This window comes from Podarcis erhardii (assembly GCF_964252035.2).
Source record: "Podarcis erhardii genome assembly, chromosome: 1".
NCBI classification, from domain to species: domain Eukaryota; kingdom Metazoa; phylum Chordata; class Lepidosauria; order Squamata; family Lacertidae; genus Podarcis; species Podarcis erhardii.
In genome coordinates, this window is record NC_138497.1 from 71,354,928 (window position 1) to 71,635,176 (window position 280,249).

Below are 280,249 nucleotides of genomic sequence, written 5' to 3' on the forward strand. Positions count from 1 at the left end.
CCTGTAAGAAGAAAAGATTGGTGTGCAGGTCAATCCGAAACCCTGATCTTCCTTGCTACATAGAGAAAATGTGTCCCTCTGCTCAGCCCCGCCCAGTTCCACCAGCAGGAACTGCATCAGCACCAGCAGGAAAGCCATGTCAGAGAACCCCAATGTACCCAGGCAAATAGCGGATCGAAGCAATCACCAGCAGTATTATTGATGTTTCATATTAAGGTAAAGGGACCCCTGACCATTAGGCCCAGTTGTGACCAACTCTGGGGTTGCGGTGCTCATCTCGCTTTATTGGACGAGGGAACCGGCGTACAGCTTCCATGTTATGTGGCCAGCATGACTAAGCCACTTCTGGTGAACCAGAGCAGTGCACGGAAACGCCGTTTACCTTCCCACCGGAGCGGTACCTATTTATCTACTTGCACTTTGACGTGCTTTCGAACTGCTAAGTTGGCAGGAGCAGGGACCGAGCAATGGGAGCTCACCCCGTCGTAGGGATTCGAACTGCCGACCTTCTGATCGGCAAGCCCTAGGCTCTGTGGTTTAACCCACAGTGCCACCCGCGTCCCTGATGTTTCATGTATTGGAGATTTTATTTATGTTTTCAATATTGCATATTGTTGTAAGCAGCTTTGAGACCTACATGGTGGGGGGGAAAGAGGAATACGTGTTCAAATAAATAAATGGTAAATAAGTATCCTTGCTGGCAATAGTGGGAATCCCACCAAGTGGGGCATCTGAGGAGCCTGGAGGGATCACGGCCAGCAGTGATTTGTGAGAGCCATGATGGCTATGCTCTGCCTTCACAGTGGGAGGCAGCAATGCTTCTGAATGCCAGTTGCCAGCAGCAGGAGGAGGGGAAAGGGCTGTTGTGCTCAGGTCCTGTTTGCAAGTTTCCCACAGGCATCTGGTTGGTCACTGTGAGAACAGAATGTTGGACAAGATGAGTCTTTGGCCTGATCCAACGGGCCCCTTCTTACGTTCTTGTGCAGGGGTCAGCAACCTTTTTCAGCAGGGGGCTGGTCCACTGTGCCTCAGACCTTGCGGGGGGGAGAGACTATATTTTGAAGGGGGGGAAATGAACGAATTCCTGTGCCCCACAAATAACCCAGAGATGCATTTTAAATAAAAGCATACATTCTACTCATTGAAAAACACACTGATTCCCGGACCGTCCATGGGCCGGATTGAGAAGGTGATCGGGCCAGATCTGGCTCCCAGGCCTTAGTTTGCCTACCCATGTTCTTGTGGATGTTGAGTTAGCCTTGCTGCTGTCAGGTGATTACAAGGGACCTGATCCAAGCCTCTTTGCTGTACCAGCCTTGGTGGCAACACAGTAAAGAGGCAGTTTTTCCTTCCCCATCTTTCCTCCCTAGCAGTGAGGCTGTCGATGCGGAGCTGCCAGCAAGGGCTGTAGCTTAAGGATCTGGGAATACCTAATCGAATGACGCTTTCCAAAGGAATTAGTTTCACTGGGTGTCAAAAGAAAAAGGAGACAACTTCGTAGGAACCTGATATTTCAGAAAGGACTGAGAGCACCAACTCGAACAAGTCAGTAGGGCTACACCAGCCAGTATCTGCTTACCCCTTCTGCCTCCTTCCTTGTCCTTGAGAAATGAATTCAAAAGTTTTAAAACTGAAATAACTCGGGGAAATTAAGCAGCTTATTCAAATCTCAGCAGCTTATTTTGATAGCTCCATTTGGGGTATTTGACTGCAACATTTGTTGTGTTTTAGTGCAGAAAAGCTACACTCGTTCACACACCTGCCAGATGTAACTGATTTGTGTAGTGTAGTACTCGGTTTATAATCCTGCTAGCTGTTATGTTTCCTGATATGGCAATTTTAAGATTATTGGAATTCGTACTTTAATTGTAGCTTTCAAACTGTGCAATTTGTCTTAACCAACTTTTAACAGGCTACTAAAAAAAAAAAAAAAAAAGGTGAGATCTATCTTTACACACAGAGAGACAGACACCCAGGTTTTGAGGTTGACCGAGATGGCTTTTTTATTATTTCTTTCTTTAAAATTAACACAATCTATATGCCAGAGAAAGAGTTATCTATTTGAAAGGAATATTTCTGAAGTGAGATTACCTGATCCATGAACCATTAATAAAGCTCAATTCAATATATGCATTCCCTGGGAGTCAGAGGTAGATTTATTGCTTTTATTGCCTGCACAATCTCTTGTGACAGACAGAAAGAAATTCTGAGATTGCTGAGCCTGTTTTACCTAGGAGTGGTGAGCAGAGAGGAAACTGCATGGGCTCTTGTATATCATTGATCTCCTGGTCACCAAATAATGATTCAGATTCACAGAGAGATCCGTAAAAGTCTGTGGTTTATTACTGTCTTGTATCTCTATATTAACCACCTCATTATCATCCCAAATGGAATATAAATCTAGCAGTATCCAGTTGCTTTAATCTGCACGCTAGCTCCTCCGCCATCTTTATCCTGTAAATCTTAGCCCTACATAAAGTGAACAAGTGTACAATTACCAGGTTCTTGAATAGAAGACAATTACAGGAGATATATTTCTTTTGCTCGGGGGGACAAGGTACACACAGTTTCATATTTCTTAATAATACTTCCTTGCTTGTACAATGTTCCTCGGTCCTATTGACACAATTGATCAGGAGAGGCTGCTAGATTGCGGAAGGGGTTCAGAGTTAAACCACACTAATAATCTTCCTTCATTCCTGTTTTACAGAGAGGGCCGGGACTCTCTTATCCAAACCCATCGGCGGAATAGCACTCAGTATGCAAACCTCTGTCAGATATAGCAGCTTGTTATCCAAATTCTCTACCCCACCAAATGATCCTTAAACTGGAATGGGGACCCTGTGATCCTCCAGATGTTGGACTATCGCTTCCATTATCCCTGACCTGTTAATGTACAGGCTGGGACTGATGGGAGCTGGAGTCTAACAGCATCTGAATGGCCCAAGGTACCCCAAGCTGTGTGTATAACGTGTCCTGTTTGCAGTACGATCCAATCTATCCCAGAGTAAGAAGACAGAAAGAGCGCTGCTGATCTGACTTACAGTCCATCTAACGCAGCATCCTCTTTCCAACTGTAGTCAGCTGGGAGGTTTGCAAGCATGAGGTGAAGGCAACAGCCCTCCTCTGTCATATAGATACAGCATCTGATATTGAGGCATATACTACCTCTGAGGTGTATAAGGTGTTAGGGGAGCGGTAGTACCTCTGCTGGGAGACACATCATGCTCATTCTGGGGTAGTTTGCCCACCTTTGGTCCCCACCCTGCATTCATTTCTCACCTGTGGCTCCTAGAAGCTGTCAGCATGTGAGAGCGGTCACACCCTGGGAATGCCCTCTACTGGCCAGCTAAACCAGGTGAGGGTAGTCGATGGGTCTCAAACCCTCAGTGAGTCAGGGATTTCCCTGCATGCAAAGACAGGTTCTGCTGGATTGAGGGGATGAGACTAATAGTTGGCTCAACGGTCAAGAAGACAGTTTCTGCACATGCTGTAGAGGGAAATGAGGGGCAGATGAGGCCCATCAACCTGGGAAGGTAGCCCATCTAGCAGAATAAAAATTCTGGTCCTAAACCTCCCCTGCTTTGTGGGATATCTTCAGGAGAAGGAAAGGCTAAGGAGTAAAGCCTACACAAATCTGGAGTGGAGTTGGTTAGATGACACATTGGATGCTTCCTTCTGGCAACTCCTGCAGCCAAGCTGGTGCCAAACATATTGCTCTGCTTTCCTTTGGATCACATTAGGGAAGCTGAGAGTGGGGCCTTGTCATCTGGGTAGGCCGGACCTCCATATACTCCATTTTGTACCACAAAATTCAGAGCACTTCAAAATTCAAAGAATAAACATGTTCCAATTCATACATTAGGCCAGGGGATACCAATCAGGTGCATTCACATCAGAATTAATAGAAATTGAATCCCTCAAGCATCGTTTGTGGCAAGTGCCTTCACAAAATTCTTACAAACTCCTCAACAAACCTGAGGTCTTTCTAGATTCTTGCATACCTATGGCTCCAGACATATCTGAGTAATGTGGGTCAGTTACTGGCAGCAGTGTGAGGCTCCAATCTATTGCGCTAATCCCACTGTCGTTGTAGGCAAGTACTAGAGCACAGTTGTACTCATTTGCATGGAAGGTAGACTTAGGCATGCTGATCTCACTTGCTTAATTAGGTGCATGTCTTTCAAATAGTGGTGGTTTCTACCTTGCAGGTCAGGGAAGGTGCATCCTTGCCAAGTCATACAATGTAACCTCGGAACGGCTCTGACTAGCCTTCCCCCCAACCTTATGAATGCTATTGACCCAAAACACGGAGTGAGCTAACAGCTCCTCCAGAGGTAATGAGGAAATAAGGCATCATTCCTCAGGTGAGAAGACCTATATTGCATTTTTACAGTTTCGTGCTACGTAATTTATGAGACACCCCTCAAAGTAGCCTTATACTTCAGTGTCTAGAAGAACCCAATTCTCTTTATGATCTGCCTGCTGGCACCTGGCAGAAAGGTTTAATAAAATTCTATGTCATGATGGGTAAAACACGGCGTAATTAAAATGCATTTGACAAAACAATAAAAAGAGCTTATGCTTCAAAATATAAGACCCTAGCCAAACACTCAATCCCATCTGGCACAACTTAGATCCTCCCCTATATTTCAGGGGAAGCACACCAAAATAACTTGAGCTGAAGATGTGGTCCATGAAGTCATATCATTCAGGAGACTAGCCAGTTTATTCCATTATAAATCCAGTCAGTCTATGCTTTGGATACAGTAGCCAACACTTTGTGATTGTTTTTGACGGTAATTTCTTTACGTTTTCTTGAATGGCCTCCTTTCCTCATATTTTTCCTTTCTGTTCAAAAAAGAACTCATGATTTAACTTCTCCAAAGTGTTTTGGCTGAGCCAATTCAAATCTGATGCAGCCTTAATTTAAAAAAAATAAAAAATAAAATAAATCTTCCTGTTTGCCCCCTAAATGAAATGTGCTGCGTTTCTCTTCCCATGAATGCTAATTACTGAACAATTCCTGTTTGAACAGGAGCTTTGTTCCTCATTTCCCTTTTACCCATCCACTCAGTGTTTGTATCATTACAATCTGATGCCATGGAAATTACTCTAACATTACAGGCAGAGAATAATGAATCTATTGCTTGAAATGGTGAAGAGAGGAGATAGATTGTAAAAAGGAAAGGTCTGGCTTGAATAATGATACTCCTATGCTGAAAAAGAGAAAAGAGCATGATGATGATCTTGAAATTACAGGAAACATGAATATAATTCTATATATAAATATTAGGCTGAAATGTCCTTTTTAGGCAAAGAGTTTTTTTTTAAAAAAAAAACAACAACCATGCACTCTCAAATAGAAAAGGAAGAGAATGCAGGCTGAAATTTATTCTCCAATCCTCAGACATTACAGGCTTTGTCTTTTCAGTAAGCTACTTATACAAAAGAAGAAAAAGAAATGGTGATTCTCGTGATATTTAAGCGGCATTACCAATTTCCCAGAATAAGACCAATTAATATCTTCTCACACACACCTTTAAAAATAGGCCTTTATTCCAATGAGAGCTGAGCTGAAATTTCTTAGGAGACAGACTTTGAGAACATTTCTGAGATATTGCACCAATAGCTTCCTATTTTGCCTCAGGATGAATTTGTTACCAAAAGAAAAATACCATTGGAACAGTAAATAGCTTCACCTTGTGTTTAACTGGAAGACATCCTGAAAATAGGGAAAACCATGCAGTTATATATTGCTTTGTTTGCGGCGTTGCAGGCTTTCAAGATGTTTGCCCAAATGAAGCAGAGCTTGCACAAGTGACGTTTGGTCCAACTTGGGATGAGTTGTGCACCGCTGTCTCTCTAGTTGTGTGACTTGTTATTTCATTCACCCAAGTTCCTTGTAGAACCAAATAGTCCCTTGAGACTGAGACAACAGAAGTGGTAGGGATGCTTTTTCAGTTTGGGGCTGATTGGGCTGTGCCCTCCAAAAAGTAAACAAACCCAGAACAAGAGCCTTCTCTCTCTCCATTCTCCATATAAACATCAGTTCTGACTATCAGTCCTCTCTCCACCCCCCTCTGGAGTCCATTTTCAGTTTGTGCTGGCCAATCAGCTGCAAGTCAGACACATGTATCCAATCAGCAATCACTGTGTGAGGGGTGGGCGGGGGTTCACTGGAGAGAGAGCATCTCACAGAGTTGGCAGTACAGCTGAAAAGACCCTGCCTGCCATGTCCACCTTTGGCAGGTGGATACATGGTAGGACCTCTGATGCTGAACAGAGAGAACAGGAAGGCACAGGCAGGAGAAGGTTAGACCCTCAGGTACCTGAGTCCCAAGCCATTTAATGCTTTAGAGCAAGGGTAAGGTGTCCCCAGGTCTTTATTTATTTACAAAAATACTTGTACAGTGGTACCTCGGGTTAAGAACTTAATTCATTCTGGAGGTCCGTTCTTAACCTGAAACTGTTCTTAACCTGAGGTACCACTTTAGCTAATGGGGCCTCCCGCTGCCGCTGCATGATTTCTGTTCTCATCCGGAAGCAGAGTTCTTAAGCCGAGGTACTATTTCTGGGTTAGCAGAGTCTGTAACCTGAAGCGTCTGTAACCTGAAGTGTCTGTAACCCGAGGTACCACAGTATAACACTATTATCAAAGTGGTTTACAACAACCAAACATACAATAAAAACCATATAAAATGTTTAAAACTAGAGATCAAGTAACTGCAGAAATATACCTTCTCCGTTGCCCGAATAAGAGGTATGGCATGGAAAAGTTTTCGGCAGCCATTTAAAAGCCAAAACAGAAGGTGTCTGTGGTTGTGGTTAGACTCCCAGCAATCATCAGCACCAGCTGGCCTGGTCAGTAGCCAGGGATGGTGGGAATTGCAACCTAGTAGCATCTTGAGGACCATAGGTTCTTCATCTCTGCTTTGGAGGAAGAATCAGCACTTTGAATTGAGCCTGGAAACCAGCAGAATTGTTTACTAGGTTGCTGCAGCTCAGCACTAGAAAGTAGAGAGATATTCTCACCGCTCTGTGCCAAGTGGCCACGTGGATAGGGGCCCTCGTTGCTGCTAGCAGCCTGAGAAAGAAAACAAGAAAATGCTTCTTATACTTCGAGGATTAGTTTGCAAAAGACAGATATTTTCAAAAGCAGGTCTATGACAAAGCAGTGGGTGAATGGGACCGGCTGCAGCTAAAATTCCAATCAACAGAGTGTGTGCTTTCTGTTTGGAGAATTATTTCAAGTGGCTGTTTTCTATGAAAACTTCTTTGAATTAATTTTTGCCATTTATTCTGATTAAACGCACCCCCCTTTTTGGAAAGAAAATGATAATGCAATATTTCATAATTGTGGACATTTGGATGCCATGGTGATGAGTTCGATATAAATTCCAAATGAAATAGAAGAGATTAGCAATAAATAGATTATGCAGACTAGTTACCTTTGCCAAAAACACTGCTCTGATTTATGGCTCCATCTCTAACACTAAGAAACAACACATTTCCTAGGTTTATGAACCCTCTGAACCAATCTTACATTTTTGTTGTTGTTGTTTAGTCGTTTAGTCGTGTCCGACTCTTCATGACCCCATGGACCAGAGCACGCCAGGCACTCCTGTCTTCCACTGCCTCCCGCAGTTTGGTCAGACTCATGTTTGTAGCTTCGAGAACACTGTCCAACCATCTTGTCCTCTGTCGTCCCCTTCTCCTTGTGCCCTCCATCTTTCCCAACATCAGGGTCTTTTCCAGGGAGTCTTCTCTTCTCATGAGGTGGCCAAAGTATTGGAGCCTCAGCTTCACAATCTGTCCTTCCAGTGAGCACTCAGGGCTGATTTCCTTAAGAATGGATACGTTTGATCTTCTTGCAGTCCATGGGACTCTCAAGAGTCTCCTCCAGCACCATAATTCAAAAGCATCAATTCTTCGGCAATCAGCCTTCTTGATGGTCCAGCTCTCACTTCCATACATCACTACTGGGAAAACCATGGCTTTAACTATACGGACCTTTGTTGGCAAGGTGATGTCTCTGCTTTTTAAGATGCTGTCTAGGTTTGCCATCGCCTTTCTCCCAAGGAGCAGGCGTCTTTTAATTTCGTGACTGCTGTCACCATCTGCGGTGATCATGGAGCCCAAGAAAGTAAAATCTCTCACTGCCTCCATTTCTTCCCCTTCTATTTGCCAGGAGGTGATGGGCCCAGTGGCCATGATCTTCGTTTTTTTGATGTTGAGCTTCAGACCATATTTTGCGCTCTCCTCTTTCACCCTCATTAAAAGGTTCTATAATTCCTCCTCACTTTCTGCCATCAAGGTTGTGTCATCTGCATATCTGAGGTCGTTGATATTTCTTCCGGCAATCTTAATTCCAGCTTGGGATTCATCCAGCCCTGCCTTTCGCATGATGAATTCTGCATATAAGTTAAATAAGCAGGGAGACAATATGCAGCCTTGCCGTACTCCTTTCCCAATTTTGAACCAACCAGTTGTTCCATATCCAGTTCTAACTGTAGCTTCTTGTCCCACATAGAGATTTCTCAGGAGACAGATGAGGTGATCAGGCACTCCCATTTCTTTAAGAACTTGCCATAGTTTGCTGTGGTCGACACAGTCAAAGGCTTTTGCATAGTCAATGAAGCAGAAGTAGATGTCTTTCTGGAACTCTCTAGCTTTCTCCATAATCCAGTGCATGTTTGCAATTTGGTCTCTGGTTCCTCTGCCCCTTCGAAATCCAGCTTGCACTTCTGGGAGTTCTCGGTCCACATACTGCTTAAGCCTGCCTTGTAGAATTTTAAGCATAACCTTGCTAGCGTGTGAAATGAGTGCAATTGTGCGGTAGTTGGAGCATTCTTTGGCACTGCCCTTCTTTGGGATTGGGATGTAGACTGATCTTCTCCAATCCTCTGGCCACTGCTGAGTTTTCCAAATTTGCTGGCATATTGAGTGTAGCAGCTTAACAGCATCATCTTTTAAAATTTTAAATAGTTCAGCTGGAATATCATCACTTCCACTGGCCTTGTTATTTGCAGTGCTTTCTAAGGCCCATTTGACTTCACTCTCCAGGATGTCTGGTTCAAGGTCAGCAACCGCACTACCTGGGGTGTACGAGCCATCCATATCTTTCTGGTATAATTCCTCTGTGTATTCTTGCCACCTCTTCTTGATGTCTTCTGCTTCTGTTAGGTCCTTACCACTTTTGTCCTTTATTATGGTAATCTTTGTACGAAATGTTCCTTTCATATCTCCAATTTTCTTGAACAGATCTCTGGTTCTTCCCATTCTGTTGTTTTCCTCTATTTCTTTGCATTGCTCGTTTAAGAAGACCTTCTTGTCTCTCCTTGCTATTTTTTGGAAATCTGCATTCAATTTCCTGTATCTTTCACTATCTCCCTCGCATTTTGCTTGCCTTCTCTCCCCTGCTATTTGTAAGGCCTCGTTGGACAGCCACTTTGCTTTCTTGCATTTCCTTTTCTTTGGGATGGTTTTCGTTGCTGCCTCCTGTATAATGTTGCGAGCCTCCACCCATAGTTCTTCAGGCAATCTGTCCAACAAATCTAAATCCTTAAACCTGTTCCTCACTTCCACTGTGTATTCATAAGGGATTTGATTCAGATTGTATCTTACCGGCCCAGTGGTTTTTCCTACTTTCTTCAGTTTAAGCTTGAATTTTGCTATAAGAAGCTGATGATCTGAGCCACAGTCAGCTCCAGGTCTTGTTTTTGCTGACTGTATAGAGCTTCTCCATCTTTGGCTGCAGAGAATATAATCAATCTGATTACGATGCTGCCCATCTGGTGATGTCCACGTGTAGAGTCGTCTCTTGTGTTGTTGGAAAAGCGTGTTTGTGATGACCAGTTTGTTCTCTTGACAGAACTCTATTAGCCTTTGCCCTGCTTCGTTTTGATCTCCAAGGCCAAACTTGCCAGTTGTTCCTTTTATCTCTTGATTCCCTACTTTAGCATTCCAATCCCCTATAATGAGAAGAACATCCTTCTTTGGTGTCACTTCTATAAGGTCTTGTAAGTCTTCATAGAATTTGTCAATTTCAGTTTCTTCAGCACCAGTAGTTGGTGCATAAACTTGGATTACTGTGATGTTAAAAGGTCTGCCTTGGATTCGTATCGAGATCATTCTATCATTTTTGGGATTGCATCCCAGTACAGCTTTCGCCACTCTTTTGTTGACTATGAGGGCCACTCCATTTCTTTTATGGGTTTCTTGCCCACAGTAGTAGATATGATGGTCATCCGAACTGAATTCGCCCATTCCGGTCCATTTTAGTTCACTGATGCCCAGGATGTCAATATTTATTCTTGCCATCTCATTTTTGACCACATCCAACTTACCCAGGTTCATGGTTCTTACATTCCAGGTTCCTATGCAATATTTTTCTTTACAGCATTGGACTTTCCTTTCGTTTCCATGCATATCCGCAACTGAGCGTCCTTTCGGCTTTGGCCCAGCCGCTTCATCAGCTCTGGATCTACTTGTACTTGTCCTCCGCTCTTCCCCAGTAGCATGTTGGACACCTTCCGACCTGAGGGGCTCATCTTCCAGTGTCATAACTTTTATATGCCTGTTGTCTTTGTCCATGGAGTTTTCTTGGCAGGGATACTGGAGTGGCTTGCCGGTTCCTCCTCCAGGTGGATCACATTTGGTCAAAACTCTCCACTATGACCTGTTCATCTTGGGTGACCTGCTCGGCATAGTTCATAGCTTCTCTGAGTTATTCAAGCCCCTTCGCCACGGCAAGGCAGTGATCCATGAAGGGGAATCTTACATACATTGATCTTTTTGAGTTCATATGTTTTATTTCATTCGTGTTCAATTCAAGAGGATTTACTGAGGATGGTGGATACGTAATCTATAGCTGAGGGCAAAGAGGAAGAAGCCATAGAATATTTATTTCAGGGATCGGCAATATGGTGCCCTGCAAATGTTATTGGACTGCAGTTCCCATCAGTCTCAGCCTGCATGGCTACTGGTCCGGCATGAAGCAGCTTAGCCACATCATCAGACTACTACAATTGAAACAGAGAAATGTTAGAGGGTAGAAATATTATACACGCCATGATCCAAGTAAGGGATGCTTTGGTGAGGAGTGGACGTGGCAGCTACTTCCTGCTTTGCCTCATGCCGTGAAAGGCTAGGTCACCCCGCCTATTCATTTCTCATTTACGTAGGGCTATTTAAAACTGCTTTACAGTTGATTATCTAAACAATTATTATTATTATCCCTTTAAGCATGGGGTGGAATACAGGTAGTGCTGTGGTCTAAACCACTAAGCCTCTTGGGCTTGCCAATCAGAAGGTCGGCGGTTCGAATCCCCGCGATTCCCATTGGGGTGAGCTCCCATTGTTCGGTCCCTGCTCCTGCCAACCTAGCAGTTCGAAAGCACATCAAAGTGCAAGTAGATAAATAGGTACCGCTCTGGCGGGAAGGTAAACGGTGTTTCCATGCACTGCTCTGGTTCGCCAGAAGCAGCTTAGTCGTGCTGGCCACATGACCCGGAAGCTGTACGCCGGCTCCCTTGGCCAGTAAAGCGAGATGAGTGCCACAACCCCAGAGTCATCCGTGACTGGACTTAACTGTCAGGAGTCCCTTTACCTTTACCTTTACACATGGGGTACTAAAGCAAGCAAGGCTAGCAAAATGGCAGGACTCGATTCCCAGTCTCCCAATCCAAGTTCACTCACATCCTAAGATGGGTTGTGTTTTTTGTTGTTGTTTTTTAGGGTATTACATCCCCACATTATAAGAGCATAGGCCAGAGATTACCATCATAGTTACCTTTGGTGCATTGTGCTGCTTCAAAGTGATTGCATTTCTATGCTGTTTTCCCTTTCAGATGAAAAGCATTTGAGGAAGAGGCTCACAAGTTTTATGGCCAAGGTACACAAGAAGCAAATTAAAATTCCATAAATATATTTTCTTGTGGAAATTTACACATCCTGTATTCCTCGGGTATCTAATTAGAAACTGGGAAGAAAATAGCCCTGGAAAGAATAGACATTTTGTTCAAATAATTTTAAAAATTGAGCTAAATAATGGCCATTTTATACAGCACACAATATAATTGTTCTTCTTGTATTGGGGAGTAGTTATAAATTATCTAGTATCCCAGTTGGCCTGGTTGCCATGCAAAGCTCCAAACAATTGTGAGTTGAGTTCCTGGCCACGTAAATCCAAGGTTTTCTGACAGCTAGACTGTTATTGTAGCTACTAACTAACCCTCTGCATAAAGAGAGAGGGGGGAAATGGGAATCGCCATGAAAGAATGGGCATTTATCTAAGTGCTGACATTGAAACATTGTGAATAACTCTCAGAATCATTTGTATTATTATGAGTAAAAAATATAATTACTGTAATCAGCCTTGAGTCTGAGGCAATGTTGTTTAAAAAATGGGAGAGAGAGGGAATCCGGAACTGAACAAACGAAAATGAAGCTTGATAATAGAAAAACCTTGAATTCCACTTCATTTATCACACTAATGGATGTCAAGATGACCTCAATCAAACATTTTGTTTTCCAGTTTTCAACAGAAAGGCTTTCCCTTTTTTTTTTCCTGAGGGGGGAAAAACTTATTTAAATTGTTTCTTTATAAAATGATCCTAGCAATTATATTACAGTAGAAGGTCAATTCCATTATTGGATTATTAAATGAAGGATGGGAGCTAATAGAAATTTGGGGAGGGATATTGATCACTACTTCCATGTATTTTGCTATGTAAAGTGAGAAATCTAAATGAGCATATACTGCTCACAAGAGAAGCCAGTCGTCTGCATTTGTTGAGCTGCCATAATCCATAGCCAGAGACAGGGTCTTATCAAATTGTGGCACCTGTTTGTAGAATTGTCTCCTCGGAGAAGTCCCCCTGGCACCAACATTGTTATTTTTATTGTCCCCAAGCATCTGCTTCGCATGCAAAAGGTCTCCTATTCAATCCCCATCATCTCTAGCTAGGACTGGGAATGCCCTGTGCCTGAAACTCTGAAGATCCACAATACTGAACAAGATGGACCAGTGGCCTGACTTAATATGGTGTCCTCCAATATTCCTATATATCCTTAATTAAGCAAATTGCGTGTTAGTGGCTGAGGATATCTCCTCAGTAGGAGCTAGGGGTTGAGCTATGGAAAGTGAGGGCCACTTCAGGAAGGTGACTTCCCATCCCCAGCTGTGGGCTAGTGGTCTTAAGAGTCTCTGTATGAAAGAAGCTGCATATGGTGAGACAGGGAACAGATTCTCTCCCTACCCATCCCAGTAGTTTTCAATTAAGCCTTGGTGACTTGGCTTAATTGAGGTGAGGGTGAGAGCTGAAAACAGAAGTGTGGGATGAGCAGAGAACACAAAATAAAGGCGGAGGACTATGGTCAGGAAGACATTGTGAGGGAATAAACTCAGCAGTAACAGCATCATTGGAGAAATGGGTTTAAAGAATGGTAGTTGATCTACAGTAGAGATAAGGGTGAGATAGGCAAGTCCTCAACTCTTCAGTCCAAGAGCAGAGATCAGGAGCAGCCTCCTCTCACCCTGCCTTCTCACGGGAGATGAACACACTGAGGTGTCACTGGTGAGAGTTCCCTACCATTAGGCAGAGTGAAGTAATTGCCACAACCAACTGGTTTGGGGCGTGTCATAGACTAACAGCACATTGCTGGTTAGTTATGGCAGCTCTGACCTCTCTTGTTGTTTAGTTATGGATGTTTGCGACTCTGCTTCAGGCAGTGAAATGTCTTGGTCTTAACCATAGAGGCCCACCCCAAACTTCTCTTCTCTTCACTGCAGCTTTTGAAGAGACAAAAGGAGAGCTTGTTATAAGATCCAAAGGCACCCTGAGACATAGGCACATCTCAGGAAGGATATGGTGGGGAGGCAGTGGGTCTGTTACATGATTGCTTCTGCCTATGTTTTACTTGAATAATTTCATAAGTCTCCAGTGACTCATCCCCAAAAGGAAGCCAAATCCTAGTAGTACTGGCCCTAGAATTTCTCACATTCAGAGAAGCGAAAAGCACATAACAGTATTTTTGCATATTTGAAAGCCAGTGTTCCTGAGCTGTGAACCTCAAAGTCTCCCTGTTCAAATCTTGTTACAGGTAGGTAGCTGTGTTGGTCTGCCGTAGTCGAAACAAAATAAATACCTCAGATACCTGAGGTATCTGAAGAAGTGTGCATGCACACGAAAGCTCATACCAATAGTCTCTAAGGTGCTACTGGAAGGAATTTTTTTTTATTTTGTTCAATTATGCCTGTGCAAAATTTCAGTAGGTTGCCTCAAGCAAGCCACATGGGGAACACTGTTGCCTTTTCCCCAAGTCAGATCACTGCTCCATCTGGCTCAGTAACTGACAGTGCTTCTCAATAGTTTCAAATAGGTGTCATTCCCAAGACCTGGTGAGGTGTGGGGGGAAGAATCTGGGACCTGTGTATGGAAAGCATGGGCTCAGTCCTCAGCTTCAAAACACTACTTATGAAGTTATGTGATGCCTTTGAAGACATAGCTGTGTCAACTCCTACGATGATAGGTCCCCAGATGACCGGGAGAACGAGTGTGTCAGAAATTGGCCATTGCTCTAATGAAGGTAAAAATGTAATAATAGGCCTCAGTTAATAAAGATTTTAACCTGGTGCCAAAATGAATACACTGTGGGTCTTCTTCTTTGGTGATCATTCGTAGCCGAGTAAGATTGTCTTCCATAAACATGGTTTTAACAGTGAGTCCGTAAGTGATTGTGGAGGCCAATTCTGGATCCACACGTCCTTTCACAGTGGGGACATAGGTTTCTGGGCAAGAGTTGATCATGGTGAGGGTTTGCCAAGCATGCCTTCCTCTTAGCATGCTTAGCACATTTCCTCTTCCTCTTTCATCCTGAGTTTGAGCTACTTCAAAGCCCATGACACCTTTGGTAAAGGCTGTTCTCCAATTGAAGTGCTTGCAAGCCAGTGTTTCCCAGTTGTCGGTGTTTGTACTCTATTTTTTAAGATTTGCCTTGAGTCTTTAAACCCCTTTTGTTGACCACCAGTGTTACACTTTCCATTTTTAAGTTCAGAATAGAGTAGTTGCTTTGGAAGATGATAATCAGGCATCCGTACAACATGACCAGTCCATCGAAATTGATGTTGAGGAATCATTGCTTCAACACAGTGTGGGTACTACGTAGGTGTATATACCTTGGGAGGACATTCCACCATCAGAGTGCCAGCACATAAAAAGGTCCTCTCTTTTTGCACATTTGTGATGTATATGATGTACTTCTAGAGACAAAACATGGGGAAGGGCTTCCTCTAATGATCTGAGTGCATGAGCAGCTTGCTACAGAAAGATGCTAGCTCCTAGACTTTTTTGCCTTTTCCTTCCATGCCTTAAGTCTATTGTGAATCTCCTTTATTGTTTTCCTGTATGGTTCCCATGCAGGAAACCAGGACTGCCATCAATGGTTGTCATGGTTGGGCAGCTTATAGGGGTTCACACTCCAGCAGGGGGGCCACTGACAACAGCCCCCTGGACCTACTGCTATGAGAAGGTAGACTCACTAAGGGAGAGGGTGCCCAGGGAAAATGTTTTATTCAAGACCTGCAGCTGACACTGCAGGAAAGTGACCACTTATCACAAAACAGTACTTGCCTGCTGGTGAAACAAATGTTACCAAGGTTATTAGATATCCATAGCCCTTAATGTGGGCACTACTAAACACTGTTTAACAAATAGGAAACAACTGTGAGTTATGATGGGGACATTATAATAAGATGAAATTATTTTTAAAAATGAACAAGAAACATTGACTTGTCTGTTTTTACTAGGGTTAATGAATGCTCTCCATAGTTACCTTGGGCTAAAATAAAACCCCAAAACAGCCAATCATAATAACAGAGTGTTGAGTGGGGGTGGGAGGAGAGATTATACTAATTTTAAAATAAAGCTTTTTTTTTTAAAAAAAAAAAAAAGTTAACTGAAGAGTTAAATCAGCTACCTCCCCTGCTTTCTCTCCCTTCCTCCAAAACATTTACCAGAAGGGTTGGAAATGTTTGTGGGTTCCACACACACACATGCATTTTCTTTCTGTTTTTGGTTTTTTGCCAAATCATGCAGAAGATGCTGGCAGCTGCAAAGATTCAATTATACACAATGCAAAAAATAATTTTTTAAAAATAATGGCACTCCAAAAAAAAAAATGCCTCTCCAGAAATTGCGTGGAACAATAAATCCGTTAATTAGCTAATTAATATTCAATTGGGGTCAGTGGGCTTAATAGAACATTTTTCTGAGACCCAAGAAATTTTCAAATCACAATGTTAAGTCTGCCCACTTCCATTATCATCTAAGACCAGGCAGCTCTTATCTAGCTGCCAGATGTCTTAGAACAATACAGGACCATTATCATCTCATTGCAGTGGGTGAGAATACTACATTTGGATGTTGCAGGCTGTGAAGTAAAAATGCTTGAGCATTTAGCGTAATTGATATATGGTTTCTGCTATATTGTTTAGGGCTGTTTGTTTGCTCTACTGGTATTTAAAGCAACGGAGCATCAGAAGATTGATTTTCATCGGCTGCTATTTTTTTTCCCTCCACAAAGTCAGTGACAACCTGCCAGGGCTAGATTCTGACCAATAGAACCAATCCAGTTCTTATGGCAGCCCAGGTGTGTGGGACAGAATTTGGAAGTTTCATTTGTTCATCCACAACAGCCGCTATGATAGATGGTGCAGCTTGAGTTCTGTATATTGTGATATTTGCGGGAGGGCGGCAGGATTGCTTTCAAGCTCATTTCAACAGGGCAAATGTGCACGTAGGATTGCAACCCAAAGTGCTAGGAAACTGGCTGGTACCCATTGGTCCATCCAGTTTCAGACTGGGATTTCTCCCAGGCCAACTGGAGATGCTCAGAATTGAACCTGGCACCTTACACATGCAAAGCTGATGGTCCACGAGTGAGCTATGACCCTTCTGTTAAATTCTAACCCTTCCTTTCACTGTTTGGTAAGCAGGTTCGCAGAGGAGTCACTTGTTCCTTTTCTCCCATATGTGGGTACGGTAAGTCTACTACAGAGCTGGGGCATCATGATGTTGGGCTTTACTCATCTGCAGGCAGGAGGTACCAGGCCAACATTCTGCTTTGGTACTTTTAAGTTGTGTCCAAACTAGAAGGCCATAACTGGATGTCCACTAGATGTCCAATGTTTTATGTTTCTTTCGTGTTATTCCCGTTGAAGGTTTTTATTACAAGCTTCCTCCTATCCAAAGAAAATATCCTACTCTTAAAAAACAACCACCACCTCCTCCACCACCAAGAATTAGCAAACACTAAATGCAGGACATTGTCATATACAAATTTACACAATGCACAATGTTGATGCTTCACCCAAGTCTGCATCTGTGCCAAATATGAAATTATTTCACATATGAAACTGCTTTTCTTTTCCCTTTTAAAAGTCGTTATAATTGTTTTTATATACAAAATTGTATAATTTGTTGTGAAATGACTTTGAGAGATTTTATAGAAAGCAATTAATAAATGGAAATAAATAAATGTTAAAGCTATGGTTTTCCCAGTAGTGGTGTATGGAAGTGAGAGCTGGACCATAAAGAAGGGTGATTGCCAAAGAATTTATGCTTTTGAATTATGGTGCTGGAGGAGACTCTTGAGAGTCCCATGGACTGCAAGAAGATCAAACCTATCCATTCTGAAAGAAATCAGCCCTGAGTGCTCACTGGAAGGACAGATCGTGAAGCTGAGGCTCCAATACTTTGGCCACCTCATGAGAAGAGAAGACTCCCTGGAAAAGACCCTGATGTTGGGAAAGATGGAGGGCACAAGGAGAAGGGGACAACAGAGGATGAGATGGTTGGACAGTGTTCTCGAAGCTACCAGCATGAGTTTGACCAAACTGCAGGAGGCTGTGGAAGACAGGAGTGCCTGGTGTGCTCTGGTCCATGGGGTCACAAAGAGTTGGAAACGACTAAACGACTAAACAACAACAAATAAATGTGAAATTTGTCCTCATGTAGATCAATGCGGTAGAAAGTGTAGCATCCCAAGGACATATATGTTTGCCTCTCTGCCACATTACCCCACCTGGGCAAGGCTGTGCCACTTTTGGACTCTTCTTCCAGTCAATGGGAGAGGGCTCTGACGTGAGAGATCTGGGTCTGGAATGTTCAGCTTGGTGTTTTGTCTTCATTTCCCAGTTGGTGTTGGAAACTTCCATAGACTGCGCTTCCACCACTCCAAATCCCCCATATTTGCCTACCTAATCTTCTTGTGCTTTGCGGGGGGGGGACAAGCTTGAGAGTGGGGGATAGGAGGTAGCGAATGAGGGGAGGCATCTCCCTCTTGCTCTGCCCTGAATGCCTCTTTTACGATACGATACCATTTCCTGGGTGTGTACTATCCCGCGCTATCTCTGCAGCTTTCTTATGGCACCTGACAGCATAGATTTGATCCAAGGTGGAAAGAGTGCACCCAATTATTCCCTCTGCAGTCTTTACAACCCTGGACAGCATTGTTTTTTCCCTGACCGTGCAGCTCCCAAACCACACACACAGACCATAAGTTAATATACTCTCAACAGTACAATGGTAAAATGCCATCAACAGGTCCTTTGAGAGATTGTTTTTCCGGAGGATTGCCCATCCTGCCTGATTTGTCTGACGCTTTTCCCAAGCAAGAGGTACCAGTGCGTTCTGTGCAGTTGCTGCTGAGGCAGAGCTGTATGGCAACTGCAACTCTGAGGAACAGTGTGGGTCTGTGGGCATCAGACCCAGCCTGCCTCCCCTCTCCAGAGATGAGACTTCTGCTGCCAGACTCTGGTAGCTCATTAACAGACTTCCTGGGAATCAAGAGATGCCTGAGGAAAAGAATCCCTCAACTGGAAACCCAATTGCTTCCAATGAAACAATGCTGCAGGGGAAAGGCTCCAGCTCTTGAAGTCGGCTCTCAAGGGGTAGGATCTCCATGTAACGACTACCTAGCCATCTTGTAAAATGCAACTAGTTGCTCCAGGGCTATGCCAAGATAGCTCTGATGTTTGGCCTCAGGATAGGAGCGCTGTCCATTGTCCTGAACCCACACCTTGATCTCCTTCCAAGTTGTTAGACCTTGCCTTGCCATTCTGTCTACTCCCATTGCTTGGGCCACCACTTCTCCTCAGTGGCGGGCATCCACACTGCTCACGAGAGATATGTAGATAGCTAGACACATAGGGAAAGTGTTACATGTGAAATGGCCCTAGCGCTTGAGGAAAAATAATCTAGTTATGGCCTTGGTGGTTCTGCAGTGGGTCTAGCCATTGTCTTCTTGCCAAGAAATCAAACCAGGAAAGTTGGGAGTGAAAAAATTTAATACAAATCTTGGAGAGTGTTATTACAACTTTTGGAGTTCACTGGAGTGTACACAGTTGTTTATGGCATTCCACAAAATTTTATAAAATAGTTGTGATCAGAATTAGATTTTTTGTTTAGTTGGTAGTAAATCCTCCAGGTTAGTTTAGGAAGGCCATTTAGGTCCAAGCAGTTTGACATAGACTCCTTAAATCACTGTCACAACCCCTTGACATGTAATATACTCTTTTGATGATTAGATTGTAAATGAAAAATATAGTCTGCATTAACACTACCGAAAATGAACAGGATCTACACTACTCACCTATCAGCCTCTATAGGCCCTTTATGAAGCCTAATTTTAGCTCAGGGATACAAATGACACACACATACAGAGAGAGAGCATTTTTTAAAGCATAGAATGCTTAGTAATTTCAAGCATTCATCTTTTATGACTTTCAAAATATGTTTCCCTATGCCTGAACAGTTTGTGAACAACTTTGTTTCATAGATGATTTCAGGCATTTGAAAAAGGCAGATCAAGTCAGGAAGAATTTTTCCCCCTCCTTTGTGAATGCAGAGGAAAAAACATGAATATCTTCAAGGAAAATTATGAGAATATACAGGGATTTCACAATGGCAGGCTTTGTAATGATTTTTGCCCTGTATAGCTTAGCTTTTAAACCAAACTTCTAGAGATGGAGGACACTGTGCATCATATTATTCTAAAAGGCTAACTCTGGAGAAAATCCTTGCAAAAGTAACTTTTATTGGCCAATTCTGGAATAGCTATTCAGCAGACCTCTTTTGGGTTGTTCATAGCTTCTTAATATCTAACCCAATGAATGGGATCCTAAAACCCATACTGTGACACTTTTAGCTATTGTGGCCTGAGGATACAGGCAAAATTTATTTGTTTGTTTGTTGAATGTAAATAATTTCTACCACGGAGGTCTCAAAATGCCTTATAACAATAAAATATACAATATACAAAATTTTAAACATAAATTGGTAAAGGTAAAGGTACCCCTGCCCGTTCGGGCTAGTCTTGCCAGAATCTAGGGTTGTGCGCCCATCTCACTCTAGAGGCCGGGAGCCAGCGCTGTCCGCAGACACTTTCGGGTCACGTGGCCAGCGTGACAAGCTGCATCTGGTGAGCCAGCGCAGCACACGGAACACCGTTTACCTTCCCGCTGGTAAGCGGTCCCTATTTATCTACTTGCACCCGGAGGTGCTTTCGAACTGCTAGGTTGGCAGGCACTGGGACCGCACGATGGGAGCGCACCCCGCTGCAGGGATTCGAACATAAATTAAACTTCCCAAATTTAAAACATAAATTAAACTTCCCAAATTTGAAACTTCCAACAAAAAAATTAGAATCCCTGTCTCCCCACCCTCTCCAAATGTAAAACATTTGAGAAGCATTCAGGGTGCAACAGTTTTGACAAGGTGTCTGAAACCAAGGAGGGACGGAGGCTGTCTAACTTCTTGTGGGAAGGAGTGCCACAGAGTTGGGCCCATAATCATGAAGGGACAGCTCCTCATTGACATGACTTGTGCTTCTGACCTATAGGGACCTACTAACAGCGCTCCCTACCATTACCACCACCGCACCCCAAGCAGTCCTCTTGAAGGAGTAGGCTCATAGCTTGGGGGTGTTTCCTTAATCCAGCTTTGTCTTTGGCGGTTCAGGGCCTCACTGACTAGGAGTGCCTTTCTGGTGCACCAGCTATGCCTGTTTCCTGGATGGAGATGGCTTGGCCACAGTAACTCATGCATTAGAGCAGCGGTTCTCAACCTGTGGGTCCCCAGATGTTGTTGGACTACAACTCCCATCATCCCTGAGCTGTGGCCTTGCTAGCTAGGGGTGATGGTAGTCCAACAACATCTGGGGACCCACAGGTTTAAAAAGGCTGCATTTGAGAATTCTAGATTTGATTGTTGCAATGCATCCTACATGGGGCTGCCTTTAGGGTTGATTCAGCAGCTGTAGCTACTGCAAAATGCAGTTGCGAGAGTATTTAGTGGAGCATCCTAAAATGAACATATTATAACTCATTGAGTTGTAGAGCTGGAAGGCACCTCGAGGGTCATCTAGTCCAACCCCCAGCAATGCAGGAATCTCAACTAGATCATTCGTGACAGGTGGCCATCCAACCTCTGTTTAATGACCTCCAAGGAAAGAGAGTCTACCACCTTCCAAGGAAGTCCATTCCATTGTTGAACAGCTCTGTCAGAAAGTTTTTCCTGAAGTTTAGTTGGAATCTCCTTTCCTGTAACCTGGATCCATTGGTTCAGGTCCTAGCCTCCAGAGCAGGAGAAAACAAGCTTGCTCCATCCTGCACGTGACAGCCCTTTAGATATTTAAAGATGGCTATCCTATTAGTTTCTCTTTATCAGGCTAAACATACCCAATTTCCTCAACTGTTTCTCGTAAGACTTAGTTTCCAGACCCTTGATCATCTTGGTCACCTTGCTCTGTGCATATGCCAGTTTGTCAACATCCTTCTTCAATTGTGGTGCCCAGAACTAGATATTGTACTCCAGGTGTGACCTGACCAAGGCAGAACAGAGCGGTACTATTACTTCCCTTGATCTAGACACTATACTTCTGTTGATGTGGCCTCAAATAGCATTAGCTTTTTTTGCTGCTGCATCACACTGTTGACTCATGTTCAGCTTGTGGTCTACTAAGACCCCTAGATCCTTTGCACACACTGAAGAATTTGAACCATCTGCCTGTTTGCTAGGAAACTTACTTTAAGGTTTTGTTGCTGGTTTATAAAGTCTGGTACACCTTAAGGACTCAGCTAGATTGGTTAAAAAGAAGAAGAGTGTTTTATATGCATTGCATATGCTATATAACACTGTGACACCAGATGGCACTGTGGAGGCCAGTCTTCCCCTACCGGATTTCCCTGTATGAATTTACAATGTGTTTAACTGAATCGCTTCTATGACATGTCTATATCCAGCCTAAGACCAGGCTGAGAGAGTGCCTCCTTCCATATAGACCAGCCTGTTCAATGAGCTTTCCTGAACTCAGGATCTCTGGTGCCTGTATTGTACTGCTTTTGTTTTGTAAACTATCCTATTTTCTGCAATGAAAGGCAATCTTTAAATATTTTAAAAATTATATATATATATATATATATATATATATTTTCATTCCATGTTTATCCTGGTCTTCCCTTAAACCCTACTTAGAATAGACCAACTGAAATAAATGAGTCTAGATTAGTCATTTTTGTTAAATCCAATGGGTCTACTCTGATTAAGACTAGCATGAAATACCACCCACAGTAATTATATCTAAGTTTGCACCTATACATTTAAATTAGAAGATGCATCATTTTACTTTTTGGAGTAAGTGTGTGTGTTTCTTGTCTTCTTTATTTGGTGATGAATAAGTGCCTAACCCTCTGTATAGCTGTACAGTATTTCTGTATTATAATTATTAAATTTATATCCCACCCTTCCTCCCAAACAGAAGCAATTACCAACAGATAGATGTTTCCTTGACAAGGAAAATAATGACAGGAATGAAAAATGGAATTGAGAGAGGGGGTCAAAACAGGTTTTTAAAAAAACCTTGAGATCCAGCTGTTTCTATTGCTTTATTCTGTGTCACCAAAAAGCAGGGGATTTATATATACATATAGCCTTATCTAAACTCACTTAAAAAAAAAAAACTTGGTCCCCCACCTCTTTGCAAGCTACTAGGCCTGTCCGTTGTGTTTAATTCAGACAGAGCCTCTGTGCAATTGTTCATATTAGATGCCAATTGCTACCTCTCTGCTGTAAAGCTCAGGCACCCAAAACCTTAACAAGAAAATGAAAGCTCCATTTTCGCATTTCCATAAATGAAAAGATGTTTAAGTATTGGGAGACACTGAAAGAAATTCTGCAGTTTGAAGATACTTCAACTTAACTGCTAATTGCAGGGGACCAGTGGGCGTAATTTTGGCACTGTATTAGCTCTGCTACTCCATGAATAATTTGCATACAAAATGCTTTATTTTGGCAATCTATTAAAGAGCTATACAGTATTTGTGGCTTATCACATTCACGCAGGAAGCAGGATCCTTGGCCATCTCGTTAAATTCTGTTGATGCATAACAATTTAAAGCATGGCACAAGCTGGTATGACATTTAAAAGATGCCTTCACTTAATTATATTACACAAATATTGGGTTGTTTATCCTTGGGAATAAAGTCTTTTTGAAGTCAGAGTTGGCATGTGCATAAAGGAGTAAATTTTAACTGATCCCTCAAGTGGGCCTCCTAGCTGCAAATTGGGGTGCTTGCATTTTTTAAATTATTTGTGATAAGAAGCATTACATTTTTTGAATACAGTCACTGGAGTTTGGGTGTTTATTTTTTTTCCTTCCTCCCTCTTCTTTTTCTACGGTGGAGAATGTGCTGCTTAACAATAAATCATGTCGTGAAAATAGAAAGTGTGGAGTGTGCAGCAGTGGGGGAGAGATTGAAATTTTACAAACAATGCCTTCATGACAGTTACTCACTGCAAAAGCAATATAATTAAAATGGTGGTGCGTGTGGATTTTTAATTTTAAAACTTTACTCAAAAAGTAAAATAGTCGTTGAAAGTTTAGTTTTACAGTATTTGGGTACATAACCTCCAACATTTCTACGATGAAAATAGGGACGTCCCATTCCATAATGATAATTCTACAATTTATACCCCACACATCTTACTGGGTTGCCCCAGCCACTCTGGGCAGTTTCCAACATTTATAAAAAACATTAAACATTTTAAAAACCTTTCCTATACAGAATTGCCTCAGGGGTCGGATAACTCCATACAGTCCAACATTTCTCCAGTGAAAATAGGGACATTCTAAGGAAAAGTGGGACATTCTGGGATCAAATCAGAAACCGGGATGGCTTCTCTAAATCAAGAACGTCCCTGGAGAATAGGGACACTTGGAGGGTCTGTGGGTGTACAGGGAAACAAAATGAGATTCCTCCTTTCTTTCCAAAATAGAATTTTGCTGTGGTGGATTAAAATGTGTTACACAAATTGTGTGATCCAAACCATGGTAGACAATACCAAGAGCTGTAACTGCACAAATTCTAGTTGTTGTTCATGGAACTTCCTGTGGCACGTGATTGTGCCCATCTTTTAGCATCCTTTCTGAGTCAAAGAGGTCACCTTTTGTCTCTGGTAAACTGGAAGCAACAAATCAAGGGAGAAGTAAGTTAACACTTCTAGTTTGGTTTTAGTTCTTGGCAATACCAGTTGCTGGGAATCATGGAGGGGACGGTAGTGCTGTTGTGCTCAGGTCTTGGTTGTAGCCTTCTCAAGAGCATGTGATTAGCCATTGTGACAGCAGGAAGCTGCTGGACTGGATGGGCCACTGGACTGAGCCAACAGCCTCTTATGTGAACTGTGCTGCTTTCAGACAGATTCTGTACTAATTTTATGCCATTTCACTGCTGGAGATGGTTGCATGTGCATATTTGCTTGTTTGCTTTTCTGCCCATAGGCTGCATAGGGGCAACCCTGTGGGGGGCATATAGGGCACTGATGGGCAGGTCAAGAAGCAAAAGTAGCTGAAGCAATGGATGCCACTCTTCAGGGAAGCAAGAGGCATTTTCATAGTTCAGGGGTACATTGCAGCCAGGTGAGAGTACTCAAAGAGGGGGCACAGTGGACTTGGCCGGCCTGGGGAAAGGATGTGTGGTCTGTGGAGAGTCATGAGGGCCCAATAGAAAGGGCTGGTGGGGAGACATTTGGTCCCTGCACCTGGGATTTCCAATGCATGATGTAGAAGGAAACATAGCAGGTTGCTCCCTTGTGATAATAACTGGGTTGGTGACCACTGGTGAGGAAATGTGAGAACTGTGGGTCACTGTGTGGCATACTGTTAAGACCATGTCTCCAACCTCCAGCTATGTTAACATGTAAGTTTAAAATGGCTGGCACAACTCAAAGCCTCTCTACTACAGAAACCCCCACCCCACCCTACAAACCCTTTTCCAGTGGCATTTGGGGCAACACCTCCCCCCTCACCCAAATAACTACTTGAGGTAGAAGCAATGTTACTTTTGCTGCTGGAGGACAGGGGTCTAAAGGATTTCAGGAACAGAATTGCAGCTGAAAAAGCCTGTAAGCTTCATGTCATAATCTGAGCTGCTTTAGAAGTTAATGGGAAATTTTAGCACTCCATCAACGATATAGACAATATCCTCATGGGAGAGCCAGCAGGAGTGGGGCACAGCAACTGTTAGTTAAGTCTATGACAGGCTTAAATTTTATTCTCTAAAGGGGATCGTTTTCTAACAAATCATACAGATTTGCAATTTATACATAGCATTTACCAAATATTGCAGAAAACATAACTATTACATTCCAAGCCATAAAAATTATATATTGATGAAAAATGGGCACATAGAACACATACATAACATTTCCCAGTAACAATAAATGATGTAGCATGCACATTTCGTCGCCATTCTTCGTTTTACATTAGGCTCATGTGCTTTTAAAAAAGGCTGTTAATTCGTGCATCTTGATGTTGCAGATGTTCATTGGTTTTATCAATCATTTGCTATTTGAACTCAAGCAAACAAGCCCATCGTGTAATTCAAAACATTTCAGAGGCTTTATAGAAGGAGCTGGACATTTTCTATTCTCTTACTCAGTTTCTATTGCATTGATGTGCATCATCTATAGAGAATTGCTTTGGGATTTATTCCAGTGGAAATACATACATAAAAATGTTTCGTCTGAATAATGTCACCCATCTAAATGTGTCAGCCATGAAACTTTATTTAAAGGTGATCTCATAAGATGGATAAGCAGGGAACCGGGAACCAATGGACATTGCTGTGGACAAATCTGCCTTGTGGCTTTACTTCCAAAGGTGCAATCCAGGCAGAATTAAGCACTTTTAAATCCCAATGATGGAGGTAAACACTGCTCTCCATCTTTTGTAGGGACTGTACCATCCCATGTGATCATTTGGGTGTTGCAGGATTAACATGGACATTGTGTGACTTGCTGAGATCAGATGCATTGACTGCGCATGAGTGATGCAGAAGCCACAGCTTCAGATTCTTTGCATGGCTCTGGGGTCAAGGGCTGGGCAATATGGCTTACAAGCCCCCTACCTCCCTTCAACTCTATAATTCTAGAAACTTCACTCATAATTTGTACCCTGCTTTACGTAATCATTTTAGTTTAGTATAATGAAGCTTCTACTTGCTTTACAGTACAGCTAGTTCACCACAGCTCCGCATTAGCAGATGAAGGGGTGATCAAATTTTAAAAGCTTCTCCATACATTACAGTTTTCATGTGTACATAGGAAAGCGAAGGTGTAAATTCAAAGACTGTATACAGTATGGGCACACAAGCCACAAAATCAAGACTTGCCACTGTGTCCTGCTGCATGAACAACCAAGGGTCTTGTGACGCCTTAAAGACTAGCAAATTTATTATTAGCATTAACCATAATACATTTGTTAGGCTCTTGGGCCATCTTAAAGATTAACAAATTTATTATGGCATGACCCATAATGTTTCTGCCAGGGTTTAAGGTGCCACAAAACTCTCTGTTATAGCAGAGTACCACAGCTACCCTTCTATATGCTGTCTGAATATGCTGAGATAAAACCCAAGGTTTCTAAGCTTTGGATAAAAAGAAAAAAAAAGCCTCAGCTTGTGATCCAGGACTTTTTGATCTTAAATTGTAATTCTTTTCTGTTTGCTCATTTGTTTGTTTGTTCAATTGCTTGCACAGCCCTCTCTTATGTTTAAGTGCAAAAGATTGATGAATTGATTAATTAGCTGGCTGCTCCTGTTTTCTGCGTACGGAACACTGTTACCACACAAACTGAAACCTGCAAGACCAATGGTAAACAGCATTGCCAGTTATTTTTGTCTAGTTACTTCTATCTTCAATTAAGAAGTCTGTGACATGTCTTCCATGGAGTTCAGATTTGCAACATGATTAAGGGTGCTTTCCAGATTTTACACTCTCTGAATCAGAGAGCTGAATACCCACTGGGGGGGGGGGAGCAATGGGGAGTGATGCTGTCAGTCCACATGAACTTTACAGGATCAACATCTGAGAAGGGTTATTGCCAGAATGAAAGACCAATGGTGGTGCAGATGCTCCCTGGCAGGAAGATCAGGGAAGATCACTTCAGTTGGGAGGGCTGCTTTCTCACAACCATCACTACTGGAAGTGATGTCTCAAAACAACCTGAGGGACAATCTTAAAAGTCATGTCACTTCTTACAGAGATTAATTCCCATGTTGGAAAAATGACTTTGCAGCTTAGATATTGAATCCTACACAAGTACACAGGCTGAGAAGCTGAGGTATGCAACAGTTTCCACATTAAGCCTTTGCTGTGAAATCCCATGCATTCTGCTTCATTGTGTCCCAAACCTTGGATACTTGTGTGGGTCAATGGGAATCCCATGGTTCTCAACTTGACCAGGGTTGCCTGAAAGCAAACCAGAGGAGTAACCATGTATACTTCATCCTGGAAGAAGATTTAATGCCTGGGCTAATGGCAGAAATACGGAAACCTTATTGTGAGAGTAACATCTGTCTTGCCTGGGAGCTTTCCGAGGTGCTAACCATCCCTTACCACCTGTTACCTGGAAACTGTCACTTTCTGCTGGACAGCTCTTATTCCAGTTAGTCCTTGCCCCATGGTCTGTCAGGCTGCCTGGAACAGGACAACATCAAACTGTACAATCTCAGGGAGAAGGGTTGTAGATGGCAAGAAACAGCTCTGGAATTCAGAGATCTTTTTAGACACAAACACGGTTCTGCACTATACTTCAGCATATTTTGAGGAGTGTGTGAGGTTTTTTGTTTCTTAAGTGGCATGAATAGCATTAGCAAAAGCAGGAATTGACACTCATTAGTATTTTATGGCTAAGAAGAATAATGGACAACACACTATCCTTTTGGTGGAAGCAGCAATATTGGATATGCCATTTCACACCATGCCACCTTACAGGTATTAAGTGGAATGGACGTGCACGAGGCTTCTGACATGCACAAGGCTTTTGTCCAACCCAGATAGATAGATAGATAGATAGATCACTCTGCCTTGTATCTTGCTCTACTTTCTGCAGCCAGGGTTGGGGTGATGGTAACACAGTTATGGATCATTAGGACCCCTCAATGTAGCAATGCTTCTTTTCCGTCAGAAACCACTGACCGCATTCACACACTTCCCAACTTTGCTGCGACAGAAGCATGACAAACAGCCAGGAGTGATAACAGCTTAGCCTCCTTCAGATTTTTTCTTTTATCCCACCTCCCCATAACATTTCACTTACTGTAAAAGGCACATTTGTGGCTCACTAAAATCTAGCTGAGTGGTTTTTGGAGTCAATGGAGAGATAAAATCTTTGTTAACTTGTAGCTCATCATAAGAAGGCTTTAATGAAACGGGATGAAGTTATGTGTGACCAGGTGATGAGGACTACAGAATAACTCTTTCCAGCAGCCTTTTACCTAAAGAAGGGAGTGCGGCCCTATTTTTGTTAGCATAAATCAGATGGGTGGCATCAATGAAAAGGCAATAAAGACTAAGAAATGGGTGGGGCCAAGAAGACTAGATCCCCCCTCTCCCTCTCTGCATTTCACTGATCAGTTACTTTTTCGCTACGTTGCCTGTCAGTGTATGCAAAATCGTGGAAAAGCTTTGTGACATATTAATCAGAAATCAGACTCAACTTAAACATTAGAGATTTAAGCTTGTACAGTTCTTGAAAGCAAATGGAATATTTCAGACAACCTCATCAGCATGTTGCAGTCTACTTAGCAATGTATTTAGCATATTGCTGCTCCTGGTAAAGTGCCACATTCCTTATTACTTTTTCAGGACATTTGGCTGACTTTCATCAAGTTTCACACGCAGTGCCAGAAGTGCTAGTCCATTCTTCCAGATGGGGGTTCAATGTCGATTCCGATTTAATGGTTACCGTAAATAGTTCTGTCGTGACACAGGGCAGGAAAATGTAGGGAAAGCATGAGAGGCGTGACAAAGGCGATTCAATACCCAACAGGAAGGTGTTTAGTTAACGTTAATGCTTGTGATTGCTGTATGTGACGGAAATCGAATAAAGAATGATCAAGAAGGTCCCTCAGCTTCCATCTGGATGAATGAAAGCATCACGTAAACCACTGAAAAGGCAAGCACATTTCAAAGTTGTAAGGAGTCCTATCATTATTACTTTTGACCATCACCTAAGTACGATTATCTGATCATATGTGCCTTTCCTTTTAAAAAATATAAATAAATGAATGAATTAGGACCTTGAACCTATCAGTGACCCACTGGCAAATAACTGTAGAACAGAAATCGTAAGAATGAGCATCACTGCTTGTTTTTCTAGAGGGATGCTGCCACCTTCTGGGAGCCAAAAGCCTTGCTTCTATGATTCCTCTGGTTATTCAAGGATGCACATTTCCTTTAAAAAGTTTTTTTTTTTTTGTTGGACTACTGAAACAATGGAAGGGAAATATTTGGAATTTGGATACATTTGAAGCGGGAACCTGAGGACCAGCAAAGATCATAGTGGACTAACTTATACTAACATATACAAAATCTTCATCAAGCAGAAAAATAGCTTATGTAGAACCAATGCTATTGGTTGCTGCTGCTGCTGCTGCTGCTGCTATTATTATTATATAATTGCATCACCAGTGTATCTCACTTAGTTACAGATGAGATGCAGCTGTATAGATAAACTGCCTTTCCATACACTAAAGGGAATATATGGATTGGTGGATACCAAGCACAGCATGCCATGTTAATTTTTATCAATATTCTCACGACGAAATTCTGACCAAACATCACAGTGGCACCTCAGTTGTGGAACGTAATTTGTTCCGGAAGACCGTTTGACTTCCGAAACATTTGACAACTGAGGTGCAAATGGCTATCTGCAATTTCCATTGAGCAAAATTGGAAAACACGCAGCAGAAGCCATTCAACTTCCGAGGTGCATTCGAAAACGGAAGCAATTCTGGGTTTTCGGAGTTTGGGTTCTGAAACGTTTGGCTTCCGAGATGCTTGGAAACCAAGGTTCCGCTGTAATTATGGAGGCCAAATTCATACAATGTGACTGGAAAATATTTTAAAATGGTAAGAACAAGATAGCACTTCCCGTGCATACATTAAAAGTAAGCAATGTTCAAAGTTTAAGGTGTGGGGCAGGACAGAGATACAGGTTTTATCTGGCTACGTTCTGGCAAATCTGTCTGAATGCAATGAAGAATGAGCATTGTATCTCTCTCATATATGGGGAGGACAGGCAATTCCTGATTTATGTGGGATGTTTCGAGTCAGAACGCATGTCAGCGGGACGCACGTAAGCCCACCCCGTTCTGCCCCGTCCCCTTGTGGTGCTGAACATGGTGTATGTGTCAGTGGTTGTGTGTGTATTCATTTCGTCAGGAATGCTACTCATTAAGAAGTATCCCAAAGACAAAACAACAAGCTGACGACAGCAGAAACGGAAGAATAGAAGAACAGAGGCCTGATTCTGGTTTCAGAACAGGAATGTGCCAATGTTATCAAAAAGCATGAGCTCCAGAAAATTATAGACTTCCTTGGACAAAACAACTTAGTTACTCATGAAGCATACAATCCTTAAATTTCCTTTAGTGGTATGTATGTGAGCCCTGGTTATTGTCTGACTTGTCTTCTTCGACATTACATCCCTCATTTTGCTGATCTTCCCATATCCTTCCTGGGCACACTTTGTTGCTCTGTGCCTTGCTCTTGCACTAGAAAACAGAAGAGATAAACCCCCTACTTCATATAGCTGTGAGAATAAAATGTTATGGCAGTAATCATGGAGGCCATATAAATAAATACCATAGATAAATTTCACCTGTTTGCTTAGAAGCTTTTTCTGTTAAGTATAATGAAATACTTCCAGCTCGTTATTTTTACCTTACCAATATAAGACAAATGGAGATATTTTTCATTTTCTCTTCCTCTGCCTCAGCTTTCGGTTACATCATTTAGAAAGAAGGAGGTTCCTTTCCTTTCTGTAAGATGCTGCTGCTAGCTGAACTTTCTTCTGTAAGACAGACTGGAATGGGGGGTGTTTTATCAAGGGCAGCCAATGGCAACAGCACCTGTCGCTTTGGGACTACAACTCCCATCATCCCTAGCTAACAGGACCAGTGGCCAGGGATGATAGGAATTGTAGTCTCAAAACATCTGGAGGGCTGAGTTTGCCTATGCCTGATGTGTTGGCCTGGTACTGTTGAGCGATAGTGAACAGATCTGTACTTTATGCATTTGAGAAGCTTGTCTGTTTGCTAAGAGGAAAGCATTATTTCCAGCACAGGACACATAGAGGCTAGTTTCTTCTTAGGGTTTATTTTGTTCTTACTTTTCATCCTGTTTTTTATTTTTCCTAATCCTCATGGGTTACTTCTGCTAACAAATCTTCCAGTGGAAAACAGTAGACCACACCACAAGACATCTTATAGACATGGACTTCTGATTAATATTTTCCTAATTTAAAATCATTTATGTACTCATTATGCACCAAAGCTACTAAAGTTTATCTCAGTACTAGATCAATATATACCGGTATCTCATATGTATAATTTACTTCCTTTAAAATCTTAAGTAACTTTGGGTTGTTGTTGGGTTTTTTGACTGGGTATTTTGTGGTTTTATATTTTAATTTTATTCTCTGAACTATATAAATTCAATAATAAATTCAATAATAAATAAATAAATAACTTTCCCCAGATTGATTTAGAAAGCCTTATAATATTGTGAAACTTTCTTCTGCTTTAGCTTTTAAGTTAGCTGGACAGCAAGGAGTCTGTCAGGACAATTGCTTTCCTATACTTTCATTTTTCATTTATAATTTCTTGGTACACCATAAGCAGCTAATGTAGTTTTATATTTCTTCTATTTAGAGTTTGCAGTATCACCATTGTAATTGTTTCATCTATTATATTGTGATCACTTTATGTAATTTTATGTTTATTTTCTATTGTGCTTTTACTATTTTAAAGATTTTTTCTCAATTTGTCAGTAATTTTTAATAACAATGTAAAATTTTTTTGCTGTGGTTCTGGCTCTTTGATCACTGTTCTTATGCTTATGGGACCAAAGGTATAATGAGAACCATTTTTCAATGGCCATCGTCTTGGATGACTTTAAAAGAGGATTATTCATGGAGGATTTGAGACGCGGGTGGTGCTGTGAGTTAAACCACAGAGCCTAGGACTTGCCAATCAGAAGGTCAGCGGTTCGAATCCCCGTGATGGAGTGAACTCCCATTGTTTGGCCCCAGCTCCTGCCAACCTAGCAGTTCGAAAGCACATCAAAGTGCAAGTAGATAAATAGGTACCGCTCCGGCGGGAAGGTAAGCGGCGTTTCCATGCACTGCTCTGGTTCGCCAGAAGCGGCTTAGTCATGCTGGCCTCATGACCCTGAAGCTATCTGCGGACAAATGCCGGCTCCCTCGGCCAATAAAGCGAGATGAGTGCTGCAACCCCAGAGTCGGTCACGACTGGACCTAATGGTCAGGGGTCCCTTTACCTTTACCTTTTTATTCATGGAGGATAAGGCTGTCAATAATAAGGCTGTCATGGAGGATAAGGCTGTCAATGATGGCTATGTTGTCCTTTCACTGTTGGGGGACTTTGTATACCAGTTGCTGGGTTTCACAAGTGGGGAGAGTGCAGAGGTGCCATGCTTTAAAGCTGCTCCATGCAGCCAAACACCATTCACGGATGAAAAAATAAGAAGCATCCCTCAGGCAACCATATAAGTAAGAAAATGGAACCAGTGCTCAGAAAGGCAGGTAGGCCGGAGGCCTAAATCACAGGTCTACATTCTGCTCCGATTCGACAGGATCCAACAGGGCACATCACACCAAATTGCAGAGTAAAAGAAAATCCTTTACCATTCCTACCAGAGATCAGCTATTTCAAGTCCCATCTTTTACATTAAGTCAACATGTAACTTGTGTACAGCACTCAAGCAATAATATCCTTAGAGTCCCATCCTTGGGCATCACATTTGATGTGGTGACAGAAGAGAGCACCCTCTCCGTGGCAGAATTCTGCAGGTGGAATGCTCTCCTCTATGAATTCTGCCTGGCATGAACTTTGTTTTCGTTTCAGTGACAGTTTAAAATCTGGTTACAGATAGGTAGCCGTGTTGGTCTGCCATGGTCAAAACAAAATAAAAAAATTCCTTCCAGTAGCACCTTAAAGACCAACTGAGTTAGTTCTAAAATCTGGTTAGTTTAAAATCTGGTTATTTACTCAAGCTTCTGGTCATCATTCAGCTCACTCTTAATTTGTAATAACCATAACTTGTGTTTTAAGATTATTTATTGTTTTATTGTTTATCCACTTCTGATCTGTAGATAGGGGAACTTTTTGTGTGTGTTTTAATTACAGTGGTACCTCAGGTTACATACGCTTCAGGTTACAGACTCCGCTAGCCCAGAAATATTATCTCGTGTTAAGTACTTTGCTTCAGGATGAGAACAGAAATTGTGCTCCGACGGCGTGGCAGCAGCAGGAGGCCCCATTAGCTAAAGTGGTGCTTCAGGTTAAGAACAGTTTCAGGTTAAGTACGGACCTCCGGAACGAATTAAGTACTTAACCTGTGGTACCACTGTATTGGTTTTCCCCTCCTAAAATATTTGATAGAGGGTGGGATATAAATGTTTTAGTGAATAAATAAGCTTAGCTACATGTTAAAGCCCCCCTTGAGGTTGCACATAGACAAAATCTGTATGTTCTAGTCAGCCCTTCCTGGGCCCTTTTAATCAAGCATAGCTGTGTCTCGATGAAAATCAATAGCATCATAAAATGTGAGCATACTCCTATCTCATAATTAGCAGGAATGTTTTGCCTGCAATGGAGAAAACCAAAGTTTGGCTCCAAAGGTAGCTGGCAGATGGTGCGAAGGCTGTGGTTTCTAGTATCCTTAAATGCATTCTCCAGCAGAAAGAAAAACAGTGATTATCAAAAAGTCAATTGTCATTCTGTGTCTTTAGAAAAATTCCCATTAAAGATAAAGCCAATTTTAATTAGATTAAGTATCCAATTACTGTAATTACATTTTTTAAAAAATTCACATCATGAGGATGACCCTTTTAAAAAGGGTTACAAGAATAATTAGTGTATTCATATTAACCAAAATGTATTGGATAATATTTATACCCAGAAGGCAAAGTACATTACACATATTTCACCTTTGGGGAAACCTTGTAAATGTTTTGGCAGTAGTATGAATATTTATAGGCAGGAATGTGCTTTAGCAAGATTATGTGAGAAAGCATTTATATCCTCACAATTTTTTACCCAAGGGTAAAGTATACATAAAATGTAGTGCAGAGATTATGGATATGCAAAGTACAATTTAAGCAGGGACAGTTTTTATCCGTTTGTTTAATTAATTGGAGCAGACTATTTTCTTTCTTTCTGTGCCCAAATGACCCACAAATCCAAGGGTGGGTCCCTTTTTTATTCAGTAGTAACCAAGCAAACAAAACTGCCAAAGGAGCAGTAAAGATATAACATACAGGCTGGGCATTAATTAGACTGGGCTAGAAGCCACGTGGCTTTAAGGCCTTCCATGGAACAGGAACCTGGTACTGCAGAGCTTGGCTTGAAGGGATGCTATGGGCCACAGCAGGCTGTCGCTATCGGCTGGGCTTCCCCGGGCCAACAGCCTAGTGCCACTAGGCCAGAGAACAGATTCTATCCCTGCAGAGTCAGGACATGCCACACAGCTGAGTGAATTGTGTCTCCTGCCACCATGTATTATACCAGGAAGCAAAAACTATGCTGAACAACATAAAATGCAACTTAATCGCAGCTGCTTTGTGAGTGAAGGTTATCCTCTTTTTATACAAACTGCTGCACGCCGGCACCTAGAAGGTTTATCTCCAGGTGATGGGCTGACATTGTAACACAGCTTAGAATGGGAATGGCTAACCTTTGGCCTTCCAGATGCTGCTGGACTACAACTCCCATCATACCCTAAGGCCATGCCGACTGTGGCCAATCGGAGCTGGAGTCCAACAACATCTGGAGTGCGCAGGTTAGTGTATGCTGGCCTCAAACATGGCTGAGAGAGCCAGTGAGAGAGGAGAGTGAGACTTGCCTAGAGACATTCATAAGAAACAGAAGAAGACTTCTCTAGAGCCCACACAGGTAAAGAACATGCACTGGAGAAGGAGCTCTGTTGGCCTCACCCTGGTATCGGCATGTCGGGCATGGACATCAGAAGAGGAGCTCCCTTGCTTGAGCAACTCTTCACACAAAGGGATTGCTCTTCAGATGCCTGAATTCAGTGCATGGACCTCAGGAGCAGCGGTAGCAACTTACTTCTCCTACAACTGAGAGTAATGTGTGAATGTGGCTGGAGATACACTGACATATATTACAGAAGGAGATGGAGACTCCTATAATTTCTCAGAAAATAAGCACTGCAGATTTATTTCATGGGGAAGAGCAGTGGGTTGAATGGAAATGAGGTATACGGCTACAGCTTTTCTGTGGATCTGCCATAGAAATGCAGACACAAGAGAATGATTTTTTTTTAAATGTGAAGATCCCACTTATGAGTTGGCACACAATTCTTAAGTCTGGTTCTGGAAACTACATGCAAATTGGGACTATTCTTGCTAAGTCTTCATGGCTGGGAAGAAAGGGTGGGATCCAGACCTAGGCTACAGTCCTAACCTGTCAGGGAACTGCCATCGGAGCCAGAGGAAGAGGGAGGGCTCCAGAGGGATTACGGAGAGCGTCCCAGGAGGGAGAGAAGCAGCCCATCTTTTGGGGAGGGAAATCAGCGTAGCACCAGTGGAGAAGGGGGGCAGATGGGGGAATCGGCGAGGGGGCTCCATGACTCCTCGCCGGAGACCAGCGGGGAGAGCACGGGTCCTCCGCTGCTCACACCCTCCCTGTGCAGAAGGCTTCCGCGCAGGGAGAGTAGGAGGAGACTAGGCGTCAAAGAGCTTCTTTGCTGGAAGAAGTTCAAGAAACGCCCACTGACGGATTCTGCCAGTGACTGAGACTGCCATGGGTGAGTGGCTGTCCGGACAGAATAGGGTTCACCCAGGTAACTCAGCCAGGTGTGGCGACGACTTACGCACGAGCAACCCCTAGAACCATTACATAACCCTACTTACCTCAGAGTAAGTCGGGTTACTTACCCAAGTGTCATCCTGACCTGAGTTCATTTTCACCCTCCTGCTCTGGCAAAGTATAAGTCCATAGTTAGTGTGGGTATGCAAAAACCAACAAAATCTAATTTCAGGTAAGAAATGGTTTTGATGAATTGAATTCATCGTAAGAAAATGTGTCCGGGGGGGGGGGGGCTGTGACTTGCTGTTCTTCAGTTTTACTCCTCATTGGAACAGTGGTACCTCGGGTTAAGAACTTAATTCGTTCTGGAGGTCCGTTCTTAACCTGAAACTGTTCTTAACCTGAGGTACCACTTTAGCTAATGGGGCCTCCAACTGCCACCGTGCTGCCACTGCGCGATTTCTGTTCTCATCCTCAAGCAAAGTTCTTAACCAGAGGTACTACTTCTGGGTTAGTGGAGTCTGTAATCTGAAGTGTCTGTAACCTGAAGCGTCTGTAACCCGAGGTACCACTGTATCTCAAAGTTTAATATGTGTTGTCTTATCCTGGTTTGGGAATATTTGGCAATGTTGCTAAACTACAACTCCCATCGTACTTGCTAGGGCTGATGGGAGCTGTAGATCAGCAATATCTGGAGGGCAAAAATTCCCCCACGTCTGGTCTTATCCAAAATACATATATATGAACATTAAGGGCCAAGCTACAAGCTATGTTAAATGTGTTCATTTGTGATATTCTGGTTGGTCTCCATCCCCAACAGAGATGTTGCCCAGCCATGGATTTTGAAAGGATATGTATTACTCTTTTTATGTGTGGAATTATACCCGTGCCTCATTCACCAAGCAGCAATGCTGCTGACCTTTTATTTTCAAAGACAGCACTTCTGTAACTGCTGCAAGGCAGGGCCAAACCCAGGCTTTGTAGGATTTTTTGCCAACATGCTCTTCCCAATACGGCAGACCTAATATCAACCACTAAGGCATCCAGATAGAGAGAGCACAGACTAGAGAGAAGATAGGCCCTTTTCAGCACTGTTACCACTCACTCCAGCCAGTGGCTGAGCTCTTTCATAGGTGGTGCGGCAGTCAGGAGTGCTCTTTCTCAAAGGGGGTGCATCTTTCTGCTACACAACCCAGGAAGAGAGTGAGCAGAAGCAGCTTTGTGCAGCCACCACCAACTCCCCTTGCTACCTCACATTTATATACCGCTCTCATAATATTCTTTATCTCTCTGGTGGTTTGCAATGCAAATTAGAAACTAAAAACTATGCAATTCAATAAAACAATTAAAACTAATAAACGTAGGAAGAGCCTTGCTGGACTAGGCCATGCGTCCTGTTTTCAGTGTGGTCAACCACAGAAGAGCGAAATGCAAGAATTTCTAAACTAATTTTGACAGCATGCTTAAGATATTTAGCTTCACCCTTGAGAGTATAAGAGTTTTAATTCTAGGTGACCATTTCAGAATGGAATTCTAAAGGTTCAAGGAAAAGTCAGTTAAAAGGCCAAAGCTGATTTCTAGACAGATTTCCATATGTACCGAGATAAACAGGAATTGGAATACCAGATGTCAAGGAGAAGCCTGCAAGCAGGACATGGGTGCTACAGGGCTCTCTGCAGCAAATTGCATTCACAAAGGCATACTGCATCCAACAGTAGAAGCAGAATATAGCCATCATGGGGGGGGGGGCGCTATTAAGTTGTTGTTTTTATTTTTATGCATTTTGTGGCTTTATATCTTGATTTTATTCTGTGAACTGCCCTGAGACCCCTGGGTATGGGGTAAGGTTACCAGACGTCCCCGTTTCTCAGGGACAGTCCCCAGATTTACAAATCAGTCCCCTCACAAAATCCATCTATTTAGTAGGAAGTTGAAAAGTGTCCCAGGATTCATTGGGAAAAACCTAGTAACCTTAGTATGGGGCGGTATATAAATTCAATAGATACATAAACTAAATCACAGCCACCAGCCACTGATACCTTTCTCCTCCGGCACGGACTACTTGCAACACTAGTCATCTACCCACGCATTCATTTAATAAGATCTATATATGTACCACTTAGAATTACAGAGTTGCAAGGGATCCCAAGGATCATTCAGTCCAATGCAGGAATACCGGTACACAGCTGTCCCAGGGCCGGATTTAGGTTTGATGAGGCCCTAAGCTATGGAAGGTAATGGGGCCCTTTAGATGTCCAGCTGTCCTTTGCCAGCAACAAATTGTCACTGTTTTCTGTGTTGAATATATGCTATATGGTAATTTATGGACCTAATAGGTATCTAAAGCCATTTGCACATAACAAAATATGTCTTTTATCAAAGCAATTGTTGAACTGAAATACAATTAAGAAGAAGTATATTAATAGTGAAATATTGGGGGGGGGGGCAAGAGAGTGGGGCTCCAAGCTATAGTTGTTTAGCTTATACGTAAACCCGGCACTGGCTGTCCCATACAGGGATCGAAGCTGCAGCAGCCTTGGTGTTATCCGCACCGAGCTCTTACCAACTGAGCTATCCAGGCTGATTGTAAAAAATAAAATAAAAAAGCAAAAAGCAAACCTCAACAAGTTCGCAAGAGTTGGAAAACAGTTTTAAAAAAAAAAGATCAACAAGAAGAACTGACCATTTCAAAGCATTCAAAAAATTAACAACAAGGATAAAGTGAAAGCAGATTAAAACATGCCTCCCTTAAATTCTGAAGTAAAATATGCAGGGCAGCATATTCTGAAGTAAAATATGCAGAGGCTGCTGCTCTTCTTCGCCCTCCGCCTTCCCTCCAAGTGTGGGCAGCCTGGCGTCCGCCGGCGCCTTCGGGAGAAGTGCGCATGTCCGCCACAGCCCTTCTCTTTCTCCTGCCCTCCCCCCCCCCCCGCCAAAAAAACCGGAAAACATTCCAAACGGCTTAGGGAAGCGAGCGAGGATGTGACGTCGTGCGGGAAAGGACGCCGACGTTCCGCTCTGCTCCGGGCCGCGGCGGGCGGGCGGGCGCGCGCTTGGGGGCAGCCATGGCGTACTCGACGTTCCGCAAGGTGGCCCTGGCCTCTTGCTTGGTGCTGTGCGTGTCGCTGCTGCTGCCCAAGGTCTTCCTTTCGCGGGGCTGGAGGCAGCCGGAGCCCAGCGCTGCGCCGCCTACTCTGGTCGCCGCGCCCGAGGGTAAGAGGCCGTCCCGAAGGCCCCGACCGCCCCGAACCCCTTCCGCCACCTCGAGCGTCAAGGGCTGCCGGACTGAGTCATGTGCATGTCAGGGTCACATCTGCACCCCCACCCCACGTAGCAGCTCCTGGAAACACAAATGGGGGGGGGGTAATATTGGGTGGGATTGCTGTGCAAAATGCCCACGCATTAAATCGCTTTCTCGATATTACTACGCAAGATTAGAGGGAGGTGGGTGGGTGGGGAACCCCAAGGATTTGCAAACCTATGCACACACAAATGCACCCAACCCCTTTTGCAGAGTTCACCCGTGCTGTTTTTTGCACGTGCTTTTTTTCTTTCTTGCACGTGATTTTTTTCTTTGCCCTGCTCTTTCCGCACAGGAATTTTGGAAAGCGGGGTGGCTGGAAGCTCAGGATACATGTAGCGGGAAGGTGATCCTTGCTCATTTAATTTAGATCGGTCTTATTTGGGATGAAATGGACCATTCACTGAAGAAAGTAAATCGCAGTTCTAACTGCCTTGTCCTCCTTCATTCTCACAACTAAGCTGTTGGGAAGTTCTGTCCGATGTGCTGAAAGTGCTTAAGAAGCTGGGTGAATGGGCATTCCAAGTGTTAAATGCCGTCAGAACAGATAAAGGGAAGTGCTTCTTCACACAGTGCGTGGTTAAATTACGGAATTCGCTGCTACAAAACGTAGTGATGGTCACCAACGTGGATGGCTTTGAAAGGGGTTTAATACAAATTAATGGAGGACCATTTGTTCAATGCCTCCATTGTGCAACTGTATCAGTTGCTAAGGAACACAAGCAAGGAGTGTGCTGTTGCACTCATGTCCTGTTTGAAGGCATTCCAGAGGCATTTGGTTGCCACAGTGAGAACAAGATGCTGGACTAGATGGGCCTTTGGTCTGATCCAGCAGAGCAATGAGGCTATTACTGAAGCTGCCCCTTGAGTCTAGGACTGAATAATAAAAAAGTGTGTGAGAGAGAGAAAGACTTCACCTTTTGACTAGTTGATATCTTGATTGAAGGAGGTTCAGGTTATTGTATTCAGTGTTAGGAAACGTGCAGTTATTTATACCTCCAGGTTTAGCTGTGGCTAGCAAAGTTAAGATTACGACTTTACCTTACCCGGCCTTTACCATTGAATTCGCAGAAACTTTCTTCCAAGATGACATGCATTTTAAATTGTGTTCGTTTTTAAGCCATCCCTTGAAAGCATCAGTTTGCCAGCATCTTGTAGTCATCACATTGTTTTTGTTTTTATAAACTTCAAAATTCCATGTCCACCAATTGTTTTGATGTTTGTTACATTGCTTTGGATATTTTATATGAAATAAAATATAATTTAAACTGTCTGTATCATTTTTTTGCTGCTTTCTGCCATTTCTTTTCTTTTTTTCAATTTCTGCCAGCCTTTGTGGCAGAAATGGTCACCATTTGCATTATTTTTAAAGTGTCTTTCCTAATGGATATCTGTGATTGTACATGATGACCAAGGATTTCTCATGTGCAGAAAGAATCTGCACTAGTACTGCAACTTCTTGCCTTCCTTAATGTGTAGCTGATCTTACTTCTGAAGGCATAACTGTACATGTGAGGTGATAAGAGCTTACCGTCCTTCCCTTATTCATTCTCACGCCATTACATACCACCCATGTCACCTTTTAAAGTTGCACTTTTACTATAGAGCGGCAGGCAATGAATGGTAGAAGTAGCATTTCAGGTGTGTTTAAATTGCCAGAAAAGAAGTACCCCATCTCAGCTATGTTAGCCTTGCTCTCTAAACCATTCATTAAGTACTTTTAAATTGCTGCAGGAAGTGCAAAGCATTTACCGAGTTGGATTTGTTTCCACTTAGTCGCAAGTTTCACTGTGGCAGGAATCAAGCCTCTCTGTCTTTCTGGAATTCAAAGGGGGAAGTATTGGCGTGGCCATATCCCATGAAGTTTGGTGCGGATGCTCATTTTTAAACTGCAGGTTTTTTGTTACAAATTATGCTGTTTGTAACACACTCCTTTTATTCAGCTAAAGCAGGGGTTTTCAACCAGGGTGCCATGGCACCCTGGGGTGTCAGGAATGATGGTCAATGGTGCCACGGGCAACAGTGGCCTCTGTCCCTCTTTCCTTCCCTCCTTTGATGCCCTCTCGTGTCTCTGCCCCTCAAAGACCTGTGCGTCTGTTTACTGCAACAACTCTGGCCACAAGCTCTACAGGCGAATGGTGCCTCTGGGGCTGGTCAGGGGGTGCTGGTTGCCCAGAGCTGAGGTGGCCTTGGAGTAAGCAAGCAAGTGGGTAACGGAGCCCAGCCAGCCCTTGCTATTTGGAATGGACAAGTGGGAGGTCAGGCAGGCAGACAGGTGCTGTGCTGGCCTTTCTCATACTTGCTGTATGCCTGAGAGCTTAGTGCCTGGAGCCGAAGGGGAGCCTTTCCACCATGCAGGCCCAGCAACTCCTGCTGTTGCCACTGCTACCTCCCAAGGTGAGTAAGATGGTGGCTGCACATTCACCATCAGGCTGCTAAGGCTGGGGGCATCTTTTTCCCAGGTCCCTGTGGGTCAGTGTGAGGAGGCACCTCTCTTTGGGGTGGGGTGAGCGTGTCTCATGGACCAAAAGTGGCTGCGGTGGCTGCCCAGAGGACTTCCAAGGAGATGAGAGGAGGCTGAGGGAACACTCCACAAGGGCTGGTGTTCAAAAAGAGGTATGGGGCTGCTTACTCTGCAGGCAAGGGGTGACATAACTGGGCTTCTGAGGCTCAGAGCACGTTTCCCCACAGGGAAAGAGTGTAGTTGGTCAAGGGAGCTGTGGACTCAAAAGGGTTCTTGAGCTAAAGCAATGAAGATAATGTTTTTAGCATTCTTGTTTCAGTTAAGTAAACAAAGCTTCTGTCAGGCTGAATATCTCACATGATAGTATAAAAGTAGATGGATGTAGCATTCCCTAAGCATAATACGTAAAGTAAATCCCAGTTAGGGATAAAAGTATAGAATGTGTATCCTGTTTCATGACCAAGCATGATATATTGGCACAGGAGAAGGGAGCAGGTGACGCTGTGGTCAAAACCACTGAACTTCTTGGGCTTGCTGATCGGAAGGTCAGCGGTTCGAATCTACACAAAGGGGTGAGCTCCTGTTGCTCTGTCCCAGCTTCTGTCAACCTAGCAGTTCAAAAGCACGCCAGTGCAAGTAAATAGGTATCAATGCGGCGGGGAGGTATTTCTGTGCACTCTGACTTCTGTCAGTGTTCTATTCTGCCAGAAGCAATATAGTCATGCTGGCCACATGACCTGGAAAGCTGCCTGTGGACAAACACCAGCTCCCTGAAAGCTAGTCTGAAAGCTAGATGAGCACTGCACCCCCATAGTTGCCTTTGACTGTACTTAACTGACCAGGGGTTCTTTACCTTTATCTTTTTTTGGGGGGGGGAGGACAGAGGAACAGTAAATGCAGGGATTTTTTCCCCAGCTGGAACTTGCTGAAACTCAGTTCTGACACCTCTCTGGTGGGCATGGAGGTGGGGAATGGGGTGGGTATTGTCTAGATGGAGCAGGTCTAGATGCTGGTTTTGTCTGGCTCCCTCCTCATATAGTGGGTTAGTAACCCATCTAGTACAGCCACATGCAGCAGCCGTTTGTGTACAACTGCAATTAAAATCTTTGCACATTCCCCTGTGTATCAGAGTATTGGTGTTGAATTATGCAGGGCCACAAAACAAATGGAAGGCCAAGTTGGGAGAACTTTTACAGATCAATCATGGAATCACTGAGCACGTAGTACTTTCATAAATCTTCTTGAAGTCACAACGAGCAGAACTTTACTGATGACTGATGGGGCAGAATCAGGAGGTTCTCCTGGCAAAAAGTGACTCCTGAGCTATGGCAGGCCAGGCTCTGTAGGGCCATGGTTTTGTTGCCAGGTGTATTCAGGAAAATGGCGGTGGGGTGGGAGGGTAGACTTAGATATCTACCAAGGAACTTATATGAACCTGTCTTGGAACTCCAATGTCTTGTAGAGGCATCTGGGAAATATTCTGTAGTGTATGCAACATCATGTGGACTAGAGCATTAGCCAGGCCTGTCAGGACCTCCCTGATCCCCAGTTGAACTGAAAGGTAAGGTTTAAAGCACAGTGGAAACTATCCTGCAGCTACTCATTGCAGGGGGACACTGGTAGTGGTGAGTCAGCTGTCTTAACATGCTCGTTTGACATTCCTGGATTTTGATAAAAGCTCAGTAAGCTTATGAGGAACCCCAAGATTTCCCTAAATTGTAGTTCATCAGTGGTTAAGGAATTAGGTATATACACTGTAGTGCCTTAAATGTCAGGTGACTTCTGCAGCCCCCATACAGTTTTGAATTACAGTGTCTGTCAAAATCTGCATAAAATAGAATACAAACTGGTGTGGTTCATTCTGGCAAGGTATGCATGTCAACTTAGCTGGCAGTGTTCCATCTTGGCAAACTTTGGTGCCATAGCAACCTCCCATCATTTTTGATTAATCTCTTTTAGCTTGAGGTTGCATTCACCCTCCAGGAGCGGCATACAAGTGGTGAAGTTTGCCCAAAGTGCACCACCATACACTGTCAGAGACGCACAGCTCCCCCTCCTTAGTTGATTTGTGGAGATCAGTTGAGAAAGTGGCTATTGCTCCCCCTCCACCCATCAAATGACAGTTTGCATCCCCATAAAGACATTGGGCTCTGCCATCCTGTCCCTGCCCCAGACTGTGACTACTTTTTCTTTTTGCCGCTGCCACCAAAACTGATGGGTTCCTGAGGCAGGCCTAAGAAGCTGGATTAGTTCCTCAAACCGGTTGTTTAGGTGTTCCCACTTTGTGCCTTTCAACATGCATTGTTATCCAGTGCTCATTCAATTGGATTCTTGACAGTAATTAATATGTCAATTACCATATGTTAAAATTGCCATATGGTTTCTGATGATGGGGACTTATTGATAGAATTGTCAAACAGTCATTGCTATATGTGCAATCTCGTGTGAAAAAATATGGGTGTATGAACACCTTATTAAGGACTCCTCTATACAGCTGCAAATAGAACGTTTTAAGTCTGTTGTAAAGTGCATTATACAAATGTGACACTAGATGGCGATGGCAAGCTATGGCAAATTCGATACATGTTTCAAAGCATTTTTTTAAAAGGCATTTTCATAGCGTTTTTTATATGTGTCTAGATTCCACCTAAGATTCATATTCAGAGGATAGAACAGGACTTAAAACACAACACATCCCTTTAAGAATGGATCTTTTTAACCTTGATTTTCAGGAAAGACCAGTCAGTTTCCTCCAACAATGCATCCCCAGATGTCTCCAGAAACCAGACCACCCACTACCCATTTCCCAAGGTCTCATCTTGCGGAAGCAGTTGCAAAGGCCAAGGGTGGAGGTGGAGGCGGCGGTGGAGGTGGAGGAGGTGGCGGCGGCAGTGGAAGAGGTCTTGTGGGACAAGTCATCCCAATATATGGATTTGGGATCCTTTTATACATATTGTACATTCTTTTTAAGGTAAGAAATACCACTTCACCCTTAAAGTTGCATCAGTACAGTTTCTTAACCAGTGAGTCATTGACCTAGTTCACATGTCATGGTAAATCTAAGGGCTCTTTTGCTTCTCTCCACTAGTATTGGGGTGAAACGAATACTTAGTTCATATGGTCACATGCCGGAGGAGAAGATCAAGAGCTTCTGTTTTGAAACTAACTGTATTTCCCTGTAATGATCAAACTTGTTAGTGGTTCTTTTGAAAACCAACCAAAAAACCCTCTACTTAGTGAGCATAAATGAAAAGCAAACTGTGGTTTCTGATCCTGATAGATTCAGCAACTAGAGTTTGAACAAAATCGTAATTCCTCAAGTTAGGACTTCATAGGGAACTTTGGTTGGTTTAAAATTGAAAGCGGAAGCTTTCAAACCTGGCATGCAAAGGGGGAGTGTGGCGGTAGAGTGAGCCATAGCTTGCCTCAACTCATTTTCATAACTTTGGTTTCCTTTTATGTTTTAGCTGAGATTGTTAATGTCTTTCTAGAAACACCTATTTCTCTTCTGTCACAACAATAACCCTTTCCAATTAATAGCTTTCTTCTAAGGGGAAAACCACAACAGTTGAGCGGAAATGTCCTCCGTCGTCATCTGGAAACACAAACAGGAAAATCAGTAAGTAGCATTTCCAAGACTGAATTGAAATGGCATCCAAAATTGGCTCTCACTTGGAAAATAAATCTAGCAGCACGATAGATGACGCAATGTGATTATTATTACTACTAGTAGTAGTGAGTGATAGTCAGTGTTTGTCACACTGAGTAAACCCATTGAAATCAGTGGGATGAAATCCATGGGGAGAAATTGGATATCACCCATTGAGTTTGTTACTTTTGACACAGTTGGATTTTGTGTGTATGCAGAAGCAAATCCCACTGTTGTTAAATTGAGCTTACCCCACATAAACTATGCATAGAGTTGCAGCCTTGATCTCCTTCTTTGCAACAAAAATAATTGTTAGCTTTCCTTTTATTCTGAACATCCCTTATGTCATTAGACTGTGTGGTTTTCTGTGTCGTAGCCTTTCCTGTCTTGAGGCATTTGTCTTGAGCCAGTCACTCTGCATGTAGCTGCTTATGAGCAATTGGGTGCATTATATATGCTTCTCCTAGCCTTAGGGAAATTTTCTTTTTCCTTTCATTCTGCCTGGGAAGAATAAAAAGATTATTTTCATTAGTTCTGTTTACCGGTAAAGCCCTCTTAGTCGCCTCTCATGGTTCCCTCGGAACAAGTTCCATTTTGTTTGCTGCACATTCAGAACAAATACATGCTGATTGAATGGAGTGAATTGTCAGAGCTGCCGCTGATGCCTTTTGGGACCACATTTATTTTGCAGCTGACTATGAGCTTGCCCAACTTCAAGATAAGCTGAGAGAGACTGAAGAAGCCATGGAGAAATTAATCAATAGAGTGGGACCCAACTGTGAAAGGTATGTGGCAGTGACTCTTGTTCCGGCAGATTAAAAAGGGCGGGTTCTTTTTGTATTTCTCTGTTCCCAATAAAGCAAATTAGAACATTTCAAATAAAAATATGCTGTCAAATAAAAAACTGCATTTCTTAAACATCTTATAATTTGGAGGTACTTTTACTCAACTCTTTCCTCTTCCAGTTCTATGTTAAACTAAATTCAGCATTTTGAATTAAACTAAAAGAAATATGGATGCACGTGATTTCTGGTGTGGTGTTTCACTAGCTTTGTAGCTTCATAAATCCATTAAACACAGAGGGTGATACTCCTGTGTAGACCCATTTAAAACAATGGCTCTCCAAGTCCATTCATTTCAATGGGCCTAATCTGAATATGATTTAGTTGGATGTCACCCAGAGATTGTAAAGAGATGACGTCAACTCTGTTACAATGTTCTGCATAAATGGATTGATGCCTTCTTAACCTCTATAAATTCCATTATGGAATTTCAGAAGGAATGCCAATATTTATAACTTCCGGCAGTATTCCATTTGTTCACAGTAGATGGGAAATGAAAAAGAGGGTGGCTTGATGGGTTAAGTAAGAAAAGAAAAAATATCCCAGATCAGGCAACAAATAGGCACTTTTGTATGGTCTATAATTAAGTTATTTGTCTGAGTACTGTTTGTTTGAACTACCCTTACTACCTACTAGATTAAGAATATTTATAAATTCAGAACTAAAGATACTCTTCCCAGTCTTTACCATGCTGATGAGAATGGCCTATTTGCTACCCTTCACTACAGATCATATTAATCTGTAGCCTCTCTTCCAGCTGCCTGCTCATCCAATGCACAGATCGCAAGGCTCTTTTCCTTATGCTTGGCAACCAAAAGCATAGGTGCATATTTATCTCAAAATAAGTCCCACTGAATTCAGCAGGTCTTGCTTTCAAGTAAGTGTGTTTAGTATTGCCGCCTAAAGCTAAGTCTCCAATCAGTCTGACACAAGAGACTGACCAAGGGGAAGGATGTAGCTCAGTGGAAGAGCATCTGCTTGGCTTGCAGAAGGTCACAGGTTCAGTCCCCAGCGTGTCTGGGTGAGCGATTGCAGTGTGAAAGTCTGGAGAGACCTGCTGCCATCGGTGTAGACAAAACTGAAGGTAGATGGACCAATGGTCATAAAAACATTATGCTCCTGGTCTGATTCAGCATAAGACATCTTCCTGTTTTTTAGAATGGAACGGTGGTCCATAAGCACACATGCAGACAGTTTCCTCTACTATTTGATTCTTCATAGATAAGGTTGCTGAAGTTATTTGGAAAATTCAGCTAAAACTGGAGTTCTGATTGAAATGGTACCGGTAAAACATTTCAGATGGCTTCTGTGTGGCATACAGTGAACAGAACACATGAAGGCAAATTGTTAGCCGCGCTGCGCTGTGTTTGCCTCTTGCCAGTGTTGGATGCCCTAGTTAGGAGCCAGGTCACTGATAGAGAAATCATAACAGTAATAAAGTCTGGGATTAGAGTTGCCATTGGCCCTTAAATGTCACTCAAAGCAAAGCAGATTTTTGAAGGAATGTTGCTCAGGAGCCAAAATAATTCTGATAAGACCAGCAATGTTTCTCTAGGCAAAGCAGTTCTGCAGATTCCTAAACAATCCAGCTTCGTAAGATTCGCCCTTAGGCCAGAGCCATGACACTGTGTATCTTCCCTTTTATTTAGAGGCATCTTACTTTGCTAGTCTTGCTGTTTTCTAACGACATGATATGAAAAGGCCTCGTCACAATATCTTGCTTTTCTTGTGAGGTAAAGTCTCTCTCATTAGGCAACCCAGTACCCATAGCAAAGACAAAGTGGCTTTGATTTTTTTTCTGCCTGTCTGGAGGTGACAGTCTTTCAAAAGGCACACGTTAGTTTGATAAACGTCAGGGTTGGCAGAGGAGACACTATCCTGAAAGCAGAAGAAATTCAATAGGGGTTCAATTCCTGCTTAGGTAGGTTTACTTGGAGAAAAGTAGGTGGAGAAGGGAGGAGACCCGCAAAAGCTATGACAAATGGAAAAGGAAATATATTTCCTAGAGACTGATGCGCCTCATTTAGGGTCGTGTTCATTCTAAAAAATAATAAGAGAAAATCCCTACTGGTTAAAAGGACCAGAGGCCTTATGCATAATTGTTTCAACCAAGTTGCTACTGTACTATTCCTTTTACTGTTTTAAAGATGAGACCTAGAAAACTCAGGGTGCTTCCAAACTACTGCTAATTTTTTTGGATGATTTCAGTGATATACTGGCAAATTTAGGTTTCAGACAATTAAAGTCGATCGGGCACTCTTGTGCAACAAACCTGTTCTCCCTCCAGGCCCATTTTGCTGTAAGGAAATAATAATAATAATAATAATAATAATAATAATAATAATAATAATAATTATTTGCCCTTCATCCAAAGAACTCAGGGAGGTTCACAAGATAAAATCAAAGAGATAGCACGAAATGAATAGATAAAACAAAACAGAACAATAACCCCCTTCCTGCAATCACTTTAAAAAGGCCATAGAACATTAAACAGCCAGAGGCCTGGTTGAAGAGAAAATGCATTGGAAAGTGTGGGGTAACAATTGCTTGTTGCATTGTCACAGAACCCGCGAGCAATCAAATAGGAATGGATGCTCCATAGAGAGCCAATGTTGTCTCGCCTCCCTGCAAATTTTGTGCAAACCAGTTGGGATGATTGCTCCATAAACCGGTCAGCTGGAAGCGACCTCTCAACAGATACAGAAGAACCATTGGGTTGCAGAGTCCAGCTCACTTTGATGCATGTGTTTTATTTATTTGGTTAGAATGCTGGTTGTGAGCTGACAGGAGCAGTCGTCTAAAATACCTGGAGGGCACCAGATAGATAAAGGCTTCCACAAGCAATAGGTTGGATCTTTACAAATTTGTAAGATCAGAACCAGGCATGCTTCCCCCGCCCCTCCATAGCTGTCTGACTGTCCCTTTTCTTAACTTAGGAGAAAAAATATAAGTAATTTGAATGCTTTCCTCTTCTGTGATATTTAATCAGCATGGGATAAAATGATGATAAAAATTATGAGCCACTTGATCTTTCTCAAATAGTTGAAAATAACACAAAAGGTCACTGTTTCCATCTATTTCCTAGTCACTAATACTGTTCATCTATTATATATATAAAGCTCTCTGTGTTATTATTGCACAGTGGCAAGAATTTATTTTACTGTGAGCAATAAAACAAATCGCCAAACGGTATTTTGATGGTCTTAGGGCATGGTTTGGAGGCACACAAGGCCCCCAACTTGCTGAAGCTAAGCAGGACTGGGAACCACATATATGGGTTGGGTTCCATGGTGGAAGAAAGGCGGGATATAAATAAAATAAAATAAATTTTAAAAGAGAGAAATAGTGATTCAGACAAAGATTTAATCAGTTACTTCATTTTTCTTCCTTTCTCCTTTTTTTCCAGTTTATTTGTTTTTTTAAAAAAAATATTTATAATTATTAAAAAAATTATTTATGATTTTCAGGTTTTATACATTTCACTAATTTTACAACCATTTTAATATTTCAAAACTTGACTTCCTTCCCCCTCTTTCTGCGGTTCCTTAAATTTATTTTTAATATCTTCTGCATATCCAAATTAACTTAATTTGCTCATTAATTCATCTACTTTAAATATATACTCTTATAAAACTGAAGGTTTACACTTTATCTGTAAATATTCAATAAACCATTTCCATTCTTTTATTAAAACATTTGTTATCGTGATTTCTTATTCTTCCGGTAAGTTTTGCCATCTCTGCATATTCCAAAAGTTTTTGTATCCATTCTTCCTTCGCTGGGACTTCAGCTTCTCTCCATTTTGGGGCAAGTAACATTCTTGCCACTGTAGTAGCATACATAAATACGTTTCTATACAGTTTAGATAGTTCTGTCCCTATAATTCCCCAAAGAAATCAGTTACTTCAGGTCAACATGTGAAATGTAGCCACCTGCTTTCTTGGTACCTTTCCTTCCGCAGCTCCCTTGCATCTGTACCCTTTCATTTCGCCCACAAAAGCTGTGATGTTAGTTGGCATTCCACAACTGTGCCTGAAGGTGGATTGATTTAAATTATTGATTTACAAATTATGTAAATCAGCCAGGAAAAAAATGCCATTTTAAATCACTGATACTATATCATTGATGCTACTTCATTTATTTTCTAAACCAGTGTTTCCCAACCTTGGGCCTCCAGCTGTTTTTGGACTACAACTCCCATCATCCCTAGCTAGCAAGACCAGTGGTCAGGGATGATGGGAATTGTAGTTCAAAAACAGCTGGAGGCCCAAGGTTGGGAAACACTGTTCTAAACAATGGTGTGAATCATTAATTTGCAAGAAAATAGAATATTATTTACACTGTTTCAACTAGGTCTTTCATTTCCTTGTATGCTGTCCTCTATAAAAAACCCCAATACAGTCATACCTTGGGTTGAATGTGTTTCGGGATGAATGTGTTCAAGTTGCGCTCCGTGGCAGACGCTCAAAATGATGTCACACGCATGTGCAGAAGCAGCGAAAAGCGACGCATGCATGCGAAGAAATGCCATTGCTGGTTACGTTTGCTTCTAGATGCGAACGGGGCTCTGGAGCGGATCCCGTTTGCATCTAGAGGTACCATTGTAGAGTGAATTACTGAAGAAGTATCTGAAGAAGTGTGCATGCACACGAAAGCTCATACCAAGAACTGACTTAGTTGGTCTTTAAGGTGCTACTGGAAGGAATTTGTTTTACTTTAAAATAGGGCCTTTTATGATCCCCCATGGCAGTTGGTGAGGTTAAGTATGGGACCATATAGCAGTCTTTTTCATTTGACATTGGGACATCTTAATTGGCTTGAACATTGCTTTTTTCATGCTTGTTCACTAGGACAGAGACCCATTCCTCTAAAACTCACTCAGATATTGCCAGTCATGTGCAATAGTAGGTTTGAACTGTTGTCACGGGTATTTTTTAAAATGCCTGTTCCATGTTGCTGTTTAGTCGTGTCCGACTCTTTGTGACCCCATGGACCAGAGCACGCCAGGCACTCCTGTCTTCCACTGCCTCCCACAGTTTGGTCAAACTCATGCTGGTAGCTTCGAGAACACTATCCAACCATCTCGTCCTCTGTTGTCCCCTTCTCCTTGTGCCCTCCATTTTCCCCAACATCAGGGTCCTTTCCAGGGAGTCTTCTCTTCTCATGAGGTGGCCAAAGTATTGGAGCCTCAGCTTCACGATCTGTCCTTCCAGTGAGCACTCAGGGCTGATTTCCTTAAGAATGGATAGGTTTGATCTTCCTGCAGTCCATGAGACTCTTGAGAGTCTCCTCCAGCACCATAATTCAAAAGCATCCATTCTGTTCCATAGTCGGCCCCAAAACGTCACGACTGATCAAGAGAAAAGGCTACTTCAGCAGCTCCGAGAAATTACGAAGGTCATGAAGGAAGGCAAACTCATAGATGGAATCTCCCCAGAGAAAGAAGCTGAAGAGGCTCCATATATGCAGGACTGGGAAGGTAAGGAAGACCTTTCTATTTATATGAAGGGAGCATGAGTGTGCTGCTGTTTGTTTCTGCTTTTCCTTTAAAAGAAAAGCTTGTCACAGGAAGCCATTCAGTATTCAAAGGCATCTGAGCACCTGGCTCGCTTAACAAGAGAGAATCCATTGATTGCTTAAGCATCTCAGACTAGCCAGCTGTAGTTTGTTGTTCATGAGGGCTTATAGCACTGTGCTACAAAGCTGAGGGACAGGAGGGCTCCTTGGTAATATCTAGGGATGGGGGGGAGAAACTTTATTCCTTTTGTATTTAAAGGCAAACCTACCTGATTTGCCCTTACCAAAACAATACACAAACTGTAACATCACTTCCTTTGACATCCACACTTCTCTGAATTTTGCAATGCAGTTCTCTAGACAAGTAAATGTGAACAAACATGCATATGCTAGGTAGGGTGCCACTTACATAAAAATGCATATAGTGGTGAATGGAACATACAGAAATGCATAATATTTGTGGGGAACTGCTTTGCAAAAACGTGTGTATCGGGCAAAATTCAATACAAGAAATGTACATGTTAGGATAATTTCAGACTCAAGTGCGGATTTTTTTAAAACACACACACACACACACACACACACACACACATAACGATGGGGAATTGTAGAGAACGGAATTTAAGACTGGGAAAATGAAAATTGAATGAAATCAAAATTGCCATTTTCACACATCCTCAGCTAACATCTGAGGCTGTTGTTCAGATTAAGAGTAGCTCCCCAATCTACATAGGGAGGACTACCATGCCCTGGGTTGGGCATCTTTAAAAAAAATCTTATTGCCACTCCAGTGTCTTTCTGCAGGATCAGTATCGTTCTTTTTATCTCTACCAGTCTGTGCTTCATTTAGTGGCTGCACAGGTGAAAGGCAAGTGGTTTCTACCATGGAGATAGAAGCAGGTGGTTTTTGTGACCCACCAACTCTCTTACAGGAATTGATCCAGGGGTTGAGAGAAACTGCTCAGATTTGACCACTGTTAATACCTGTGTTGGTGAAGCACAGTTAATGGCAGGGAGAGGGGATTTGCTCTAGGAAGGCAGTGTGCAATTCAAGAACTAAATCCCAATTTGTTAATCCTGGTTAGCAAGGAGCCATATTAGTATGTCTAGACCAGTCCCGTATGGATGCAGGACAGATCTCATTCTAAAACACATAAGCAATTGATGACATTTCAGCGACTAGATGATCTCTTCTGGCTGCAACCACAAATCAAGCACACTGATTTGAAAGTGCCACTGAAATCAGTGTCACTTCCTACAGGAATTCAGGTGTTTGTATGTCTGAACAGATCCAGTGATACCATGAACAAAGTGCTTGGCATGCTTGTTCCATCTAAGACGAGTTTATTTTATGTTCTAAGGTTATCCAGAGGAGACCTATCCTGTCTATGATAACTCTGACTGCGTCAAGCGCAGACAGGACACAATCCTTGTGGATTACCCTGACCCCAGCCAGCCTTCGGCTGAAGAGATAGCAGAGAGAATGGCGTTTGTGGACGATGAGGAGTGTTTATGTAGTGAAACCGTTTTGTCTGCTCTCGCCATAGTGAACAGTGACCCTGCAGCAGCCCACGAGACGGAGGGCCAGCACACCACGCTCGGCGACCAGAGTGGCGCTGGCCACGACCCTGAGAAGTGCTACTGCTGCCACTTCGAAGAGGACGACCCTGCTGTGATAGCGGAGAACGAGGGCTTCTACCCCGAGAGCTGCAGTGAAATGGAAGATGCCGCAGCCCAGGAAGAGCTGCTGCTAGATTCCGACCTCGAAAATGCGGCGCCCCAAGAGCAGAACGAGGGAAATCCAGACGAAATGGGCATTCTGAGGAAGCGAAACACGAAGGGCATAGCGTTGCTGGGACACTGAGGATCAAGCACGGAAGGCCATCTCCCCTTCTAGAAACTGGGCTAAACTGCTGCTTTCAAGACAAAGGCTTGTCTCCGTTGTTGCGTACCCAGCTGCTGCATATCTTTTGCATTTGCTGCTTATTTGGATGGAAAATGAGTAGCCCCCCACTAGTTCATTAGCCTGGCCACTTCAGCATCAACTGCCTTGGAATCACAGAATCATAACTGGAAGGGACCCTGAGGATCATCTAGTCCAACCCCCTGCAATGCAGGAATCTCAACCAGAGCAACCATTACAGATGGCCTCCAACCTCTGCTTTAGAGCCTCCAAGAAGGAGAGTCCGCTGAGAGAGTCCATCCTACTGTTGAACAGCTCTCACCGCCAGAAAGTACTTAATTGGAATCTCCTTTCTAGTTGAAGCCATTGGTTCGGGTCCTACCCTCCAGAGCAGGAGAAAACAAGCTTACTCCATCTTCCATATGACAACCCTTTAGATATTTGAAGATGGCTATCATGTGTATCTCCTCTCATTCGCCTCTTATTCAAGCTAAGCATACCCGACTCCCTCAATTGTTCCTCAGAAGGCTTGGTTTCCAGACCCTTGTTTGCTATAGCCTCCCAAGGCGTCTAAATCAAGATAGCGTCCCATTGTGCCTTCTTTCAGCCTCTCCTCCTGCATAAAGTAATCCAGTAGGGGTTTTTCCCACTGTACGTCTAACTCCTTCAGCAATGTTAACCATTCGTCAGGTTGAGGCAGCCTGTTTTAGATACCCTTAAAAGGATAGCAGATAATCAGTTTTTATATTTGATTCGCATAAAGTAGTTGACGCTTTATTTTATTTTATTGCCTCTGTCTTGGGTGGTCTCTTGTTGCAGACCAAAATCCTTCATGCTCTTGTAATGAGGAAATCGTAAGGTGAAAGGGGTGTCTTAATGCCATTCCTTAAGTGCAAGTGTTAGTTGATTTTCTTGGCTGATAAGCACAAGGAATTTCTGGGAAATTTAGGGGCAAATCTTAATACCGCCCACTGCCTAGCAGGACTCAGTGGAGATGGGGGGCCAGTGCTGCATCCGCAGCTCTGCTACAAATTGTGGCGAGGGTGGAAAGTGGGGGAGGCAAGCAGATGGCTGTGCCAGCCTGGAGCTGGCACAGTGATGAGGCATTGATCTGGCATGATGCTGCTATCGGACAAACATGGTGCCAGCTCTGGTTCCAACTGATCCCAGGCTGGCCCAGCCCCTCTTTGCCCCTGGAATGCCCCGTTGCAGAGCCTTCCACTGGCTGTTGCTGCTGGGGATTCCACCAGTGGCACTTCTGCCCACCAAGATCTTTGGCAGTCAGAAGGGTGATGTCTGTATCGATGGAGTGATGCTTGCAACCAAGTTGGCAGAGACAGGTGGGGCGCCTACTTAAGTGATAGAGGTGGGTGGAGGGATGCTTCTGCCCAATCCAACCCTTCCCCCCAGCCTGGCACAAGGGTGTGTGGGTGTGTGCCAAATTATCTCTTTTTTGTTGTATCAACAAAGAACAGGGTTTCTGTGGAATGAGCAATCCATTTCATCTCGCCTGTGGCTCAAGATGGCAGCCCTTCCTGTGGCTCAGGGCCTACTTACCACATGATTCCACATGAACTTCACGGCCAACTTTTTCAAAATGCACTCACAGTTAAAGTGTGCAAGCAAAACGCAAGGGCATGATTTTTGGAGGAGAGCAACACACATGACCAATATGCATCGTTTGACAGATGAATTAACAGCATCTTCAGAAAACCTGCTTCACTTGCCCAATGAAATCGCAGAAAGTAAGGGATTTCCGGGGATCAAAGCAAAGAGATGAAGATGCCAAGCGGCATAACACTCCTTCTCTGAGGCCTAAAATTACATGAGTAGTTAGTCTCCCTATTTTTCTTTTTCTACTAAAGGTTTTATAATTTCTTTTGATGTTGCAATCATTTATGAAAGCAATATTTATTTATTTATTTATTTATTTTGCAAGTATTTCTATAGCACTGTATTGTTAAATATCACAACGATCCGAATACAATAAAACACAATTATAAGTTGTACAAAATAATCACTAAAATGACTGGTCAATCAATAACATTTTTTTAAAAAACGGGGGGCGTGCATATGCTTGTTGGCATACAGGGGTTGTTTTGAGGGCTCTTTGTCCTTACAAGAGTTTGGGTTTAGAAGAGATGCCGAAGGCACAAGAAGGGTCACTTTCTCCCATGTCGGCTTTTCACAGCCCAATCCCATGCAGGTTTACTGAGAAGCAGCAGTGGCTTGAAGGAAGTTGGAAGGGGGCACAGTGCTGGCAGTACAGTCATTGGGATGAGGCAGGATAAGGTGGCGATGAGGCTGGGCAGCTCCCCACACACTTAAGGGGCCATCGGCTCCAGCCTGGTCATGATCACCCTGCTTCATCCCAGTGAGCTCACTGCTGCCAAGATTAGGCTACTCCCTTACTCGCCTGCAATGGACCACTGCTCAGCTCCAGGGTTTGCTCCCAGGAAATTGTGGTTAGTATTGTAGGCAATCAGGTGCAGTCCTGTGTATTGTCCGCTCAGGAGTAAGTGCCAGTGAATTGCGTGAGACTCAACTCCGAAGAAATGTGTATAGGATTGTGGCCTTAGAGTGGAATTCCGTGTTGTGCTGTTACAACCATCTGTGCAAGCACATCAGCTTATAAGAAGGAACGATCTCTTCCTCCTTCCCCGTGAGCTGTTCTGGGGATTCTCACAAGAAGCCAGTTTCAAGGAGTGCAGGGGAAGGAGAGGGGAGAAGGCCCTGTTGTGCAAGTGAAAGTTCATTAGATGACTCCTGTCCCATGTATGTAACATAGGAGGCAGACCGTCCATTGGAACATCATGCAGATGTAACTATCCAGTAGATTGCTAGGAACTTCTCGAGAAGGTGACTCCATAGAGCCATTATGGCTAATTCAAAGTGTGGTTATATTGTAGGGTACATGGAGAATGTCAACAGCTGCACTTATAAAATGGGAGGGATGTAGAGAGGGTTAATTTTGCTTGGGTTTTCATTGCTGCCTACCTATTCTGCAGCAGGAAAGATTGCATGTGTATGTTGTCTTACGTTTGTGGCTTCTGCTGCTAGAAAGCCTGCCTTTTGGCAACTGTCCTGCTTTAATAACTAGGGGCTGAAATGTCAGATATGCCTGGCCAGCAGAAATGCTTCTGTATTATAAGTTTCTGTTCCAGGAATAAGGGACTTGGGTCATTCCAGTTCAGCTCTATTTCGTGGCCCATGTTGGACATTACAGACACCTGCTTTGAAAATAGTTTGCAGCACTAAGTGAATGGAAAATACCAGAGGAAATTTTGTAAGCATATTTCTCTTTCGCATCCGTATTTATTTTTAAATTTGTTTATCTGAGTAAAATGAGGAACAACATTCCAGTATATATTTCGTGTGCGTATTATGTGTGTGTTCTCTGGAACAAGCAATGTGACTTTCAAAAAGAATGGCAGACAGTTACGTTTCCCATTTTAATGCTGAGTGTGAAAAGACCATTCAGCTTACCGTGAATGGAATTTCTGGATTTCATAGAAACTGCTACCATAGAGAGGGCTATGTTCCCTTTCCAGCAGCCAATTGGCAACGTTGCAAGTTCAAAACAGGTAACTAGGAAATACATACTTGGCTCTAACCTGCCCTTGAAGGGAATCAGTTTTTTTAATGACAAGCCCCAAAGTGGAGACAGCTACTAAAACTAAATTACTATAGAACAATGAGTAAACTAACCGTTGCTTGAAACGGAGGCTCACTGGCAGAGGGAAGAACAGAATAACTTTACAGAGGATAGGTAGAATTTGTTCTGGGTAGTTAAGAGGCAGCCAGATTAAGCCCAGGTGGGCCTGGTGGCAGTTTCTACAAGATCCAGAAATCCCATTCATGGTATGTAGAATGGTCTTCTCTTGAGATTTCCTGGTAGAAGCTGCCACCATAGAGACGTACCAGAGCTTACAGACCCTTCGAGGGTGGGATCAGTGTGTTGCTGCTACTGGGAACTGTAGCATTCTCCTACCAAAGGCTGCCTCAGCCAAGGTGGATGGAGGGGTGCTCTACATGTTTTGTGTAGGGCAGCACTGATCCTGATCAGAGGAGTCAGGTTATGAGATGGGTATGCCAGTGAGATGCAACCTCTTAGCCATCAAACCAGGGTGGCTGATGTGGCTTTCTTACCAAGAAAGAGTGGATGAAAGCAGATGGACAGAGAGAACATTTGATGACTAGATCTTCAGTGGTCTTTGGACACCCTGGAAAGAGCACTACCCCAACTTCGGTGGCAGTTACTACCAGGAAATCCAGAGAATGTGGTTCCACCTTTTCTTTCTGGATTTTGAACAGCCACCTTTCTTGCAGAAATTTCACAATCGAATCCTTCCTTGGAATGCAGTCGTAGTGAAATTCAGCTGAGAAAGTTTTCATATCTGTCCAATGCATAGATGTCCCATGGGCCAGGAAGGAGGAAGGGGAATATAATTATAGTGAGAAGAGAGAGCAGTCTTGGAGCCACATGGTAAATGAGTAAGGACTACGTATTTTAAAAAAGCATGTTTTGGGGGGGGGAAGGCACAACTCTTTGAAACAAATTCAAGTTTAATTTTTTTTTCTGCACAAGTTTTCTGTATTGACATGTACTGTACTCTCTACAACAGACACAATGTGAAAATACCAAATTAGTTGTACACATACTGATAAATAAATACATTTGCTTCAGAATACCAAAGTGTTTCTTTAAAAATTGACTTCATAAAAGCACATTTCCCCCTCAGATTTATCTAAAACTCCATATAGTTTGAAACGAACGAACGAAAGAATGCCTGACTGCTCCAACAGGACAAGACAGTCTTGTGCAAATGGACAGAACACATTCTAAGCATTATGCAAAAATATGACTAATTAAATATTTGTTCGGTCCTAATTCCTCTTAGCCCACTCCCACCCACGTTTTGTTTAAAACCCAAAGACAATTTAAAACAAATTGAGACAGAAACATTGTCAAATTCTACTAGAATGATCATTGGTTTGTTTTAAGAAAGGCACAGTGATGAATTAGAAAATGTTAGCCATGGGAGACAACACTGCTAGCAAACCTTGTTCACCTAGCATCTCCAGTTTTCTGCTTTTTTACAATTGAAAAGTCAGCTGGGTTTTAAAACTCATCTTTGATGAAACAGAACACCTGGGCTTAATCCTCCAAATACGTATGCCTGGCTCTCTCTCTATATTATACTCGAACAACCACCTGGTTAGTTACAGGACAGATCCTTCAGAATAACATCACACAATTCTGTCTCCAGTTTGGTTCTCATTTATGGTTTTTTTCCACAATTCAGGCTCACATATTCTTTGCTGGCCATTGAACCAAAGGACAACAATGATCCGGCTGTCTGAAAAACTGTAAAGGTACAACTTTCAGTGACACAACTTCTTGGGACATCCTTGTTTTGTCCTTACAATTACATTTTAATAAGCCTTTCACAGAAACCAGAATGGCAAAATCTGATTTTTGCAAACTGCACTGTGTCCCCCCCCCCCAATTAGGGTTGATCTCATTCTAAAATATAGGGCCCATGCATTGAGAGAGAGTGAGTTAGAATTACTCACGGGAAACTGAGGCTGTCAGTGACACTTTGAACTTCCTTCAGCTTAAAAAATAAGTAAAGTGGAAAGAGATTGAAATACTTTTTGCCATATTCTTTATAAGAACCACCCGCCCCCCCAAACGCTGGCTGGATGATTCTACAAAGAAGTTAGTGGGAGGCTGGGGTCAGGAGTCCACACTTTTTGGCTGGCCTTGGTCACCAGTTGAAAATTGTGCTTGCCACTGACTCTTCCCTTCTCTCTGAACAGGGACAGCCAGTGTTTGCTGTAGAGGCCAGACCCCTGTCCTTCAGGGGCTCACCCCAGCCATGCTGAGCTTCAGAGAAGCTTGATAAGCTGCAATAAGAGCTTGCTGCTTTCTGAGCAAAATCCAAGAGAGTCTTTGGCCAGGTCCACGCTCTGGAGAAGGCAGAGAATATCACCAGATTTAAAGTTGGCAAGTCACCAGGCTTGATTGTGGATTCCTAGCTGGAGGTAAAACTCAGGGCTGGCTCCACCCCCTTGGCATTAATGGGCAACTGTCAGGACACCTGATTCGTAGCAGGACCCACTTGCTGGTGCCTGCCCTGGACCACCTTTTTTGTTCCCTGGTCCAGAGCTCCAACCAGCACCACACAGGTGGGTCACCATTTAATTCCCCCATATAAGCATTGGTTGGGGGCACAATGCCAATAGCAGCTAGATCCAGCATATCAGAGTGCTGCTGATACCCTCAGGTGCCACCAAGTAATCACACACAAAAATGAGGAATCCCAGGCCCTCTCAAACCTGCAGCTTGCCCTGGTAGAAAAGTTAAGGTGATGTTTCTCCCATGAGTCCTAATTTAGATGCTACCTGTGCTGCAGATAGATTTTTCATGGATTAACTTCTAGCCAGTCTCTCCTAAATGCCCAAGTAAGGACAGAACTAGAAAGGTTGGTGGGAGATCAATGATCTGATCTGATTAGTTGCTGAAGACATCTTACCAAGTCATTTTCCTATGCAAAGATAAATCTTTAGATATTGTCACAGGACTGTTTGTGTTGGAGGGGCCTAACTGCGCAAACAGGATAGCAGCCTCCTTATTCTTTCACAATATCACAAAGCAGTCCTTAGCGTTACAGGTTTTGAATTTGGCTAAGTATATATAATGCATATTACAATGGATAAATATTTGGCTCTAGCCCTCCAAACATTTGTGTTTCTTTTATTTCATACCAAATTATCACCAAAATTACATTTTGTTGTACAGCCTCAAGGCACACCCATGTAACCCAAATCTCTTTTCAAGTTGTTTTAGGGACAGAGAATGCACTCTGCCACTTAGTGTGCTACATTTGTCCAGAGTCTGTTGACAATGAGCTTTCTAGCTTTTAAAATGCTTGCCTTGCAGGACTTTTCCCTGCACCACATTACTGCATTACCTAAAATAGTGGCACTTTTATTTATACGTTGGTATCGCAGAAGTTTCAAACGCTGCTTTCAAAAGAAATCCAATGTACATTTCATGCTGGCAGCCAATGCTTTCAAATGGCGGGGAAATAACCCAGGAGGTCAACAAATGCTTTTTCCTCCAAGGCCGTGTGTTTACAAAAACGAAACAACCATAACCAAAGTTATTTCTTGACCTTTTGGAAATCTCTCTAGATAATTCAACCATTCATGCAATCTTCCAAATTTGGGGGCAGGGGGGGCTTGACTGATTTGTCTGTGTGTCAATGTGCACGGCTTTTTGTTCTTTGCCCATTCATGCTTTCACTAAAGCTGCCTAGGTATCAAAATGTAGCAAATCATGAAGTGTCTCATGAATAAGGCACATTAAATAGGCGGGCTGATGGGTTTTGCTGTTTTGGGATGCAATGAAACAGGCTGGCATAAAATCCAGGACAGTATAGGGCAGACCTGCACTACAAACTGGTACCTGTTTTCTACCAGCCATGGCTTCCATCTAAAGCATTCTGGTAACAAACATGTTAAGAGGGTTAGTTTTCAAACTTCTGCTTTTAGAAACCCTTTTCATATACCCATCTGCTGACAAACCTCTACATGTCTGCAATAAAAGCCACACTATCCTTGTGTGCTGCAGAGAGACGAGCTACTTTGTTGTCGGGTCACTGAAGCTCGTGCCAGCAGATCCCTCTGAAGAGTTTCACCAGGTGGCTACTTGAGGATGCGACCCAGGATGCCAAGTAGACCTTCACCGCCTGCGCCATCTCATAGTACATATCATTATGTGCACTAAGTTGTGTTCACTCAACTGCGTAGCAGGTCTTGTGCCACTCATGCTCTAGACATCATTTGGCCTGTTTCATTGCCATCAGTGACTCAAGTGCCTCAACTGGATGGCCAGCTCTAGCCATTGGGAAATCCCACCCCCAATAGAGCACACAGGCAAGCATCCATTGGATAAAATTAGTTTCTGGGGCAGACTACCCAAAGAAGTCATCCTCTCCTGCAGGGAGGAATTGCTGTTGCAAAGCTTAATTGAGCAGAAGTGTGATTCTTTTTAGCAAGTTATCCATAAATTTAAAAGGTGCTCTTGATAAACTGGACAGAAGATTTAAAATATAAGTACAGTGGTACCTCGGGTTACATACGCTTCAGGTTACATACGCTTCAGGTTACAGACTCTGCTAACCCAGAAATAGTGCTTCAGGTTAAGAACTTTGCTTCAGGATAAGAACAGAAATCGTGCTCCGGCAGCAGCAGGAGGCCCCATTAGCTAAAGTGGTGCTTCAGGTTAAGAACAGAGCTCCAGAACAAATTAAGTACTTAGCCCGAGGTACCACTGTATATGCTTTTGTGGTATTTTTATGCATTGTGATTCGCTGTTATTTTTATTGATTATAGATTAGTAATTCTTTATTAATTTTATTAATTTTATAATGAATGATTTTAGAGTGTTGTTTGTGTTGTACTTTTGTACTGTTTTATTGTTGTTAGCCGCCCTGAGCCCGGCTTCGGCTGGGGAGGGCGGGATATAAATAAAATTTGTTGTTGTTGTTGTTGTTGTTGTAATTGATAAATGTAAACTGTTTAATTATTATTTGCTGCTGTTTAATTTTACTGTTTACTATTAGCTCTTAATGGCTTATTCAATATTGCTTTATTTGATATAAGTTGTTTGTTTTAAGGTTACTGTGACATTTTTTTATATCAGATCAGATTGTTACTATTAATGTTTATGTTTTATTATATTTTTATATGTTTTGGAAGCCACCCAGAGTGTCTGGGGCAACCCAGTCAGCTGGGCAGAGTATAAATTAAAAAATATTATTATTATTATTAAAAATGCAGATTGCAAGCATCATCTTAAGAGACACTTAGCATATACTTCCGATTCCACAGAATGCTGCTTCCAAAGAAGAATGTGAAAAGTTAAACCAGGAGGGGTTGGAGAAGGAATTATAGCAGAAAAGGAGGTGAACTTTTATTTCTTTACCCCCACAGGAGTCCACCTACAGCCTAAGGCTTGGGTCCCCACAGGAACAGGGATGTGCATAAAAGTGAGCTATGGAATCTATTTTCCTTTGCTAACAAAGATGACTGCTTTAGTTTGTAACGCTGTGCACACCTATTTGGCCATTGAACCAAGTGTGCCTAGGATCTGTGTGCAGGGCAACCTAATTCTCGAATGGACTATCAAATATGTTGGGCCTTCTGCAGTTTTTACTCTGTCGGAATAATGCAAGTCAAAAGAACAGGCAGGGACCTGTTTCTGTGTAAACATGGTTAGGTTTGTATTATGTAAGTGCCTTCAACTAGTGCCTCTTTTTTTTTTTTTTTGGAGGTGATTGAAACCGGACACAACTCAGTAGCCTCTAAGTCAGATTTGTAGAAGAAAACCAACTACGCCAAGAGTGGCACCCCATGCTTGCCTACTCCCTAGTATATTTAGGGTGGCAGCCTCTGGATAGGCAAGCAGTTGCAGCGTAACTTTTAGTAATGCCAGCCCTTGGCACAATATAGGTGGGGCAGAAATAGAATATACTTTCTAGAGTGTTTTATAAGTCGGCTTTAGTTTATTTGCCTTTCATTTTCATTCTGCATGAGCGACAGAGCCTTGCTCACCCTAATCCTTTATTTCTCTGGCATTTACACAACAATCACCTTGATATTTCTCTGCTGCTAGAATAATGCCATTTCTAATAACAACACTGTGCGGAGAACAGGTATGTTCTTATATGGCCAGGATATTGCATTTTCTCCATATTCAGAGGATTACATTTGTGTCTTGAATGATGCTGTACACCAGCTACATGCATGAAATATGGGTTTTGTTGTGGCCTTAGGTGCTTTTGTTAGAAAAGCAGTCAGTCAGCATTATATATATATATATAGCTTTTTCTTAAGTGTGTGTGTGTGTGTGTGTGTGTATACAGGGTGGGTCCTTTAAAAGAGGCCTGTGGATACAGAATACACATGCTCCACGGGGCCTCTTTTAAAAGATTCACCCTGTATATATACATACAAAATAAATCCTGATTTTCTTTGTGAACATGGTTACCATTTAGTATGCTCTGCTCCAAAAAGTGTTGTTCTAATCCCAGGTATGTGGAGAGTGGCTGTAGTTTCTCAGTGATGAGGAAAACAACTTAGCTTTGCACTCAGGTAGAGCACTGAGGCTGGCATTTGAGACAGGTGCTAGGGCCAAATGTCAGCCTCAGTACTCCACCTGAGTGCATACCGAGTTGTTTTCCTCATCACTGAGAAACTACAGCCACTCTCCACACACCTGGGATTAGAGCAACGCTTTTTGGAGCAGAGTAAAACTTCCAGGAAGGAGAGAGCCCTGGAAGCGATTCACCCCCTTTGAGAACTTAAGTAACCGGTACCCTCCCCCCAAAAACCCCCGAATTCAGTAACATTCTGCATCTAAACCTGGATACCCTTTTAGCTATGGTGTTTAATAGCCCAAGAATGTCTGCTCCTTTCTGAAAGGAGCCCAAAGCTTCACCTTGTGGCAGAACATTCCATTTATTAATCATGCACAATCATGAACAAACAGCTTCGTGATCAATTTCACTGGCTGACCCCTAAGTTCTGGTAATGTGGGGAGGCATCCACTTTTCCCCCCATTCAATGCATAACTTTATAAACCATCTTGTCCAGCCCAGCTGCCCAAAGCTTCACCTTGTGGCAGAACATTCCATTTATTAATCATGCACAATCATGAACAATCAGCTTCGTGATCAATTTCACTGGCTGACCCCTAAGTTCTGGTAATGTGGGGAGGCATCCACTTTTCCCCCCATTCAATGCATAACTTTATAAACCATCTTGTCCAGCCCAGCTGCCCAAACACTTGACCTATTCAAGTCCTCCTAACGAACAAGGGTGCTTTAAAACACAGAGATGTAGATTCTTTCGCCAATCGAAACACCTTTTTCTCCAAAGCACTATCCTTTATGATGATTATTTCTATAAGACTATTTGGTTACTGCACTTAAGGCCTTGCTCTTGAAAGTTCCCCAGAAATGACAGACACTGTGGGTGTTCTTTGAATGTTCCCGACACAGTAGAACAAATTCTTTTCTACTGTCCATTGTACAACCAGTTACATAAAATGTGTGCTATCCCCTTTTTTTGGGTAGTTTAACATCATGGCACAATGAAAATATCAGATTCTATCTGTCTGACATCAACCTGGAAGTAACTGCAAGGGTGGCTGAGTTTTTGTGAACAGTATGTCTTCGAGTGGTGAATGGCACTATTTAGCAGGAAGAAATCCCAATGAAAATCCTCATTATTATATATTTTGCATGGCTGTTTATTCGTATATATTTTAAAATTTTATATATGGATGTTTTATGATGGCCTAGAATTGTAATGCCTAATAAAGGTTTGGCGGAGTAAGTAAGCTCTTCACAGTTGTTTTGGTTTCCAGCCACGGGGGAATTTTTTAAAAAGCCTAATTTGCTGCTGTGAATATTGCTTCCCTCGCATGTACTTTGATAAGGTGCCCCTGAATCCAAATCTCTAGTAATCTAAAACCTGAAACTCTTTGGTGCTTCATGCATGTCTTTTTCTGTAATGACTGATGGTGGGAAAAGACAGCAACAATTCTCCCTGTTTAGAATATTTTGATAACTTGAACAAACTCTCACTCAAGTCTTCCCAGCTACCCACTTTGGAAAGAATTGCTACTGGTAATCCCACTCTGAGGCCCCTTTGCCTTGCTGAAAGAATCTATGAAATAAAGGCATTAAAAAGCAACAATAATTCAAATGCACACTTGAACAAGGAAATCCACTTGCTCCCTTCTTTGTAAAAATCTACCTCCTCCGGGGGCCAAATACACAGAACATAATTATCTGAATATCTAAAATCACACAGTCCAGATGGATACAAACTCTCATCACAGCCGCGACCTTGGATCTTATTTTCTTATCATACAAATATTTAGTAAACTGGAAGAAATGTCTGGTGGGCTGATGGTCACGTTTCTGAGGCTGCAACACTCTTTCTCGGAGAACAGGTCCACAGAAATCAGCCTAAGTCTAATTCTTCTAATATCAATCTGCTCTTGCTTTAAGATTAGTGAAGGTATGCTATTTAAACAACTGATGCCAACAAGCAACATTAGAAGTTATTTTATTTCACTGGTCAATGAAGATTTTTGAAATTAGGTTGTATTTTTAAAAAATTATGTATGCCACTTTGGATTTTTTCTAAATATTAAGTGGTTTATAAATACATGTAAATAAAAAAACAAACAAAAGAAAGAAAGGCTTTTTTTCCAGCAGTTTTTCCTCTCTCATGCCACGTCCTCTCTTTAAAAAAAAAGGCTAGCTTGACAACTATGTTGCAATCTTTGGCGCCAGGTAAATGTGTTATTCTTCACCTAGGCATTCTAACATTGCAAATTTTTAACTGTTTTATTATTGTATATGTATCATGAAACAATTGCTCCTGAAATCCTAAATATGGTGAAGACTGGCATATAAATGTTTAAAATCAAAAAAATAATGTTGAATAAGGCTCTTTTGGATTCTGCCATAAAGCTCTTCTATCAGATTTTATGTAGAGTTCATTGGCAGAGTTTTGTGGTGGGTTTTTAGCTAATCCATAATCTGAGATCCCGTAAATCTCTTTCCTTGCATATTGCATGGCCACATGAAAGTATTTCACCACTCTCATAATCATCTATCATCCCACACAAAATGGAAATTCACTGGGTTGGGTGAATCCTTATGCTGTGTGAACTGTCATTATATTAGGGTTTCTCCACACCTTGGGGCATGGTCCCTGCTTCGTTGTCATCCAATAATAGAATGCTAATGTGTATTGACTTAGGAGGGGAGATTTTGAAGTATTTCTTGCCCACTACACAATGACATACATCCAAAGTGAATCCCGGTAACCCTTGTATGGTACTGGTGGTGAAGCTGTTTATTCCCAGCCTTCTCTTGATATGGCCAAGAAAGAGTGTCTTCCTACAACTCGCATGGCACCTTGGTTTCTCCCAAGCTGTATGCTTTGCCTTACTGCATTCTCCCTCTGAATCTGGACCAAAGTGGCGAACCATCCTTTCAGCTCAATTTGTAGTACCTTTTTCTGAACTTAAAATACAAGAAATTAGGATATTCAACAGCCTGTACTCTTCTGAAACATTTTGATCTAGTAATTAAAAGGCAGCATAGTATATATTTAAAACTGGGACACTTTAAAAAATAAATTTGCATGTCTGCCACAAATTTTCATGTCCACTTTTGCGTGTAACCTAAAATACACTTGCACAGCAAACTGGCTCAGTCTCGGTAGGTGGTATTTTCACATCAATGTGCAACTTAATAGTCCTTTCTATGAAAACAGATACGTGGACAGTATCAGTCACTGTAGGTTTAGCATATGGTAATTCTAGATTTTGTCCTCAAAAGGGCAGGACATATTTTGTAATCGTAACATTTTGCAATAGCTGCATTATCTTCTAAACAGCTGCCACAGAGGCAGTTGTCTGAAGAGGTCTTCGTCCAAGGAACTGAGTGCCATATGGAACATATGGAGCTGACCTGAATCTAGCCAGCTCAATATTGACAATGTTGATGAGCAGCAGCTCTTCAAGTCTTCCAGCCCAGCTCTTCAGAATCTTAAGATCAGAAAAGTGGAACCTGCAGACCTCTGAGTGTTGCTGGACTACAAACCCCCTCATCCCCAAGCATTGGCCATGCTTGGGAGGTGAAATCAAGCAAAACCTGGAGGGTCACAGATCCCACAACTCTGTGTTTACTGAATGTGCCACAGATTGAACCCAAGGCATCATACATGCAAAGTGAATGCGTGCTCTTGATGACAGCAGGAAGTTCCCCAGATATGACTTGCTCTTATGAGATAACATAATTTCTAGCATCCATATGGCAATTTTGCAAGAGTGCAGTTTCTCTCCTTTAAAAATAACAATGATTTTGTATTTGAAAGTAAGGTTCAAATTAAAACATGTCTATAAAATGACAACTTCGCTTACAAGTGACTTGTGCAACATTAATTTGTGCTTCCTGTTTCTCTCTCGCCCATCTCCCATCATGACTAAAAATTCATCAGGCCCCTCCCATGTAAGCAATATAACAAATTAAGTTTGGTCTTGGCCTTGAGACCAAATGCTACCTTCATCTCTGGGTGTATGTGTGTGTTTTTAAAGTGCATCTTTCCCGTGGTCTTGTTTCTAAAGTGGGTGATGTGAAGCTCTCAAGGAATTTAACGCGATCTTGAGGTATGCTTACAGCCTCTGAATACTTCTTAAATCTAAAACCAGATTTGTGTTGCGGTAGCTGTCATGGATTTAGGAAAGAAGAAGAAAAAGCACCACTCTCAGTGGTGTTTTCACTTTAAGCCATGATACCGTACCTCATGGCACATCTTCATCACATAACTGAGGACATAAGATAGGATTTCTATTTACAGATCTCTGGTGCCCCTTCCAGAAAAAAATAGAGACTAGATGGAAAAAAAATATTTCCTGAAAGTCCTGAATTTTAAAATATTTTCTCTCCAGCAAAAGGGTTGGTCCTTCAAAAAAGCAAATGTTACCTGCCCCGTTAAAACATGAAACCAGTGATGACACCAGAGAAAACCTGGAACATCTCTTTATTCCTCCTTCTTCTGGTGGCATGTGGTCCTGGCGGTAGTGAGGCTCAGATGTAAGCTAGTTCACTCACAAGCCAGCTTGCTGTCAAAACTGGACAGGGCAATAGCAAAGGCTTGAAGTGCACACATTGGGTAGTTGTAGTCCATAGTGAAAATATCTTCTGCCACACGGCCAAACTGCATCACAATATAGTCAGCTGAAAGAGGGTGGGGGTGGGGAGTAAAGAAACACAGTACAAGGACATCAATATAAGGTTCTGTGTAGTGTGTGTGTGTGTGTGTGTGTGTGTGTGTGTGTGTGTGTCACACTAACTTGCAGTCCAAAATATAAAGCAGGGGAAGATGAAAAATCATTTTCACCACCCAGATTCAATGAATTCAGCCTGGGAGACAGTTTCCTTTAGAGAGTTGAAAGGGGCATGATTGAGATGCTGGCCAGCTGTGAATTGCCTGGCGCTTCCTCTCACACCAAGGATGTCCTCATAAAGGGCAGAGCCAGGAAACAGAAAAAGGATACAGAGATGCAGATGAGATGAATAGAGAAGCGGAAGGCAGCTGCAGTAATCAGGAAGAGAGGGGGCAAAGCATCCTTCTCCCCTGCCCCCACCTCAGCTCCCCAGCCTGCTACCCTGACTGAACTCACTCTATAGTAGCCTTTCCCAACACCCTTTGCTGGGGCACTATCTGCCTTCACTGTTAATCCTTGCCAGCCAGGCAAATGTTAAGGAGTGTAAGTCTCCTCTCCCCATAGACTGTGGGGCACATCACAGTGTAGCAAAGGCCTTGATCCCCGTGGTGCGCATGCTCATTCCACTACCTCTGTTTCAGGTTTCATCACTTTTGGTGGCCATATTAAAAAAAAAGCAACCTGCAAAACCTATTTAACTAGCGGCAACAGTGACAATAGCAAATGAATGTGTACACTACCAAAAGCTATACCCCCCCCAACATAAAACCTTCCAACTTTCTCAAAAACTAGTACATGCTCGGACTAAGTTCCATGGTGAAGTCAAATTGCTCGGTGTTGGTTAATTCTGTGAACTAGTTATCAATAGATCAGCCATCCCCAGTCTGGTAGCCTTGAGATGTTTAGGACTATACCTCCTGTCAACCCCTGCCAGCGTGGCCAATGGTGAAGGATGGTATGAGCTGTACCCTAAGACATCTAGAAAGCACCAGGCTGCCCTACTTCCTCATCTTCTGTGTCAAGCCTTTATATCCACAGAACGGTTAGGGGACTGGACACTGAGCAAAGTGTATAAAAAACAGAATCTCTCTCCCTCTCCCTCTGTTTATCAGATTTCAGACAAATAAACAGCATTTCCAGGCAGTTTTGCTATAGCAGCTGTACTTACGATCATTATCGTGAATAATTTGAAAATTTTTCACTGAGGCCTGTGTCACGCGACCATGGAAATTTAAAACGTAAGACTGGGTGTCATCGTTCCAGACTGGAGTTTTGTTGTGCAGCTCAATGACACTTTCTGTGTTTTTATTCTGCCACCTTGCAAGGAGAGTTTCATGCTCCTATGAGAGCCAAGGAAAAGACATCATTTTTAGCAAAAGCCCACTTTTTACTTTTGCTTTATGCAACATCAGAATGTGCCCACCCCCATGCCATCACTCTCTCAAAAAACAGTCTTTACATGCAGCCCCCATATCTTTCTGCCCACACTTCAAGGTCAGGTGCCAAAACTATTCTCCAAGTCTCTCCTTTATTGGTGATGAGATTGAAGATCATGACAGAGAGACAAGTGGCTTTTTTATTTAAAGATTTCATATATTAAATATGAATCAGGGAAACTCCTGAGATACATGATTTAAGCTAACATGACAGCTTCTCTGTATGCAGAGCTGTAGCCACTAGTATCTTGTGCAGACTGTATTTGCTAAAAAAGAAAAGCCACCTATCATTCAGAGGCTCCTTGTTAATGACCCATTCTCACAACTTCAGCAAGCAAGGAAGGAATTTGTTTTGTTTTGACTATGGCAGACCAACACGGCTACCTATCTGTTTCAGCAAGCATGACAGCTTTTATGTATGCAGCTGTGAGAAGCCACCAGTACCGTGTGCAGAAGAATGGCAACCCTGACAGTGAGCACAGAGCTCTGTGCACTGAATTTTACCATACCACAGTGAAAGCAGCTTTTTGCAATGCTCACGGGGTTAAAAGTCCATGACAACGCTTAAGTTCCTTGAATTCCTTGCACCGAGTGTTGTTGTCAACTAGCTTCCACCCAACTGTAGACTCACTGAAATTAATGGACCTAGATTAGTCATGCTTCTTAATTTCAGTGAGTCTACTATGAGTAGAAGTTAGTTGAATGTAGTTGTCTCTGGAGATGAGCTAAACATGTCTGCTTCTACACATGGAACTTAGAAGAAGAAATTGGCATAGGCAGCTGCAGCCATGAGAATATTATTGACCAGCACCTTGGGTAAATCTCACCTGCAGTAATCTGTGAAACTCAGATTAGGAACCTAGCACACTGTACTAAGACAGAACTTTGAGCTCAAGTATTCTCTCTGTTCAGTGTTCTCTCCTAATCTGGAAATGCCAGTGATTGAATGTGGAACCTTTGGCATGAAAAGCATCTGTTCTATCACTGCTTTATGGCAGCTAGGTTTTTTGTATCTCCAGTATCCCTCCTCCACAGCCTGTGACATTTACTTTTATTTCAGATATTTAAATGTATCATCAACAACAACAACTTGTCTTAGTATACACCCTCTCACACACACTTGAGACTCATTATGAAGAGGCTGGCAAACCCTTAGCTTAAACAAATGTGCCCACAGTCATTGCAGGTGAGCTAGTTTTACTGAGAAGAGTGACTTACATTGCGTGGCCTGATGGAAACTCTCTCATGGTCCATACTCATCCCTGGTATGATGACACTCATCTTACGAGGACCTTTAAACCCCAAAACATTTGTTTCCTGTTTTGAAATGAATAGGAGAAGCGTTTTGAATACCACACATCTTTCCATTGGAAGTCAGTCTTTCCAAGCAAATATCACTGATGATAAAACAGTAATTAGCCTACAAAGGTGTTGCTACAAAGCCACCCCACTGTTGTCCAACAGAGTCCCAAAATATTCAATTTTACCTTGTAAGTTCATGGGGAAAGGGAAAATGTAGGCTCTTCATAAAACATACTTTAAAGTTTAAAAATGTGCAGACACTTCAGCACCGGCTACAGCTCTGCACTACCCAACAACAAGTAGCATTAACAAGAACGCAACAAGTGGCTTTTGACAGTGTATATTTTCAGGACCCACCTTATTTTTATGATTGCAAGTTGTTCTAAACTGTTTTTAATATTGTGTTTTAATGTTGCGACCCACCCAGGGAGCTTAGGGTGAAGAGCAGGTAATAAATAAATAAATACTTTTATATAATACTTCCGTGTGTTGAAAGTGCTTGGCCTACATATCTTAGTAACCCTTACAAAGGCCCTTGCAGTAAATCACCTTAAGCTACAGTGATCTCAGAGTGGTGAGACAGTGAGAATGAATGTGGTGGGTGAAGAGAGTGTGACATAGCTCCCATGCTTCTGGCCAGAGTGAAAGACTTCCTGGTGCCTTCTGATTGTTCCTTCGCAGCTCCCAACTACTTTTGTTTCTTGGGCCTGGACATGAAGGAGGACCAAAGGGATGAACTTGCACCCAGTGAGACAGAGAAGGCTGCAGCAGGAGTAGGAAGAGGAATTCTTCCTTTGGCCACTATGTACAGCTTGGGTTTCCTTCTTTTCTACCATCATGTCGCAGGCAAAATCAGTAGATGATCTCAGAGGCTATATGTAGCCACTTGTCCTACTACCAACCAAGCTCATGGCACATGTAAGATTTAAACAGGAACTGCATAGTCGGACTAAGTCCATAGGCATCAGCTTCTCCTAATGTGACCACATGCCCCTCCTAATTCACCGTGGAAGGGAGGCAATGGAGAGGTCTCTCCTCTTGCATAATTTTGTCACTTCTCATTCATCTGCTGGCAACTGGTGCTCTACTGGCACCCAGCACACACAAGCAGGTGAATGCTAACCCATTATCACAGTTGAGTAATGTTAAGTGCACAACTGCAAAAACTGCGTACTCAGTTGCACACACTTATTTCAACGGTAGTAGTACAAAAACGGTTGGAGCACTGCAGCCCAACTTGATAACTGAGGTCCATGTCACAGTTTTATGCAAACTAAATTGCATGTAAGTGGTCAAGATGTCAGCAACCGACCATTTCTCACTAATTCTTATATTTCTAAGGACTTGGCTGGAATCTCTCTCTTCTGCTGCAGTTCTAACTGTGACCATTAGGTGCAGCTGTAGATTTATTAATCAGCAGCAGTGCCATTTCTGTAGGACTGCCTTGTTTTAAAAGCTATTCAGGATCCTGGGTTTTCTCTAAAGTCACGAGTGTTTGAAAATGCTATTGGAAATGTACACACCTAGGACTTAAGTGAATATGCATTTTGGGGCCACTTCTGATCCGATTCAGCAATTTGCATAGAATGTGGCGTTTTGGGGACATCTCCTATGCACACAGGAATGGGAATTTTTTTTGTCGGAATTGATTATCCACTCATGCAACTTTTTTGCGCATAATCCTGTGAGGTGGACTGCAAAACCATGCACACATTCTTCCACAGATATGTAGCCAAGAATGCTCCCAAATGTGGGCTATAATATACAAAATGACCATGCAGTGTATGATCTTAAAAGACATCTGAAGTACTTTACTCAAATACCTCTTGAATCCCAGCATGGTGGGAAAGCAATGTGTAAATACAATATATTAAACAAACAAACTTTTGTGATGAGTGGTTCCTGATTTTCTCAGTCTTTCTTGCTTCCAGCACGTTGCTGATCTTAATACAAAGAAGCTTGCACAAGGTACAGCAACCCCCCCCCCCATTTAAGCACTTTCAATATATGTGCAACCGTGCACAAGCACATCGCACAGAACCTGGAAGTGACCCAAAAATGTCACAAAAAGGAGCAGAACAAAGTGTTTGCAGGCTTTTTCTATGGTGTTTCATACATACATGATTTCACTTAAATGTGCAGTGCCTTGGACCATGTAAATGGGGGGGGGGGTTGCCTGCATAGGGCTTAATCTGATGCAAGCCTTTGCCTTTGCCTTGAGAGTCCATTTTAAATATCAGGTCTGAACCTAATAACTTATGAAAGAACTTTGATCATTTGCAGAGAGAGTCTTTCTTTCACCCAGGTCCTATTCATTTAGAATTAAGGGTGACGGTTTCCAATGCACTGGAAATGATTTGAAGGCAGGCCAAGCACCTCTCATTTTATAAATTGAATGCTGACTAGGGTTTCTCTTCAGTCCTGTAATATCTGGCAATTGGTTATGAATCTACTGCCAACCTTTGGCTTTGCTTGTGCAACTCAAAGCAGGCTGGATGACTCAGACCCACAGCGGAACCAGCAGTTTGCTTGACCCAGGCACAGCAAAGGAGCATGTGATCATCGTGAGCTAAGAGCATTTTGCATCTTGTATATCAGATGCTCATTTCAGCAAGTCACATTTGCTCCAGGGAAGTCTAGGACTTGAGCAGAAAATGGGTCATTTGAGGGTAAAGAAATCCCGAGTACATTTGTGCTGGGTTGGATGACTCATGCAAACAACATTCACCATCATTAGCAAATGGATGCAGATATTCTCAGTCTTATGGCCAGAATGAATCAACGGATACAGCCACCCATCCCATTTACTCTGGTTTTACACCACCTCTGATTCTACACTGTGATAAGAGGCCCAGGTGTCCAATAATAAACCTAGAGAAATGAACCCCACTCTTGCACAATATATGTACCTAGACTTAATTTAAGAGCATCAAGGCCAGTGTCCATTTCTCACTGAAAAATCAGCTCCTAAAGGTAGTAATAGTTTCCTAGAGGCACTTGGTCACTGCCCCTCCCTTGGCTATGATGCCACTGTTCCTCATTTGAACTGGACGGGGGAGCATCTGACCCCCCTCAGTTAAAAGAACTACACAAGATGGCAGAGGAATCATTGGACATCCTCTTATTTTTCAGCAAGTGTGATAGTGGTGAGGAGGATGCGCTGGGAAGGCAGTCTGAGCGCAGCACCAACCACGCAAAAGGCATCACTGCTCTCTGGCTTCCCCCAATGGGTGTCCCTGATTTAGGTATGGGTGTGGGTCACAAATGCGTTGAATGGTTGATACAGCTTTGCATGCTATTAATTACCTGTCTGAAAAACGTTTGCTTACTTTGCTTATGAATGGTACTTACGTAGCAAATAGCAGCTAGCTCCTGGCGCAGATTACTTGCCTCCAAGCTCAATGTTGTTTTCATTGGGTTTACTCCATTATCATACACTGTAAACTTAGTCCCCATAAGATTTGATCTATTACAGAGGAAAAACAATGGATTACCTTCATTGCCTGCTACTGATTATCTTCATTTGAGCCTTAAGCACTCAGAATGTCTATGTCTCTCTCTCTCTCTCTCTCTCTCTCTCATTCTCTCTCTCTCTCTCTCTCTCTCTCTCTCTCTCTCTCTCTCTCCCTCCCTCCCTCCCTCCCTCCCTCCCTCTCCCTCTCCCTCTCCAGTGTATCTGGGATATCATAATCCCAGAGAGTGCAGAGGTTCTGGAGGCTGCACACAATAAGAGGCAAGCCAGATTGAGCTACTGTTACTATAAGACTCAGAAATGAATTTCACAAAATCTCAGGGAAATGTATCAAGGCTAGAGATATGATCCCATGTGAACCAATTATGAAGCTTTCATAAAAGCGTACTTCTATCCTGAAGCAAATCATGCAGCATTAATGCCCACCACTATCATGAATACCTGTATCTCCCCTCTCCTTCAAAGAGCTCTGGGTAGTGTACATGGCTTTCCCCAGATTATCACTATTATCTGGTGAGGTATATTGGGCTGCGAGATATGTGTCTACTACTAGCAAGCTTCATAGCTGAAAGGGGGTTTGAACTCAGGTCTTCCTGGATCAAGTCAACCATTTCATCCACTATGCCCAGGAGTGGCTCGCCCAGTGAGAAGAGGTAGGAGGTGAGGAGGCCAGCTGAGCACACTGGTGGGAGTGATGGACTGGGTCGCAGCAAGGGAGGGATGTGCAGCGACACTGTTCCTGGGAGGGTATGACTTTGGTTCTTCTCCATCTCCTGACGCTGCTACAGTGGCACTCCTATCTCTCATTAGCACCCTTCTTCCCAATGCTCTTGGGAGGCTAGAATGCCAGTTTCCTTACCACCCTTTAATCACTCCAGCTTGTGTAAATAAAAATAGTAGTTAAAATAAATTAAGGGGGTAATTAAACCAAGTTATGCTGCAAGCATTCTGAAGTTACTGCAGTGTGTGAATGGACAGCAAATAAATAAATAAATAAATAAATAAATAAATAAATAAATAAATAAATAAATAAATAACAGGAAGTCTTTTGGCTCCATTATGCAAAATGAGGAGCAGTGATCGCTTGATTCTTTTGTGAATTGCTGTGAATTGCGACTTTCCATCAAGAGCTAAAGAATGCATGGTAGGTAGGAATGTAAACAGGGACTGATATCCAAGGTTTGCTTTCAGTGTTACCACTAGTATTCTGAATCCCAAAATGTTTATCTGATTATCTTAGAATATACCCTAAATCAATGATGGTGAGCCTGAGGCCCTTCAGATGTGCCTGGACTCCAACTCCTGTCATCTTTTATCACTGGCTATGCTGATGGAGCTGATGGAGTTGGAGTCTAAGAACATCTGGAAGACCAGAGGTTCCCTGTCCCTGCCTCAAAAATCTAAACCTTTACCTTAGCTTTCCAATGAAACTCTCTCCTCCTCGTGACAGGTCTGTAGGGTCAATGGAGATGAGGTAATTTGAGGTTTTGCTCTTCTTTCGCTTTCTTCCAGCTAACAAAAATACCTGAGGAATTTGAAAGTGGAACAAAACGTCACACTCCAGGCAGAATCTGATAGAACCACTAGAAAAAGAAAACGGACTCTAATTTTATTGGGGTTTAGTATCATCAGCAAAAATGTAGAAGGCCAAAGGGAAAGTTAGCAAAAAAAAGGGGTGGAGTTAAAAAAAATCAGCAGAGGAAACTACTTCCTTCGATCCATTATTTATGGTTTAAATAATTAAACCTAGTACACTTTGTTAAATGTTTAATTTGAGCTTGAACAGTTTCCTTCAAGTAAAAGGAAAACAGATGCCAGTTTAGGTCAGAAGGGTAGAAAGTCCAACTACTAATCACTTCCTTTTCCCAAGTTTCCCAATACAGTGGTACCTCGGGTTACGAACTTAATTCATTCCAGAGGTCTATTCTTAACCTGAGTCGCACTTTCGCTAATAGGGCCTCCCACTGCCGGCGCCACACAATTTCCATTCTCATCCTGGGGAAAAGTTTGCAACCCGAGGTAACTACTTCCGGGTTAGCAGAGAGTTTGTAGCACGAAGTGAGTGTAACCCGAAGCATTGGTAACCCAAGGTAGCACGTGTTGCTAACACATTCAGAAAGAAAAGAGAATGCAAGCTACTATGACATGTTTCTGAAAATCATTTCAGCATACTCCCAGCTCCATGGAGCTATTGTAGCATGTGGCACTGGCTTTCCACATGGACCGGCAGGATGGCATGTTAAATATCCCAAACCAGGGTTGCACTTCCCTGAGGTCTAATGAGCTGACCTACTGCTGCATCTTATGGACCCTTCTCTGGGAGCAAGTCCTGTTGATTTCCGTGTGATTTACTGCTGAATAAATATATATAGGATTACACTTCATGTAGGAAGCTGATTCCAGACATCAAGTCAGCTGCATGGACTCTTGGAACTGATATTCAATGGCCACCACATGGCAATTAGAAATGTGTGAAACTGCCCTAAAATGTTTACCATCCATATCTGATGCAAGAAGATACATGTTTTAAGAGGCCACTCCCCATTCCACTCCTTGGTACTTTTGATTATTTGCATATGGCTCAAGATTAGATTGCCTCACTAGGAATCTCCTAATGAGACACAGCTTCTAAACATCTCTGTTTGTATACAGTTAATAAAGCAATAAATTTCCATGTTTAAGAGTGTGTCTTATGACACTTAGGACTGGGGAAATACTTGAATGAAACATTTTAATGGGATGAACAAAACCTGTACAAGCTCAGAAATTAAATGTTAACATTCAAGTAGTTACTCAATAATCACGTATGATATTCCTAATTATGAATAATGCAGAGAACATAGAGGAGTTTGGTCTCTTAACAGGGCAATCCTGTACAGGTCTACTCAGAAGTAAACCCCACTGAGTTAAATAGGACTTACTCCCAGGAAAGATTAAAGCATATTGTTATGTTATTTTTTCTCTCTGCTTGCAGGTTATAATGTACTCTCAACTTTAAGCATTCATATGTTGGGGATGGATGGTCGAAACTCTGGGTATAGGGATTTTCCCACTTGTACAAGCTTGTTTCTGCATGTTTTCTTTTGCTGTTTTATATACAACCAGCAAGATCTGCTTTATGACCTTTTTCCCATCTTCCCTTTCCAGGTGGAGGTAGTAAGTAGGGTACATTCCACGGTCCATTCCCTTCTTGTCCCTTGTGATTCGGCATTTGACAGTAACCCCCTGAGGAGCAGGTCTCACAGCAAACACCTCCAGGTCGTCTACCTCTATGACGGGGTTGTTTGTCGAAGGGCTAGGCCCGGAGGCTGACTCCTAGGAGAGGAAGAAAAGCGACCATGTGCTTAAAAGACAGACACAAATTTGCTCACAAATTTATTGACAGCTGCACAAATTATTATAGCTAGGAAGTGGAAGGGTCAAGCAGAATGTAAAATGGAAGAATGGTATAAATAGGTATGGGATGTAGCTATGAATGATAAATTAACATGTGCCATTAAGGTAAGATGGGAAATATGCAGGAGAAATGATTTTGAGGAGATATGGAAGGTGTTTGTAGAATTTGTACTGTTAAAATGGAAAGCTATTGCAAGAGGTGTTGAAATTTTGGGAGGTTGGATAGTTACAATGCAATGGTCTCAGTGGTGGGGAGCACATTTTTATTTTTATTTATTTATGATTATTACTTTGTCATTTTTTTAATTAAAAAAACAGCAGGATCCAATCATTCTAAAGGCAAGCAAGAGCAGAAGTATGGCCCTGCAGGGTCTGAATTGGAAAAGGGGGTGCGCCTGAACTGGGCAAAAGCGAGAATGCGGGGCAATATGCCCTCACTAAACCACAGAACCATAGAATTGCAGAGTTGGAAGGGACCACAAACATCATGTGTATCAAAGACCATGTGCTGAATTGACAACATTGGAAAAACTGGGGTTTCCAAATGGTCGATGAAACCCAGGCGCCAGTGTACACTGCAATCCTGACGCTATCAAGCTCTGATGGAATGTTAATATTCAATGTACTCAGCAGGACTTCTTCCTGACTACATGTAGTTAGGATTGCACTGCCACTCAGAAGTTTGATGAGGGCAGCCAGCCAGGCAGAATAGCTCTGACGCAGTTTCTCATTGGCCCTGTGCCTTCAGCCATAATTAGGAAAGTCACTCTACACTGCTACTAAGGGAGGGGAGAAAGTGGGAAATGTGCAACATTGGTCAGCAATAGCCAACCGTTTGATCTGTTTGCCACACAACAGCTTGTGATCAGGAGCAGTCCATATGGGACAGGTGACTTTACAGCATATCCTCCGAGTCTCACAAGTAATGTTTGCCCACCACAATGTTGCATAATATTTGTTATGTTGTTTGTGCTCATCACACTTGTCATAGGACAAACGCTAAGTTTGCTTCCATAAAAGGGCTGGGCAATAGAGCCAACAGCCCAGTGGAAGTATGGGATCTTTTCACTATAGTCTGAAGAATACTACTGTTTCTAGCAATTGCACTAGATGACTCTTGACAAATGTTTGAACCATGACCTGGCCTCATCACACCAGAGTTCTCACCTTATTTGATTTCTTGCTTGTTGCAGAACCTGGCCGTGTATTACTATTCAACTGTGATGAACTTGAGCTGTCTTCATCCTCCTCGTCCTCCTCTTCATCAAAATTCATGCTACTTGAAATGCCTAAAGGACATCCATCACATTTACAGATTTAAAAAAGGCTTTTATAATACTCAGTTTGAATATACATCTCAATTGCTATGATAATTCCCTGATTTTCAGAGACGGCATACTTCTGGTGACTGGATTCTGGGTTTTTACAACAGAAGATGGAAACTTTCTTTTTATTGTTACTATTTATCATTTTTATTTGTTGTATAGCAATCTGAAACACATGTAATGCAACAAATAAACATTAATACAGAAGAACAAGAGAATCTGTTCGTTTGTTTTCCATTAAAGTCTTTTGCAGCAGGAAACTATCTTCTTTCCCTTTTACGGCATCTTTCTGCACATTAACAAATAGACAGAAGGCCGATTTAAGCAGAATATTTAGCCAAACCATGGGTCAGGGCAGGACAATTCTTATGCCCATACTCCATAGCATCACCATCCTATATTTCATATGTAAATGGAGATGCAAGTACATGACAAAAAAATGATAAGGGTCACACCCATGGAAGATGTTAGAGCAGTCTTCCCCAACCTGGTGCCCTCCAGATGTTTTGGAATACATCTCCCAGCACGACTGTGTTGGGTGGAGCTGATGGGCGTCTTATTTATTTATTAACATTTATTTACTGCTTGATTGTACAAAACCTCCAAGTGGCACCACCAATGCCAGTTCGGCAGGTCAAAGTGGTCAAGAAGGCAGATTTGAGGAAATATGTAGTCCAAAACGGGGGGGGGGCACCAGGTTGGGGGAAATTATCTTAAAGACTTGTGTTTTACCCTCTCAGAACAGAAGATGTGCCAAGTATACAAGGTCTTTAAACTGCAGAATGGTTACAATGTGGCTTCTGCCTATCAATTCATTGCTGTTAATGCTGCTTAAGGACTACCGTAGGCTGCTAATTTTCATATTGTTACAGTGACATAACCGGTACTGACAGTGTCCCAGAAACAGAATGCTTGCTATAATGTAAGAAACAGTTGTACTGTCCTTTTGACTCTGTTCACCGACAAGGAAAATTGAAATCTAAATGGCAGAATATTTCCCAGTAACTAAAGCTGCTGGTGGCATATTCAGATTAGAGTATCAAACAAAACAGTTGACATTCTTTGCAGGCCTTGTATTTCCTGTACATTTTTATATTTTCAGGAAGTGCAAGTTTGGGGGGGGGACATTTTCTGGATGCCCCACAGGGAACAAACAAGCATTTGTTATGTGAGCTAAATATTAGCTGATGCTGCCACCAAAGAATTTGAACAGAATTAAGTTCAAACAAGAGCAAAGCAATTGGAAGAAATAGTTGCAAGCTTTCTGCACAGTATTTTAGTAATCCCCTTCTGTTGTTTATAGCTTTTCAATAATTAACTGATGGGGGCGTGGAGGAATACAGTGAAAGGGTTGCACATATTCTCAATATCCACAAGGGAGTCTATTTCGTGCTGGAATGGGTTACCTTGGAACCTTGACTCAATGAGAACCAAGCTAGTCCTTATATCAGTAGTATTAACTAGCCATACTCTGGCATCTATTTTGGGGAGCATATTATGAATTGGTTTTTAGTAAAAATAATAAAAAAAAAATCACAGTTTTCTGGAGTTGGAAAGGACCCTGAGGGTCATTTAGCCCAACCCCATATAATGCAGGAATCTCAAATAAAGCATCCATGACAGATGGCCATCCAATCTTGAATGATGGAGACACCACCACCTTCCAAGGGAGTCCATTCCATTGTCAAACAGCTCTTGCCATCAGAAAGTATCTCCTGATGTTTATTTGAAATCTAACCAACTGAGCTATCCAGGCTCATCAACTGAGCTATCCAGGCTCCTTTCTTGTAACCTGAATCCATTGGATTAGGTGACCTGTAATCAAACCGAGTAGAACCAACAGCCAACAGCATCAGCAAGTTTCATGGTTCCTTACCTTTCTTCTGCATTGTCAGTCTAAGGTCCTGTGTCCCTTGTTGTTGACTGGTAGCTATTGTCTCACCATCATCCTCATCTTGGCAAGCCTCTCCAACAGTAAGTATTTGAACTTGGCTCCCTACTTCCTGTACATCATCTTGAAAAGCGGCCGGACCATCAATTCCTATCAAGCAGAAAAAGTCAAACAACAGTGTCACTATCCAGAGACAACATGTGTTTTTCAACCTTTGACCACGGCATACCTAAGAAGTCAAACCTGGCAGCCATCTTTAGGTATATTTAAATAAGAAACGTAGTTTTCGTACAAAAGAGCGCTTGCTTCCTGTTGCTTCCAGGGGTCTGGCTCTAGATCAGTTAGCAGGAAAACTGTTATTTAGAAGAGTACTGAAAGAGCAATGTTATAGGAAGTCCTTTCACAGAGCACTTGCCTTTAGAATGGCATCTCAAGTGGCCTAAAACTACCATTGTAACCAATAGAGATTGGTCACATTTTGCGTGGGCTGCAGGAGACCCTGGATAAGAGGCAGGCAGTGGTAGGAAATGGCTGCCCATGCTTTTTTTTCTTGGCATGAGGAAGAGGCATGTGGAATTATCACTGCTTCCTGCCTGACATTTGGAGGTTCCAGGTTCATGGTAGGCAAAGACAGAAGCTGCTTTGGCTGTAGGCTGGGGAGGAATGGATTGAGTGTGTCACCTGCTTGCACAGCCACTGGATATGGAAGGCTAGCCCCACCCACATAGCTGCTTAAAAGACCACAATATGGAACGACATGAAACAAAGACTGGATGCATTCCGACAATCCTCCAAACCAAACTCAGAACCAAAATGTAAAGGTACCTTTGAGAAAAAAGCTTGCTATAGTGACAGAAAATCAAAACAAAATAGAATTATATGCATTTCAGCTTCTGATTTTATGCTTGCATGTACAAAATGTTGTGCTTGTGTTTACTTATTTGTCAGCCCTATAAAAATCATTTTTGAACTGATATAAGCTGTAATATTTCAATTTCTTTGCATAATGGTTTACATGCTTCCTGTTCTGTGCAGTTCAAAATTAACTACCGGAGACAGAAACTGCAGAGTACTAGGCAGAATTGGCTACTATTTCAAAATGTCAATATTTTAATAATGTCTCTTGCAAAGATGATCACAAATGGGGATGGGGGGGAGCAAATCAGAACTGGGCAAACATTGCCTAATTCCCTCCTTGGCTATTAGCATTAATTTGCATCATGCATTTTACTTTCCTGTGACCACGCAACTTTATTATTTCTCACATACTATCTAAAGTAAATAAAAAATGTTAATGTTGAATTTCTGCACACTAGAAATTGGCACTTAAGAACTGGCAACAAAGAATTAAATTGGCACAAAAGTGCCTTATGCTTACACTGGTAGAATAAGCCTGCAAAATGTATGCAGAAAAGCTTTTTAGGGAGACAATTATGTGCACTATAGCCACAATAATTCTGCAAGTAACTAATGAAGCAAAGGTAGCCATGGGAACTAATTCATACTTTACAAGGCAGATTTTCCTTGCAGTTCCCTTTAAGCACTTTCCTTTCACTGGATATTCGCCCGAGACAGAGCACTGCATAGAATGGGCCACTGGTGTGACTTAGCATAGCAATTAATTGCAATGGTTTCGCACACTCATTAAGCCAGGCATCTTCTCTGCACGGTGAGAGAACAGACATGCATACAATGTAAAATGCGGTGTGGGTGGGTGGGACACACGTGTGCATCTGTTTCTGTTTGTGCCCAACTTAAGAGGGGAAAGGGTCACACCATCAAACACAGAAATGTGCCACCCGTACCCTTTAACATACTAGTTATGCACCAATATGCCTATTCCCATCCAGAATGTCATAGCCTTCATCTGAAGAGCGCTATCTACAAATTAATATCCAGAGGGATTCTAGAGTGAGCATCACTTATTTATATATCATTTATATTTATTTTCATGGGGGCTGCTGCTGAACTGTAGCTTTGATACAGTTCGATACAGTATAATTGTTCTTTTATTGTTTTTAATTGCTTTGGGTGGGCATTTGCACAGAAAAGCAGCCTAAGTAAAATATTTAAAAATAAATACATACATACATTTTGTAGAAAGGCAGTATGGCTACACAAACATTTCTATTGCTCAACAGTGCAAACTCACACATGCTACTCAAAAATAAGGCAAAGCAGGGAGAAAATGATTACAATCATCAAACTAGCGATTAAATCAAAATATTTGCAGCAGAAGGCAATACAAAACAGTGGATTAGAGCTACAGATAGGAGTAATTCTGCCAATGGCGCTCTTCTGTGTTGTACGTGAGCTACTCGAAGAAACTGTGTGGCACCGAACAAGGCCCTGCAGAAGGGTTTGTACAACGCCCTGGGCTAGCACTTATCTTGGGACCTTATGCAAGGGATCACGCAATGTCTTGTACAAACAGAAGCACACCTCTGCATTTCAGTCCTCATAAAGGAATCATGTGCTAAATCAGTCTGTCTATCTATCTAGATATAAGCAGAACTGAAAAATTATAGCTATGTGTTAGATATTTCATGATGACTCCTAGATATGTGTGTGCCTCCCCCATGAGAGGTCCAGAGGGTGGCAACACGAGAATGGGCCTTTTCTGCAGTGGCTCCTCGTTTGTGGAATGTTGTCCCCAGATAGGCTCCTCTGGTGCCTTCATTATATATCTTTAGGCACCAGGCAAAAACATTTCTCTATAACCAGGCCTTTGGCTGATTAACATTTGATGGTCTTTTAAATGCGTTTTTGTTCTTGTTTTTATTATGTATTTTGGGTTCTCATTTTGTAATTTTTTGTTGTTAACCAGAGGAAGGGTAATAATAATAATAATAATAATAATAATAATAATAATAATAATAATAATAATATCATCTCCAATTTTTCTCCTCTTGATAATGGGTGCAGTATCCAATGGGTTTTCAGAAGGAGGATGGAAAGAAGAGCAGAGAAAGCTGACTCCATTCACTTTCTGTCCTCTGCCCTGACACTAACCAGCTGCCACTGTAGCTTTCCTCACAGACCTACAGGAGTCAGGGGGTTCTAACTGCATCTGTCCATCCTAACAAGCAAGAGACATGACTACAGATCCAAAACACATTCCAGCCAGGAAAAGGCACCTGAGGAGGGTGCAGAGCAGGGCCAATGAGGGCCTCAGCCAGGGGATAGGGGCCCAAATCCAGAGGCCCAGAGCCTGGCGGGCCAGATTCAGGCCCTGGGCCAGATCTTCCTCATCCCTAGTGAAGGTACTTTTTCCTGTTGGAAGTCAAAATGAAATTGTGTGTGTGCGCAGTTTCAGCTCAGCCGTAATAATGTATGTAAACCTACAAAGAAAGCCAATTGGCCTCATCGGATGTGTAGTTCATAGCTCTTTCCCCTGGGATATTTATTACATTCAAAGGCCCAGTGTATACAGCGGAGTCACATCTGCGCATTAGAATTCTGAAGTGCTGCTGAAAAGCCCACATCATCGCCAACCCTGCTGGAAAGTTGGCACTGCTATACATCAAAGAAACACTGGCCTGCTTTGAAATTAAGAAGAATGATAGGAGGTTAGGAGTAAAAAGAAGACACCAACTCTTTTTTTAAAAAAAGACAACTTATTTTGAAGTATAGCTAACCAAACTGACACTGTAAAGGCTTTCATTTAATCCAAACCACGACTCTCAAGAGATTCACATTTGAAAAGTGAACAGGAGAAGTAGCCAGATAATGATCTGAATTCCTTGCTCGTTTTAAAAAACCCACCTATTTCTTTGAGAATAGAGCCTATTTTTAGATAACTCTTACCGACAATTGTGTAAGGAACACGGCACAGTTAGCCTTGCTTCGTCTGATCTGTCATCCAATGTCCCTTTTTAGCAACTGAAGTTGGGCAAAAGTTTGTACCTTATTCTTAATGAAGGCAGATAAATCCTTATAGCAGATTGAATGATTTATGGTTACTAACTTTCCCAGTTAAACCACAATCCCCTGAGCTTCTGATATTCAGAGGTATACTGCCTCTGAGTCTGGAGGTGCCACAATCAGATGCTGAGGACAAAGAACAGGGGATCACCATCCCGTGCCCTAATGCTTCCAGAGGCATCTTACTGCATGGTAATAGAGAAGTTTCAGAATGCATGGAACTGGTTGGGTCTAGCAAGCCTATTCATGTCTATTCAGAAGTAAGACTCATTTAGCTTAATGGGACTTACTCCCAGGTAAACCTGTACAGGATGAAAACCTAAGGCTTTCTGCAACTGGTTTGCATAGGAGACTTCTGCTGTCCCATCTCTATTCAATTTATGTTCACCACCTCCTGTATTATTATTTCCCTCTCTCTCTCTCTCTCTCTCTCTCTCTCTCTCTGTGTGTGTGTGTGTGTGTATGTGTCTGTCTGTCTCTCTTACCCATTACTAATATGTTTACCTTTGCCCCATGCATACCTTCCTAATTCTGTCACTTGGTTTATTTTTAATAAAGTTTTGCATACATACAGCAAGCAGCAGTTCTGGGTAAACCATTTTTATCAGGGAAATGGTGGTGGCAGGGAGACCTAACCCTCTCTCCCACACCATGGTCCCAATCTGGATCTCTCACACAAACACACCAAAATATTTGTGAAGAGATTCAATCATGGATTTCTATTGTCTTGTCTGGGTTTGATCATTGCTAGATTATTATTTTTTTAAAGTTGGTTTCTTCTTGGATTTGGTATCTGGCTCAACTATTGACTAGACTTCCGTTAGTAGGGAAAATTGCCTTGATGGCTCTTCTGGTACAAGAGTAGTCTTTTCCTACTATTCAGCTGTCTACTCATGCACAAGACATCTTTTGCACTCATCCCTTTTGGATAGTTGCCCTGACTGAAAGTAGGAGGATTTCATTGTTGCTGAACTTGCACCCTTAAGGAGGCAACCTGGCAACAGTCATTCTAATTCATTTCTGCATGTTTCTGAGGTAAGGCATAAATGTCAGAGGGAATTAACAAATTTGTTCTGGTCTGGATGTGCCCTTGAAGTTGGGGTACCATAAAGCTTGCCCCCATTTTAGTTGTTTTAAATAATAAGAACATGTCCATTTGCCATAGTAGAGGGAAACTACTGTACTGGAATTGAAATCTGCTCACTTAATTCTGGAACACCACTCTTGGGATTTCAAGTGTGCATTTTAAGGAGTTTACAGCTGCTTAAGGAGTTAACAAGTTTTCTTGTTGTCTGGATTTTGTAATTCCCTGTTCTTTCCAAAGTAGCATGCTCACGACTGACTGAGTTTGAAATAGAACTAATTTCAGAAATCATAATCACTACAGCTAAATTGCTCTGAGGTCAAAAGGACAATTTTAATGTGTCATCTTACATCCATGGCCACAACTAACTGAATTTACAGGACTCCAAAGCATATATTTAATCAGCGATCTAGCAAGGATGGCGTTATAATCATATAGCTGAGACAAGGTAATGTTTGTGCTTGAAAATTATTGCAATTATTATTTTCCTGCCTATGAAATGGAGACTTAAAAATAGAAGAAGAAAGCAGGGTTTCTATTAATGTGCATTGTGAGGGCTGGATAACCTATCCTTAATTCTAATGAGAGCTTTTATGCACTGCACCAAAGCAATAGCTCTTTATTGGCCTGTAAGTACACAGGGAATGCAATCAGCCTGCACAAACAATTAGGTGCATCCAGTAACTAACCATTTCTCTCTCATTTTATGAAAGTGCAGCTTCGTTATGCCTAATATTTCCCTGGTGTTCATCTTTATTACATTGTCCTGAATGCAATGTCATCAGCCACGAAGCCACTCAGAAAACCATCGGTTTTTACATTTAAGGTTCTGCATTCAGTTATTACAAGAGAGACTTTGAGTACTGCTCATGTATAATTCAATAGTTTACAGCTCAGAATTAGCTGATCATTCATAAAACCTGGTCTACTTTTAGCCCAACGAGATTGGCCTTACTATGAAATGGGAGTCTTACATCATCTAAATGCATGAAAACCCTTTAGGAACATGCTGTTTCCGAGTACAGCTGAATTCTAACAGCACACCACAGGGTCCCGCCAATAGGGGATACACTGCATATGATATACAAAATAAATTTTGTGATTTTTGTGCAAACTCTCAGCCATTAGAATTCTACCAGTTACTGAACTCCCAAACTATGCATTCTTACTGTATCTGTAAGTTATCAAAGTGAACTGTGACCATAAATAAGTAAATGAATACCAAAAGCAAAACCGTGGAAGGGAAATTCCCATTCTCTTAGATCCTAGTTAACAGTTGTGGGGGTGAGACATTTTAACTGTGGTGGGGAGGACTCACTATAGCACATCTGGAGCTGCACAAGCAAGAGCCCTTTTAAAACAAATGAAGTCTACGAATCAGGTGACTGGTGGGGATAATAAGGATTGTGGTGGGGGGAAATAAGTGAGCTAACAGCACAACATTAGCTCTCTGCACAGAGCACCTGATGCTGGCTGGTCCACAAAGATGCAAGACACACGGCCTAGGACCCACATACCTATGGGACTGCCTCTCCTTATATGCTGAGGACCCCACTGAGGACCTTAAAGTCCACAAATAACAACACTTTGGAGGTCCTGAGCCTCAAGGAGGTTAGATTGGTTTCAATTAGGGCCAAGGGCTTTTCAGCACTGGCCCTGACATGGTGGAACGCTCTGTCACAAGAGACTAGGGCCCTGCGGGACTTGACATCTTTCCACAGGGCCTGCAAGACAGAACTGTTCTGCCTGGCCTTTGGTTTGGACTTGGTCTGACCCTTATGTTTCCCTCCCCTTATGGTCTTGATTTATCAGCTATTTTAAAATGAGGCTGCATTTTAAATTGCATTTTAACCTGTATTTTAAATTGGTTCCCCCCCCCCCTTTCTCCCCTATTATGTTTTTACTGTGATTTTATTGGTGTTAGCCGCCCTGAGCCCGGCTCTGGCCAGGGAGGGCGGGGTATAAATAAAATTTGTTGTTGTTGTTGTTGGTTGTTGTTGTTGTTATTTGCCTATGCACATGCAACCTCATTTGATTAAGGATAGAGACCTACTTCCATGCTGATAGAAGCCCTCCAATCAACTGGAGCAACTGAGACACTAACACGCAACTGATATATGATAAAACTAAAATGCTAGTCCTTCCCCAAAATGTGTGAAGAAAAATCTCCAGAAAATGTTTGCATAGTTGTTGTTTTTCTCTTCTCCACCTTTTCCTGATATTAGACTGTGACATTTTAAAAACCAGGAACATGAATAATTAGCCTGATGTGTGGTTTGATGCTCTTGAGCAGATGGGTGCTCCTCTGATGAAGAACATTGGTCAGGGTTGGCAGAGGAATATGCCCAAGGAGCCAAGTCCAAAATGTATTGGCTATTAAACTTTTTATCCTAATCCTTTGCATCCTACTCCCCCCACCCCCACCCCCCAAAAAGTATCTCGCTGCCTGTAAATCTCACTGTCAAAAAACAGAGTGCAAGTTGGGGGGAAAGTCCTAAAATATTTTACCAAAACCAAAAATGTTAGTTACAGTATATACATTCATTAATATTAATATGTAAGCTTAATAAAAATAAATATGTTCAAAACAACACATAGTTGTTCTAATCTGTTCATCCTTAAAAGCACGGCTTGTTGTTTTTAAACAAAAATCACAAACATTTGTCTCTAAATTTATTTGAGAAATACAGACTAGGCATTCACAGTTCTTCCTCATTAAGCGTGATATTATTTTTTAACCAAAACCTTAAATCCAGTCCAGTTGAGGTAAACACTACTTTCACAGACAATATCTTTTTTTAAAAAAGCTAATTAATTGGGTCTAGATTTAATTAACTAGGACTACAGCCATTTTGACCCAGAACTGCCACTGCAGTGAGAGAAAAAGCCACACTGGAGAGCACCTGCAGCACTTGGCTCTGTCCCGAGAGATTTGTAAGAGGCGCCTTTCATGACCGAGATACACAAAAATCATTCAATCAGCATTTTGTATGGACGATTGTATATAAAGTTAGAGAATACACCAGCGCTTCAGCTAAAATGAATAGCCTTTTCAAATTCAGAAATCAAGTGAGTGCTTGTTTCCTAAACCATGCTAAGTATAATCTTATTCCTCTGCGTAAACTAGGTAGATTTCCAGATAATCGGAAGATTTTGGAAAAGCAGGTGTACTGCCTATACAGGGTATCTCTGCCTTCTGGCACACTACGGAAGATAGCAATTCGCAAGTCTGCATTCCTGATTCACAATTTTTCAAGACTGAGGTGTACAAACAGCCCCTTCTAGATACAAGTTCCAGAACAAAGGCCTAGCAGAGCAGCATGGATAGCACAGCTGAAAAAAGGGCCAGATGTACGGGACCCTTGGGTGTACACTGACTAAAGGGCAAGGTAGAGAGCATTTGTCATTCATTTTGCCCTTCCGTTGTTGAATTTTCTTTAACTCAGGGCATGGATAGGCAAACTAAGGCCCAGGGACTGGATCTGGCCCAATTGCCTTCTAAATCTGGCCTGTGGATGGTCTGGGAATCAGAGTGTTTTTACGTGAGTGGAATGTGTACTTTAAAATGTGTCTCTGGGTTATTTGTGGGGCATAGGAATTTGTTTTTGTTTTTTCTCTCTTCAAAATATAGTCCAGCCCCCCCCCCCACTCTGTTTTCATATGCTTTTATTGTTTCCAACCCAGAGAGGCTATAATTTTTTTATTAAAAATACATAAATCATGAATAATTACACTCTGTATATGTGGCAAGTAGCTAATAAATTTAAAATGTCTCTTTGGAGACTCAGCAGAGAGAGTGGATATGTGTATCTTTTCAAAAGTCTTGAAAACATTTCTAATTTGGATTTGAGTCACTGGGGTTAAGCTAGGATTTTGTGGGCAGCATTCACCAGGGACTTGTTATATTATTGCTTTGTTACTGGAATCTTGCACTTTGGTTTATACATGTTGTAGCTTGCTCTGAGGCTTTCTGGGAAAGTGGTAAGCATTAAATCCTTACTTAACACCACCAATTAAAGGAGTGGAAATATCAGTACCTGGGTGCACTTGATATCTCAACTGGACAATGCAAACTCCATCTGCTGAATGCTTATACTTATATATAATAGAGGTTTCAGACAATGTGTAGCTTTAATGAAAAATACGCCAAAAAAAATTCACCCCTTGCCATTGTATAAACATATGATGACTTGTCTCATTCTTATTTAATAATCAGCAGCATGCAGCTAACCTTTGTGCTTCCCCTTTTTCTCCTTTCTGATGTTGCCAGTTTGGCAGCCTCCTGTGGCTGCCTTGGCTTTTTTAGTTGACTTTGGAACTTGTGACTCTGCTACCACCTTTACGTCCTCTTGCTCAGGCTCCTGTACTGCTTGAGAGAATCCAGACACCCCAACCAAAAAGAAACATAAAGAGAAAAACAGAGGAGAGAAGAAATGAGAAACCTATGAAGAAGAAGGAGAAACCACAAGAAGTGAGCAAGCAAGCAGGCAGATTGTAAAAGTATTTATATATATATATATATATATCAAGTCAGTTCCAGAGAAGGAAGACAGTATAGGGTAGAAGACTGCAGGTTTATAACGATATTTTAAAAATACAGTATATTACCGTCTTTACCTTTAGGCTGCTAGTAAAATAAATGGCAATCCCTTTCTGTGTTACATTTTGCCTGGGTGAACCAGCCTTGACTGCTATGTCCAAGGACATCAGAAGAACTGAGAGTGTGCCATGTGCACATGGTCCCCTGTGATATCATCAGTTAAGGCTCCATTTCTAAGATTTCTTCTGGGGGGAAACAGTACCTTATTAAAAATGTACTAACATTCCTGCAATGTTCCTAATAATATCTGGAGGGATGCTGCAAGGGACACTGTCTCCATCAAATTTGCCACTTCAAATTGCAAGCAGCAGCATTTACCTACAAGTCAACTTATTTTTATGTAGGGGCACCAGCCTGCCCTTTCAAGCATCAAATAAAAGTCCCCAGCAGCAAGTAAATTTACTGGCTAGTATCTGGTCTTCTTGTCTCACTTCTCCTCTGCTTTATCTAAACATGTTTTGCAAATTCTCAAAGAGGAAAACAGAAAAAAATGAGAGACCATCAACTCAAAATGTAACAAAATTAAGCACAGAAGCTTTTGTGCTGGCATAACCCATTCAGCTTCTTTGCAATTCAATCTATGCATGCCTGCTAATAAGCAAATCTCACTATGTTCAATGGAACTAATTCCTAAGTAAATGTGCAAAGGATTGCAGGCCTAATCATTAGACCTGCATGAACCTGTGAAGCAAACAATCACTGTAGTTTCATATTGTCAGTTTACTTATTTGAAACACATACAAACAAATATTTCTACAACGAAGTAAAAAACAGAAGTTGGCAGGCTGCTCCTTCTGATCCTCCAATCCCCACTCCATGCACACACCTTCATAAAAGTACAGAAAAGAAAAAAGTGGTAATGTTATTGTAACTCCAGAGCTCACTAACAATGCAATTACAAGTATGTACACTTGGAAGCAAATCCCACTGAATTCAATGGGGCTTTACTTCCAAGTAAATGTGCATAATATGGCAGCCTAAATTGCAATACTCCTTTCATAACTCAGAGCTTCTGCGCACCATTAAAACGAACTCCACACTAGTTCCATCTTTGATTTAACATTCTGCTTCTTTTAGAGTTTAGGATAAGTGCTCAGATGTTCAAGCTGCCAAAAGAGGGTCCTTTTAAAGAAATAAGATTCAAATGGCAAGCAGCCTTGAGTAAAAGACTTGGCATTCATATAAAGCCATTTAATTATATTTGGGAAGTTCTAAAGCTGCAACAATGAGCAGTAATGGTGACAGGAAGAGTTCCAGGAACCGCTGCTCCTTGACAAAGAAGAAGGTGAAGGATGGCCATATCAGGATTTCCTCTATGGCAGGGATGAGGAAGCTGTGGTCAATCAGCTGTGGCTGGGTTCCAGCTTCCATCAGCCCCTGCCAGCATGCTCAATGGTCAGATGATGGGAGTTGGAGTCGAGCAACATCTGGAGGACCACAGGTTCCCCATTGGTGGTTCATGGCATCCTATAAGCTTGGTGATCTGGTGTGGATTGCAGCATCTATTAGCAATGAATGATTAGGTTTTCAGGTCACTCAAACACATAGATTTGTGTGTATCCACATCTATTGTTTTGCCTGGTGTTTCCTGCAAGATGACTTTCAATAGTTGATCCATTTCACATCCGGATATCATCATCATCATCATCATCGTCAATTCTTTCTTGGAATCACACACATAGTCTGGACCAGGCATAGGCAAACTTGCCCTGCAGCTGTTTTGGGACTACAACTCCCATCATCCCTAGCTAACAGGACCAGTGGACGGGATGATGGTAACTGTAGTCCCCAAACATCTGGAGGGCCGAGTTTGCCTATGCCTGGTCTGGACATCCCTCCAACAATGTCCATCTGTGTTGAAATGCATTTGGGACTATCCAATTTTTTTGAAAAGGGACTCTGTGTGTGCTCACAAGAAGGCTCTGTTAGTGCTCCACTGAGGAGTTTTGGTGAGGCCTCGCAAAAATTATAAAAATGTGTATTAAAAGTTTCTAAAGCATGAGTTGATTTGCATGTGTCCCTAAACTGCATTTTTAAAGAAACACAGAAACTGTCTGGCACTTCTTATTTCAGCAGTTTGCTCAACTAACTAGGAATAGCCAGAAGCAAAATAAATAAATACTGTGGGCTGCAGCTTGAGAATTAGTTCCAAAGGTGGTACTTTCTCTGCACTTGTCAAAGCCTGAATTTCAGTTTTAATACGCATGTCGAATTTTGTTGAGGCAGAGCTTAGCAATCCATATGACTTTAGGTTTGAGGACTGATCCATACTGTCCATAGCACCACATGAGGTGGGGCAGGGTCATGAAGCTGCCCCACCATATGTCCCTCCAGCAAATATTGATGTCTTGAATCCACATAAAACTGAATTATTTGCTATAAAAGCAGCCAAATGAGATTTTCAAAAAGATAAACAGAGACTACCCTATAATTTCAGCAGAATAAATTGACACTTAAGAGTAGAACAATAAACTATGGCAGGGACGGAGAACCTTTTTTGCTCCTTATTAGGATCAGCCTCGCAGGTCAAATTTGACAGGTGGGCAGAACTGAGCAGAATTCCTGAGCTCCTGGAAAGAACCATAGTAGGTGGCTGCTCCATGTTTGTGTTTATTTCCCTGTAATAAGAGTCAAACACAAAAACTCACTGCAATCCCACCTTGTGCTCAATTCCTTTTTGCTACCTCAGCAATTCATTCTTGGGAATGCTTCAGCCATGCTCAGTAGAATGTCAAGCTTAGAAGAAAGCCAGGTGGTCTTCTAAACCAACCCTCTACTCAGCGCAAGATTTGCAATGTAGGGTACAACAACAGCATCCCTGACAGGTGGCCACCACTGATTAAAAGTCTCCAGTAAAGAACAGCCCACTATCTCCCAAGGCAGCCTCATCTATTGCCAGATAGCTCATACTGTGGAAGTTTCTCCTGCTAGTTAGCCGAAATCTGCTTCCTTGCCATTTCCATCCATTAGTTCTAACCCTGCCCTCTGGAAATCACAGAGTGCAGGACTTCTTGTGCTGCATCAGCCTACTGAAAGAGAAGACCACGAGGAATATATGCCTGCAACCAAGCCTGCCTGCCTCTGGCTTTGCGGCTCCATTATGTTAGGAGAGCAGCATCTGGGGTTGTCCCGGAGTGCACTTCTCTGTCGAGGAAGTGGCCAAAGATCAAGTGTACACATGGCTGCAATGGTGGCATGAGCTTCTAGTCACCTATCAATGTGGAAGCAATAGAGAGTACAGAACGCTCCATCCAGAACACAAAATGAAATGAAATACAGATGGCATTTATACAGAGTGTAAATTAGCCAATTAGTCTTCTCTGAAGAGAAGTCTACACGTGTGAACTCATACATTCCAAATCTTACCTGCTACAAATGACTGTCATGGAACTGAAGCTCTGCCTTTGCGAAGCCACAAGGTGCAAAGGAGAGGCCTGTGTTTTACCCTGAAGAGATTTCTGCTGGCACATAGAATACCTAGCCCTATGTACCATGCTAAACATCAGTCTGGGAGGCTGATTTAAATAGGCCTTGAATGACAATGAAGAGCAGCTTCTTTTCCTTTTGGTAAATAGCGTGAAATATTATTTTAATTCACTTGATTCCTTTCCTGATTTTTAGATGAATCTTACTACAGTGGTATCTCGGTTTTCGAACAGCTTAGTTCCCAAACAACCCGGAACCTGAACGCTGCAAACCCGGAAGTAGGTGTTCCGGTTTTCAAACTTTGCCTCAGAAGTCGAACATGCTCCTGAGCTTCCATTTTCACTGTCGCGCAGCAAATTTGAGTCCCCCACATAGTAATTAAGGCTTTTTTCATCCCGTTTTACCCTTGCCCAGCAAATTTAAGCCCCCCCCCAATCGTAATTAAAGCCTTCTCAATCGTAATTAAAGCCCCCCAATCGTAATTAAAGCCTTCCGTTTCTGATTGCAGGTGCTTTTGTTTTTGCTATTTTTTGGGTTATAGTTTGTGTGGCTTTTTCATTTTTGTGACCCTGGCTTGTTTTATGATTGATTGATTGATTGATTGATTGACTGATTGTGTGACTGTGGAAATAGATAAAAGCCCCCCATTCAAACAATGACTATCATCAGTGCAGGTTAGAAAAAAAAAATTTACTTTTTATCATCTACTATACTGTCTTATTTATTTTATAGTATAGAACATTGATTATTGGATCAACGGTCTTGTTAGATAGTAAAATTCATGCTAAATTGCTGTTTTAGGGGTTGTTGTTAAAAGTCTGGAACAGAGTAATCCATTTTGTATTACTTTCTATGGGAAAGTGCACCTTGGTTTTGGAACACGTTGGTTTCGGAACAGACTTCCAGAACCGATTAAGTTTGAGAACCAAGGTACCAAGAACCAAGAACCAATGTTGAAGCATTATCATCCCACAGTACTGATAAAACCTGGCTGGTTGTTAACAATGTTTTGACTTGACATTTTCCTATGCTGGTGTCCTTTGATAAAGACAGAACTTTTTTTTTTTCTTTATCTTTCTCCTGTAACCTTAGGTTTTTCCTCCCTATGTGAAGCTTTTCTGGAACAATTTTATCTCATGTTAGATTTGTACCCAGGTCCTTTTGTTCTACTGAAAAAGTAGAAAGCTATTAAGTTTTAACTGTACTTTTGTTAACACAAAAGGAGGATGAACTGAAACAAAAAGGTAGGTTTTCTTTAATAGAAAACATTTAATTTTCTGTATCAACCGATGCTTTCAATTATAGGTTAACAAAACTGAAATTTTCTCATATCTTGAAATGTAAATTAAAACACTGTTTCATATATATATATCATGTCAAAAACTGTTAGATTCCCCCTGCTTGTGTGAATAAAAACATTTAAAACATTAAAACACATCCTGAAGGAGCGTCTCCACCCCCATCGTTCTGCCCGGACGCTGAGGTCCAGCGCCGAGGGCCTTCTGGCGGTTCCCTCATTACGAGAAGCAAAGCTACAGGGAACCAGGCAGAGGGCCTTCTCGGTAGTGGCACCCGCCCTGTGGAACGCCCTCCCATCAGATGTCAAAGCGATAAATAACTACCTGACATTCAGAAGACATCTTAAGGCAGCCCTGTTCAGGGAAGTTTTTAATCTGTGATATTTTAGTGTATTTCTGGTTTTTATGGAAGCTGCCCAGAGTGGCTGGGGAAACCCAGCCAGATGGGCGGGGTACAAATAATAAATTATTATTATTATTATTATTTTAAGTGTTAACTAATGCTCATTAATAGAAGGTGCACAAACATCCACTGAACTGGTAACTTGAAACTTGCCACTTGGTGGAAAACTGACGTCGAAACAGGTTTGGAAATAGCGAAAAAAGTGAAATACCTGGGGGTAAATTTAACATCTAAGAATCTGAATTTATTTAAAGACAATTATGAAAAATGTTGGTCAGAAGTAAAGAAAGCTTTAGAAACATGGTCAAGGTTGAAATTGTCCTTGTTAGGTCGAATTGCTACTACTAAGATGAATGTATTGCCTAGAATGCTTTTTTTGTTTCAGAACTTACAAATTCTGGACAAGATGGATTGTTTCAAGAGGTGGCAGAAAGATATATCAAAATTTGTCTGGCAGGGCAAAAAGCCCAGAATTAAGTTTAAGATTTTAACTGATGCAAAGGATAGAGGGGGATTTGCCCTGCCGGACTTAAGATTATACTACGAAGCAGCAGCTTTCTGCTGGCTGAAAGACTGGCTACTTCTTGAGAACACAGATATCTTAGATTTGGAAGGATATGATAATTGTTTTGGTTGGCATGCATACTTATGGTATAACAAGGCAATGGTGTACAAAGGTTTTAAAAATCATACTGTTAGAAAAGCATTATATAATGTTTGGAGCAGATACAAAGATCTACTGGAAACTAAAACTCCCAGGTGGTTGTCACCAATGGAAGCCAAGGGGGTGAAAAAACTTAATATGGATTCTAAATGGCCAAAATATTGTGAAATCTTAGAATATGAAGGTGAAAGGGTAAAGCTTCAGAGTTACGAAAAACTAAAGTCCAAAGCTCGAGATTGGCTGCATTATTATCAGATAAATGAGACTTTTAAAGAGGACAGGAAAATAGGATTTCAGAAGGAGAGGTCAAAGTTAGAAACGGAACTGTTAGAACCCAATACTAAGAATCTGTCAAGAATGTATAATTTGCTGCTTAAATGGAATACACAGGAGGAAACGGTGAAATCAGCTATGATCAAATGGGCACAGGATATTGGTCATGACATTATGTTTGCTGACTGGGAACAGTTGTGGACCACTGGTGTTAAGTTTACGGCATGTAATGCCTTAAAAGAAAATATAATGAAAATGATCTACAGGTGGTACATGACCCCAGTCAAGCTTGCAAAAATTTACCATTTGCCCAACAATAAATGCTGGAAATGTAATGAGAATGAAGGTACCTTTTATCACCTATGGTGGACCTGCCCGAGGGTGAAAGCATTCTGGGAAATGATCTATAATGAAATTAAGAAAGTCCTTAAATGGACATTTACTAAGAAACCAGAGGCTTTTCTCCTGGGCATGGTTGGCCAATTGGTGCCAAAGAAGGATAGGACATTCTTTATGTATGCTACTACTGCAGCAAGAATTCTTCTGGCAAAGTATTGGAAGATGCAAGAACTACCCACTCTTGAAGAATGGCAGACAAATGTGATTGACTACATGGGACTGGCAGAGATGACCGGCAGAATTCGTGACCAGGGGAAAGAGGCAGTGGAAGAAGACTGGAAGAAATTTAAAATATATCTTAAAAACTGTTGTAAAATTGAGGAGTGTTAAGATGTCAAGGGGTAAGAAGCAGAGAACTACAGCTGTAATTTACAAATTTATAGGAATTTAATGAAGGGAACTAAATGGATAAATTGACTAAAGGGTTGCTAAAAAATTTTAAAATAAGGATGCAGCGAAAGGGAGGTAAGGGGAAGTCGATTGAAAGAAGTTACAAGAAAATAAGATGATGAATTTATTTATGTTTGATTTGTTTATGTTTGTTTGTATTTTGTGATGTGTTTGTTTTTTAATTATGTGTTTTAAAAACTGAATAAAAATTATTATAAAAAAAGGAAAACTGACATCATTTATGGCTCAAAGTAAAATGGGGCTCAAAATTAAACAATGTACAGCCAAAACTTTTCATCTGAAATACATTTGATTTTTTGATTTTTTTTTACAAGTTATATAAAAGGAAGGAAGAAGCAGACAGGAACTGAATGTATTTTGAGCCAACACATTTTCCATAGGAAAAATGGGTTGCATCCCACTCTGCATGATCAGACTACCACACACGCAACAGGATTCCACCTTCCTCTCCTCTGCCTGCAACCCCCCAAATGCCAAAATCCGGTCCCTCAACATTACAGAGCATATTTTGGCATGTGCAGGGGACCGTAGGAGAGATAAGAGGATGGAGAGGTTATGCCAATGATGGCAGTGCTGGATGCAACCTATTGCTTCTCTCCTCTGTGCACATGCATACCAACATGTGCTGGGCCACAAAATGCAAATCATTAATCCAAACAGAAGTTCTATTCACAGTGTGGTTTCCAGTTTATAAATGTAACTGAAGAAAAGGCTGCTGAGACTAAGTCAAATGCATTTAATATTCAGACACCGTGTACATTTAAATTGCTGTTAAAAATGGCTAATGAAATTCAAATGCTTCTTTAATTTTGAATTTTAAAAAAACAAAAACACTTTTGAGGAATGCTAAAGGAGAAAAGTGAACATCAATGCAATTTTCTAAAAGGCTATTGTAAAAAAATATTTTCCCTGTAATATTTTGCAATGAAATACATACTTAAGGGGATTGAGATTTTCATATGGTGGGAAGGGGAGAAGGGTTGTCTCAGACTTACTGCAATTGAAGCAAATGATGGCATAATTATAAACTAAAATGTATTGAGCATGCATATAAAATGAATCTGCAAGCAAAGGAACTGTATGCTCACATTAATAAGGTCATTTGGGCTGCATGATATTGCAGTGTTGCACATAATGTTTACTAAAATATGTATATTTACCATTCTTTGCCAAGATTGAAAGGCTGAGGACAGCAACCGTATACCAAGAAGTAAGATTTATTCAGTCAGACATTCAACTACTGATGGTGCATTTTTATTTTTATATTTAAAAGTTTAACTGGGGAGTGAGGGCAGTTAGTGATTATGAAAGTGGACAAAAAGCCTGAAAGTTTTATGTGCAGTCAACCTTCTACAGAGCATGGAAAGGAAATGTACATTCTGTTGACAAGTTGTCCTCTTCCATTTTATGAAAAGTAGTAGTTTTAGTTTTTGCTTAAAACCATGAGAAATTCATTGCTAAAACAACAGCAGTGCATTCTGCAACTGTGAATGGAACACCTCCCGCAAATGGTGAATGATTGAATAATTTCAGAAGGAAGATAGATGGCTCAGTAGCTCTGTCAATCTCTGACAGAGATTGACAGAGCTAACTCCCCCAAACCCTTTCCATTGGGAGAATAATAATCAAAATACTATTTGATGGATTATTGAAGTAAGAGTTATAGGGAGACCGAGCCGCCGTGTAAAAAGGAACAAATACTCAATTCTGATGCCTATGTTTAAAAGGCGAAAGATTTATACGATCTGAAGAGAAACCAGAGTATAATTCTGATGCCTATGTTTAGACCAGTTTATATTACTTTTTTCCCTAAAATTCTTGTCAGCATATTCTCGAATGCATCTCTTGATCCTTTCCCTGCCCTCAACATTTTGCAGTAAATTAGGACACATACCATTATAAATGGTGCTGCTGTTGCTGTTGAGGTAAGATTCAACCAATGGTGCTTGTTCTTCTGACTGTTTCATTCTGCGCGCCCTTGTCCGGCTGTCCACATTGGACTGAACCATCAGTGGCTCCTGACGTTTTTTCTTCTGCTTCTGCTCAAGTAATGCTCGCTGGGAAAACACACAGTGACACATAGAGAGAGCTCCTCATTAAATTAAATAGGAACCTGTGGGCCTATGGACTGATTTCTGAGTGTCTCAGCAAGATGCTTTGAAGCAAACAATATTAAATTGGACGTCAACCTCCTACCACAATTCTGTATCAAACCATTTATTTTGCTACTATTATGTACAGTGGAGATATGCAAGCAATTCTTTATGGAGAGCCTCTTTTAAAACTTAAAAAAGCAAAAATACCTACGGTGATAAGAGCAGAGATATTTGACTCCTCTACTGATGGTCAGATTTGAGATTTAAAATCGCTTATACTAAATATTGGGAAAGCAATAAAATATAGGAACTAAAATTATTGCTGTATTATGCTGATTATAATTATGATCTAAGCTCTATGTGCTGCAACTCCCTAGCCACTGAATCAATGGAATTTATGTCTGAATAGGCACAGGGAGAACTGCACTGTGAAATGCATAAAAATCTTTCCCAACGCTACAACTAATCTAGCACAGAGATTCTGCAACAATTGCATGATCCATCAGATCAATCCACACACCCAAGCCCTGAGAAGCACAAAGCAGGCTGCAGCCAATTGCTAGTGATGATTCAGGAAAACATACTAATAACTACTTGCATCAGACCATGTAAGTGACCCATGCTTGTTCAGGGGTGGCTGAAAGTAATTTCATACATCACACCCCTAACCTGGAGAATGGAGCACTGTGGCCTGATTATGGAACATGTGAAAATGCTCATTGGGCCCAAAATGAGAGGGTGGGATATCTGATTTTCCAATTTAGATTTCAAATATTATTTTGTATCAAAGACAAATTTGAAAGCTAGTATCAACATCGCAGCCCAGGGTAACAGTGATCTTCGCTGAGCATTAAACAATTACCGTATTTCAGTTCTCAGTTCCTTAGCAGATTTTATAACCAGAAGGGGAGTGTATTTTCCAGCTGTATGGATCTCTCATTCCAGATGTTTCCATGTTTATATTATGATGGTAGATTGTGCATATTTATGAGTCATTTGTCCATATCCACAGCAAAACTACACACCTAGTTTTAAAGAGCCCGGTAGCTTATTGGTCAGCACGGATTTATGCTATGGAAAAAACCTAAAAGTTACCAGTTGTGAATATCAGTAAGAGGAAGTTTGTCTTATACTTAAGAAATCCAGTTAAGCAAGCTCCAGCTATCAGCATGAAATAACCAATGAAGTGCAATGAAATTTTTACAAACTCACCTGTCTGTCAAGCTTTTGTTGTCGGAGATTGCTGCTCTCATCATCTAAAACGCTGCCAAGATAAATAAATAAAAGCAGAATTTACTCATCTAACCACAGAAGAAAAACTTGCTGTTCTATAGTTATCTATATAGTGGTGCCTCTGTTTGAGAACAGTCCAGTTTAAGAACGATTTGGTTTACAAATTCTGCAAAACCAGAAATAGTGTCTTGGTTTGAGAACTTTACCTCGGTCTAAGAACAGAATCCAAATGGTGGAAAAGCACCTGTGGTGGGAGGCCTCGTTAGGGAAAGCATGCCTCAGTTTAAGAACTGTTTTGGTTTAAGAATGGATTAAATTCATAAACCGAGGTACCACTGTAGTAGTTCACAGGAATTTTGTACCAACACTCTGCAACAGGGTTCCACAACTTTTTGTTGGCATTACACAACCATTCTTTGTAGCCGTCACAAATTTTGACCATCCCTTCCCTAAAGACACTCAGAAGCAGCAATAATCCAAGTGTCTCTAAAGGCTGGCACATAGTAGCCAAATGACCTCTCCCTACCACCAAGTTCTGTGTGTGTCTACCAGAGCTTCTCTCTGTTGCTTATTCCTGCTGCCTGCCCCCGCCCCCCATCTCGAAATCCTCTGGAGTGTAAGGAATACTCAGGAAAGATGAAGGATCTCTCATTTCATTGTGGGCAACCAGGGGAGGGTTGCTGTCGGAAAGAGATTTATGGTCACTATTGACATCCTGGTGACTATATATGCAAACCCTTGCTCTGCAATATTTTGGATCACTTGGATCAAGTTAATGTAATAACCACAGCAAAACAGGGCCTTTTCAGTGGTGCTCCCCCAGGTGTGGAATGCCCTCTCTAGTGAGGTGTGCTTGTCTCCCATCATTATTAACTTTATGAGGGAAATTAAAAACATTCTTGTTTTTAAACATTCGGTGGCTTAAGAATACCGTTTATGGAAACACTGAGATCATTGGATGGAAATATGTTTTTAATTGTAAGTGTTATCAGAACGTTTTGATCTGTTTTAAAATGTTTTTGCTTTGTTTTTTGTTTTTAAATTGTATAAAAATCTGCCACCCTGAGCAACTTGGGGGAGGCAGGGCAGGGCAAAAATTTAATAAATAAATAAATAAAAATGTGAGTGTAAAGGTGTCAGAGTCAGGGAATGATAGCACTGTAGGCATGGTTGCAAGGGGCAATCTTCCACACGTATCCCACCATACACACAGAGAGAATGTCCAAACTGAGCCATTTTTTTAAAAACGTGCAATTTCAAAGCAAAGAAAAGGTGTTCCAGAATCCGCCAAACAGCAATATATTAAAAGCGCTAGCACAGAGCTAAAGCCCATCAGATGACTGTTCACTCAAGGCCTTCTGAAACAGATAAGTCTTAACAAAATGTAAGAAATAACACAACTTAGTGAATGAATCCCATCTAGCCATTTCAAAGCTAAATCCAGAGAATGGTGCGAAAAATCAAATGACAAACTTTACAAGAGTAAATAACTGTATGGCAGATCAGCTGTTAACTACATGTGAGATCTTATTCACGATTCTCCTACTTCATGTCTGGTTTGGCCCAGAGAGCCATTATCTTGTTGAAAGGGCTGGTACATCCCACAGTTGTGCAATGCAAAGCTTTGCTGCAGACAGTGTTTGCATGATTAATGGGACTTCTTTCTCTCTGACATTCAATATGACAAGCTGGGAGTGCAAAGGGATAGAATGACCAGTAATGAATTGAATTAACCTCAAACCTGCCTGCCAGAGGGCTCTGATATATTTACACAACCACCAGATTTATAAGCTATTGCTATCCTGGTCACAAGAGATCTTCTGCAGCACCTTAGATAACCTTATTTAGTGCGGATATACTACATTTCTCAAACAGCAAATCTCCACTGCTAAGTAGCTGATCAGTTCCCAAACGATTTCCTGTAAAAAATTATGGACTCACTTAATGTTTGTATCCTGTAGGAGCAACAGTGGCAAAAATGAGGTCAGAACTGGGCCTTAAGTACATTTCTATTATTTTAGTAGGTCACTCTCTGCAGGGAAGCCAGTACCCCACTATTATTGTCAAAGGGGCAGCCATTCTGCCTTGAGCTAGTGACTAATGGCCCCTTGATTTCATTTTCCTGGACTCCTTGATGCAGAGATTGGGATTCAGAGGCTGGTGGGTCAAATTAGTCACTGAAGGGATGCTTGTCATTTTAAAAATACAGGTTTCTATCTTCAGAAAACCTCCACAAAGCTAGTTCTGAGAAGAGAGAGTTTATCAGCGCTGAAGTGAGGGTCTGGTCAATAGAGCTGACACAGATCCTCTCTCAGCAATGTGGCAACCTACCAGAGGCAGATTTAGGGGAGATGACTGGCTCACCCGCAGGAGGTGGTGAGCCAAGAGGGTACCACAGGGGGTGCCCAACAATGACAAACAATGAAAGGCGAAAAGCAAGAGGCACCGGATTTTGGTGTCACACAGAGTGTCAGTAAAAATTTTAAACCGAAAGTCCGCCACTGCAACGTACATACACTGAGAGATGATCCAGGCTGCAGGGTCCGCTAAGGAGTCATCCAGCAAAATATAGGCCTGACACGAATGGGACAAAAATTGGTGAGATGCATTTCCATCCCCATCGCCCCCTCTCTTCCCACACTGAACAGTGCAAATAATCTAAGGTCACATTTTAAACAGTATCACATTGCTTTATTGGGAGCTACATCTAACATCACGTATAATACTGTAACATCAGAAGTGATGGAAATTATGCAATGCTGTTGTTTCCGTTACAAACTTCCAGAAACTACTGAAGAAAAAGAACCACTTTCTGTCCATTTACAAACTGATATAGCCTAAAAGTCTTTAGTCAGTATAACCTAAAACTCCTTACACTGAAACTCAGATTTCACCTTTCCATTTCACCCAAAGTGCCGTTGATTATCTCTAGTTCTTTTTTTCAAAGGTGAGTTAACTGGCGTTTAAGATGGCTTTGTAATTAGGTCATCATCTGCGACGAGTCAAAATTTCCTTCAGGCAAGGCATGTTTTGTCCTCTTCAGCAGATCAGGCAGAGTCATGTGGTACCCACTCAAAAGCTTACTGTGTAGTGCCCATAATGACATGGGGGAGCAGCAGTCCAGAGCCTGGCCACACAATTATGCTTGTTGCTACCAGCTCCTTGCTTCTCCAGTTTCCCAAGCAGCTGTGGGAGGTCTGCAGTCTGGGGGTTGGCTGGTTAGTCGGAAGCTGCAGATAGTTGTGAACATTATGCAATAAGCTTCTGCGGCTACTACATGCTTCTCTGTCATAAGAATCCACTCACTGAATAGGCATTTTATTCATAATGCAAATTATTTAGCTATATTAGGGATGCTACAAATAGCTTCCAGTAGAGGAAAATGAATGTATTACACATACACACTTTGCATGCAATGTCAAATAAGATCCCTTGAACTAATTCTGCAACACAATTCTGCTAAAAATCACAATACTGCATGTAGAATCAAACATGCAGGGCCTGTTTTTCATTCTACCTTGTGGATGTCTAACTTGACTAGGAGCCAGGTGGTTGCATTAATATATGGAATATTTGCCACTAGGGCCTCTAGCTTATGTATATAAAGGGAGTGCAAGTTATATTTATACCACATACAATTCAAGGTGTTGTTGTTGTTTAGTCGTTTAGTTGTGTCCGACTCTTCGTGACCCCATGGACCAGAGCACGCCAGGCACTCCTGTCTTCCACTGCCTCCCACAGTTTGGTCAGACTCATGTTTGTAGCTTCGAGAACACTGTCCAACCATCTCATCCTCTGTCGTCCCCTTCTCCTTGTGCCCTCCATCTTTCCCAGCATCAGGGTCTTTTCCAGGGAGTCTTCTCTTCTCATGAGGTGGCCAAAGTATTGGAGCCTCAGCTTCATGATCTGTCCTTCCAGTGAGCACTCAGGGCTGATTTCCTTAAGAATGGATACGTTTGATCTTCCTGCAGTCCATGGGATTCTCAAGAGTCTCCTCCAGCACCATAATTCAAAAGCATCAATTCTTCGGCGATCAGCCTTCTTTATGGTCCAATTCAAGGTACATACATTCAAATCCAACCTGAGATGTCCATTAAGCACATAAATGGAAAGGGAGCAGTGACTTTTACCTATAGCAAGTACCGGTATATTGCAGAGACTTGCAGCCACCTCATTTTGACATCTCTTAACCCCTTTTTTACTCCAATGCAGCTCCAGAGAACACCTGAAGAGAGTTGGCCAACCTGAGTGTCGGCCTCTTTGAGGTTTTAATGCCTAATTCAAACCCACTACCGTCAATGGCAATTGACAGCACAACTTCAGTGATCAAGAACAAACTTTAATGGGCTCTTAGGTGCACATTTAAAATATGTTGTTTTGCTAACATTTTTCACAGTACAGTGATACCTCGGGTTGCATATGCTTCGGGTTACATACGCTTCAGGTTACAGACTCCGCTAACCCAGAAATATTACCTCAGGTGAAGAACTTTGCTTCAGGATGAGAACAGAAATTTTGCTCCGGTGGCGCAGTGGCAGCGGGAGGGCCCATTAGCTAAAGTGGTGCTTCAGGTTAAGAACAGTTTCAGGTTAAGAATGGACCTCCGGAACGAATTAAGTACTTAACCTGAGGTACCACTGTAAATGAGTTAATACTTGCTGGTTTTGCTTCAGTCAAAGTATTTTTTGTCAGGAATTCCCTCTTAAGAAAAAATATGGCAATACAGTGGTACCTCGGGTTACATATGCTTCAGGTTACAGACTCCGCTAACCCAGAAATAGTACCTTGGGTTAAGAACTTTGCTTCAGGATGAGAACAGAAATCGTGCAGCAGCGGCGCAGTGGCAGCAGGAGGCCCCATTAGCTAAAGTGGTACCTCAGGTTAAGAACAGTTTAAGGTTAAGAACAGACCTCTGGAACGAATTAAGTACTTAACCCGAGGTACCACTGTAAATGTTTAAACTACCAGTATGTTACAGGCTAATCCCACTGCACTTTTCCAAGTTTCACATTCTTAAGAAGGTTCAACAAACCCTTCAAAAATGTTTTTTTTTTAATTAAAAAAATTAATTTAAAAAAACATTTTCGTACTTCAAGATGTAGGTGGCGTTTCAGTATATGAGACACAAAGGCATATCCTTCATCAAGTTTCCCACACAGCCTTTTCATTTGCAAAGCCCTGGAGCTGCCACTGCCTTATGAAAACATGAGGAACTGATGGTGTATTGAGCTTATTTTAAAATCCCCCCACAGGTGAATTTCATACTGATATATGAAACTGAGACCAAGGCACGTACTACAGACACCATCTGGAGGCTGCTTCAGATCATTCCACATGGCAGCTGAGTTCATGCAGCAAGTAAAAAGAAGCTAAGACAACAAGGAGCTGTTATACAATCCAAACCAACGTCACATTAAGTAGAGCGGACCTGCGTACAGTTATAAAAGGAAGATTCTGCTGTGCCCTCACTGACAGGGACAGTGGCTCCTTTGGAACAAAGTGCCCAACACTGATCTTCCCCATCATTTGTAGGGCTGGAGGATGATCACAGATGCCACCTGCCATGGAAGCAGAAAAAGCTGTGGTACCCAGAAATATCATGAGGCAAAATGTGGACAGTCAAAAAAGACAATCATGTGGGGGGAACTGGATGTGATATTGAGGTGCATTGCAGCATGGGGGCAGTGTGAGGTAATTGCCAGAGAGTTGGACTAGGACCTGGAAGACCAAACTTCAAATCTCCACTCAAACCAAAAAGTTCACTGGGCAACCGCCGGCCAGTTGCTGCGTCTAATCCTAACCTACCTTGGAAAGCTTAGTGAGGATAAAATGAGAAGGGGGGAAGCGCTTTGAGCTCCTTGAAGGAAAATGAAATACAATAAACAAACAAATAAATGAAATGTTAGCAGCTGTCATGGTCCCCCTGAAGCTTCCTCTTTGTTCGCAAAATTTGTCTGAGAGTATGTTGAGGATGCTACTCAAGCAGGCAATAGTAGTTGCTATGTCCCTTATTTGACAGATCCTCTAATCAGAGTATTTTCTAGAAGGAAAGCCTCAAGAGCTGTTTAGAAGTGTTTATTCTGAATATGACAGAAATAACTTTGGAAGGGCAACTATTCATCTTGGGCTTCCATCTCCTAGAGAGAAACACAAGGTCACTCAAATGTCAACATACTGCTGTAGTAAGGTTCAGAAAGATGCCTGAAATTGCTGTAAGAAATGAAAAACAGTTTCTCTCTGTCTTTTTTTTTTTATTGTGGTGCTTTACTTTGAAATACTCTTAGCAGCCTGAAGAGACAATGACTGAGCTGACATACGGCATGTTCAGATTGTGTTACAGGCCAAACCCCTCTGTGCTAGGAATTCAGCATCACTTATGCCAGCTCTGTGACAGAGGCTTGGTTTACTCTGTGTGCAAGGAAAAGAACAATCCAATGGGATAAGGATAAAAGGCGGGAGTGCAAAAGGAGGAGGGCAACCACAGAATCCTCACAATTATATGCAGCACCACACAGAGATGGAAGCGCTATTGCCATTTCTTAAACAGCAAGTGTTGCATGCCAACCCCTTCTAAGCAACTTGCCGCATTTGTATTTTGAGAAGAACAGAATACACTCTAAACTTTAGGACAGATTCACACACTGGCCTCCCACATTGCAGCAAGCAATGTCCATAGGAATGTGACATTGTGTGTCAGAAGATCTGGTGTGTATTGTCTTGTGTAGATCCAATGAGCCAACTAGGCTACCTGGCAGGGGCCTAGTGCTGCTCTCTCACATGGGGAGAGGCAGTCTTTGAGGAGAAGATTCAACCACTGTGCCTTCCACCTCATTTCCCCACTGGCCCCTTCATCTTGCCACCGCCTCCATCTGCTATGGGGCAAAACTAAAGTCCTACTTACTACCACAAGCACAGGAGCAGGAAAGGCAAAGGGACCAGTGAAAAACACAGGACAGGAAGCCCAGCAACTATTGTGCTTTCTTGTTACCATAGAGATTTTAAAGAGACAGACAACAAGAGTTCTGGGTTGACAGATGGCAATGCCAGCTGCAGTTCTATGTACAGGGGTTACTGCAGGCTTCCTCAACATCAGCCCTCCAGAAGTTTTTTTAGACTACAATTCCCATCATCCCTGACCACTGGTCCTGCTAGCTAGGGATCATGGGAGTTGTAGGCCAAAAAATCTGGAGGGCCGAGGTTGAGGAAGCCTGGGTACCACTACCAAGATGTAGCTACAGTTTAACAAAGCCACACATGGTAACTACATCCTGGGTTAAATATAATGAAGATGAAAAAAGTTGTGTGCTGAAAATCTGTCGAGAGTGCAGTGGATTGGAATAGGACAGCATGAGATTTAACGGTTTACTAGCCCAAGTCATGACAAAACTGAACTACAATCTGTAGAAAACAAAACACTGTTATAATGCTGGCATTACATGCTTCTTTATGGTTTAGCAGAGCACTATCATTTGAGCACAGTATGCCAGTGCAATTTATTCCACAGAGGTTCACTTCCCTAAGAAGCATACACACAGAACAATTTCAAAAAAATCAGAGTGAGCTGTCAACGATCTCATTAGTTGGCTGCTTGAAATGCTGACTGCAGGGCCTGTTCCTTGAATTGTTATATACATTCTATAAATACCAAAGTCTTGTTTGGTATGTATTCAGCATTTGTCAGCTGGGATTAATATACAGAATTTTGGACTTGTAAAGCAGGAGTGGGGAGCAGCTGTCTCTCTTCCTTCACCATTCCTGGTACTAACATTTGAACAAGCAAAAACTCTGGCCTTTAGCAGCACTCCTTTCTGAGAGCTGTGCAGCAAACAGGACCGAAATGTCAACATGCCAGCTCATCTTTGCTTTTCTCACAGAAAGCGCTGCCAATGAATGGAAAGATTTGTTCAACATTAAGCGCCTTGCATCAAAGTAACTTGTTTTATCAATTCTGAGGAGATACAAAAATTAACGGCAAACCCCCAAAGATACACACGATTATTCCAGCCTCTTTCCTCATAAATTTATTGATTTGTAATTAGCATTTTCCATCAAGGGAAATCGCTCCTGCAGGGACACATAACTACTGAGTAGAAAAGCAATAGCAAAAGCTAGGGTACAGGACATTTGCGGGCTTAGAGAAAAGGCATACATTTTTTCTTCCCACTCTCACCTGCAGGAGGAGAACTACATGAGGGGTTCACTACCAAGCTGGTCTAAAACCAGGTTTCAACGGCTGCAAAAAGAAGGTGGGAAAACAGCAAAGGCTGAAAACACCTGATAATGTGGGCTGCAAGTTCCCCAAGTCTCCGCCACAGATTTAGAGAGAGTGCCATGGACACAGGAAAAAGTGAATGCAGTACACCCAAAAAACAAATGAAAGCATTCCTAAGAGCATGTGGAATACAACAGACTAAAAACAAAGAACTAAATCCTTGGCTCACGGACAAGAGTTAGATGACCGATCCAATATACACAGCAAGAAGTGGAGGATTATCAAATCTGTGAAAATGGATTATTCCTGAAAGAACATTTGAGTGCTTTCTCCAGGGTCAAAGTATTATTTTCCATGATTTCCCTAGGCTAGTCTATATTGAACAGCTTCAGTACAGATCCTTTACATTTGCATAGCTGGCAATATAGCTCTCAAGGATAAAAAGCAACAGCAATAAATGCATATGAAAAGAATAGATGAGTTTAGTTATTGCTTCCATCCTGGCTTTAGCTCTTCAGAACACAGGAACAACCCTTTGGGATCAGACCAGAGGTCTAGCCAGATGCCTGCAAGTAAGGCATGAGCACAACAGAACTCTCCTACTCATGATCCCAAGCAACTGGTCGCCTCTGCACTTGGAGGTAATATATACCCATCATGAGTAATAGTCATGGATAGGCTTAAGTGCAGTCCTAACCATCTCTACTCAGAAGCCCAAGTTGAGTTAAGGTTGCAGCCTTATTTTCCTTCATGGAAGCTTCCCTACTAAGTCAAATAGCAGGAGAAGAGGCACCCAGTTTGAAATAGGGGCTAAGTGTTAAAACAACATGCACACCTGTGGCTGTTTTTTCTTTCTTTCTGAGAATACATCAGTAAATTGTTATAAACATCACTTCTATTTTGGTCCATAAGCATGTAGAATTTCCGTGTCAGCTCAAAACTTATCTATTTGCCCAGGCATTTTAAAGTTGGCATTTTAGAATGGTCTAATTATTTTTAGTTGCAACTAATTGCCCCCCCCCGCTTTATTATACTTGTACTGTACTACAAACATTCTTTGTGGAATGTTTAATTTCATCCATGCCTATTGTGCACCAGCCTGGTATCTGCATGGATAAAGAGCAGTCTAGAAATGCTTTTAATAATAATGAAAAAGAAAATTAGAAACCCAAAAATAAAAATACAAAAAGCCATGAGGGGGATTGTAAATATTTTTTTTTAAAAAAAACACATGTTTTTAAAAAATACTATAGGCAGAAAACCATTTTCTAGGTTCTTCTACAAGCTAAAATGACACACATTTCACAGCTGCCACTTGGATAGCAGAACTCTTCAACAGGGGGAAGATATTGTATCCCAAATCTCTATGTGGCAAGAAACACACCTGGAAGTGATTCCCACTCAAATGGGGATACCAGATGGCATTCAGTAATGTCTGCTCACTTGTACAATGGAAATCTGCTTGAAAAATGGGGCTTCAGGATTGTCATCTCCCCTCTTTTCCCATTTGCAGCTCCCCCCCCCCCCCCGCATGCCTCACCCCAGAGGATCACCCAGCGCAAATGAAGGGTATGTGGATAGCTGTAGAGGGAGAAGAAAAAAAGCCCTGTTGAACATGTGGGTGCCTACTGATGCTACAGTGAATGTCACCTATTTAGCTAGAAACAGAAGGTATCAATCAAACTGCTTTGGGATGGATTCTCCTCATCTGGATTGTGAAGATTCCATAACATCTGGACAGGAATGTGAAGCGATTCCTTGACACCAGAATGGGGAAAGAGTGAGAAGTTTTCCCAAACTAGGTACACCACAGTTGTGCCTGAAGTTTACATAGTCCAAAGCCCTTCATGGCTACCCACAAACCAGATATAAGGGAAGTGAGGGAATGGTAATGTGAATGAACATCACAGAGAAGCAGCTGTGCTTCTTGGGTTACACCAATTCTTATTCAGATAATGTTGCGAAGCCTGAGAACAACAAAGACAGAACGAATGTGCTAACTATACATACCCAAACCAACTTAAATGATCAAAGCTCAATGGAAGTACAATAAGGACTAGAGCAGTGCCACAACACATTTGTAGAGTGATACATCATAGGATTGTACTCTGTTTGTTGAAGCCTGCTTTTAGAATACAGCTTCAAACAGAATACATGTTTTTTTTTCTGTTTAGGGCTAGATTAAGATATTATATTTTGACAGTCTCACAAATCTTCTGTCTATAAAGTTTGTGCATTGCTGAGATGGAGGAAGCAATTTTTTTTCATATACTGTAATGTGAATTCATTTATTTTACTCCCAGTTGGGGCATTTTCAACATTGGTTCTGATGTACAGTGTCAAGTTTTAGAGGCTTCTCCTGCAAAGGAGAAAAACGTTATTATTTTGAACAGCCACTGTTTGTTTGAGTCTTCAGAGCAGGTTCTAATTTGTGGTTGCCAGGGCTCAGCAAAAGAAATCTCTTTTCAATCCTTGAGTTAAATCACAGGACATATGAAACAATAATACTGTACATAGAAGTAATTCAGAACATGTTCAGAATGATATAACCTTTGCACTGAGTGACCACAGTCTGCCCCCAAACACTTTAAGGAATGTGTCTTCAAGGACAGATGGCATGGCTTTAGGCAGACTTGAAACACTCTTTCTCATCCCATCCTCTCTGACAGGAGCATATATCTGTATCTAAACACGAAGTTACAGATATATGTTTTGCAAGCATCCAAACAGAAAACCAATGTTTTAATCATAGAGCCTTCCAGAAATAAACACACAAAGCTTAAATCAGCTTTGTTTTAAATTTGTTCCAGAGTGATTGTGAAACATACACTGAACTAGAACATACATTTGCTTTTCCTTCCAAATTCTCTCCCACATTAATGGAATTCAGACTCGACACAAATGCTCCTCTTCTCATATCACTGCCGCTCTTTCTCAGTATCAATATACTGGGAATCCGACTTCAAGACCAAAAAATCCCCTTTAATTTTAACTTTGGTCTTTATCTCACTAAAACTGCAAGTCAATTGTTACTTTAAGAATACATTCATTTTATGAACTAATAATAATCTTTTATGTTCTATTTTAAAACCCCATTCTGGAATACAGTTCCAATTTGTCCTATGCTCCCAGGTAGCACCTGCCCACATCTCACCAAGTTTCTTTTACACAATACAAATCTGGGGGGAATTCAAATTGTCGGAAGGATGGCCTGATGTTTGTGGAATTCCATAATAATATGGAAGTGATAAGTAGAGTGGAATGTTCTAAGAACCATGCCCTGTCTTGCCACCAGAAGTATTAACACTGTGTAAATCTTAATTAGGATTGTGATTTGCATGAAGTTTAATACTTTGCAATTTGTACATCACATTGCATTTAAATCAGGGTGTATTTGGGGTTCTGCTGTCAGACTAAATCCCTTTGGTATTGCTGAAAAACAAACGCACCATCAATTCATTGCTTTCTTTTTAATACTAATTAGTACATACAGTACATAATATTCATTCATTTGTAATCACACACCTGTATTTTAAAAAGTAATTGTGTTAATTCCATTGTAGTCATATTTATTTGCATTTAATTTCTTTATACTGCCCACTCGCATAAATATCAAGGCAATGCACAGCATAAAATACTGCAAAACAATACAAAATAATCACAGTAACCATATGGCTTTTCTAAAACAGGTAATTGAACTGAGTAGGCCTGCCAGCATTATTCCAGCAGTGTTTTGTACAGGAAGAAAAAACACACCACATGAATTCCAAAAACCCATTATGCCATTTATTGTATTGTTAAGCACTGGATGATAGGGGTAGGCACCAGCTAGTGTCTGCTCTGGATTCCTATTATCTTCTAAATAATATTCAAGATGTTGACCTTGAATTATAAAAAACTAGAACAGAGAACTTTACAAACATATGAGGTAGGATATGAGAAGCCATTTTTGGAGACTGATCCAAACACACACACACACACACACACACACACACACACAAAACAACAACAACAAACCACTTTTTCTTTCTTTGGAGACTCTCGACATCCTGAGCTAGAAACCAGCATTCAACAATACAGCACCTTTCTTTACTTCCTGAGTTAGCAGTGCATCACAACAGCATCATTAGTTCTATGAAGTATCTATTTCCCCCCCTCCCATATTTCCATGACTTCCTTTGTTCTGTCTAAATCTATTTTTTCCTGCAGATAACAATAATTGCTCTGGTTGCTTACAACGGAGGCAGTAGAAATGATTTAAATTATACAAAGATGTAACAAAGGAGAGATGCTACATGGCTTTGTGGTCAGCTGGAAGTTATTTATCGAAACATGTATTTTGTTCAGAAATTCCTGCCATTTTTTTGTAAACAGGTGTTGTGTTTTTTTGAAGAGGTGTGTCTTTCAGGATGACAATAATATTAAAAAGGAATGAACCCTACCTCGTGTCAATATATCCAAGAATTGGATGAGTGACCTGGGTGGGCCTGACCTATCTCAGCTGTGTGCACCTGGGTAGTCAGTACAGCACCAGGCTAGCCTGGAGGATGAAGGAGGGTGTTGTCCATTGAAATACTGTCTCATGTACCAGAAATCCTTGGAGTGGGCTTAAAAAACTCCGTACCTGTATTGGGCCAGAGAGAGAGAGATTGAGGGTGCTGCTGGCCTATTGATCATTCTGTTGCCCAACAGCATCCTTGACCAAGCTAGTCTCTGGCATGGTGGAGGACAATAGTTCTTCAATATCCATGAGAGTGCTGCCATTGGGCTGGAACAGGACTTCATGGGTGATCCCCGCCCGGTAATGCAGTATGCAAAATTTAGCATGGTTCTGTGGTGGAATCGGATAGTGTTCTGAGTGAGTTCAATACAGCTAGTGGAATTTGTGGTGGCAGATGCCACCGGAAAAAGTGCTGGCTTGCCACCAGTCTCATACCAGATGCCTCATCTACAAATGGAGTGGCAGTCATCACTGGTGTCATCAGTAGCAAAGGCCATTCCCACCATGATCTCCATTCTTCAACACCTGAAACTGGAGTAAAGGAAGGAGGCAGCAGGAAAAAGTTGGGCGTCAGGCAACTTTAAAGTTAGCACTGTAGCAGGTGTGTAAGACATCTCTGAATAACAAACACTGGAGAGAAATAATATTACATTTATCATTTCTCGTAAATATTTACACACACTCTCAGAATGCATGCTTTCTGCAGGTTTAATTGATTAATTACCGGTACATTAATTGACTAAAACTCAGATGATTAATTGGGTAAGCTTTTCTAAATCAAGTGACAGCCCTAGAGACTACATGTTAACCAGATATTAGATTGCCCAAAGAGCATTTCAACTAGTTTTATGCCATCATTCCATTAAACTTACTACAAAGCCACATTTTATTCTCCACTGTAGTTTGCTGAGCATGTACGTCACAAATTGAAAATTAAAGCATGTAAGTCTGGTAAACATGCTCCAATGAATCTAAAAACACAGGTTTTTCCTAGTAGTTTCCCCAAATAATCTACAACTCAATACAGTGGTACCTCGGGTTAAGAACTTAATTCATTCTGGAGGTCCGTTCTTAACCTGAAACTGTTCTTCACCTGAGGTACCACTTTAGCTAATGGGGCCTCCCACCACGGCCGCCGTGCAATTTCTGTTCTCATCCTGAAGCAAAGTTCTTAACCTGAGGTACTATTTCTGGGTTAGCAGAATCTGTAACCTGAAGCATCTGTAACCCAAGGTACCACTGTAAATACCTCTTTCTTCCATTCTTAGAAATATCCAAATTTAATTCAGGAAAAAGGACAAAACTCCACAATGTAATAATATACCATATACTTCATCCTTCCTATTCAATTGTCATTTTGTTTCCATTTCAGACTATTTTGCAAATTCACTTGAATGAAAACAGAAGTAAATGAGTTTAATAACCACTGATAGCTCTTCTCACTGCTATGTTCAGAAGATTTATAGGAGCTAGCTAATTAAGGAAATATAATCTAATAAAGTAACCAAGACTCAACATCTACAAATAGAACAAAATTGCCTAGAGTTTCTGTTGTCCCGGTTACTGAGATGGACAGCCTTTGTTTCAGACAATTAAGCCAGACATTTAAAATTACTACATAGAGAAAGTTCAATTGTTCCCAGACTACTTTCTGAATATTGAGGAATACAATCCTCTTGGAGTGAAACTAAGTGTTTCTCATTAATTACTCTGGGGCAGGATTCACTACTGCAGCATGCCTATTTACATGGCCAAGTGAGGTTTGTTTGTTCTTAATGATATTTAGGGTGTATGTCATTTGAAGGATGTTCACAATTTAAACCGCTGTACAATATTTTCTCAAATGAGCATGAATTACACCAGGAATAGATATTAGTGTTTAAAGAAGCAGTATGGAAAGTGCACTCACAGATGCAAGAGTCATTCATTCACATACTATTTCCCCACCAGACTATGCCTAAAAGCAGCTTACACAATATGAGTCATAATAGATACAACTTGAAGTATACTATAGCAAAAACAATTATGGATATCAATAACAGTGTCAAGAATGAATAGCAGCATTCAATATATCTCAACACACGTAACGCAACCATAAAAAACAGGGTTAAACTAAACCAACCAGGAAATCATGGCTCTCGACCTTCTGATTCAATTCCATTTGCAAAGAGTGCACAACAGGTGGCAGGGGCTGCAATCTTGCCAGTTTTCAGTAAAGCTCAAGTTCATTCAAATGACTCAAGGATAAAACCACCTCAAGGTTGCTTCTCAACCTCAGCTGTCAATCCTGGGAGGCAACTAAGTTATCCCTTATTCATAAAAAGTACTTGCTAGTAATTTCAAAAGCTAGATCTTTGCAGGTTACACATACTTATCTTCGATGTTTATGATGCAAGTAACTTAGCCCTTATAGAACCAGGCTGAACACATGAAAAACATTATAATATTTTCTATAGGGGAGGAGCCACCACTCAGTGGTAGAACATCTCATTTGCATGTAAAGGCCCTATGTACTATCCTTGGCATCTTTAGGTGGGGCTTGGGGTGGGGGATGCTGTCTGAAATCCTGGAGAGTCACTCCCAAGCAGTGCAAACAACACAGAGCTAGCTGAATTCATGAGTTCACGCCATGTAAATCAGCTTCTTACATTCCTATGAAAATGTATGATTGCTAAATTCTATTATACGAGATCTAAAATATATACTTCAGTTTATTGTAAGAACAAAAAATCTTGTGGTGCTTTAATGTCAAATAAATTCATTATACCACAGGCTTTTGTAGGCCACAGTCCACTTCGCATGATTACAGCATCATAATGAATTTGTTAGAATTAAAGGTGCCTCAAGAGTCTTTGCTGCTTTTGTTACCAAAGATGAATATGGCTGGAAATTGCTCTACTGTGGTCTCTATTCTTAGGGTGCTGAAAGGATCAACAAAAATCCCTTTGCTCAGCTTCCTATTTTATTAATCTATTAATGCAATGGCCCTCATTCCATCTCATCTGTCATAATGCCCATAGGCAAAAGAAAGAACAATTATAGTCAAATAAACATCACAGGGAACAAAAGCGACTACATATACATCCTAGATTTAAGCATACTTCTTCTTAGCTTGATAGCTCATTCATGTGGAATGCTTTCAATTAGCATATAGGAGAAGGAAATGAAACATAAATTGCAGTAGCATGGACTGCTGATTTCCTGGACAGGGCAAAAGGCAATGTGCAGTAGAACAAACAAAAATGTTCTATATGTGTTTGGAAAGCTTGCAGTTTAAACTATGAACTAAAACCCCTCTCCTGTGCAATGTTGGAGCTACAACCCATTTTAAAAGAACAGAAAGGAAAATGGGTCTTTAGTTGCAATAGTAATAGAGAAGTGTTTTCTGTAAAACAAAACCTTGCTTTGCAATCCGTCCTAATTTGTTCTGTGGCAAAAGCCCACCAAATGTAATTCTGCGAGCCTGCCCTATAAACATGAAGTTATACATAAGCAGATCAAAAGAAGTATCTAAAGTCAGTGGACATGGAGTCACAATGAATATAATCAGTGAGCACCACCTGTCAGCTAAGGAAGAAAAAACAGAAAGTTTAGCAGTGACCTCATGGCATTCCCCAGCTACTCAGTCTCTACCCCAACCAGGAGCCTTCTGGGGTTGACAGGTTTGATGCCTCAAGTACCTGGGAGTCATGGATGATCCCAGGGATCATGGCATGTGACCAGAAGAGGTCTCTTCTGGAGCCACATACAAGTACAATCTGGAGCCCTCAGAGCCAAGGGAAAGCCTTCATCCATGATCCAGGAAAGTTCCACTTTGAACAGAGGAAACTTCTGGTACTGTTGGGCCATGGCATTTAGAAAGGTATCCTGGCATCTGCTGGTGGGGGACTGTGAAATAAGCAGTGTTAGAAACTGAGAAATGAAAGCTAGGTGCTAAATGGCACCTTAAATCTAGGTTATGGGTGCAACAATGGAATGTCTAGGTGCACTTTTTTATAACAAGAATACAAAGCTGAAAATGAATGAACTGCAGCTAAAATATTATGTTCATTTTTCACATGGTCTAGTCCTTCCCCTGCCCACCCCCCTAATATCCTTAAGAGGGTCTCTTCTCCAGTCTTCAAAGAGTAGCTAGAAGTGGGGAGGCAGAAAAAGGTCCTCATTTCCTTCCACTCTGCAGTTTGAATCCAAAATCTTAGGCGCATTACTGCACCCAGTGCTCAGAAACTGCTCACGCTAATGAAATTCCCTGTCGCAAAATGCACTTAGAACGATGGGAGTTTTGAACACTGGAAATAAGGTGGGCTCCCCAACCAACATCCTATTGGAAGTCCTCTGTAGCCAGTTAATGCAGCCTCATTGAGTACATTCTGCAGCACAAGGAAGTCTCAGTTGGAGTGTTCAGACCCCTGTAGGTGAGAGCACATCACGTGCAGCATTATATGTAATGCACATAGCAAAGATACAGAAGAAACTCTTCACCAGGTAAACCTCTGAAGATACCTAACAAACAGGCTTGAACAAGCTTAAGTGGGAAGGATGCTTCAGCTCATGAAGCCACTGAAGCCACTCGGTACATTTATGGAAATTATAATTTAGTGTCATTTTTGCTGGCGATGGAAGAGAAGAGAACCCCACAGATTATTTATAATACCACCAGATATAATTATGCTGTTCTTGGCACTGTGGGAAGCTGACTCTAAATGCTATGTTTATTTTCCCAAATTGTACTGTTTGTGTAGCCAAAATAAGATTTCCTGCTATTTGTAATTGAAATCTGTGTCCTAATTGTTTGGCTGTTTCGCAAATCATTATACATGGCTGCACATTCCAAGACTTCTTCATGAATAAGGCAAATGTTCCTGCCATGACACACATGGTGTAATGACATGGCATAATCATAAAGTCTGTGTCAGTTGAGGTTATTCATTCTGCAGAAGGGGTGTTCTGGGCTTACAAATGTGCCAGAAATGATAATTCAGACATCATGAACTTAACAAGACACTGTAATCAGCCTTATTCCCTGTTTTTGCTTTCCTTGTTGTGGCTGCTTTGTTACACTCTCACTTCCCAGGACAGTCAACTTGTACAAAGGTGAGAGAATGTAGCAGCAAACAGTCACAGTTGTTATTATGATTTTCTAAGTTTTACTGTTCTGGGACAGAATGAAATCATACAAGGCACTGAGCTGTCCACTGTGCTATGCAACAGCGTCCCCAAGCACAAAGGAGAGTAACTATGGCTAGGCAAGATGGGACCAGCTGCAGCCCAGAAACCCATCTGTGATATGTTTCATTGTTAAAATAGCATTAAAGCTATGCAATGTCATATTTTCACTTTGGAATGACAAGAGATGAAAAGCCTGATCTCCATCCACTGGGAAACTTAGTGAGGGCAACAGGCCAGACAGATTAGCAGCTTTTCACAGGCTCCTAAACTGACAGTCTAAAACAGTAAAGCACATTCAGCGACTGACGGCTGCTGATGGTTGAACAGCCTCTTCCACCAGGGCGCTTTTCTCTTTTTGCACTCTAGCTTGAAGTTCTGACACAGTATCACTGCAGAGCGGAATAAATATTTCTGATCAGCGCAAATTTGGGGGTTTCAGCAGCAGTACCCTTAAAAGCACACAAACCGCTCTGGATCCTACAAAACAGTGTTCATGAGGGTCAAGCCAGAGGTAATTCCTCTTTTATGCACTGACCTGTGGGGGCAGGGGAATTCAGAATTCAGAACTATTCATCCAGGGAAGGGGAAGGCTGTGGCACTCTAGATGTGGTTCTACCCATGACTCTCATCATCTCTAGCCAGCATCTCTGATGGTCAGAGATGGCGGTAACTGCAGTTCAGCAAAATCTGGAGAGCAACAGGTTCCCCAGGTGCTCCCTACATCATTATAATTATCTTCAGTAAAGTATGCGGACAAAAATATTTGATTTCCAATAACTCTCATAGACTCACATAATGGAAGATTTGCCTGTTGAAAACAGTGGAACTTAATTCCAAGTCAACATTAATAAATAGGATTGCACTCAGTGGAATAAATTACCAGCACTGACGTTTTCAATTGATTTGTCTATCAATCAATAGGTGGCTTCCCTATTTGTAATCTGAAGCTATAAACAGCATACAAGGAAAGTTAGGTTGTCTGTCGGAAACACTGTGTGTGTCAAACAAACAGCATTCAAAACAACAACAACAATTATAAAAAAAACTCTCTCCAGAAGGCAGCAAGATATTCATGTAATATAATCCTAGATTAAAAATACAAATCTGTTAAATATTAGCTAAGTATGCAATTGCAAAAGAGATGGCCCACATCTTTTCAGAAGCAAGCTAACCTTCTACATACATGTAGATGAAGACCATCTCTGCTTGCCCACACATCTTCCTTTGAGCACACAGTCCTGACCACATCATCTGATGTCCTAAAAGCTTGCAGCTGATGTGCTGTTTTGGAGAGCCCTACATGAGACAGTAGGGTAAGGTTACCAGACATCCCCATTTCCCAGGGACAGTCCCCAGATTTACAAATCAGTCCCCTGACAAAATCCTATCATTCCGACTGATTTCAATGAAGTGTCCCCAGATTCATTGGAAAAAAATCTGGTAACCTTATGGTAGGGCATGTGGCTATAGACCAACTGGATCAGTCACTGTTTGAGGCTAATTAGCATTAGATAATTCAGTGGAGGGGTGGAGAATGATGCAGGAAATAAAATTTAAAAGATAGGAGAAACAGGGTGGAAGACCAGGTGTTTGTTTTGGGGTTTTTTTAAAAAAACAACAACCCAAGATTCAATAAGATCCAATAACATTTCTTGTGATAACATTCCGTAAAGTTTCAGCAACTGATCTTTGCTTCTGAACCATGTAGCAATAAACATGTTCCACACTGTCACATATTGTGCTTGCTTACATGTGAGCACAATACACTCACATGCACCCACATTTCAGCTTGGACTTTCAGCTCCAATCCTCTTTCTCTGCAGGTTGGGGAAACACTCTGCTTTACTTGCAGGCTTTAATCTGGGTAAGAGAATATATGTCTGCAGTAATATGGGGGGGTGGTGACAAGATGGAAAGATGGAGAATGCTGAGGGGAGACATAGGACAGCCAGGCATTGGGGAAAGTGTCTGTCTCCAATTTCACCTTCCATACTAAGTCACTATTTTAATAAATAGAAATTTTGTATAGCATTTCCAAGTACTCATGTACATCATATGCAATATCTATTGTTGTTGTTGTTTTGTTGTTGTTGCTGCTGCTGCATTATCTATTATTAATTATTTGTCCTAACGTCCCAGAATGGGTTAAAACATTAAAACACAGTATTATAAACAGTTTTAAACAACCTAGAGTGCAGTGGTCAAGTCATCTCTGCTGAAAAGGGCCGTAGCTGGTGAACCAGCAATAGCTAAGAAAAGGCATTCCTAGCCCCTGAAGCCACCCAAGCCTTCAGTGACAGTGTTGAATCTAGGAGTAGCCCTAAACTGAGAACCTGCTCCTTCCAGGGAACTGCAACCCCATTCAGGGCAGTTCCCACCTCCCAGATGTGAGAACTTGGGACAACTAATACCTGTCTTTTCAGGATTCAGCTTCATTTTTTTGTCCCACATCCAGCCCATCTTACACCTCTACTGCCTATTCTGATTTACATGGAACAGAGAGATCGAGCTGGGTGTCACCTGCAGATTGACACACTTCACTTCAAATTTCCTGTTGACAGCTGCCAAAAGCTTCATATACATGTTGTTTCTAGTTGATGTCATTACACAACCCTATAAGGCAATAATATATTATTATCTCCCATTATCCCATATTCCAGGTAGGGTAGGGAAATGCTAGATTATAGAGGGAGTGCCTTGTCTAAAGTCACAAAAATGAGTGGATGGCAGAGGCGAGATCTGAACCAGAGACTTTGAATTCAGTCTAAAAGTTGCATAGGTATATTGTTAATTTCAGTATGCATATTTTTAATCTCAGTTTCATAATTAGGACCATGATTCTGATTCCAACACTAATAGGGATTTGGGTGGATTTGATTCCCACCCCCCATAAGGTCAGAATGGATGGAGGCTAGACAGAGATACATATTGAGCAATATTTTACTCAGCAAAAGTGCAGCCATAACACACACACACACACACACACACACACACACACACACGTGTTCTGTGTTATTTCAGATGTAGTTGTAGCATTGCCACATCAAACCAACAGGTAACAACTGCTGTAAGTCCCTTTCTGAGCTATGCTGCTCTTTTTTAAATCAAATATGTCCTGCTTAAGCAGGTAAAGCTATTCTAGAGCACTGAAGATAGGATCCATGTATTTTCCTCCCCTACGTCATAATATGGTTTGGGTATTGCATATGTAGGTTACTTTACACACCGCCATCTGCTGTTATGAAGCGTGCTAAATGTTGCTAATCAGATTATATAGGCCTTGCTGAAAATTTAGAGAGGCAATCATGTTATTTTCCCCATACTGTGCGCACACAGAGGATGACACTTTACATTTCTGCTCTTAGCTGCCACCAGCAAAGACTTTTATATAAGCCTAATTTTCAACAGTGCAAACCATTTCCCATATGTGAACAAATAATCAAATGCACCAGATCTACTGAGACATGATGATACCACAGAGGGAATTATCTCTTCAGTGCTCTTGTAGCAGGAGTTCTGCACAGTCAGCACTGCAACCGTGCTGCTTCATTCAAGGCATGTTTGATGCGCTGTCAAAACAAAGCTAATATGCAAACTCCAGAGAATGCCAACCTCTACAATGAGCTTGTGCTAGTGTCTTAAGCTTCAGAAGACTTCAGATTATGAGTATCAATATACATCACACAAGCAGTAAAAAGCAGTCAACAGACACTTTGAAGAGCTGTTAAACGAAGTAATTCCTGCTGTGCAAGCAGGAATTCTAATGTAGTATTAAGGCTCGGCTGCAGAGCACTTATTTGGGGGACTGAATTGTCTTAGAGAAACCATCCATTCACCACAGCCCATATATATTGAGGGAGTGTTATCCAGGTGGGTTACCTGCCCACCCACAACACTAATGGATCAGTGCAGGCTTTTAACAGAGGAAGTATTTCAGAAGACAGAGCTTCCAGGGACACATCCTGACTTTTCAGTACTTACTGCAGCGCATATGTTGGTTTAGAGTTAAAGAACCTCGTTTAGGCACATCTGCAAAGCTTGGGAATGGAAACTGATTTTCTTTGAGCAGCAGACCCCAATGGCAAATCTTGGACCACTTTTGAAATTACCCAGTTTCAAATGCCACTTCAGGTAAGGCACAGAGAGGGAAGAAGATGCTCTTCATGGACCTCAACTACCCTACTCCATCCCTGACTGTGCATTTCTTTTCATCACAGCCATCTAAAGGCATCAACTGTTTTAAAATATATGTATATATATTTAACAGGATTTATATACCACTTAATCATCAAAACCTATAAACAGTTTGCATCCGCTATAATTCAGCCTTTAATCCACTAGAATGAAAAAAGAAAGTCAACGTTTCATTGGTGAAGGGAGTTCGGGACTGAAAGTATAATAACATAAAATAAGCACTCAGACGAGTTAGTTTTAAGCCACTGCAGGCTACTATGCTGTAAGGTATGTGCATTTTAAAAGGGAGAGACAGTGACAGAGATCAAAGAGAAGCAAATAATAAGAACGTTCATTTAAGGCTCCATTTCTTTGATGTGCACAGCGCAGAGAAGACAAAAGGATTACTTTTCACGGGGAAATGAAGATGAAGCACTGCCTCCCTTGCACAATATTACAAAGCCCCCTGCAAAACCTTGGCATCAGTTGATAGGTTGCCTGAGTGATGGAATAGCTGTTATTCCCACCACAACTGATTATCTTTCGGCAAATCTTTAGAAGGACAGAGAGAAAGCAATTGGGAGTTCTTTGTTCTCTGCCTGATCTGCACACACACAAAAATGCTTTCCAAGAGTCAGTGGTGGTGTTGCATTCTTAGACATTCTGTAACAACTTTTCAACTACCAGTTAGCAGGAATGTTTGTTTACATCCTGCCTTTCCCCCAAGGAGCTCAAGGTGGCATACAGAGAGAGTTTCCTAGACCCAAACCTCATTCACTTCAGCAAGGCTGTTCCATCCTGAGCCTTCAGCCCATGCCCTGGGTCTTGTGTGTTAGATCAATATGCATTTCCTTTTTCACAAAAAGCAACAGCAAATAGCATGTTACAATCTTTGATTTCGCCATACCCTGCTTATTTTTACTACATGCTGTGAACCAATTTGTCTGTCATGCATTTAAAGTTCATCCTCTCCCTGTAGGAAACACTAAAATGGCTGTAAGGTTTCCCATAAAATTGTGCAGTACTTGAGGGGAAATACTTTCTCTAAGTTGCTGTGCAAACAGAAACGTTTTACTGAAATACAAAGCATGTTCAGAAAAGTTATGATTCAGCCTTCAATTAAACATGCACATCATTAATGTGTATTTTTTAATTTAAAAAAGTTAAACGAAACACACAAGACCTAGTATAGCAAAGAAAAATGGAGAAATGCACACAAGTTATCCTCAGGACAATTTTAATTTTCAGTATGTTTTCCTGCCATCGGTGCAAAAAATGTGTTTTCATATTACAAGCCTGCTCATACAAAGCTTATTACTTTGAAGTAAGCTTCACTGAGTTCAGTAGGACTAACTTTCAAGTGTGTATACTGGATTGCAGGCTCTGTTACTTTGTAATCTGCTCTCCAACTCTAATGAGTTCCCATAACAAAAAACAATTTTAATAACAAATAAACGAAAACGCCATTTTAAAAAACCCAAGGGGAAAAATACATAATAAATTAACAGCATTATCTGAACAGCAGGGAGCGTAGTCTAAACCACATTCCCACATTTGGAAAGGAAAAGCTGTTTAGGAAGGAAAGCTGTGACGTGCAGTCCTATAGATATGATTGCACAAAGGTAAGCAAAATTAAGTTCAGTGGGACTTATGCATAGGTAAGTGGGCAGTGATTTGCAGCCTTACATTAAACATTTCATAGCTTAAGGGTGGCAGCAGAGAACTGACTATTGATTGTGGAAGACAATCAAGCCTCTGAAGGAGGCGATGCCTGCAGCAAAGATTTATCAGTTGGCAGAGCATGAGACTCAATCTCAGGGTCGTGGGTTCAAGCCGTACGTTAGGCGAAATATTCCTGCACTGCAGGTGCTTAGAGTAGATAATCCCGGATGTCCCTTCCAACTCTACAATTCCATGATTCTATGATTATCAGGCCTCAGTGTGAGCATGAGAGGAGAATCTTTGACCCAGGCTGTACGGAACTATATAAGATCCAGAAGTCAGACATTAACCTTAAAATAAACTGGCAACCAGTGGAACTTCTGCAGCATTGGTGGAACAATGCTCCTGTCAGCTATTACCAATCACCAACCTGACCATTGTATTCTGGACCAAATGAAGTTTCTATACTGCCTTCATGGGCAGCCCCACAAATAGTGCATTACAGTAGTCCAATTGAAAACTTATCAGAACATGCAGAACAGTACATAAGAACTATGGCCACATGACGCATCTGGCAAGTATGTGTTTTAAAAACAAACATCGACAGCCCAAGGAGTTATCTAATTACAAATTTTCTTTCATTACAAAAAAGAGAGACAAAATACCATTTTATTTATAAGCCACAAAGCATGGGTAGGCAAACAAAAGCCTGGGGGCTGGATGTGTCCCAATCACCTTCTAAATCTGGCCCGTGGACAGTCCAGGAATCAGTGTGTTTTTACATGAGTAGAATGTGTGCTTTTATTTAAAATGCATCTCTGGGTTATTTGTAGGGCACAGGCATTTGTTCATTATTATTTTTTCAAAATATAGTCCAGCCCCCAACAAGGTCTTAGGGACAGTGGACCAGCCCCCTGCTGAAAAAGTTTGCTGACCCCTGCCACAAAGTCATTAAAAATATTACAGAGGTTTACAAATGGTGTATGTCCCTCCTATAACCAAACTGTTCAGACAAACCTAGAAATCCCACTTCACAGGAAATCAAATGCAATGCTGCAATGAAGCAAATATAAACTTAACCTTCTAAACTAAGCTACCAACATAATCCTGTGTCCATCAAAACTGTACTCTCAACTTTTATCAACTTCAAACTACTACTGGATTCCCGGCACAAACAAAGATCTTCAAGCCCTTGCCACTCTGCTCCTTGTCTATAGCTCCCCTAAAGCCCTGTTACTTTCCCTGCTTCATTAGCAGGCAAGAGAAACAGGGGATCTAGCCCAGAGTGACAGGCAATGCCCCCCACAGTTTGACGCACAAACTTCCCCAGAAAGAGGCTTTGGTAGCTTATGGCAACCAAGGAGCCAATGACAGGCAACAGCAGCTGGTGCTGCCATGGCGATCCCTGCTCTTCTCCATGGCAGCAAGAGCGGCAGCAGGAGAATATGGGAGAGCAGCTAACACTGACTGCCAAGCTGCTGCACAGTCCACGCTGTGTGTATCCTGTAAGGGGAAATGGATAGACAAGAGGAGGGCAAGAGGAAGGGGAGGAGAAATATTTGAGATGCCTTATGCAAGAAACTACTGCACTATCCCCTCCCCCAATCAATTTATGCACCAAAGTTGCAAAAACAGACTTTAAAAACAAAATCAAGCAAACATGTAAAACCCTGGCTGCCTATCTCTCAGCAAAATTTCCCCAATTCCTTCTCCAACTTCACCTTTTTATTTAATAGGTTCATGATCTGTGCTTCTATTCATCCAGTAAGGGCTGCTTCATACAAGACAAAATGCCCTGCGTGGACAGCTAAGTTCCTTGTTCTTTGCCCTATACAGTGGTACCTCGGGTTAAGAACTTAATTCGTTCTGGAGGTCCGTTCTTAACCTGAAAGTATTCTTAACCCAAGGTACTACTTTAGCTAATGGGGCTTCCCGCTGCCGCCGCCGTGCAATTTCTGTTCTCATCCTGAAGCAAAGTTCTTAACCCGAGGTACTATTTCTGGGTTAGCGGAGTCTGTAACCTGAAGCGTCTGTAACCCGAGGTACCACTGTATTTGGAAGCTAGTTCCACTCTGCAGTGAACAGAGATCACTTCCACATAATAGGTAATGTCATGTAACCCATGTGCAATTTGTGGAGAGCCATGAATTGCAGTGGCTTACTGCCAATGATACACATGGCACGAAAGGCACCTGTGCATTAATCACTTGTGAAAGTACATACAGGTTTCATGCAATTGCACATGGAAGTGATTTAAGAGTAGGAATGAGCCTCTAGTGAAATCTCGTCAAGAAGGCACTATTAACAGAGCAGAAGTGAACTCCAGGTACAAAACAGGAGCTGGCACCTGCATTTCATGGCAAATGATGAAGAAGGATTTTGCATTAAAGTCAAGGCTGTCTTTATAAGCTGTAAGTGTTCCACGTGTACCAAAACAAATAAGATTTCATACTGAAGAGTTACAAAAAATAAAAAGCATTTTCACAGCTGTTGGGAATATTGCAACAGTTTAAAATTTATAAATATGTCCTTAAAGTGCCCAGCTAAATTTGAAGACCAGAACAAAACATAAAGAGTGGATTTCAATGGATAAGTCTGAGATATCACTCTACCCCAGTACATAAGTCACTCCTGTTAATAACTTGAGAGAAACCAGGGCAACAGAAGAATAGAGGAAGGAATGCCCTTGCCCACCCTAGAATTTGAGTTAGTTATCATAAACCTGAAACACTACCAAAAAGAAAAATCAGTGTTGCTATCATACAAAGACAGCAATGCAGCTCACCTCCTGTTTTGGTCTTAAAAAGAAGTTTTATTAGCACACCCCCTAATCCAAGAAGGGGGTGAGCAATTGCCTTCGACATAGTTTTGCCTATCTGGATCTCATGTTTTCAAAGAAAGAGATTTCAGAAGCACAGCGCTCATGCCTGCAAAATACCAAGATCGTAAAACAGAATGGCTGTGCGCGACTTTCATTCATTCAGGAAGCCTGTTATCCTACAATGAGGCGCTTCCTTCCTAGCAACCTCCCTAAACAACACGATCTGCCGTCCTCCACTCCCCAAAATGATCGCGGGCTAACCTGGTTCGTGAAAACAAGGCAGAGCACCCCTCAATTTCCTTCCCTTTCTTTTCTTTTCTTTTCTTTGAAAGGGCAACAACTTTGCTGCAGACGGGGCTGCTCCCCTGCTGGACCTCCTGCCCACTTTGGTGCAGGGGGCGCCCGCAGCAGAGCCCCCGCCCGGGCGCCCTACCTGTAAGGGATCCAGTCCGCCTGGTGCTTCGAAGTCATCGCTCGCCGAAGGAGCTAGCAGCCGAGGCAGGGGCAGCAGTCCCCAGGGCCGGGACGGGAGGCGAGCGGGCGGGCGCGGATCCCCTGGTCACAGCCCCCCACCGGCCAGGGCAGCATCCTTTACCCGGCCTAAGGAGCGGCGGCGGCGGCGGCGGCGGCGAGGTCAAGTACATGGGGAGGAATTATCCAAGCGGGGCTCCGAAGAGCGGAGGCAGCATTTTCCGCGCGAGGGTCGCGCGCGGCGGCGGCTGAGGGAGCGGGAGGCGCCCCTGGCCACCGTCCCTTTCAGCAGCGGCTGGTCGGCGAGTCGCTCACGAGAGACACGCGAGGAGGAGCAGGAGGCGGGAGAAGCCGCGGCGACTCTGGCGACCTCCGAGCCCGCGTCCCGGCCGTTGTTGCCTTCCTTCAGCCAATCAGGGTCAGCCCGCGCGTTTGTACACAGAGCCGAAAAGAGACGCCCGCCTTGCCCCAGCAGCGCCCAGGCGCGGCCACTGCGCTACACTGCACTGCATTGCATGTTCTCTGGACGCGGCGGCGGCAGCCGGGCCGGCCGCCTCCAAAACGCCTCCCTCCCTCCCTCCCTCCCTCCTTCGCCAGCGCCCGCCCTCCCTCCGGCCTCCGGAGTTCCCCGCCTCGGCCGTCGGCGTGGCCCTGAAGGGGTCCTGCGCGCCGCGCGCGCCCTGTCGCCAGGAGGGTTCCGAGGCCAGTGTAGGCGCGCGCATCTTAGAAGCGGGGGGGGGGGGGGGGAGAGCGGGCCGGAGAAGAGATGGGGGGAGCCGGCGGCGGGGGCTTGGAAAGGGCGCGCGCGAGGCGGAGGCCAAGGGATAAAGAAGTTGGGGCGTTTTCGGGATTCACAATGCTCTCCTGAGCTGAAGGAGGCCCCTCCAAAATAAATACTGTAGATAAATAAACCATAGCTGTCGACGTTTCCCTTTTTTTAAGGGTAATTCCCTTATTCCGAATAGGATTCCTCGCAAGAAAAGGGAAAAGTTGACAGCTATGTAAATAAACAAACACACCACAACCAATAACACGTTCATCTTTGAGGCGCCACAGGACGACGTAGGAAGCTGGCTTCTACCGAGTCAGGCCATCTGTCCATCTAGTTCAGGATTGTCCTCACTAGCAGGCAGTGGATTTCCAGGGTTTCAGACGCAGGAACAGCATTACCCTCCAACATTTCTCTGATGAAAATAGCGACGTCCCATTCCTTAATGATAATTCTACTAGAGTCATACACTGGGTTACAAACGCTTCAAGTTGCACGTTTTCAGGTTGCGCACCGTGCCAAACCCGGAAGTACCGGAACAGGTTACTTCCAGGTTTTGGTGCTCACACATGCACAGAAGCGCTAAATCATACTTTGCACATGCACAGAAGTGCCGAATCACAACCCACGCGTGCGCAGACACGGTGCTGCGGGTTGCGAATGCTGCGGGTTGCAAACATGCCTTCCGCACAGATCACGTTCGCAACCCGAGCATCTTTATACCCCACACACCTTACTGAGCTGCCCCAGCCACTCTGGGCAGTCTCCAACATTTATAAAAACACCATACAACATTAAACATTTAAGAAACTTCCCTTTACAGGATTGCCTTCAGACAGCTCGGGGGTTGGATAACTCCACACCCTCTAACATTTCTCCAATGAAAACAGGGACATATCAAGGAAAAGCAGGACATTCTGGGATCAAATCAGAAATCGGGATGGCTTCTTTAAATCAGGGTCATCGTCCCTGCATAATAGGGACACTTGGAGGGTCTGGAATGGTCTCTCCTGTCTCTACCTGGAGATGCTGTGGGTTGCACCAGGGACCTTCTGCATGCTGTAGCGCTGAGGTGTGACCCTTTCCTTCGTGAACATTCATCCAGATTCGTTCAGAGTAAGAGCAGGCATGGACTGCTTCATGAGTATCCATTCTGATTTGTTTGTGGGGAGGTTAGATGGTGATGTGTCAAAAGGAATGTTCTCCCATGTTTTCCAGTGCATTTCCCTTCTCTCCCTTTCCTTATCTCAAAAAGTCAGATCTTTGGGGATTGTTCCCAATCAACTATGGCTGCCTTCACGTGACAGTTTGTTCTGCTTCTCCTGTTAATCTCTGCATTAGTTTTGAGCTTTCACAACATGTCAAAGCCGCTTTCAGAAATCTAGTGGACGTTTATTGCTCATTTCCATGTTAATTGCTTCAAGGGGAAAACATTTGCAACCCCATTAAGAACGCATTCAGACTTAGAAAATATTGTGTTAATTTTCCTTTTTCTAATGCTAGTGCTTCTGTGCCTTTTTCTAATACTGTATTCCTTTCACACTTATCCAGCATGGGTGTTCTTACAGTTAACGTCAGAAAAAAACAGGCATGGCTGCATGTTTAGCAGCTACAACCTGGACATTGCTGTGTGAGCAGCATTCTGTTCATGTAGTGGGACTCATCCTCTGGAGCAGATTTTGAGGATATTTCTATTTTTACTATCTGAGGATCACAGGGCAGTTTATGATATAAAAACACAGAAATACGCAACACTGTAGGAGGCAAAGGGGAAGTTCTGTTGTGCAAATGGAGTGGCGGTGAATCCAAATGCAGCCATATAACAGAAAGGGTAAGAAGAGAAGATGGTAATGAGGATTAAAAGGCAGACTTAAATAGTTACCATACCAGAAATGCCTGTAAGAGGTACTACCAGTCTTCTTTCTCTCTCCCACTATCAACTAGCACTTTGTTCTGTGAACACCTTTGATTCTTGTCCCTCTAGTACAACAAACTCTGCTGCCAGAAAAAGCCACTCATCCTGGCTGCGTGCTACTGTTCCTTTTGTACATAAAACACTCTCCCAGTATTAAAACAATGCAAACACTTGCACCAGTTCAATTAGCCCAAAAGTTCAGAGAGAGGGAGAGATTTTATTTCATGTTTGCAAACAAATTCTTCAAGCAATCTGTTAAATTTTAAGGCACTTTCACATCCCACTGATACCATCATGGATCCTATGGTCTTCTGATTTTAAATACAGTGGTACCTCGGGTTAAGAACTTAATTCGTCCTGGGGTCTGTTCTTAACCTGAAACTGTTCTTAACCTGAAGTACCACTTTAGCTAATGGGGCCTACCACTGCTGCCACGCCGCCGGAGCACAATTTCTGTTCTCATCCTGAAGCAAAGTTCTTAACCCGAGGTACTATTTCTGGGTTAGCAGAGTCTGCAACCTGAAGCATATGTAACCTGAAGCGTATGTAACCCGAGGTACCACGGTACCTCAAATAATTCTCAGAATAGGGCAAGGTTAAGACAGACAATGCAACACAGAATTTTATTTCTGTCTGCCACAGCCTAGCATTCAGAAGGAAATAGTAGTTGCAGGGCTGTAATCTGGAAGTTTAGAAAGAGGCCAGGCTTTATCATCTTGGTCTTAAGAGCTTACAGTGTTACTACAAACATCAATGTAGACACAATTAAATGTGTCTGCCCTTGTATCATTTTCTTTCAGATTCATCGCATACTAGCCTGGTGATAGTCTTTGTGGGTTTTCCATAGCCTCTACCCAAAAAGTTGGGTTGTATTTAATTCTCCCTGACCTGCACCACAATAACAATGTCTTTGTGCAACAATGTACAGTACTCACTTCAGATAACAGAACCACAGACTTGTTCATTTGTCATTGATTTGATTCTCACATTGCTTAGAGTAACTATCAACATCAACGATTGACAAATTCAGGAAGTATGTGTAATTCACTGCCTACAGGATTGCTGGTAACTATGCAGGCAGTTCTTTACATTTTTGTGTCGTTTTCTCAACTGCAGTCCAGCACATTAGAGCACCAAACTCTTGTTCCAAATAGAAGAAAATCATTCACACCTGGACAGAATAATCTCATGAAAAGCAGAGCAAAGACAAAGGATGTAGCAAATGAACAGCTAAAACATAAGCATCCACATCACAACTCATATATTTCTGGCCTGCCACAATTTTTTGTCTGCAACAGGGCCTTCAATGTTGCTGCACCAGTTCTCTATCTTGAATTATGCCAAGCTCTTGCAATTGTGGGCTTTTAGAATATGTTGAAAACCCTTTTCTCCCCCCTCACTCAGGCTTTTCTAGCTTAGCATTCTTGTTACTTTTTTCCACAACAAACAATTTGAGCATGCCTGGGGGGGTGTTCATTGTTTCTTTTTCTTCCTTCCTTTTTTAGACACCGCTTAAATAAACAAATAGCTAAACAAATAACATTTATTTAGCAGCAACAGACTACTTTGGGATTCAATCAAATGGGCATGTGCATGTACCACCACTGGCGTACACACAGTAATGTTTTTTAAAAAGCAAAAGGTTTCATCTTAAAAACAAAGAACAACCAAGCCTAATAACCTTTAAAGATACAAAAAGAATGAGCAGCAGGTAAAGTGTGGTTTGTTTCCTAAAGCAGTGGTTCCGAATTGGTGGTCTGCGGATCCCAGGGGATCCGTGCAGCATTCACATAACAATAACTACCATAGAAATATCAAAATTTTCAAAAATTGAGGGTCCATGGCTTGGTTTTTGAAAAACGGGGGGGGGGGGGGGTCCGCAGTACTTAACTAATTGGGAACCACTATCCTAAAGGATTCATCAATAAAGGTCTAGTATCAACCTGCTTAAACCTGCTTAAGGCTTTCTGGAATTTTGAATTCGTCTAGGGAGATATCAGTCAGTCTGCTTACCAGTTGTTCCAGACCACCTCATGCTACTTTGAGCAGTCAAGACAGGCAAGGGTCAAGCGCACAGGTAGTTGGCCTTATTTTAAATCACTCTTTTGAAAAATGGGTCAAAAGCAATTTTATAGCTAAGGGTCCAATTCCCAACCCTTCTTGAAAACCATTTTTATCAAGGGCTGCTTCAATTAGGATGCTAATTGGTTGCCTAAGCCTTCTGGCATTTCCTACATTAAAAGTGAACTGTCCAGATTTCATGATTGATACAATGAATACCTCCTCTCCCCCACCCCAATGCGCCAAACCCCTGCACTTGTTAAAAACAAAATCCATCTATCAATTGAGCCTAACTAACAAGAAAGCATCAGAAGATAGTCTCTTCGGTCAGAATAATTTTAAAAGGATTTAAAATAAAAGGCTGACATATATTTCCTTTTAATTAAAAATTAAATAGCCTAGTCCTGTAACGCAGCAATCTCCCTGGCAGACAATAAATATCTGTTAATACTCCAAAATCAAAAGTGTTAAGCAGAGTGTTTTTTGTTTCTCATTCATATTCCCTCTTACTGCAGCCTTTTGCTTTCTTTGTTATTTTTCAGCTAGCATGAATGTCATTGTGCACAACTAATCTGCCAAGGCTTGCAAGAGTCTCTGATCACTGTGGCTTTGAGCATTTTCCATACAACTTACCTGTCCTCTGCTAATTGGGGCTTTATGAGCAACCTAATTAAAATTCCCATCTCATGCGCACTAATTATTTCCCCTATTTCCATTTCAGTCCCACATTTAAGCAGAGTGAGATCATGAAGCAAATCCAAAATACTCCAAAGTGTGTATGACACAGACACGGAGCCCTGCATCTGTTAAGCTACATTATGTTGAATTCATACCAAAACTTAAGGTGTGTCTTCTATTTAATCTCATTTTAGGCACAAGAATTGGGCATCTGTCAGCCTGCTTCTCATAGCGTGTTTTGCTTGCACAGTAGCATAGTTTCTTATCACTTATTATTCTTATTATTATTATTATTATTATACAAATGGGGGGTGGCTCATTAGTATAGTGTTCATTGACTGTTGTTTTGTATTAGATAGAAATGGCCTGTGAAGGCAAGTATTAAAGCTATTGAATATTGTACAGTACAGTACTTGAATAATGCACTGAAAGGATGGTCGGTGGTGTACCTATCTTATCTTTGGAACTGCCAGCCCTTCAGTCTCCACTGCTGCAAGTTAAATGAGACAATTACATGTACCAGGGGGGTTTTGGGGGTTAGCTGCCTTTCTGATCTTCACCTCCCCCTCCCCATGTAGTCTCCATAACCACAAACAATGAGGTGTACATATGCCCTTTTCTTAACAAAATGAAACAAATCTTTAGGTAGAATCCAGTTGGTGCTTTTGCAATTCTATAATAACTTTTGATCCACCAAATGCTGCCTCTAGGGAAAAAAGGGGAGGAAGGGCTCCCCCCCCTTTTTGCTAATTCTTCCTCCCCTCTGCATTTCCCAATGACCCCCTCCCAAATCAGCTCCAGGGTGTTAGGTAAGGTTACCAGACGTCCCCATTTACCAGGGACAGTCCCCGGATTTACAAATCACAAAAATCCATTGAAGTTGAAAAGTGTCCCCGGATTCACTGAAAAAAATCTGGTAACCTTAGTGTTGGGGAATGCTCCAGAACAAGGTGGGAAAGACCACAGGGGAAGAATAAGCAAAAAAAATCCTCTCCCTCCTCTTCCATTAACAGGCTTCTGCTGAATCAAAAGTATAATAATAATAATATTTTTTTATTTATACCCCGCCCTCCCCAGCCAAGGCCGGGCTCAGAGCGGCTTACAAGCAATAATAAAAACAAGGTGAATGATTACAACTTAAAAACAAAAATAAAATACAACATTAAAATAATGGAACATTAAAATATTAAAATGTAGCCTCATCACAGGAGGAGAAGGAAAAGAAAAAAAAAGAGAGGGAGGGAGGGAATCAAATTGGCTCCAAGCCAAAGGCTAGGCGGAACAACTCTGTCTTACAGGCCCTGCGGAAAGAAATCAGATCCTGCAGGGCCATGGTCTCATGAGGCACAGCGTTCCACCAGGCCGGAGCCAGAGTTGAAAAGGCCCTGGCTCTGGTTGAAGCCAATCTAACTTCCTTAGGGCCAGAGACCACTAGGGTGTTGTTATTTATGGACCTTGAGGCTCTCCGTGGGGCATACCAGGAGAGGCGGTCCCGTAGGTACGAGGGTCCTAGGCCACAAACTGGATTCTACCCAATACTGATAGACTATTTTAAATGCTTCTTTCTGAGTAAGGATACACTTCAAAGGATGAAGTTTCACCTACAGCTATTGGTCCCCAAACTTGCACTGCTTACCTTACTGCTCAGTGCAGCTGGAACGTTATACCTGCCCTAAGACCATGTGTGTGATTTGGCTTTTCTCTGAACCATGGTGACTGAGGATTGTGATGGTGGAGAGAGAGAGCATCTTAGTACATGTGTTAACGGCAATCCAGCACCTGCCCCTCACAAGCAGGGTGATGCCCCCCTGAAATAGCTAATTCCAGTATTCAGTACCAAACTGCATGCAAAACCACATCTATAACCTCTTGAGGGAAATGGTTCCCAAAGAGCAGTCATCTCCAACCTACATAAATTAATTAAGAATTCTTTGGCTGTTTGGAGGAAATGACAAGCCTGGCTCCTTTCAGCTGGGTGAGAGCACTTTGCTAATAAACTATGAATAATTAGGATGTGTAGGTTTCCTTTTGCATTTATTTATCACTTGCAGGTTCAACTTCTTTGAACTTCCCAAAGCACAAGATCATCACACAAAAAGGGAAACACCACTTTGGCTGGGCTCTCAAGTGTGGCATGGCAGTTAATTATATCATGTCAGGATGTCTTAGGAGCTTCTCCACTCATGTCTTTGTCATGAAATGTCACTCACGTACAAGACTAGACCATCTCTGAAAAGATCACTTTGATAAAGGATGCTAAGGACAAGGTTAAGCAATAGCTTGGGTTCCCAACATATTCAGTCCTTGGTGGAAGGACTGTGCTACTCTGGATCAGCTCGGGGGGATGTTTCCAGTGGGCTGATCCATGTCACTTTGCTCCGAGACACATTGTCCCCATTGCAGAGCATGAGTACCAGCCTATTTTTTTCTTCCACAAGATTTTAACTATGCCCCCGCCTTGCCTCTATCCTTCTTTGTTCCCTTGCCTGTAAGCTATGTTTATTCTTAAGAACCTTCTTTGAGGACTACTAAGACGGGGGAGATTTTTCTGCTTTCGAACTGCACTAAAAAAAAGTTCGGGAGAACACTAGAAAAGAAGGATCTACAGGAAAGAGGAGTTATTTTGGCCCCATCAAGGTCCCGGTAAATGACTCGAGTCCCTTGGACAAGCAGGCACTGCCTCCTGGTCTTTACAGGGGCACCAGGTTCTGTGTGGTAGTTACAATTAGTCTGGTCACAGCACTATGAATTCAGTATCCATGGCCCTCTTCTAAGTTACAGGCCATTCCTCATTTCCTCCTCCCACAGGGCAGGTAAACACTAGCATTTCATTTCATTTCTTTCTATTGCCTTATCTATCTCAGCAGCACATTATTATTAACATTATTAGCTGATTTTTGATTAGAACATTTTATAGGGTTCTTCCTATGTGGTTTTATGTGCTATTGCTCTAAACCAAATCGGTTTTTTAAATGAATAGTAATATATACATATGTTGTTAATACCAGTTTCAATCCAGCCAAAACATCCATGAGAATATTGAAATCAATTAGATCTTAAAATGCTCAATTAGATTATGTACTTGGCTACATTGCGGCAGTAACCTCTGCATGCTCCACCCCTTGCTAGCTCTGACTTCAGGCAAAATATAGACTTTAGCCAATAAATAGTGAAAGCTTACATTTGTTTAGTCTGAAGCAAGCTCAGCTGCGTTCAATGAGGTTTACTCTCTAGTAAGTGTACAGTCTGGTTACAATCCTAAAGGGGTGTTCTAAGTTCCACTGAGCTCAATGGCACCTACTTCTGGGAGAATGCGCAGGATAGGGCTGCTATTGAACCAAATCCTTTGTATACCTTCAAATCCTTAAAAGAGTTATATTAAGAAGTCAGATCTTTAACTTTTCTGTTTATATTTTTTGTTTAATGAGCAGTTGTCTTAATGGATTCACACTGTACATTGCTTGAAATGTTTGTGTAGTACACAATGTAATGAGGTTTCATTTCAGCTTAAATCTACAGTATCTTGGCCTTATAAAATAATGTGTGAATGATGATCCTTTCACTACACTTGCTTTTCGAAGAATGAAAACAATGCGGCCCATTTCATGGTTAAACCCACTATTTAGCAGATTTGGCTCATTACACTTGAAATATTGCATGTTGAAGTACTAACAACAATCTGTTTACATAAAATAGGGATATTGTACACTTTCAGCAGCCTTTTAGAATTACTTAACTGAAACAAAGTAATCAAATCCAGTGGAAAAGCTTGGCAACATTCATCTTCCTGAGATTTCCCTTCTTTTACATTTCCTGCAGAAGCTAGTTTAATGAAATCATGGCACTGATATCTAAATAAATATGTAAGTGGCTTGGAATCTATCACATAAAGAAGGAAGCTCTCCACATCTTGTTGCTATTTATACATTTGCAATTGCTTCAAATTTATGTCCCACCTTCCTTCCTTCTTTTTTTTAAAAGAAAGCTCCATGTACCTAACAAAAAAAGAAATGAAGGATACACTGGTCACGGTGGGGAATGAGAAGGATTGCACTGTTTCTTTGCCTGGGGACTGTGATGTGTGGGCTAGTTAGAGTTGCCAGAGCTCTGGCTTCAGGTGCTGACCAGATCCAGGCCTGCTTAGTTGCAGCACGGTAGTGGCTTCATGTGCCTTCAGACCATATTATGAGACCATGCCCTGGTAACTTTTTAAACTGGATTAGTATAATGTGTTCTGTGTGGGGCTGTCTCTGAAGAAGGTCTGGAAGCTTCAGCTGATGTGCCAGGATTTTGACTGTGTCAACTTATTTAGATCGTGTATTGCCTGTCTTTAAAAAGCCTGTCCACTTCGGAAGACAATTCAGTCTGCTAAGATTTACTTTTGAAGCCCTACATGGCTGGGGACCTAGGTACCTGAAGGAGTTTCCTCTCCCATATCATCCTATCCATACTTTCAGATCATCAGTTGAGGCTTTTCTCTCTGTTCTCTCAAGTAAAAACCAGTTAAAGGACCCTTTTGGCTGCAGCATCTGGCAAATGGAATGTCCTTCCTAGGGAGACACACTGCTCTCTTATAGACTCGGGGGGGGGGGAGCTATTACAAGGGTACCATTGTGGCATTCTCCATACGTTGTTGGGACTACAACTCCCATCAGCCCTAAAGAGCATGACCAATGGACAGGGATGGCGGGAGTTGTTGTCCAACCACTTCTGCAAGGCATCTGGAAGGCACCACATTGGCACTACAATGCTCATAGCTCTGTTTAATCAATGCTTTTATTACGTGCTTTGATTGTTTTAAAAATAATTAATCGGGTTGGATCCGGACTCATGCTTCTTCATGGTGGAAGGGGGCATGGAGGCGATTCTCCTCAAGTCCCTCCTCCCTCTGCAGACCCCAGCACCACGTGCCATGCTATTCCAGGGCCCACCCCAACTTTATCCAGCAGCTTTGGGGGGATGCACATTGGGCTGCAGGGAGAAAGAGGAATAAAGATAAATTGACTCTCCCCAAACCCTGGCTCTTTCCTACCGTGCTGAATGCAAGTATGGATCCAGTGCTATTTTTCTAGAAAAAGAGGTGCTGGAACTCATCATGAACACCACCCTCATTCTCTTATAATAGCAATGGCACTCACCTGAGAGGCACCAGAACTGAGTCCAGTGAGTTCCAGCTAGGAAAAAAAGGCCGGTCTAAATACAATTTTGATGAAAGGTGATATACAAAATGTTCTAAACAAATGAACCAGTGGGAAACAGTTTTAGTAATATTGAACCTTTGTATGAGTGTAGTTAGGACTTTGCATGGTTGTGATGATCCAAGGGAGCCCTTGGATTGGGAAATAAAGATTTTTGGTACACCACAGTGACAATAAAAAAACTTTCAGCTTAGCTTCTTAGAAGTCTCTAACTTAGATTAACTTCAAGATCCTGGCACAAGTCCAGTGTTTTAGCAGGTGGTAAATTGGACAGAAAATTCTTCAAATAGACCCCGAGGAGCTGTTGATATATAGCACTTGCAGTTCCCCAACACTCCTAGCAGAGAGTAACCATCTAGTTCATCACTCCAGCTGCCCATCAGAGACTCTGAAGCAAATCAAAAGGGAGCCTTTCAGTGGAGACAACGAAGGCAAATTTCAGATTTGAGGGAAGGCAAATAAATGATGTTTGAACCTGGCAGTTCACTTCTCAGTTAAATTGCTTTAGCAATCCTGAACTCCTCCCATACTTTGAAAAGACATCACAGGAAATGTTTAGCATTTCCATCCAGCGGTTTGTGATGAGGTAAATTGGGCTAACTCAGCAATGGGCACTGACTCAGAATACACAGCAGCACTTACAGAGTTATCCTAAAGTACAGTGATACTTTTCTCAGGCTCTTTCAAGCACTTTGGGCATTATAGGCAAAATGGCTATCATGAATCATCAGCAATTCACAGTGAGATTAACGGTGCTCACTCCCAGCTAAGTGCATAGGATTGCAACCTCAGCCACTATAATCAGGCACTAGGCATCAGTAGTTTGAGGAGGTTTTTCCAACAAGGAAACAAAATACATGTTCTAGTGTCATTTAAAGATCCCAGGACATCGTTTCCAAAATTGGCCTGATCCTCAGCAAAGAAGAGGGAAGATGTTATTTTTAAATCCCTTTGTCAAATTATTTAAGCACCAGTCAATACATACTTCCTTCAAAAAAAAGAAGTGGTGTGATCACCTGTAGATGTTCACAAAGTCATATTTTCATTTTAAAATGCCATTGTCTTTAGAAAAGAGTTCATTTTTTCCCCTTCCAAAGACAGGATATAATATGTATAATGAATCCATCAAATGTTCCAGCATGTCATTTGAAACCACACACACACACCACTGTCAATAGTGTTATATAAGGAGCAGTAAGATCTGGATTTACGTTCCCTGCACAGCCTTCAACTACATATATGGCTGTTGCTCGCCCTCTCCATCACATAAATTTGTGAATAATATGTCACAGAGTTTTGTGGTGACAAAGAGAAAATATATGTTGCATAGAGAGCTGCTTAGATCCAGTAAGTCTAGCCCAATACTGTCACCACTGCCAATAGCTCTCTGGGTTTTCAGGAGGAAATCTTTTCCAGCCCTACCTGGAGATACCAAGGCTTGGACCAAGGGCCTTCTCCTTGCTGAGCAATGTGAGCTTCCACAGAGCACATTCCCAAAGGGGATATGTCCCATCTGCCTCCTTAAGAGAGCGAGCTAACATTCAAATGCAATTGAATGGTTACATTTTTCAGATCACATTAAGTGACAGTATGCCATCACTGGCACTGTCATGATACTGTTGCACACGGCACTCTGATATGAGGCAATCTACTGTGCCCTTAGTAAGAACCTCCTTGTTATACAGGTAAGAGAGCCCTTCTTAAAGTATTTGTAATAACACTGAACATGAGAAGTGTCCACCTGGATCAGACAGGGACCCATCGGCTCCAGCATCCTGTTCTCACAGTGGCCCAACAGATGCAGGAGCTGAGCACAACCACACTGCCCACCTGTGATTCCAAGCAACTGGTAATTCAGAGGAATACTGTATCTGGCAGTGGAGGTGGCACATAGTCATCATGGCTAGCAGCCACTGATAGCTAATGAAGCTGGCCCATTGATGCAAAAACTTCAATTTACGGAACAGAATTTCTCTTCCCTCTCCCTGTGCAGCTGCCATACTCCCTGAAAATCTGTGCTCAGAAACCCAGAACAGATTTGCAAGGTGTGTTGGGGGAAAGTTCCTTTGCAAAGCAGAGGATCTTGCATGAACAGGACAACTTAGTTGGATACAGCCCATTTCCCTTTGGCCATTTACAGAGTGATGTAATTGGATGTACATTAAACGATTATCTTTCTAGACCATGTGTGCCATCAGTCGTCCCTTTTACATATTCAGAGAGTGACACACACAGACAGACAGACAGACAGACACACACACACACACACACACACACAGACAGACACGGAAAATGCTGTCAGAACAGGAGGTTCCTTTGAAGTTTTCTTGCACATGCTGAAGAAGAACCCCTTCTCACTTTGAACCTGGGAACTTTTCAAATATCTTGGCTTGCGGTGGCTGCAATTTTAAAAATGTGGTTTCCCACAAGGGGCAAACAAACCAGAAAAGAAGGCAATAAAGTTTAAGGACTATTAACCCATCGCCCTTTAGTGCAGTGGTTCTCAAAGGGTGTAGTGTGCTACACTGGTGGGGCCAGAGAGGAGGGCAAGTGTGTCAGGAAGATTCAAGGACAATCAATATGATATTTTGGGAATGATACACGTTCTTACGTAGCTGCATCGTTATATGCTTTCTGGATGTCCCATGATCATATTACAGTATAAAGTAGTTGTGTTCTGTGTTATAAATCAAGCATTGCTAGTTATTGTTTCTTTTCATTTCCCAATGTATTTTCCCGCAAGCAAATCTTCATTCTGATAGTGCGGCCCAGAGAAAAAACTTTGGGAACCACTGCTTTAGTGGGATCTAGAGATTACCTTTTCAATTGCTGGTGGAAAGAAGGTGGTAATCTAACTTCTTCCTGTTTATAGTGCCTTAGATCCATATAAATGCCAGTGAACATTGACAGAAGGAAAGCACACATAGAGTGGTACCTCGGGTTACATACACTTCAGGTTACAGACTCTGCTAACCCAGAAATAGTACCTCGGGTTAAGAACTTTGCTTCAGGATGAGAACAGAAATCGCGGTCCAGCGGCGCAGCAGCAGCAGGAGGCCCCATTAGCTAAAGTGCTGCTTTAGGTTAAGAACAGTTTCAGGTTAAGAACGGACCTCCGGAACGAATTGAGTACATAACCAGAGGTACCACTGTACACCAAAGAGACCAATCTCTGCCCATCCGCTGGAAGCATTTGCAGTCACCATAGGCATCTGAGTAGAGGGTATCACATGCTTGGGCACAATGCACATTTGCTCACATCTGTCTTTCAAAGACATCCTGGTTTTTAAACAAAATAGATTAGACTGCATCTGCTTTCATGTTGCATTGTAGACGCAGTTTATCGGCTTCCTCTCTCCAGTGCCTGCCTGCTATCACTGGCAGACTTTTCCGTTGTCGGAACTGCTGTGTTCTCTGAAATGCAGTAATTGTTTGAACACGGCATTAGAAGCTGAAGCTGAATAAGAAGCTGCTTGCACACTCCAGTTCTTGCAGCGTGGAGAGATGCCTTTTTATGTCTCAACATGTCTGCCAATCTCCCTCTCACAAGAGCCATAAAGAACAATGAAACCCACCTTGTCCTCTGAAGAAACCACAAAAGGAAATTGTTGCTTTGTTTCTTACGTTTTTACAATAAGAAGAGGTGGGAAGAACAAAGCCCAAAGCAAAAATATTGCAGTGGTTTCATTTTGAAAAGTCATTAGTTACATTCATATTGAAAGTGAGAGAAAGAGAAAGATAGAATTGAGGAGAGGAGATAATGGGAACCAGTTCTGAATAAATGGTGAGGGTTTGGGATTGTATTATGTACTATCCATGAAAGTTGTGCTTTCTGCTTCAGTGGTGATGGACTTCATTGAAGGTTTTCAAACAGAGGTTGGATGGCCATCTGTCAAGGATTCTTTAGCAGTGATACCTGCATTAGAGGGGCTTGTGCTAAATGATCCTTGGGGTCCTTTCCAACTCTACTGTGCTATGATTTGAGAAAGCGAAACCATGAAGGCTTGCTCTAAAATACCAGATGACCCTTCAGTTCAATAGACAATGTATAGCTATCAGGGAGTGTTATCTAAGTAAATCTCAAAATGCCCCATCTTCTTTCCTCTTTTTTAATTATGCAGCTCCACTTTTTTGGCAATGCATAATGGCAGCCTAACCTGTAATGAAAGAGCAGGATGAGTTGGCAATATCCCTCATCAGTACATGAACAGTCCATCGTGCGCATCAATTCTCTGTGCACAGTTGAACATGGAAGGTAACTTCTCTTCACCAGGTATGTAAGGTAACGTGTGACATAAGAGCTTCATGTGTACATTTGTAGGTGCCAAAGTCTAATTACGAGCATAAAAAGAGCCTGTCTAGTCCAGGATCCCATTCTCACAATGACCAACCAGATACCTTTGGGGAGCCTGCAAGCAGGACCTGAGTACAAACAACAACACTCTCTCCTTTCTTGATTTATAAGGACATAGCCTTTGTTATGCCTTAATTCTTCCCCTCAAAATCTTTGAAGAGTTCTACAATCCAAGCTCACTTTATTATACACAAAATGCTTGACTCTCAGAGAAAGGACCCCTCTTTTAGACACATTCCACTTGGGCTGATATCTTGGTATTCTTATCTGTTTCCCCAGACTTACTAAGAGGATGTTTACTGGTTGCTGAGTCACTGTGCCCCTTACTTACCAGTTCTCTTGGGAGTGAAGACTAAACATTGTGCATGAAGCCCTTGAAAGTAAGAACCCCATGGTGTAGTGAGGTGCAATGAGTCATTCCATTTTAAAACAAAAGCTTCTTCTTTGTCCTTTGCATTGGTGCATATTTACCAAAAATAGAACATCACTCATGCAAGATCTCTGTCCGATTTGTGGCAATGCCTCACACACACTGCAACAAAGCCTGTTGTGCCCCCACCCCATTCCATCCCCATTTGAATCAAAAAACAATGTGTGCATCAATTGAACATGCACAATATGGCGGCTGCCTATAATAGATCATCTTCATGGCCTTCAGGATTTAAGACAGGGGCAGAGTTTAGCCGTAAAGATATGGCAGTTAAAAAACCCACACCTATTTATGAATTGTTTGCTATTCAAGGAGTGCTATTAGGAAGCAAAATCAGATGTGTGATCTGAGCCCAGATTATGTTTTTGCTTTTGGAATGGTAATGCAGACTGAGCGCTCGCACTATGACAAGGTGACAACAAGTTACTCGCAAGCACACCGATTGCATTAACAATGTTAGATCATAGGCTTGATAGATTCTGAAATTGTGTTAGCATCTTCAGGCGGTAGGGTGGGAGTGATATAAAAACCTTGTGATGTGGCTCAAAATGCAAATTGTTTGTCTGTGGTTGCAGATGAGATCAATGAATATAAAGACCCCCTGCTAGATTAGGCCAAAGGCTCATCGAATCCAGCTTCCTGTTCTCACAGTGGCCAAACAGATGCCAATGGGAAGTCCAGATGTAGGACCCGAATGTGTGCTGAATAACTGCATACCGTACTGAATTGTATGGTTCCAGTGCACATATGGAGCTCTGTGAGACACCATCTCCTCAACTTTGGTAAAATAAACTTTACTTGGAAGCCTTAAGGAGAGCATGTATGTGTTTGGGCATCTCTTAGGCTGCTTTGGGGTTGGATCTGCATGTTCACTAGGTTGTTGTTTAGTCGTTTAGTCGTGTCCGACTCTTCGTGACCCCATGGACCAGAGCATGCCAGGCACTCCTGTCTTCCACTGCCTCCCTCAGTTTGGTCTTTTCAAACTCATGTTCATAGCTTCGAGAACACTGTCCAACCATCTCGTCCTCTGTCGTCCCCTCCTCCTTGTGCCCTCCATCTTTCCCAACATCAGGGTCTTTTCCAGGGAATCTTCTCTTCTCATGAGGTGGCCAAAGTATTGGAGCCTCAGCTTCAGGATCTGTCCTTCCAGTGAGCACTCAGGGCTGATTTCCTTCAGAACGGATAGGTTTGATCTTCTTGTTCACTAGGTAGTATCAAGTAATTATTTCTTCTCTGTGTGTATCTCATGCCTTCCCTTTGGTACATAAAAATAATATACAGGTGTATGCAGAGTCAATTTTAATGTTACAGCTGCCGTGGGAGCCTCCAGACAGAGTCTTTGCATGATGGGTCTTACTGAACTTCTGAAAGTCTTCTAGAAGAGTGACTTGGATTTTAGCACCATTGTGCAAGGCTTGCTGTCTGCACAGGTAATACTCAGCATTGTAGAAGCTACGGCTAAGAACTGGAAAGATCCCAGTGGGATGTGCCTGGCTTCTGATACAGTTAAGTTAGGGGTGCAGAACATACAGCCACCCACATGTTGCTAGATTACAACTCCCATAATCCCTTACCACTCGGGGTGGGTGGGAGCTGCATTGAAAGGCCTACTAGTTTCCCATCTGTGCCAGATGTGGAGAAGCTGTCCCTGAACAGATCCTTAGCAAGGGCATGATGGGACATCTATTATCCCTCTTGGAGGAAGAGATGCAGATGGAGATGTTAAATTTATGGGCATAGCAGAGCCCACTCTGGCAGCAAACTCATCACCTTGTGGATTGCCCATCAGACAGTGAATCTCTAGATCAGCACCAGCTGGAGCTGTGTGGAGACTTTCCATCAGGGTGGTCTATGTACAATGAGCAGTTCCTAAGTGATGATGCACATAATAGCCACCAAAACAATGGAGCCACATGTTGGTGTGGCAACTTTAACCATCAGTGACACCAAGCTGAAACAAATTCAGAAGTGCTGCAGGTATATAAAATGTTGCTGTTGTTGTGCCTGGTTCTAGTGTGGCTCATTCTTGAAATCAAGGGAGACCTCGCTACCTAGGTGTGTTTTTTATTGTAAAGGTCACACTAATTACCACAGAGAAAGTATCACTTAATCTGAGCATGTCGCATTAGTATTTCATGGATTTCTGCATCCATATGCTCATTGTAACTTGTACCAGAAGAAAAAATATGAGCAACCATTCCTGAATGCCACTGTCTTGGTTTGGCTCCAATGACTTTTAATATTTGTACATTTTGGAAAATTAATTTAATGACTGTGGCATTTTAAGGGCTCATTCAAATAGCAAACTGACAAATGCTTGCACATCATTCATAGAAAATCATTTCAAACTGTGCCCAACAGCTATAATTGCACTGTTATTCAGATTGTTCAATATGTTCGAGCAATCAGACAGAATCTTTCCTTACTGTTCTAGCAAGTCAGCATTTTACAGGGGAAAAAATCCATAAGGAGCAAGTCATGAACATCAGCCCTACTAAAAGGGGGGGCATCCAATAATGTGCTGTAAAAAGAAGAGAGGGTATGAAACTAGATTATATAATGCAATTAAGAGAGATATAACATTTGAAATGTGGCAGAGGTGGTGAGAAATGCCCTTTATCTATTTGGAATTATTATACCATCTCTTATTTTGAACATTCTTGCTAATGAACAGACATTAAGAAAAACACAGGATGGCATGAAGTCAGGGAATTTTTCAAGTAGGTTAATCATTCGAAACAGACAGTAATGTAGCAAGCTGCTGTATACCGAGTCAGACTGCTGCTTCATCAGTATTGTCTACTCTGACAGTGGCTGTCCAGGTTTCAGAGAGAAGTCTTTGCCATCCCTACCTGGAGATGCTGAGAATTGAACCATGGACCATTTGCAAGCAAAGAATGCATTCTACCCCAGAGCAATGGCCTGCCCTGTGGACACCTAAATCTGAAAGCCATTCAGTTCTGACCAAATCAATGAACTTCAAGCAGACATTTATGCTTGCAGACATTTATGCCGGTAATCTAGGAAATCCTAAGAAATTATGTTTACAAATGACTTCACTTTTAGTAAACTTTAGACTTTGGAGCCTGAAGTGCGAAACAAAGTGTGTCTTGACACATACCCTATATAAACTGAAACAATTCATACCAATCTTGGTGGCAGCTGCAATTGTAAATGCCCAAGGGGGGATGAAGCAAAAATGGATCACACGGTATTTCTGAGAAATGTAATTCCATTAGCTCCTACACGCAGCACCAACTACCTTCCATTAAACAAGGAAGTGGAAAGAAACACAACTGCAATGCTTTTTAGGTGATGTAGTGCGTGAGGCAAAATCCACACAGGCCTCGCATGTTTCATGAGGGAAAGTGGCTGATATCGAATAAACCACCTCAAAAAGGGTTATCAATGTGTAGAGAACACAACTTAGTAAAAACCCACCACCTGATAAAAATATGAAACCCAAAATACCAACATTACCTTCTTGTGAAAGGATGGGAGTCTAATTAAGTTATAAATGAAGGAAACCCAGAAGGCTTATATGATTACAGTGGTACCTTGGTTTAAGAACAGCTTAGTTTATGAACAACTTGGATTAAGAATGCTGCAAATGCTGCAAAGTAGGTGTTTTGGTTTGTGAACTTTGCCTTGGAAGCTGAACATGTTCCGCTTCCTGTTGAGTGTAAATTGAGTCCCCCGCTGGTATGGGAAAGCATGCCTTGGTTTAAGAATGCTTTGGTTTAAGAACGGATTTCCAGAACGGATTAAGTTCGTAAACCAAGGTACCATTGTATACAATTCAGAAAAGGAGTCAGTTTTTTTCAGCCCTGCTCATTGTTCAGATTACATTGGCTTTGTTTTGGACAAAGGAAATCTGTTGGAAAGGTTATTACATTGTTGGTATGAAGAATCACACACTGTCCATCAAGTGTAGCCGGTCAGCAGACTAAAGCAGAAATGCCTTGACTTCTCAAATATTAGAGCAACTTATTCATTTTCTAAATGTGTCCAATCATGCCTCCCCCCCCCTTTAATAAGCCAAATGAATGAAGCTTCCATTTCATTCCATTTTAATCATGTGCCCATCACCTCCAGAGGGGCAAGTCCCTTGAGCCCTGTAATATTTTCAGGTAGAACAATGAATTACATCGTAACGTTTTGACTCCCTGTCGAATGAAATTGACATGGTGATTCAGATGACAGACTGCTTCTGGTGAAAGAATCAAAGGAAAAACCATTATGTGTTCTAGGGGTGTGCATGGCTCATAATTCTCCCTTTATCTCTCTGCATATTTTAAGACAGCCGGCAACCATTTTGCGTGGGAGAGATCCTGTTCCTGACCCCCAGACACATTAGCGGAGTGTGCATAAACCTGCCCCGCCCTGTTTGGCCCTATTTTGGGGGCACTTCCAAGTCGGCAGTGACAAACATGTACACAACCGCACGTCAGTTGGATGTGCTCTAAATGTTCGCGGCCTGTATTCTGATCCAAGTTGCTGTGTGAGCTCTCTGCCCTTTGATCTGTGCTCCAGGTTCCAAGTTACTCTGAATAAAGTGCAGTTCTGTGTCCCCTATGCACTATAATGGGCAATCTAAAAACAGCCAGATTAAGCCACATTGCAGGCATCTTAGTTTCCCCAAATGCCCCAGGAACCATTGCAACTGTGTCCTAGCCAGTTAGTCCCATCTCACTGAGATCAATAGGAAGGTGGAATGAAAAGCTGCCCCCACATCACTTACCCTTCCAGTTCCCCTAGTCCCCACACCATACCATGCAGGTATTGCATAAACCTAAACACATGCATGTATTCTTCCCTAGACTACCTATGTCTCCATTCCTGTACTGCCTCTGTTGTCTCCCTGTTTCTTACTATAAGCCCTTGGGGTCAGGACCTGCCATACTTCATTGTTAAGTGGCACATATATAGAGGGTGCTATATAAATACCATATTTTTCGCTCTATAAGACGCACCAGACCACAAGACGCACCTAGTTTTCGGAGGAGGAAAACAAAACAAAAAAAATATTCTGAATCCCAGAAGTCAGAACAACAAGAAGGATCGCTGTGCAGCGAAAGCAGCGATCCCTCTTGCTGTTCTGGCTTCTGGGATAGCTGCGCAGCCTGCATTCACTCCATAAGACGCACACACATTTCCCCTTTTTAGGAGGGGAAAAGTGAGTCTTATAGAGCAAAAAATACGGTAAATAAATCATCTCAGGGAAGGATGGCAGGCTGAAAGGAATCCTTTGCCCAGATTACCCCACCCCATTTAATCACTGGCTATCCATTTTATCTTATAATTAAATTGCAACAATTAAATTTGCAATACTAAATTTGCAACTTTTAAAATAAAAAAATAAACAACAGCACCTATTTACATTGCAGTCAGCCTAGTAAATAAACTACTTGCTGGAGAAAGATCGCTGGCTTTTAAAAACATTAAGTATGTTCCTACAAGGACTTCTTTAATTAAGCAATAACGAACTGTCCTGAAGATTAATGGCTGTCTGGGGGGGGGACCAGCTGACTCAAGACAGCTCATTACCACACTCAAGATGCCTTGCAGGAAGAATCTTGGTTTTTGTATTTGCATATTTCTAAAAATTCAAACCTGTTTCTGAGTTGCTCTGCGCTCTCTCCACTTCTGTCTGTGTTTCAGGCTCCAAGCGTCTTTGTATGAAACAAGCTTTCGTATTTCCTAGTTATAATTTTCAGCCCTTTGACCAAAGCAAATTAAATTTACAAGCACAGGAGCACCCCCAGAGTGGATTATGCTTGCAAAATGGCAGACAAACCAAACCAAGGGCTTTTTGTGGGGGAAGGAAAGGGGATTGCTTCCCTATATAATTCTTACTTGTGGGGATTGACTCGTTCTGTCTTACCTTAAAATCATTTAAAGATGGCTCGGTACTGTGTATTCTTGCTTGTACATTTTTGCAAACATTGTGGCTTCACACTAGCCTTGTCAATGCTTGCTTGTTCCCTCCAATAGCTCTTGAAACATCTGGCTATCCAAAATATTGGGATGCTTTTTTATTGTTGTTAAAGCAGAACAGGGTAGGATCTTTTAAGAAGCAATGAATCATTTAATTTTAAAGAAATACTCTGTTGCTGTGCTTCAAAATAAAAATCCAGAATTCTTCTGTGCTCCCCAGGCAACTTTGTGAACAACCTTGTTATTTGCAAACCTAGAGATTCAGAGAGAGATAGGAAAGGCAAAGCCATGCAAGAAGTCCACAAAAAGTGCAAATATTGAAAGATGGTTGTGCTTCAGCTCACATATCCTTTCAAAAAGTTCAGATGAGGTAGGTTTGCCTTTAAATGTGAATTGAATTTCTCCCCTTTCCCCACTCCTCTCCGAAAGCTACTGAAGACTGCCTTCAGCTGAGAATTTCAGAGCAAGCATTGGATAGGGGGAGCAGAAAGGGGAAACTGGTGGGTTTGGAAAGGGTTCCATGTCATGCCACTCAAAATGTGTCCGTGGCAAATCGTATCTTCTTAGCCTCCATTTACCTAGGAGAAGCTGTGGGGAGGCTCATGACTACAGTGGGAGTAGAAAAGAAACTGGAAAGCCAACAGACAGAGCTGAATAAAGAGTAGACCACAACTTTATTAACCATACTTCCAGCTGGGATCAAGGACTCGGGCCTCATCAGCCTAGGGTGACCACTAGGAGTCACTTTACATGACATCCCAAGACAACTGATGGATAAATATTAAAGGATGAATTGGAACAGGTAGAGGCTTAACATAGGTGATTCCCACACCCTTAGATATCCCTCCAAAGGTGCATCAGGCCACATTTTCACTTCCTGAGCTGCTTTAGGGTGCCAAAAGTCTTTGGGACCAGTCACTTGAGGCTTTCCTAAGAGGCTATCAAGTGCTGAAACCCAACACACACTAACACAAAGCAATATTCCCAACCATAGCTGTCAACGTTTCCCTTTTTTAAAGGGAAATTCCCTTATTCTGAATAGGATTCCTCGCAAGAAAAGGGAAAAGCTGACAGCTATGTTCCCAACAGACATTGGGTGGTGACGGCCAGGGGAATGGAGTCTGTTTGAAGAAGACCCTCCTAGTCCCACTTTGCACAAGAGTAGTAATAGGAAGGCTTTGGTGGCTTTTGTTTTACTTAAAACTTGTATTTCCCCCCAACTTACACTTGAAGCAACACTTACAACCATTGTTAAAATAACAACACAGCTAAAAATAATAGAAAAAGCACATTCCAATAATGAAAGCCACAAGGTCTAGAGAGAATATAAAAGTTCTACTTTCAAAAAGTGCTTGATCAGAACACATACATGCTGAGACTTCCATGGCAACTGCCCTCTAAACAAAAACATCATGTTCTTCTGCAGATTGGGGTACCTCATTTGCCCATGAGCTCAAAGAACCATGGAAGATTTGGAATGAGATGTCACTGAGACCTAAAGCATCAATATAACTCAAGATATTCTGTCTAACCATTTGCTTTTGTTGCTGTATTTTTTGGGGTGGGAACCCTGCTATCATATTGAATTGTTAGTCCTTCCATGGGTCCCAGGCAGTGTCAGATTTACGTATAAGCTAAACAAGCTATAGCTTAGGGCCCCACTCTCTTGGGGGCCCCCAAAAAAATTAAAGGGGAAAAACCTGGATGTAAATTTTCAAAATATAAGATAAAAAACAAATAAAACAAAATCTGCACACAGCAACAGTGTTTTGTGTTGTGTAGTCTCCTATGATGTAAGTAAAGGGCCCCGCCTGCTAACCTGCTCCCTAAAATATCACTGGTTTGCTCATTTCTATATATAGAGTGCCTACATTCTTTATGTGCGAATGGCTTTAGATACCCATTAGGTCCATAAATTACCATATAGCATATATTCAACACAAAAAACAGCGACAATTTGTTGTTGACAAAGGACAGATGGACATATAAAGGGCCCCATTACCTTCAGTAGCTTAGGGCCTAGTCAAACCTAAATCTGGCCCTGGTCCCAGCTGTATTTGTGCCAGTTCCTATTGCTCTGGTCTTTAAAAAGCTCAGCTCTGGGTAACTGAAGACCCCAATAATGAAGCTGTGATTGACTGTGGAATTTTGGAAGCTGCAGCTCTTACAGTTGGCATCCCCCTGGTGTTAGGTTCTGTCCCTACTGTTCCTTGGGTGCTTTCATCTTCAAAGGCAGGATGCAAAGTCAAAACCTTTAGCCTGGCAAAGCTTGCTTTCTGGCACGTTCACAGCTATAGCCCATCTGCTGGCTTCCCAAGATGCTTGTTCTCATTTGAATAGCATCAGAGGAATGGGAAAGAAATTGGCTCTCGGCCAGAGTTCCCTCAAAAAGGCGAATATTATTATACTATTATGGACAGACTAAAAAAATCACTTCTTCACACAGCACATATTTCACTCCCACAAGAGGCAGGGATGGCCACCAACTTAGTTTGCTTTAAAAGAGGGTTAGACAAATTCGTGGAGGATAAGGCTGATCTTACAACACCAGGTAAAACAAGTTATGGTCTGACTGAGTAGACTGTGATGCTCCTCACCAATGGGTTGCTGATGAGCAACATGTACCTGCAATGACCTTCACTGGTGACCACAAGTTCTTCCCCTTGCTGAAATTAGGCTTGGGAAAGTTAACTCTTGGCTCCCCAGCAACACTCACCAGGAAGATCACCACCCAAATTAGGTTGGGGGAGAAGGTGAGGGATAGAGGTAGGGATGGAGAATGTGAGTGTGCACGTGTCCCTGGCCTACCTGGCAGCAAGTTGGTTTGCCAAGTCTCCAGTCCACATGTCCAAATTCCAACCTGAAGCACAGTCTCACAGAAATCCTGGAGCATCCTTCAACATGGGCAGCTGAGCAAACACAGCACCTCAGCTCTGCTTCCCTTTTATACTTCACATACTGATTGCAGCACCTGGGCTTGATGAGGCATGTGACCTTCACCTGCTCTAAGCCTACTCCAGCTGAGGAATCACATAACTAGTGAGCCCCACTTGGCCAGCTAGGGAACTGGGCTGTGGGCCATTGTCTGCCTCAGCCTCCTAGAGTGCCACTCCCACTGCTCCCTATGCCTCAGAGCCCTGCATGTTCATGGAGACAGGGACCCCTCTGGCTCTGGTGATGGGTCCTGCTACTCTGGTTCCTGTGCACTGAATCCCCCCCCCAATCCCCCAATCCCTCTATCACCCTGCAGCTACTTCCTACACCAACCTCTCCTTCCCCATCCCCAGCTTGCTCCAGTATGTCCCAGTTCCAGCTATACGCCTCGCCAAGATCCTCTCCTCTTCCTCGGACTTCCGGGTTAGCGCGATCGGTTAATGGCGGATTCCCTCCGAGCTCCGGAGGGAATTGGCTCTGCTGAAGAGGGGTCTTACCGCGCTGGCGACGCAGGGACCCTTAGAAACCGCAGGCGCGGAAGCCTGCGGACTTGGTGACTCGGCGGGCACCTTTAAGCGCCTTCCCCGACCCACGAAGAGCCTTTTTAAAGGCTACGGAGAGGGTACGGAGAGCGGTGTGGTGCTGTGAGTAGACCGCTACTTCAGTGGAGCGAAGCCGCGAGCCATGGCCGGAGAGCGCTGACTTTTTTCCCAAAATTTGGACTGGAAAACAAACAACCTGTGAGTAGAATGGAATTTGGACTTTAAAATTTTTACCTTTGAATTCGGCACGACCGGGGGATGTGCTAAAGGGAAGTCCGCACCCCCCCTACCTACAAACGATCTAAAGCAAGGATTGGAGAACTCAGGTGGAGAGATTACTGTCTTTTTGGTGCTAGATAAAAGATATTTCCATGAATTTGACAGAAGAAGTCTTTGTGCTGGAGAGAAAGGGAGGAATTTTGGAAGTTTTTGTGTAACCCCTCCCCCCGAACCCGGGAGTGTCCTGTGTGTGTGCCGGAGGAAAAAGAATAAGGAGTTTGACAGCTGTCAAAGGAGCTGTCAAACGGGCAGTTAAAGTCAAGAACTTTGCTATTTAATAACTCTCTGAACTAAAGGTGTTACATTTGAATTGAGGTGGTTGGAAACAAAGTAGTAATAAACAACAAAGTAACGGATTGTTGGAAAAGGACTATTAAGCAATTGGAATCCCCCTAGGGGGAACTAGAGACATTACAATGGCTGCAGAGGGAAAATTACTGGCAGAGATAGAAAAAATGTTTTTTTCTCGTGGGAATCTTGCAAGAGCAGAGTACGGCTATGAACAAAGAACTTATGACCTTGAATTCTAAAACAAACAACTCTGCTGAATGCATAAAGGATTCGACTGATAAAAAATCTGCAGCTGAACCAGAAGAGACATCTTTGGAATTGGCGGAGAGGAAAGAAGGAGTGGAGAAAGTACAGGTGGAAAATACCAACCAGAAGCCTATATCATCAGAAAATAAAGAAGAAGATCTTTGGATTACAAATCTGCGAAAGATGAGAAAGATGAGGAAGGAAGTCCCTGGAGTACTTGGAATACTGGAATTTAAAAGAATAAAGAAACATGATCGGGACTTCCTCTTTGAGTATGGGAGAGCAGCTGACCTTTTGCAGCAATTGCTTTTAAACATTTTGGATGGAAGAAAATTTGATGTGACTGTGACAGAACTCCTTCGAGACCTGAGGACCAACAAAAAGGATTACCAACAAAATCGGCAGAGAGAGACTGACAGAGAATTGAAGGCCTCGGATGTGAGGAATCCGGGCTAGGAACTGTTTTTGTGGACATTTGCTTGGGAAGGGATGGAAACCGGGATAGGGAGGGAGGGGAGAATAGAATTTCAAAATTTTATGATTTTTGTATTTGGCCATTGTGACCTATAATTAATATAATAAAGGGAGAAATTCGTGGAAGGGAAGTTAGGTCGACCTTAGAAAAAGGATTTAATGTTTATAAGAGAATTGGATAAATTAAATGTGGACAAGTAAAAAGAGCTAAGTTTTAAAAATAATAATAATATGTTTAAGATTATAGATAAGAACTTGCTGAACTAATTATCGGAATTGGGATGTATGAAGAGGGGGTGGGGGGAAGTCAGGGAAAGAGGGTAAAGAAAGTAAGGGTATGAAATTGTATATGTGTTGTCTTTGTCTTTTTGTGTGTGTGTGTCTTTATAAAATGTAAAAACCCAATAAAAATTTTATATATAAAAAAAAAGATCCTCTCCTCTTCCTCTTCCCCATAGTTCATGGCATCGTATGCATGGTTATAGGCTATAGGGCAGACGTGTGTTGTTGCTGGATGCCCGCAACAGTTTCTCTGTGCTCAGAAAGGTTGGCAAACCTTGTGATAGAAGTCTTACTGCAATTTCAAAACTGATTGTGTATTTTAGGCACATCCCACATAGCACTCTAAACCTAACCCAAAATTAATCCTCAGAGTTGTCAGATAAACCAAGCCCAATCTCAGTCTCTATCTTATCTTTTCAACAAAAAAGGCAATTTTTAAAAAAAAAAATAGAATGACAAATGCTATCTGACTTCTAAAAGTCAAATTCCAAGGTGACAGAGTGATATATAAGGAGTTGGCTGTTTTTAAACCCTTACATAGTAAATGAATGTAACCAAAGCAAGTAAATTCCTCCTAAGGAAAAAATATGTACTATTTTTCCATGCTTTTGAACAGTGGAATGTGTGGGTTTATTTTACAAAGCTATAATAATAAGCCAGTTTCAGTGTGCGGCATGAATTTTTAAGCTCGCATTTTGACATTGAAAAGGATAGATAGGAATTTCCCGGTTATCATCATGTTTACATTAATGTTTCTTCAAATTGGACTACACAGTGTTTCTGCTCCTAATTGAATAGCAAGACAATGGCAATTATTATATTACCATGTAATTGTTTTGGGTCTACACTGAAATTGGTGCCTCATTGTCCACCAGAGATGACACACTGAGCACAGGACAGATTGAATTCCCGTATAAGAGGTCTGCCTTGTCCAATTGGTTACGCACATACACTAAATTGTTTTTCCATTGCCCTTGCTCTTTGTTCAGGGGAGCTAGCAGTAAACTCGCACGGAGCCCCATTGCTAACGTGCAGTGGCATAGCATGGGGGTGCAGGGGGGGCCGTCCACACCGGGCGCAACATGGGGGGGGCGCTCGCACTCGCAGCTCTCTGCCCCTACCTGGCTCACTCACTCTCTCTCAGTGCAGTGCTGACTGTGCGAATCTGATCCGAGCCGCCGGGTCGCCGCCCACTGTGGAGAGGGGGGTGCCAGGCATGCAGTGCGGTGCGGAGGGGGGGGCGCAAATTACTTGCCTTGCCCCGGGTGCTGACAACTCACGCTACGCCACTGCTAACGTGGCACCAGCAGCAGCTATGCATTCTGCACAACTGCCTTGCTGCCTTCACTGAGGCATCAATGGAAAAGGTATCTGCATCTGCCCAGTCCTGCCTTCCCTCCTCTGGACAGGACTCATCAGGTACCTGCCTTCCACCTTCTACACTCCTAGCTGTGCACTTCAGTACCGAACTTAAGAGTCACAGATGTTGCCATATGATGGGCCCCAACAATATAGCCTATCAACTGATCGGTGGCTAATTAACCATAATGAATCATTGCTGAAGTCCAGGAGGTTGGACAGAGGTCAGTGAAATGATGTCATCAGTCAGTGATGTTTCCTCCTTACCATCACATGAAATGATGTATAGCTCCTTTGACTTGCTCATTCCAAGGGAATCAAAATCTGCTGGACCAGGGTTTCAGACTCCTCTGTGCTCAATGTGTCTTGAGCAGACAAGTGCTTTGGTGTTTCTGGTCTCACCAACGGCAAGGATTAGTCTATGTCAGGCTTCCTCAACCTCGGCCCTCCAGATGTTTTTGGCCTACAACTCCCATGATCCCTAGCTAGCAGGACCTGTGGTCAGGGAATTGTAGTCTCAAAACATCTGGAGGGCTGAGGTTGAGGAAGCCTGGTCTATGCCCAACAAGGTAGAGCAAATAATGCTCCTTACAACTTTAGCAATGTGTGTCTGATTCTGGATCCAAAAGTGACTTACATGGGCAGAATGGCACTTCTGCCTGGGCAAGGTAGCACCCGTCTAAATTCTGCTGATTTCCCTCATGCCCCCATACCCCACACTGTTCCAGAGGATCCCTTCACCATCAGGAGTAGTTCACAGGAGACTGAGACTCAGCCAGAAGCCTTGTGGGCCAGATGCACCCCCTCCATCAGCAATTAGTCTGGGCTGAAAAGCTTTCTATGGAAGCCAGTAGGAGTCTTTTTTCAAGACTAATTGCAGTGTAGGGACCCATTTTCATGGAGCTCTCCTCTCTGCATGCACTGTGACTTCCCTGCCGAAAACACACCACGCCACACAATCCCATGCTGCAATTAGGTTTGGAAAAAGCCTTCTATTCACTCATGCTTCTTTCCAAAGTGGCACAAGGGAGGGGAGTCATCTTCATGGGGAGCACTGATGAGGAGAATGTAGCTACAATCTCCAGGACAATCAACTTTCCTCCTGCAATCAAGCTTGAAAAAAAGCTAGTGTTCTCCCCCTCTGCCACCCTGAAGCTTAATTGTAGAGGAAATTGTAGAGGTGGAAAGTCTGAATGCATGTGAGCATGGGAGGGAGCAGCTATTTTAAAGACAGATGCCCAACATCACTTTTTCTAAACATTCATGGTATCAGAGGGGAATTGAGTCTATTTTTCAGCCATTTGTCCAAAGGTTTTGGTTGTTTTTTTACAATTGAAATAGAATAACACGTTGTTGCTCTAGGAGGAGGAAGCCAAACATATGTGGTGCTGGAATGCCAGACAAAACAACAGATAAAGAGTTTTGCATCAATGGCTTTTTCTCTGATTGCAAAGTCAGACATTGTGTTCTGCAAATGTGGCAAGGATACAGTGGCTGGAGGCACATTAGACACAACACTTCTGCTTCTTCCCATAAGAAAATTCTATATAAAAAGCATGCTTCCCCAAGTGGTAGAATGTTCCAGGAGCCAGAGTCCATTTTTCTGGAAAGGGAGAGCTCCTGTGGCTTTTTTGTTGCTGTCTCCAAATATTCAAGCTGAGCAGAAGGGGGAAGCAGGCAAGCGCCAAGGGATGGGTTGAAGACACCTCCAGGAGGGTTTCAAGCACATCCCAGGAAATGTAGGTTTGTTCAGTTAAAGAGGCCTAGCACAACAAATCCTCTTTAAAATAAAAGAAGAAAGAAACTGACTTTTGGTGGGATCGTTAGGAAAGTGACAGGAATATGCATTGAGGAATGAATGAATGATTAACAAGAAGTCCCCACAAGCAAATGAGGGCAGATGCTCTTGGTTATGCAAATCAGAATGAACGCTTACTAAAGACCAGACACAATCTAACTCCCACCTAAGCTTTGTGCAAGCAAATCGGGATGGATGCTCAATAAATAAGGCTACCTTGAGTCTTTGAACCAGGGTTATTTCTCCTCAAAGCAATGACACAACTTTTGAGCCCCTCCCCGCAAGTGCTGTTTCTCACCAGCCAGCTGCAAAACTAAGCATTCCGTCTCCTCTGTTGACCTCACTGCACCAGCTCCCAAGTGTTTCTCTTGAGCCCCCGCCTGAGCATGTGGGGTGTGCCTTGGACACAACCCATCAAACATCTATGCCCATTCACTTCCTGGCCATTAAAACATCTCCTGGTCATTAAAAGCCAGTGAAGAGCCATCTATTTTGACTGACTCTGGAAACACTGGCTGACCCTCATTGTGCCCATTAGTAAGCAGCAACACGGCGCAAAATATGGCCATATATTTGCTGGACATCACACTGTAGTTTTCCTTTTATTGCATCTTTACTCCCACTGGTCCTTCTGTCACTTTGGGCTGTAAAGAAAAATGATAATGGCTAAGAGGGGGCTGGAATACTCAAATGGGCCTGCCATGATAAATCTGTTTGCTTCTATCTATTAAATTTCATTTCACCAGGATCATCTTAGGCAGCAGTAGACATGGTCTCCTACCCACTCATTTTAGCCTCGCAATAACTCACGAGAGGAGGAGAGAGATTCAAGGTCACTCAGTGATCTTTGTGTAGGATAAGGCAATAATGGCCACTAGCCACAATGGCTACTTTCTACCTCCAGTGCTGGCGACAATACCAGTTTCTGGGAAGAATGAGGTTGCCCTCAGATCTGCTTGTGGGATTCCCATAGGCACCTGGTTAGCCACTGTGAGAACAGGATGCTGGACTAGATGGGCCTTTGGTCTGATCCAGCAGGCTCTTCTTACATTCATGGCTGAGCAGGGATTTAAATCTGGGTTTTCCCAATCTTTCAGGCACTCCAGTCACTACTCCATTCTCACTGGTGCTGTTTTGGCTTTGGCGGGTGTGAACTATATAAACTTGGCAGAATGCAGGGAAAGAAAGAAATCATCAGCTTGTGACTAATGGGAAGTATTCTTTGAGACTCTGAAACAGTTTCAAAGTAATTACATTTCCCTCAAAATATCACATCAAATACTCTTTTCTCCTCCCTAGCATGCCTAGTCATTTGCTCAAAGGTTGCTTTTTTTGTAATGAACAGTATCTAGGCCAAAAAAAACAAAAACAAAACAAAACAAAACAAGAGTCTTATACAAGTTCATGAATGTGCAAGGCCAGGGTTAATTTGAGGGATAAAAGCTGCCAGTTATCAAAATGGTTTCTTTCTTACTAAAGTTTATAAAACTGGAAGTTAGTTAGGCTCACAAATCTCTGGAAAACTACCACCAGTGGAAGCCAGTCCACTGGGGTTTCTGGGACATAGCCTGTGCACTGAAAACATCAAGCATTTTTATTTTTAAATCCCCATCTCAATACTTTTTCCTGTCCCACACACTTTTTATAGCTCCTCAAAGAGGCATTTCTGTCAATCATCTGTTCTTTGGCCAATCAGCTATCTGCACCACTCAGCCAATCCAAATCCAAAAGTATGGCTACTGCAAAGAGGTCCCTTCCATGTGTCTCTAAACGGGAAAACCATCTGACTGACTGCACTGCTGGAAAGTCAGCCCCAGTAGGAAAGCTCTTGCTCCATCTATCATTACAAGGCCTGCCCAGCACAGCCACCCTAGCAGATATAGGAGGAGTCAGGACTGCCTCAGAAACAGCCCTGTGTGGTAAAATCAACCTATCAGAATCATACATTGGTTCTGAGCATGGTCAGGTGTTTTCCTGAAGGCCAGGGAAGCAACAGGGAGCGTTTCTTACTTTGAGGAGCTTTGTTTGGTAATTTAATTTAGTCTTTGTTTTGCAACAGAGAGAGAGAAAGAGGGAGACAGAGGGAGCAACAGATGCCTTCAGATTCTGTTGTGTTTTTTAAATGATTTTTTGGTTGTACTTTTTTTGGTAAAGTGTTGTATTATCATTTCATTTTGCATACATAAAACAGAGAGAATAATCATAACATGAAAATTAAAAGAGGAAGGACAAAGCTATAAAATAGGCATGTAGAATAACAAAGTCCATGTAAAGACTATCAGCGTTATCAGATTATCAAGTAATTTGTTTGACTATTTGGTTGTATTTTTATTGGCCTTGATCTCAGTTGCTCCTTCCATGAATGGAAAATTTCCATGAATGCAAACTCTCCTGGAAACTTTTTGGAAGGGTGGAATAAAAACACTGTATAACAGACACTTGAGTAATTTGACCATATATAGAGATATGGATATAAATATAGATATGTGTAGACTGTGTACACATTACTGGCTTAAAACACAGGTATGCCATTATTATTATTATTATTATTATTATTATTATTATTATTATTATTATTATATTTCTTGTACCCCACCCATCAGACTGGCTTGCCCCAGCCGCTCTGGGCAGCTTCCAACAGAATATAAAAGATCGAAGCTGGTTTTGGGGAAAATATCAAAAGTTTCATAAGAAACAACAGGATAGATACAGGATAGAGATGGGTTGAAGCTGAAGACATGTGTACACCTTCCCAAACTAGCAGTGTGAGCACAATATTAATGTAATGCTTGATTGTAAACAAACAAAAAACAAAAACCTCTCAAAGTGGTTGAAAAATACCTCAAAACATTATAATCACCTTATACCTGTGCTTTGCCAACTAACCTGGCTCCTAGTTCATTTCTGGGCTGAATTCAAAGTGCTGATTTTGATCTTTAAACCCTTTTCTGCATTGGTCTGTGATACCTGAAGGACCCATACGTCAAGAATTTATACAAAGGCTCTTCTTCGAGTACCCCCCGCCATCTGAGGTGCAGCAGGAGCTATAGGGGAAATGGCCTCCTCGAGGGTGGCACCCCAACTGGGCAGTGCCCTCCCCAGCAAGATTCACCTGGTACCAGCCTTGATGCCATTTTACTGCCAGCCACAGACTTTGTGTTTTCCCAAGCTTTTATGCCGCTTCACATTTCTGCGCCAAGGTTTTATGCTGCTTCACACTTCTTTTTAAATCTGCAGATTTGTTTTTAGAACATTCTTTTTATCTTGCAGTATTTTATTTGTTTATTTACTGTATAATGTGTCACTCTTTAAAGGGATGTGGGTGTCACTCTTTATAAGCTACAATTATAAAGAACCTCTGGGAAACCAACTAACCAACAAAACAGGCCAACTATTCAGGAATGATGAGAGTCGTAATCTAGCAACATCTGAATCCTTGCTGTGAATATACTGCAGTGGAAGAGAATCCTGATCCACAACATTTCTTTCTATTCCTTTCCGGAATAGAGGAAACTCTGTACTTGTAGTTTAAATGGAAGAGTGCAAAACAGAAATAATTTTCCTATTTGGAACTGTGGAAAGGGAGGAAGACAGATGTAACCTTTGACAGAGCATTTCTTAGAAATGTTGCCGACTGAATTATCTTACATCTCCCTGCTTCCATGCTACTCAGAAGTGCAAAGGATAATTGCAGGTTCTTGCAAAGACATGGCAGTTCCACTCGGTGGCACCATGGTTCCAGTTTCCATGGAAATACCCAAGGCCGGCATAGTTGCAGCAGGATGTTCCCATGGTAACTTGTTAAGAAAAATCTGTGCAGAAGACAATGGCCTAGTTTTATAGTGTTAGCATGTGTTCACGAACAGAATTATTGCTCTAGTATTGAATTACACTTAGGTCATCCTTTGTCTTAAAAATACAGAGTTCCCATGCTGAAACAAGCAAGCATATGGAAATGCTTCATTTAATGTACTCCATTCATTTAGTAACTTTGATATTTAATCTCTTTAAGGTTAGCTTAGTAACTTTAATATTCAAGTAGCTAATATCAAGTAACTTGATCAGGCAGTAGAGGACCACCCATATGGTTCCTGGGTCTCAACATCATTGGGCAGTATAGGAAGCTGCTAGGGGAAAGTAGCTTGCACAGCACCACTGGAAGGATTGAATTGGCATCAGAAATATAGATAATATATACCAGTGATAGGACTGCCTACAGTTTACATCGGAGGATTGCCAAAATGTGTCGAAGTTCCAACATTTTCTTTGCGTAACTGAAAATCAAAAACGTGTTTATTTGTGTTCTTAAACTGAACTCGAAAGTTCTCAGGTTGCAAAATGCCCTGTGCCCTCACCAAATCTTGCTTCTCTCCTTCCCCTGCATGCACTGGTGGACGAAGGTGGGGGTGCGGGGGTGGTGCGCCCCAGGAGCCATCCCAGGAAGGGGTGACATTGTGGCTGCCCCCATCCCCCAGGAGGCTCAGCATTCACTGTGCACACCCTGGGCCGCTTGCCGCTTGCTGTGCACCCCCCGATGCATGCCATGCCTCCTGCAGGCAGCACGCCACGCCCCCAGGACACGCGCCAGCCACGCCCCTGGATGTTCGCTGCGCCACTGCCTGCATGCAGCCCTATGCTCTCCCCAGATCTGCTCCAGAGGTTTGGGAAACCCCTAGAACAGATTTAAGGGCTACATAGGGGGGTGGAATGGACTTCTGCTTGCACATCTAGACTTCACCTTTTGCAATTCCTGCAGGCTTTCAAAATCCACTCCAGAGGAGCAGGTTTTGAAGGGGAACTGCAGGAAATGGGGAAGGAAAGTGAATTCTGTTTCCACGTCATTTCAATGTGCCCACAGCCTTAGGTATGAGCCCCCAGGATAATTCCTTTGATCCAGTTGGCATCTGTCTCCATCAAGAGGCAATGGAGTGTGCCTCTGGGGGTGAAGTCAAACCGCTGCATAAGCAGGACAAAAGTGCAAACCTGGGCAGTGTGTATGGAGGTCCTGGGCTGCCCAGACAACAAGACCCCTCCTCTTGACATCACTGATGTGGTCCAAAGAAAGCAGAGCAATACGTCTGGCACCAGCGTGGCCGCAGGAGTTGCCAGGAGGAGGTAAACAAGGCACCATCCTACCGTCTCAGGGACTACACTCCGGATTTGTGTAGGCCTGACTCCTTAGCCTTTTCTTCTCCTGAAGATATCCTGCAAGGAAGCCTTTGATCCAAGGTTTAGGATCAAATTATTCCTTCTCCTAGATGAGCTACCTTCTCAGGGTGACGAGCCCCATCTGCCCCTCACTTCCCTTGACAGCATGTGCAGAAACTGCCTTCTTGACCTTGGACTCACTATTGTCTGCTCAATCCACTGGAGTCCGACTTCACATGCAGGGGAAGCCCCTAATTCGCTGAGGGTTGAAGACCCATCAGTTACCCTCGCCTGGTTTTGCCGGCCAGTCAAAGCCATTCCCAAGGTGTGGCCACTATCGCATGCAGACACCTTCTGGGAGCCACAGGGGAGAACTGAGGGCTGGATGGGGGGCAAAGGTGGACAAGCCTCCCCAGAAGGAACACAACATGTCCCCCACCAGAGGTACTACCCCTCCCTTAACATCCCATGTACCCCTTTCTTCCAGTACTGCCCAGCAAATGCCATTCTTTTCCCTGACATTTATACTGAACAGAACATATGTACCTCTCTATGTGGCATTTTATTCAACTAGCGAGGGGAACAGGTATGAAAACCGCTGTTACAACACTTGGAGGCAGCAAAGTCAATGTCTTCATTATAAAGCAGCAGAACACAGCAAATCTCCCCACAACCAATTCCATATGATGCATGAGTACCACTAGAGGGCAATAAATCTACCAACCTGTAACGTGTGAAGAAAAAGGATTCTGAACTGAATCTAAAATGTTCATTAATTTTACAGCAATTGGTATACCTCCTCTTCTAAAAGAATGTTATTGTTTCTAAGATAGTGCAACTAAGCAGTTCCTTATCTGTCTTTAGTATTTAAGAGATACCTGTGGGGCGAGATCTTTAATGCATTCTTACAACAGAGATACGTTTAAAATGCTAGCTCATCTAATTGTCTAGATGAATTGTCTGTTCTAAGTGAATTCAGATTTTCTCCCTGAGATGCTTCTGGTAGTTTCCCTACCCTTTGGATAAGTTATCCATAAAACCAAGGTAAGTGCTCAGTTTTAACCCTGAAAATTAATGAGCATGGTTCTGCCAATATCTTCATCCCTTTTCCTAGTTATTCCTCTAATTAATAAAGCAGGTATGTTTAGATTAATTTGAAAGGGGCAGTGGGAGAAGAGGTCAGGAGTGGTTTCTTGCATACCACGGGACTCTTAAGCATGCATTAAAAATCATTAAAAATTAAATAATAATAATAAAAGTATACTTTAACACACATACTCAAAAAACCCCATACAAACATGGCACATGTGTACTGCCTGGCAGCAGAGAGGAGCATGCAAGTGTGAACCCACAACATACTAGGGGTGCATATATTTTGCCTGCAAATTGACCCAGGCTCAACTCTTGACATTTCTAGTCTGAAGGATCAGGCAACTGACAAAGTCAGTCAATCAGTCAATCAGTAAGTTTAATGTCCTAGCCAAAGGCTATAACAAATTTGTAGCAATCATATTAATAAAATAATACAGAACAGACATCCATGATATCAGCTGACATCCATGGTGTAAGACAAAGAGGATACCAGAGACACTGAGCTTAAATCTAGCCTAATTTCAAATTAAACCTCTGAATCATCAAAACAGTTTATAGCAATTTTATCTAACTTGTTTTTCTTGATCTTTTTTTGTGGCCAGTGACAGAAGCAAGTGGCATTGGCTGTCGCTTGCTTTCTTGTTGTCTGGGGGCCACAAGGAGTGAGGCAACCTGCCTTAGAGAATCTCAGGCAAACTGGTACCATGATAAGCCTTCACTTTGGTTCTTAACTGTTGACATAACCAGAGAATTGCATTAGGGGGTAGCTATCTCCAGTGGCGTAGCGTGGGTTGTCAGCACCCGGGGCAAGGCAAGTAATTTGCGCCCCCTAACCCGTGGATTTTAGCACTGATTTTAGCACTGCGAGTGCGATCGCGCGCCCCCTCCCAGATGTTGCACCCAGTGCGTTTGCCCCCCCCCCCGCACCCCCCACGCTATGCCACTGGCTATCTCTCAGTGATTTTCTCTTCTCTGACTTTCTACCTTATCTGTTGGGTTGATGTCACAGGAATCACTGTGAAAACTGGATTGTAATAAGGATAAAACTCTTGGGCTGTCAAAAGGTGGCCAAATGCAGAGGCCCTGTGCCTCTGAGCTACAGTTATGAGCCCACTTGAATCAAATATGGTTATAGGGTGTCAATTGAAAAGATGAGCAAAACCATAAATCCTTTCAACCTAGAAACAAGGTGCAAAAACAAAACAAAACCAGCCTTGGAAGATAACTCCTTGCCCGACTGAACTAGTAAGGTCATCCAGCATCTCCAGGCAGGGCTGGGAAGGATTCCTGACTGAAAGGCTGGAGAGAGTCATTGCCGCTCAACTAGATAAGCCAATGTAAAGAGGCTTCCTTGGTTCCTAAGTTCCTTAACAGAATTTCATAGATTTGAAATCAACAAAGCACATGAAGAGAATGGAAGACAATAGTTCTGGCAGGCTGGGTCTTCTACTTTGGTGAAGGCAATAAGCCTATTCTGGAATCAAGCAAGTTATGAACATTAATATACAGAGCCACATATGGTTTCTCATCACTGCACACATCAGTAGGTGCATAATCTTGTTTTAGTTATCAGTTCTCATTGCTCTTCCACAATAAAGCGCTCAACAGAGACACAAAAAGAATACTGAATGTAGCCTTCTTTTTTTTCTGGGGCAAGACTGAATTAGTAGCCTAATGATACTGTTGGTTGCTTGCTTACTTACTTACTTCGCCAAACCTTTATTAGGCATTACAAGTAGAGACCATAATAAAACCCCATAAAACATCCATATATAAAAATTTATGATACTGTTGGGTGACACCCTGATCTCGGGGTGATGCGAGATTCCAGGCGTTCCAGGTGGATTACCCAGGGCCCATGTTTCCTTTTGGAAATGAGGCACAGCAGAGACTGTGATGTCTTGATGATATATGGCTTATTTACACATATATACAACCTGAACCAACAATGGAGGGGTTCACAGCATATTCACCCGAAGAGGGTCTTGCTTCTCCCATAGCTGAAGCCCTGGATTCAAAAAGACATCAGACATTGTGCTTTGCCTGATACTTTGCTTCTCCCAGTCACATAACTCCTTCCTAACCCAAACTTCTCACTCACACTGCTGCCAATTCTCTACTCTAAACCTTTATTTGTTGAGGGAGGGGCCCCACCTATTCGCTTTCTCACACTGAGTTCCTTTGATCCATTGTTTTCTGAATGGCTCATCACCCAGGCTATCACTTCACACAAGCAGCTTAGCCTGGCTTAATTAGCTTTTGGCACTTCCTGATTTCAGGGAACTAGAAGTGTCTAGTACATGACTTGATACACACAGATCTGGCCCCTATTTTTACCCTCCGAGTCTTGATTAAGTTCTAACATTTACTGGTTCCAGGAATTTAGAAGTGTCTAGCACCCACAAACTCATAACAATACTTTTGCATTCTTATTTCTGTAATACGAGACTGTTGAGAATTCCAAATACACAGACACGGAAAGCCCTGACTGAAATGTGATACAACTATAAGAATTATCTTTTCCCCCTTCCCCTTCCTCATAGAATATTCTGTTGCACTATATACTGTAAGCTGTGTCTTGTTACATCCTGGGATGCATCTCATTCTCTCCAACAAATGATGCTGGCTTGGCATACAAAGGTTTTTGCTAAAGTGATGTCAAGTAGCAGAAGACTAATGAGTGCTGCCAGGGAGGAAAATGAGGGAAATGTTATCCGATTAATATCAATGTTTGCTTTGCAAGCAGATATGTCCGAAACTGCTCTTAACTAGCACAAATTTGCAAAGCATTACAGTAACTGTTTAGGCAGAGGGGGAAATACAGTAACTAAGGCTGCAATCTTAGGCACTCTTTCTTGGGGGCAAACCCCATCAAATTCCATTGGATATGCTTCTGACTCACAAGAGGAGAAGTTTAGCCTATTTCCAGTATATGTCAGTTTCACATAGGTTTATCTGAAGTCTGTTAGGACCCATTTCTGATTAATCTGATACACACACTAACACATATTTCATCACAAAGTAATCCATCTTTTATCTCAATGCATCCATTTCTAAACATATTTTATCCAAAAGTGTGCATTTTAAAATAGCTATGAACTGTACCACAAAATTAAGAGAAGTGCAACATCCAAAGGATTATAATGCTCTGGTCTGTGTTTTAGTCCAGGGAATGCAAATTAGGTGACTGCTGATAAATCAAGACTCGGAAACTACAACTAATCCAGAACGCGGCAGCTAGACTGGTGACTGGGAGCGGCCGCCGAGACCACATAACACCAGTCTTGAAAGACCTACATTGGCTCCCAGTACGTTTCCGAGCACAATTCAAAGTGTTGATGCTGACCTTTAAAGCCCTAAACAGCCTCGGTCCAGTATATCTGAAGGAGCGTCTCCACCCCCATCATTCTACCCAGACACTGAGGTCCAGCACCGAGGGCCTTCTGGCAGTTCCCTCATAAGTTACAAGGAACCAGGCAGAGGGCCTTCTCGGTAGTGGTACCCGCCCTGTGGAATGCCCTCCAACCAGATGCCAAAGAAAACAACAACTACCAGACTTTTAGAAGACATCTGAAGGCAGCCCTGTTTAAGGAAGCTTTAAATGTTTGATGTATTACAGTATTTTAATAATTTTTTGGGAAGCCACCCAGAGAGGCTGGGGAAGCCAAGCCAGATAGGCGAGGTATAAATAATAAATTATTTTTATTATTATGATTATTACCAAACAAAATTCTTCTCCAACCCTACTCTGAGAAAACATGCACAGGGCGCCGCTGTTGTGTATAAAAAGGGGATTTGAAATGTGAAGTGGTACTATGAGTAAAACATGCATCTTTCATGAATACTCCTTCAAATGATTTGCCTATCTGTGAGAGCCAGTGTGGTGTAGTGGTTAAGAGCGGTAGTCTTGTAATCTGGGGAACCGGGTTCGCGTCTCCGCTCCTCCACATGCAGCTGCTGGGTGACCTTGGGCCAGTCACACTTCTTTGAAGTCTCTCAGCCCCACTCACCTCACAGAGTGTTTGTTGTGGGGGAGGAAGGGAAAGGAGAATGTTAGCCGCTTTGAGACTCCTGAAGGGGAGTGAAAGGTGGGATATCAAATCCAAACTCTTCTTCTTCTTCTTCTTCTATCTATATCTATATCATCTATATCTATATCTATATCTATATCTATATCTATATCTATATCTATATCTATATCTATATCTATATCTATATCTATATATCTCTATATCTCTATATCTCTATATCTCTATATCTCTATATCTATCTATCTATATCTATCTATCTATATCTATCTATATCTATCTATCTATATCTATATCTATATCTATATCTATATCTATATCTATATCTATATCTATATCTATATCTATATCTATATCTATATCTCTCTATCTATATCTCTCTATCTATATCTCTCTATCTATATCTATCATCTATCTATATCTATCATCTATCTATCTATCTATCTATCTATCTATCTATCTATCTATCTCTTGCCAGCTCTGTCATCAGGCAGGGAGAGATCTGCCATCACAAAGAGGGGTGGGGAGTGAGAGGAGAGGCCATTTTTTTCCCTGCTTCCATAGTCACCACCATGTCTTCCGTCTTTTCTGAGTTATTTCCCTAAAATGTTCACCACAGGAGAAAACCAGTCTGTAGCACTAATTGTAGCTATTCTTTAAAGATTCACCTGGATACCACAGATCTAAAATTAAATGCTTCAATCAAATGAACAATGTGGATAATGTTAAAATACGGTGGCTGGAGTCTACATATTGTTTATTTATAAAAGCACTTCTATACTGCCCTATCATAAAATATATCAAGGCGGTGTGCACTATAAAACACCATTTAAAATAAAAAATAAAAATGCAGACAATCATTCAGGCAACAGACAAATAAAAAATTAAACAACTGCTAAGGACTATCAGCATGAAAGAATTGCCAAGAGATGCCTCAAAGTTAAAACTGAGGATATCTGCTGAATCTCTGTTGGAAGAGTATGCCACAGCAGGAGATCAATGACACTAAATGACCAACTTCCAGTTAAGGCCAGTCAGTTCTCTGTAGTACAGGGACAACTAACAGCACTCCTTCAGATCCCACAGTGATTGGGATGAGATCTAAGGGTACACAAAGCCCTTAAAGTATTTTCAGCCCAAGTTGTTCTGGTCTTTGAATATCAACTCAAGAACCTTCAAGGTGGCTTGGTAGCTTATGGACTATCATTGCAGATGTTTTCGCAGCAGAGATGCTGTCAGCCATCCTCCCCCATCAGCAGTCCAGCCACTGCATTCTTTACCAGCTAGAGCTTTGGAACTAGGTCCAAGTGCAGCCTCGCAGAGATTGCATTGCGGCAATCCAGTCTCAAGGCTACCTCTGAATGGACTACAGTGGCCAAGGTATTCCATGCCAAATATGGTTGTAGCTGGCATACCAGACAAGACTGGGAAACTGTGCTCCTAGTCACAGAGGTCATTTGGATCTCTAATGACAGACATGCATCTAAGAGTACCCCCAATTTATGCACCTGCTCATTCAGAGGGAGTGACCCCTTAAGCTGCATTATGTTTATGGGGAAAATCTAGATCACTCTTGAGCCTATATATCCAATTTCAACCACCAAAATAAGATCAAGATACCTACAAAAAGCAAATCTTGAGAGAAAGGCAGAGAGATACAGGGGTCAAATACATACAGAATTGTTGGTGTTGTTGCAGCTTCAACAGCAACAAATGAAACTGATCTGTAGAAAATGTAACTTGAAAAAAGAGACATGGCACATACTTTTGTTAACCAAGAAATCTTTAATAAAAAATATGTTTTTAAAAAAATCCTTATGAGATTCATTCTTCCTTTCATTCTTGCCATAAGTTTCCCCTCTGATATAACCACATGTTCCTTTCAAGTTGAGTCCCTAAACAATCTTGCATTGTTTTGGTTTTTTTGTGTGGAAAGCTATAGTTTAGCACAGATGTCATATTTTCTTTTATCTTTAGTAAAATCCCGTGTTAGAGATGAATTGCTGGAAGCACAACAGCCAGTTTGCGATCTCACATACAGAAGATGGGGGCAGGCATGAAGGGAAAATAAACCCTTGAATTGCCCATGACAATAGTTCATTTCTGCCAAACTTTAAAAGTCAGGTACATTAAGTTGGTGCTGCCCAGGGCTCTTATTAGCTTACAGTTCCAGTATTTGCTTGACAGATAACCCAGGAAGAGAGTAACCTTGTCAGCATTGCCCAGGTAATCATTACATAAAGATGGATGGGTCAGGAACAATTTTCCAATCTATTAGACTCAAAGCATTCCTTCTGCAGCATTAGTCAGGCATGGCTTCCCCCTACATCAATTTCCTCTTTGGCCAAGGATTAGATTGCAGGAATGTTGCAAGCAGTTCTGACATGGTATTTAGATTTTGGTTTACATAAAGTTTTGAGAATTGTCAATTCATCCAGTTGTTTAAGAAAGGATTCCTTGGATTCTCAAAATTCATTTGTAGAAAGCAAATAAACTTCTAGAGCTCTTGTTGTTGTTGTTGTTTTGAGAGATACTGATATTTTATTGAAAGATTTTCATTTATAAAGAAATAAAGTGATAAAAGAAAGAAAATAAAAAGTGGAGAAAGAGAAGAGAGAGAAAACAAAAACAATAAAAAATTAGAAAACAAAAACCTTTAAAACTCTTGTGCTTCTCAGCATTGAAAGATTGAAGTCTCTCAAAGAGTCCATAGGTGATTTACCACAATGCCCTTAACGTACCATATTTTTGAGGCATTGTGGGAAATTAAAATGGCAGCCCTTGGTCACTCACTTCTGACTTCCACCACTGCTGTATAAGCCTTCCAGGGCCTTCCACCAGAGGAATACCATTTACTTAGGCTGACCCCCAACCTGCAGCCACTTCCATTCATTGTGCTCTACATGTGACATTGGCCCCACACAAACATGGGTGTCCAGGGCTGTGGTGTCATGCAATGTGCATAGCCCTCACACCAAAATTTGTGGATGCCTGGCCCTTTCATGGGGAATTTTGTGGGTGCTTGGGTACCCAGGGCCCCAGGGAGTTGGCACCTAAGTGATGTGACTAAGTGCATATGTACTATTGAACAGTGATAGCTGAAAAATGCAGACAGACCTTTTGAAGTCTTTGAATGACTGTGAAGACTGGACCTAAACTTTGTGTTGTCATCTGTGCAAGGATTTGGTATGTGGTTGACCATATCTGTGTCAAAGTCTGAATAATAATAATAATAACAGTTGTTGTTGTTGTTGTTGTTGTTGGTACCCTGCTCATCTGGCTGGGTTGCCCCAGCCACTCTGGGTGGCTTCCAAGATATATATAAAGGCTAAAGATGTTTGAGATATAGGGCTGGTGTTTGTGTGTGGCAAGATCAGGGCCATGCTGGTGTACAGACACAGTGTGGCTGTCAATTCAGCACCCTCACCAGCAGAAAGGGATGAAAGCTCAGACAAAAGCCATCTAAAACTACCCACATTCCCCTCTTGCGCTATGTAGAAGGTCCCATGTTCACTCTCTGGCTTCTTCAGTTAGAAAGATCAGGAGTGAGGAACCTGTGGCCCTACCAGATGTTACTGGATTCCAACCCCCATCAGCCCCAGCCAGCATGGCCAGTGGTCAGTGCTGATGTGAGCTGTAGTCCAACAACATCTGAAGGGTCACAGACTTCCATCCCTGAGATAACTGGCCACATGCTTCTCCCCTCATCTCTACTTATGTAGAAACCTGGGTTTTTCATGCAGCCATTTCTAGGACAGAGGTTTTACCATGTGTGTGTGCTGAGAAGCTAAATGCAGACAGAAAGTGCTGCTGCTTATTCTAGTCACATGGAGCAACTAACCTGCTTAGAGTGCCTTCTTATTTCTAAATAATGTTTCACAGTGCTAAAACAAAAGAGGCTAACATTATCTTGACTGTGTACTAATCAGAGCCTGACAGTCAGCTTTTGTTTTGCTCACATCTCATCTGTGTATGGTGCACTAAAAACATGGCTATTTGTTGTTCTGTAAAAACTCTATGAGAAACCTTCTAAGCAGCAACTCTGAAATGACAAGAAGCTTCCAGTTTCTCCTGGAGGACACTAGAGGGCATTCGGAGTAGCATTTTCTTGCAATAATAGTTCCACAATGCTCACAACCCTTATCTGCAAGTTATAAACTGGTGCATATATATATATATATATCCCTCATTGCTTCCCATTATCTTCTTTATTCTTTGGCTATAGCACCCTGGCAGCTTGAGCAAAGATTACGGTTTAAGAAGCGGTATATGGGAGCCATTTGAATCCTTCTTAAAGGCTCTGGCATAAGATCAACATTTCCTAGTCGGAGCCAACGGCTGTTGCCTTGGTAACAAATCTATGATTCATAAATAACTAATCATCAAGCCCATAGTACTTGCTCATATCTGATGTCTGCCAAATATGCTGTCAAAAGGCACTTTCCAGTCAGAGTGACATGCTTTGGAGGCAGTCCAGTTAATACTAGTCTGGAAAATGAAGTTCCATTCCCTCCCCCCCGACACCTCTATTTCATTTCCCCAAGCAGGGAAAAATGCTAGGAAGAGAGAGAGCCCCACAGTTTAGGTGTATATCAACTAAGTGCTCATGCTTAAGCCTTGAAAGAGCAGCAGCAAACTACTTCCTTTGGCCAATACATCACAAAACAGGATATTCTGTTTCTGGCATTGCTGGAAGGCTGCACCCATGTGCTTATTGGAACACTGAAGATTGCTTACCATTTAGAGTGCCCAGCATGTGCAGCACTGTGCAATAAATAGATCATCTGATGTCACTGTGATGTCAGATGATTGACAGGTTGGTGGCTCCACCCACCTGCCCAACATGGTCCATGGTGGTGGGGAGAAAAATATCCTGTCTGCCCACTGGATTCAGGTCCCAATCCCTGATTCAGACCAGCAATTCTCAAGTGTTGTTCCAGGGTAACCCCGAGGTAGCTTGGAGGCTTATCAGGGAGTTCCTTGATAACAAGATCAGGAATGGTGAATTAGCTTTCTTGAGTGACAGCTTGCATACCACTACCTAAGCTTTTCCCGCAATGAGTAGTCACAAGGGAGTGGTGGCCATGCTCTTTTGAGCAGCCTCTCAGTTTATCCAGGCAACAGTGTAGCAGTGTAGCCTGTCAAGTCTGGCCAATGCCCTATGTGAACTGAGTAGATGAACCCAAGAACATGCCCCAGAGTATGCCTCCTTTCAGGGAAACATTTAACTGTTTCCAATTTGACTAGCAAATACTAGCTGAGATGTGAATGGGGCAAATGTATGAAATACAAATAAACATGCCCATTCCCATCACATCTAGTTTGGTCCTCATTATAAAGACAGATTGTAAAGGTAAAGGTAAAAGGACCCCTGACCATTAGGTCCTGTCGTGGCCGACTCTGGGGTTGCGGCGTTCATCTCGCTTTATTGGCCAAGGGAGCTGCTGTTCAGCTTCCGGGTCATGTGGCCAGCATGACTAAGCCGCTTCTGGCGAACCAGAGCAGCGCACGGAAATGCCGTTTACCTTCCCACCTGTTTATCTACTTGCACTTTGATGTGCTTTCGAACTGCTAGGTTGGCAGGAGCAGGGACTGAGCAACGGGAGCTCACCCCGTTGTGGGGATTCGAACCTCCAACCTTCTGATCGGCAAGTCCTAGACTCTGTGGTTTAACCCACAGCGCCACCCGCATCCCAAAGACAGATTGTACATCCATACAAACAAACACTTTGGGGTGCTCATGGTGACATATTGGAAGTGGGTATGGGAAGACAGTGGTGCTTCATATTAAACAAAATGATTTATCAGTGATCAACATCCAATTTATTTGAGCTTTCTGAAAACAACACACACACACACACTATTGAACTGAAGTTCTCACTAATCTGAAACAATGAGGTTAAGAAAAACAACTATTATATTTTCCAGGTGAGTTTTGTTTTTGTTTTTTGCTGGCAACTCCAAGCAAGGAGGTTTTCCCCTTCCCTTTATATGCACTTTCCAGTTATCAAGAGGATCCATATATGTGCTTGTGTATACACACATAATGGAAAGGAAAAGAAAACAAGCAAAGGGCCATTGGGGATGCAAAGCCAGGCTTGTAAAAAAAAAAATCCAACAACACTCAGCTAATAAATAGGAGCTGTATAATCAGCCTACTGGGACGGAGGACATTTGTTTAATGAGTTTATTTATATATATAGAAATACCCCTGTTCTGTTAAGGCAACATTTCAATCCTCTTGATGATTACCAAGGTTCTACTAGAGACTGAGATCTCTCTCTTTGTCTCTCTCAACTCAAGATTTGAGGGCATTTTTCAGAGTTGGCAGATAAATGCAATGGTCAGCACAGGTTTGAAATTTAAGATATGTTTTTCGGACTATGAGTAATCTAGTAACGCTGGTACAAGAAATAATGCTTACATAATTGCACCCTGAGGGCCAATAAAGCAAGGTTCTCATTAAGGACGATCTATGGGGATTTGATTGTGAGAGAGGGATCAAATTACCGTTTTGCCAAGGATATTCGTACTGTGTTATACAAAAAGCCTTGTTCCAATGGCTAAAATCTCCTTATAATCAATATTTGTAACAGACCAAAGTCTTCAATTTGGAAAGAAGTTAAATAAAAAAAGAGTTATATAGGAACCGATGTCTTTAGCAATGCCTCATTTCATATGCCGTTTGCATATATCTCCACTTTGTTTGGTAATTTGAGTGCATGTGCTCCCACGTTCCAGGGCAGGAATACACATCTAACTTGTTCTTTACTGTTTTATAAAAAGCTAATCCCTTTGAAGAAGTCTCTTCGTTCTCTCCATCCATTGCATCAATTACAAGATGACTGAAACTATGCTGTTCTTTGAACAGGGACTTGCAAAACTATCACACACAAACCCCAAGGCTAGGCCATCTGCTGTGGCTTAGTGGCTGCTAGGCTGATCACGTATGCAGGAATATGTGTGGATCTGGATCAGAGGAGGAGGAGTTATTATACCCAAGTCACAGGAACAGGAAAGGAGCAAAGGAAGACCTATCCCTTCTAGATGTGTGGGCACAAAAGAGGCCAAAGATGAAGCTTCTCTTAGCTTCCATACATACATCTAGGCCCTAAAGCTAAAGGGACCCCTGACCGTTTAGTCCAGTCGTGAACGACTCTGGGGTTGCGACGCTCATCTTGCTTTACTGGCCAAGAGAGCCGCCGTTTGTCCGCAGACAGCTTCCAGGTCATGTGGCCAGCATGACTATGCTGCTTCTGGAGAACCAGAGCAGTGCACAGAAATGCCGTTTACCTTTCCGCTGGGGTGGTACCTATTTATCTACTTGTACTTTGACATGCTTTCGAACTGCTAGGTTGGCAGGAGTAGGGACCGAGCAATGGGAGCTCACCCTGTCACAGGGATTGCACTGCTGACTTTCTGATTGGCAAGCCCTAGGCTCTGTGGTTTAGATCACAGCACCACCCGCGTCCCTACACCTAGGGCCTAGACTCTAGGAAGATGATGATGAAGAAGAAGAGGAGGAGGAGGAGGAGGAGGAGGAGGAGTTTGGATTTGATATCCCTCTTTATCACTACCCTAAGGAGTCTCAAAGCAGCTAACATTCTCCTTTCTCTTCCTCCCCCACAACAAACACTCTCTGAGGCGAGTGAGGCTGAGAGACTTCAAAGAAGTGTGACTAGCCCAAGGTCACCCAGCAGCTGCATGTGGAGGAGCGGAGACGCGAACCCGGTTCCCCAGATTACGAGTCCATCACTCTTAACAACTACACCCCACTGGCTGTAAAGGGACTGCCCATTTTCTTCTTTGTTTTCTTGCTTCTCATTTAATGCTAGCCTTGTAATAAATATACAAGAGCTATTAGCTTACACAGACTTCCACTCGAGCCAGATTTAGAGAAGATGGCCCAAGGTGTTCTGTTTTGAACAATGATCTCAGTAATATAGATGCAAGGCTGGTACCCTGGACAGCTCCCTGTAGGTTCAGGCTGGATACACCTTAAGAGGAGAGCTCTAATATTGCTTCAGCAACAGTCATCCTTAGACTGAGCCTAGTTCCAACATTCACAAAAGGAGCCTCCTTGTTTAAAAGGACCCAGCCTACTTTAGCAGTTGTTGCCTCCAATGAAAACAGGGGAGACTGGGGTTCCAACAGGGATTCTGAGCGATGCAATATCCTTGAGGCAGAGAGATACTGGCATAACAGGCTGCCTTGCACAAATGTTTCTGGCTGGTAATCTGGAATTTGCCCCAAGGGCAATTGAACTCTTAATCCCCTACCTTATCCCCTGAAGTAGAGGAGCCATAGCAGGGCCGCCATTGGGGGTGTCTGTTATCAACCTTTTATTCAGCTATTGGTTCAGCAGTCCTTCTCTGTCCAGATTCAGTAGATTTTCTTTCTACCCATTTTCAAGTACAGAGTTTTCTAATTATTGGGGAGTTGTATATTGGGGGACAGTGATAAGTATGCTATGGAAAGCCTCTGATCTTTGGAGAACTCAGTCTGATGTGTTTGTTGTAAAAAGTCATGGAAACATAATCCGTATCTTCATGAACATTATCATCTGTCTTTCATAAGCGCAGGTAGATATAAATCATAAAACTGCTTTAATATCACAAAAGCATTTCAAATCTCTATTTCCAGGCTCTGATAATTTTTGTAAAACTCGGGAAGGTTTATCATATTTGTGGGCAGAAAATGTATATCCATCAGCTTTCATGGCAAATATTATGTTCAAGCAAATAACATGTACATTATGGGAATTGTATGAACTAATTATGCCAGTTAGACTTTGCCTTTCGATGTTTCCAATGAGGTACTTAAATATGGGATCACGTTGGTCAGCTCAGCAACATATCAAATCACCATTTTAAATAGTATTTTCACTTATTTCAGATTATGTTCCAGTGATGCAACACTGTAACCATGAAGTATGAATGAGGCTCCGAGCATGCATAACAAGCTAATAAATTAATTCATAAAATAAATGACAATTGAAGGAAACCTGAAAGAGGTGAAAATGCATTCCCAGTTCTAATACTGTTTGTTGATTCAAACAATCATTTTACATTATAACTCCAATAAAAAATATATGTGCTTGTTTGAAGAAAATATGGTGTGCTAGGAGCAACCATTTTTATAATTTGGCATTTGCCAACACTGGTAGTCAATAATAGATATAGATTCAGATTCCAGGGACCGAGGTGTTTTTCTTTGCAAATTCATTTCTCATTCATTATTTTTAGTTTTGAATACAATTGTGGTGAAAGTAAATAAAATATTCTTATCATCATCCTAAAATTTTGAATCCTGAAAATAGTTTGATTCACTGGGCATAATCCACAGTCCAGATCTTCTGCCTTCCTGTGGTAGCTTTAAGGATGGGTTGTTTATCCACACACCCCACCACACTGCCTCATAATGCTAATGATCAGGCATGTGAAATGCTTAAGAGTCTCTGGGTTGCAACACACACAGCTTGTTGCAATTCATATACCGCAGCTTCGTAGCATGCTGTTGGGGAAGAAGCACGCTAACAGCTCTTACATATCAGTGCATTATGCTTTCATAGATAACTAAGCAGAAAATGTGACTCCTGAATCCATGTGAGATTTCCTGATCACATCAGACAGGTGGAGAGTTACAAAACCATTCCTGTTCGAGCCATTCAATTCCAACAACGGAGATTAAGTTGCAGGGTTATATTGTTGTTACAAGATAGATTCTCATCTATTTTCATGAACATAGCTCATTAGAAAGTCTCGATGCTCCCATTCGCCAAGGATAGCAATCTCAGTCAAAATGCATCTCAGAGACAAACTATACATAAGAGCAGCAAGCATTGCTCTCTGTTATGGGTGTCCTCAAGCCCCATCTCAGCTTGGCGAAAGGTATCATGGAAGCTACCTAGCTGTCCAGCAAAATACACTTCCTATGCTCAGCGACAATAGGCAGAGGGAGGCAGCAACCTGAAGTGGTAGATGCTGCAAGGGCACATTCCCCCCTGAGCCATGCCCAGCCCAAGTCTATGTCCCAGTACTGGTGATGCTTGTTGCTTTGACATTTAGTTGCCTCCTCCCATTGTGGCACAGCATCCCATCTGGTTGTCACAAGTTATTTATTTTATTCCATTTCAAGTACAGTGGTACCTCAGGTTAAGTACTTAATTCGTTCTGGAGGTCCGTTCTTAGCCTGAAACTGTTCTTAACCTGAAGCACCACTTTAGCTAATGGCTGCCACCGCGCCACCGGAGCACGATTTCTGTTCTTATCCTGAAGCAAAGTTCTTAACTTGAAGCACTATTTATGGGTTAGCGGAGTGTGTAACCTGAAGCGTATGTAACCTGAAGCATCTGTAACCCGAGGTACCACTGTATCTGAGTTCTATGGGATGTACTCACAGTGTTATAGGATTGCAGCCTTCAGTACTTGAGGGTTTATTATCTATTCCTCAGTAAAACGAGTAGAGAAGATTGTTAAAAGCAAATAAGAAACATCATCATTAAGACATCTAAGGAAAATAGACGCAATAAATTAGAAGCACTGTCTTAACAGCAGGGAGAGTAGAGTAAAAAATCACACCTGGAAGTGAAAAGCTACTTAAAAAGAAGATCCATCCTCTTTATTTTCTTACTTTAACGTGTTATTGAATTATATGTTGGTTTGGGTTTTTTAATGTATGTTATTGATTTTGTCAACATCTCTCTTACCTAATGGGTGCTGGCAAATTGGATTTAAAAAAGGCAAAATGATATTAGAATCAGAGTTGTCAGAGATGCACAATGGAAACTGTTTTAATGCTCAGGAGCTTGGCAAAGTCTTTTATATATATTATGGATTTTTATACAATGAATGTATGCTCTGTGTTATTTTATTAATACTATTGCGTAGTACTAGTTTGTCATGAGCTTTGGCTAAAACAATAAACTTGTTGAACAGGTTGTTTTATGCCATGACAGCCATTTTGTGACTGGTTCCCACAGCACTTTCTCAGAAAATCATAACATGCACACAGGTCCAAAAAAGTTGACAACCCCTGCCTTCGGGAAACACGTTTCAGAGCCCTGGGGTAGCCACTGAAAAGACCCTCTCACACTGGTCCACATTCCATACTTCAGAAGATGGTGGGAATTATACAAACCTTCATTACTGTTTTCATTGACTCTTGTGTTTGATGAACTGCAACTATTTTTGATGTTACAATTGTCACATTAATCAAAGGTGAGAAGAAACAGTTTGTAATTATTTAAACACAGCAGCACTTCATTGAAACATTTCTGGTTAAAAATTGTTTCTTAGCCATTCTTCAGTTTAAAAATGTATACTATTTTAAAGAGGAAATGAAGAGCAATGGAAATCAAGCAGGTACTTTCTGTGTCTCGCTATGACAGCATCTGTACCTTGCCAGAAGGGAATATTGTTTCAGGAAATGGCTATGCAGTCATGTACATTTTGTATTTCCTTGGCCTGCTTCCAGTTAATATACTTTGGGAACACTAAGAAACCAGAGGCTTTTCTCCTGGGCATGGTTGGCCAATTGGTGCCAAAGAAGGATAGGACTTTCTTTATGTATGCTACTACTGCAGCAAGAATTCTTCTGGCAAAGTATTGGAAGATGCAAGAACTACCTACTCTTGAAGAATGGCAGACAAAGGTGATTGACTTCATGGGACTGGCAGAGATGACCGGCAGAATTCATGACCAGGGGAAAGAGGCAGTGGAAGAAGACTGGAAGAAATTTAAAATATATCTTAAAAACTGTTGTAAAATTGAGGAGTGTTAAGATGTCAAGGGGTAAGAAGCAGAGAACTACAGCTGTAATTAACAAATTTATGGGAATTTAATGAAGGGAACTAAATGGATAAATTGACTAAAGGGTTCCTAAAAAATTTTAAAATAAGGATGCAGCGAAAGGGAGGTAAGGGGAAGTCGATTGAAAGAAGTTACAAGAAAATAAGATTATGAATTTATTTATGTTTGATTTGTTTATGTTTGTTTGTATTTTGTGATGTGTTTGTTTTTTAATTATGTGTTTTAAAAACTGAATAAAAATTATTATAAAAAATATACTTTGGGAACAGCACACATTTAATTCAGAGGACAGCACAATCCGTTGCTCAGTGCCATCTCCCTGTGTAGGAGAAACCTGAACAAAACAAGCTAATCTGCAGAAGGATGTATCATATATTCAAAAACCCATCCTCTGGTGTAGACATTGCTGTACCTGAAATGCTGTGGGTGATTACTCTTGCATTTTGTTAGCATTATGCTGCTGATCAAATGGCTCTTGTGTGAAAAAGAGCGGCAGACGAATGAGTGAGGAAATGAAGGAAGGAAATTGGGGAAGGATAAAATATCACAGAGGAATCTGGAGAGAGGTACAGAAGGACTAACACAGTAATAGCATGAAGGTACCAGGAGTTACCTTTTCCTTTTTTAATTCAGTAGCAAAACAGTCTCTCAGGTGAGCAAACAAAGCCTTACTTTCTGTACTGTCCCCACAGGATTTTGAGTAGATACTGGGCAACTTCCACGGCTACGGCAGCTGGTCATAGTGCTCCGACTCTGGTGCAAGGCCACACTGCTTTCTCCTGGAAAAACCTGCAGGTTAGCGCTGAATCGGAACAAATGGCAATTCAGCGAATTGCCGTTTATTCCAATATAGTGCTAGAGAGTGGGTTTTCTGGGCGAAAGCGGTAGGCATAGGCGAAACCACTCAGACCCATGCTTTCTAGGCATGGGACAAATCTGCACATGTCTTATTGACTAGTAAGGGCAGAGTTAAGGACTTGCAAAAGATGTTGCAAAGGGAAATTCAACAAGGGGAAATGACTAGATTAAAAAATATACTGTTGTCATTATTATTCAAAAGGAATAATAATATTCCTGTAAGGACAGGATGCTGGACTAGATGGGCTACTGGTCTGATCTAAGAGGCAGGTGTTTTTTACATTTTAGCTTCCAGGGTGGGACCCAATCCAGCCCTTCAAAAATTCAGTGAAAGCCTGTACCTTGACTTCTACCTTGCACTGGCCAAGGAAGTGACAGAGATATAGGTGTGATGGTTGTCTCCACCACTTCATTCTATCTCTCTGCGTCGTGGACAAAGTTGGCTAGCAATGAAGGCTGGTCCACTGGGCCAAATAGGGCACTAATTCACCAAACTCAGTTACCTCCCACCTCTATGCCTTCTTACTTACAACCAGTCCAGAGTGTGGTCCTAGCAGTCAGTTTCCTCCTCCTCCTTAGTCTTAGCATTGCCCCTGAAGAACTCAGGAAGGAGGAGGAGGAGGAGGGAGACAAAACTAGAATTAATTGGCACTGTCTGTCATTGTTTCTGGCTCCATCTGCAGTTGGCCTTCCTGCCTTCCGACCCACCAGTCACCAACTGTCAGGTGTGTGTGCAGGAGCCAGGCCCTGTGACCAATAGGACTTTGCAGGACTGGGGCCTTCCTAAGTTTGTTCTGAAGAGGCAAGGCACGGCCTCACAGGTGAGGCCAATTGGAAACTCACAGCACCTAGTGGCAAGAGCTGGGAAGGGATATAAGGTCAGCATTTCCCTTCAGCTCCTTGCTGTGTTTGACTCCTTGCTTCTTGAGCCTCAGACCCATGACTCCTTGCTTCCTGACCCTTGGACTCTTGGCTTTCTGACTCCTGGCTTCTGGAATTCCACCCCGCCATCTTGCCCCCAGTCCCGACGTCCCCAGCCGGGATTTCGATCACCCGTAAACCAGACCGTGGCACCAACCACTACTGAGATCCACCTATTTGTTTTATTTTCTAAAGAGAAAGTCTCTTTCTATCTTTCATGTTGGTTCAGGAAATAAAATATATAAAGGAGAATTCCTTGGTGCCAAGATCCAAGTTTGGGGCAAGTAAGAGAACCCCAGCAGAGATTTAAAATTGCAAAACATGCTATGTGGAAGTAAAGCATGGAAATATAGGCTGTAAAACATTAAAATGTGCCCTTTAAAGTGAGTTCAAAAGGTTTCTTTCCAAAGTTTCCCTCTTCCCCCAGTGTAGGAAAATATCACACATTTGGTAAGATGAAAAATGGTTTACTTACAAACTCTTCAAAGGTCAGGCTCATGAGCTTCAGAAAAGTTTCACAGGCAGAAAACCTGGGCTTAGCCACAAAGTGGTCAAGTTCCTAATTCATTGGTATAGGAACTCAAGGGTGGCTTGTGAGAGCTATGCAGCTAAGCTGGAGCAACCAGCTCAAACCTCTTCTATAATTATTATTATCATTTCATTATTTATTGAATTTATATACCACCCTATACCTGCAGATCTTCAGAAGCTGAGCTTCTCACATAATCTGGAGGAGAACAAAGTTTTGATTACCTGGTTCCTCTCAAGGTGAAGAGAAGTGGACATAGATAAGCCTGGCAGGACAGCTTACTCTGTGGTATTAACCCCTTCATGCATTAATTAGACTTAAGAATGTTGGTTATATGAGGCTGGTTATCCTACATTTCACACATAAGGAGTTGCCTTTTGCCAAGCCTGTCCATCCATCCAGTTCAGTATTGTTTGCACTGACTGGCAGAGAGTCTCTGCAGATTCAAACAGAAGTCTTTCTTAGCTATACCTGGAGATGCCAGGGGTTTAAACTGGGATCTTTTTTTACACAAAGCATGTGTTCTGCTACTGAGTTACAAGCACTCCAACAGCAGGAGAGCAACTCCAATGTGCTTTAAGTGGCATGTGTGAAATCAGTTTGCGTCAGTAAACAGTCAACAGTATTACTGTTGCTGGAATTAGCAATCCTGGGCAATGGTCCATAGTTTATTAACTTGTATTTGAATCAAGCTGATAATGAATGGTTCCTTTGCTCTCCGTACCCTTGGCAACAAAATGTTGTTGTCATGAGCTGGCAATAATCGAGGTTCACCTTTTCAACACTACTGCTGGTGAATGAAAAGCTATGACTTGAATTCTAAAGGCCATGACTGAATGAAGCTAACAACATATCTCTGCCTTTGAGAATGTAATTTCAAAGCTGCTTTCACTTTTGCACCAGTTATTCAAGCCTTGCCTTGTTCACTTCTTGCACACAATCACAAAGTAGACCTACAGATTTCAGTGACACGGCTCTCAAAAAATGTAATTTAAAAACTGCAGCCAAAAAGTGTTTGATAAATATAAATTTACAGTGACTAAAGATAGTTTAAAAAAAAAAGTTCCAGCATATTTGAATACGTTACAAAACCATCCAATTTTAATTGGTTAAAAAAATTCAAAACACTACATTTTGAATACAGGAAGCATCTGATGGAAACTGATATAAGATATGAATGAAAATTGCATCCCTGGTTATTGCAAATGAAAATGCTATTCAGTAGAAAAGTGATAGGAATGCAACAGCATCAATTTGACACTGGTAATGTTACATTTCATCTGGCTGGTAGAGGAAGAAATGTGATCATTTTTAAAGGGAAAAAAATGTTCACAGCATTCTGATTTAGTCTGATCAGTTGTATTGATTTAGCAATTAGCTGTCATTTACATTGCAGGTATCCTCAAGTTGGAAAATCACAGATTTAACAAAGTCTATGATCATATCACAATTCTTGTTCAGATCAGCAAAGCTGATTCCAAGCCTCTGAAGAGCACAAACACTGGCCCTATTACTGCTTATGCCATTCTCTTTCTAACCATTTTCAGCTGATTTCAGTGTGCCTTACTTTAGACCTACTGATAGAAAACCAAAAAAATTCAGGATACCACATGTGATAGGATGCAAATAAAAACAGAAAGGGTGGTTGAGAAAATTGATAGGAAAAGCAACGTCCAAACAAGAAATACCGTATTTTTTGCTCTATAAGTCTCATTTTTTCCCTCCTAAAAATGGGGTGGGGTAATCTGGGCAAAGGATTCCTTTCAGCTTGCCATCCTTCCCTGAGATGATTTATTTACCATATTTTTTGCTCTATAAGACTCACTTTTTCCCTCCTAAAAAGTAAGGGGAAATGTGTGTGCGTCTTATGTAGTGAATGCAGGCTGCGCAGCTATCCCAGAAGCCAGAACAGCAAGAGAGATTGCTGCTTTCACTGCGCAGCAATCCCTCTTGCTGTACTGGCTTCTGAGATTCAGAATATTTTTTTTCCTGTTTTCCTCCTCCAAAAACTAGCTGCGTCTTGTGGTCTGGTGCGTCTTATAGAGCGAAAAATACGGTAAGTTATTTTATCTCCTTTATACCAGCATTATAAACAAAACTATTAACAGTCAGGAACTGTTTCAGATTTGGGGTGTCATGAGGAGAAGATTTTGAATCACCTCCAAGGCACCTTACCCCACATAGTTTTCAACTATCTCTGTGGCAGCCTGCAGCATATTTGCAGAGAAGTAAGTTCCAGCAGTTCTAGAAAGAGTCTTGGAGAATAAGCCGGCACAGAGTAAGTAAAATTAGCCAGCAATTGAGATGGCAGGCTTAGAAATAGTGAAGAGGTATGTGTGAAGTCACTAGCAAACTGGGAGAGAGGCAAGCAGTCTCAGGAGCTGCTGCTGTCCAAGTTAGTGCCTCAGCCAAGTTTACCATCAATGTGAAAGTTGAGACAGTTTGAATGGATCCCTACCATTAGACAGTGAGGCAGCCTTCACAGGCATCAGATTAAGGTTTTACAACAAGGTGGCAAATTTTTATTTTATTTTTCTAGTTTTACTACTACCAGGGAAAGGGAAAGCTACTTGTAGAATTTCTGGCCTTGGCAGTCTCGGATATTTTGGGCAGTATCCAGCTAAACAGTTCTGCTAGCACACAGACTGTTAGCCTCCCCACCCTCACCTCCTGATTATGTTATATGGCCACCGAGACCATATAACACTGGTCCTGAAAGACCTACATAGGCTCCCAGTATGTCCCCAAGCACAATTCAAAGTGTTGGTACTGACCTTTAAAACCCTAAATGGCCTCGGCCCAGTATACCTGAAGGATCGTCTCCAACCCATCGCTGAACCTGGACACTGAGGTCCAGCGCCAAGGGCCTTCTGGCGGTTCCTTCACTGCAAGAAGTGAGGTTACAGGGAACCAGGGAGAGGGCCTTCTCGGTAGTAGCACCCGCCCTGTGGAACACCCTCCCCTCAGATGTCAAGGGAATAAACAACTCTCTGGCTTTTAGAAGACATTTGAAGGCAGCCCTGTTTGGGGAAGTTTTTAATGGTTGACGTTTTATTGTATTTTTAATATTCTGTTGTGAGCTGCCCAGAGTAGCTGGGGAAATAATAATAATAATAATAATAATAATAATAATAATAATAATAATTACTATATCAATTTGGTTTCACATAATGTGCTACTTTTGAACAGAGTATCAAAAATAGAGAAAGTTTTGTGCAGTCATGCTTCACATCATAGACAGGCAACTTGAGTACTACTCTATGTTCCAGACCATGGATAAGCAAACTAAGGTCCAGGGGCCAGATCCAGCCCAATTGCCTTCTAAATCCTGCCTGTGGATGGTCCAGGAATCAGTGTGTTTTTACATGAGTAGAATGTGTGCTTTTATTTAAAATGCATCTCTGGGTTATTTGTGGGGCATAGGAATTCATTCATATTTTTTTTCAAAATATAGTCCAGCCCCTCACAAGGTCTGAGGGACAGTGGACCAGCCCCCTGCTGAAAAAGTTTGCTGACCCCTGATCTAGACAGAGGTTGGGAAGCCAGGGTGGTAAGCTCCATAATCAACTTGTCCCTAGTAAACAGTAAGGGTTTCATGTCATTAGATACAAATCCATGCATTTATGTATTATCATGGAACATGAAGGTACATAGTCTCTATTTCTTAACACTTGAAAATATTTTTGATAGAACCACCAGAGGCTAGACGAGATTAATTCAGTTGACCATTTACAATCTGCATGAAACTGTTATGTTTGGAGGAAAGCTTGCGCACAAATCAAACATAGACAGTATACAGTGGTACCTCGGGTTAAGTACTTAATTTGTTCCGGAGGTCCGTTCTTAACCTGAAACTGTTCTTAACCTGAAGCACCACTTTAGCTAATGGGGCCTCCCACTGCCACCGCACCGCTGGAGCACGATTTCTGTTCTCATCCTGAAGCAAAGTTCTTAACCCAAGTTACTATTTTTGGGTTAGCGGAGTCTGTAACCTGAAGCGTATGTAACCCAAGGCACCACTATACTGTTGATCATAAACGATCAATTTTATATCTTGTGGGCTGTCTCCAGCTAATCAGCTATGCATTGGAATTTCTCTACCCACTTCTCTGCCTGTGCAATCTCTAAATATATCTGGGGGTCCCCCAATGCTCTGGAGTAGGTTTACTGGGTGTGCAGGGGGTGTGCAGAGAGAGGAGGAGGTAGTGAAGTTCTATTGCATAGCTACAAGTCCTTGAGCTAGCAGAACTGTTTAGTTGAAGACCACCCCATATGGTATATACTGAGGTGTATACACCATTCTCTTCAGCTTGATGACTTTCTAAACAAATAAATAGGAGAAAACTAACTTGTGACTATGCATATAAGCAAATTAAAGTATCTCCCATGAGAAAATGAATTGCCAGCCCAAGTGATGCTTTACCAAGCGTTTTACTATAAGAGATCATCCAAGATGCAACATGTTCTGACTTCCATAGTTACAGCCACTGGCAGAAAGCTACTTTGAACACTAGAGAGAATCCATCTATTTTGCAATTGTCAAGTAGCACAGAAGTGCGAGGGCAGATTTAATAAGCGAGAGACACCTCTGCATCATTTCTCAACTTAACAGTATTAGCCTTTCAGGATATATGAAGCTATATATGAACGTGCATAACATTTCTTAACCCCTGTCAAACACACACACACACACACACACACACACACACACACACACACAATGTGCCTGGAAACCAAAGCAGAGGAGGCCCTACCCTATAGAACCAAAACATGGGAGCTGAAAAAAGTGTTGTCCATATAAGATCCATCCTTTTCTTTTCTTTCCCCCACTAGCCTGTCCTATTACAAGAAGACATGAAGTAGTGAAATTAAATTCTATTGCTAGGCAGGAACTATTTCAGTCACCTTTAGTGTGTTTCAGCTGTCACACACCTGCCATCTATCAAAAGGCACCAAGTGCATCACAGAACAGGGCATGATGGAAAACATAGACTGAGATGGTTGGCTCTGATACACTCTCCTCCACCTCTTCTAACAGTACACAATGTTAGTTCAATGTTTTCTTCCTGTTGCTGTGTGACTATCATTTACCTTACGAAGCACACACTGCAGCTTGAACACACAGGAGGATTTCTGTGGCCTGGTGGGCGGTACTTAAGATTTTTCAGAAATTACCTTTTTGTGATTCATCAGTCAACAGTTATTAAGGAACAACAAGCACAACAAACACAAACATAAGAATCCAATGTTCTAGATGCAGTTAGAGAAAAGGAACTTAAACCTTTCGTTTGGTTACTTGTAGAGCTGCCATTGCACCAATTCTCTAATTCTAATTCTCTAATTTTATATTGGGGGAATATAATAAGGGGGAGGAGGACAGAGGGAGAAAAATAGCTGCTTGTTGCAAGATGTAGCAGGTGCATCATAGTGAGCTTTTCCCCCTCCATCTAAATGCTTTGTGAACATTTTGTAGAGTTCTCAGCAGAAAATCTGCCCCGATTTTCCCTTTACCTGACACATCACCCCACATTTACCTACAGAACATCTCCTGCGAATTTCTAATGGAACTTTATGGCACCACTTCTAAGCCACTAATTAACCACACAGGTCTTTCCTTATGCTCAGTTCTGGGGACACCATTTCTGCAAAAGACGAGAAACTGAGCATATTTCTCTGAACTTTCCCACCTTCAACATTACAGCGGACTTGTGGGGGGAAGCCAGCTGTCATTTGGGCTAAGGAGGGAAACAAAGAGCAAGTTGATAACATTGTCAGTTCAAACGAACACCAAATGGTTATGAAGGAAAGTGCCAGTCTGACGCCTCAAAAGTAAACACTGATTTTAATAGGGCAAAGGCTGTGAAGCTTTTCTAATGAGAAGGCAACAGTAAGTTTAGGAATCGTCTTGCCTAATTTTGTCTACCTAGTAAGGAGGGGTGATGTCAAAGGCTGCAAAACACAGTACCTGTCATAACTCCACCGACTGTAAGACATCGTCCTGTTGCCACTGACACCATCCATTCTTTGCAGCTGAGAGCTTGCTCCTACTCCCTGCAGTCTCTCCGATTGTCTAATCGAAAGAATGGCTGAAAAGAGTTCCTTTTAAAAAGAAGGAAGGGGAGAGACAGAGACACCTGCCTCTGAAAATTCTGTCCGACTGGAAAGATGCTGTACAACACCTATAAGCACTGAACAGTGGGACTAGAATTAAATGCACAGCAACCAATTTAGTAGAGGTTCACAATTGAAGGAATGTACCACTGTCTTTTCAAGAGCAGGGGATTCTCCCCGAGCTGCGATTCATATGTTCTGTGCCAATGTCTGGAACATGATTTCAGCTGTTTCTCTGGCAATACAAGATGACGGTGGCAGACAATAGGATTATGCTGAGGAGCTTTCAAGTGTTTGTACAAATGTGCAGCCATGGATAGGAGAGATGTAACTCCTGCTGCAGCATTTCTTTGTTATTTATGCTCGTTTCCACAGATACAGCTCCATCTTCCTTCCCCCCCCCCCATCACTTTTCTCTGGCCAATAACATAATCCCTAGATCTTTCAAATGCTACCTTCAGATGGACATGTAATAATGATGTCCTCTGCGTATTAGCTGAAATGAAGCACCAGCCCCAGAGTAACTTGTTCAATGGTTTAGCTGTGTGAAGAGCACTCTGTTTTGTTTTTGACAAAAAGCACACTTCTAATCCTGTTTTCTGTATATATGCAAATGAGCCACAAACCCCGGTGCGGTTCTGTTTGTTTTTAATTCTAGTGCTTGACTTGCAGCACTTTAATTAAAAAAAAAAAATCTAAGCCACTAACTGGCCAGCCCAAAGAATGCTGAACTATGTAACATGAGAGCCACAACCAGAGACATTGCTTTCATTGCTCCAAATGACAACATAGTGGAAATACTTCACATGCTTAACATGTCAAAGCACTGCATTTATTTCATGTAAAATAAACCTGATCTTGTTGTTATTATTTATATGGGACCATTCATGTTCATGATTCTCCACAAAGCCAAATGCCTCTCCTGAAAGAGCCAGACTAGCCTCCAGGGGAGGTGATAGCCTGGGTGACAAGCCACTAAGGATAATAATAATAATAATAATAATAATAATAATAATAATAATAATAATAATAATAAATTATTTGTACCCAACCCATCTGACTGGGTGGCTTCCATCACATATAAAAGCATAGTAAAAACTTAAACCTTAAAAAGCTTCCCTATACAGGGACACCTGCAGGTAAGTTAGAAAGACAGAGGCAGAGTTGAGTTTTTGAAGAGATGTGAGCTAGAGGCTGGATGCAAAAAGCTGTAGGCTGAGAAGTGGAAACAAGAGGAATTACCGTCAAAGGAAGAATGGCAATTGAGTATGCGGAACTGGCTAAAATGACGGGAAGAATCCGAGAACAGTGGGACCAAAAGTTCATCGAGGACTGGACTAAATTTGGAGATTATTTGAAAGACAATTGTATTCAATTAAATACGCTGGTAGGATTGCAAGAAGCTTTGTAAGGAAAGGTACAATAACCACTGCCGATAAGAATAAGAAAGTATGATGTTTTAATGTTTTTTATTTTAAAGCAATGGTTAGATAGTGAAAATGCAGAAATTTGAAATGAAAAATAGAAAATCATAAGGAAGGTTTGAAGGAAGTCAGGGCCCTAAAAAGCCAAAATGTATAATATAATATCATATGAGGAGATATTGTAATGGAAAGTATTAATGTAAAACTAATAAAAATGATAAGCAAAAAGCTGTAGGCTGGAAAGGCAAAGAGAGAGAGAGAGCCATGCTTGATTTCTGCAGGAATCCAAGGCTGTGGCTATGAGAGAATCAAGGCCTTCTTAGGGTTGACACTGTGAACTCCTCCATCACAGGCTCACATTATATGTATATGTAAACAAACCATATATAATAAAGACCATAGGATGTGCCTCATTTCCGAAGGAAATACAAACCCTGAGTACACACCTGGAAACTCACACCACTCAGAGATTGGGGTGGCGTGCAAGACTATACATGACTACAGACAGCAAATAGAAATATCAGTCTCTGGTTATCCCAGAAGGTGTTGAGTTAGTGGGTGAGCCACCCAGAGCAATCCCTCCAGCCAGTCATGGTTGACTTTGGCAACTCATCTGATAGCTTAACTTACTTCTCAAGGCTGGTGAAAATCCTGCATGAATTCAGTTGTGAATGCCATGGAATTTCTTGAAGGTGGGTGGGATACAATCAGAGCAAATTCCAGAGGAGAAGCCGTGTTAACCTGCTGCAGTAAAATCAATTTATTATGGTGAATCTGAAGAGACTAAAAGAATTGCCATAATAAAATGTGTTTCAGGTGCTATATGATTCCTTGTTGATTTAAATGTAACAGAAATATTTAAATGGGGAGCAAGGAGGAAATGATGGCACATAAACACTGTCATCAAGTAGGAACAAGGATCCTCAGGTGTTTTGTGGGACTTATATATACACACACACACACACACACACAACACTCCTGGTAAAGATGATAAATACTGGGCAAAGGATAGTTTTACCAGAATCCAATAACTTTAAGGGATGCCTCTTATTACAGAACATCACAATGTCCCCTTGAGATACTTCAAATGCTACATTGTCCCTTATTTATGAAATTTTCACAAGGCAACTCATTCTAAGAATACTGCATGAGGCTGTGTTTCAGCAACTAGACGTTAAATCCTTTTGGAAGTCTGGTTTTTATTGGGCACCCTTTATTTGTTAGAAAATCACTTTTGTTGCCAAGGCAGGTTGAACATTACAATCTCCATGTGCTGGCAGTGTGCATTCCCATTAAGTTAACCTATGAAAGCAGAGAGAGAGAGAGAGAGAGAGAGAGAGAGAGAGAGAGAGAGAGAGAATCACAAATTTGGTTGAATGGATTACACGGAAATGTTTCTCCAAAGGAGAGACACAGTAAATTCAAGTAACTGGGAAATGCATAATGAGGAGTCTTCTAGAAAGGCTTTTATACTTTGTACTCTGCTGCCTCGATAGCTTTAACAACACATGGCTTCGTTATTTATTTTAGTATAAGGCTATGTTTTTTTTAACACTATCATGTGTAAAACAGATGGTCCTGGTATATTATCCACAGACCGCTGGCTCCAAAGATCACAGCCTTTTGTGTGAGCGTAGCCTTTAAGGTGGTGTGAAAATGCTGGGAAATTGTTCCTGCCTTCCTCCTTGCCAGTTTAATTATGTTCAGCGCAGTGATAACACAAGTTTCTCCGGCACATGCATACATATTCCGAAAAGTGACCGAAGTGAAGTCATTCCTTTGAGACGTGCTGGATGGCTGTTCCATTCAGTGTGTAGCACCGTGAGCCATCCATGAAACAGAATAATTGGCCGTTCATACTCTAGGGCCCTTTATCACAGCTGAGGCACTGCTCTTCTGCAATCGGCCAGAAGTGGAATTCAAACAGTGGTTGCACTGCGACATTTATTGCAGCTATATTTCAATATGGGTCTGCAACAGTCTAGCAGTGCCTGCAGGCATGATCCTGTTTCCTCCAAAGCAAGTCCCATTCAGTCCCGTGGGACTCGTTCCGCTACAGGGTTAATTATTAGCAATAATATTATGAATTATTATATTATTATTTGTATTAGTTTTATTTTTGTTCCTTGCTGCACCCATGCAGTTGCACACCAACAGGAGAGAAGACAACAAATGTTTTATTGTCATGCTTGCAGCACTCTGGCTGCTTGAAATTAACGAGGATTTCCCCAGGTGCCGATTCCTGCCGCCACCACCAAGCTCCTTTCTGCATCCATGGAGAGCAAGCTGTGGCTGGGCAGTCTTGGATATGAGTATGAAAGGGACTGCAATAGGGCAGACACTGCTGGTTGCTTTGACTGGGCTTTTCCCACACGGAGGGGCAAAGACTGGAAATAACACAGACAGGGCTCTCTCCCTGAACATCAGCTACAGCCAACGGTGACTAGATGAGCTAACACAAAGATAGGCAGAAGTGGACACGGCCAGTGCCAGATTTACATATAAGCTAAACAAGCTATAGCTTAGGGCCCCACTCTCATGGGGCCCCCAAAAAATGTAAAAGAAAAAACCCCCTGGATGTACATTTCCAAGATGTAAGATAAAAAACAAATAAAATAAAACCTACATACAGCAACAGTGTTTTGTGTTGTGTAGGCTCCTATGATGTACGTAATGGGCCCCACCTGCTAGCCTGCTCCATAAAATATCACTGGTTTGCTCATTTCTATATCAATTACTTTGACAAAATACATATTGTGTTATGTGCAAATGGCTTTAGATACCTATTAGGTCCATAAATTACCATATAGCATTTATTCAACACAAAAAATGGCAACAATTTGTTGTTGACAAAGGACAGCTGGACATATAAAGGGCCCCATTACCTTCAGTAGCTTAGGGCCTCATCAAACCTAAATCCGGCCCTGGACACTGCACAAGGTGAGACCTGGTGGGTGCAAAAGTTTCCATGGTACCTGCGCAATAAGATTCTTGCTGCCTTCTCCACCTTTTGACTTCAGGAACTTGCTGCTCCCAAAGATGAGATGGGGAAGGCCCCCCAGAAGTGATTGGACATAATCTCCCATCAATTGTAACCACCGTCATGTGTCGTAGGGTTGGCTGTGAGGAAAAATAACCCTCAAATAAGATTAGCCACCTTTGCAATAGAGGGTATCAACAAAACCTGCAAATGCAGCCTGTCTGAATTGGTGACCAGCCAACATTTTCAGATGCAGTGGAGACCTGAACAGGCAAGATAATAGTGTGGTGACAAAATAGGGGTTGTGTTAGTGCTCTCTGCACCAAATAAGGAGAAAATCTTGTCAATCAGCAGAACTTCATTAATATTTTGTTCTGTGTATCATTTCAATTCACACCCTAAGGCTCTTTTTAGCCTCCTATGCCAACTTAAAGCTTCTGTTATTGGTCTCAGCACCTTTGTTGAAAATGGCTGCTAAATAAAACAATCAGAAGTTCATGCGCGCAACAGCTAGATTCATCACTAAGATTTCCAGTACAATGGATTTCATACTTAAGGTGTCTGAAGTATCTCAGTGATAAATCTGCTGAAACAGAATTGTCATGTAAGAACAAGCTGTAAGAATGTAATGTAGAAACTCAAATAAAGGCCCTGTTTCTCTATCTGAACCCTTCTGATCACACACTTAAATATGCCTCCCTCCCTCTCTCTCTCTCTCTCTCTCTCTCTCTCTTTTTCTTTTAAGTACAGTGGTACCTCGGGTTACGAACGCTTCAGGTTACAGACTCTGCTAACCCAGAAATAGTACCTCAGGTTAAGAACTTTGCTTCAGAATGAGAACAGAAATTGTGCAGTAGCAGTGTGGCGGCAGCGGGAGGCCCCATTAGCTAAAGTGGTACCTCAGGTTAAGAACAGTCTCAGGTTAAGAACGGATCACCACTACGAATTAAGTTCTTAACCCGAAGTACCACTGTATCTGAAAGAGAAAAGAGCTTTCATCAAATCTATTTTAAAAATTCATGTTACGAATAGATGCTAAGTGAACCACCCCACCACCTCCTCCTTTTCCTCCCATATACTTCCAATGTATTGCTCTTGCTCTGGATTCACCCCAAAATAGGGATTTGATGCATATTTGAGGACCACATGCAGCTTTGTATCATGACTATCATGCACAGTACAGGAGAAGATGTGATTTCATGCATTTCACCAACAAAAAGTATTTCACTATTTGCTCAGGAGAGATAAAAAATGCTGTGCCAAGAAAATAGTAATAATACTATTTATGCACTACAGATAAATAACTTTTGCAGGCAGTACTAACCAAGGGGAATCTGAATGGCTATCTTATTCAACATGCTCTCAGAATAGGAGGAGGTATGAGACTGTCCTAGCTAGGCTGTCCTTTTTCTCAATTTGAATCAAAGTTGGCTTTGTGGGTGTGTGAATCAAAATCGAGTATGTTATAAGATGGGTATGGGTATGTTATAAGATGGTTATGGATCATGGCCAATGTCAACCCATGCTGTTATCATCACTATTAAGAGGAGAAGGATACACTGTAAAACCAGCAGAGGGCATATCAACTGATCCCTTCTCTCCAAAGCAATGGGAGCACGCTCAGGGACTTGCTTCTCTGAGAACGTTGCAGAAGTCAGCCAAGAAGAGATACTGCATCCAAGAATTAAGTAGGCTGTAGGCTATGAAAGCACAAGCCACAACAAATGCCAGATTTTAAGGAATAACAATAACAATAATTAATTAATTAATTAATTAATTAATTAATACCCTGCCCATCTGGCTGGGTTTCCCTAGCCACTCTGGGCAGCTCCCAACAGAAGATTAAAAACACGATAAAACATCAAACATTAAAAACTTCCCTAAACAGGGCTGCCTTCAGATGTCTTCTAAAAGTTGTTGTTTATTTCCTTGACATCTGATGGGAGGGTGTTCCACAGGGCAGGCGCCACTACCAAGAAGGCCCTCTGCCTGGTTCCCTGCAACCTCACTTCTCACAATGAGGGAAGTGCCAGAAGTCCCTCGGAGCTGGACCTCAGTGTTCGGGCTGAATGATGGGAGTGGAGACGCTCCTTCAGGTATACCAGTCCGAGGCCGTGCTATCATGTCCTTACTGCTTCATGTAGGATCCAAGGCAATAGAAACATGTTCCCTAACTAAGGCTGCCGAGCTTTTGTTAAGCCACCAGCCACCTCCCCAAAGTGAGTTTTCCATTGTTGATACTTAGTCCATATTTATTGTGTGTGAAGATTTGTCTGTTTTCACTTCAGTGCAGCTTTCAGCACCATAACACTGTGCCAGCAACAATTCTCAGGTGTATTTAGCGCAAATAACTCAGCTGAGATGCACACAGCAGAAGCCTCAAATCAGCCCTCAGGCTTGGTAAACAACTAGTGCAAACAGGTTTCATTAACGCTTCTCCCCACAATGGCACTAACCTCTGTTCGGTGAGAACAATGCAATTTGGATCTGAGAATGGAAACAGTGGCAGCCTAGCCTCCCCTTTGCCTATTATCTGCAGACACTTAGTTGCTTGCAAGAAGTGGGTTGAAATTACTATAATTTGGAGTAAATGTGCAGAGAGTGTCAAGGATGCTAATCTCACCTGTTTTCCTTAATGTGCTCCCCCAGAGCATTTACAGGTGTGTGCTGGGAAGGTGATTAAACTGATTTGTAATCCTTACAATGCTTTCCAAAGCAACTGATCATCCTTTTTTTAAAAAAAATGGTATGATTGCTAGTGATCAGTGGTGGAAACAAAAGCAAATACAGATGGCAGGCAGGCAGAATTACAGAATTCAGATCACAGAATTTGATATAATAATAGTAACTGCAGCAGCAGCAACAACAACAACCAGCAAATTCTGTTAATGAGAGTAACCTGGTTCAAAATTACATCAGATCATAGTTTAATAATGAATTATTATTATTATTATTATTATTATTAATAATAATAATAATACCCCACCCATCTGGCTGAGTTTCCCCAGCCATTCTGGGTGGCTCCCAATCGAGTGTTAAAAACAATACATTAAATATTAAATGTAACATTAAACAAACAATGATTTAATGTGAACTAGCAGCATGCTGTTCAAAAGTTCCCATGATGCTCTTCTCCTACTCCTGCCTGCCATGGATGAACTATGCCACAGTTTGGCTTATATAATTTGAACCCAGGCTCATGGTCTGTTTCCTCCAAACAAACCACAACTCATAAAATCAAGGTTTATTCCTCACTGACCATCTGTGGGGTTTTTGGGAGGAAAACTGAAAGTCCAGGTTCAGAGGACATGACAAGCCAGCCTCTGGCTTGCTTTGTCTGCAGTGTGGCAGCAGAGTGAGGAAGAGATGCTGCAGGGACTTTTACGCACCAGCACATTGCTTGTTCTCATTAAATCATTGTTTTAAACTATGGCTTAATGTGACATGCGACCTAGGCCAATGGCTTCGTTTCAGAGGATGGTGGGTAGAAGGCCAGAATGTATTAGTGGTGTTCCGCTAAATCTTTCGCAAATGCAGCATTTCAACATTTCGGAGTTTGTTATATGGTAGCACAAAGGGAGAGAATCTCAAAACTGTGGGCATGAAACATCCCTCCAGGCCTCTCTTTACAACCCACCACACTTGTCACTGGCTCTCCTCACTAGCACCCTCCTTAAATGCTTTTCAATGCCTGGAAATGGTCCCTGAACTCTTGATAATGCCTCTTGCTTTCCTGGAGGGAGGATGGGGAGATGTGGTGTGTGAGAGGAATCCAGCAACATCCAGAGGACTCGTCCCTATTTTCCCACAAGCAAAGCATCCCCTTGTTTTGCAGCTCCCTCACCTACTTCCAATTTTGACAATTTATGCCCTACAACTCAGGCGTCTGCTGTACGAGGGCACACACTGGTGACGGCACAAAAGGGACTAGTTGCCCCTTTACAACTTGCTTAACTGCAGAACAATGCAAAGATGTAGAAGCAAGGACATATGCAGATCTGCCAACTCCCCGCTGCTCTGAGCGCTATCTTAAGCCGCCGGCCCCTGTGACTACTTGGAAATCTAACGTTTTTAATCCACTGAGCCTGCCGAGCAGTTTTTTTGGGGGGGGAATGCAGAGGGCTGTTGTGAAAAGAGGGAATCTGCAAAAATAAGCTTTGCTAAAAGATGAGCTGCTTCTTAGTTCATATATGTGACATGGCAAGCGTGAAATCACCCAACTGCTGTGCTCCTTTAACTATGATCCAAGACACGTACAGTTGTATCTCAGGTTACATACGTTTCAGGTTACATACGCTTCAGGTTACAGACTCCGCTAACCCAGATGTAGTGCTTCAGGTCAAGAACTTTGCTTCAAGATGAGAACAGAAATCGTGCTGCGGCAGCAGGAGGCCCCATTAGCTAAAGTGGTGCTTCAGGTTAAGAACAGTTTCAGGTTAAGTACGGACCTCCGGAACGAATTAAGTACTTAACCCAAGGTACCACTGTATTTGCTTTTCTCAGTGTACATTTGGGGATGCAGGCAGCTGCCTTAAACTAGATGAAACAACTGGACAATCTAGCCACTCTGACTGGCAGTGGCTCTCCAGGTTTTCAGGTAGGTGACATTCAGAGCCCTGTCTATGGAGGATTGAACCATAGCTGTCAACTTTTCCCTTTTTTAAAGGGAAATTCCCTTATTCTGAATAGGAATTTCCCTTAAAAAAAGGGAAACGTTGACAGCTATGGATTGAACCTGGGACCTTCTGTATGCAAAACACATGCCCTTCTATTGAGCTTCAGCCCTGTTTCACAACGTAGGTTTTGAATAAGAGACTGTCTGGGTCTCTTCTCCCTTTTACAGCTCACTGTTTCTCGGACTAACCTGCCGCATGGGCATAAAGCACTCAAAGCTTTCTGAAGCAAGCACAACGTAACAAACATCTGAGTCAATGTGATTGCTGGTTTTCTCTCTTCCTCACACACACAGAGTGCAATTTGCTTTCCTGCTTTGATCACACAACAGGAGGATGAGAGACCTTGCAGGCAAATCCTGAACATGCCTAATTGGGAGTTGAACCCCACTGTGGCTTACTTCTAAGGCCTGTTTTCTCGCTTTTCGGAAGTAGCTTCATCACGCCAATCCAGTATCATTAGAGCCAGACAACCCTGTAAAAGAGACCAAACGTATGGTTACTTCCTACATCAGCATCAATCCATGTTAATTATCAACACCCTTAACTAACAAATCTCTCTCGTGTGTGTGTGTTTTAAAAACCCCAGTGCAGAACACAACCTAGAGTAGGTTCTAGAATTTCTCTAAAAGTGTGAAGTTATAGATAGTGCATTACACTACCAGTAGAATCAGTGTTGCTGTTTTTTTTCATACTGCATGACACAGATTTTTATTATTTTCAGCTCCTGCCTGTTAGGAAATAAAATCATTCTTGTGCTTCTTTCATTCTCAAGCGCTACCCAGTTCTGCAGAGCTCTTCCCTGGAGGCTCTCCTTGATTCAGTACTCAATGCTAAAAAGATTTCAAAACTGGAAAAATCACATACATATCAAGCTTGATGCTGGCGCCCCAAATTCACCTGATGTCCAAATAATGTCCTTAAAGAAAAAATGCTGTTTTCAGACAAATTTGTCGAAAGGAAATGACTGATTGGGGACCAAACCTCTTATGGATGACCTCAAATATTTGCTTGTATCAGAGCAACTCTGAAGTGTGAACATTTCAGCGAAATGAGGACAAACAAAATACTGTATTACAGTATTTCACACTGAGGTCTAAGACCGGAAGCTGTTGACCTTCTCTTTACACAAGAAATAGAAAGCTGACAGGGGTCTCCACACAATGGCTACATTCACACCTTGCCTTTAAAACACTGTAATACCACTTTAAACAGTCATGCACAAAGATTCCTGGGAGCTGTAGTTTTAGATGCTGAGAGTTGTTATGTAAAGATAAAAGGACCCCTGACCATTAGGTCCAGTCGTGGCCGACTCTGGGGTTGCGGCGCTCATCTCGCTTTATTGGCTGAGGGAGCCGGCGTACACCTTCCAGGTCACATGGCCAGCATGACTAAGCCGCTTCTGGCGAACCAGAGCAGCGCACGGAAACACTGTTTACCTTCCCGCCACAGCAGTACCTATTTATCTACTTGCACTTTGACGTGCTTTCAAACTGCTAGGTTGGCAGGAGCAGGGACTGAGCAACGGGAGCTCATCCCGTCACGGGGATTCGAACCACCAACTTTCTGATCGGCAAGTCCTAGGCTCTGTGGTTTAACCCACAGCGAGTTGTTAGGAGACCCTAATTTCTCTCACACAATTACAGTTCTCAGAGTGATTTAACAATCAATCCTCTTCACAAGGAACTTTGGGAACTGTAGCTCTGTGAGGGGAATATTGGTACTGTAACAGCTCTCTGTATACTTAACAAACTACAGCTCCCATAATTCTTTGGGGGGGAGCCATGACCGGTTAAAGTGATATCATAGTGCTACAAATGTGAGTATGGGCAATGTGATTTCCATATGGGTGGTATTTTCAAGCCATTGCCTCTCTCAATAGTCTGAGATGATGGAAGCTATAGTCCAGCAACATCTGGAGGGTCACAGATTCCTTGTCCTTGTCCTGAAACCTGGAAATGCACTATAACACCCTCCTCCAATGGGGTGCCCCTCAGAGGTTTTGGACTACAACTCTCATCAGCCCCAATGAGCGCTGACTATAGTTTCCCCTGTCCTAGACCATTGGCCAAGCTGCTTGGGACTAATGCGAGTTGCAGTCCAACAATAAATGAAGGGCCACATATTCCTCATCCCTGCTTTTTAAAAATAATAATAATAATTCTAAATTACATTTCAAAATATTCATTTAAACAACCTTAAATCAATGACTTCCCTTTTTCTCCTTCCATGGTTCATTTTGCATATTATACATCCTTGCATATTTTACATGAACTAAACCATTCAGTAATCCATTGTTACATCCATCACTGGAAGTTGAATTTATCTTAATACTACCAGCATTTCTAAATAAAGACAATTTTCAGTAAACATTATATTCAGTAAACAATATATTCAGTAAACATTTCCCAGTTTTCTTTAAATGTGCGTTCTTCTTGTTCCCTTATTCTATAAGTTAAGACTGCAAGCTGCACGTAGTCCATCAGTTTAAGTTGCCATTCTTCTTTGTTTGGGACCTCGCTCATTTTCCATTTTGGGGCTAACAGAACACGGGTTGCGGTGGTAGCGTACATAAATAGCCTTTTTTGACACCTGAGAATTTCCCTCTGAATTATCCCCAACCGAAAGGACTCTGGGTTTTTTGGAAATGTCCTTTTAAACATTTTTTCGATCCATTATATATCATATCCCAATTCTCTTTTACCCTTTTACAAGTCCAACCTCATCCCTGCTTTAAGACAAAGCCTTGTTGATGGCTTCGCTAACAGCAAATACCAAACCTCATGCTCAATTGTATCTTGAATTGCAATAGGCCTCATCCCAGGCTAACAGGTGGCTCTGTATTAGTCTCAGTCCTGACAAAACTTTCCATTACTGTTGCCTAGAAGAGCAAACATGCCACTTAGGCAAAGACAGATGAAATCATGGCTAGAGAAAGGAACCTCGCTGAGCAACTTTGGGTTTGGGGTAGAATTCCTAACAAGAGGCAACAGATAAAGGCAGATGTGGCTGGAAAACCATGCTCTTCACATCAGTTACCATAGAACAAAATAATGTGATGTTGCTTCCATACAGGGTAATATCAAAGTAGACTAACTGGGCTTACTCTACATGACTAATGTTGGCTGTTACCCAAAATACAGGTGGATGCTTGGAACATTTGTTGATTTGGTCTAATCACAATTTAGGTGTCCTTGTATCTGCTTAGAATAGCTTTTGGTCCCAATTTTGTGGTTATCTTAATGGTGTCACAGAGGCAATTAATAATACTTCTTGACAAATAATAATAATAATAATTTAATTTATACCCTGCTCATAAGGGTTAATCACCCTCACTGACAGGGATTTCCCCCCCCCACACACACACACCAATCTTTATATACTGTGCAATCGTAATAAAACCTCAAAATAGTGACATTATCAATGAAAAAGTACTTCAAATGTTCAAAAAGTAACTGAAATAATAAGGTAAATCCAAATTAAAACTGCTTCTAGATGCAAGAGAGGACTGCAGAAAAGAATATATATCAACCTGTAGTGCCAAACAGAAACAAGGAAAAGCAATGGCACCTTTAAAAGATGAAATGGATCTCCCTTCCCTCTTCCAGCAACAAGGGCTTTGCTTTTAATGTAACTGTGTTTAGCAGACAGCCTATATACAGTACTGTACTTCCTTGCCAGCTTGCACCTCCCCTCTCCCACTCTTTGCTTGCTGGAACCAGAAATATTCAGCCCGATCTGAAGCTCATCCAAGCTCGTTCTCAACTATGTAATTATTAAGCGAAAATTCTGCTGCCTGCAGTATGTTCAAGGCCCCCTCTGCTGGACAAACTGTTGATTCAGCTGTCAACAGTTAAAGAAAACAATTGAGTCAGAGTTCCTGGCACACTCGACAATGCAAAGAATGCTGTATCTAAGCAGGAAGACAAAGGAGGCTGTGATAGAGGGAACCTAATACTTTTACAATGCCCATTCTACTCAATCTCCGGCATTGCCATATCTGAGCCACAAATCACACCCTGCAGCAGACCTCTCCCAAAGCAAATGTAAATAAAATAATCCCCATTCTTTAGCCTTTGCTTCCTCGCCATCCCCAGACTACTGTGTTCTTATAAGCCTTTTTATCAGGCTGCATAAAAGGTGTCCTCTGAGGCCTAATCCACCTCCCTGAGTTCTCACGCCAATGAAAATGGCCAAGTGCAAACAAAAGTAAGGGACTTAGTGTGTGAGGGCTGTGCTGAAGTTGAGTTTAGGTGCAATTTAACCTTGGCTGGATGGGACCCTCATAAGTCTCCTCCCATATACCAATATTTGGATCTGGAGTCTTTCAGCTGCAGATATAGACGAGCCTATAAATAGGATTAGGCTGGGTTCAACTCTGACTGGGAAGGATCTCCTGCTCTGTGGAAAGCTTACAGCCAGCAGTGGCTTCTCCTCACAGGTAACAAAAAAGAAGAACAGACCCATGCACAATTACTCATGTCATTCCATCTTGGGGCCAAGGCCTCAAAAGGGCATCATATGCATAGGAAGGAGGTATGGGGCCACACAGACCCCACAGGAGTCACAGAAATTTCCCTACCCCCAATGTCCAGGCATCAGGAGAGGAGGACGTATGCAGAGGAAAAGCCTGGGCTTTCTGTGCTATGCAGGACCATCTTGGAGCCATATTCATTGCTTCTACTGTTAATTTTAATGCATATTTTGTGTTGTGTAAACCACTTAAGAAGTTTGGATGATTAAGCATCACATAAATCTCAAAGCAGTGATATATGAAAGCAGTGGTGGAAGGTTACTTAGACTTGGGCCAAGCTACCAAGAATTGAGAATTATTGGAGAACAGGTGAGGTCCCTACAGACTGGAGGCGGGCAAAAGCTGCCCCCATTTTCAAAAAGGGGTACAAAAATAGACCCAGGTAACTACCGACCGGTGAGCTTGACATTGATGCCAGGGAAGGTCCTACAACAGATAATTCAACAGTTGGTCTGTTAGCATTTAGAAAAGGATGCTGAGATTACTAAGACCCAGCATGTGTTTCCTGAAAAATAAGTCATATCAGACCAATCTGATTTTTTAAAATGGAATTACAAACTTGGTGGATCAGGGAAATGCTGTGAACATAGTGTATCTTGGTTTCAGTAAGGCTTTTGACAAAGTCCCCCATGATATTGACAGTATCGAGGGCAGCCATTTTAGCAGTTAGCCATCCAAGCATTTGCCATGAAAACAAATGAAACAATTACATTATGACAGGGGTGAATTCACATGTCAGCCTCTAGTTTACTTCACCTCCTAAAAAACTTGTAATTGCTGTTATAACATCTAAGTCTCTTCAGCAATTTTTCATGCGGTAAAGTGCCCCCTTTGATATGCCATCCTTGTGGATAGGAAATGACTTGGATGCATATTCTCCAAGTGAAACTTACTTGTTTTTAAGCCTGATATTTTGCTACAATTGCCAAGACTGCCAGTCACAGCTGACAAGCTGATACATTTTCACACCTTAGTGCCTGTTTACTTACAGTGAAGCTTACCTGAAAAAACAAACCAGAATCCTTTATTAGCTTTCAACTCCCCTGAATGGGCCTCAAATTACAGTTGGTGATCTGGCCATTCTCAGTGTACAGGAAAGTTAGATTTCATCAGGGCTTGACGTTACAGCAATCCAAAAAGGAGGTTTTAAAAAAGCACACCTGTTGGCACAGGCCAACTGCACCTGTTAAGAAAGTTCAGGAATTCTCATAATACTTAAAAGTTCATTCAAAATAGCTTTATGCTCTTATTCCGGAAACCACATGCTTTTGCTTCTCTGTGGAAAATAGAAGTTAAGACAAAAACATTCCTCAGTCAATGATTTAATTCTTCAGATTTCAGACATTTTCCCTACATTCCTGGGATGTTAATAAAAACAAAAAACAAAAAACAGGGAGTTTTCATCATTTAGTTCCAATATGAGATTATTTGACATACAAAGTGCTGATAGCAGGGTTTGAGGTTTCTTTGTGGAGAGGAAGATTGATTGATTTACCAGAAATTATATATAATCTGTCAGGTTTATATCTAAACCTCCGCTCAGAATACAGTTTTTGATTGCATTCTAACTTTAAGCTTCTGTTGTGCAGACTGCTGCTTTTCAGATGATTTTGTTAAGTTTCCCTGCTACCGTATTGGCCCAAATATAAGCCGCACCCGCATATAAACCGCACCCTTAAAATCCAAGGCTTATTTGCCCTAACTATATCTATTAATTTGTCAGATAAGTGAATCCATTTTAGATGTAGCTCATCTTGTTAAGAAAAAGACAAAAGGGAAATAGATCTAATAGGACACCCAAGGATTAAGCTTTTGAATTTACATAATAATCTTAAAACGCGGGCACCTGTTCAACAATTTGGGTACAGAACAAAAAAACGCTACACAAAAAAGGGTTAAGAGATCCCATTTGTGGAAGTGGAGGGGGAATGCCAGTTTGATAATACGTTGAAATGCTAACAATTTTGAGACCAATCACTCCAAAAACAAGAAATCATTCTACCAAAAAAAAAAAAAAAGAATTCTTCCTTTCCACATGGAAGAACTGAGATAACACAGGGGTGAGAGGGAGGAGAATAGCCTTTCTATTTATTGCCTCTTGAGGTTTGTTCATGCTTGTCAGTTTCACTATTGAGTTCTCAAATGCCATCTTTTGCTGCGTTGATCAAATCTTTCTGTGTTGCATGGTTCTTTCCCAAACATCTTATCCAATAATTTTGTACCAATCCTTTGTTTCCATCATTTGCTTTGAACAGCCAGGGCTGCTGACCATGCACTGCTATTCTGAGATTACCACTACAAATGCTAATCCTTATGTACTTTACAGATATGGAAATCTAATAGGGGGGAGTGACTAATGGGTAACATTTGCACCAGATGACAATGTGGTAACATCATGGCACAATTTGTGCCACACCAGACATTACGAGGAAGAAGATCGTGTAGCATCTAATACAATCCAATGTCCAAGCCCTAGAATGTCACTGATATTTTTGACATTTGAAATCTCTCTCTCTTTCTCACACACACACACACACACTTTCTCTCTCTCTCTAAGGCATCACTGTGTTGCATTAGCAGAGCACAGCACTAGATTGACTAACATCTAGAGCAAACTGTCCCTGCCTTCTTTCACGTCTCTAGAATTGAAGTGCACAGTTGACACCATGCTATTAAGAACAGATGCGGCTCTTACTCCAGAAAGAGAATGCCATTGTGCTAATGGTATTGAATGAGCAAACTTTGCATGCATAAAAAAAAAAAGATTGCAGTGAAGTTAGAAGACAACAGGCCATAGACTGAGTAAAGTTGAGTCCTATCCTACTTGATGGAATCATGGTCAGGTCTACACCTTTGTTACGAGAGCTGGTGGGAGTTAGATGCTAGAACAAATTCTCCACACCTCTTGATGTCTCTTCTGCTATTATTCCCAACAATCAGTGTACCACTTCAGAGCCATTTGGTGCCATTTATACCAAAAGTATTTCGCAACTTTGGTCTGCACTAATAACCAGAGAGTGGGCAGCAACTGTGCTTCAGTTGAGAGATGTGAATTCTGGCCCAATGCCAAAACTGAAAAATAAAGACAGGTGTACAGGAAAGTTGTGTCTTTTTGTTTTTTGTTTTGTTTTGTTTTGTTTTGTTTTACAGAATGCTTTCAACCTTCAGAATTTCTATTGGGCATGCATACTGAAATGAGGTCATTCGCCCCTTGACAGACAGACAGACATAGGAACTCAGACTAAATGCAGGAGACAGTCAACTCCAGTTTACGTATTGTGCTGCTTCTGCAGTTGCCCTGCATGAACAGCTGGGATATTGGCTGCATCCTCTCCCATCCTGTATGAAGCGACTGAGTGGAGCCAGAGCCAGTTTCTGTGGTTGCTGAGAAAGGCACACAACTGGGACACCAGTTGCTCTTTCTGGCCAGCTGAAGGGGCACTGGATGCAGCACTGCTAGACATCTGTCTGTCTGTCTGTCTCTCTCTCTCTCTCTCTCTGCCCTTCACTGAACAACCTGAACAGCAGAAGGCATGTACTGCATCAAGGGCTAAGCAAGAGAAAGGAGACAGGCAGCCGGATTCAGCCCAAAGCTTCCAATTGTTTTTTCTTTCCCATGTACCCACACAATTCCCAACTCTGGAAGTATCTCATTTTCCACCAGATAACTAAAAAGATGTAGGTCTGATACAAGAGAGAGAGAGAGATGGTTGAAAATGGGGTTTGTACAATAAGTTGCTACGAATGGATATAAAAAACCAGGACGATTTCCAAATGCATTAAGCACCTTTGGCTGTGCCACATAACTTCTCCTCCTTACCCTGTGCGCCCCTAAATCTGTTGTGAGTTTCCTCCCATATTTGGGGCGGGGAGCAGGGAGATGAGGGAAGGCAAGTCCTTTTGTAGACCCAACTGTTTGGTTGGTTACTATCCCAGGAGGTAAGGTAAGGTAAGGTAAGGTAAGGTAAGGTAAGGTAAGGAACACAGTGGCGCTGTTGTCTAAACCACTGAGCCTCCTGGGCTTGCCATTCCAAAGGTAGGTGGTTCGAATCCCCACGACGGAGTGAGCTCCCATTGCTCTGTCCCAGCTTCTGCCAGCCTAGCAGTACAAAAGCATATTGGTGCAAGTAGATAAAACAGGTACTGCAGCAGGGGGAAGGTAAACAGTGTTTCCATGGCTTCTGTCATGGTGCTCCGTTGCACCAGAAGCAGTTTAGTCATATTGGCCACATGACCCGGAAAGCTGTCTGAGGACAAACACCGGCTCCCTTGGCCTGAAAGTGAAATGAGCGTCACACCCCATAGTCGTCTTTGACTGGATTCAACTGTTTGTGGGACCATTTTTATTTATTTTTACCTATCCCAGGAACACAAAACAGAGCCATCTTGTGCAGTGCGTACCTAGTTGTTGATTCAAAGTGTGAAGGAGTTTGGCTTCTTCCCATTTTGGATCTTTTCCAAACTGAGGCCTGCATTTTCTAGTGAACAACCTTCCAGGTGTTGCAGACCAGTGGTTCACGGCTACATTCCAACCACACAAGGTTAGAGGTTCTCTCTTCCCTTCACATTCACACTCCTACCTATAACCCAGGCAAGCAAAAGGTAATCTCAAAAATGACTATTCAGATTCTTCAGGAAGTTTTGGGAAATGGGCTTTAGGCTCATGCATTACTCTCCTCCCACTGGTGGTTGGAAGGGAACTACGAAAGTTATCTTCTGGCGCTAGGAGATAATAAAGTAAATACCAATACAGGTGAGTGAAGGGACCACAAATAAGGTCTGGGAAGATCAAGGACTGAGTACATGAGTCTAAGATCTGTTCCTAATCCTCTTCAATGAAGATTCGAGACAAATAAGGGAAGACAATGTACAAGCCTACTCTGCTTGTACATGCACTACCTTGCCAATTCTCCCGTGATTTACTTACATAGTGACACGCTCATTAGCCAAGAGCGCTTGTGAAGTTGGTCCCAACTTATCTGGCTCTGGATAAGGTAATCTGTGCTTTTGGAAGGGTGGGAGAGGAACAAAGGGCATAATTAACTCTGCACATGAAGAGGGCTGAATCCTCATCAGGACTTGTGCCTTGAAACTGCTCGTAAGTTGAAAGTTAAGAAACACCCTGGTTGATACAACTATTACATATTCTACCACCACAGACTGGTTTCACAATGGGGTTTCTCCTAAAACAAACTGAACAGAAGATTCCAATGTAATTGGCATGTGCCTGTGTACCAAATACTTTTTTCCGCCCCAGGAAAAGGCGAGTGGGGCGGGGGCTAAATCTAGTTCCTTACTCTCTTTCCCAAAGAGTTGGTGGTGTGATTACAGGTTTTCTGCACAAGATTTGCGAGTGTAGCAGAGGCTCCAACTGAACTGGAAAGAACCCTTTATGCAACCTCTGCTTGTGAGCAATTTAAATGTGTTCTACATTCAAGTTACATTTCAACAGCCATGAAGTATCTGCTTGCAACAATTTAACAGAGCACTGTTTTACACCAGGATGGGTTGTCATCTTTTAATCAGACAGCTCTTGAGCTATTTTAGCCTGAAAATGTGTAAGCCCATATTACTGTTTCAGAAACTGGTCTCTTATCCTCTCCAAACCTTGATCCAGTACTTAAAAGAAAATAGACAGTGGAATTTCTCTTCCCATAAATGACTATATCCAGTGCTATTTTCTAGAAAAAGAGATGCCGGAGCTCACCATGAACTTCTTCCTTGTTCTCTTAGAATGGAAATGGTGCCCACCTGAGTGCTGCCGGAAATGAGCTCCTGCTGAAAAAAAGCCCTGACTATACATCCTATTTAATTTTAGCACCTGAACTTATGCAAGGGTATGTTTAATAACCTGCTTTATACTTTTGGTGAGGTGACCAAAACTGCAAATACAACCCAGTATTTAATGTCACAGAATAAGCCTGAATTATTTGGCTACATTTTGCGTCATTCAAAGTTGAACAGCATTCACAACTGAACAATCATGTAAAGGTTTGTACAGTTTAATAGTCACATAATGGTCAGTCATTTGTAAAGGGTATGGAAGGCAATTTGAAAAACATGACAGTTTAACAGATACATCGGGCAGGCACATAATCGGCCACTGGTGTATACAACTGGAACAGAAAAGAGGTTCTACCACAGTTCTGCAGATCTTGCATTAATTTTGTCAGTTAAAAGTGTACTGTGAGAATTAAATACTCATCTTTACATTTACACGTTATGCCATGAAAGCATATTTGCTTACAAACATATAAAAATACTTGTTAACTAGTTTGATAAGAAAATAATGTATAAAAGTATATAGCAAAAAACATTTAATCATCTGACAATGAAAAGAGAAAATTCATCTTTTTTTTTATCTTACATCAAAACAAAAAACAAAAAAACAGCTACAGGTTTAGTTTTCTTGAATCCCTTACCTGGAAAATACAAAAGGAAGACACAATTTATTCCAAACCATGATGTAAAATCTTCTAAAACTGAAACAAATGCCCAAGTCCAGAGTGAGCACAGGTATTTGGCCACATAGTTGTAATAATAATAAATCCTGTAGCTGTTACTGGAGCCATAAAATAAATACAGTAGACTGTTGACCACTGAAAAAGCTGCAGCATAAACAAGAGCTGAAACACACAAAAAATCTTTACTGACAATGAAATTCAGTGTATTGGCTTCCTGTAAGGCAAGCTGAATTTTGAAGTCTAACCTTCTAAAGGGTAAAACCTTCAAATCCACTTTTTAAAAAAATACTCTACATTTTGATCAGAGGATTCCCTCTCAAGTGTAATTAATACGGATGTCACAAGTGGAAAAAATACCCATACCAGCAATGCTTAAGCTTGACTTCAATACCTTGTTTAATATTGTTTTGTTTCCTTTGTGAATAAAACTCCACAAGGTGCAAGCTTCTTGACACAAGAGGAGAAAGAAACCAGGAAGTATTAAAAGAAGCCTTAGTGTTTTGACATCTGCCCTGAGATGACTAAGATGTCTTCTAGACTGGGTCAGCCTTGTTCTTTTAGCCTAAGGCTACTTTGGTGACCATTTATACGACATGCACATATAAGGCTAGACAAAACACTGAGACACATAGAAAGGTAGGCAGAAAGGTAGAATTAATCTGGCAGTTGACCGCTTGGTTCAGAGGATTCTTAGAAGATGACACAATGACATCCTTTCTTGTCCTTTTCCTTCCTTGTCGGCTCTGGGGAAGGAGGGCATTCTTGCTCTTGAAATTTCCTGTGAATGAAGCAAAAAATGCCCATAGAAACAATACACTCCAGTCCAATGTAATTCCATATATAAAAGAGGCACTAACTTTGCTTTTCAACTGACCCTAGATTCCTCTGCTAAAAAATACAGCTGCACTGTCAATACAGACCATTGTCCATTTCTCTTAATATACATAGGTCTGAAGATGAAAGCAGATTTCATCTTTTAGGAATATGTGTGATATTACTGCAGCAATGAAGCAAGCAGCCGAGGTATTCGAGGGAATAGAGAGACCCTTTTAGCTTCCAGACTGATGTGTTTTGTGGAGATCCGATCAGGTTTTGTGGAGCATTCACTGTTGGCAATACTTGAAATGTCTCATCCTAGCCTCTTCTCCCACAGCATGGTGACTTCTGTCAATGCTTGGTTGGAAAGGACTGTAGAAACAGCCTAGGTTGAAGGCTTCACCCCTTCTAGAGGCCAGATGCACAGCAACAGCTGTCCCATGGCATAGAAGTCCCTGGAGTATCCTAATACACACTTGATGTAGGTGCAGCTTGATTGTATAATGCTACTGATTACTAGAACTCAAAACAGCAACATAGGCAACACATCCCAACAGGAGTATTACTGAATGAAAAATGTGCTCAAGTTAAAGTAACAGAGTCTGATGTGTGTAGCTTTCCAAGATATTTTACATTAAACAGCAAGTGTTCCTGCTTATAACACTTGTCTTTTTGTTATTAAAGACAGGAAGCTTGAGATAGCGAAAGGCTTTCCATCTACCCTGATAGACTATGAACAAGAGAAGTGCTCACTTTACGCTTTCCTGGCAATGTCAGGCTAACAGAAAAACTACATATCCTCATTAAGGAGATTTTTAGAAGGTGAACTGAACACAGTGTTGTCCTGAAGGAAAAGGGTAGTACTGTAGAAGAACAAGCTGAGTCAGTGCCCAGTGTCAATGTTGCAGTTCCACAATACATTGTCTATAACAACACAGGGGTAAATATATTATATAGGACAATTCACGCTGGAACTCTTGGCAACATTAACATTCCCCATTAAATTATACTGTTAAATGACCCAGTCATACAGTGACAACAGTGTCAAGGTGGATACATTTAAACAAGATGCAATGGAAATTGCTACACATCTGCCAAAAGAAAAAAGAAAAAGTGTGTGTTCCTATGTGCCTCACATTAATTCTAGTGTTACAAAAACATAGTAGTTTACATTTTGTTACAGTATTCAGGCACTTTCCCTATACAGAGATATCAAAGGGAAGCTGTATTTCTTTTCTTTCTTTCTTTCTTTTTGTTAAAGTGCATTTCAATATATTTACAATACATGGGCTTACCTTATAACTCTGACAAGCTCATGAAAAGCTTGGTCTACATTCAGTCGTATTTTTGCTGATGCTTCCATATATGTTACCTTCAGCTGCCTTGCTAGTTGTTGACCTTCCTCTTGCGTTACCTGAAAACAAGCCAAGATAGGATACACATTCAGCAATCTACTGATGCTTTCCAACTGGCTGATTTAGCTAATGAATACTCTCATCACCTACAGCAATTCTTGCATATTACCGGCACTGCAGTCCTGTGCAAAGGCTTCCTCAACTCTGGTCTTTGTTAATATGTTAATTGAATACAAATGAGTTGTTAAAATTTAGAGCCCAAAGCACTGTATGTTTAAAAATGTGAAGACAGAGCCTAAGAAGGCTTAGAATCAAATTGTTTCCATATAAACTTTGAATGTAGAATTTATACACTGAAGTGTTGCAACTAAACACTGGCCTCAGATCAGTAGCCTGAATGTTGCAGTGAATGAGAAGATAACAAAAAATATGAGGAGCCCGGCCGGATCAGACCAATGGTCCATCTAGCCCAGCATCCTGCTTCTCCATAGCAGCCAACTAGCTGTTTTGAAAAACACCATTAGCAGGGCATGAAAATAACGGCTCTCTCCCAGGCTTTGGTCCTCAGCAGGTGGTGTTCAGTAGCATACTGCCTCTGAAGCTGGAGGTAATTTATAGGTCATCATGAGTACAGTGGTACCTCGGGTTACAGATGCTTCAGGTTACAGACACTTCAGGATACAGACTCCGCTAACCCAGAAATAGTACCTTGGGTTAAGAACTTTGCTTCAGGATGAGAACAGAAATCGCATGGTGGCGGTGGGAGGCCCCATTAGCTACAGTGGTAGCTCAGGTTAAGAACAGTTTCAGGTTAAGAATGGACCTTCAGAACAAATTAAGTTCTTAACCCAAGGTACCACTGTAGTAGACAATGCACTGTGGAACTGAAACTTTAACACTGGGTCTAAATTGAGTTCTTGCTCCACTTCCTCCAATAACACCTATCTTCTACCTGTGCAGCCCAAGTCACTATGCTAAAAAAATTGGAATATTAAAACTATTAGGAAAATTTGAACTATTGGATCCTACAGTTACTGGATGCTACAGGGAAAGCAGTGCCTTTATTAGGCGACATTTCTCTCAGCACATGATTAAGTGACCTCCTTCCTTCATGCTGGGGACATTTGTAACACACACGTCCCTCTTTAAGAAGGTATGGAAGGGGGTGCACTATTTACTTAAAATATTTCTTACCAACACTTTTCCATAAGGTCCCAGGGAGGGTTAAAACAACAGAAAGTGTGCTTATAAAGCTATTGCAATTAGAAAACACATAAAACCATTCATAAATTAAAAAGGAAGGCATGACAAGCCACTCCACCTGACCCACATTAGTTACTATTCCAGTACTGCAGCTTCCCTAAATAAATTTGCCTTGATGTGCATGAATTTCCACATAATGTCATTGGTGGTAGCCAACTAACTCAGTGTGTCAGTGCAAGGGGAGGAGGTTTGTTGCACAAGCAGAAATCCTTGCATTGACCAAACAAGTTAAGTGGATGCCACTCATTGTGTTCAGTGTATTCATTGTATGGCAAGATATATGCCATAGGATTCAGCTACCTCGGAGCTGAGCACAGCACACAGACGTTTATTTAGGGTTCTGGAATAGTCTTGATAATGTGCCAGCTCTCAAAGTACTTTTCAAGTTGTAGATAGTGCTGGAATAGCTTGCAAGATCCAAACAGATGGGAAATAAGAATACATACTTGTTCATAAAAGTGACAACTTGACTTCTTGCATTCAGAATGGAAACCCCCCTTTTGCTAGAGGCTACACTAGCTATTAAGAGATGGTCCTCTTGGGCACACTCTCATGGGATGAGTAATTGTTGGTATGGCAAGTGTTGTAAACATAATTGAAGAGAGACTCATGCCTTGATAATGATGTCATGGATCATTGTCTCATCCTCATAGATTTTGACCTGAATCATTCATATGGCAATTACTCAGGGAACAAGCTGAGTTAACGAAGAAAGTGCAACATTATAATCAGGAAGACCAGTTTCCTAAGCCACTTCCTAAGTATCAAGCCTCTTTACGGGAACATGTATGTATCCACTACAGATGTCCTTATCTTAGCACCCATTCCTCCAAACAAGGACTGTGTCAGATCTCCTTTATAGCCACTTGATGCTAAATGTCATTGACAAAAGGGATTTGTTCATCACCAGAGTGTCTCCTCCCAAAAAAACTACAGATCAGTCATATGGAAAGAGATAATACACAATAATGGTTTGGGCCTACGAATTTCATGAGAGTTGCCAATTTCCTGTGGCCTAATCCAGCTGACTGTGGAATTTATTGTCACAATCATCTTCTTGCTATTACTGGTATAAGAAAACTGCCTTATACCAAGTCAGACCACTTTATCTAGCTCAGGAATGTCTAGATTAGAGATAGGCATATCGCTTCAACCCAATTCCACATGGCATCAACCATTATGTGGCCATTAATCTTATTTCATGCTGATGTCAATGAGGGGTGAAATGGGAATAGCAGAAAGAGAAGGGGTGCCCTGACCGCATCTGGTTCCATCTCTTCCAAACGTTTGGCTCTGATCCCACCAACTACTGCTGGCCTGGGTTCCATGGCCAATTATCCCAGAAGGAATGTGGCTCTCAAGAGAAAATGTTCTACAATTCCAACCTGCCCTGTTTAATAGCGGCTCTCCAAGGAGTTTTCCCCCAGTGCAAAGATGCCAAGGATTGAACTTGGGGACTTGCATGCAAAAGTTATGCCACCGAGTTATGGAAGTTCCCTCAAAAAAGGGAGATCCCTTTTTCAAACTCTGACTATTGCCAATAGGTTACCTGTCTCTGATGGTCCAGGTCTGCTTTGTTGCCAACTAGAATCATAGGGAATTCATCACGATCTTTTACTCGAAGAATCTGCCTTTGAAACTTATAGATTTCTTCAAAGCTGGAATAATAATAAATAAATAAATAAATAAATAAATAAATAAATAAATAAACAGCAGCAGCATGCTAAGAATCCACAGCTTCACAGTTAAGGATTGCCTAAGGCCATCTAACAAGTATTTGCTGCAGAGATGAGATGCAAACTGAAGATAACACATACAGACCCACCAGCCCAGCAGGTATCCCAAGACCTTGTATTCACCCACTAGAATTGTGTTACCTTCCTTTAAAATGCCAACATGATTTTTATAAACTCTTGAGTTCCACCTCCACCCCCACTCCCCAAAAAAGTTATTTGATTTATCATGTGGCAGGGGGGCTGTTTTTCAAATAACACAAGTCTGCAATTCTCTTGAGCAGGCAGAACTCTGGATTCTGACCCTACAGTTAATTCAGGATGTTGCAAGCCACAACCCCATTTCAGTGTTATTCTAGCTCTGCCCCTACACAATCCAGGTATTGATCCATGTTTTGCAGCAATTTTGTTTTTTGCCTTACCTTCCTCTATCTGTGACTGAGAAAACAAGCAGAAAGCCTTCTCCTGTCCGCATGTACTGTTCCCGCATAGCTCCAAACTCCTCTTGGCCTGCTGTATCTAGGACTAAGCAAATCAAGAAGCTAGTTAATTTTACAGGCTAGCGAGGTAGTGTGTGAGAGAGGGGGGCGATGTGCCTTAAAGCAGCAGAGCTCAGGAAGGGGCAGATGTTGTTCCCATCCCATGCCTGCCCTGTTTAACCTTATAAATTAACCCTACACCACAGCCTAGCGTTGGCAAGCCAGCAATTTAATATACAGATACCCACATCTGGTTAAGCCTTTAGCTTCTATATTAAGAGGTTGAAAACTGTACCACAAAAGAAAGGGAGAAAGGCTTGGCCTAGTAAATGGCTAGATCACAAAGTTATTACAGTCTCTATACAAAGTTAAGGAAAATCAGTTTTAGTACCTGTATCAACAAGAGAGCAAACATACATTCTATAGGCCAATGCAAATTCTGTAGAAGGTCAATCATCATCATCATCATCAACAACAACAACAACAACTTACTATCCAATCTTGCTGCCCTCTCATCTATCACACATTGTTTTGTGTAAGAATCTTCAATTGTTGGATCATAATCTGTAACGAAGTAGGACTGCAGAGAGAAAAGAAAAAAGTTACTTTTAAGCCCATAGCACCCGCAAATGCTCTTTCTCATGTATAGTTTCCATCTGCAAAGAGAATGAATGCAACCTTTGCTGATGCCTGGCAAGTAATTTCCTGGGGACTGATATAGCCATAAACAATGTGAAAACTAGCGCTAATACGCCCAGGAACTTCACCAAAATGCTGGAGAGGGTGCACCTCCACAGGCACATACCTCCACATGTGGTGGGATTGCCCCAAAATCCAACTATTCTGGACAACAGCCATACGAGAAATATGTAAAATAACTAGGCAGTTATTAGACATCACCCCAGAATTGGCCCTACTAAGCATCTTCCAAGACAACAATGCCCATTTACACCACAAAGAACTCATAACCCACCTACTTTCAGCAGACAGAAACACCATAACCAGACACTGGAGAGACCTATCAGGAGTAAGCATGGACCAATGGTACCAAATAGTATGGGAAACAGCCCTACTAGAAAAATTAACCAATAAACTGAAACTGACACGGGAACAAACAGAAGACGACGCCTTTACCCTGGTATGGCTCCCCTTTATCACATACACAGCCCAACAAGACAATGACAATAATCCACCAATAGCATACAAATCAATATGGCTAACCTGATCAAAAATACCCACCCACCCACCCCACTCACACACAAAAACAAAGATCACCACAGCCAATCACAAACAAACAACCACACCCTAGGCCAAACCCAACCTCTCTCACCACCAAAGAAACACAAATGAACAGCAGAGAACCAGCATGAGCAACGCTGACACGAAACCCTACATACATTAAGCAAAACAGAAACATCGCCACCCGACCCCACCCATCTTCCCCCCCTCCACCCCTTTCCCCCCCACTAATGTCTCAACAAATGAAACTGATTTGTAAAAATGTTACATGGAAAAAATACGAGAGACATTACACATACTTCTGTAAAACAAGAAAATCTTTAATAAAACAACAAAACAAAACAAAAATGTGATCATATACCCACCCCCAGGGTGAGCAGCAAGATTGTGAGAAAGAAATGGCTCCAGGATTACACTAAGAATGGTGATACTACTATACTCTAGCTATATAGATGTAACTGACAATGCAAGATTAATCTGGAATAATTTGTGGAGAAATCCAATTTAGATAACCAAAAAATTTCAGAGGGTTACATTCCAGAATGTTTGTATCACTGCTACCCAGGAATGGCTGAATTATAACCAGCCAAGCGGGTTCCTATAGGCAGCAGTCTTGCTTCTCTAACATTGCAATGCAACTATGTGGGTTACATAAAGATGCTGAGCTTGGTTCCAAGTGCTACCACCATCTGTCTCTTCACTTTTCACAACCAAGGTCCTGCATATCCAGGATTTGACTTGGAATTGTAGGTGAGCCAGCAGAAACCAAGTCCGGACTAAAGCAATGACTTTTAGCAGGCCCAGGGGACTGGAGAGCAAGAAAGGAAGATATGGACACACTGCCATGATTAGGTTCTTTGACTGTTCAGGCTCCGAGTTCCAGGGAGCTCTTGAGTTCTGAAGTTTTGATACAGCAGTGTGACTAGGATCACTTACAGATAGGTAGCCGTGTTGGTCTGCCATGGTCAAAACAAAATAAAAAAATTCCTTCCAGTAGCACCTTAAAGACCAACTGAGTTAGTTCTAGGTATGAGCTTTCGTGTGCATGCACACTTCTTCAGATACACTGAAACAGAAGTCATCGGACCTTTCTATATAGTGAGAAGGTGGGGAGGGGTATTACTCAGAAGGGTGGTGGGAATGGGTGATTGGCAGATAGCTGCGATGAGCCTGTTGACGACTCTTAATGACTGCAATAGGTCTAACAGGAAAAAGCAAGGGGTGAGAAGGTGAAAAATGGCTTTGTCATGTATAATGAGATAAGAATCCAATGTCTTTGTTCAAACCAGGTCTCTCCATAGTTTTAAGTTTGGTGATAAGTTGCAATTCAGCAGCTTCTCTTTCCAGTCTATTTCTGAAATTCCTTTGTAATAGAACAGCTACTTTGAGATCTTGTATAGAATGTCCTGGGAGATTGAAGTGTTCTCCTACTGGTTTTTCTGTCTTGTGGTTCCTGATGTCGGATTTATGTCCGTTTATTCTTTGGCGTAAGGTCTGGCCTGTTTGTCTGGCCTGTTTGTCAGCTCTCTATATTGGACAAACAGGCCAGACCTTACGCCAAAGAATAAACGGACATAAATCCGACATCAGGAACCACAAGACAGAAAAACCAGTAGGAGAACACTTCAATCTCCCAGGACATTCTATACAAGATCTCAAAGTAGCTGTTCTATTACAAAGGAATTTCAGAAATAGACTGGAAAGAGAAGCTGCTGAATTGCAACTTATCACCAAACTTAAAACTATGGAGAGACCTGGTTTGAACAAAGACATTGGATTCTTATCTCATTATACATGACAAAGCCATTTTTCACCTTCTCACCCCTTGCTTTTTCCTGTTAGACCTATTGCAGTCATTAAGAGTCGTCAACAGGCTCATCGCAGCTATCTGCCAATCACCCATTCCCACCACCCTTCTGAGTAATACCCCTCCCCACCTTCTCACTATATAGAAAGGTCCGATGACTTCTGTTTCAGTGTATCTGAAGAAGTGTGCATGCACACGAAAGCTCATACCTAGAACTAACTCAGTTGGTCTTTAAGGTGCTACTGGAAGGAATTTTTTTATTTTGTTTAGGATCACTTTGTACATATTCCAGTTTGACAACCTTTTGGTGTTCTCTAGGTAAGACCAATACATTCTTGTTGGCAGTAGCAAAGTTTTAAGTACTTGAAAATTTGGCGGCCTGTCTGCTGGTGAGAACAAAATGATGGGAAGCAATCATTCCTGCAATGGATTCGCATTCATTTGTCAGGTGCTTCAAGACAACATAGCTTGCAGTCACCCACAAGCATTAAAAAGATAGAGCCCAAGAAGCCAGGAAAGCAACAGAGCCACACACATACCATCTTGCCAACCAGCGCTGCTGAGTGTAAGCTGTGAGGGGGTGAGTTTATGCAGAGTGATAAGCAATGAAATCAGGGGTACAGACCCTAGTATAGTAATCCTATATATATATATATATATATATGAGTTTAGTATTACTTTCTGATATTATAAATATTTTTATATTTAAGCAATTATGCAATGAAAGAAAACATTTGAATATTTAAGTTTAGGGAAGTTTTTAATATTTAATGCTGTATTGTTTTTAACACTTGATTGGGAGCCGCCCAGAGTGGCTGGGGAAACTCAGCCAGATGGGAGGGGTATAAATAAATTATTATTATTATTATTATTATTATTATGTTTAGTACATTTTTTTAAACGGCAAAAAACTGTTGTTAATGCCACATCAATATGAAATAAATAATAAATAATGATAATGATAGTAATAGTAATAGAATTTATATACTGCCCTATACCCGGAGGTCTCAGGGCATTTCACAAAATAAAAAAATAGAAAACCACAAAATACATACTCAAAATAAAAAGAACAATCCAATAACCACCACCCCATATGAACACTTATACATGCATACAGATCATTCCATGTACACATTTAGACAGATGATATGAACACTGGGTGCAATGCCTGCCCATCTATGTGAAAGTAAGGTCCAGTCAGAGCCCAGCATCCAGCTTCTTGGAACTTCTAGCTCTCGAGAGAAGAAACCTCCTTACAGTCAGGAAATATGTGTCCTAGAAATGAGCACCAGTACTGTGTAGTCTGTGCTTCAGGTGTGAAAGTGTCTAAGGCCAAAACTACAGTCAAGAAAGGGCAGTATAGCTTACAGTTCCCCTCTGAAGGAAGTCTAGTTGTTCTAAATTAAACTCAGAATGCAAGTTAGGGAGTAAAAAGCTTGCTTTGAATCATGTGCTTTAAGATTGCTACACATACCAAGGCAACAAGTAATTCAACAGCCACCCCGCAAGGAAGCCATCATAAAAATACTTCTAAGGATGATCATATATGGAAGCACTACCACCCCAGGAGGGAACACGACTTGACAGCTGTAAATGAAGGGAGGAAAAAAGGCATTTCATTGAGATGAAAGAGAAGCAACAAACAGACCTGGCAAGAGCTCGCAGACAGAGGGTGGGAAGTGGGGAACGGTCAAGGCAATCATGACAAAGATGACAATGCAACAGTCCCTCTCTGACCAAAAGGGCTGTAACTATGAAGTCTTTCTATAGCTTCATATTCATGACTCCACAAGCTGTGAATGAGTCATTTAATCAAAACTGTTTGACTAAACCTGTCAGAACAGATGTTAGGATTATTCACAGAATTTAGTTCAAAGCTCAAGTTATTACAAAGGGACTTTCCTGGTGTGGCTGTCTGTCAGTCGTTCCCTACCTCCCACTCTTCTTCCAATTCATGTGACATGAAGGCAACCATTTTGACAACCATTAAGGTCCTGGCTTCTTTGCTCACAGGTGAGCCCAGGAAGGTAACCTCTACAGAGTTTCAGCAAGACCCTGCAAGTTGTGGACAGGCCTTCAAATAGAGCAGCCTGACTCAGGGATAAAACAGCTACATAGGCTTCCCCTCAGCAGTCGTTAGCAGAACGTAAGGCAACATACACTCATACATTTGGGGCCTTTGAAACTTTTGTACGCTTTTATGGCCAGCGGACAAAACAGAAACACTGGAGGTACTATAAAGTACTGGAGAAGCTGGAGGTGTACCACTCTGTAGCAGACCTTCCAAGCAGCATCACAGAAGTTCAGCCTCAACAACATGCTGACAAAATGATAGCTGAACTAGTCAGTTTTCTTAAAGCTTGACTCTATCAAAACTGAGAAGTTTTTCCTCCTACCCCTTACCATCACTTTCAGTTGTTCTTGATAATACTGATGTTTGTTCACCAAGTTCAGAATCTTTAAAGAACTTGGATACTGGACTTTATTAACATTTTAATTCATTCTACTGTTTACTGCACTGAATGGAACATTCTTCTTGTTGGTTTTCTTTCTCTCTTAGCCTTTCCACTCCGACTTCAATCCTGCTGCTTGCTATTTTTGGCTCATATTATTCCTTTGCACCAGTTTCTTCACTGGATCCCCTGACTTTAAAAGTTATTGTACTTGCTTGAAATGTCTCCACAGTTTCCTCCTGTATATCTATCTGCTCTTTTCTTCCTATACACTCCTCCCTGAACTCTACAACTTTCAAGGTACCAATATTCTAACCCAACTCACTGTTGATCCCTTACCTGTGTTTCCACCCCACCCCACACAGCTACTTTGTTATGCCCAGTGACATCCATTTTAGAATCTCTATAAGACATTTCATTGGCTTCTCAACCCTTGATGGATCCCCTTACCTCCCCGAAAGCTTTTATTTTAACTTTCTCCAAAGTCAGAATTCAAGTCTCCTTGAAGAGGTGGGATATAAATACATTAAGTAAATAGCTAGCTGTTATGGTATAAGCATACAAGCAGGGCCCGTGTTATGTTTGCTTTTGTAAAGCACCTAGCAATTTTAGATGCTTTATAAAAACAGAGCAAAACCCCAAAATATAGGTTGCAATCTTGTAACCAGGTATGAACTGGCAAAAAGCAGCCATCATCACTCTCTCAGCTTCTTATTTTTTTAAACTTTCTGTATTCCCTCCGAGTGTGAAATGGCTTTCTGAACAAAAGCTCTCTTAGAATTTAGCTTTAGCCACTTGTTGACGAGAGCAGTAAGGTAGACAAACAGACCTCTTTGGGGAGGGAAGAAGTAGTAGTAGTAGTAGTAGTAGTATGGATGTGATATCCCGCTTTATCACTACCCTAAGAAGTCTCAAAGCGGCTCACAATCTCCTTTCCCTTCCTCCCCCACAACAAACACTCTGTGAGGTATGACTAGCCCAAGGTCACCCAGCAGCTGCATGTGGAGGAGCAGGGATGCAAATCTGGTTCACCAGATTACAAGTCTACCGCTCCTAGCCACTACACCACATTGGCTCTCTGAGACTGGGTACTGTGTTGTTTTCACATGCTCCCGCCAACCACATTTCTGATTACAAGAAGCCAAATCAACAGGGCTTCCCCTGAAACGTGTAGAATGGATGTGGAACAAAGCAATCCCCCATCATGCCCACCACAATGAACTGGACCCAGTTCCATGTTGTCAATCAATGCAGTTGGAACAGCACTGGGGTGGTATGATCAGAACTACTGTCTGCCTTCCATCAGAAAAGCAATCTCATTGCCATATTCTGAGTCAACTGAAGCTTCTGAACACTTTTCAAAGGCAACCTCAACTAGGGCACAGTACACAATATAATTTGGGTGTAAGTAGAGTATAGAGGATGAATAACCATGGCCAGGTCTGTTTTCTCCAGAAAGGGAAGCAGCTGACATAATTAACTGAAGAGAGACCCTGACCACTGCTGCCACTTTGACATCCCATAGTGGCACTCAATTCCAAAGGAGTCATACACGGAAAACTTGATTTTTAAGGGGAAATGCAGCCATGGCGAAACGTAACTCCAAATTCTTAACTGATTTTACTTCTGTCTTTTCAAGAAGAATCTTTAACCCTCACTGACCTCAGGTTTGCACTATCACACTATACACCTTACTGAGTTATAGCATCCAATTATTGAATAGTTAACCCATGTTCATTACTTATGCAAATCCCCAAGACAGACTGTTAGCAACAGACTAAATAAGGAAGACTAGCTATCTTCAGCCCATTAACAGTGAAAACATGGGGGCACCAATGACCTCTCTGCAATAGAAGGTGTGACTTTAGGGCCCCATATGCACTACACATTTAAAGTAGTAGCATACCCGTTTAAACGATCATAGCTTCTCCCAAAGAATCCTTGTTATAGGTAGTAAGTGTTGTTAAGGGAGGCCCATTGAAAATTTATGTTTTAAAAAAAGAGAACACGAGAAACACACACACACAACCACGCACAAAAGAAAAAAAAAACACAAAATCATCCTCACATTCACACAACAATCAACACCAATGCATTCAACCTAATTTGCACATACAGATTGATCTATGCCATCCAAATGTCTGTGTATGCATTCAAACCAAATATGCTCAGTTGTAGCGAGGGCATTGTGGTATTTAGACCATTGATAGTGAGCATTTACCCTTCTAAGCTCAAAGTCACTTAGCAACCATATAGGCTCATAAAATCCATTGTTGTCCTACCATTCGTCCCCATCCTGCAGGGATATAATTAAAAAGGACACTAACACCTGCAAATATCAATGATTTTGCAAGTACAATATTCATAGGGACAGCAATTTCAGACCGAAAAGGAGATATCACTGGACAATATAATAAATGAGCCTTGCAGCAGGGAGAAGCCCTCATGGTGGCAGCAATGTCATATACCTACAATGAGTTATTTCCAGAATTTTAGTTTCAGTAGCTACCTGAGGCCTTCCAGCTGATGCGCCCAACCACATTAGAGCCCTGTCCATCCTAGCTTATTAAAGCTAACCAGGGTGGGGTGACTGAACAGGCACAGCACTGCAAGTATCCTATCCACATCCTCAGGCCATTTTAACTAGAAATGATCCTGCACCAACCACACTAATGCTCAGGTTTTAAACATGCTGCCTACTTGGGATAATTAAGACCTTTAGGGAGATGCCTCAGTTTCAACACAATGGGTGGTTGCATTACCATAATCTCCTACTCAGATCAAAGTCCATGTTAAAAAAACACACCTTATTCACAATATTTTAACGGTTCACTTCTCCACCCAATGGCTTTCCTACAAAGCAATACATGTTTCACATTCATGCAAAGTCACTGCCATGGTGGCATGCAAGCAGAAAACATGAGTACCTATTTTCCGGAAGTCAAAGCAGAAGGCAAAGCTACATAGACAGTTAGAAAGACACAGAGAGCAAAGATTCGGTGTGTATCTGTTCAGGCAGAAATTCCCCCGTTTAAAGTATAAACCTCGTAAGTGGCAGGAGAAACTGTATTTTTAGAATTAGTAAGCACAACAAGCTGCCTTTGATATTCTAATGCAACTTCAAAGTTACAGTATTTCAAAGAGCGAGTTGTCTGCCAAAAAAGAGAGGCCTCACAATGTATGCATTTTGTTTTTTAGATCAGCATAAAGGGAGGGTAAGAGAAAAACTACCCTGAATTGGCACTTGAGTTCTAGGAAGTCAGGCTCATTCTGCAGCAACAACTACAATTGTGTCTTACCTCAAGATCACATTCCTCACATTTTGCGTGTTTCAAGGACAGTTTAAAAATACATGTAAGGAGCAAAAAGCCATAATTGGCTTTGTGCATTGAAAAAAATATCAATTTAAGGCCACTGCTTTGGGCACCCTAGTCATTAAACACTGGAACAAAGACCGCTCATATTGACCCAGTTTCCCTAACCCAAGTTTTAGAATGGCAAGAAGCTCTCAAGTTTCTATTTTGGGGTGGGGGACTATAGAAAAGCAGCACAAGGCTGCTGGTTTTTGGCAGGTGTAACTCCTGCAAAGAAAGGGGGGGGGAGACTAATTCAGATGTCACAAATTGCTTACATATAAAAGGCTGCATCTAGGTTCTAATTGCTTTTATATCTTCTGCCCAGCAAAATCCATTAATATAATGTGAGGGCATACAAAAGATATGAGGTCAAAGGCTACCTGAACACATTTATTTGAGCCACCAATCACATGGTCTATAGCCATATAGCATCTGGTTTCAAGTCACTCTTGGATTCCCCCCTCCACCCCCAATGAAAAGAAAAATGCTTTGTCCCAGAAACAGTGGTACTTGTACAGAAATGAAGCATTTCAGAATAGCAAGTCTAATTAAAGTAGTTGATTAATGGCTGGTTCTTACTATTGATCAATCCTCTGACTAGGGTTCATTGTCGACTTTCTCCCCTGAGACTATGCATTCAATTACATGTTGCTCATAAAGATCATCCCTGCTATTGATAATAATTCACCTAATAGAACTCAGGATAAAAAAAGAACACTGGATTAGATTCATAATATTTATAAAAATAGGATACCAGTGAAACAAAATCAGTGTCTATGCCTCACGTCTCACATCCTTTCATAAGCATGCCAAAGTCACAGGTCAATTATTTCTCAGCTCTAAGCACACACACACACACAGATTCTTCCAAAACTTTTACTATCTAGGGAACAATTTGTAAAGTACAACCAATTCACATAGACAGAAAACAACTAATACTATCCTTACGGTTGCAATTAGCACTGGGATACCTTGCAGAACTGAAGCAGCAGCAGGTTGAGGACAGCCAATGTGGCAAACATTGGGAATGAGAACCCCTGTGGTTGGGATACCGTCAAGAATACCAACACTCTTACCCCACCTGCTAACGATTGCAACCCATGGCTAGTTGTAACCCATGGCTAGTTGTAACATCAGCTATCTGCATGCAGCTATCTATGACTGTTCTTATCCTCTCAGTAAAGGCAGGCAAGCACTGCAGATACTGAAGAGGGATCCAGGCCTCTTTTCTGCAAATACCTGGATAAGCAAAATGCCCCCCATGTCTTTACTTTCCTGGGTATGCTTCCATGTCCAAATCAGAAGCATAGTGTTAAGCCCAAGTCTACCTACCTTAAGGAGAATAGCTCCAGAGCACACATGGGCAGATTCAAGTTCATTTTATATGGATGTCTTATCCTTGGTTTCCAATACATATTTATGGGCGTATAATTCTGTGTTTGATTAAATCCAAACAACTGGAACCAGCATTTTATTTTTCAAATACTTGCAAGGCTATTCCAAAAGTCACTAGGAAGTCACTAGGAAACAACATTTTAACAGACCACTTGCCCATGTGCATTTTGCCCAATAACTCGAAGTGCATCACCAACCTATGAAAAGAGGAGGAGAAACCAAGAGACCAAGAACCAATTTCATTCCAGCACACATCACTTTCATCACATCAGTGGACTTTGGGATCTCACATTGCAGTGGCGCCCTGTGCGACACCAAAATTCGCCTCCTCACGTCTAGTGCTCCATTCTGAATCAAGCTTGCAGCATCCCCTGCAGCATCCTCAAGGCTCCATGCCCAGTGTGACCAAACCAGCGGCGCTCCCCTAAATCCACCTCTGCCAACATGGTAGCAACTTCTACCTACTGTGAGCAACCATGCTTGTGCATGTGTAAGTACAGGAGAATCCTCACTTATGTGGGGGCTCCATTCTGGTTCGCACACAAGTGGGGCTTCCCCCATTCCAACCCCGCCCCAGTCCATTCTGCCCCCCCCCCCCGCAGCGCTGTTTTGGCGTGTGTATCAGTGAGCCCACATATGTCACATGCTGACCATGTGCAAGTGGGGAGATGCCTGTAGTCAAGAACATTCTGTCAGTCTGTAGGCTAAGATTCAGAGGCTTCCCCCCTTCAAATCTTCTTTATTTTAGACCCACACAAACACACATGCTTAGGGATGAGGGTGCTAACAAAAGCCGGCAACCATCTTCTTCATCTCCATACAGTGGTGCCCCGCAAGACAAACGCCTCGCAAGACGGAAAACCCGCTAGACGAAAGGGTTTTCCGATTTGGAGGTGCTTCGCAAAACAAATTTCCCTATGGGCTTGCTTCGCAAGACGAAAATGTCTTGCGAGTTCCTGCGGTTTTTCCCCCCCTTTCCCTAAGCCCTAAGCCGCTTATCAGCTGATCCGCTAAAAGCCGCTAAACCGCTAATAGCGCTAATCTGCTAAGCTGTCAATGGGCTTGCTTCGCAAGACGAAAAAACTGCTATACGAAGAGCCTCACGGAACGGATTAATTTCGTCTTGCGAGGCACCACTGTATTTTATTCATGCAAGTGTTTAAAAGCTCATTCTGTCACTCCTTGCTGCTTCTTCATCTACCAACGAAGCAGACCTGACATTTTTCTTGTGGTGCTACTGCTTTTCAGCTACAAGTGGCAGGACCTTTATTTCAATAATCCTTTATTTCAGCATTATTGTTAGTCTGAATGGAATTTCAAAAATGCCAGTAAGGTCAGAGTTTATTGTAACATGCAGGGAGGCATTTAAAAAAAAAAAATACAGTTGGGTGGGTGAGGACTGTTCAGTGGGAACTACATTTTTGTGTAGCTGGACATGAGGTTTAATAAAGCATGAGGTGGGTGAGAAAATTATAAGAAGTAAAATGTGAAGAAGAATTTTGTACTGTGTCAAGTCCTCCCCTTGGCACCCTTCATCTTCTCCAGGCCACTTTCCCCTTCTTTCCCTGTTGCTTACCCCTCCCTCCCTCTTTTCTCCATTGTCACTTTCAATTTCCTTCCTTCCAGAAAGAGTCCCAGGACTGTTGGTGAGAGTTCTACCAAAGTTGTTTTCTGCAGGACAGGGGAAGCTTAGAATAAAATGTTCAGCAACTGGTGGTAACATAAAATTTATGACACTCTGATGAAAGCATCTGCCTTCAGATATTTATTATTGCCTACCAAGAACCAGTCGCGACAAAGTATATTGTGGAAGGACCACCTGGAAACCCATCAGATGGACATTCCATACTTCTGCCATAGCGTCTGTTCTCATAACATAGTCATCCTTTGAAAACCCGTTTTGGCTGGTGCATCTTCTACAGTATACACTCTATCAAACGATTTGTGCCAAATGCATGCTTCAAATGTAGCACTACAGAACTTGTTCCATTGAAGAAAGATTTATGCATGTGAAAGGGAACTTTCCCCCTCTTCTCCTACTTTGCAGCCCCTTAATCTGTTACAGGGGTTACCCCAACTCTCCAGAGCAGATCTAGTGAGGGCAGGGAGAACATAAGGGGGAAAGTTCCATTGCCCAAGCATAAATCCTTGCTCTAATTGGGACAAGTGCATTGGATACCATGAATAGATGAATCGGACAGAAAGATCATTGACTCTTTATGCTCCAACCAGAACAGATTAGTTACTGTTGACCCTTGCTTCTTTTATGCTTTACATTACTGAAGAACAGGTTGTTGTTTTTTAATGACTAAGCATTAGCGGAGAAAATAATATTTATAAAGACTCTGCCTCAAGAGAGTGTGGTTAGTTCCCTATGTCATTGTTTGCTGGATCAGACTTTGCTAAAATGATCAGAACCACTGAGATTAAGTTAACAATGTCTGGTGACACTAGAGATAAATACACAAATCAGAGAGATTACTCTAACATCATAGTGACTAGAAGTATACACTGGGAATGAGAGTTGACAAGCAGCTTTATTCTCTTTACTGAATGGTTCCCTCTCCGCATGCTGAGCCACAAATTATACGCTGCCATTAACAGAATGAACAACTGCTCAGTAAGAAATTGTGTAAAAACCTTTATCTACTGTAAGCCACACAACAGTCAAAAATACCTTAACCACTTTTTTCCAAAAGACTGCTAGAAGTTAACAACGCACATTGCTGCTGTTAAAGTTTGGGAGCCCACTACTGCTTTGTATTAACCAATGCCCTACTCCCTGAGCAGAAACTCAAGACTTCCTTAGCCAAGTGTGTCTGGTACCATTCCAGATGGGAATGTAAATACCTCCAGTTCACAGCCAATCACTTTACAGTTACTACAACGTTAACATAATACAAATAAACACGTTTGGTTGGGCTAATGAAGTGTTACAACTGGGCAGTCTCCAGATGAAGAGTAAACCTATCAAATTTGGAAGTATCTGCATGAAAAAGCTCTAGAAAGTCAAGATGTAACCACTGTTATCTATCAAATTCCAGAATAAAAGGAGTAATACTAGGAACTTCAAAAACAAACAAAACTTACACACTTATACACACACACACACACACACACACACACACACAAGATTTCCAAGAACCATAAATGTATCTGAGAACCAGAAGTCTACAAGTAGCCACTATAGGGATGTTTGAGCACTGTGCATGCTATGGACTTGGGATTTTTTGGAAATATTGGTGCTGGGTGGGCTTCCCGTCCATAACTACCGGTATATTAAGTAAAGTTCTAGTGCTGATTGGATGATGTTCAGTGTTGATGCATGCAGGGAAATTTTATCTTGAAAGTTTAAAACTATAAACGTTGACCGCTCAGCTTTGTTTTTATCCACAGCTCCGCAATCAATGTAGATCTATGCAAAGTAGCTTGTAGTTACAAAAAGTGAGAGTGCTCACCATGCCTACTGATTTCAGAGCCATAGAACATTAAGTCTAGACTCCAGGAGTAAGCCAGAGATGAAGCTTGCATTACAAAACTTCACTAAAGACTTTCCTACTTTAAGAGTTCAGGGCTCATGAGGGGGATCCGTCAGAAAATCAGGAGAAAATTCAGCCCCTTTAATAGCAACAGATGTGTATTAAGATAGTTACTGCTGGGGGCGTTCCAGAAAGGTACTTCCCCTTGAGGGCTCCTGCCCCAACTTATTTTCATTTCTTGTTATTTGCATGAGTAAGTTCCCACATGTGAGTTGTTCTCAGGTTACAGATAACCTGTGTGAAAGCCTTGCTGAGGATCTAAAAGTAGAAGAATGAATGGAGAAGAGAATGCAATGCATAGACACACAAACCTCTGAATACCAGAATGGCTTTCAAAGGGGTTCTTTACTTCAATACAGCTCCAGGGTCATAAAGTTGCCAAGTCATCTCACAAAAATGCCCTGCTGAATATTGGAGCTTATAATAATAGTGATAAACCCAAATCATGCAATAAAAAAACAAGGCATCTGGAGCTTCTAAATTTTGGACTTATTTGAAATTTAAAATGCCAGTCAACTGCTAGCAAGTACTTATTTCATACTGCATAGTGCAGGCATAGGCAAACTGGGCCCTCCAGATGTTTTGAGACTACAACTCCCACCATCCCTAGCTAACAGGACCAGTGGTCAGGGATGATGGGAGTTGTAGTCCCAAAACATCTGGAGGGCCCAGCTTGCCTATGCCTGTCATAGTGCATTGTCTTTTGGATCACCACTTCCAGGAATGCCCCTTTTAATTATACATACATATTTTAATTATACATACATACACACTTGCACCTAAGCCAGATATAAAACTATAATTGTTAAATCTACAAAGAGATCATTTCCCAGTTGGACTAGGCTTGCTGCACAGAATGAGCACACACTTTCCAGTGTGGACTGTTAGCACATGAGAGGTTTCTACAGCAAGAACTCATAGGAACTGAGACAGGAGGAGACAATGCATTTGTTTGCTATTGCAGGCAGCCCAATTTCCATGAGCAAAGGGGAAGCAATGCTTAACATATAATAAATGCTCCCAAGCTTAACATATATTTGTTGGTCAAATGAAAGCTTGCCTGTAGCAGCCATACAACTGGGTATTGGTGCCTCTGAGCTCCAAATTAAACTACTTAGAAGTATTTTAAGAGAAGCTTCTACAGAATACCAAACAGAAGAGAATCCCAAATGCACACTGGTTATTATTGTTCACTTTCTATAAAAGTTATCAGTTTAAAATAGTGTGTGTGTAAGCAAGTACTATTTCTGTTGAGACACCTGGTGAGTTGTCAGCTGTGCACTTGTGCCACAGAACTAGCTCTGAGAGTTGTTGTTTGGCACTTTTTTGCTTTTGGTAAATGAAAGAACACAAAGTTAGCATCTATGAAAGAGCTGTATTGCAGGGGAGTAGACTCTTGGCCTGAATGTGACCTTCCAGGCCATTCCACCTGTGGCCCTCAGGACTCTCCCCATGCCATGCCCCTCCTTAAGTGCTCTGCACCCTCCTTAAGTGTTTTTGCCTGGGTTTAACCTGTTCTTGAACTATAGTTGTGCCTCTTCCCTGGATGAAGGTTGAAGAGACGAGGGGTGTAGAAACTACAATGGAGTCGGTTGTCCAATGGTAAGGGTCACATTCCTTGCTTCACCTAACATTGGATGGAGCTTTGCTGTCTTTTTGGAGAAGCTACCCAAAAGTGTACATACTCCAGCTTTACCTATTGGCCTCTTTAATGATCAAACCCAAAATCAGATTGCTAATGTGTGTAGCCCACTTATTACCTATTTGGAATGGAGAGCTAGAAATTAATTCTTCATTGCAACATGTTGCAATTTGAGCACTTTTAGAGTTGCCAATTTTTGAAAAGGGTAGATGCTTTTGAGCCTTTTTAACAATCGCACAGCAGGCAGAAAAACAACAGCAGCTTTCCCCATCCCTGAACTTTCCATAAGGTACAAATTTACCTGTCGATTTCTGCCATTTGTGCAGCTGTCACAATGTTTAGCCTTCACCCTCTACCCCTCCCCCTTTCGACAATGCCCCCTCCCCCTTCCTCACCCACTTCTACTTCACCTTCCAAATCACCACTGGAAAATTCCTGCAAGAGTTTTGTTGTCTAGGATAAGGAACTCATTATAGCACATCTCTCAAACGTACTCCGATGCATCCAGGACACACAGTAAGGACAGCAACTGCTATCCAAGCACACAGATTCTCTCCACACACACTGCATTTTTTTAAAAAGGTTGTTTCAACACATTGTTAACCAAGAGGCAAATTCAGCTCCTTCCATACTGTGACATTCCAGATAGGAGAAGGTACAGAGTATTTTCCCCTTGCTTAATAAAGGTCAGTGGAAGGCAAGCCTCTTGACAGCTTGATCTTCCTTAAGTATACCAAGAAGAAGTGGGGAAGAAGAGGAGGATTGTTTTTCCTGCTCCCTTCTCTCCAACAGCAGGTTTGCTGTAATTATAGGGCATGAAACCAAACTATTAAAGCACTGACAGCTGTCACCCTGTAGTTGGAGGAGTGCTGTGGCTGTGCATAAAGGATAAACACTGCTATCTGTATGAAGGAAGTCTACAATCGAGTGCTTGGCCCATCCAGCACACAGGTATGTGCACTGAGGTCCCATTTAGTTGAGTGGCAGCCAAGCATATTTTGGGTGCTCTCTCTCTCTGTTATTTGTTCAGTCGTTTGGTGCAAATTATCCCATTTGCACAAAGATGGCATGCTCAACTCACTCCCTTCACAGCTTCCAAGCTTTGCTAGCAGAAAATCAATTTGAATGTACCCTTCCAGAAAGGGTTATATAACAAACTCTTACATGTTTTGAAATAGCTCGAGAGCTTTCTCAAATTCATAAAACTGTTTAAAATATCACTGCAAAGTCAAACTTAGCTTTGAGAGCTCATCAGGACACCTATTTAAAGCTATGTTGCTCATCCAAGCACTAACCCTCACCCCTACAGATTTACCTTCCAAACTGGTGAGGATGGTCCAAACAGCCCAATGTGCACTTCTGCAGACAAAAATAGCATTGTCTTGTTATCGCTCTTATCAATTCCCATCTAGCAAACAAAAGATGCTTTTCAAGACCGCAGGATCTCCAAACCTCTTGGGTTGCAGCTTAAAGTAGTAGTGGAAGGACATGCTTGAGTTAACTACAAAATGAATGGAATGCAGCACGCCAGGGAGTTACCAGATTAACCCCAAGGGGAAGTGGTCTGACTATATAGTGCCATTTTACTACCCTGACTCGCGAGAAAAAATTGTGTTTTCATACTGAAAAACTGAAACTATCTTAATATAGCTACAAACTTTTGAAATTGATACACAGGCATGTCACTGGCAATACCCATTACAACACATACCTGTTTATAGAGCTAACGTGGTGTTCGCACGTGAATTTACAGCCATCACTAGCAAGACTCATAGGCTCTACAAAGGGAATTTAGTTGTCATTAAAAAACCAAAAAGAGTCAACAGATTTGCTTTCTACAACTCATTGTTCTAAGCATCCCTTCCTGCCTTTGGTGAGTTCCAGGTCTCTTTGTGATCTTGCAGCCAGAAAGGGGAATGTTCCCAGTGCACTTTATAGGGCAGAGGTCAGCAAACTTAAAACACCTCGGGCCGGTATTTCCAGTGCCAATTGCGGGGTGGAGCGCGTGCGCACACACTATTTCCAGCGCACTTCCGGGTCGGAGGAGCACCAGAAATAGCTTGTGCACATGTGCACGGGCCTCCTCCGACCCGATGTGCACCAGAAATAACACTTGCGCATGCGCACAAGCTATTTCCAGTATTCCTCCAACCCAGAAGTGGGTAGCCGCGCAGCACCGCGCCGCACCGCACCGGTAAGAGCGGGCGGTGGCAGCGGGCCGTGGGGGTCACCGCGGGCCAGATAAACGAGTCCCTTGGGCCTTATCCGGCCCACGGACCTTAGTTTGGGGACCCCTGTTATAGAGGCTCCACGTTCCTCAGAAGCAGTGTGAAAATTCAGCGGCAATCCACCACTTCACTGCCCATCTCCAACTGGGAATAAGGCTGCACCTCATCCCCTCATCTTTAGAACATTTCTAATTTACCCTTCATCATAACTGATTTCAATGAGACATAATACAATTGAAACTCATCGCCATTACACAATAAGAAATTCACTTAAAAGCAAGACACATAAATATAATTAGTGGGTGCAGTGCAGTGGTGCCAGAACTCACCACGAACACCTCCCTTGCTCTCTTAGAATAGCAGTGGCACCCACCTGAGTTCCAGCAAGTTCTGGCTGAAAAAAAGCCCTGAGTGGGTGTATGAAATGAGTATTATCCACTTCTGCGCAGAAAATACCTCAATTTAAAGTTGCCTCACACACAATTCACTCCATGATTGTTATAATTTGCTGTAAATATAAGGCTGGTGCCGCCCCCTACATACAAGAAAAATATTCTCCGATCTTTCAAGTGGCACAGTCTGCAGCAGTAAACATGGATCTCTTTCGAACTCTGAGCCCTCTGGTTCTATCTAGTTAGCAAACTCTCCCCCAAGCATTACCACATCGTTATTTAGTGCTGTTGCCGTTAACTGCGTAAGTTGCAATCCAAACTTCTGTTTTGTTCATTTAAATGGCAATCACTCAGTCCTTCTGATACAGGGTGTTAAAGCTTCCTTTCAAGAGGCATGGATTGCAACCAAAAACCTCCCCTGATATTTTTAGCTAAGTTTTAACAAGCTTTAACCACTTCCTTTACCCCATCGCAACAAACCTGTTCAAAAAACAATGCAAAGTTTCAAAACTGCCTGCTTTTTAGAAGGCCCCTTAAAGAAGAGGTCACTACCTCTGCAAGACATGAGGGCATCTTGTGCTCCTTGAAGGAAATATATAAACATAGCAAGATCAATAGACAGATTCCACTCCGGATTGAACATCATTACTGAAGCTGGCAAACCAGGAGCTCTTAAATTGATGAATATGTTAAGCTACCTTATTTAAACATGGGTCCATATTGAAACGGCTCTCATGCAGCTCAGTTGTCCAAGAACCTGGAGCCTCCTACACAGACAGAGCCTGTGTGTTCCAGATAGTTCATCTGGAATATGAGGCTCTCAGAATCAGTCCTACAGCAGATGTAACAGTATGATTGTGACAGCCAAGAAACATGGATTTCCCTTGGAATCAGACAATATACAGTGTGAAAGTATGGTAGGTGTTAACTGCCATTCTCTAATCAAGAAATCCATGATGTCTTGTGGCTATTGCTTAACCAGAAAAGCCTCTTGTTTGGGGACACACACACTATTTTGACCCCTTTCGGCTTTTAGTCTAGTCACGGGGCACCGTGATATACCAATATATCACAATGTCTGAAATAAGAATGGAGTTGTATAGAGGCATTGACTGGTTTCATGGTTTTTCCCACATCGAGCGCGTGCGCACACACACACATTATGATTTGTGATATATTGCCAGGTCAAAAATTATGCAACTGATATCACAATAGGGACTTCAAACCTGTTTTGGACAATATATCAAGCCCCAATATACATTACCACCTGCTTCAGAAATAGAAATAAGTTGTATCTTATCTGGATAGTCTAAGCTGGAACACCAGTAACAGTGACTCTGGTCAAAATAGTGTGTCAAAACAAACACATGTTTTATAAAAGAGGAATGTCACATATTTAGGATTTGTTGGTTTGCCACATCATGAGAAGAGAAGACTCCCTGGAAAAGACACTGATGTTGGGAAAGATGGAGGGCACAAGGAGAAGGGGATGACAGAGGATGAGATGGTTGGACAGTGTTCTCGAAGCTACAAACATGAGTCTGACCAAAGTGCGGGAGGCAGTGGAAGACAGGAGTGCCTGGCATGCTCTGGTCCATGGGGTCATGAAGAGTCGGATATGACTAAATGACTAAACAACAACAACAACAACAAATAAAGACAGATTCAGATTCACTATCACTGGGGATATTAAATTAACTAGAGCTAATCAGCAGAGTGCACAACAATGAGCTTTTATTATTTATTTATTTCCCACCCTTTGCTGCAAGGTCTCAGGGCAGGTTACATAAACTTCAAAAAATCAAAACAAGTTTAAAAACTTTTCTTTAACTGCTGTTCTACACATGCAATTTAAAGAAAAATCAAACATGCAGCAACACATTTCTAACATTTTGTATACACAGAGTGTACTTTTGGAATATTTCTTCTAATTAATAGCTACAGACTGTTCAACATGAGCCTAAATGAACTAGGAAGCAAGCAACTGTTTGCAGTTTCCCTTTAAAACAAAAACAAAAAACAGTTGAGGATCCACTAACCCCTATTCCTTTGGGCACAGAAACTCAGAAAGTTAAGAGGGTTAAGTGGGAAGAAAATGCAGGGTATATTGTGACAAACCGTGCACGACAGCTGGGGGAAAGCTCTGCAACAGCTGCATGCATTCTATAGCATAACCAACACCACAAAGCAACTTATCCCTACCTTATCCCAGGCTAAAGCAAAGAGTCTATTCAGGTTGCTTTTCCAAGCAATTTGCTGGGATTTGGATATTCAAGAACACCAGCGGCTAATTGCATCTTAGGCATCTTTGCACTCAGCCCCTCAGCTTGAAATAGCTACCCTGATCTCAGTTGTGCTTAATTCAGGATGTTCTGGGAATGGAGGAACACTTCTTCCCCTTGGATCAAATTGGAGGTGCGCTCTGCTCTTGCAGATTTGACAGGGGATATCCAAAGTCAGCCATACTCAGGAGTAGATCCTTCAGAATCTACGAAAGCAACAAACTTAAGTGACTTGTTATATCGATGGTTCTGCTCAGAGCATGTCTTAGTCACAGGAATTTTTCCAAAGTAAATATTCCCAAGAAAATAAACAAGAAAATAGATGTGCCTATTACAGAAGAAGCATCCAAGAACTCTTCTTCCATTTCTGGTAGACCTGGTGACTGTGGGGCAGTGAGGTGTGAGCAGACCTGCCTCTTGAGAAACTGGTTATTGCCAGGTCTATTCCTCCATTGTTTCTCAGCAGGCAGACCTTCTGTCTATGCATGGGCATCCAGATTATATATTTCCACCTGCTGCTATTTTTGTTGTTGTTGTTCCCCCGGCTCCCTGCACCCTCCTTCCCTGCCCTTAAGTGCACTGCTGCTGCAATCAATGTTACTGCCCCTCCAACAGCATTTCTCTAGAACACACACAAGACAGGGTAATGCTGGACTACACTTCAGGGTTGTTGTGAATATGGACATGGCTTTTGGTTACTTTGCAGAAGGCAAAGTTGCAGAAGGCAAAGCCCCACCTTCTGCAATATGGGTATAATAAAGATGGACTTTGCATTGGCACTAGCAGGACAATTTTAAATCTTCCGGGGGGGGGTGTGATATGAAATAAATGCAGGCCAATAGTCCATCTGGCCCAGCATCCTAGCCAACATGATGCCTATGGAAAGGCACAAGCAGGACCTGAGCACAAGTGCACTCTCCCCTGCTGTGGTTTCCAGCAAATGGTATTCAGAAGCATTGCTGCCTCCAAAGTATAGCTAGTAACCACTGATAGCCTTATCCTCCAAGAATTTGTCGAGTCTTCTTTTAAAGCCATCCATGTTGGTGGCCACCACTGCATCTTGTGGAAGTGAGTTCCACAGTTTAACTATGTGCTGTGTGAAGAAGCACTTTCTTCTACCTGCCCTGAATCTTTCAACATTCAGCTTCACTGGATGCCCCCCCCCCCATGAGTTCTACTATTAGGAGAGAAGGAGAAAAGCTTCTTCATGCGATGCAGAATTCTATACAGTGGTACCTTGGGTTACAGAAGTTTCAGGTTAAAGACTCCGCTAACCCAGAAATAGTACCTCGGGTTAAGAACTTTGCTTCAGGCTGAGAACAGAAATCGCAGCAGCGTCAGCAGGAGGCCCCATTAGCTAAAGTGGTGCTTCAGGTTAAGAACGGACCTCCGGAACGAATTAAGTTCTTAACCCGAGGTACCACTGTACACTTCTGTCTAAACTGAAAAGCCCCAAATGCTGCAATCTTTCCTCAAAGTGGGGTTGCTCCACCCCCTTATCATTTTGGCTGGCCTTTTCTGAAGGAAACTGCCTCCCCATTGCAGATATCTGTCTCTCTTGGACATATTTGCCTTTGGAGAAATCTATTTCCTGGATTTCCTTCTAAGTCATTGCTTTAGGTCAGTTTCATCCCTTATTCCAGTCAGGATCTTTGCAGCCACAAAGAGCACAATTTCCTTTTTGAGTGGGGTATTTTGAACTCAGAAGAAAAGCACATTCACTCAGACATAAATCCTACTTCACTCAGTAAAGCTTGCCTCCCAAGTAAGAGTGTATTGAATTGCAGGCTTAATTTCTTACAGTATGTCAGTGGTGTAACCAATTTGGAAATTACAAAGTTCAAAGGATCTATACCACTTACTGCAGAAGTAGCTGCACCTCTTATGAGAAAGGTTATGCAGATCCAGTGGGAGTGCCCAACGTCTCAAGTGCAATCGATTACTGCACCTGTGGAACTGAATGTGATCTATGACCTACGCCTGCAGCAGCCTTCCCCAACAAGGTGCCCTTCAAATGCTTTGAACTACAACTCCCAGCCAGTAAGAGCAATAGTCAGGAATGATGTGTGTTGAATCTGGAGGGTGTAGAGATCTCCTGCATGCCGAAAGAGCATGCTATGAACTAAGTGCTATATTAACTTAAAACAGATAAAGCTAAGCCAAGTGATGCTGCTAGTACTTTTCCTTACTGCTCCAACAATTAAGCAGTAATCAATCACTAAGATTATCCTGCAGGAACATTGTTAGTTGCTCCAAGAGTTGGCAAGGCTCATTTGACAACAACAAGAAACCAAACCATTAGTGGTGTCATCAGCCCAGTCCTATAGAATACTCTGCCAAAAGACATTCAGTGGGTGCATTGTGAGCCAAGTTTTAAATGCCTGCTGAAAACTTTTCTATTTCATCAGGCTCATGCAGGAATTCTTTCCACAATAGTTAGCTGAGTTCTGATTTTAACTTCTCATATAGTTATTGTATGGTGCCATGGACAATTGCTGAAAGCCACTGACATTTTTAAATGATTTGTGAAATATAATTATTTTAATTAATAAATACATAAAACAATGGAAGCTGCTGTTTGTTGCAGATATGACTATATGAATTTCATATATTCACATTTCATCTTCTTGCTGCTTCAATCCATAACAAAAAATGAACGAGAACGAGAACTTCGGTCTAGTATGACCAGGACAGGCTAGAAGATGAGGATGTGGCACTGATACACTCATAGTGGAATGCTGCACAGGGGCATGGCAGCAATGAAAATCTGCAGTCAACGCAAAGTTTCGTATATTAAAACCTAAAACAACACCTGCCTCTGAATCCAGCAGCAAGCTACATCTACTCCCAATGGCAAGACACTCTTTGCACTGTTAAGAGGTCACACTGTGGATCTGGACACCGCTCAGCAAGTGCCAAGTTTTATACACTCCTGGGATGTTTCACACAATTAGTTCATTCTTGTCTTCCCTGCCAGAAAGATGACAGTGTCTCTTTCCTCCCTCCCCTCCCAGCTCTTGCTACAGAAAGGAACTGGGGTTAGTTTGTACAGTAGTGATAACTTTATCTAGCCCTGGAGAGACCCTGGCTTACAGTTAGAAGAACTAAATGAATGTTTATAGTGGTTACAGCATCAATTATGAAGAGACTTGCTACTTGGACAATGAATGCATTGTGAAATGCTTGGCATGATTAAGGGTACCATGAACGCCCCCCCCAAAAAATGATCTAGATTTCTCTGCTGTTACTATGAAGCCACTGTCCAGGCTAACTAACCTTACAACATTTAAGAAAGTCAGTTTTTATTGCTGCAGCAGAGGGTGAAGGCGTTTGTAAAATAAGCTTGGCTGAGTAATCGCAATACAACACTCAGCTTGTGTAGCTTTAGTCCATAGTGATGCATTGCTATTAAAGGCAGTTGCTGATGACAGGTACAGTTGTGCTATTACTATGCAGTGTGGACAAAGATTGCCACCAAAGCAAGCACAGCTGCACTTTCACAGCAGCCAGCTTTCAGAAGAGAATTCTGTATGCACTGCAAAGCACAGGGCACAGGGCTTTCAAGGCACAGGGCTTTAGGAAAGCCATGATACTCCTGCATCCAAGCACCTAGGTTACGCCCCCCAAATCCCACTGTAGATGGGCCGTGTTATCTGGCAGAAGTTGTGCAAGTACGTCTGAGGATTCACTAGCACGTTATATCAGACCTTTATCATTACTCACAGGGTTTCGCATGCAATGAAAGCAGCAGCCTTACTAAGCATTGCCCAAGAGCAAAGTAGAACATTTTGCCACTATGTATGTTCCCCTTGTACCACAGCAACATGAAATCACACGTCAACTTGAACTAAGTGCTATGCAAGTTACATCAAAAGTAGAAATATAAATGTTCTACTTCGCCTCAAGCCTAGACAAAGCAAACTGAGCTTAGAGTACTTTAATTGGCTATGGTGAGCAAAACTTATTTGAAGTCAATTAAGATGTTTGCCTGAACAAAACTTTCAGGAAATCTGCACATAGCTGATTAGAGCATATTCTGAAACCCAATACACACATTTTAGCTCACCATTAAAAAAAAAGAAGATACAGAATAGCTCACTTATTCCTCATTTCTATCTAGAAAGCAACTCAGATTGCTTGTGACGCTGTGTTGCCCGAGTGAAATCTAATGAGCAGTATCAGCTCATCAGCATCAGGAATTTAAAGTCAATCGTTAAATCCAGCTGCTCTGATCTCATCTAAAGTCACATGTACTTTGCTAAATGCAGGTATGTAGATTTAGATATTTTAATGGCACAACAGTGGAGGCTTACTGCACTAAATTTTGGAGTATGATTCTATGTACTCTTTTGGCCTCACTGTGTCAAAAACCAACTTTGGAAACCAAGTGATGCATCTAGCCCACAAAAGCTTGCATCCCTGCTAGCCTTTATGGTGCCATAAAACCAAAGTTGTTTTGGCCACAGCAGACTGACATGCCCACCCCTCTGGAATGTAAAACTACACAGGAGGATATATTGCCATAGTCAGCATCCAGACAGTACTATCTATGGAAACTATACAAAGTCTGAATGGTAATCTGTCAACTGTAGCTTCAGCCATGCAGGGATAAACTAATTATCTCCATCCACTGGCAAATATCCACCAATAAGCCGCACAAAATGGGATTACAATTATTCTAAACCCAGCATTTCAGAAAAGGCAAGCTATTCAGGTCTTTGCTACCATGCAACAGCAGTAGAAGACAGCAGACATTCAAACTGATGAACAAACCCAACATTATGTGTAGATGACCATAAACAGCCCTTTAACTCAAAGCAGGGCTGTAAATGGATACTTTTATGGTTGCACTTTGGCTTCCATTTTTTTTCTCCATCAAGTCAAAATGAAATCAGAAGAGAGTCAGAACACAGCAACTGTCAGATACATTTCAATTCTGTGTGCTTACTCAAAAGTAAGTACCACTGTGTTCAATGGAATCGACCCAGTAAAATTTGCATAGTCTTGCAGGCTTCTGTCAGGAGTTCATTATTTCAAATCCTAGATAAAGGTAAGTTTTGGGGTGCATTTTATACATTCCATGAACTAATCTAACAGTTTTCCCATCTTCAGAATGCAGCGGTGCAAGCAATAGGCTTCAATTTATCTTTCAATGGGGCCGTGGAATTCTTCATTAATATGCCAGTTGAGTTAGAGACAGTGAAAGACATATGAAAATAGTATGAAGTGCCTGATGGCTGCCCTGAACTAGTAGTCACAAATGTTGTGCTCCAAGTGCAAAGCTGCACAGAATCAACCTGTTTTCCATATCCATCTATTGCAAAATGAGCTAAAAACGATACTGAATCTAATATTTCTACTATCTCTTCCAAGCATATACAAATCATGCTTCCCAAGTGTTAACAATTCCCAACAATGCCAGATCACCTTAGCTGAAACACTCAACTTTTCTGTGCACAACCACCAGACCACCACCCTCCTTCCCATCCCCTCTACGGCAACATAACCTCAGCCGCCTTATACTGCCTATATAACAAGAATTTTATTTCCTGTCCCTAGTTTACCCTCAACATATGCACACCAATATTTTGCAAGCTCCTTTGAGGTTTTACTGCAACCAAGGAGCATATAAATGTTCTGAAATAAATAATAAAAATAAACTACACACAAAAGACAACCTGAAATTGTCACTTTGGTAAGAGACCATTTTCCTCCCACTTCAACACATAAACGTGGAAGGCACACTTCAGTTCAAGGTCCTCGTGCCCTACAGGGCTTGGATAAGCTGAACAAGAGCAGTCAATCTCCTCATCCATTCAGAGCCTTAAGCAAACATTACATCAAGGCTGAAAACCTTAAATAAACATTGCATCAAGGGCTTTTTTTATGTAAGTGCTCAGCCTTTTTTCTCCGTTTCCTTTTAAGCAGCGGCTTCTACTTTATCACAAAGTATTTTCCTACTTATATGCCCTCAAGCAGATGCCAATACTCTCCTACGCAAATAATACGTATCTAGCTCAATAAGCATTACCTCTTTAGGAGAGGTTACCTGGGCAGAGGTAACGCGCCCGTCACCTGCCAGAAGAGGAATTAAGAAGGAAGAGAGATTCTTAACGCATCGCCTTTGCTTGGAAGGATTTTGTTCCATCAAGTATGATGTAAGCAAAAAGTCAAAACATCTTTGAACACACGCCAAAGCTCATTGGCTGCCAACGCGGCCGGTTCCCAGACAGCGCTTAAAGGAACATACCTGTTGCAAAGCAAATTCCTGGAAAGGCATCCGAGAGCAGAGATTTCGCGCCGACAGAGCCTGAAGCTACGGGAAGCAGCCTCGGTGGCCGGCGGGCTCCCTCGGAAGTAAACCCCGCCGAGTTTGGGGGGCACTTATCCAAGGAAGGGGCACGCGGCAGCGCCCAGGGGACGGACCCACATCCAGTCCGAAATCGCCCAGCCGCGCGGAAGCAACGGGCCGAAAAACGTCTCGCAAAACACGGCCGCCCCGTCGAAGTTGGCGCAGGGAGCAGGACCAGCGACACCCCCCCCCCTCCGGCTGTGCGCGCCTCCAGGCCCCAGGAGCAACGCCGCCGCCAAGCCAGCGGGCAACCCCTCCCTTCGCCCCCAGCCACCCCGTCCAGGCAAAAAGCTCCAGGCTCCTCTGGCCCCGAGCAGCGCCACAGGCCTCCCCGGGCAGCAGGCGAGAGAAGCTTCGCCCTCCCAGCAGCAGGCTCCCCCCACGCCCCAAGGGGGCCCCCACTCGGCAGGCAGCCCCGCGGAGGAAGGGGAGGGGGCTTCGGCCGCCTGGCGGAGCCGCCGCCGCCGCCCCACCCTGGCGAAGCACAGCAAGAGGCGCCGCCGCCGCCGCCGCCCCCTCGCAGGCCCCTCACCTGGATGAACTGGATGGTGAGCGCGGACTTGCCCACGCCGCCGCCGCCCACCACCACCAGACGGTACTTTTCCTGCCCCGGGCCGTCCCGGCAGCCCGCGGCCATCGAGGAGGAGCCCAGGCCAGGCGAAGGCGAGCAAGGGGCGCCGCGGGCCCCTCCCGGCCCGGGCTAGGGGGTCGCTGGCCGCGGCCGCCGCCTCGCCGCTCCGGGGGCTGCCACCGCCACAGGCCCAGCGAGGGGGGACTCCGGCCAAGAGAGGCGCGAGCGCAGGCGGCGGCGGCGGCTCGGAGGCAGCTGCCAGCTGCAGGCTCCTCCTTTTCGGCGCGGCAGCTGCGAGCAGAGTGAAAGCGGCGGCAGCCCCGCTCCGGCTACAAATGGCCGTCAGGAGGTGGGCGCCGGCATGCAAATAGATTTATGAATATGCATGAGCTGGGCGGGGGCTTCTCCCTTCGCCAAGCGGGGCAGCCAGCGCCTGGCGAGCGCGGTCTTGCTTACACACGGAGGCAGGCGCGCGGGGGGGGGGGTGGCTCTCACACGCGCGCGTCCCCTTTCTCAGTCTCCGCCTCCCCCGCGAGTTTTTTGCTGAAAGGACTTGCATTTTTTTATATTTCGGGGTTTTTTTAGAAGTTGTTGTTGCAAAGAGAGTAATGTGCGGAACTCCTATGTTTTGCTGTGAGAGCCGCTTTGCACGTCGTTTCGGTCAAGGAAAACCCTCCGGTTTTTCGGATGAGTTGAAGTCGGCGGCGAGCCTCGCGTCAGTCAGCAGAGATTCCGTTGGCAACCCTCGGCCACTCAAACGCAAGAAGTGTTTGAGGATTTAAGTGTCACGAAACTCAAGGAGCGTGGCAATGATGGTCCTGGCAGTGCAGGAGGGTCAGGACCCCCAGGGCATCACTGCTTGGAGCCGCATAGCCAAGGAGTTCTTCAGGCTCCCACTCCTGCCAACCCACTTGACCACTACTACAGCCTTGGCAGGCCCGCCCGCCCCCCATAGCCAGTCCCCGTGGCTATCTCTCTGGCACCATGCACCTATGGCAACAGAGCTGGCCTTTGAATGAAGCAACAGGAAGCAGTCTGCTATCCACAGGGACAGCAGATTCAACCCCCCCCCCCCCATGGATCGCCCGCTGCTACTGCCAGAGAAGCAAGGAGAAGGGGGGGCAGCTTCCAGGTTCCGGCGAGATCTTGTGGGGCTTTTGCAAGATCTCACTGGAAGCTGTCACCACAACCACTTCTCCAGCATTGCCACAGGCGCCCCACCACCACTGGAGAAGTGAGACAAAATGGCGGCAGTGGCTTCTGGTGAGAACCTTGCCTCTCACATGCCTCTTGCAAGACTTTGCCAGAACCTGGAAGTATCAGGTGGCCAAATGAGACAGACTGTATGGCAACCCCCTTCCATTCATGCTGCCTCTCTCCCACCCAGCTGCTTGCCTCCACCCCAGTGCAGCTTTCCCCCATTCCCTCTCCACCCATTGGCTCCCCCAACTGAACCTTCACAGCTCCCTAGCTGTTCCCTTACACTTGTCTGCCCCTCTGGCACCTACTCTTGAAATCCAATAGAGACAGGCTTCCAGATCTTTCTTGACTGAAAATGGGTTTGGCTTCTCTCTTGGACTCCCCATCTTGCACCCAGAGGTGAGTGTGCTGTGCTCCTGCAGCCCATGCCCCTGAACAGATGGCCAGTGCGATCATCTCAGCCAGTACAGAGCACTTCTTAAGGGGAAGCAAGAACCTCACTTCTCCTTTCCCTTCCAGCCATCTGTGAATTTCATGCAATATTAGCAAAGGTGTTTCACTAGAAAGGGTGCTATGACATGGGTAAAAGACCAAAGACAACCCCTTTCTGCAGCATTCAAAGGGCATTTGATCCACTGTACAGTAATTCCATGTACTCTCACAAACCTCTCTATGTTGGTGATCTAGTACCGTAATTCATAAAGCACGATTGGACACACAGCTCTGTTAGTCTGCCCTTTTTGCCTGACACTGCGTAACTGCTGTGGTAATAACAATGCACAGCACACCGTTACAAGACGCAAGGCCAGCTGAGTTATTTTGGCATCTGAGGTAGGAAATCCCACAAGCACCTTTCCCTCCCTCCCCAACGTAAAAAATACAATAATAATAATATTTCATGACATCCAGAATCAGCTACTTGCAGTGACCACCTCACTCTCCTTCATGGTAGGACTGCCGCTGCATAAAACCACACTTAGGGTGACAACCCTTTAGCACAGTGGCTCCTAAACTTTTTCACTCATGGACCACTTGAAAATTGCTGAGGGTCTTGATGGACTACTTAATGATTTTTCTGCCTCTTCTAATGTGTAGTGCTAGGGGCTGCATGATTTTAAATTGTATTTTTACAGACATGCCATGGAGTACCTGAATGAAGTCAACAAGTGGTGCGTGGACCACAGTTTAGGAACCCTTGCATTTAGGAACCCCATGCATTGTCATACTTGTGCTAAAGCAGGCTTCTCCTTAAAAAAGCTCCTGGCACAACAAACCAGTTACACTGTAAGACATCACAGCATCCCGGGTCCCTCTCCCCCACTCCACAATCATCACTCTTATTAAAAGTTCAGTTACTTCAGGGAGAGTCATATCTGGCTTAGACAGGAATGTCAGAGGCTTGGTAACTGCAACAGCATGCAAAGCACAGCATGCGCTACCACTGGTAACTCTGCAGCACAACTGAATTTTTACACACTGATGTCAGCAGCATAACAAATGAATCAGTTGTCACCTTTGATGTTACCACAATAATGGGAAATCAACTCATCATTAGCAATGAATTCTTCAGTGTATACTAGTGACACTGCCAGCTTTTCCAGCAGTAGATCATATCTCAGTGATTGATGGTTACTTAGAAAAACACACCTCAGGTCTTTTCTGTTTTTTCTTTTTTTAATTCCTGGGCTCAACACCTTTATGAAACTACACTTTATCATATTCAAGCAGGATAATAATCCACAGAGTTTCTCTGGGGGTCATGGATGTGGTTTGCTGGTTTATTTGCTTAAGGTCTGGTCCAAACCCCAAATCTGGTGGGCTGGAAGGTGTTAAGATGTGGCACATCTTTCCACCAGCTGAGAAGAGCCTCCTCAGGGCAAATATCACCTTCTGGCAGAAGCCCACCAGACAAAACCACACCTGCTGGAGATCTTCCTGGCATAACTTCCCCCAAAGGACCATGGTGGGGACAAAGATGGGGCAGGATACAAAGAGTTATTCACATGTGGGGTTGTTGATTTATCGTCTTCATTTCCCTCCCCTGCTCCACCATCTTATTTTTGTCCACCTCCCCATTAGCCATGTACATTTATTTCTGGGAGGTTTCTTTTGAGAGCTCTTTAATGGATGTGTATGTCACTTTCTCTCTCTCTCTTCACAATGGAATGACTTGAGCCCTTAAAATTAATAGCTACAAGTTAAATAAATGAATGAATAAATACACTCCCAATAATGTTGTGGTGCCTGGTGACATGAACAACTCCTTATATCACTTTCACGGTTAGTTTTTAAAGGCATTTTATAAAGAGAGCAACTTATTGGTTGGTTGGCATCCGTATCGGTCTCTGCAGAGAGCAACAGTTGCTCGTGAAAATACAAGCTGTTTCATCCTTGTTTTTGTAAGCAACTGACAATGAGCTAAAACCATACTTTATTGAGCAAATGACAAATGACGGATCAATGTTATGCTGGGTATGCTGGCATGCTGACTTCAGATCAGGGAGGTACAGCTTCAAGTCCCTCCCCAGAAAGGAGGGACCCTAAGCAGGCCAACTAGGCATGTGTGTGTATTCAGCATCTGCCCGCCTGTTTAACTATCAAACAGAAATGTAGGTGCTTTTTATCTCAAAGAAGGATGCAGGTGAAGAGAGCAAAATCTGCTCCCTCCCATCCCTGCTCCAGCCAATCAGAGACAGAGGGTAGCGCAACCAGTTTGGCCACACTGGACTCCATGCAACAGGGGGTGCCACAACAGTGCTGTTGTCAGGCTTCAGGAAATCTGATCCCTCCCCCTCAAGACAGCCTGCCAGTAATAGAGAGACAAGAAGCTCTTACCAATGTATTTTATTCAATGTTCACAGGGAGAAGCTTAGAAATGTCGCCTTTCGGGGTAATGGCGTTGCTCCAAGTAATCTTCCCCCTTCCTCTCAGTTGTCAACAGCACCCTTCCAGTGGCTGCTTAAGGCCATTTGCCTTTTAGCTTTCTGCTCCACCACTTTCACTGCTTTCTGGATTCTGGGAGAAGCGGGGTCTGGAATGCTTTCTAATAATTAGGTGTCAGCCTGCTGCTCCCCACTCTTCTTCTCCCATTCTCTCCCAGCTTTGCCCCTGTTCTATCTCAGAGCCATTGTGCTGATCCCGGGGGGAAGGTTACCGTTGGCGTAGTCAAAGTCCGGTCCTGGGTCACTAGCCTGGAATCAGTCCACAAGGAGCGGGGCGAGGTCCGAAGTAGGAAGCCGGGCGGGAACAGGAGCACTCCTGGGAGAAACCAGTTCCCTTCGCCTCTCTGCCCTGAGCCTCTGCAGTTCAGGAGAGGCTAAAGGGTTACTGGGCCCAGGGGGAGACTCACCTGCAGGCACTGAGTCCTCAACCACCTCTGGAGCCAGAGTGGGATCACCTGGTGCCTGCTCCTGAGGATCCGGCACAGGTGCAGGCGCTTCAGAATCAAGGCCCTGCCCCAGTTCAGCCGGCCCTGGAGGCGGGGACTCCTGTGCAGGCTGGGATTCTTCTGGTTCAGCCTCTGAATCGGAATCCCAGGCCATCACAGCCATGACCTTCTGCAAACCACTGTTGTAAATCTCTACAGTCTTCCTCTTCTCTGGGAGGTGCAGGGGTGGGGTCTCCACCATTCCTCCTCAGTCCAGTCCTTGACAGCTGTAGAACAGAGTGTGAGAGATGGGGGGCACCAAATTTTAGCATTGCACATGGTGCCACTGAAATTTGAGAGCCCCAAGTCCGCCACTGAGCCAATGGCTTATCTAGTCCAGCATCTTATTCTTAGAGTGGCCAATCAGAATTCTATAGAAAGCTACAGGTAGGACATGAGTGCAACAGTGCTCTCTCCATGTGTGATTCCCAGCAACTGGTATTCAGAGACAAACCTCACTATACAGTGGTACCTTAGGTTAAGAACTTAATTCGTTCCGGAGTTCCTTTTTTAACCTGAAACTGTTCTTAACCTGAAGCACCACTTCATGGGGCCTCCTGCTGCTGCTGCGCCACCGGAGCCTGATTTCTGTTCTTATCCTGAAGCAAAGTTCTTAACCTGAAGCACTATTTCTGGGTTAGCGGAGTGTGTAACCTGAAGCGTCTGTAACCTAAAGCGTCTGTAACCCGAGGTACCACTGTACTTCAGTGCCGTAAAAAGCCCCCCTCCCCACCCCAGTCCTACTCTGATACCGGCTTAAAGGATCTGTGTGATGAGGCAAAGCAGATTTTGCTCCCCCACAACACTCCATGTGTTCAACTTTATATAAAAACCAGGCAAATGCTTTTTTAAAAAAAGTAGCAAGCTGTTCAGCAGATGTAGGTTTGGGATTAAAAAAAATGCAGCTTGCCATAACATGTTGTATTTCATTTCTGTCTCACCTTTATCCTCCAAGGAACTTAAGATAGTCTACATGGTTCTCCACAACCACATGTTATCCTTGCAACAACCCTGTAAGGTAGATTAGGATGGGAAACAGTGACTGAGCCAAGGTCAAACTTCATGCCTGTGTGAGGATTTTGCCTGTGGTCTCTCAACCCTCTAATGAAAGAGCCTGGGACAATGGACAAGATGCCCCTCTCCTATTACATGACTGGACAGGCAGTTGAATCTTACTTCAACACTGGCAGTGGGATTTCCAGTGCACTTGGCAGCCAGGGAGTATGTGATGGGCCTGTGGTGTGTATAGATTTGCTCTCCAGCAGAGGGGAATGGCCAATGGTCTCAAGAAGAATGGCTGGGAGGTTGTCAACTGCTGCCACCTGAGGCACTTGCCTCACTCTACCCAGTGGTAGGACCACCCCTGGCCAATGTCAAGTCAAACTTAATATTATTTAGTAGAGGGAGTACATGCAATTGGTTGAGAGTTGCTAAATGCTAAGCAAATAAGAGGTGACAAGTGGTGCTTACATGGATGCATGGATCAGCTTAAAATCTAGGTGGAACGAAGCCTGTGGCAGCCAAAAGAAGCTAAGAGACAAGAATTCAAGACAGGCAGCAGGTGGAAGGACATGTTCACAAAGGGTGCATGGTAGGAAAAAATGGAAGAAAACAAGCCCTCAAAGCAGTTTGAGGGAGGGAGGGAGGGCTCACAGTTAGGTGCAACGTGGTTGTTCTGAATTTCTGAATAAATCTGATAGCCTCAGATTTATCATCAGCCTCTTCCTCCTTCCTTCTGCTGGGGTTTGCTGGGAGACTGAAGTGCACAAGGCAACAGAGACCCAATCCAGTTTTGCCTCATTGCCTCTGGTTGGCAGAATACCAGATGGTACAAACAGAACTCCTGGAGTAGACCGTGTAATCCAGTACAGTGGTACCTTGGTTCTCGAACTTAATCCATTCCATGAGTCTGTTCGACTCCCAAAACCTGCACTCAAGTGGAAGCTGCATCAGATGTTTGGCTTCCGAAAAACGTTCACAAACCAGAACACTTATTTCCGGGTTCGTAGCGTTTGGGAGACGATTTGTTCGACAACTAAGCAATTCGGGAAACAAGGTACCACTGTACTCTGTTTTCAACAGCAATACCTCGGGGAAGAACATGGGTGGGGCACAAAAGGACCAGTCCATCTCTATTGAAAGGGAGGGAAGTCTGGGACAATAAGCAGAGCAAGTCTGAAGAGTTACTGCTTGCACTCTAAAGAATCTTATTTCTTTTTCCTTAGGCTGTGTAAAGCTTTCTGGCTGTAAGTTGTGTAACTCCTCAAAGCATGACACACACATGATACATTTACAGAGAAGTGTTGGGAGGAGGAAGGTGGCCACGTGTTTATGCCAGAATTATTATTGGCTTTGGTGCGGACCATCCCCCAGGAATCCACACACAGAAAGAAAGAAAGAAAGAAAGAAAGAAAGAAAGAAAGAAAGAAAGAAAGAAAGAGGTGGTAACAGCTACCTGAACTAGGTCCCGGTGGGAGAACAAGGCAACCCAGACTTGCTTGTGAGAATGCCAGGAGAGTGCGGGGAAATCCAAAGTAGCCTCCAGGCCTGTGGCAGGATGTGAGAAAGTGAAATCTAAACTAGGACCACAGGTCATAGACAAGAAAGGATTTTACCCCAAGATGGGGCGTTGACAAGTCTGTGAATCTTCCTTCTTGTGTCATGGTGATTTTGGTAATGGTAATGAAGTTGAAAAATGTCAGCTGCTTTACATATTTCCTTCTAAAATTAGGCCTGCTACAGATAAATCCAAGAAAATCAGGTGATTCCCTGAACTCTAAAATATGAAGCTAATGCTGAGTCCCACAAAAAGACCATTGATATATCTTAATAAGGAATTTGAGGCTTCTTTTTGCCATTACTGTTCTTGTGCTCTTATTCTTGGCATCAACATTTGAAAAATATTAATGCAAAGGGGTAGATTTTCCATTACTAACAGTTTTGCAGACTAAAAGTTTTGTAACACCAGTATCAAACAAAGCTCCTTTCCATATGCAGCCATTATTTGTTGCTCTTCATCCCTTATCCCATTTAGCAATGCAGGAATTTTTTGATGATTCCTCTCCGATGATACAAGCCAATGAGACATTTCAAGCTGACAGAGTCTGTGTTCTTCTGGAGTGCAGAGTGCCCAGTCATTTGGGGTTCATTTCATAATAATAATAATATTATAATAATTTAATATTTATACCCCACCCATCTGGCTGGATTTCCCCAGCCACTCTGGGCATCTTCCAACAAAATATTAAATATTAAAATACAATAGTCTGTCAAACATTAAAAGCTTCCCTAATCAGGGCTGCCTTCAGATGTCTTCTAAAAGTCTGGTAGTTGCTGTTCTCTTTGACATCTGGTGGGAGGGCGTTCCCCAGGGCAGTTGCTACTATTGAGAAGGCCCTCTGCCTGGTTCCCTGTAACCTCACTTCTGGCAGTGAGGGAACCACCAGAAGGCCCTCAGTGCTGAACCTCAGTGCCCGGGCTGAACGATGGGAGTGGAGACGCTCCTTCAGGTATACTGGGCCAAAGCCGTTTACGGCTTTAAAGGTCAGCACTGAGTGATAATTGGCCATATTGGCCAAATCTAAAGATGGTTTATTTCAGAAGCGGTTTGATAACTGCCTCTTTCAGCGGGTCTAGGAAGGCTCCCTCACAGAGAGAAGCATTCACCACCCCATGAAACCCATTGCCCAGTCCTTCCCAGCTAGCTTTTATAAGCCAGGATGGGCAAGGATCAATGAGACAGGTGGTTGGTTTCACTCGTCCAAGCAGCCTGTCCACCTCCTCAGAGGTAACAGATTGGAACTGATCCCACACAACTTGACTAGACAGGACTCTAGCACCATAGCTGTCAACTTTTCCCTTTTCTTGCATGGAATCCTATTCAGAATAAGGGAATTTCCCTTTTAAAAAGTGAAACGTTGACCGCTATGCTCTAGCACTCTCCCGCCCCGGCCCTGCTCCCACGGTGGAGTCTAACTCTTCCCGAATCTGAGCAACTTTATCTGCAAAAAACTGCATAATCATTGCAAGAGATCATGTGGCCTGTACTGGGCCCCAATGGAGCAGGTCGTTCCACTAAATTGCGAACCACCTGAAAGAGTCTCCTGCTTCTGTTTTCTGTAGATGCAATAGAGGCGGCGAAGAAGACCCAGGGTGTCATCGACCTGGCTGCTGGCTGCTGCTTCAACTCCACCCGATTCAATCATCTGCACCCCCTCTTATCCCCTTGAAGCCCCACAGCAGAGGTGGCTTCCCAGTTCCCTGCAGAGCTTGCTCATCAGAAATAATATTTTCAGCGTGATTAATTCTTCCTTCCATTTCTAAATCTCTCCCCCACAACTGGCAGAATGTCTCCCAGTTCGTGTTGTTACAGAAATAGCACGAGATGGCATATGTTAGTGTAATTGCTTTAATTGATCATTTCTCTTCATTTGGAGAGCGTGCTTGAGCTCTTATCCCTGCAAAATGAAATTTAAATGGAGTTCATCTTCAGATGGCAGACACAAGTACAGGGAAGCACAGGAGACACTGCCAAGAGCAGCCCTGCCAGAAGGCAGGGTGAAGCCTCAGCTTCAGGCTGTAAATGGAGGCACAATTAATGGAGGAGCTCCGTTTGACAAGTACCTAAACACTGTATCTCTTTAAAAGTACATTGACTGCATCATGCATGCTTCTCTGGTACCAGGATGGAAAGAGGGGCATAACGATGCCAAGAACATGACCCTTGCATGCACAAACAACAGTGCATTGCACACATACATTCTTGAGAAGTTCCGTGACATTCTGGATGCATCATGCCAAGAAATATCAAAGATGCCAGTGGGTTGGGTGTGCATGTGCAAAGGAGAGTGGCTGGATATTGTTGTTTTTTTACCTTTGCAGAATCAGGTACATCTTCTGATCCGAGTATAGACATTTACTCATTTGTTTTCATATTTTGCATTCCTTTTCATGTCTATCCCACCTACATTAGTTATTTACAGGGCCACAAGGAAGATTATTGCTGAAACATGATTGAAACGCTTCGGGCAATTTTGTTGCAACAATAAAATTGGGGAAAGGCCATAGCAAAACAGCTTGCATCCAGGTTTCAGGTTCAAGGTTCAATCCCCATCTTCTTTAGGTAGGGCTTGGAGAGACCCTTGAATTCTGGAGAGTGGCACCCAGTCTGAGTAGACAGTAATGAGCTTGAAGGACCAAGAGTCTGACAGCTTCCTGTGTTCCTTATAAGCAACTGTACTTTTGAGCACCAGTCTAAGGATCCACTCCCTGCTGTTTTCAGCTTCTAGCCCTTTATGGATGAGTTCCCTCTATTTTTCCCCAAGCACTGGACTCTTCCACACATCCTCTGAAGGATCTGTTTTCTGGGGAGGAAATAGAGCACTCTCAGTGATATTGTAAAAACGTTTGCATTTGCACACCTATACTGTATTTTTCCGTGTAGAAGACGATGCGTTTTGCAATTTTAAAAAAGGGCAAAAATTGGGTGTCGTCTTATACACGTATAGTGAATGCAGAGGGGGGACGTGCGATTAATGGCAGCAGCAAGCAGGAGATTGGCAGCGGCGATTGGGCGGGTGATTGGCGGCTGCGGCAAGGCCTGCTGGCAATTGGCTGTGGCTGCAGCAATTGGGCAGGTGATTGGCAGCTGTGGCAAGGCAAGCAGGTGACTGGTGGCTGTGTCAAGTGGGCGAGTGGGCTGTTGGTGGCGGTGAACGGGCAGACAATTGGTGGCTGCGGCGAGATGTGCAATTGGTAGTGATCAGCAGTGGCAGGCAGGCGGGTGAGCGATTGGCGGAAGTGACCTCCTCCACCCCCCCCAAAAAAGCTAAACAACTTAATTTCTTAATTTTGGGTTTTAAAAAATAGGGGTCATTATATACATGGGGAATTCTTATACATGGAAAAATACAGTATATTGTGGAGGGAGTTTTGGGATTCAGCAGCAGGCATGGGAAGTACCAGTAGCAAGAGAGAATCAAGAGAAAATTCCTTCAGAACATACAGTCTGAGAGCTTAGCAGGGCATTTCTGCCAAGGCTCTGTCACCAGCCTCTAGAACCACCACTTAAAAACTACTTATTTACTGCCCTTCAGGCTGCACCTGCATTCCATGTATCAGGTTTCTAAGCAAACCCTAAGCATGGCATTAGGCTTTTTGGCATCCTCTTTTCCCTATAAAATGGTCACTTGTTTCCATTAAGAATGAATCCTATGAATTGCAGTGGCATCCATTTTCAATGAACGAGGAAGTGAATGGAGGTAGAGTGGGGAGGAATGATCTTCACAATGTGCTAGAAATTTATCTGGCCACACTGCCTCATCATGCCATGTTGACCATATGAACCTATAATGAGAAAATGTGGTCAGGTTTGATCCCTAGATTTGATCCTTCCCAGCTCTCTGATGCTAGGACACTAACCTTTCAAACTAACATTTTGTTGACAGCATCTGCAACTTCTCAAGTTGTATTCCTGGGGTGTTTCTTTTCCCTTTGTAACACCAGTTAGTTGAGCATCTCCTCAACTAGCAGAGAGCTGGTTTATGTCACTGAATAGATTCACATTGTACTTTGTTCACGAGACTTTATTGATTTGTTTATTTGTGCCTTATGCCTGGAGAGAATAAGGTCCATAACTCAGTGGTAGAGCACCCTCTTGGCAAGAGATTCCAGGTTCAATCCCTTGTGTCCCAGCTGGGCCTGGGGAAAACCTTCATCTGAAACATGCTAGTCTGTGTCAACAAAGGTCTGACTCAGAATATAAGACAGTTTCAGTGCATGTTTCATGAGCATCTTCCGTCGTCCCAGCCACAAATCTTAAATTTCTATAAAAACCAATGGAAATAATAAGGCAAATCATAACAATAATGCAGCTGAGACAACTGATATTATATAAGCAGCAGGAATTCTGAGAGGTTTTGAATCTCCCTTCACCTAAAATCTCATCAGGAGTGTCACTCTTGTATAATTGGTGCGTTTGTTTCCACCCTGAAATGCATGCATGCTTGCACGCTTATTTAGTTAAAGCATTTACCAGCTGCTTTTGCATTTTTTTTAAAAAATGTTCAAGGCAACCTATAATCACAGTACATTCTCATTTAAAAAATAAAACAAAAATTAGGTTCACAGAATCTGTTTGGATCTGTTTTGTGTAGCTGCCAAAAGACACAACTGAAATCTATGGGACTCCTACAAAGCAAACTGCTCACATTGAGCAGATTTATCTACTTGTTTTCCTTGATCATTGTCAACCATCACTGCTTCAGGGTAGTTTTTTTACCATACTGCCTTACAGTGTATATGCTTTCCTTTTTTAAAAGGAAATTAATCTAGTGAGTCAGAATCCCTATAAATGTCAAACCAGAGCTTAATGTTGTTAAGGTTTAAACCGGGAGCTTCATCTAATGAAATGAAATACTTTTTACAATCCGGGCTTCTGAGTCATGATCAGGTGAGATCTCGGAAAGGTGAGTAACCACAGAAGCAACTTTTCTTCTGGGAAAACTCAGAAGTCTATTTTTGATGTTTGCTTCCATCAGTGTTTTTAAATGAATATTTTAGGTTCTTCTATGTAAACCGCTTGGAGGTTAAATTTTGTTGATTAAGTGCTATAAAAATTTCAGAAGATAAAATAAAAGAAAAAAATATTAAAGCACCAGTGGGAATTTCTTATATGGAAGGCTAGTTGAAATCAAAGGGCTCCCATGGGACTTTGTGCAGGAGAAATGTCCAGAACTCAATGTTTTCAAAGAATTCTGGGCACTGTCGTTTACCCCTCACAGAGTTCCAATTCCCAGCAACCCTTAGCAAACTACAGTACCCAGAATTATTTGAGGCTTCAAATGTGCTTTAAAGGTACAGTGTCCACATAGTCTCATTATTTGAAAGCCTTCATATTTTTATTTTAATAATATTCATTCATAAGCAATGCTGAAACAATTATGAAAGGGGGAAACGGTAAATTTTCAGGAAGACAGCAAAAGAACCTCAAAACCATGGTCATACAAGGAACAGTCACCTTTCCTGTTGTCCCATCCTATGCTGTGAGAGTAGTTCAATAGTCTCTTTCAGCATAAAATGACAATACAGAGAATGTCTCTTAGTGCTGCTGCAGTGATCACATGATGTTCCCATACCCTCCAACATGCCACAAAGGAAAATTGGGACGTGCGTCGTTCATAGCTGCACTCACTCACAAGTCATGTGACTCGCACAAGAGCGTGACCCCCTCAAATGTGCATCTTTTGTGGCCACACTCCTGTGTGAATCACAGCAAGTATGTGATCCCCAAAAACATGCATCTTTGGGGGCTGGATCCTTGCGGGAGTCAGATGACTCATATGATAGCATTTTCTGGGGCCATGCTCTTGCGGGAGATAAAATGGGACATCCCAAGATCCAATTAGAAGCAGGGATGGTTTCTATAATTCCAGCATACTCCACTCAAAAGCGGGACAGTTGAGGGGTATGTGTTCCCTGTTCTCCAACATGACACTACAAGAGGCAATGAAACTTCCCTTGCAGCACAGTATGGGAAGGCACAACATTGCCCAGTTGTCTTGGCAACTCAGGAGCCTTATACCAAGCAAGACTATTGGTCCATCGAGATCGGGGGTTGTCAACCTGGTCCCTACCGCCCACTAGTGGGCGTTTCCGGATTCTAGGTGGGTGGTCGGGGGTTCTACAGCACAAGCTGAATCCTCCTCCTATCGAACACTGCTGGGCGGTAAGGAAATTTTACCATCAAGAAAGATGCATTAGAGGGCGGTAGGTATAAAAAGGTTGACTACCCCTGGTCTAGATCAAGGTCTCAGATTGGGAACATTACAGCCCTACTTGGCGATGCCATTGATCAAACTTGGGAGCTTCTACATGCAAAGCAAATGTTCTACCCCTGAACTAAGGCCCCAGTGGTTAAATCCTTTGCCACTTGGATGGTCCCTGAAAAAATCACTCAATTGCAGGAAGGTGCTTCATTGGAGGGGCAGTAAAAAACATTCCCCGTTTCTGATTAGACCAAAATAATTACTCAATCTTGAATTTGAAAAAAGAAGAGAGCAAGAGAGTGTCCAATGAACATAAAGGAACTGAAAATCCTAGAGCTGCACTTTGGTGATTTCAAACAATAAGAGCATGGGTAATAATAATAATAATAATAATAATTTATTATTTGTACCCCGCCCATCTGGCTGGGTTTCCCCAGCCACTCTGGGCGGCTTCCAACAAAGATGAAAAATACACTAAAATGTCACAAATTAAAAACTTCCCTGAACAGGGCTGCCTTCAGATGTCTTCTGAATGTCAGGTAGTTGTTTATCGCTTTGACATCTGATGGGAGGGCATTCCACAGGGCGGGCGCCACTACCGAGAAGGCCCTCGGCCTGGTTCCCTGTAACTTGGCCTCTCGCAGTGAGGGAACCGCCAGAAGGCCCTCGGAGCTGGACCTCAGTGTCCGGGCAGAACGATGGGGGAGGAGACGCTCCTTCAGATATACTGGACCGAGGCCATTTAGGGCTTTAAAGGTCAGCACCAACACTTTGAATTGTGCTCGGAAACGTACTGGGAGCCAATGTAGGTCTTTCAAGACCGGTGTTATATGGTCTCGGCGGCCGCTCCCAGTCACCAGTCTAGCTGCCGCATTCTGGATTAGTTGTAGTTTCCGGGTCACCTTCAAAGGTAGCCCCACGTAGAGCGCATTGCAGTAGTCCAAGCAGGAGATAACCAGAGCATGTACCACTCTGGCGAGACAGTCTGCAGGCAGATAGGGTCTCAGCCTACGTACCAGATGGAGCTGGTAAACAGCTGCCCTGGATACAGATTTGACCTGTGCCTCCATGGACAGCTGTGAGTCCAAAATGACTCCCAGGCTGCGCACCTGGTCCTTCAGGGGCACAGTTACCCCATTCAGGACCAGGGAATCCTCCACACCTGCCCGCCTCCTGTCCCCCAAAAACAGTACTTCTGTCTTGTCAGGATTCAACCTCAATCTGTTAGCCGCCATCCAACCTCCAACCGCTTCCAGGCACTCACACAGGACCTTCACCGCCTTCACTGGTTCTGATTTGAAAGAGAGGTAGAGCTGGGTATCATCTGCATATTGATGGTAGGCAAACTAAGGCCCAGGGGCTGGATCCGGCCCAATCACCTTCTAAATCTGGCCCGCAGACGGTCCAGGAATCAGCGTGTTTTTACATGAGTAGAATGTGTTTTTATTTAAAATGCATCTCTGGGTTATTTGTGGGGCATAGGAATGTGTTCATTTTTTTCTTCTTCAAAATATAGTCCGGCCCTCCCAAGGTTCTGAGGGATAGTGGACCGGCCCCCTGCTGAAAAAGTTTGCTGACCCCTGAATAAGAGCTCCCTCGTCTTCTCTTTTTAGATGTCACCAAACTATGAAGCTGGGAGCAACTGAAAGGGTGGTCGAAATGACTGATCAGGGACTTTTCGCTCGAGTACCCATGATATGTTATGACTCAAAGCCAAACCCTCCACTACTGAAATCAAAAAGCTGTTAATGTTAGATATTTTGGTAGAGGGTCCCAACCAGATGTCTTGAGCTCTTCTCACAAACCACCAACACCGGTTGATCACCCAGACTTGTGTGAGCAGCTCTAAATGCAGGAGGCAGGTGTGGATGGGCAGAAGTAGGTTGGGTATCTCAGGAAATGGCAGAGCATTTGGGATGAACCTTAGGGGCTACAACCACCACCATCGGAGCTTGTGAGTGGAAGTAGAGGTAATAGTAAAAATTAACTGTAGTGTGTGTGGAAAAAGTGTGCAAAAGGCAACACAGCGCAGGACTTAACAAATCCAAAGCAGATGGGAATGTGCAAGCATCCCTATGGCTCGTCAACTTCTTAAAGGTAAAGGTATCCCTGACCATTAGGTCCAGTCGTGGCCAACTCTGGGGTTGGGGTGCTCATCTCGCTTTATTGGCCGAGGGAGCCGGTGTACAGCTTCCAGGTCATGTGGCTAGCATGACTAAGCCACTTCTGGCGAACCAGAGCAGCGCATGGAAATGCCGTTTACCTTCCTGCCGGAGTGGTACCTATTGATCTACTTGCACTCTGATGTGCTTTCGAAGTGCTAGGTTGGCAGGAGCAGAGACCGAGCAACGGGAGCTCACCCCGTCGTGGGGATTCAAACCACCGACCTTCTGATCAGCAAGTCCCAGGCTCTGTGGTTTAACCCACAGTGCCACCCGCATCCCTCATCAACTTCTTACACCCCAACATTTACACCACTATCCTGACTCTGAAGCCAAGATTTAGGTCACTATTGGAGAATGAATGGCCCTCCAACTCCCATCAGTCCCAGAGAGCATGGCCAGTAGTGAGGAACGCTGGGAGTTGTGGAGGGCCACAGATCCTTTATTCATGATTTAGGTTGTTGTGGTCACTGGGAATCTCTGAGCTAGTACCAAACATGCTACATTTCAGTAAGTCAGCAGGGATCATTTTTCCATGATGATATTTAGGTAGGGAGGCACACAAAAATATATTAATTCTCTTCCTTGTAGAATAATAGATGAAAATCAGTGCAGTATAGCAGACACATATTCAAGCTCTTCCCTTGGATAGCTGAAAATTAATCTAAATTAAGGGACGTTGTTCTCAGAAATGACACATTCTGCTTCCTCCAGTAATGACCATGTTGTGGAATGAGCTACAATAGCTCGGATATGCTCATGGGAAGAATTCAATTGAGTGACCCTATAATGATCCAAGACAGCACAAACACAATTAAGAGAACCATAGCATTCATTAATGAATGAGAGCATTAGGAAAAGAGGAAGCTGGAGCTCTGTTAATGAATGCTCATGCCATTTAGGAGCTGAAGCTTCAGAGAGTTACTTAACTTGTGTGTTTTGATGCTAGCAAGTGAGGTTCTTTGTTGGAATCAGGCATTTATATTGGACACTCTTTTAAAAGTCCCCAAATTCTAATTTCATTGGAGCTAGTATTGCATCATGTAGGGTATGCAGAGCTGTAAACATAATCCTAATAAAAATGCAGCTTGCTTTTATGTTCTTAAGCCATTTAAAATTGCCAAAAATGATAAAAGCCCCCCAAATGCATATTTTTATTATAATTGTGCTCACAGACCCCCATGCCATGTATGATGCAATGTGCTAGCTCTAGTATATTGAGCTAGTAGAATGGGTTATTGCCATCATGCCTTCCTTGTGAGCTTCCTGGAGTCATTTGATTGGCCGTTGTTGGAAAAAAACTCCTGGAGAAGATGGACCTTTGGGTTCATCAAGCAGGACTCATTCTTGATGAAGCAGGCCAACAACATGGTGAACCTTGTGTTGTGGGCCATCATATAAATCTCAGTGAAAGGAAGGATTCCATTCTTCGTTGTTGTTTAGTCGTTTAGTCGTGTCTGAGTCTTCTTGACCCCATGGACCAGAGCATGCCAGGCACTCCTGTCTTTCACTGCCTCCCACAGTTTCGTCAAACTCATGTTAGTAGCTTCGAGAACACTGTCCAGCCATCTCGTCCTCTGTTGTCCCCTTCTCCTTGTGCCCTCCATCTTTCCCAACACCAGGGTCTTTTCCAGGGAGTCTTCGCTTCTCATGAGGTGGCCAAAGTATTGGAGCCTCAGCTTCAGGATCTGTCCTTCCAGGGAGCACTCAGGGCTGATTTCCTTAAGAATGGATATGTTTGATCTTCTTGCAGTCCATGGGACTCTCAAGAGTCTCCCCCAGCACCATAATTCAAAAGCATCAATTCTTCGGCGATCCATTCCATTCTTAGACATCCTAAATAAAACAACTGGTTGTGACAGGCATGAAATGCATTCCACCCTATAATTGGTGCTCTTAGAGGTTAGCATTTCACTGGATTCAACCTCTGGGGGGTTTTTCTGGGGGAGGATTGTAAATATAAAGCAGTTTAACATAAACCTTTTGAACAATAAATACATAAATAGACTTGCAAAGTTTCTGTATAGTTCACCAAGAACAAGCAAGTCAGAACAGTTGTTTTAGTTACAGAACAAAAATTAATAACCACTGGTGATGTCAATTATTTGGAAACAGAGAACATCAATATGAACAACACCCAGGTATCTTATCTAATCTTCCACCTCTCTTTATTTTACTGGCATACTGGGTTCTTTGATCCTGCAAAGAACCCTTAACGACAACACTTGGTGAGTCCCCCCCCCCCCAATCTCTACAGGTGGCAAGGCACTGATTAGTTCAGAGGCAATTCTTCATTCCTTCCTTAAATTACAAATCACATCTCACACTGTTGATGCATTCGTTTCCATAAATAAATGGACCTTACTGACTCACAGATGAATGCCTTCATCTGCTCCTCATGCCAGCCTGCTGACAGAACAGATTTATTTGGTACTCCGACACATCATAATTATCCTTTCTAAAAGCGACAACGTTCCTATGGCAACATTTGCATTTTAGTATTTAAGATCTCACGAACATTCCAAAGTGAGAATATGTGTAAGGAAGAGTACGGGGGGGGGGGGGGGGAGGAAAATTCTGAGCTGTCACTTATGAAGGAGGTGGCATAAAAAGCCAGGTGCACTTGTCTATAATGTGAGATGTCCCGGCATATCTGGAGGAACACAACAAATTTCTGGTATGCACTTGCAGGAGAGTGTTTATCAGTTTGTTTTTAATATGTTGGAAGTGATCTGATAAAATGTCATAAGAGCCTAACACTGAGACAAGGCATAGATTCCAATGGGAACCAGATAAGGCTGCACAGGAAGTACCTTCAAGGAATGTACACCTAGAATTAAGAACCTAAAGAAATACCCCACACTGACATTTTGGCCTCAAGTACCAATTTCAAAACTGCCCGGAATTTTTTTGTTTCTTAGAATGCAATGCTGGGTACAAGGCTTCTATTAGCCAGATTAAGATGCTTTGAAGCAGAGTGTTGGTGATTTTTATTAATTTCTTACCTGCCCTTCAGCAGGCTACAACAATTTTAAAAGACAATTTTAAAATCAATTAAAACAAATAATCTGGTGCAGTGCTTGGACTAAGTCCATTGCCCCCCAAACCTGCTGCATTAGACTTGTTAGCACCTTGTGTGGCGCTGGTCCCCTCCATCCTCTTTCTGCTCAAAGGTAGCACACTGAATTCAAAATATGTGGAGCCCAAAATGTTCTGCACAAATTACTGTTTCTGTTATCAGCACCCAATAATCACACTGATCACAGCTTGATATTGCATCAGTAAACCAACATGTCCCAGGAAGGAAGGAAGCAACTGCCCTTAAGTAGGGAACAATCTTGATCATTTTGCCCCCCCCCCCACTTTTCATGTGTTCCTTCTCAGCTCGCTGCATGCATCTGATAACAGCACGTTGTTAACTTAAGAAAGCTCACCACAGTGTAGACCACTTAGGACTCTAAAAGATACCAGGATATGTTTGCCTTCTGAGTATTTTTTAGTTAACTGAGAGGCTATAGTACATATCCGCCATACCATGGCCAGTGCACTGCTGACATGTGGCTCCTGGAAGGTTGACTGAGAGGGAATATGGTTCTCAGGTCAAAAAAATATTCCACATCTCTGAGAAAAACAATGCAGATTAAAGTACACACCAGAAGAGCCAGACTAGCAGAGAATTTGTTTATTTTATTTGAAATAGTACATAGAGAAGACAACATTACTTCTAGACATTTGAGAGAGAGAGAAATGTAGATTTAGAGTTTTATCAACAATGATCTTGGAGTGATAAGTAAAACCTACAAATTATTTGCTGGAATGCATTCAGCACAAGAAGATCAGCTTCTACAACCAAAGAACATAGAAGAATACAAGATGTTCTGAATCCAACAAGCGAAATTCCAAGCATTTAACTGCAAATAATAAAAAGAATCTTACATTTATAGATTAGTTTTCTTCTGAGAGAGATTGATTTTGTCACCAAGACTGAGAGCCATTCCCTGCAAAAGAGATGAGAGATTAATGGGTACATGTCTAAATTAATTATTAACATGCAATAGAAACAATTTTCTCTCTATTTATATATCCAGCCAGAAATAGCTGTCATTCACAGTTCAAAGCAGTGTTTCTAAGGTTAGGTCTGTTTTCTAATAGAATGCTGAAATAGCTATACTGCAGGCAACCCTTGATACAGAGGGAAACCTAAATCAGCACTGGCTACTTCAATCTTTCATCAAATTAAACACTGCCAGGACAGCAGCAGTGAGTGTCATAATTAAAGGAGGAATGTATTACATAGAGAAGCTATACTGGAGGAGAGGGGAAAGGGGGTCTCAAAGGCAAGTTTAGTGGGAAAATACCCAGTAATAATTCAGGCATTATATGTCAGGCATTATAACATCATGAAGAGTGAGATGGGCAGACCTTTGTGATATTGATACAATAGAAGAAGAAGAAGAAGAAGAAGAAGAAGAAGAAGAAGAAGAAGAAGAAGAGGAGGAGGAGGAGGAGGAGGAGTAGTTTGGATTTGATATCCCGCCTTTCACTCCCTTTTTTAAGGAGTCTCAAAGTGGCTAACATTCTCCTTTCCCTTCCTCCCCCACAACAAACACTCTGTGAGGTGAGTGGGCTGAGAGACTTCAAAGAAGTGTGACTGGCCCAAGGTCACCCAGCAGCTGCATGTGGAGGAGCGGAGATGCAAACCCGGTTCCCCAGATTACAAGTCTACCACTCTTAACCACTACACCACACTGGCTCTATTCTATTCCATTCTGCTCCTGAAGTGAGAAGGGAAGATAGCTCTTAGCTCTGGAAAAGAGGTTTCCTATCCCATTCTGGCTCGTATTTTGCATACTACAAAAGATTATTGTGGTGGTTATTTTCATCAAGCAGTGTGGGCAGATAGCTTTCCATCACTGCTTTTAATACCACTGTATGCATTAAGGCAGAGATGGGGAAACTGTGCTCCCCAGAAAGACGTGGTCCTTGGAAAAGGAAGAGAGCTTGGTGGAAGAGCATCTGCTCTGCATGCAGAAAACCTCAGTACTGAAGCATCTCCAGGTGGGGCTCAGAGAGACTCCTGCCTCAATCCCTGGGGAGCCACTGCCAGTCAATGTAGACGATACTGAGCCTAAGTAGAAGGGAGATTTCTATGTTGGACTACTGCTCCCATCGGCTCTGACCATCCAGATGGTCCAGGACCATCTGGAGGTCCAGGACCATCTGGAGGGCTAGCGGTTCTCCATCCCTGCAACATGCATGTGAATCCTCCTGCAAACTGCTTTTATCTTTTTTTCCCTGGATTCCTTCCTCATTTCACAACTCCCCAGCAGAAATCTCTTTTTTTTTCCTTTTCTTTTTTTGAGGGGAGGTGGCAGTGGCATGGGGAACTGCAGTGAGGAAACTTTATTGCATAAGTGTTCTTCTGCTTGCCTAAGTTTTGGGTGCAATCTTGAGTGTTTCACCTCATTCTGAGATTTCTTAGCGATAAGATGCTCAAACTCATATCCCCCCACAGAACTAAATAGTATGTGCTGGAGGCAAAAAAGTGCCACTTCTGTCGCTGACACTGGTTCTTCCATACATAGTTGAGACATATAGGAACTTTTTTCTGTGGAAAATGCAGTTTCTATATAAAACAGCTTCTGGTGCAATGCAAGGAGCCATTGTTAGAAGTAGACTTTGTTGACATTCTAGTATGTCCATGAAGGGACTGGATACCTACTAGAATGTCAGCCAAGTCTGGTGCTCCTTGCATTGCACTTCTGAGAGTCGCCTCAGTTTCATGAGCACATTTTCCAGTAGACTGCGATGGTATTTACAGGTCCAAGAATTTCTCACACACCTAGAAAAGCATCATTTACAACAACTATTTCAGACACCTTCCTGCTAAATAGAGATTTATGTCTCAAATGTTTACTTAGAAATTCATCTGTAACTCTATTCCAGGATACGGTTGCCCACTCTACCTAGATATCCTTACACAGAAAGACATTAACCCACTTACCAATTAGATAATATTAATTTGTAAATTTCAAACTTGCAGTTTGGGAGTTGACTATTTGAGGAGACATATAAAATATAATTACCTGACTTTTTGCACGAATTCTTATGTGTCCGGTGACTGGAGCATCAGGCCCAAGATGAATGGGCTTTTCAATGCTGACATTTGCAAGGGCATCTTCTCCAAATATGGACCGTGCATACAGATTGGCTGCCATGAAGCCACAGTAACCAGAAAGTGCCTAGAAAGACAATATTTTATACACCTTTTACAAGGGCATTTTATTTATTTCTTTTTTGAAATTAACTCATCACTACACAGCATCTTAAACTACATATTTACTCACAGGCACCCCCACCCACCCACACCCCTGCGCCCCATAAGGGATTCAAGGCAGATGGTGATTATTATAATAATTCAATAATAATAAATGCATGTACTCAATGTGGAGCTAAATTACACTTTAAAAAACCCTTCAGTTTCTAAACCCAAAAGACAAAGAGAATCATATAATCGCTTGGATCCTAAGTTGATCTTCCATTTGTGCCAAATGTCCTTTCATTTGTAGCTCTTAGCAACATAACCCAAACGTCTCCCAAACCTTGGAAGAAAATTCTCCGGGGGGGGGGGGGGGATTATAGGGCTGCTGATGGAAAGGGAGGTGGGAAAGCCCCACTCCATGAATGTAACCCGATTCATTCACAGAAGGGAAGTTAGGATCCAAGCCAATGTGTCTGGGTAACAGAACAGATTTAAATTCAATGAAAGTGGTTTTATTTGTGATTTGAGATCAGAGTTATAATTTATTAGCAAAAGGTATTACCTTTTCTGGAGTAAGGCACTTCATATTAGTTGACTTTAATATATGTTGCAAATATTCATTCAGATCTATTATATTCGTATTCACAGTGACCTTGAAAAATAAATAAATACAAGGACAATCATCGTACCAAGAACCTACAGAAGTTAAATTCACTCAAGGCTGATAAGATCTATGTGGAAGGCTGTTAATCTAACATGGAAACAAGGGCTGTTCTACCTCGTAACGAGTTCAGAAGGATAAGATAATACACCCTATTCTATTTAATGTGACCAAACGAAACAAAACAGCACACATTTGCCGTATATCTGAAAGGGTCCTGCACAACTCAAAAGCCTGTATTTGAAACAAATTTCAGCCCAAGAAAAAGTGTTATGCCATGGGAGGTGCACCTGAGCCAGAGTGGTAGTTTTTCTGAAAGCAGTACAGTAGCTCAGATGCAAAGACCGGCATGCGGTGTTCTGCATGTATACTTGGGCTCTTATGCTCCTGCAAATAGCTGCATATGTTCCCTAGAAAGCTGCTTCCAAGGGACCAAAACAAACAAAGCATATCTCCCACACCTGTATGGTTTCTTAATAATATTCTATTTTAAAATGTGGATAAATAAAGGGTAGTGAGAGCTCACTTTGTTTTCCCATTCAAATTCTGCCCACATCTGACGGAACTCAGCATCAGTACAAGTAGCAGGCTGGATGTAATCCATGATGTCAATATGGATGTCACTGAGGACAACACAGTTTCTGTCACTAGCTGCTCCAGAAACATCATACACTAAAAGAGAGAGAGAGAGAGATTAGGAGAATGGAGAGCATTACATAACTTGCAACATACTTAAAGGTTGAATGAAACTCATACTCCTTCCAATTCAGAATGGAGACATCTCTTTCAAAATAGCGTTTTCCTAAAGCTAAGTTTGTAAAATAAATACAGTCACATTCTTATAAAATAGAATCAAAGAAACACACTTTTAAGACTCCTTAGTTACTGTATACTATCAGACTTGTACCCAGTATTGCTCAGTAATTCTAAGCAAACAATCAGTGCGGCTTTAAAAGGTAAGGTCCACCATCTTGATTCAAAATGGGGTTCAGCTGTATCCAAACATAAGACAAAAATCTGTTCCTTGATCTCACAAAACATCATGCAAAATTTGGTCACAGTATCTTAGAAGGTGTCCAAATGAATAGAGAAGAGACAGAAAGACAAACAATATTCCAAAATCTATAGCAGATAATACAGAATACTTACCGATATTACCAAAAATTATTCCATTCTCGGTGGAAGCAACCTTCACATTAGCCTTAATATTGGCAAAATCATGTGGAGCAAGTGTCAGAGGAGATGGTTTTTCCACAAGCTTCAGATCACCTGTTTAAAGAGAGGGTGCACAGAAGTTATCCAGGGGAAAAACTATTACCAGTAAAGCATTTTACAAAATTGTTATATCTGTAATTGTTTACCTAATGTAGCTAATTCTAGTGTGCAATTCTGCAAAGTATCACTGGTCTGGTTTACCACGAGCACATCCAATACAATATCATATTGGTTGACATGAACATACGCCTCTGCATAGACTGGATCCGAGAATCCTGTCAACTGAGTCACCTGCCAAACATAAATAGAGAGTTAGGCTGCAATCCTATCCTCACTTAAATGGGAGGAAGCCCTGTTGAAATTCAATGTGACTCACTTCTGATCAGAGAGGTATAGGATTGTGCGGTTAACGTCTTAACAAAAAGCTGGCATACATTGTTGAAAATGAAGCATCACTACTGAAAACTGCATTATTCCCTTACATTATTCTCTTCCATTTAGGTCCATAAGGAGATTTAAGATCTTCCACATCCCAAACCATTTCCGATTATTAATACCAGAACACAGCTACCCTCTCTGGCATCCATATCTTTCTGTAAACTGTACACTTGGGAGATATGTTAAATAAGACACTCTAATGAACTAATGTCATTTCTGTGTTTTGCCCAGTAAAAACAACTTATCTTGTCTGTTCCATTCTCTTCAACCACAGCAAGGCCCCCGAGTTGCACAGATTTTTCTCAAGGCTTTCATCTGCTTGTTTAAAAAAGCAGCAAGAATCCCTACAGGACTAACTGCTGTAAGAATGCAACTTACAAGACTTTTCAATACGTTTTCTAATATCACAAGCCAATGGAAGGGTAACTGAAGCATTAACTGCCTAATTGGTTTGCTGCAGGGGAAAGTGACAAGAGTATGCCAGCACTGTGTCAATTGTAATTATGGGACTAATTCAGTGCTGCACTTTGTTATTTGTTCCACTAGGGCATGCATTTCAGCTGTGCCCTATTCTGAAGGTTCACCTGACAACCCCCCAAGGGTATACTGGGGGAAAGCACTGTTGGCTCAAGTGGAAGCCTTTGTGCGGGCTTCCGATTATGGGAGTCAAAAGCTGAATCCTGCCCATTTTTTAATAATTAAAAAAACAACAACATGGAAAGTGAAAGGATTTCTTTTGCTTCAGTCCTAAGGACCGCCTGGGAAAATGGATATTTGACATCACCTTGTTGAGCTTGGATGCCAGTGGATCTGCAGCTTCTTTCCTTTGTGTGTTCCCCATAGCTGCTAGAAGACTCAGCTGAAACTGATCTTCCTTTGAGCTCATTTCATTTTTAGCAGTGAGTTGCATAAAGGAAATGGGATCATCTGGCTGAACTGTCACACTTCTCTTCTCAGACTCTTTCTGTGGTAAAGAGGAATAGGGATGAGTTGAGATATAACATACACACAAGGAACAACTCTCTGTTACCTGGGCTTTTTGTCAGAGGCCTACAAACCATTACAGTTACACGGGCAATTTTGAGCTCTCACCTTCTGCGAGAGCTTCTCTTCTTCCAGCTTAGCAGACAACATGTGAGAAAGGGACTGCCTGCACTCCTTGTTGAAGATGTCATTCATTAGCGGGGAACATTCTGAGAGGACCTTCAGGCAGAGAGAAATCCGATCCACGTCATCATCCGTTATTGGTTTCTTGGGAAGAGATGACTTTCCCAAATGGAGGATAGTAGCCATGAGCAACATCGCCTCAGCTACAAAAGACTGAAGGAGGGGAAAAGAGGAGAATATTAGGATGTGCATTTCCTTTTGAATTCCAAAAACTGAACACTCCCTCTTAAAAATAACATGCAAAACCCAATCAAAAACGGGGGACACAGATTATATCTGAAGCTGACAGCAGCAATTTGTTAGCTTGAAACTAAGTAGTACACATTCACACAAAGCGAGCTGTAAAAGCAGTGAAGGTGCCTTGAGTGTAAAGAGACTGTCCAAAAGGTGTGATCTTCAAGTAACTAAGAGAGATGGCTGTCCTCTCACCAAGTATCAGAGGCAGGAATCCCTTAAGCACAATTCAAAGAAATATAACGTACATTTTGCTTCTTTTTTTCTTGAACCAGCATCACATAACGTAATGCAATCTTGGTCAGAGTTGTGGCGAGGGAGGCTGCGACAAAGAAATCCCCATCCAGCAAAAACCCTCTCAGTGGAGGCCTACCAAAAAAGATAAAAGGGCAATTTAGAAACAGCACCCAACATTTTGCTTAGCCATGTGACCTATATGACAGACTTCAGAAACAAAAGAACTCATCTTACTGTACCTAAATGTTTTGAAATCAGGAGGCTATGTGAGAGAAGCAGAAAAGATAGCCTGAACATCTAAATCAAAGTGCACTGTGGGCTTGTAAGCTATATATGTTTAAATATTTACAATACTTTTTTATACAAAACAATATAAAAGAAGCAAAAGTTATTGTGGTGCCCTCAAGATGTTGGACTACAACTCCCAGCAGCCCCTGGCAGCAAGGTCACTGATCAGGGGTGATGTGACTTTTAGTCCAAAACATCTGGAGGGCACCACACTGGCTGCACCTGATGTAACAGACTACTTATCATCCCACCCATAATAAACCCTCAAAATACACAAGTACACAGAAAAGGGGGGGGGGGACGGTGGGAGTGAGCCACGCAGGTTGACTGATACATACTCATCTATTAAGTTACTAATTAATTTTATGAAATGATGCATTTTCAATTTTACCCTTCCACACAGAAGAACAGAATGGCCAATAATGTTCCATGTTGGATAAAAATTCCGCCCCACATTACTGGCTGGGACTGTAAGTACTTGGTGGGCTGGTTTTTTTTGGGGGGGGCGGTTATTTTTTTGTAAGCAGCTTTACCCAAGCTGCAAACAACTTTTTGCTTTGTGTCTATGCCCTGGGCCACAGCAACAAGATTTTCTTCTCTAATGACTCAGCAGGACTTGCTGCCAACGTGCAGATATCCCGTCTGAACTCAGGGTCTCCTGCCAATGATGTGCTTTCCAACTCCTGGCTGCTTGCTAAGAGAGAGAAAAAATCTCCAAGGAATTCTGTACTCTGAGTTTTGTTTCTTAAAAACTTGAAACAATATACTCGGCTCTGACCATATGGCAGTAAAGGCACACCGCCCTCTTCTGTCCAATATTCACAGGCAATAACTGCTGCAGTCTGTTCAAGCGTCATTACTGGAAAGTTGAGACGATTAGAGAGATTACAGGGACAGAAAGAATTGCATCAAGCATTATATATCATTTGGATTCTTTGTGTTCTTGCCCTTTAAGGCAGCTTTAGTCTGGCAACTGTGTTTTATACATATTTTCATATATGGCAAGTCATTACAAGCAACTCCTTTCTGGAAGGGAGAAACAAGGTATACATTTTTGTATAATAAAATGTATCACATTGGCAGACTTGTGTAAACATTGATTTATTTATTTTTAAAGATAGGTTTTTATATATAAATATTTAAATCCCACTAGTGCTCCTGCTGCTGTTGCACCATCTAAGCAGAGAAGTAGTGCAGATTTCCTTCAATTCTCTCTCCCCACAAAGTTCCTTGGACCCCATCTCCCATCTAAAAAAATTGGGGGTGGCAGCTGTAGAGTTAATGGGGAAATCAGGGGAAAATCAGCTCCGCACATCTTATGTGAGTGGACACCTCCTGCCAGATCTAAAGCCCTTGCACTCACACAATAGCACCAGTTGTAAATCATCCACTACTAACAAAGGCAAAAGCCAAATCACCTGTCTTCTTCTTTTTTGGCAGGTCTGGAACTGCTAAGAGCACTCTGTGTAGCATACGTTCCCATTTCAGTAACCAGTTTTTGGGCTGGACCCACAGTAATTTCCTCCTCAGGCTTCATCTCACCAGCTTCTTTCTTGATTTCAGATTCTACTATTGGGATCTGAAAGATTAACAATGTGACTGATAAAAAAATTAACAGCATAAACTTCAGCCTGGAAGATGGGGCTATTTTTTCTCAGATGCCCCAAAGAAAACAAATTTAGCCAATCTCCTCCTGTACGCACCTCCATATATTAATTTCTCTCCTTCCATTAAAGTACTCTCTGTTCCATTAACTATTAATGAAATGATGAATTATTTCAATACGATTAATCTTTGATTAATTTGTTCAGCAGAAACTACAAGTTGGTATTAGCATGGTATTGTTTTTCATTTGTACAGTACATCCTCAAGAAACCACCAAATGTAACCAATTTTAAAATCCTGTGGTTTTCAAAGGCTTATTTCCCCCCTGAAATGTATAAAAACAGAAAAATGTGTTTTGATTAACAATACAGACACCTACCTCTCCCAGTGATCTACGGACTTCTGTCATTACGCTCTGTATATCTTCCTTTGTGCTACAGTATTCTCCAAGGATCCAGAGGGCTCCGCGATAAATTCTAAAAAGCACAAATAAATAAATAAATCAGCCTTGCAATTTTACACAGATAATCGATTCAAACTGCACCCTCATACATTTCATGGGCACATCAGTCATTCCGGCGCAAAAGGATTAAGTAGCCTACAAAAATTATTAGTATTTGCTTAGCAGAGGCTCAGTTGTCTATTGATCTGCTTACCAGATATATGAACTGCCAAAGGTAAAGGAGACGAGTGGAAGAGCATCCTCCTCCCTCCTTCACTCTTTCAGTTACCAGTCTAGATTTATTTTCCAGTGGCAGAAAAATATTGCAGGAACAGTAGAACTCATGGGATATAAGCCACTGCTAACAAAGGCAAAAGTCTAATCACCTGTCTTTCAGGAAATTATTGTGAATGCAAGGGCTTTTATCTGGCAGAAGGCATCCATTTATGGAGGAGGCAGGAAGGTGAGAGGAAGAAGGAAAACAAAAGACATGTGAATGGGCTGTCAGAAAGGCCAGGAAGATGAAATGTTGGCACAAAACTATATATATTTACTCACAATTAAGTTACACTGGTCTACTGAACACAATGAACGTGTGAGCAGGACTGCAGCATGAGTAACCTTTTAATATCACTTCCCCTGCATGCTGAGAAAACACATACTAAAACAATTAACCTAATGAGGTTTCTCTCCCAGCAACCCAAGCTGCTTTTGAAATTTGAGGGGCAGGATTACCGAGTACAGTCGTACCTTGGAAGTCGAACGGAATCCGTTCCGGAAGTCCGTTCGACTTCCAAAACTTTCAAAAACCAAATCGTGGCTTCTGATTGGCTGCAGGAAGCTCCTGCAGCCAATCAGAAGCTGCAGAAGTCCCGTTGGATGTTCGGGTTCCAAAAGAACGTTCACAAACTGGAACAATCACTTCCAGGTTTGTAGTGTTCGGGAGCTACAAAACGTCCAAGTTCCAGGTTGTTTGGGATCCAAGGTACAACCGCATCAGTAAGGTAAAATTTGGACAGACTTCCATCGGCACAGGCATTGCAGCTTCCCATATAGAATGGTACTGTCCCTGGGGGCTCTCCTGCCCCCCACTCCAAGCCACGGTTGGGAGGTGTGGTGGAAGTAGGAGGAGAAAATCCCTGTTGTGCTAGCAGACGTCCTCACACAAGGCTTCTACTGGTGCAGCTTGTTATCTGTCAATCCCACCCAATAATTTATTTAGAAACAGTCACATGCTGCTGCAGATGTATGTAATGGAAACAGATTAATTTAACTGCCCAATCACTTCAGATTTATAAAGGCAACACAAGTAAGTCTTGTGAGAGTAAGAACACTGCATTTTTGGCAGTGTAGCAGACATACGATTTATTTTCACATCTGTTCAGAGGCACACAAAAATTTGAAGGCAATAAAATGAATCCTTATTCAGTATTTTAGCCGAAGTCCTATGCGCCCACATCGGTTTCCTTAACTCGCTTCTATTTTAACAACTTAGAGCAGGGGTCGGCAAGGTTTACCTTGCCTGGGCTGGTTCACTCCAGCGGAGATCTCTCCATGGGCCAGATCGCGAGAGCACATGCCCATGATTTCCGGCATCAGCGTCTGCGCAGACGTGATTTCCGGTGCCACAGAAGCGAGTCCCCGTGCCGTGTTGGTTTAGCGCAGCGCATGGGGACTCGCCAAGTGGGCAGCTCGTGGGCCAGTTAAACGACCCCTCTGGGCTGCTTGTAGCCCATGGGCCTTAGGTTGCCAACCCCTGACTTAGAAGCACCTAAACCTTTAAATCCAGGTGGTGAGCAGTGTCTACTTGAGGCATATGTTAAACTTACTTGACAGATTTAATACAGTGGAACACTTCCAGCATCTTCTCCACAATAAGTAGTCTGAGATTATCAAAACGCTGGATGGCTTCACGCACAAACTCCAAGACATCAGCAGCTGCAGCTTCATTATAATCACTGAGGAACTCCATCAACTAGGATAAGAATGAGCAAGTCACACAACTTGAAAGACATCAGCACCCCATTAGCCAAATCAAGAACTAGAAGTTAACAGGATTTGGATTGACTGTACATGTACAAGAGTGCTTTAGGCTCAACTATTTCTGTAAGAGACAGTGCACGGAACAAGGTGGCAGCTGGTACAATTTAACAGCCGCTTTGCATGCATAGAGGCCAATAGCTGCCCATATCATACGGAGTGATATTCAACAAATGAGTCCCTTCAGCAGAAGCCCTGTGCAAAGACGTCTGCTTGTGCAATGGGCTCCCGCCCCCCCCCCCATTCCTCCCCACGCAACTGGCTCAGGGGTTGGGGTCAGGGAACCCTTGGAACAACATGGTGGGAGAAAAGGGGGATAATTCCATCTGGCAAGCCATATTGCTTGCACTGACAGAACTATCAGAACAGCATGATATTGAATTCTTTCTAAAAACTTTAGTAAACTTTGGCCAGAAATCCTAGGGAACTCAGTGCTTTCTAACTCAATAAAGTTGTTCTGAAGCTTTTATAATTCAAAATAAAGATGACAAATTCTTGTTTAAACTTCTACAATGTTGTCTTGTTACTTTCTGGCAGTAATACAGTTTGTTCTTCCAACTACAATTCCATAAAAATAAGAACCTCTTCTCACATAACGAAATTATGAGAATTTATAACAAAGTGTGTGCTTTAACTAATAGAAAACAACAAACTGGGAACAAGAATAAACTTATAAAAGGGGGGGAACCAATCAGGACTACAAGAAAAGTAGCTGAGAAGGTAAGCAACTATTAAATATTAAACAATTATTGCAAGTTAAGTGTAACAAAATTTGTGGAACAGGAAGCAAAATGTTGAATGAGTTGCTTACCACAGGAATGACATTTGCAGCCATATCAGGGAACCGAACGCTACAGGAATGTAATGTCCGAACAAGCAATTGTCTGTATTTATCAGTATCTTCATGCTCTGTCACATTATTTGTTTTAATTACTTCTTTCTTCAAAACAATCACCAGCTAGACAAAAGCAAAGCACAAAACAACAATTACATTTTTTAAAAAAAGGTCAAAAAATTAAAGCTAAAGTATTATGTAGTTACTCAAAAGTAAGTAAAGGTAAATTAAGAGAGACTTTACTTAAACATTAACAGGTATAGGATTCAACTGTGGGGGGAAAGGAACATGTGTTTTACCTCTTCTACATTTCTGGAAGATACAAGATCGAGAGCCAACTGTAAGGTCTTCTTGCGCACTTCCAAGTCTGGTGTACTCAGAACTCTTAGTATGTCCATTACTAGATCCTGAAATAAAGTACACTTTGTTTGTAGGCATGGGCTATATCATTTCTGTGCAATGCGCTGTTTATATTTATATTTTACTTTATTTATTTAATCTCTATACCACCCTTCATCCAAGGATCACAGGGAGGATTAAGATATAAAAAAACCAAAAATGCATAACACAGTTTTAACATACAACATACATTTGGTTGTACAGCTTTGAATTTGGGAAAACTATGCCTACCTGCAGTACTCTTTCATGGGCTGGGTGATCCTTGAGTTCAATCAAGCGGTCCAACACAATGAGCTTCACATTGTTGTCACTTTCTTTAATAATAAGGTCAATATAGCACTGAGCTGCTGCCTTCAGTTAAAAGAAAAATGAAAATGCTTAAAGCATTCCAATTTGTGATATAGGAAAAGAAGTTGACAAACAAATTAGGTGCAAGAACACAAGTTTTTCTAAATCAACAGGAAATGTTACAAACTAAGGAAGATGGGCAAGCCTGCACAATAATTCTGAGCACTTGAATTGATTTGCCTGTTTGGCATTCTCTGGTAGTTGCAGTTATATTTTCCATTAAATCTTAGGCATCAGGATGAAATATGGTGTACACATTCAGAAAACAATTGTATGTATATTTCAAGTGCAAAATGCAGCTCAACCTTTGCATGAATTTCTGGGGGTGGGCAGGATGCAAATACGATGCTATACTATCTCTCAGCTGAAGAATAAGATACTGGAGTGTTCCATTACCATGGTACTTTTGGACAACATACAGTTTGAAGTGGCGTTCTTCTAACTTGGCCTGTTCCTGACTTAGTGCAACATCATGGAACTGCAAAATGGTCACTTTGTCTCTGATCACACAGTATGCTCAAAATGCTTTCTTTAAATTATAAATTGGATGATGGTTCATATTCACGTGCCAATAATCAATGAACAAAGCAGTACCTTGGTGAGACACTCCTAAACTTTACCTGCTGTTCCAATTCACAAGCCTTAAAATGCCTTAGTACCAAATGTATACTGATGTCCAAGACACTTAAAAAAATGTTTTGATGTGTCACAATACGCTGCAGTACCTTGATTGCTGTTGGTGCACTGGAAAGTGTAACTAATGTTCCTGCTGCTTCATATTTTACTGCAGGGCTCGACGATTGCAGTAAATTGTAGATACAACGAATAAACCGAGCTCTTTCTGATGGATTAGCATGGCAAACCTAAATTTGGAAATGAAAGATGCAGAAGCAATATTCTCTTGCTGAAGGAGGAATGGATTATCTCTTTTTTAAAAACAACAACAACAAAACCCTCAATTGCTTAGTTCTCTTGTTACTACACTGGTTGTCAAACACCAGAGGAAACCTGAACAAACAGACTACCCATACAAACATTAGCAGTACCAAAATAAAGAATATCACTGATACAGAAGTCTGATTCAAACAACATTTGTTTCTAAAAATACACCAGTTTGAATCTGACAAACTACAATAACTCTGATTTTGGAATATTGCTTTTTTGTCCTCTCCTCCTTGCTACAGCTTCCAAAAATCGCTTCTGTGAGTTGGGAGACCCTCGTATTCACCGTGGGTGACTACAGATGGAAATGAGTTTTATCAGGAATCACAGAATCCTATTGTGTCAGTGCAAGTGCCTTCTGATTGCACTTGCATCCAGCCTATCATCTTTCCATCCGATGATGTGGAATCTGGCACACAAAACTGCAAAGGTTGTAAAGGTCTATTGTAGACCTACTAAAATGAATGGGCATGATTCATTAGTTTCAATGGATCTACTCAGAGCAAAACCTAGCTGGAGAGAACTCTCAGTTACTAACACATTTGTTAGTCCTTAACTTCCATTTTTCCAGTGTTTGCAACAAACGAGCTGAGGCTCATTTAATTTTTTTTAGAAACAATTTCTTTCCCAATGAAAGTTGAAAATTATTTCTTTCCTGTACCTTATAGATCAGTTCCACAATAACAAGTTGTAGAATATCACCAAATGTCTGGACTTGGTCAATACAGGTACTCAAATAATCCAAAGCACGATCCTTCAGAAATAAACAAAATAATTTTCACATTTGAGTTTTGCCATTTCTCATTATAATCCAAGTACTATGTATTCATTTTTACATTTTATATCCTTTCAGTTTACCAGGGACACTCCAAATTACAGCAGGTAGTTTTATTTTTAGTCATATGTTGTCATCTTTGTACATGGATGACACTTTAATAAAATAATAGGCTCAAGAGGCTTACAATCTAGAAAAAGGCAAAAAGGAGACAACAGAAGGAAATGGAGGTGGGCAGGCCTGGAAGATAATGCGTATAATGAAGTTACACATACTTAGGCATACTGGGAGTAGGAGACAGTGCCAAAGGGATCATTGAAAACCTGTGTTTGAAGAGGAATTTGAAGAAAAAGAGAGAGATGGCATCACAAAAGGCATTCTGGGAGATGTTTCCAAGCATAAGGGGCAGGAAGGGAGAAAGGGTGCAGTTGTTTGATAAAGCAGGAAACATTTAGATAGCTTGGGGTGATAAAGCTGGATGAGTGAAGGCAAGACAGGGATATGCCTCTTAAATTACAACACAAATTCAAAGTGTTGGTGCTGACCTTTAAAGCCCTAAATGGCCTCGGTCCAGTATACCTGAAGGAGCGTCTCCACCCCCATTGCTCTACCCAGACACTGAGGTCCAGCACTGAGGGCCTTCTGGCGGTTCCCTCGTTGCAAGAAGCCAAGTTACAGGGAACCAGGCAGATGCCTTCTCGGTAGTGGCACCCGCCCTATGGAACACCCTCCCACCAGATGTCAAAGAGAAAAACAACTACCAGACTTTTAGAAGACATCTGAAGGCAGCCCTGTTTAGGGAAGCTTTTAATGTTTGACAGACTATTGTATTTTAATATTTTGTTGGAAGCCACCCAGAGTGGCTGGGGAAACCCAGCCAGATGGAAAGGGTACAAAATAATAATAATAATAATAATAATAATAATAATAATAATAAAAAAAAAAAATTCAAAACCAAGAAGGGTGGGGGGACATTTATTTTTACCTGATCAGCATGAATAAGCATCATGAAGGCATTTCTTTTGCAACTTGCATCTTTCTCATTCACCAGAAAATCATGGATCAGTTCAGGGGCATCAGGTATAAGATGCTCAAAGTTTCTTTTAAAAGAACAGAGATAAAGATTACAAATGTAACGCTCAATAATGCAATTGAATTTATACAAAAAGTAGATGTTGTAGCCTTTTGAAGAAAAGTTAAAGAACAATTGTTCTGCGCTCGCCTTTTATATTCAAAAAACAGCAAGGTACCCCAAAATAGGTAAAGTTCTTTCAATTCTTTTATCCGATGCCATTTCTGCAGGGTTACAATTATTTACCTTTCCTGTGAGCTTGTAAATATAGAAGACTACTAACAGGGTAAATCTGTAACATTGTAATTATAACTTGGCTGCAATTCCTGGGCTACGCACAAAACTCCTAACAATCACGATGGCTTCAAACCTTTCCTTATGCACTGCTTGACAAACCAAATTGAAGAGTTTCAAAACTATAATCTGCTGCAAAGAAAAAAGCCACATAGAAAGGAGTTCCGTGGACTGCAGCCTCAGTTTATTTAGCAAGCTACGAACAGTTGTGTTAAGACTTATGATTTTATTTTAGCCTGGTTTACATTAGCTTGGACCAAAAAGTAAACTTAAAATAAGTATTTCTGAAAATGAAGTTAAATGCTCCCAATTTCTCACAATGGCTCAATGCCATTTCTTAATTAATTTGAATGATAGACTGGCTCACAAGTATCCCGCATAAAAAGCTATTAAAATTATGGTCATTAACTGTTTTTCACCAGAACCCAGTGTGCTATACCCCTAGCTCTGCAGGTCTGTGTGTACTTGTAAAGGGGCTTCTGGACAGATTGGAAGACAACTGTGGCATCCCGCTTGTGCAATGGACTTCCACTCATGCAAACATTACTTTCCCTTCCTCTCCTCCCTCCTGTGTTCCTCCAAAATCTGCTGAGAGCTACAGGGAGGAGGAGAGATCACACTGCATTCATTGGTGCAACACTGGATTTCATCCATTAGGGTCAAAGAAACAGGACTACTTTCCATACTTGATTTAAGTTCAGCGCACACAAAACTGATAAAGTCCTTTCATAAGTAACACTCCCATGCAGCATGTGTGAACAGTTTAGTAAAGGCAAAATAAACCAAACCAAAAAGTATTTAGAAATATTTCTCTGCTAGAAGTAGCAACTGAATTGGGATGTAGACTCCACAATAATATAAAAACCACAACAGATATGAATTATGAATTCTTCAAGCATTTATTGAAATAAGATTTTAAGTCGGTGTTTTTAACAGGTGATGATCAAGCTTAATTTTATTTGAGCATTATATAATTACTAAATAGCTTTAATGCATTAAGAAGGGGGAAATATGAAGTGTTAAAATGATGAGCATCATTTAAGGTTGTCACCTTTCTCCCTCCCCACCAAAGATACAGCATAGCTATGTTCCTAGCCTGACAGCTGGGACTTTAGTAAATTTGCAAAAATTACCTGTAAATAGTGTAGATTGCAAGGACTGCATTCCTGCGCACATAGCTATGACGATGTTCCAGACATGCACGAATAGCTGGCATCAATGGTTCCAGCAATTCTGCTTCCTTAAGCTTGCAAAGGAAACGGAGAGTGGATCCTCTGATGAACTCGTTTGGATGTTGAAGATCCTGAAACATCAAAATCAATATGATATACGTATGTATTTGGAAATGAGGCACAATTGCATTCTGGTCTCCTTACATCAACTAAGTCTACTAAATCTGGACAAAATAAAAATCAACTAAATCTGGAGAAAGGTAAAAATAATCCAAAACTGAGTCATTTTTACAATAAAGCCACATCTTGGTCCAAAAGAACAAGACAAAAACATATTCCACTTACAAAGCAGGATACATAGCATTAGGATGGCTGATTACAAATTATGTTGATTACATATTACAATTCTATGCTGCAAGTAGAATAAATAAAAGATTAACCTTTCTGTAGGCATCACAAACAAGGATCATTTCTTGCAACAGTCTACCATCTGGAGTGGTCTTGGGAACAATCTCCCAAAATACTAAAAGCAGTTTTTTGATGGTGTGGTCCTGAAGTGGCAGCACAAACCGAATAATAGTCATCAAAAGTCCTGGCAGCTTTTCACCATTTAAAATCATTATGATTACTTTCTTCAAGGCCTCTGTCTTAGATTTCACATCTCCTTTTTCTGTTAGACAAAAGAAACTGCGTAAGTTACATTAACCACAGACTATGATAGCAGAACATTTTTTTAATGTTGTTGCATTACATACTATCATTCTGAATTTCTTGTTCTTTATCCTGCTACTGCTACATTTTATTACATGATAATCACTATAGAGATTTCTACACTTTGGCATAGTAAACCATAGCCTTTGCTAACCTGGTGCCCTCCAGATGTAAGCCCTAGCCAGTATGACCCATGCTGGCTGGTGCTGACTGGAGCTAGAATCCAAAATACCTGGAAGGCAACAATTTGGTGACGGCTTTCTTACTGTGTACTAGTCCAACCAAAAGAACACACAAATAAAGAAGGGGAAGGATTTCTGGGTAGACACTATTGGGTTTACATGTGCCTCACATTACTGACAATTCAATTTAGGCAAAATTCTTACATACAACCCCCACACAAAAGAATGCTTGAAAAGTTCCCATATGGTGGCTCCTCTATGGAGTGGCTATAACACACAAGAGTGGCATGCAATAGAACACACACACACACACACACACACACACACTTACTCAGCAATGCCCGCACTTTTGCTGCACTCCACTTTTTCAGTAGAGCTGCCACAGAGTGCAGAAGGAACTGAAATTTAACTTGTCATTCATCACTGTTTGCTCTGCAACATCCTAGTCCACTTCCCATGTTTTGCCCGTGAGACCATATGTATTTCCTCACATTAATGTGTGGTCTGTTAACCATTTTAGCTGCTACTATATGCTTAAATTAGTTTATTTCACTTTTTAAAGGCTGTTTTACAGCATTTAATGTTTAAAATATTTTCATTTCATTTTTTTCTTTCCCACCACTTCTCTGATTGCCATGGCAGCAGAACAGGCAATAGAATATTTGAAATAAATTCACATACAACTATAAAAGTATGGTCCAGAAAGCATAACATACCCAAGTCATTCTTTAAGCTCATTTCAGATGGTGGCTCCGAGTCCATTGGAACAATGATTAATGTATAGCACACATTTTCTGCAGCCGTCATTTTGTCTCTTTATCAAAGTTCTCTCAATGCAAGATTTTTTAAAAAGATGTCTCACAAACTCTGGAAAAGAATCCCAATAATGCAGTTAATTGATAACGATGCTTCTACTGTAGTCCATAAAAAGGTAAAGTACCCCTGACCATCAGGTCCAGTCGTGACCGACTCTGGGGTTGCGTGCTCATCTCGCTCAAGAGGCCGGGAGCCAGCGCTTGTCCGCAGACAGCTTCTGGGTCACGTGGCCAGCGTGACTAAACCACTTCTGGCGGACCAGAGCAGCACACGGAAACGCCGTTACCTTCCCACTCCCCACCGGAGAGCGGTCCCTATTTATCTACTCACACTTTTGAGGTGCTTTCGAACTGCTAGGTTGACAGGAGCTGGGACCGAACAACGGAAGCTCGCCCCGTCGTGGGGATTCGAACCGCCGACCTTCCGATCAGCAAGTCCTAGGCACTGTGGTTTAACCCACAGCGCCACCCGCGGCCCACTGTAGTCCATACGTTGTCATAAAAAATCCCCAAATATCTTCAAGTCTGTATTTTGTCTACTGGACTGAGGACTGCAGGACAATGTACTCTATTGAAAATAATGCAACAAATGTGCAAATATATGCAACCATATTTCAAGGGGAACAGTGCAGCCTTATATTCAGGCATAGGCAAACTCAGCCCTCCAGATGTTTTGGGATTACAACTCCCATCATCCCTGACCACTGGTCCTGTTAGCTAGGGATTATGGGAGTTGTAGTCTCAAAACATCTGGAGGGCCAAGTTTGCCTATGCCTGCTTGTATTTAACAACTCTCCTGCTGGCCACATTAATCCAGGAATGCCATACAAGTGAGGCTAGTAACTTTTGTGGGCTGATTTACAAATCTAGAATAACCTCATCAGAATGCTCACATGTACCAAAGCTGCAGTCTCATATATGTCTATTCAGCAGTAATACTGCCCCATTAGATTCAGAGGGATGTACTTCCAGGTGTGTATGA

At 42.2% G+C, this 280,249-nt stretch overlaps 4 protein-coding genes and 2 long non-coding RNA genes across 13 annotated transcripts in view; 2 read left to right on the plus strand and 4 right to left on the minus strand.

Moving 5' to 3' along the window:
• Positions 1–39,377: 39,377 nt before the first annotated feature.
• Positions 39,378–56,155, plus strand: RIC3 (RIC3 acetylcholine receptor chaperone). 2 transcript variants are annotated; one of them, XM_081841642.1, is made up of 6 exons: positions 39,378–39,629; positions 44,914–45,152; positions 45,722–45,800; positions 46,522–46,615; positions 52,003–52,151; positions 53,551–56,155. In XM_081841642.1, the coding sequence occupies exons 1-6, from the start codon at positions 39,482–39,484 to the stop codon at positions 54,051–54,053; spliced, it is 1,212 nt and encodes a 403-aa protein (XP_081697768.1). In that variant the 5' UTR covers positions 39,378–39,481; the 3' UTR covers positions 54,054–56,155. The 2 variants fall into 2 exon arrangements, with proteins under 2 accessions (XP_081697768.1, XP_081697769.1); XM_081841643.1 differs by having other exon boundaries at positions 39,379–39,629; positions 53,737–56,155.
• Positions 56,156–62,660: 6,505 nt separating this feature from the next.
• On the plus strand, positions 62,661–79,850 carry LOC309330895. 2 transcript variants are annotated; one of them, XR_014151636.1, is made up of 4 exons: positions 62,661–63,067; positions 74,787–74,899; positions 78,876–79,444; positions 79,716–79,806. It is a non-coding gene; the product is annotated as an uncharacterized lncRNA (long non-coding RNA). The 2 variants fall into 2 exon arrangements; XR_014151635.1 differs by lacking the exon at positions 78,876–79,444 and having other exon boundaries at positions 79,716–79,850.
• TUB (TUB bipartite transcription factor) lies at positions 68,049–188,709 on the minus strand. 6 transcript variants are annotated; one of them, XM_081841439.1, is made up of 12 exons: positions 188,457–188,708; positions 101,529–101,580; positions 100,115–100,277; positions 90,978–91,112; positions 81,724–81,888; positions 79,690–79,811; positions 78,250–78,441; positions 76,539–76,651; positions 75,006–75,120; positions 71,571–71,669; positions 70,085–70,256; positions 68,049–68,926 (listed from the first exon to the last, which is right to left on the minus strand). In XM_081841439.1, exons 1-12 carry the CDS (start codon positions 188,510–188,512, stop codon positions 68,793–68,795), a joined length of 1,518 nt encoding a protein of 505 aa, XP_081697565.1. In that variant the 5' UTR covers positions 188,513–188,708; the 3' UTR covers positions 68,049–68,792. The 6 variants fall into 6 exon arrangements, with proteins under 6 accessions (XP_081697565.1, XP_081697566.1, XP_081697570.1 ...); XM_081841440.1 differs by lacking the exon at positions 188,457–188,708 and adding an exon at positions 128,521–129,101; XM_081841444.1 differs by lacking the exon at positions 188,457–188,708 and adding an exon at positions 108,298–108,385.
• Positions 188,710–193,022: 4,313 nt separating this feature from the next.
• LOC309330984 lies at positions 193,023–201,307 on the minus strand. Its single transcript, XR_014151676.1, has 3 exons — positions 201,250–201,307; positions 198,081–198,154; positions 193,023–193,146 (listed from the first exon to the last, which is right to left on the minus strand). It is a non-coding gene; the product is annotated as an uncharacterized lncRNA (long non-coding RNA).
• A 6,892-nt stretch (positions 201,308–208,199) lies between these two features.
• Positions 208,200–241,905, minus strand: RRAS2 (RAS related 2). The gene is made up of 6 exons (XM_081842684.1): positions 241,541–241,905; positions 214,816–214,903; positions 214,267–214,369; positions 213,661–213,769; positions 210,789–210,907; positions 208,200–209,455 (listed from the first exon to the last, which is right to left on the minus strand). The coding sequence occupies exons 1-6, from the start codon at positions 241,643–241,645 to the stop codon at positions 209,368–209,370; spliced, it is 612 nt and encodes a 203-aa protein (XP_081698810.1). The 5' UTR covers positions 241,646–241,905; the 3' UTR covers positions 208,200–209,367.
• Positions 241,906–260,800: 18,895 nt separating this feature from the next.
• COPB1 (COPI coat complex subunit beta 1) overlaps positions 260,801–280,249 on the minus strand; it is a 21,991-nt gene continuing 2,542 nt past the window's right edge. Inside the window, exons 2-22 of the mRNA XM_081840460.1 lie at positions 279,169–279,319; positions 278,000–278,229; positions 277,521–277,690; positions 276,007–276,121; positions 274,908–275,000; positions 274,030–274,167; positions 273,188–273,307; positions 272,857–272,964; positions 272,534–272,680; positions 271,512–271,657; positions 269,620–269,716; positions 269,054–269,214; positions 267,359–267,479; positions 266,802–267,029; positions 266,494–266,673; positions 265,418–265,562; positions 265,206–265,325; positions 264,583–264,728; positions 263,958–264,047; positions 263,220–263,375; positions 260,801–261,131 (exon numbers count right to left, since the gene is read on the minus strand). Of these exons, the coding sequence (XP_081696586.1) occupies positions 261,072–261,131; positions 263,220–263,375; positions 263,958–264,047; positions 264,583–264,728; positions 265,206–265,325; positions 265,418–265,562; positions 266,494–266,673; positions 266,802–267,029; positions 267,359–267,479; positions 269,054–269,214; positions 269,620–269,716; positions 271,512–271,657; positions 272,534–272,680; positions 272,857–272,964; positions 273,188–273,307; positions 274,030–274,167; positions 274,908–275,000; positions 276,007–276,121; positions 277,521–277,690; positions 278,000–278,229; positions 279,169–279,259 (2,862 nt within the window). The 5' untranslated portion in view covers positions 279,260–279,319 and the 3' untranslated portion in view covers positions 260,801–261,071. The remainder of the gene's footprint in view (positions 261,132–263,219; positions 263,376–263,957; positions 264,048–264,582; positions 264,729–265,205; positions 265,326–265,417; positions 265,563–266,493; positions 266,674–266,801; positions 267,030–267,358; positions 267,480–269,053; positions 269,215–269,619; positions 269,717–271,511; positions 271,658–272,533; positions 272,681–272,856; positions 272,965–273,187; positions 273,308–274,029; positions 274,168–274,907; positions 275,001–276,006; positions 276,122–277,520; positions 277,691–277,999; positions 278,230–279,168; positions 279,320–280,249) is intronic.

Bases quoted from the DNA above. Each gene is read 5' to 3' on its own strand.
- TUB (XM_081841439.1), bottom strand. From the start codon at position 188,512: ATGGATGGTGTCAGTGGCAACAGGACGATGTCTTACAGTCGGTGGAGT. The intron at 100,278-101,528 runs GTGAGTTTGTAA...GTGTTTTCCCAG, and splicing joins AACAAAAGCTTGACAGACAG to CGAGCATTACTTGAGCAGAA. The intron at 75,121-76,538 runs GTAAAGGTTTAG...CCTCTGTAATAG, and splicing joins AGTTTCATTGGAAAGCTAAG to ATCAAATCTTATGGGGACTA.
- RRAS2 (XM_081842684.1), bottom strand. From the start codon at position 241,645: ATGGCCGCGGGCTGCCGGGACGGCCCGGGGCAGGAAAAGTACCGTCTG. The intron at 214,370-214,815 runs GTAAGTTGTTGT...TGATTTGCTTAG, and splicing joins GAGGGCAGCAAGATTGGATA to TCCTAGATACAGCAGGCCAA. The intron at 213,770-214,266 runs GTAAGGCAAAAA...TTATTATTCCAG, and splicing joins TCAGTCACAGATAGAGGAAG to CTTTGAAGAAATCTATAAGT.
- RIC3 (XM_081841642.1), top strand. From the start codon at position 39,482: ATGGCGTACTCGACGTTCCGCAAGGTGGCCCTGGCCTCTTGCTTGGTG. The intron at 39,630-44,913 runs GTAAGAGGCCGT...CTTGATTTTCAG, and splicing joins TCTGGTCGCCGCGCCCGAGG to GAAAGACCAGTCAGTTTCCT. The intron at 52,152-53,550 runs GTAAGGAAGACC...TTATGTTCTAAG, and splicing joins ATATATGCAGGACTGGGAAG to GTTATCCAGAGGAGACCTAT.